General features: G+C 44.7%; 2 protein-coding genes, 2 long non-coding RNA genes and 1 other non-coding gene across 12 annotated transcripts; 2 read left to right on the top strand and 3 right to left on the bottom strand.

Annotated features, from left to right (window-relative positions):
• Positions 1–6,179: 6,179 nt before the first annotated feature.
• On the bottom strand, positions 6,180–6,252 carry TRNAK-CUU. The gene has a single exon. It is a non-coding gene; the product is annotated as a tRNA-Lys (tRNA).
• A 15,623-nt stretch (positions 6,253–21,875) lies between these two features.
• LOC122468271 lies at positions 21,876–28,341 on the top strand. 2 transcript variants are annotated; one of them, XR_006293182.1, is made up of 3 exons: positions 21,880–22,005; positions 22,611–22,805; positions 27,677–28,341. It is a non-coding gene; the product is annotated as an uncharacterized LOC122468271 (long non-coding RNA). The 2 variants fall into 2 exon arrangements; XR_006293181.1 differs by lacking the exon at positions 27,677–28,341 and having other exon boundaries at positions 21,876–22,005; positions 22,611–23,053.
• A 59,380-nt stretch (positions 28,342–87,721) lies between these two features.
• On the top strand, positions 87,722–210,437 carry CHD2 (chromodomain helicase DNA binding protein 2). 7 transcript variants are annotated; one of them, XM_043554764.1, is made up of 39 exons: positions 87,722–88,333; positions 88,680–88,812; positions 110,548–110,779; positions 114,516–114,602; positions 116,607–116,668; positions 122,509–122,616; positions 125,050–125,190; positions 126,670–126,803; positions 128,110–128,335; positions 129,634–129,734; positions 130,698–130,742; positions 130,912–131,090; positions 133,540–133,664; positions 136,801–137,017; positions 139,431–139,520; positions 140,373–140,563; positions 150,490–150,678; positions 156,471–156,633; positions 157,382–157,534; positions 159,708–159,779; positions 163,213–163,362; positions 164,206–164,354; positions 165,351–165,447; positions 165,868–165,960; positions 169,124–169,294; positions 170,284–170,459; positions 173,801–173,842; positions 175,154–175,293; positions 179,746–179,884; positions 180,078–180,228; positions 181,367–181,489; positions 182,723–182,851; positions 183,787–183,927; positions 185,641–185,775; positions 190,612–190,790; positions 192,757–192,856; positions 195,097–195,310; positions 202,145–202,391; positions 206,915–210,437. In XM_043554764.1, the coding sequence occupies exons 2-39, from the start codon at positions 88,751–88,753 to the stop codon at positions 207,246–207,248; spliced, it is 5,487 nt and encodes a 1,828-aa protein (XP_043410699.1). In that variant the 5' UTR covers positions 87,722–88,333; positions 88,680–88,750; the 3' UTR covers positions 207,249–210,437. The 7 variants fall into 7 exon arrangements, 6 of the variants coding, with proteins under 6 accessions (XP_043410699.1, XP_043410702.1, XP_043410698.1 ...); XR_006293183.1 differs by lacking the exons at positions 87,722–88,333; positions 206,915–210,437 and adding exons at positions 89,685–92,597; positions 195,430–195,723 and having other exon boundaries at positions 88,699–88,812; positions 202,145–202,257; XM_043554763.1 differs by lacking the exon at positions 87,722–88,333 and adding an exon at positions 89,685–92,597 and having other exon boundaries at positions 88,699–88,812.
• An 11,804-nt stretch (positions 210,438–222,241) lies between these two features.
• On the bottom strand, positions 222,242–269,992 carry RGMA (repulsive guidance molecule BMP co-receptor a). Its single transcript, XM_043554769.1, has 4 exons — positions 269,716–269,992; positions 251,737–251,852; positions 233,091–233,605; positions 222,242–224,677 (listed from the first exon to the last, which is right to left on the bottom strand). The coding sequence occupies exons 1-4, from the start codon at positions 269,727–269,729 to the stop codon at positions 223,955–223,957; spliced, it is 1,368 nt and encodes a 455-aa protein (XP_043410704.1). The 5' UTR covers positions 269,730–269,992; the 3' UTR covers positions 222,242–223,954.
• LOC122468275 lies at positions 246,032–247,971 on the bottom strand. Its single transcript, XR_006293184.1, has 2 exons — positions 247,763–247,971; positions 246,032–246,306 (listed from the first exon to the last, which is right to left on the bottom strand). It is a non-coding gene; the product is annotated as an uncharacterized LOC122468275 (long non-coding RNA).
• Positions 269,993–287,267: the final 17,275 nt, after the last annotated feature.

Below are 287,267 nucleotides of genomic sequence, written 5' to 3' on the forward strand. Positions count from 1 at the left end.
GAGCCTGCTTGGAATTCCCTCTCTCTCCCTCTCTCTCTGCCCCCTCCCCCACTCATACTCTCTCAAAATAAATAAACTGTAAGAAATTTAAAAAAAAAAAGAGAGAAGCAGTGCATCAAGTCAAGGCTTTGTCCTTAAATTCATTTGGATGGAGCTTTTTCAGGTCAGTCTCTGAGTACTGCATAGATCTGATCCCCAAACTGCTGATAACATTCAGTTATTAAAAAATCCCTGGGGTAGTCAAAGAATCAGATCCGTTGTTAATCTCTACTGAGAGTCAAGAGAATTAACCAACCAAGTTTAATTTAATTTAAGTCTTTCTTACTGACTTAATTTAATAATTATTTGTAAGCACAAAGCATCCTTCCTTATGTAAGATCTGCAGGAAATTAATCACTTTTCCCTCTGGACAGGTTATTTGCATTCTTTTCAACATTTTTAAAGAGGAAATACATAACGCTTGGTACAAAATGCAAAAGATATCAAAGAGCACATGGGGGGGAGGGGAAGGCACACAGCAAAAAGTACATCATCTGGTTCCCTCCCCCAGACACAGCCTCTGGCGACTATGGAAAGCATGTACATATGCCCTGTTTTGGAATTTTTTTTTTTTTTTTTTTGGTATTACACCAAAAGTAAAACAGTCTATACTGTTTTCAACACTGTAATGTTATATTTTGGTGACTATTCTGTACCAGTTCAGGAGAGGCCCCATTTTTTGTTATTCCACTGTGAGGTTATGTCTACTTTATATCACTGATCCCCTACACACAGACATTTAAATGGCTTCCAACCTTTTGCTACTTCAAACAGTGCTGAAAATTAAATCCTGGTATAAAAATCTATCCTCTGTACAAAAGGATAAACAAAAGGCAGTAAATACCTACAATGGAATATTATCCAACCTTAAAAAAAGAAAAAAGAAAGAAAGGACATTCAGAGGCACCTGGGTGGCTCAGTCAGTTAAGTGTCCGACTTCAGCTCGGGTCATGATCTCACGGTTTGTGGGTTCGAGCCCCACATGGGGCTGTCTGCTATCAGCACAGAGCCTGCTTCGGATCTTCAGTCCCCCTCTCTCTGCCCCTCCTCCGCTCACACGCTCACATATGCACAGTCTCTCTCAAAAATAAATAAACATTAAAAAAAAAAAAAAGTACTGGGGCGCCTGGGTGGCTCAGTCAGTTAAGCGTCCGACTTCAGCTCAGGTCACGATCTCGCGTGAGTTGAAGCCCCGCGTCGGGCTCTGGGCTGATGGCTCAGAGCCTGGAGCCTGCTTCCGATTCTGTGTCTCCCTCTCTCTCTGCCCCGCCACCGTTCATGCTCTGTCTCTCTCTGTCTCAAAAATAAATAAACGTTAAAAAAAAAAAAATTAAAAAAAAAAAAAAAAGGACATTCGGACACATGCAATAACATGCATGATCCTTGAGGGCATTATGCTGAGTGAAGGAAGCCAGTCACAAAAGGACCAGTCCTGCATGATCCCACCAAACCTAAAGAAGTCAAACCCGTAGAGATGGAAAACCAAATGGTAGTGACCAGAAGTGGGGGGAGAGGGAAGTAGAGACTTGGTGGATAATGGGCACAGAGCTTCAGTTTCACAAGGTGAAAAATGTTCCGGAGACGGATGGCGGTGATGATGGGACAACAGTATAACCACACTTAATGCCACTGAACTGTACGCTGAGAAATGCTTAAGATTGTAAGTTGTATGTTATATGTATTTTACCACAATTTTTAAAAACCCATTTTCTTGGGGTGCCTGGGTGGCTCAGTCAGTTGAGGGTCTGACTCTTGATTTCGGCTCAGGTCATGATCTCACAGTTTGTAGGATCAAGCCCCGCATCGGGCTCTGCATTTACAGCGTGGAGCCTGCTTGGAAGCCTCTCTCTCCTTTTGTCTCTGCCCCTGTCCTGCTCATGCTTGCTCTCTCTCAAAATAAACAAATAAACATTTGGGGGGGGGGAATCCATTTTCTGTCCTCTTATGTATTCATTTATTCATTCATGCATTTGTTCAGTCGTCCCTTAAACCTACATATGCCAGGATCAGACAGTTAGGCAGTTTTATCCTCAGGTTGAGGAACACAAAAGGGAATTGAGTAGCCAAAGAAATGCTGCGAGCAGAAAGTTCGGAATGTGAAAAACCAGAATGCCACATTAGAGGAAAAAGGATAAAGAGGTAAGGAGGGGCCAGATATAAAGGCCTCAGGCATCGTACTAAAGGAGAGATTTTATTCTGTGAGAATAAATGATTATCCTGAAAGGTTTGGGGCAACATCAACCACCTGACCTGTGTGTTAGCAGAGCTGTGGCTTCCAGGTGGAGGCTGGACAGAGACTGAAGCTGACGGAGAATCCCTCTGTACTGTTTTCCTCCATCGGGGGAAGAGTAACAGTGAAGGTTGGTGGATCTTGACCTGCCGGGAAAAGACAGAAAGGAAACAGAACTGCAATAAATTAGGGTATAATTCACTGCTCAAGTAGTTTTCAAAGTGTGGTCTCTAGACCAACTACATTAGCATCCCCTGGGAGCTGGTTAGAAATGCAAATTCTCTGGCTCTCTCCCAGCCCCACTGAGTCAGACACTCTGGGGGTGGGGCCTCAACAACCTATGCTTTAACAAGCAGAGGTGATTCTGATCCAAGTTCACATTTAAAATTTTTTTTAACGTTTATTTAAAATTTTTGAGAGAGAGAAAGAGAGAGAGCATGCACACAAGTGGGGGAGGGACAGACAGAGAGGGAGACACAGAATCCGAAGCAGGCTCCAGGCTCTGAGCTGTCAGCACAGAGCCCGATGTGGGGCTCGAACCCACGAACGATGAGACCGTGACCTGAGAAGTCGGACACAACCAACTAAGCCACCCAGGTGCCCTGAAAGTTCACATTTAAAACCATTCTCTACAACAGAATTCACCACAGATCTCTTTTAAATAGTATGCATCTTACTTCTCCACCCAACTTGCCAGTAAAAGTTAACACTGTGGCTCCGTTTACTTTATTTGACATAGATAACATTATTGGGGCACCTGGGTGGCTCAGAGCTGAAGCGTCTGACTTCAGCTCAGGTCATGATCTCACAGCTCTGCTCGTGAGTTCCAGCCCCACATCAGGCTCCCTGCTGTCTTCACAGAACCACACTGGATCCTCTCTCTTCCCCACCACCCACCCCCCCCCCCTGCCACCACCCTCTCTCTCTGCCACTCCTCCACGCTTTCTCTCTCTCTCAAAAATAAATAAACATTAAAAATATATACATCAAATTTACCTGCCCATCCAAAATGTACTTGCATGAAGTTTTCAGGAACATAACACAAAGTACAACTGTTTCATACACTTCATATATGTTCTCCCTTGTTTCAAAAACCATTTGAGACAGCTGGTGTACGTATAATTAATGTTTACCATAGATCTCAAGTGTGCTTTTGGAAGATTGTTTCAAAATGTACTCCATGAAAGATCTGAGGCTTTGTAGAGACTTATCTAAGGCTTTGGAGAGACTTAAAGACCAGAGCTTTCTAGGCCACAAAGTCCAAAAGCCTAGGAAATACAGGCCAAGAAAAAGTATCTGTGAATCCCCCAGAAAGACTGCATATCCAATAGTCCAGGGGCCTTCGAAATGAGAGCACTCACAGGTCCCTGGCTGCAGCATAAGCAACCCTCCGGGAATTCAGACGTTTTATTGAAATCTGAAGAGCCCCAGAGTACCCTCTCTAGTTCCAAAATATGTTTCCTGCCATTAAAGAGGGTTTTGTTCAAGCCCTCTGCAACCACTACAACAATCCCAGTTGTCCTATGGGTAGAATTCATATGCTAAGTGGCAGAAATGCAGAAGCAGTGAGGCAGAGTTAAAAAACACAGGCTCTGTTTCCTGATGTTGAATGAAGGGTCTTCCCTCTAGCCCCTGACCCTGGACAGACCGCTTTGCTCAGGCATCAAGTAGGCAGTCTTTTCACGTGTCTCTTACAGTACTTGAAGCAAGGCCAGCGCGCAACAAGTATCTATTATTCTTATTCGTGTATTGATTTCCTTCTGTGCCAGGAGCAGAGTGACAGATCTCCACCGTGAAGGGCAATCATTGACGATGGGCCCAGCGGGATAATAACATGAGTTGCCACTAGATGGCAGTAACGGTGCTAAGTAATTAGTTATTAACGTTGGTTCGCCGAAATGAGCGCTATTTGTTGCTCAGTATTAACTCATTCACTCATTCAGGAAGTAATTATTCAATACCTTCTATGTGCCTGGCACCACAAGGATCAGCAAAGGAAGACATAGCCTCTTTCCACAGACCTTACAGTTCCAGGTGAGAAAATGGACAAAGAATCACACCAGTAAAATATCACAAGGGTTGTGATACTGCACAAGGGGAGAGCCAGCCCCCTGGGGAGGAGAGCAACCCTGAGAATGAGGTGAGGCCAAGAAGGGGTAGCTGCTAAGGTCTGAAGAACAGGACTTGGTGGGTAAGGGGAGGGAAGGGAGCACTCAGGTGGAGGGAAGAGCCTGTCAAAGGCTCCCAAGTGAGAGGGAGGACTGTAGCTGGAACCCACAGGACTGGGCAGTGGGCTGGGAGCTGCCCATCCTGGAGGGGTGAGCAGGAGCCAAGCCGCGAAGGGCCTCATAAGCCTTGCTCACTCAGGGGATGTGGGTCTAGATCCAAAAAGCAATAGGTCACTGAAGGGTTCTGCACCCTGGGAAGGGACAGAGCTGGGTGGCTAAACTGGATTTGCCTTTGACAAGGTCAGAACTGCATTCTGACGGGGTCACTTGTCTCTGCTCCAGGGATTCCACTGAGGGCTAGCCAGGTGGATGTAGGGAGACCAGCTAAAGAACCGTCTATGGGGTCCAGGAAGGAAGGAGGAGCCTGGGATCAGGATAGGGGCAATGGAGATAAAGAGACAGTTTGGCTCAATGGCTAGGGGGTGGGCGTGGGAAAGTGCCAGAGACGGTTCAGACAGCACAGGAGATGGAAGGGAAACCGAGGCGGGGGTGGGGGGTGGGGGGTGGGGGGGAAGGGTCTTGAATAGTGGTTGGGTAGTGGGGAGTCATGAGCTCAGTGTTAGACGGCGCTATGAGGGGTTTCTGGGACATCTAGCAGAAACATCCAGAAGGGAAAGGAACATCTGAGTCTAGAGTTCAAAGACAGAACCATGTAGAGTCAGGTGGGCAGGGATGAGACCACCATGGAGTGAAGACTGGAGAAGCATTGAGGCCATCTGGATGAAGACCAGCAAGTGGTAAAGGAAAGGAAGAGACACTGAAGGCAGCATTAGAAACCTGACTACAAGGGTGGCCTGGCTGGCTCAGTAGGTGGGGCACGTGACTCTGGATCTCGGGGTTGTGGGTTCGAGCCCCACCTTGGATGTAGAGATTACTTAAAATTAAAATCTTAAATAAAAAAAAAATCTAACTGCAGGCAGAGGACAAAATACAGATAAGGGAAGGTTTCAAAAGAATCAAAGCCACAAAGAACAAAACGGGGAGAAAAGATTACAACTAGCATGTGGTTCCATTCCGGTCCCAATAAACTGCTCATCCTACTTATTTACCTCTCTAAACCCTAGGTTCCTGAACTTTAATATAGGAATGCTCTGCAATTCTCATATAAATAAAAAGAAAGTGAGAAGAGGGGCACCTGGGTTGGCTCAGCCGGTTGAGTGTCTGACTCTTGATTTCTGTTCAGGTCACGCTCCCAGGGTTGTGGGGTCCATGCTAAGCATGGAGCCTTCTTGGAATTCTCTCTTTTCCTCTGCCCCTCCCCCAGCTCGAACACTCTCTCTTTAAAAAAAAAAAGGGGGGGGGGAGGGGAAAAGATAAAGCAAATGTGGCTAAATGTTAATTGGTGAATCTAATTTAATGCTATGGCCATAGTCCTTTTGCAATATTATCAAATCAACACATTACCTAACTCAAACTTACATAACGTTATATGTCAATTATACCTCAATGAAGGTGGGAAAAATCGGTTAATCGCTGATACAGATGTTTGTGAGACTATTCTTGTAGTTTTTCAGTAGCCCTGAAATTATCTAAATAAAAAGTGTTTAACAACAAAGAAATACCTGGTGGGGACCACAAGTACAGATTAAACCAGGTTGACTACTGGCTAAGAATTGTGGGTTGAGGGAAGCATGGGGGGTTCATAACACTATTTTTTGCTTCTTTTTTTAAAGTAGGCTCCATGCCCAGTATGGGGCTCGAACTCACAACCCTGAGATTAAGAGTCTCATGCTTTACCGACTGAGCCAGCTAGGCACCCCAATTTTCTACTTCTGTAGATTTTTTTTTCATAACAATAAGTTTTTTTTAAAAAGTTGCTGGGGTTGGAGGGGGAAGATATGCAAAGTGCCAGCACCTGGTTCTGTTTGTTTAGTGGCGATGTGTTTCTATTTGTTCTTCCCTAGGGTCAAAGCTTATGCTATAATGCCATTTTCTTCTCGGATTTGCTATAAAATATAAGGTTTGGGTTGGAGTGGGGATTTTTTTGTTGTTTTTTGTTTTCGCCTTAAAACAGCTGATGACTGGGGCGCCTGGGTGGCTCAGTCGGTTAAGCATCTGACTTCGGCTCAGGTCATGATCTCACAGTCTGTGGGTTCGAGCCCCAGTCAGGCTCTGTGCTGACAGCTCGGAGCCTGCTTCAGATTGTCTCCTTCTCTCTCTGCTCCCCCTCCCCCCAAGCTCATGCTCAGTCTCGTAAACATAAATAAACATTTTAAAAAATTAAAGAAATTAAAAAACCAGCTGATGACTTAAACACTGCTGATGACTAATTGGAAGCTTTAGCCCAATTCCTTGGATTTTAGAGTCCGACAGCTGAGAGGCCTTCCCTTCCAGCAGGCATAGCAACCCTAAGGGGTAGAAAGCCACAGCAATGCTGGGGACATAAATGTAGGAAGACAGAGGCCCCACTCGCCCTGCACTGCTCTGGTCACGCACCAGGTTCCTGGGCTCCTCCTTCCTGGCTGCTGAAGGGGACCTTACAGCACCGAGGTCCCTGCTCCAGTCTGCGGACACAAGTGCCCACTTTTCTGCCTCATCTCCTGCCTCACTCCGCCATCACCCCGTGTTCCAGCCACCCTAGACAACAGGCAGTTCCCAGCAGGACTTGGCTCTCTGCCACAGGCATGTTTTTGACCTTGGCTCACACAATGGCTCATGCCTGAAATGCCTGTGCCGGCATTTTCCCTGGCAACCCTGCCTGCTTCCCAGCTGGGCAGAAGTGAACTAGTTGCTTAACCTGCTAAAACTGTCTTTTCTTAGGGGATATTAATACCTTCCTCCCGGAATTGTTCTGCAGATCGGGAGAGATGGCATATAGGTGTAGCACTTAGCATAAAGAAACAGCTCAACAAATGCTAACGCTTAAAAGACTCTACTAGGATTATCTAATTCCTTGCTGGACTGTAGGCTCCTTGAGAACAGGGAATGTATCTATTTATCTTTGCATCTCTAATGTCTATCATAATACATAGCAGAAGGATGGACTTGCAAATACCCGTGATTCAGAATCACATGTGGGTTTGCTTTCGCTTGCTTGCAAAATACGGATTCCTTGGCTCCAGGCCTATTGGGAACAGGGTTCTGGTTAGTGCACAGTAGCCACTGAGTCAAAACATCACCCTCTGTGATCCTTATCAGTACCCACCTCTAACATGGACAACCGATATTTGCTAAATCATATGGAAAATGCCACTAAGACACTTCAAAACAAGTCGTGTCTACCCTGAACTGGTTTCCTAGAGCAGCAGTGACAAATTCCACCAACCGGATGACTTAGAGCAACAGAAATTTGTTCCCTCCAAGTTCTGGAGGCTAGCAGTCCAAAAAGGTGTTGGTAGGGCTGTGCTCTCTCGGAAGGCTCTAAAGGAAAAGCTGTTCCACGCCTTTCTCTTTGCCTCTGGTGTTACCAGCACTCTTTGGCATTCCTTACAGTGTAAACATGTCACTCCAATCTCCGCATCTGTAGTCATATGCTCTTCTGTCTCCTGCTTATGGGGATATGTGTGATGACAAGTAGGGTCCACCCTGACGATCCAAAATCTCCCCATCGTGAGATCCTTAACTTAATCACATCTGCAAGGGTTTTTTTGTTTGTTTTCTTGCTGTTGTATTTTATTTTTTTATTTTTTTGCCAGACGAGATAACATTCACAGGTTCCGGAAATTACGATGTCTTCTGGGAGGGGCCATCATTCAGCGTACCACACACCCAAACCCTGGTGGATTAAACTGAAGTCGATCTGTAAGCTTCCCATGTGATTCCAGCTGTGAAAACTACTGAGCTGAGCACCGACTACAGGTTTGTTGAATGAACGAACAAATGACTTCCTCTACTGTGCCAAATCTCTTTCACTGACTTTAGCTATAGCCCTCACAAAGAGAGAGACCTTTCTAGAATATTCCATACCTAAAAAAGGGGGGGCGTTTTTGCAGTTCCTGACTCCCCAAATACAGTGGGCCACAGACACCTCCCAGCATTTAGCTCTCCCAGCATGACCCCTCTGCTCATTTAGCTCCCTTCCTTTGCAGTGCAAGTTTCTTCCAGGGAGTGCGGGGTGGGCAGACAGCTCCCTGGGCTGCTCAGTTTCCCCCTTGCCCCAGAAATGCTTGTGCAATACAGAACAGACTCACCAGGAAAAACTCGTGACTCACCCCTAGTTTACAACTTAAGAGACTAGGACTGTTGAAACATCTTAGCCCAAGGCCACTATGGGACTCCTGACTCCAGGCACATCATCACAGGAGGCAACCCAAGAGGAGTAACATCCTTCTTGGGGCTCCTCCCAGCAGGGCTTCTGTAGGATAACACACTGTGCTGATAAATGTTTAACAAACAGCTCCCCAGGGGCAAAAGCCTTGGATTTGTAGCTTTACCTATTCCTGAGACATAAACAGTCCCATCATGCCAATTACAAGCTGCCAACATGATGTCACCAAGAGACAAGCACCTTCTCACCAGCCAACTCCCAGCCACTGACCTATGGAAAAACCACTCTTCTCTCAGTGAGGATTTGCAGGCCTAGGAACTGGACAGTGAAGCTTTCGGAGAATCACTAGAGAGAGTCAATTTCCTAACTTCAGGGACCAAATGCTACCACTAGGTACAAGTGTTTAAAATAAACACAAATCTTTACAATCCCTACCCAACAAGAAAGTTCTAGACACAAAACAACACTACCTCTTTATCCTGTCATCAAACTTTATTTCTTCATATTTTATTATTATTATTATTTTTTTAAGAATTCATCTAACATTGGGGTGCCTGGATGGTTCAGTCCGTTGGGTCGAGCATCCAGCTCAGGTCATGCTTTCATGGTTAGGGAGTTAGGGCCCAGAGCCCACTTCGGATCTTCTGTCCCCCTCTCTTTGCCACTCCCCGGCTCACTCTCTCTCAATCTCAAAAATAAACTTAAAAAAAAATTTATCTGGGTCGCCTGGGTGGCTCAGTCGGCTAAGCGTCTGACTTCAGCTCAGGTCATGATCTTGCGGTCCGTGAGTTCGAGCCCCACGTCGGGGTCTGTGCTGACAGCTCAGAGCCTGGAGCCTGTTTCAGATTCTGTGTCTCCCTCTCTCTCTGACCCTCCCCCGTTCATGCTCTGTCTCTCTGTGTCTCAAAAATAAATAAACGTTAAAAAAATTTTTTTTTAATTTATCTAACATTGACTGTGCCACACACGGTTGGTTCCAAGTGCAGTATACACCATGACTCAATTTACTCTCACAACAAGCCTATGAGGCAAGTACTTTCAAGATCTGTTTCAACACACAAGCACACTGAAGCACTGCAAGGTTAAGTAAACACGCCTGAAGTCACACAGCCCTGGGGCGCCTGGGTGGCTTGGTAGGTTAAATGTCGGACTTTAGCTCAGGTCATGATCTCACGGTTTACGGGCTGGAGCCCCACGGTGGGCTCCGTGCTGACAGCTCAGAGCCTGGAGCCTGCTTTGGATCCTGTGTCTCTCCCTCTCCCTCTCTGCCCCTCCTCTGCTTGAGCACTGTCTCTCTCTCAAAAATAAACATTAAAAAAATTAAATTGAAAAATTTAAAAAGTCACACAGCCCTGAACTGTCTTTGCAATTTCCAACAAAGAGGAGCAGAATAAATGACGCTCTCCCAACCCAGGAACTTCTATGTTTTAGATACTGATCTGCGTAAAAATAAGCAGCATTATTTATAATTATTATGTAATTGTAAACTGAACCTAATAAACACATAAATACACCAATAAAATTTTTCACAATTATCAGTCTTGGATATAAGAGCACTTTGCCTTTTCTCATTCATCTTCAGTAAAGGGGCTCAAATCTCTTTGCAATTATCAATTAATTCTATATCAATATTCCTCAGAGGCTACACATTACATTTATGGTCTGTTTTATGGTCATTTTACTGCCGTGATTAGTAATGAAAACGAGAACAACGTTACGCAACATATAACGTGTCATGTAGAAAACAATTAGGCACGATCATTGTTTGAAGGTTTAAAACAGAAACTAAGTTTCTAAGAAATTAGTATTTCATTATTAATAACAAGACCTCAAATGTATACAGCATTTTACGTTTAAAAGTTTTTCATGTGTAGTCAATACGGCACATGGAATATAACCTGCAGCCAGTGAGACCTGAATTCAAATTCTGGTTTCTGCTCTTAATACTATTCTGAGTATAATTCTTAACTGTTGATTTTATTCAGAATAGGTCTGATTTATATGATTGAAATGCAAAAGCTACAAAGATTTACAGAAAAATGTTCCCAACTCAGTATCCCCGCCCAGCAACCTACCTCCTTTTCTTGGAGGTAAAAAAAAAAAAAAAAAAAAAAAAAAAAAAAAATCACTTTTTGATATCCTTCCAGGGATATTTTACGCATATATGTTACAAGCAAACGGTACACATCAATCTTGGGTCATTTTATACCAATGTTAGCATTCTACACTCATGGAAAGTCTGAGCTAGTTTCCTCTCCCGTAAAAGGGCGGTAGGGAAGATTGTATCAGAGACTTACGAAAATACCTAGCCATAGTGTGGCCTGGAGTCAGCCCTCAACAGAGTTTTCCTTCCCCTACCCTTAAAATGCCTGGGAGTTCAGGGGTCTTTAGCATGCCTCACACTCGAAGCTTGTTAATCACAGACTGTCTCCTGCCTCCCCCACTTTCCAATTTAGGAAGTCTGGCGGAGGCCCCAGCAAGCCCCCAGTTTCCAATTTAGGAAGTCTGGCGGAGGCCCCGGCAAGTGCATCTCTAACCAACTCCTGATGCTGCAGGAGCTGCTGGTCACAGGGTCCCTTGGGAGCCTCCTGGCGGAGCGGGAACTCGGATGCTTGTGATTACAACTACAGGTTGCGCCACTGGCGCAAGTCATTCTCTCACCTTCAGTGTTTTTCTTAATAAATGGACCACCTCCCATCGCAAAGGCTGCTTGCAGATTACGCCAAGATGCACCACATGCACGGCCTCGATCTTAACACACGCTATTGAAAGGAAGCGCGACGGGCGTGGGGAAGGCAGGGGACCTCCTGGGACCCGGGAGCCGGGGCCCCCACCGCGGGGACAAACAGGGTCTGGAACACACACATCCGAACACCGGGGTGGGGGCTCCTGCTTCAAAGCCCTCAGGTACAACGAGCACCGCGTACCCAAACCCCTCCATGCAACTGTACAGCGCTTACGGCTCAAACTGCGTGCAAGGATGCAGGTGACCCCGGTTGAACCCAAGCGCAACGTGGCCGCACAGGCGCGGGCGCCGCCGGCAGCCCCGCCCACACGCGCCCTGCTGCGCTCGGGACTGGTCGCGCGCGCGTACGTGCGGCCGGCAAGGGAGGCAATGGCGGCGGGGCCGGGCGGGGCCCAGAGCGGCCGCCCGCCAGGGGGCAGTCGCGCGTCTGCGGGCCGCGGCCGGCTGGAACCGGCCTAGCCGGAAGTGGGGCGGCACCTTGGCTTCCGCAGCGACGTGCCACGTGCGCGGCCGGGAGGAACTGGAAAAAACAACAAGATGGCGGCGGCGTGGGGCGGGGCCCACCGGACGCCCCTGAGCCGTCGGGTCCCTTAAAGGGCATTGGCGTTCGTGGAACAGAGCAGACGTGTGGAGTAGGGCGTGGAGAAGCGTTCTGTCCCTTTGTCCGGCTGCGTCGGCTGTGTCTGTTCTGCACTGGGGGACGAGCAGCCGCGCTAGGCTGTCAGGCCCGGCCCTCCCCGCAAGGTCACTGCGGCGCATTCGCTTGCAGTCCCCGACCTGCTTCGCAGTCACAGTCCCGGTTGTTTTTTGTGGGTGTTTTGGCTTTTTGCTTTTGGGCTTGTTGGGCTTTCTTTTTTTTTTTTTTTTTTTTTTTTTTTTTTTTTTTTGGCCCTGCGTTTGCTGCTCTCTACAAGCTAGGACAGCAGGAACGCCTTTCTCTGGGCGTTTTTCTTCCTGAGGGCGAGGTTAGGGGCGGCAGATCCAGCTGGACGAGTCCTAGTTGGCTCGAAATGCAGTCCCTCCTCTCTTTCCTGCAGTTTTGATTGCCCGTTTCCTGCCTTTGTTCAGAGTTAGAACTGCCTCCCTCCTGTTGGGGGGGGGGGGGAACCCTCAGGGATCTAGGCTTTAAAGTGGCCTCCCCGCCCTGTCCCAGTGTGGTATGAATGAGTGTGCCCAGTGTGTACGCGGGAGCTGCCCTGCACCCCGAATGTGTGGCAGAAGCCGAAGCCCTGTTGTTCTCTATCATCCACCTCGGTCATGTTTTCAGAAAGAAATGTAGATGTGGGTGGTTGTGTATTACTGCAGGAAATAAAGAAGGCGAAGTCGCTTAGTTCTTGGCTTTTAGAGAAAAGCCTGCAGCTTCCCCTTGTGCGTGGATCTGGAGCTGGAAGACCAAGCCATTCAGCCTCTTTCTGGACAGTTGCCCCGGCTCGATATTCCTTCCTTGTCGTTTTATTTTACATGAGATTGAGACGGAAAAGAGCCAGTGTGGGTAAAAATAGTTAACACAAGACATGCTGCTTGTGATGGTATATTTAGAATAAAGGAGACGTTTGTCCTTAGTTTTATTTATAAATTTATCCCCTTATTTGCGTTGAGATGCTCTCATTCTTGGAAATTTGTGAGATCATTTAGTAAGTCTGTGAAATATTATGACGGTTTGGCGGGTGCCGGGTTGATAAATTTGTCCTCTTGCTTTGAGATGCTCCTTCTTGGTAATTTGTGAGGTCATTTAGCCAGTCTCCGAAATGAGACTGTTTGGAGGAGGAGGGCGGGGTTGTTTGTTTTTAAATAATAAAACTTGCCTCCCAAAGGTTGGGGAGGTTTAATTAGTAAAAATTTCTGAATGTACGAAGGGCCTGAATGAGGGCACGCTACAGTGACAAAGCTCAGGGAAGACATTACTTTGTTTACGAAGGAGCCCTTACGGTTTTCTCGGTCTGGTGGGGTTTTTAACACTTATGCTGTGACCAAAACTGCGTCGCTATTAAGTGACAGACTAGAAACGGCATAATGTGGTCAAGAGGGGAAAAAGAAAGCTCGAGGCCTTTATCTTAAGGCTTAAGTGCAGATTTCTGACCCCAGCAAAGGTTTGAAAGAATTTCCCTTCCATCTCCTGCTTTTTGTATCCATGCCTTACAAGGTTTCAATGCAGACGCGGCCATCATTTTGCAAAAAAAGGGCTGGACTGTTTCCAAAGGATTCTTTCACCTGAAGGGGTAAGGACCCTCTCTCCCTTCAGCCTGGGGAAAGAATGCAAGCATGTGGTCAAAAGGGGGCTGCCCCATTTAGTCTTTGTATTTTGCAGTGATTACCCCCATTTTGTCTCCTTTTGTACACATGATTCAGATCTTGGGCAACTTTCTTCTGCAAAAAGCACTGAGCACAAGAATTAGTATCCTCAGGCCTTAAGTTGTTTGCCTCCAAGAATTTCATTAACACTGCCCTCCTGTTAAAAGGAGAAAATGGACTTTAAATTTTAGAATGAAATGTTATAGCAAATTTGATTTTTTTTTAACAAAAAAAAATTTAGAAGAAAACTAAAAGAATCTGTACTCCAATAATTCAGAGATACTTATTCAAGATACTTAAGTATCAAGAGATACTTAAACTTATTTTAAGTTTGTTGTCGGGGGATTATGTTGTGTGTACAATTTGGTACCTTTTAAATATATATTGCTTTAGTTTATATTACTAAAACAAATTATGCTCAATAGAAAACAGGAAAAGTACAGAAAAATACAAAGAAAATCACCCAGAATGCCACTATCAAAGTATAACCACTGTTAAACAAATGGTTTGTCTTAAAGTAATACCATCCCTAGTTTTGCAACTCGTGGTTTGTATTTAGCCATGTATAATGTACATTTTCTTAGGTCGAATTAGAATGTTAATGATTTTTAGAGCCTGTGTAATATTCTATCAAATGAATTAACCATTAACTACTTACTATCGAACACCGAATTTGTTTGCCAATTTTTGCTCTTGTAAGTAGTATTGAAACAAATACTTACGTACAAAAAGCTTTTCACATTTTGAGAAATAAGGTTTACAATGAATCTGAGCTTTTAAGATTAGTTGGTACATATTGCCTCCCCAAACTATGGCGTTAATAGCATTCCATCTTGAGCCTTCTAATTACTGTGCATCAGCCTGCCACCTAAGGTCAAATCCCATCTTTTGTGCTTTCATTGCTCTCTTCTTAATTTATTTGTTTTGATTATAAATCATTTATTCTTGGCACATTGTTTTTGATATGGATGCATGTCTAATATGTACCAGACATGAGTGTTTAGGTTAAACATTTAAAAGGCATCCTTTCACTGTTAAAAATGCAGAGACCTCTTTTTCTTGGAACTACTTCATTTCTATGTATAAATGTGACACAAAAAGAAATTAATTGCTGAAGTTTTCTTTCCAGTGTGAGGCAAGTATATCAACTTTGTAGTTCTTGTTATAGAATAAATGAACTAAGGGAATATGAGGTTTTAGTTTAAAGGCCTCTAACCATCATATATCATTTTATTGTTTCCAGTGGTTTTGTTGTGGCTATACTGCTAGACCTTTAATCATGGGGACAGGAAAAACACCTCTGTTGGAAGCAAAATGACCAAGCCCAGTAGTTCTAAGGTTTCTGTAGATCACTGTGATGATACTGGGGTACTCCTTACCAGGAAACCATTCTGGGGGTGCTTGGGTGGCTCAGTTGGTTAAGCGTCCAACTCTTGATTCTGGCTCAGGTCATGATCTCACGGTTCCTGAGAGCCCCATGTCGGGCTCTGTGGGCCGAGTGTGGCGCCTACTTGGGATTCTCTCTCCGTCTCTCTCTGCCTCTTCTGCACGTGCATGCGCACACCCTCTCTCTCAAAATAAATAAACTTTATAAAAAAATAAAAGGAAACTATCCTGTGTAGATCATTCTTACAAAATTAACCTGTTTGCCACATCCTTCTCTCTAACAATCCTTTAGAGAATACTGAGAAGTAAAAAGGAATTAGACAAATGTATGCATAAAGGATACATATCAATCAGCAGCCATTCTGTGATCATTTCAGAATTATCTCAGAGAATGTGACACTCTTTCCTGGGGCAATATCGGTTCTATTCATCCCTATACTTTAAACAATCCTAGTCTCAAAAAATAAATTAATTAACCCTAGTCTCTCCTTAAATGAAATCCTAATTACTAAACTTGAAATAAGATCCATTGCCCTAGAATAAATAAGTTTGTTAAGAATATTCAAACATTTGAGACTTGAAGAGCTACCATACATGGCAATCATTATTGTCCTAGAAGTCTTCCTTTTGGTGACAGTACCCCAGTGCAGAGGCTTATCTCTACTTAAGGACTGTCGTTTTTGAGACCAGCTACTCAATAGTCTGATTCTGCAGACAAACAGCAATAAATATATGAAGATTTTTTTTTTGTTTCTACCAGCACTGTGTATCTGAAATTAAAACCTGTTGTAAGAGAATCCTTCACTCCAATCCTTTTAAAAACAGCTCTAGATTTTTTTCATTTTATCATTTGTGTTTCATAGATGATACCTTAGACAGCAAATGGATGAATATTTTACATTTTAGTTCTTTTAAGGGACCATGGACTTTGAGCAGCTTTGGGGAGCTCTATAGCTCTTAGAAACCTGTCTCCTTGGGATTGAAGTTTACACTTGATCTTAGCCAAAAGGCCGAGAAGCGATGAAACTGAAGTTTAAAATCTGCTACTGATATAAACGAAGAAGGGGGCTGGGAGTAGGAAGAAGGAGGAGAAGGAGAATAAATATATTTTTGTAATACTTAAAGTTATTTAATATTCTTTAATCTTGGAAACATCCAGATTTCACTCTCAGGTACAGTTAGTGGTCAGCAATGAAAGGCAGAGGTCTCATAAACTAGCCCCTCAAGTCAGCCCTGCCAGAAATAATAGAGGGAATCTAGGTTGTCTCTTGTCCTAGACTTTAGGCCCTAAAGTCTACACTGCTGTACTGGCAAGTTGTGGGCACGTTCCACCAGAGCCAGGGCTTTGTTAATGCATTATTACCTTCTAGTCTCCCCAAATCTCCTCTCCCCCATATCAGATAGCTCTAAAGTTCTCATTCTTTCAAGGCTCCATGGAGCAGTGGTTAATGGCTTGGCTGGATTTGGGTTCTAGTTCTGTGGAATTTACAAACTGTGACCTTGAGCAGGGTAACATCTCTGAGCCTCAGCTTCCATCCCTGTAAATTGGAGCTCTCTATTTCTTTGTGGTGAGAAGTAAATGATGGGCAGTACATAGCGCTTAGCACAGTGCCTGGCACAAGTAAACTCTTAGCAGAAGGCACTGATTATTAATCCTTCTACTTTAATCCACCTCCTACCTGCACTCTGTTGCTCATTCTCCTTTGACCAATTGCTTCCTAACCAGTCTGCAGCCGTCCTGCCTAGTGCCCTGAGCAGCTTGCTGTCCTTTGTGTCACTCTTTAAATATGCCCTTAGCTCTTTTATCTGCCTGGCAAACTCCTACTCATTCATCAAAACTCAAACCTTAATATCGTGAGGATGAAAGTATAAATCAATGTAACTCCTTAGAAGGGCAATTGTTATAAAAACCGTCAACATTTAAATGCATCAACCTGTGGATCCAGGAATTCTATTTCTAGGAATACATCCAAAGGTAGCCTCACACATGTGGAAAAAAAAAAAAGAATATATAAAAATACTATTTGTGATAGCAAAACAAAATATTGTAAAATCCTACATGTCCTGTAGACCACTAGTATAAAAATTATGATTTATCCCTATAAGGAAATACAGGGCTATAAAAAAGAAGTGAGTAGATCCACAAGTACTGATTTCCAAAATATATTGTTACATTTAAAAAAATCGAGATAGGGGCGCCTGGGTGGCGCAGTCGGTTAAGCGTCCGACTTCAGCCAGGTCACGATCTCGCGGTATGTGAGTTTGAGCCCCGCGTGGGGCTCTGTGCTGACCGCTCAGAGCCTGGAGCCTGTTTCCGATTCTGTGTCTCCCTCTCTCTCTGCCCCTCCCCCGTTCATGCTCTGTCTCTCTCTGTCCCAAAAATAAATAAAACGTTGGAAAAAAAAAATCGAGATACAAAAAGCTGAGTAGAAGACACCTCCAGGGGCGCCTGGGTGGCTCAGTCGGTTGGGTGGCCGACTTCGGCTCAGGTCATGATCTCGCGGTCCGTGAGTTCGAGCCCGGCATCGGGCTCTGTGCTGACAGCTCAGAGCCTGGAGCCTGTTTCCGATTCTGTGTCTCCCTCTCTCTGACCCTCCCCCATTCGTGCTCTGTCTCTCTCTCTATCTCAAAGATAAATAAATGTTAAAATTTAAAAAAAAAAAAAAAGAAGACACCTCCACTTGTCTAAAAAGAAGAGCGAAGGCTGGTATATTTACATTACATTTATATTAATGTAATAGTGGTTGTTGCCTCTGATGGGCAGTCAAGGGTCTGGGTGAGGAAAGTTTTTCTTTTCACTGTATATTTTCTTTTGTTCCATTGGGAAAATGACTATTTCTATAAAATATTACATTTTCCTTAAATTAAAAAAATACCTTAATTCCAAGCATCTGTTCTTTTGGGAAGCCTTGGCTGGCCCACTCCCTCCCTTCCCAGCCAATTTCTCCTTCCTTCCTACTTCGTGATTTGCCCAGGTGTTTTGAATGTAGTTCACCCCATTGTATTGAACGTAACTGCCTAAGAGACTGGATTCCCTAGAAAACCAAGAGCATGTAGAAGGTAGGATTGATATTGTATTCATTTTTTTAAGTTTATTTATTTATTTTGAGAGAGAGTGAGAGAGGGAAAGAGAGAGAATCCCAAGCAGGCTTTGCACTGTCAGCACAGAGCCCGATCTGAGGCTTGAACTCACGAACCGAGAGATCACGACCTAAGCTGAAGTCCGATGCTTAACCGACTGAGCCACCCAGGCACCACAATATTGTATTCGTTTTTAGGTTCCAAAGATCCAGGCCCAGATGATACACATGCACACATACTTTTTTTGTTTGCTTGTTTGGAGTGAATTGAAAAAGTCTAGCAATGGGTCTCTCCCACCACTGTCCTGATCCTATTCTGGTTGTCCAAAGGAGAGTTTGAGCTCTTGTAGACTCACCTTAATAATCTGGCCCCACCCTATATTATCAGATTTTCCCAGCAAACCCTCTCCGTAGCTCCAGCTACACCTGATTCTCATGGTTTTTTCCATTGTTGGTTTGCCCTGTTGTGTTTGATTTTTTTTTTTTTCTAAATCCAGTCTCTTCACACTTCTTGCCTTTGCACAAGCAGATTCCTCTACTAATGTCCTTTCCTACTTTCCTGGCTCAGTCTCTTTCAAAGTCCCTTCCTCTTTCAGGTTGGTGATACAGTGGTGAGCCCAGCCATCTTCCAAAAGCATTTCCCCTTTGAAACCTGGATGTTTTTCCTCTGCCTTAGTCAGATAAACTTGATGTTCCCATGGCTATCTATCAAACTTGTGATCACTAGTCATTGACTGCAATTATCAGTTCCCATGTTAGTTCACTTGACAAAAATAAGGACTCTTCTAAGACAGGGATTTTTACTTTTGCTTATCTTACTGGTCCTGGAATTTATGCCTGATGCACCGAAGGACTCAATAAATAATTGTTGCGTGAATGGATGAATGAACAAGGTAATAGTAAGTGCTCATGATATTTTGATGGGCTGCATGTGATAGCCATCTGTTACTTATTTGTGGTAACATAGTTGTATGCTGTGTGTCATATTTCACACCTCAGCCTGGCATTTTGAACCGGGAGCTTTCAGTGGTCATTACCACTCTAATGCAGATGGAGAAACCTAATTAAATGTGTCCTTTTTAGGTCCCTTAAAGTAGGATTTCCAGGGGCACCTGGGTGGCTCCGTCAGTTAAGCATCCAACTCTTGCTTTTCGGCTCAAGTTGTGATCTCACGGTTTAGTGAGTTTGAGCCCCACATCGGGCTCTGTGCTGACAGTGTGGAGTTTGCTTGGGATTCTCTGTTTCTCTGCCTCTCCCCCACTCACGCTCTCTCTCTCAAAATAAATAAATAAATTTTTAAAAAAGTAAGATTGCCAGATTTAACAAATAAAAATGCAAGTTGCCCAGTTAAATTTTAATTTTCAGGAAACAACAATAGTTTTAGCGTAATTATGTCCCCAATATTACTTCTAAAAAAAAATTATTCATTGTTTATCAGAAATCCAAATGTGACTGGATATTCTGTATTTTATCTGGCAACCCTACCACAAAGGCCGAATTCCCAAACCCTGTCTTCCTGTGTTCAGACCCGGTTGATTCTTCTTTGAGGATTGTGTGAACTATGCAGTCTTACCATCTTTGTTAAATAAACAACCCACATCTCCCAACTTGGCTTACTCATTTTTTTTTTTACATATTTAAAAACTTTGCTTCCTTCCAAAACTCCTTCATTTTAAACCATCAGAGTTAGATTCTAATTTATAGTAATTTAGACTCTTAGCCACTTAATTGTAGAATTGGATCTGAGAGGGAAAATCCATGTGACTGTTTCCATTTGAACTTTCCATCTCGAAACAGAGATTATGTCCCAGCACAGCAGGCTGCCCACAGGAGGCATCAGGGCTGCCCTCCGAGGTTAGAAACCTTTATCAACCTCCTCCAAAAGCTGTTCAGATTGTAAAACGCCACTTCGCTGTGGAGGAAGGGTAGAAGCCACACTACCAAGCACCAGCACCTTCACTGGCCAGCTCAGCAGCCGTGAAGTATTATTACAGACCAGGCTTTCCATGGCAAGACTCCGTAAAGAGTTAGAAAAAGCATCTCATCTGACATGGGCATTTTCAGATTTGAGTCTCTTAGCCCTGGTAAATCTCATAGGCCAAAAACGTAGACACTAGCAGCGCCTGCGCATATTTTTGTTTCAAAGGAACATTTCCCCTGACATTAAAGCACATTCCCCTACAGCTTAGGAGCGACTGACAACTCTACACCACACACCTTTTTGTTACATGTAATTAGCTTTCCCTGTGGTTCTACAAAGTAAGATAATGTCACAAGTGTCCTCTCTTCTTTAACATCCCAACTTGAAACTTACAGGCTAAACGTCCTACGCGTCTAAACTCGTGCAAAAAAAAAAAAAAAAAATGCTTAGTGCTCAAATATCACAGCTGTGAGTTCTGGAAAAAAACATAAACGTCCATCAAATTACTAAGAAGTGGTGATTGGAATGTGACAGAATTTACATTAGGAGGGGAAAAAGGGACATTTTAAAAAGGGCTTGGGGTGGCGACATAATGTGACTTAATAAGGCAAAAAAGCATAAGGAAAATGGCTCAGTCCTGGAGTGGAAAATCCAATTGCCAGGGCCACGATAAGCCTGGAACATCACCTTCACATTTCGCAAGGATCCATTCTGACACAGTGACGTCTGCAGTCAGAGTCTGGGTACAGGAGTGAATGGGTATGCCCCATAGTTTACAAAGGAAAAGACAACTATTACCCAGAAAACCAACAGAGGAGGAACAGAGTGAAGGACCATCTTTCATATTTTAAAACGGATTGAACAGAGATTCAATACGTCAAGAGCTTTACTTGGGGAAGGCCGATATTTCTTTTTCACCCCGATGTTTCCAGGATGGCTTCTAGTAAATATAGCTTGGTAAGGGGAATAAATTTAGAGCCACGGAGCGTAGTAGAATATATCCTAGATGTTTACGTTGCAAAAACCAGGAGAATTAGGTTATTTATTTGTTCTTTCAGAGAAGTAAGACAGCAATAAACCTATCCCTTAACTTGTACATCATAAGAGTTTCGAACATGAAGAAAGTTCTTTGACGACTAAGAACCAGGAAAAATCTCATAGATTATTTATTCTACCGCAAAAACTGATCTATAAAGAGAGGATAAATTTTTGATGCACATTGAACCCATCCTGTTGCCTCTTAAACACGTTTATCTTGTTTTTTGTAAGGTTTAGTGTGTTCTAATCTGTCAATCCATCTGTCAAAAATAGGTTTACTTTGCTTCAGAGCCGAATCATTTTTAAACTTGTTGCATAGTCTATGTAACTTTTTCCCTCAAGTTGTTCCTTTCTTCCCGTTCTCGTGTGTTTAGTGGCTCTTTGCACCAGAGCCGATATTTCAGGTGTTTGGGGTTTTCCCCCCTTTTCCTGGCTATATGGAAGCTTATTCATTTCGATATTATTTGCCTAATTATAGATTTAGTCCTATAGACCGCGAAATGAATTTATTTCCTCTAGGAAGATAAAATGGAGACTCTACATCTTAGCTTACAAGGGCCACTAGCGCAGGGGCTTCGGGTACGAAATGAGCTGGTGCCTTTAAGAGCAGCCGCGGTAATTTTCCACGGCCGGGACAGCCCCGCCCACGCGGCAGGGGGCAGGGTGCGACGGAGTGCGGCTGCGCGGCGCATCGCGCGCCTCCCGTTGCCAGGATACCGCCTCCTCTACCGCCGGCCCCCAAAGCCCTTTTGTTTCCAAGATGGCCTCCGAGCTCTGTTTTAATACGCACGGAACAAAGCCTATTGAACACCCTTAAGCTTAGCGGAAAGCGAGAATTGTATGTCTGGCCTTAAGAGTGTTTGTTGTCAATTTTTATTTACAATTAGAACTTTACAAAAGTCCTCTCTGTTGAGGTTGTCTGGATGGGAGAAAAATCGGGGATCGCCTCAGGGTGTGTGAGCCGTGGTCTCCTAGTCTTTCGGCTTCAAAGTTGGGGATACGTTCGTTTCTTTTGATAAGAATTCTGTTTTTTCCTGTTACACTAGCTGAGGAAGAAGTGTTTTCAAATTTAAACCGGTCTATGACGCCCCATGTTAAAGACCATATAATTAAGTGGAGCTCAATCAGGGTAATTCCCCCTGGCCGTATCCGCTCTCCTTTAAGAATACCTGTTGATTTTTCTGTTTTTCTTTTTCCTGAAAGGTTAGGTTAAACCCAGATTAATCTCATGGTACCATTATCATTATTCTAAGATGGTAAATACCTCTGGGGATAGGAATTATGTTTTATTCATCTTTACGTCCCAGAGGCGTTTCTGTCTGTAACAAATCTTGGAATAATGTTGCTAAATAATCCTAATTAATTTTTGAGGCTTTTTTTACTAGCCAAGCACTGTGCTAAGAGGCGGGTACTATGAGATAGCTTTTCTCTCCTGTTTTACAGGTAGGGAAACTAAGGCACCAGGAGGTCGAGTAGTTGCCGGAAGCATCGCAGCTAGTAAATGAGGGAAACGGAGTCCAGCCCAGGCAGTCTAAGGAGAGCCTGCGCCAGGCTGCCGCTGTGCCACATACTGCCTCCGAAAACACAGCAGGGAGTCCATGATGTCTTCTAATTGCAGCACTTTTGGGGGACGAGCGTGTAAGTCTCTTTCCCTGAAATAATGTTCCTCTTTGTTGTGAATAGACTTTTCACACTTGTATCAGTCAGGGCATTTAGACGCTTACCAGACCCCGAGCTGGAAGACACAAATTCAACTAACCTTGGTGGCAGGTGTTGGGCAAATAAAATTAAAAACAAAATCTTCTGCCAACACGAAGAAATCTTTGCACAAGTAGAAGAGAAAGACAACAGTTTCATCACTGAATAAAGAAAGCATTAAACCGAAATAGGACGTGCATCACATCAATCCATTGAGAGATTGGAAGGACAGAAATTTCACCCTTTTGCACAGCTAAGCAGATACACCCTATCACATACCTGTTCTCGGAATAACTAGTTTTAAGTAAGAGGACTTGGCACCATTCGTCATACAGAGTTCATCTTGAACTCACCTTGGCAATTGGCAGCTGGAAATTGGTATTAGCTAATTCGCATTATCCAAAGGAAAAAGTAAACTTACACCTTTATCACAGGAGGTTTTGTAACTTGGAACGGGGAACCTGAGTTAGACTCCTACCCTCCCACAGAAATAGGGATGCTCTCTTCCTTGGTGATTACATTTCAAAGAGATGGCTCCCAGGTCATTCCCGGGTTGTAAAAAGGGCAAGAGGCTTATTTAGCTTTTAAAAAGGTTTACATGCCTCTCAAAGGGGCAGAGAATTTACAATCACAAATTTTCTAAAGTAAATGTTTGACTTTAGAGACCCCCTTCTGTACTAGGGAAATTTATTTCTTTAGATTTATATTTACCCTGACACGAGATACAGAGACCACTCAGGTCAGCTCTTCCAATCAAGGAATCTACTTGGATTCAAATTTTCACCTCACCAGCCCGCCTTTTCACACAGACATAATAATGAGTTAAAAAGTAGGAAGCCAGGAGAAGCATATTACCTAATGCTGAGGGTTAGGTTTTCTATTTTAATTCGAATTCTTACTTCCTGGTTACTTTGAAATTACATCTAATTTCCAGCAGATGCTGAGTGAATTTGCGTGCTGCACTAGACCGTGAAAATGTGTCTAAGACCTGCCAAACAGACAACTGGCTTTCATGTACTTTTGAGTTCAGTCTTAACTCTTCTGTCTTCCCTCTTCATTGCATAGCCTTGGACATGTCTGACGGGGAGGACCTCCCCCTCCCCCAACCTCTTAAGCCTCCTCTGCCCGACCTCAGCTTCTTTAACAAAAGGCTCAGGTTGCTTGTGGCCTCCGTGCCTTAGCATAGGGTGATACCTGACACTGGACCTCCTTCCTCTACGTTTCTGCTTGTGTCACTCAACTAGTAAGACAGCTCAGCATACCTACTTTCTGGAATCATTTCCTGACCAGCCTCCCTGCCCACTGACCTGCATCTGACTTGGTCTCCCCTGGGCACACATAGACATGGGTGCCTAGTCATGTTAAATGTATTAGTCCATAAACTTCTTGAGATTGAAGATCTTTCTTTTTTTTTTTTTTTAAATTTTTTTTTTAACATTTATTTATTTTTGAGACAGAGCATGAACGGGGGAGGGGCAGAGAGAGAGAGGGAGACACAGAATCAGAAGCAGGCTCCAGGCTCTGAGCCATCAGCCCAGAGCCTGACGCGGGGCTCGAACTCACGGACCGCGAGATCGTGACCTGAGCCGAAGTCGGACGCTCAACCGACTGAGCCACCCAGGTGCCCCTCTTTTTTTTTTTAATTAAAAAAATTTTCAAGGTTTATTTCTGAGCAAGAGCAGGGGAGGGGCAGAAAGGGAGACCCAGAATCCTAAGCAGGCTCCAGGCTCTGAGCTGTCATCACAGAGCCTGACGCAGGGCTTGAACTCACAAATCATGAGATCATGACGTGAGCTGAAGTCGGATGCTTAACCAACTGAGCCACCGAGGCACCCCAAGATCCAAGATCTTTCTTAAAAAAAAAAAAAAAAGAAAAAAGGCTTTGAATTCCCAACACCTCACAGCAGGGTGCCTGACGCTCAAACTGGTGAATCACAGGCTTCATCCAGACCACCAAACTATTTTGTTTAACTCTTTTTAAAGTTTGTTTTTAAAAATTCCAGATCACATTTTAAAATCTGGATTTACCTACAAACCAGGGTCTTTGACGTCTCTTTAAAATTAAGATGTGGCCGTCCTGGGTCTGCTTCCACCAGGTACCTGGTAAAGATACTAGCCACTTTATTGATTTATCTTTTGACGTTTATTTATTTTAAGAGACAGAGAGCATGAGTGGGAGAGGGGCAGAGAGAGAGAGAGAAGAGGAGGAGAGAGAGAGAGAGAGAGGTACCTGCTTCCATCAGGTACCTGGTAAAGATACTGGCCACTTTATTGATTTATCCTTTGAAATTTGTTTATTTTAAGAGACAGAGACAGAGAGCATGAGTGGGAGAGGGGCAGAGGGAGAGAGGAGAGAGAGAGAGAGAGAGAGAGAGAGAGAGAGAGAGAGAGAATGCCAAGCAGGCTCCACGTTGTCAACGCAGAGACTGACAAAGGGCTCTATCTTAGGAACCCTGAGATCATGACCTGAGCTGAAATCAAGAGCCAGGGACCCAGAGACCGCCACTTTAGACAGGACAGGAGCTCTCCACTCTGCCTCAGCCTTTGCCACTCCCTATTGTTTTCCCACTGAAGCTAAGTATGAGGTATCATTTACAGTGAGTGCGCACTGATACTTTTCTTAGAGTAAAATACTTCTCAGTACCGAAAGAGAGGAAGCAAGACTAAAGCATCTTCTGAGGATAGTGGGAGAGAGCCCATTTCGTGGTGGGAGAGAAGAGTTGTCTCTGTGTTGATTAGACACATAAAATATGTCTGTCTCTATTTTTCTTAAAACCCACCTGCTTTGCTTATTTACGTTTGTTCCTGGCCACTACGGATATTTGAGTTTTTGACCCGTACATAGATACTCAAAAGCTATTTGAAGAATGGAGGGAAGAAAAGAGAAGAGAAAAATAAGTTCAGCAGATGGTTAGGATTCCAAACTTTTAAATTCAGGTACTTAAACAGACTTTCCAATTTACCACCATTATCAAGTCCTTCAGTTTCTCCCTGAACATCTATCTCTTCTGACATTTGCGGCAGATTGGTCGAGCATGCATGTGATGCTCAGATTCCGAGAGCAATTTAGCAAAACCCAGTGAGGTAGATTCATACATATGCCCTCTCTTCTTGATGACTCCACAGGCATAGAATGCGCACAACAAAAAAGTTCACTTCATTCAGGTAATTGGTTTTCAGAAGCTTAATCACAGCACTTTAAAATGATAATGTTTGATGGATAGAACTGATAACTATTCTGTAAAATTTCCTAATAAGAGCAAATTGTTAGTCCTGCTGCAATCTGTGTTTACATATCACAAGGAGCATCTAAATAAATACTGACTTTTCTCTCTAAACACCAGTGAGATAAGAATCATCGATGTGATGTGCGTACAAAGTAGAATATTGATACTCTGTCTCATGTAAAACTGATCAAGATAACAAAATCTTACTTAAGAAGTTTCAAACATTGCTTAATAGAGCTTTTGTTTTCAAGGTAGGATTTTTAATTATCTTTTCCTCCTAAATTGTCATAGCTTAGATTTACATTGTTTGAACAGGCATCCTATCTGGTTTAAAGGGAGTAGGGAATCTTTCTGAACACCTTGAGTGTTTGCTGTCCTTTAATGGCATTATTAAGTTGGAATGATAAAATGGAATGATAAAATGCAAAGTACTCCTTTCTGCCCTGAACGTGCTGTGACATCATAAAATGAAGCTCAAGTCACCTGTCTCCTTTTCCTTGCCTGGATTTAAAAGCCATTAAGTTATTGTCTTGCCTGGCCGTACCTGTCCTTTTCAAATGTGTAGAGCTACTGGGGGAGTGGTTGGTAGTGGGCTCTGTTAGGAAAAGCCTCACAGTTAATTCTGACATTTGCTGTCTTTAAGAACCTCCAGTGTTCCTGTTAGGCCCACTTAAAAACAAGTGAAGGCTATACAGCGATTGGGGAGGGGTGTCTAAAGGAGGAGGGTGCGTTAGAGAATTTTACATTTGTTAACACTCCTTGTGAAAGACTTCTATGCACTTGGAGAGAAAACAATCAGCTATGCAAGTTGCGTTTCTTTTGGACTTGAGAAAAGCCAAAAGAACCCACCACCCCATAGAAAGGACCTAAAAGCAAAGTTGGAGTCCTGAGACCTGTGATTTCTTGAAAAGACTCCGTGATTTCTTGAAAAGACACTGTAAGGTTTGGGTAAGGTGGCTCTGCTGCTGAGAAAATGGAAATAAATTGCCTCTTTCCGCACCTAGAAAGCTGCCCAGAAATTCACATTTCGTTCTGTGTTAGAAAATCCAGAGCACGTAGTAGGGTTTGTTTATTCTGCCATCTGATCACAGTCCTCCAGATATTTTAACAGTCATGCTCGATTATGTTGTTGGCACAAGGACCACACAATCTTTAGTAGCTAAGGAAGTTCGTTGGCAAATAGATTCCTTGTATGTGATGTAAAAACAGGCTTATTCAGAGAACTACACGTTTACTTGTGTCTTGATGTGAGAAACTGAAGCTTTGATTATTGCTGTTTCTCTAAGCATGCTGTAATAACTGTGTCCTGTCTACAAAAATGGAGAAATATTGAATCTTTGCAGATTCTCGTTAGCTTCAACAAAGGTAGCAGCACAAGTATTTTGATCCCTCGCTTTATTTTAAGGATACTGCCAATCGGCTGCCTAGGTGGCTCAGTTGGTTAAGCATCTGACTTTGGCTCAGGGCATGATCTTTCGGTGTGTGGGTTTGAGCCTCGTGTTGGGCTCTGTGCTGACAGCTCAGAGCCTGGAGCCTGCCTCAGATTTTGTGTCTCCCTCTCTCTCTGCCCCTCCCCTGTTACAGAACCAGGCTGGATCATTGACGGAAGAACCAAGTGGCACTCCTGGAGCGGAGATCTTGGAGGATCGGAGATTTATTTACATTGATGGGCTCAGGGGAGACAGTTTCTCCAAAGATCTGAGCCCTGAGCAATTGATAATCTTACAGCTTCCGCATATGTGCCCATGGCTGAGAGAGACAAACAAGCCAAGGAAGAGGGGGAGGGAGGACTGGCCTTCGGACAAATGGAGAAGGGTTAACCTAAGAATCTCGAGTGTGCCTGCCACGTTCCTTTTTCTTTTTAGGTCAGGGTTTTGTTTCCCCCCCCCCCCCGCATCATTCGCCCACTTTGATGCCTTTAAAAATCTTCCTTTTAGTAGGCGTCATCTTTCTGTCTCATCGATTGATATCCTTGAAGGGCTGAAATACACGCTGCAGTTTGGCATGTGGCAGTCTTTTCAGTGAAGCACGCCAGGGTGTTTAGGATGTGTGGGCCAATGGTTACGAGTAAGGTTATGGAAAGGAGTGGTCCTGCCAGGGCAGGGAGCAAGGTGTCCAACTTGCAAAATCCCATCCTTTTCAAAGACTGTTACCCTTTTGTTGTCTGCGTTGAATTCTTTCTGTCAGTTCCCTGACTTTAGTTGTGATTATTCCTAATTGGTTTACAAAATAACAGCATTCCTCTCCTAGAAAGATGCAAGTGCCTATCTTTCCTGCAGTAAGGAGATTGAGGACTCGCCTATTTTGGAGGGCTCCTGCTGCCAGGGAGCTTATTTGATTTTGTAAGGTCACCAGGGAGTCAGCGACCCGCCCCACATCCTCATTTAGTTCCTGGGATAGCTTGTGGTATAGTCCTACAGAAGAGTCTATGCCTCCTCTCCCGGTTCCTATCCCTGTAGCTATTCCTATTTGTCTTAGGACAGGTAGCCGGACTCCTGGTTTAGCCTGGGGCTTAGGGCTAAAGGCTGCCAGGAATTGGCCTTCAGTGTATACAGGTATCTGGGGTGGGGGTGGGGGGGTGTAGGAAGACTAGCGCATCTGAGTCCAGTTGGCCTCTAAGCATTGATAGGCTGAATTGGAGCATAGGCAGAAAACCCCGGGAGGTGAGCATAGGGTTTCATTTTTATCTATGGTTAGGTTTTCCTGCATAGGGAGGTCCCGTCTGTATCCTCAGGGAGTATCCAAGTTAGATTAACAGCATTTGTGAGAAGGACCCCTGTAGCCAAGGGCCCAATTAAGACAGTAACATTTGTTGTGAGATTTTCAGGAGCTTCCCAGTCCCAGGGGACAAGAGTGGCTAAGTAAGCCCTTCCAGGGGAGAGGCAAACGCATCCAGCAAGTCTGGATGGTGTTGTTTATGCCATGGAGGGTCTGGTAGGTGGTGTTGGCCAGCACCAGAGTGGGAAATCAGAAATCATTTGATTAAGGGCCGAGAGGTTTAGGCCCCGGTAGGGTGTTGGAGTGGTCGCCTTTATGGCTGTACCAGCTTGGCCTGTGTATTTTTTATAACCTTTTGAAGGGCTTTATCCTGCATTCCTCCCCCATCTGACATTCCCAACAGGGGAAGGTAAGTAAAGCAGGCTTTCTTCCCTTTTGTAAGGCCCTTGTTTTTGCAGAGTCCATCTGTTTTGATAATCTCTGTGGCCCAAAACTTAACGTGACCCAGCGTCCTGTGACTGGCAAACAAAGCCCCTCCCCACCCCAGCCTTGTAACATTTTCTATTGAGGAGGTGAGGGAGCTGAATGCTTTTGTTTTCTCTGACTTTCCTCTTGTTACCATCTTATAACAATCCTCAGGACATTGTGGGTATGCAATAATTGTGAGGGTAAGAGAGGTTAGCATAAGATCTAAGGAATACATAATAGCCCTCCCATCCAGGGGAGGTAGGTGAGACCCAACATAAGCTTTTTGACCCATGTCCAATCTGTTGAGGCAACCTCTGCTAGTCCGATGGCAAGAAACAAGGCAAGAGGCAGGGGTTGACAGAGTTGCTTGAACAGGGGTGTTAAGGATGGTCCAATTAATCCATCGAATCCTCAGGCTTCAGCCAGGCTTAGACCAGCCAGCTTCTGGGACGTGGCTGGAGCAGGGCTGAAGGTCTCAGGAGTCGGAGCCTTCCAGAGGGTTAGTTTGAGCAGGTCTACTGGGTCTGGGTCAGCTCTCCAGGTCAGAGACTCCTCAGGACTGGCTCTCTTGAGACCCTGGAATGATGAACCCATTGGGTGATGCCTGAAACCTTAAGGGCGGTAAGGGTGGTTAAGATAACACTGTGTGGCCCAGTCCACTGTGGTTTAAGAGGTTTCTTTTTCCAGTCCTTGACCCAGACTGAGCCTCCTAGCAACAAGGGATGTACTAGGGACCCTAGGAGAATTGGGGCCCTCTCTATATCTTTGTAACTCATTTAGGGTGGTCTCCAGTGCCTGAAGCTGTTCACTTATTCCTTTATCCCCAACCTGATGTAAGTTTTCCTGGAAGATTTCCCAGGCATGGGGGAGGCCACCCATATATTAACTCAAAGGGGGAGAAACCTAATGTCCCAGGTGTGTGTGCAGCAAGCATGCTAGAGCTAAGGGCAGTAAATCTGGCCATGGGAGGCTAGTCTCTTGACAGGAATTTGCTAAGGTTTCTCTGAGGGTGCAATTCATCTGCTCTACTTTTCCTGAGCTCTGGGGCCAGTAAGCGGTGTGGAGTCCCCAGGTAATGTTGAGAGACTTAGTCAAGGTCTGCATAATGTCCGCCACAAATGCGGGCCCATTGTCACTGTGACTTGTTAAGGGCAGGCCCAACCGGGGCACGATTTCCCGCAGGAGGACTTTAGCCAAGTCTTGGCTTCATTCCGTCCTGGTCGGGAAGGCTTCAACCCATCCAGAGTATGTGCACATTATCACCAGGAGGTATCTGAACCCCTTGCTTGGCCGCACGTCTGTGAAGTCTATCTCTAGACCTTCAAAGGGGGTAGCTCCTATTCTTTGGACGCCTGGCGGGGGCCATGGTGCAGACTGAGCATTGTTTTTAGCACATATTATGCATTGTTCACTGGCAGCTTTGCATAGCACTGGGCATTGGCTAATGTAGTAGTGTTATTTGAGGAGGGCCTCTAATGCAGTCTTTCCTAGATGTGCAAGTTGGTGATACTCCTTGACTAGGTGTCCCCCTGTTGCTGATGGAACAAAGACACATCCATCTGGCATAACCATCATACCTTCTCAGTCAGGGTGGCCCCTTCTGCCACGGCCAATTTTCTCTCTTCTCCAATGTAACTGGGTGGAAGGGTTTTCACTGGAGGCATCAGGGTCCTTGCAGGCCTATCTGTGTCTTTGCCGGCTGCGGCCTCGGCTGCTTCATCTACCAGGCGCTTTCCCCGCGCCATGGGGTCGTCTACCTTCCAGTGTCCCTTAAAGTGGAGGATTGCTGTTTCCTTTGGAAGCCAGATGGCTTCAAGGAGTTTTAATATTTCTTTCTTGTTTTTGATAGCTTTCCCTGTGGCAGTAAGGAGCGCCCTTTCCTTATAGATGGCCCCATGTACAGGTACAGTAACAAAGGCATATCGAGAGTCAGTGTAAATGTTCGCTCGTTTGCCTTCACTGAGGGTGAGAGCTCGGACTAAGGCATATAGTTCAGCTCATTGTGCTGACCACCCTTCAGGTAATGCCTTGGCTTCTAAGACTTCAGTAGTTGTGGTCACTACATAACCTTCTTTTTGAGCACCCTCCTGTAAGTAACCGCTACCGTCATTAAACAGGGTGAGCTCCGGATTTTTTATAGCTTGATCCCGTAGATCTGGGCAGCTAGCATAGACCTCATCTGTTACTTTGGAGCAGTCATGGTCGGGTTCCCCCTCTTCCATGGGGAGGAAATTTGCTGGGTTTAATGTCCTTACTGTTTCGAGGGTGACCCACGGGTTTTCACAGAGGAGCCCTTGGTATCATGTTAGCCAAGAGCTGGAGAGGAAGCAGTGCCCCTGTGTGTTCATGAGGGACATAACTGTGTGTGGGACCTTGACATTAAGTCCTTGCCCCAGGGTAAGTTTGTCTGCTTTCTTAATGAGTAGGACTGTGGCCGCTAGTGCCCTAAGACATAGTGGCCACCCTGCGGCAACAGGATCCAGTTTCTTTGACAGGTATGCAGCTGGCTGTCGCCAAGGTCCTCAGTCTGAGTGAGTACCCCGAGTGCTATTTTGTCTTTTTCATGTACAAAGAGATTGAAGGGCTTTTCTGTGTCTGGGCGGCCCAGAGCTGGAGCCGGCCTTAAAGCTGTCTTTATTTCTGTGAAGGCTGTTCTCACTTCCTCAGTCCACACAGGGGGCTTTTGATCTGTTCCCCCTAATAGATCATAGAGGGGTCTTGCCACTGCTGAGAACCCAGGGATCCAGATGCGGCATAATCCTGCGGCCTCCCAGGAATTCCCGCAGGCCCTTCTTTGTTTGGGCTGTGGCAAAGAGATGATGACCTTCTTCCTTTCCAGCCCTAGTTCTCTCTTTCCCTGGCTGAGGAGGAAACCTAAGTATGGGACCTGCTGCTGGTAGATCTGTGCCTTCTTCCATGAGACTTGGTACCCCGAGTCTGACAGGGGCTGCAGGAGGGCCTTTGTGCTTCCTGTGCAGTTTTCTTGGGTGTCGCTGGCAAGGAGGAGGTCATCCACATACTGGAGGAGGGTGCATCTCGTGGCTTCTCTTGGAAAGTCGGCAAGGTCTGCAGCCAGCGCCTCCCCGAAGAGGGTTGGTGAGTTTTTGAACCCTTGTGGAAGGTGGGTCCAAGTGAGTTGCATTTGATGTCCTGTACTGGGTTCAGTCCATTCAAAAGCAAACAGTGGTTAGCTCTGGGAAACTAGGCTGAGACAGAAGGCATCCTTTTAGATCCAGGCAAGTGAACCATCTGGCTGATCCTGGAATTTGGCTGAGGAGCATATATGGGTTCGGAACCACTGAATGCAGAGAAATAGTTATGTTGTTGATGGCCATAGGTCTTGAACCGGTCGGTATCTTCCTCCTGGCTTCTTGACTGGCAAGAGTGGGAAATTCCAAGCTGAATGGCATTTAACTAGGATACCTGCCTCTTTCAGTTTGACCAGATGCTCTTGGATGACCATCTTAGCTTCTTGTGGAAGTGGGTACTGCCTCTGCCTCTGAGGCTGGGCTTCCGGGACGAGTTCAACAGTGATAGAGGGGCCTGATTTCAGGCTAGTCCAGGTGGGTTACCTTCAGCCCACACAGAAGGGAAGGCAAGCCTGAACTCTGGCGGGCTACAGGGTCGGGTCTGGGCACAGAATAGTCTCCATTCTTCTCTCGGTATGGTGATTGTTAACATCAGGGTCTCTTCCTGCTTTGGGTTTAATCGGAGGCCGGTGTGTCCTGTGGGCTCAAAAGTTATTCGAGCCCCAGGCTTGGAAAGTAAATCTCAGCTCAGGAGGGGAATAGGGCAATCAGGTAGGTAGAGAAACTCATGTCAGACCTTGTGGCCCCGGAGTTCACATTGTTGAGCCTGACAGAAAGGCTGTTGTACTGCCCACGTCTCAGTAGCCCCAAGGATGGTTGCAGTCTTTGGCTGAAAGAGGCCACTGGGGAAGTGACGACTGAGTGCTCAGCTCCAGTGTTAACCATAAAAGTCACTGTTTGGTCCCCCACTTTCATTCTGATCGTGGGCTCGTGGGGGCCGAGAGAGAGAGCCTGGTCCCCCTCAGTCTGAGTCTATTTCTGTGAGGCCGATGAGGTCTCCTTCTTGGGGTTCTTCCTTGTATCGGCTAGGCTTTTGGGTCCCCTTATGGTTAGGGCAGTCATTTTTCCAGTGTCCCTTTTCCTTACAATAGGCACATTGATCTTTCACCAAGGGGGCTCTGGGCTTCCCCCATTTTGGTGGTTGAGGCTTCCCCATCTTTGTATTATCCTTTTCGTTTAGGGTAGCAGTGAGGAGGGTGACCTTTTTCTGTAATTTCTTTTCAGCTTCCCTTTCGCTGTGACCTCCCTGTTTATGTAGACCCTTTTGGCGACCTCTATTAGCTGAGTGATATTCGTACCAGCAAAGCCTTCTAGTTTCTGAAGCTTCCTCGGGATGTCTGGGGGGGCCTGAGCCACAAAGGAGGGATTTACCATTTGTTGGCTTTCCTGTGCCTCAGGGTCGAATGGAGTGTAGACCCGGTGGGCTTCATAAAGTCTTTCATAGTAGTCCCCGGGGGACTCCCCTGGTCGTGGGGTGACTGATGATGTCTTGGTCATGTTCATGGGTTTCTTGGCCCCTGCTCGGATTCCCCAGAGGAGGGTTTCCTGGTATCAGCGGATGTGGGCCTATCCATCGTCCGTGGTGAAGTCCCATGCTGGGTGTTCTTTGGGAGCGGCCGCCCTAGCCCAGGCAACAGGGTCAATGATTCCCGAGGGGGCATGCTCCTCTAGGTATCGCTGGGCCTCCTTCATCACCCTCCTTCTCTCTTCTCTGTTAACCAGGGTACAGAATAGCTGTTGGCAGTCTTCCCAAGTTGGCCGCTGAGTCTGGAAGAGGGACTCCATCAGATCCACCATTGCCTGTGGTTTCTCAGTGTAGGACGGGGTGTTGTGTTTCCGGTTGAGGAGGTCAGTGGTGGAGAAAGGCTGATAACACGTCATGGAACAGCCGGGCTGAATTGCTCCGTCTTCATTTTGCCTCTCGGGTTCCTGCATCTCCTGTACCGGCATCTGGAGGGCGCTAGGACCAGGTCAGGGGCGTAATCTGTCCCCCCCCCCCCCCCTCCCCACCCCAGGTGCGAGTGAATCCTCAGCACCAGGGGGGCAGAGTTGGGGGGAGGAGGAGAGCCGAAAGGTGGATGGGTGTCAGGTCCCTGGGCAGCGGGAGCTGTAGGCCTTGGTGGGTCATAGGGTGGGGGAAGGACAGGATCGTCCTCTGGGTCATCAGCCAACACTAGAGGAGAGCTGGGCCTCTGTTGTGTCTTTAGTTTTTCGGATGAGGTGGCTAGGACCCTTGCCTGGCCCTGTTTGCTATGGACAAATCGCACCCAAGGGGCAGGGGCGGGGGGGGGTGGTTTGGGCAATTTCTAGCTAAGAGTAGATGTGTGGGAATTGGTCAGGGTGACCTGGATCCCTGGTGACTACCAGCTAGACTCGTTGGGTTATTTGGACATCTAACATCCCTTCTAAGGGCCATCCTACACTGAACGTAGGCCATTCTAACTCACATAGGGTTTTTAACTTTCCTGGCATTATCCTCATTCCATAATCATTTAAAACCCCTTTTTGAAATTTTTGAGCATAGTCTAGAGGACTGTGGGCTTATTCTGTTTTGATCCCATTTCTGAGTCTCCCTATGTCTGGTGGCACGAAGACAGACAAAGGGAGGGTGGTCCCTTCAAACGAGGAGACCAGATGCTTGACTGGCCACGTCCGGAAGGAGATTTGGTGAGGCTTAGCCATAGTGGACTCAGCTTTGTGACTTACAGTCGGAGCCTATTTCTAATGCTGCCCTGGACCATATGCCTTTCATCACGACGCAGGAGAGCCCAGTCAGACTCTGTAGAATTCTGGAGACCTTAAGGGTGCCCATCTGTGGAGCCATAAAGTCGAACTTGGCAGGCAAGCCAGACCGAGTTGTACATTCACACTCGCATACACACCAGAGGTTATTACATTCCCTCCCACAGAATTCCTACTTGTGAGACCTCTGAGGTCCCCGAGGAGTGATCAGGTCCCCCTTCTACCCCTATGGGTGGGCTTGACTGAATTGGGGCATAGTATCTTACCAGTTCCGTCGTCGGGTCCAGGCCCTCACCTGCTAAGTCTCTTTGAGTCCGGTGGAAAGACGGAGCGGGGTCAGACAGAGGCAATAGGGTTTGGAAGCTGCCGAACAACCTGGCAGGAGCACTCTTTCCCTCTGAGATTCCCCGTTCCATCACCACCCCACCATTGTCCCAGACCAGTGGCAACAAGGAACCAGCGGGGTTGGGTTTCCCGGTTGGGGAACCAGGCTAAATCACTGATGGAAGAACCAAGCGTCACTCTTGGAGCGGAGATCTTGGAGGATCAGAGCTTTATTTACATTGATGAACTCAGGAGAGACAGTTTCTCCAAAGATCTGAGCACTGAGCAATTGATAATTTTACAGCTTCCGCATTTGTGCCCATGGCTGAGAGAGACAAACAAGCCAAAGAAATGGGGGAGGGAGGACTGGCCTTCGGACAAATGGAGAAGGGCTAACCTAAGAATCTCGAGTGTGCCTGCCACGTTCCTTTTTCTTTTTAGGTCAGGGTTTTTTTTTTTTCCCCATCTCTTTCTCTCTCTCTCTCTCTCTCTCTCTCTCTCTCTCTCTGTCTGTCTCAAACATGAATAAACATTAAAAAAATTTTTTTTAAAGGATACTGACAATTAAAGAAAGATACTCAATTTGCCAAATTATAGCGTTGGTTTGAAAGAGAGGGCAATTATTTTTTGTTATTTTGGTTCTTTCCAATGCAGAATCTGCATGAGTTTCCATCCATGGTATGGAGTAGCCCTGTATATATCACAGGAAACCAGCCAAAACCAAACCAGTCTCCTATTGCTGCGGTGATTTGAAGGATATGTAAACTGACCGATGGTGATTACAATGACGGCATCTCTGCCATTTTATTAACCACCCAATTTAATCTTCACATCCCATGCATATTCCCTTTTCTTCAACACCAACTGTTCGTTTCCTTATTCTAAGTCAAACTGACTTGGAATCTATTCAGGGCTGTTACTTAATTTGATGAGGAAAACCCTCTGCTGTGTGCTAACCTCCCAGATTTGACTTGGAGCCTAGATCCTAAATCTGCACAGGACTTTTTTCTTGTCTTTCTACGTCTTCCTTTTGACCATTTTCCAGGAGATACCTAAACTGTAGATAAGGAAATGGAAAGGACCATGGAAACAAGAGTTCAAAATGTGTTGCGTGTGACCCAAATGCAGAAAAGTAGTACAATGTCTGTATAGTCAGGCTCTCAAGTTTTGGGACTAAATTTATACTTACGGAAAGCAAGAGATCCCACAGTCCAGAAAAATCTACCAACCCAGTTTCCTAAGGAGCATAAAACTTGCTGACATCAAAGAAGGGTGCCATACAGGACAATCCGAAGTGGGGCATTACTGTTAACATGCTACTTTAGAAATAGGGGTGCGGAAGACTCATCTGTGGGCTTTCGTGCATGTGCGTCTTCAATTTGGCTCTGGGAAATGATCAGTCAAAATTTCCCTTTATACAACGCATGAGTCATACAAAATCTAGTACTGAATCCGGTCAGAGCACAGGTTTAGGCAGACTAGAGGTTTAAACCAACTTTGCTTTGTGTTATAGGACCTGTCACACAGCTGTAAATGAAAGGACCCCTGGCTTTAGGCCTCTTTCTGTTTGTAGACCATAAATTTAAATCCTTTGTCCCTGCAGACCAACTCAAAGCAGTAACCTTGGCTACGGTTGCTGCAGAAGAAACACACTCTCCAGATTTCCAGTTCTATATTCAGATTTAGAAAATTGGTTATGTTGAAAGGGAAGCAACAATTTTACTTTGCCTCGGTTATTGACAACCGAGAAGCACTCCTCAGACTGTTCAGAGGGGAAACAATGAGTCATTCATGCTGTCAGCCCAGGTGGTGCCTGAATTCCAGGCAGAGGCCTCCGAGTTAACCCCTGCAGGCCTCCTCCCTGCGCGGAGCCCTCCGTGAGCCTGCCTTGTGCTCCCTGCAGCCTCTGGGGGAAGCGGGCTGGCCACAGAGCAGGCCAGCCCGGGAAAGGAAGGTGAAGCCTGTAACCGAGGCCTCACCTCCGCTGTGCCAGTCCCCGGGGGCCTCTGAGCTGTTTGTCACCGTGTGATTGGCTCCAGGAGAGGGGTGGAGAAATGAAAACATTCTGCCCAGGATATATTTAGTTGAAGTGCAGCTGGGGAGGCTCTTAAACAAGGGAGCTTTGTCCTCATGCTGAAGTGTTTTTCTTAACTCTACAAGGGTGAAAAACTTAAGCCACGCACCGATTTCTCCCACTCCATATTCTCTTGTTTGGTGGGGGTGGGGGGATGGGGGAAATGTTCTTATTCTGAAAGTCGAGAATTTTCTGCAGCTGGTCATATGAGAGGAAATGGGGCAATTCTGATGCCGAGTGGACACAAAAATGTAAAGCTCACGCTCGTGTTCGAAGGACACAGTTAAGAAATTCAGAAATTTTTTAAGGTGTTATGTACGTTTGCATTCTTGCCATTAATTCTCTGTCGGTTCAAACTGGAAGTTAGGTGTTTTCAAATGTCTTTACTTGGATGAATTTATGGAGTTAGAAACATAATTAAGTTTTATAAGCTGACAGAACCCTGTTTCACTTGAGTTGATTCACATTTTCCAGTAATGAAAGATTTACTTCTGCGCTGATGAGCACAGCTTCTTTGCAACAGATAACTGATGAGCCATGTAATGGCTCCTGTTCCCGTCCTCCTTGCAAAACCGCTGAGAACTGCCACCTTGCTATGAGCTTTACAGCCACTATGTAAATGCTGGGTATTAGGGGTACATTGTCTATTATTAAGAAGTAGCACAGGAAATATGTTAAATGAAAATCCTATTTGTAGTTATGAACCAAGACAAAAACTTCCAAACAAGAAGTCTATGGTTTTGGTGGTATTTACAAAACCAGGTTGTATTAGTCAGGGATCTCTAGGTAAACAGAACCTATGGGGAGAGAGGGAGATTTGTTTCAAGAAATTGGTTCCTGTGGTTATAAAGGGTGTCAGATCCAAACTCTGCAGGGTGAACGGACACTCTGGAGACCCAGGAAGAGTCAATATTGTAGTTCAAGTCTGAAAGCTGTCTGCTGGCGGACTTCCCTCTTGCTGGGGGAGGTCGGTCTTTGTTCAGTTCTTTAACCGGTTGCATGAGTCCTACCCACATTATGAAGGGCAATCTGCTTTACTTCTAGTTCCCTGGCTTAAATGTTAAGCTCATCCAAAAATACCCTCACACAAACATCCTGAATAATGGCCACACATCTGGACACACTGACAAAATTAACCACCACAGAGGTTAACACGCCTGGTTTGAAAAATTCACTCGCTTAATTATGAGGTTACTTACCAGGTTGAAGCCGTTGTGAGAGTTTAAAAATGGGAAAGACGTGATAACTTTTTTTAAATGTTTATTTTTGAGAAAGAGCGCGAGGGGGGGGGGGCGGCAGAGAGAGAGGGAGACAGAGAATCCCAAGCAGGCTCCGTGCTGTCAGCGCAGAGCATGATGTGAGGCTCAAACTCACAAACCTCAAGATCATGACCCGAGTGGAAATCAAGAGTTGGACACTTAACTGACTGAGCCACCCAATCGCCCCAAGACGTGATAACTCTTCATAACTCTCTTGATAACTCCTTTCAGGTATTCTCTCTCTCTCTCTCTCTCTCTCTCTCTCTCTCTACCTCTCTATCTCTTCCCCTTTCTCCCTCTCTCGCTTCCTCCGTCTCCTCTCTTGGGAGGCTTGCACTGGGATCCAACCCAGGCACAGCACTGAGCCCGCGCCAAGCAGAGGAGCCATGTGAGGGGACTCCAGACAACAGCCCCTGGCCAACGCCAACCTCATCTCTAGACATGTGGGTGGGCCAGCCCTCAGGCGCTCTCATCCCCAGCCTTTAGTTTTCCAGCCATGCCCAGACATGGTGGAGCAGACTGTACCCTGAGCCAATTTCTGACCCACAGAAACTATGAGAGATTTTTTAAAAAGAAAAAAAAAAGATGCACGCTATTTTAAACCACTAAATTTGGGGGCAATTTGCTACACAGCAATAGATAACTAATATAGTAAGATTGTGGGTAACTTTATAAGAAACTACCAAACTGGTTTCCAAAGTGGTTTTACCATTCTGCATTCCTTCCAACAGTGTGTGTGGGTTCCAGACCATCCTTACTAGCAATGCGTATTTAGCAAGTGTGAGTTTAGCCCTTCTGACGCGTGTGGAGTTGTTTCTCATTGTGGTGTTCATTTGCATTTTCCTGCTGATGCCATACTTACTTTGGATCAGAAATATCATGACCCAATTTAGAAACCAACCTTATTTACTAGGATATTTCATAGTCCTAATACCAACTCATCCCTACCCCTGATAATAGACAGCTTATTCTTGCATTTCCAATTTGTTTTAAAAGATAATTGCTACCAAATGAGTCTGTATCGTTAATAATTATCCCCACTGGGATTTATCCAGTTAGGTTGCAAGCCCTGGAAAGAGTGAGGAGTAAAAGCCATCTATTCACAGACGTGGGACTCGTGAGCCTCATTACACTATCACCTGTTGTTAACTGGCATTGATATTATTATCATTTATTAAGAAATGCCCTGTGCCAGGCATTTTACATGTCAAAGCTCACCTGCCACAACACCACTATGAGGCTCATATTTTTATCCTCCTCTTATTCCCAAGGAGGAGTAGGTTTAGAGAGGTCAAGAAACTGGTCTGTGGCCACACACTGAATCTGAACCCGATATTGTTTTATTTGATCCAAAACAGGCTTTTCTTCACTTCTTTCTAATTTTATACCAGAACATGAGAAAACATTTTGGCCTAAACAGTGGAAAATATTCTAGACTGGAGGTTGGGAGACTGGGTTATACTCCTGGCTGTGTCACTAATAAACAGTCAACTCTTGGGCAAGTCCCTCTCTGCTCTCTGGACCATAGTTCCTCATTATTAAAAATAAAAGGTTGGGTTAAGACCTTATCCAGCTCAAAAATTGCTATAGACCAGGCACTATGCTAAGCATTTTATAGGTGGTAAGTTAGGTATATCTCATAAAATCCTTATTATATAGGTACCATTATTGTGTCCATTTTTCAGGTGAATAAACTGAGTCAAAGACGTTGAATAACCCGGGCAGTCTGGCTCCAGAGTCTATGACCTTGCTAAACTAGGCAGCATTCACTGAAAGCTTAATTTTCACAACCACCCCATGTCATCTTTAGCAGCATTATTCTCTCCCCATCCTTACGTTCCCTCCTACTTTCTGAATGAAAGAATTGAGTGTTAGGGGCTCCTGGGTGGTTAAGCGTCCTACTTGGGCTCAGGTCATGATCTTGAGGTTCGTGGGTTTGGGCCCCATGTCGGACTCTTTGCTGACAGCTCAGAGCCTGGAGCCTGCCTCAGATTCTGTGTACCCCCCCCCCCCCGCCCCTCCCCTGCTCTCACTCTGTCTGTCTCTCTCTGTCTCTCAATAATAAATAAACATTAAAAAAAGGAGAAAGAAGAAAGAATTGAGTCTTAGAAATTTTATTATGTCCCAAGTACCACAGCCAGTCAAGGGTAGAGCCAGGACAGGGAGGAAGCCCAGACAGCTTGCCATCAAAGGCTAGGGTCTAAGTGTCCCCGGGAGTCAGAATGGGAGACACCACAGCCCCATAACCCCCGGGAAATCTTGGCAGAGGCCCACTTGGAAACACCCACACTGACTGACATGGCCACACATTCCTTTCTAAACTCCAACCTAGGGGTCCCTGGGTGGCTCAGGCTGTTGAGCATTCAACTTTGGCTCAGGTCATCACCTCGCGGTCTGTGAGTTCGAGCCCTGCCTCGGGCTCTGTGCTGACAGCTTGGAGCCTAGAGCCTGCTTGGGACTCTGTCTCTCTCTCTCTCTGTCCTTCCCCCACTCACACACACACACACACACACACACACACACACACACACACTCTCTCTCTCTCTCTCTCTCTCTCTCTCTCAAAAAATAAATGAATAAACAAACAAAACCAAAACAACACCAACCTGGCTGCATTTTCCCCTCTCTTTTCCTCCCCTCTAATCAAACCAGCTGCCTGGAAATCAGAAATGAGAGCTGTAAATGGTGCCCTTGGGCGCTGGTGGTAGTGGTGGTAATGCAGCTTCCCGAACAAACCCTGCTTCAGGCTGTGGGGGAGGGGTCTCCTTAGCAGGTCCTCACTATCTGCCATAAGCTGGTCTCTATTCCTCCAGGCCCGAGGTTGAATTAATTACTGGGACTCAGTATCTGGGAGAAAAGGGAGCTTGGACACCTTGAATACTACAGTCCCCAGGCTGTTGCTTTGAGAACTGGTCTCGTTTTTATTTTTTTGACATAAGTATGCCTTTTTAAATAGAAAATACACACTTGGGGGCACCTGAGTGGCCCAGTCGGTTAAGTGTCTGACTCTTGATCTCAGCTCAGGTCATGATCCCAAGGTCGTGGGATCGAGTCCTGCATCGGGCTTCATGTTGGGTGAGGAGCCTACTTGGGATTTTCTCTCTCCCCTGCTCGAGCACTCTCTCTCTCTCTCTCTCTCTCTCAAAAACAAAGTAAAAAACAAAAAAGAAAAGAAAACATACACCTAATCAAAAGTCAAATAACAGAAAAAGCGTATTGTGTCTAGTGAGTAAGTCTTCATCCTACCCCTGCCCCCCTGCCCTCACCTTCTGAGACAACCTCTTTCTGGTACATCCAAAGATAGTCTTGCATCTGTAGCCACAGAGGGATGTATTTTAAACCACACAAACGAGCACATACACACTGTTCCCTCTCCCTTCCTTTTTATCTTTATTTAGCAATGCAGCTTGGAAATTCTTCCTTGTCAATACCTAAACACACTCTCCCTTTTTGAAAAAGAGGCTGTAAAGCTGTTGCAGGGCTCTGCCGTGATTTGTACAACCAGTCTCCTGCAGTGACTGGTGAGGCCGTTTCTGATCCGGAGCTCCGACAGTCAGCGTACTGAATCTGCTCGTGCCTTTTGTCGCACTGCTGCGCAGGCCCCTCTGAGCTCTCGTATGTCACGTGTGTCAAGGAGGAAGGGAGCAGAGACTCTGGCCTGCCCTCCCCCAGCCAGCGAGGCATTATTACCGCTGGACTGTCCTCCATAGGACTGTAGTCAGAAGACAGTCCGTTCGTGGAGGGGCAGCTCAGAAAAGGCATCCGGACAGCAGCTCGACTGATCACTGAGATCGGGTAGCAGCAGCAATGAAAGGACACTGTGAGCCTCCCCAAATATGCCCTGCCAGATATGCCTCTGTCACCTTTCACAGCAGGACCTTCTGTGCCAGGGACTGGGCTGGTTCCGTGACTCCTGCCGCTGGAGGCACCGCCTGTGATTCTGAGTGATGTGGACCAACACATAAGGAGTGAGCAGGATGGCATTCTCTGAAGGCTACCGACCTATGCTGTTTCTCGTACGAAGGGACCTGAGCAACTTAAGTCAGCTCAGTTCTCACATTCTCTTCCCTGAGATGAAAGCTTTTGGGGAGGCTCCTTGAAAAGCCGACAGCCTGATGTCTGCCTCTGCTTGGCTTTGTTTGGAGATGGCTCACTCCACTGTGGGCCCTGGGCGAGCCCCTCAGTGATTTCCCTTCCGAAAGAGAGACGGACACTGGGAAGGCCTGAACGCACTCTGCCTGGACTGACGAGAAACCTTTTTTTATATTGAGGCCATTGTCTCAGCCCTCCTCACAACAAAAATTCATTGAAAGCCTTGGATTCCCCCCCACCCCACCAACATCATGAAAATTCTGAAACACACAGAAAACTTGAGAGAATTTTGCAATGAACACCCATCTATTTACCACTTAGACTCTATCTACAATGAACATTTTGCTAGATTGGCTTTCCTTACAGAATATTCTTCTATCTCTCCAAGCCCCTGATGCTTGAGGCTTTTTAAAAGCCTGGCCTAAAAATTCAATTCATCTGCTTTTAAAAACTTCAGAACAGGAAACTTTAACGCCTTGTTTCACGAACACAGAATAATTTAGTTCCATTCCAAATGAGGCTGCCTAGAAGGAAGAGAGAGAGGAGGGAGAGGAAAATGGAGAGGGGAAATACAGCTGTGGGAAGGCAAAGAGGAGGTGAGAGGAGAAAGGGGACGAGGGGGTGCGGGTGGGCAGACACAGGAAAGGTCTCGGGGTGGCAGATGAGCAGGCGCCAGGTCACTGGCATGACTCATGGCGAGCTGGGGTGTGCAGGTTGAGGACCCACTGGGCAGCTGTTTGTGTTAAGGATGCCGCTGGCCTCCCCCTGCGCAGTGGGGACAGCTGCCTGCAGGTGTCCCAGGACAGTGCGGCTTGCATCATTGCTCCTCGAACACTTCCTGGCCCGGGGGGCTCCAGCTCCACAGACAGCCGTAAAATGGAGCAGAGCCAGGATCTGGACAACCAAACACCGGCATTGAACCCCAGTTCTCTTGTTACTACCAACACGCAGGCCCTCGGGCAGCGATTGAACCTCTCTTAGCCACTGTGTTCTCATCTAGAAAATGGGCATATTAGGAATAGATGTCTCATGGGGTTGGTGACCAGGTGAACTCAGGTGAACGCATGTGTATAATACTGGCTGAAGCAGACTCAACACCAGCTGTGTGCCAGGCGTCGCGCTCAGTGGCTTGCACGCTTTATCTCTCCCCATCCTTGTGATGGCTCTAGGAGGTGGACATTACTACGGGCCTCATTTTAGAAATGTGGAAACTGAAACTTGGGGGTGGTCAAGTCCCTTCGGCAGGCGGTGCCGCTGGTAATGGTGGAGCTGGGCCGGGACCCCCCGGTTGCTGTGCTGCCCTCAGCACTGTGCCTGGTACTAACCCCGTACAATGTGACGAAACAGGCCTGTCACAGAGGGTTCTCACAAGGTCAAGGTGAGACAACCCATGTGAAAGTGCTAATACCCACCAGGTCCTTAAAAATGTTTGCTAAGGGGCGTCCCACTTCGGCTCAGGTCATTATCTCACGGTTCATGATGTGGAGCCCTGTATCGGGCTCACTGCTGTCAGTGCAGAGCCCCCTTCAGATCTTCTGTCCCCGTCTCTTTCTCTGCCCCTCCCCCACTCACACACTCTCTCAAAAATAAACAAACATTTAAAAATGTTTGCTGAGTCACTAACATTCATAGCATCTGTTGGTGAGCGCGACAAATACTTGTCATATTCTTCAGCTGTTTTTTTCTAGTCATTCATTCTATAGAAGCTTCCCTCTGATAGGGGTAACCATGGTGGGAATCTCCCTAATCCTGTTTTGTACAAATGTCAGATTTAACAAATAAATTACAAGCGAGTTGATTTTCTTTGTGTTCTGACCTCATTTATATTAGAGAAACATTGAACCTGTTATATTTTTTGCCTGTGATCAAACACCAGGGAAGTGGATGATAAATGTCAGAATCTAGGGCAAGCCTACCCTTCTCCTGCCACTTCCAACCTGGTATTGGACTTCTCTAGTGTGCCAAAGGCAACCCAACACCCAGGGCCGTCCTGGAGAACAGAACTGGGAGCCTCTTGCCTTGCCTTGCCTTTGATAAGGCCTCTCCATGGACTGGTTGCTGTGGCATGCCTTCCCTGGTTGTTTTCCACCTTTTGTGATTGCCTTCACTTTCAAAACTTATAAAATAATAACCCTATGAGTTTATCTCTAAATGCAATGAAGAAGATGCAGAGAATAAAGCGAGATCATATATGGAAAAGTGCTTTCAAACTTTTAAGAAAAATTTCTAGGCAAATGCAAGATTTTGAAAACCAGCTTAATAGCCAAAAGGTAGAAGTGACCCCAATGTCCGTCAGCAGATAAGCGGATACACAAAATGTGTGACGTGTATACAATGGAATATTATTTGGCCTTGAAAATGAAGGAAATTCTGATACGTGCTACAACACAGATGAATTTTGAGGACACTATGCTAAGTGAAGTAAGTCTGAAAAGGACGAGTACTATAAGATTCCACTTATATGAGGTACTAGAGTAGTTAAATAATGGATTCAGACTGTAGGATGGTGATTGCCAGGGACCGGAGGGAAAGAGGAATGGGGAGTTACTGTTTCATGACACAGAGTTTCGGTTTTGCGAGGTGTTCTGGAGATGGATGATGGTTGCCCTGAGCTGTACCCTTAAAAATGGTTAAGGTGGGGGGTGTGCCTGGGTGGCTCAGTGGGTTGAGTGTCTGACTCTTGATTTTGGCTCAGGTCATGATCGCAGGGTCATGGGATTGAGCCCTGCATTGAGCTCTGTACCGTACATGAAGCCTGCTTAAGATTCTCTCTCTCTCTCCCTCTGCCCCCCTCCTCCGCTTGTGCGTGCTTTCTCTCTAAAATGAAAATTAAAAAATGGGTAAGTTTTATGCTGTGTATTTTTCCCCAAATAGGAATAATTAACTAATTAAAAACAAGTTCCTTTTCTCTACGATGGTGTTTTTTGTCTCATTTTTGCCTTAGCCAGTTAAGAGGACGCTGTATTTTGTACTTTGAATAAGATCCAGGGACCAGAGCTAGGATGGAGGCACACTGTGACAAGGACAAAGTATAGGGTTTGGAGTCGAACTTAGGGCCTTGTGCCTTGCTTGGGGTCCAAAGGTGATTCCAGTGCCCCTTGACTGCCCTTCCCTGGAGTAAGAGGTCACAGTAGTTTTGGGGACTAAGTGAATGATGCCTCACTGAGGAGTCTTCAGACTGAAGGGGGTTCAGAATGACAGGGGGCACCCAGGAGGGTTTGGGACCCCAGCACTCTCCTCTGTGAAACGATGGGCCTGACAGCACATGGGAGTCTGCATCTTGTAATTTCTAACCAACTGTCAGCACCAACAAAGAAACAACTCAGCCCATAAACCTCTGCATTGAGACAAGACCACATGAAGCCAGTCCCTCAATTCCAAGAGATCCGCGATGTTTTGAGAGAGAGCAGAAAATCCCAAGTTAAGTGTTTATAATTCGCCCCCGTAGTTGTAAACACTCAACTGTGTAACCGTTCCTTCTCCCCCCCCCCCCACCTTCTCTCTCTCTTGTGTGTGTGTGTGTGTGTGTGTGTGTGTGTGTGGTGATGATTTAAATATATCAGTAATTTTTGTATCACAGAACATTACATCTCTTTTCAGCTTTTCATTTCCAGGATAAACTAATCCAGTTTTCTGTTTGTTTGTTTTTTTTTTTTAAAGGCCAAGGCTTTTAGCATGTCATTATGACCAGTTGTAATTTCCATTCCTGTGTGGAAAAGAGTTAAAAGCTTTTCTGTGTCCTTCATTACCTCTTTCCCAGAGGTGAAATTTAACTTAATGTTACAGCAACAATTCTGCAGGTAATGCCCCACATGCTGACCTCCCCTCTGCACATTTACCGATGAGCCACAGCTGACAGATGACCCTCTTCAGCGCCGACTGCTGATAATGGTCACGTGTGGCGTGGAATTGAGGGGAATCGTTGTCATCAGGTCCTATCTGGCTCTATCCCTTCATAGCTATGTGGTCTTGAGCCTCCCTCACCTGTACAATGGGAATAAAAGTGGGCTTCAGAACTGTAGAGAAGAGAAATTGAAATGACATCTTTTTTTTTTTTTTTAAGCTTTTAAAATTTATTTTGAGAGAGAGTGAGCAAGCAAGCAGGGGAGGGGCAGAGGGAGAGAGAGGGAGAGAGAGAATCCCAAGCAGGATCCACACTGTCAGCACAAAGCCCGATGTGGGGTTCGCACCTACAGACTGTGAGATGGTGACCTGAGCTGAAACGAAGAGTCGGACGCTTAACAGACTGAGCCACCTAGGCACCCCAAAATGACATCTTTAACTGTCGGCTCCCACCTCTTCTTTGTCCGGTTCTCCTTTTCCTTTATTCTCTTTGAAATGAGAATTTCTCTACTATCGGTCTCTTTGCTTTTTTCTTTCTCTTTCTCCTCCCTCTTTCTTTCTTTCTTACTCTTACCAATGGAAACAATGCAGAGACCACAATAAATACAGCACACTGTTCCTTCCTCCTCAACGACAAGGCATTTTTTTTTTTTTTTTTTTTTTTTACGGGGCCACCTTTCCTGATTTCTGGTCACAAGCTGGCAGTTGGCAATTGGTCATTCGTCCGTTGTTGCACAGAGAGCTACATACATGGGCTATTATGACCAGCATCTGAATCTTTATTTTCAAGCTGAATAAAATTTTCCAATTTCCTGCCATCTAGCCTACCGGCATCCCAGCAAACCTGTGGGTTTCCTTCATTAAGGAATTTTGCAGCAAAGTCCTTTCAATCCGCTGGGAGAATTTTGCTCACTGTGGTTTTCACTGAACCTTGTCCTTTTCATTCCTTCATTAAGAGACCTTATTTCCAGCTCTGCCTCCAATTCTGTTTTCCCATTGGACCAGCCTCCTTTTCTGTTAGCTTTTTCACTAGGAGGGACTAGTACTTCACTCCACGTCAAACTGTTTCCTTCATTTCAGAAAGGAAAACAGATCTTTTGTTCAAAAGTTTCTTCAGTCTCTTCCTCAAGCTTTCCCCCTGCTTTGTACTTTGTACCACATAGCAGCTGCACCTTCTGGAACAGTCCTGAACTGTCTTCTGCTACGCAATGCGGAGAATATACTTTCTCATAATCTGAAGTTGCTGGCAGAGCAGAAAGAAACAAAAAACAAAAGCTGCATTTCAGGAACTCCATTTAGTGAAATATACTTCCTTTTGGTAGTATGCCAGCTAATTTCTTCAGCAGGCAATGATATTTTGAAAGTAAATGACTATGGGCGAGGGGAGGGAGTCAGTGAAGGGAATCAATATACCAAATCAAGTGATGTTGTCCATTCATTCATGAAACTGTAGAAAAGAGATAAATTCACTGGTAAATGCAATGTGTTACCGTAACAATTTTGTTGCATGTTTCTCATGTACAGGAGAATACAAACAAACAAACAAACAAACAAACATGTGTTTGATGATAAAGGAATTGCTGTAGATTACAAATATCTTACAAAGTGTGTTAAAACAAATCTTATCTCTTACAAATGCACAGAATAGACCTTATATTGAAATTTTTAAAATTTTGTAATAATTAAAACCTTGAGATTATTTCTATGTTTCCATACTTGCTCTGGAAGGGTCTTTAAATCAATTTATTAAGGTTACAAGTAGATGCATATGAATTAAAAGGGAATTTTGCATTTCCCTATATAGTTTCAACAAAGAATTCCATCAATTATCTTGTTTTTTTCTTCTTTCCAGATTAGCAATTTATGATATAAACAATAAGTGATATGCTTTAAAACACACAAATCAGCATTAAAGCAATACCCAGAACTATTGATTTTCACTTTTATGTTAACTAACTTCTATCTGAGCACCAAATTACATTATTTTCTATTCAACAAATTTTTTGAACACCCACTATGTGCCAGAATTGTGTATGCGCTATGGGAGAATACAAAGAAATATAAAGCAGTCTCTTCCCTTGAAGAGTATTCCACATTCAGGAAGACAAGACACCCATGAAATGACTTGAAAACAACTAAAGACTTCTTTATAAGAAATAAAATTATTTATGTATCATGTGCTTTCAAAACATGACCAAAATCAATGTTCACATTTAAAAAATTCAAGAAGGTACAAGAGTATAGTGAAAAGTAATTTTCCCTTCTCCCCCTCACCCAGATCTTTCCTAAAGGCCATCTCTGTTATGAGTTCCTTGTGTATACTTCCAGTGTTGGTATAAGCAGATACAAGCATATGTAAGCTTATGTATAATCACATACATCTATTTACACAAATCTCGGCCCATATTTTAAAGAAGATTAATCTATGGGACGCCTGGGTGGCTCAGTCAGTTGAGTGTTTGACTTCCGCTCAGGTCATGATCTCGCCATTAATGAGTTCAAGCCTCGCATGGGGCTCTGTGCTGACAGCTCAGAGCCTGGAGCCTGCTTCAGATTCTGTGACTCCCTCCCTCTCTGCCCCTCCCCAACTCACATTCTGTCAGTTTCTCTCTCTCTCAAAAATAAACATTAAAAAAATTTTTTTAAAAAAGATTAATCTAGAACAACTAGCCACTGCTTAGCAATCTCAGGAAATGATCACATAGTAGACACTCAATAATTATTTGGATGGCTAAATGAGAATGGCATTCCTCTTTGGTAGGACATTTCAATTTCTAACTATTTGAAATAATGGTGTGTGAAACATTTTTGTGATCCAACCCTTCCTTAGGTAGATTTTCAGAAGGTGAATTACTAGGTCAAGTCTTTTAGGTCTTACCAAATTGTGTTCCAATAGCTGTTTACCCCCATCAGGACCATCATGGTTATTTAAGTTTTTTCCATCTTTGTTAATTTGGTAGATGAAAAGTGCAATCTCATCATTGCTTAAGTTTGCATTTCTTGGAATTAGTGAAGCTGGACATTTTCCCAAATGTTTGCCGGTCATTTCTATTACCTGTTTTTGAGAAATGTCTCGTAGGATCCTTTGCATATTTAACTATCGAGGCTTTTCTTACTGAAGGTTATGAGCTCTTTAAATATTAAAACTATTAATTCTGTTCCTCATTATTAATAAATAGTTCCCCTCATCTAGTGTTTGCCTTTTGAGTTTTGATTTAATTAGCTTATTTTTGGCCCAGAAGATATACATTTTTATCTGTTCACTGCTATCCATTGAGTCATTCATAATTCATTTCATTACCTTTGAGGCTAGAATAACCTACTTATTGCATCCTTTCAAGAACTGTGTAGAGACAGAAGGAAAGTCCACCTTACAGACAGAAGGAAAGTTCACCTTACAGTAATAATAGCCTGTCAATAGGGCAATTTTCTAAGGATTCATCTGTAGAGGTTGAGAATTCATTCTCTTTTTTTGGATCTGATATATGTGGATTTAAGAAAACATCTTAGACATCCTTTTTGGGATGGCACCTTATTGGTGCCATTTCCAGGTGGGAAGCGAATCATTTGAAGTTGTCGAGAGCCGTTATCTTTCTTCTCTCTTTCCCTACTACCCAGAGTGGAAAATTGCTAAAGATTGGGTTTCTAACTTCTCAATGTATTCATCTCAAATTCTTTATTCAGACAACTCAACCTGTTCTCTTGGCCACCATTAAGAATAAATCTGAATATATCAGTCAGAGTCCTTCCAAGAAATAGAATCAATAGGAATCATCATCATCATCATCATCACCAACATCATCATCATCATCATCATCATCTCTCTATCTAGAGAGGCTTATTTTAAGGAATTGGCTCATGTGATTGGTTGGGGGGTTAGCAAGTCTAAAATCCAGACAGGATTTCCATGTTACAGTCTTGAGGCAGAATTCCTTCTTTTCTAGGAAACCTCAGTTTTTGCTCTTAAGAGCTTCAACTGATTTGAAGAGGCATTATTGAGAGTAGTCTTTATTACTTAAGGTCAACTCAGTGTAAATGCTAATTAAATCTACAAAAAACGTTCACAGCAACATCTGGACTAGTGTTTGATCAAACAACTGGGCGCCATAACCTGGCCAAACTGACACATGAAATTAATCTTCACACTGAATCTTCCCAGTGGGTGGATTTCTTTCTCAGATCGTGCTTCTGTGATCCCATAAGCTTGTTTGTGAGTATGTAGTCTCCTAGGTTTTATTAAATATATTATAAGGTACTGATAGTTCATTTATGAATACAATGATTGTCAGAATGTTTCTATGGCTGGTTCACTGGCTGTACAAAAGTCCTGCTCCAAAATTTGGATTGAAGGGAATCCCATTCTAGAAATTAGGAATACATTATATATAGCTTGGACAACATGGTCATTGGACAGTTTCAGATCTAGTAGGACATGTGATAAGAGGAACTGTTGAGTGCGCAGTTGTGTACCCATTGTCTGGGGTGTTATGGAGGCCTGGGCTAAAACATCAGCTCTGTACCTGCTTAATAGTCAAGAGAACAAGGCAAGACCTGGGAAAGGGAGGCTGGAAGCATTAGTTGGCTGGGGTGCCACCAGTTCAGAGGAAGAATATGGAGCCAGATGTGATAGCCTGTGATGGCAACCAGTCAGGTCCTGGGAGGGTGAGCTGCGGGATCTCCTGCATCCTGGCAATGGGAATGGAATTATGTATGTAGCTGTTGCTGAGCTGGTAATGAAGAGGAGCCTATATATGAGGATCACAATAGAGTGAAACAAAGGACTCTCTACCACCAGCACTGGTGCTGGGGCAAGGGGACAGTCCTGTTCACAGGGACTTGTGTGGACAGAAGAAGCAAAGCTGGGCCTGCTTCTCACTCAAGCTGTTCAATAGGATACTCCAGTCCTCAGTCTCTCGGAGACACACGGTCTTGGGACTAAACGGTCATGAACACCTCCTGAGAAATGAATCTGACGTTCAGAGTGGGTAGGTCTCTTGCACAATGCCATGTAGTTATCTGTTAAGATAAATGTCTTCATATGTGTTATTGGTTGAACTATGTCCATCCCCCCCCCCCCCAAGTTCATATGTCAAAATCTTAACCTCTGGAATCTTAGAATGAGGCCTTTTCATTGCAGATGTCATTAGTTAAGATGAGGTCCTACTGGAGTAGGGTGGGCCACTAATCCAATATGACTGGTATCCTTATAAAAAGCGGATGGGATGCCTGGGTGGCTCAGTCGGTTAAGCATCCCACTCTTGGTTTCGGCTCAGGTTATGATCTCATGATTCATGAGTTTGGGCCCTGCATCAGGCTGTGTGCTGACAGCGAGGAGCCTGCTTGGGATTCTCTCTCCCTTTCTCCCTCCCCCTCCCCCACTCATGCTCTCTCAAGGTAAATAAACTTTAAAAAAAAGGGGAGGGGATCTAGGACACAGACATTGCACACAGGGAGAATGCCATGTGAAGGTGACGTAGAGATTGGAGTGATGCTTCCAGAAGCCAAGAAACAGCAAAGATGCCAGCAACCACCAGAGGCTAGTGGAGAGATGTGGAACAGATTTTTCTAATAATCTTCCAAAGGAACCAACCTCCACCAACACTTTTTTTTTTTTAAGTTTACTTATTTTGAGAGATCGTGGGAGGGGCAGAGAGAGACAGAGAGAGAAAATCCCAAGCAGGTTCCACATAGCACAGAGCCTGATGAGGGGATCGATCCCATGAACTGGGTGTGAGATCATGACCTGAGCCAAAACTGACTAAGCAAGCCACACAGGTGCCCTGAGAAGTTCTTATAATTTAACAAAAATGGTGGCATGAAAATTCAGACTCTGCATATATATCTATCCTATAAAAAGACCAAAAGATTTATCAATGAGATAATTTAAAGGTGTACATAACTTTCCATTTATCCATTTACCAAATAAAGATGTTTAAAATGCCCACAAAAACTTTGAGAATCACCGAGTTAGAATCACAATACAGGATTATTCAGAAGTTTCAGAGGCTTTCTTTGTAAGGGGAGCAGGAAACCAACATTCAAGTTTCTGAACAACCCACCCTAAGACTAAATTATATTTGTTTGGTCTTTATTTTCATGAGCATTTTTTCAATAACAGTTATTTAAAAAAATATTTTTTATGTTCTATTTTTATTTTTGAGAGAGAGACAGAGTGCGGGGGGGGGGGGGGGTAGAGAGAGAGAGGGAGACACAGAAACCGAAGCGGCTCCAGGCTCTGAGTTGTCAGCACACAGCCCCATGAGGAGCTCGAACTCACAAACCATGAGATCATGACTTGAGCCGAAGTTGGACCATCAACTGACTAAGCCACCCATGTGCCCTGCAATAATAGCTATTTTAAAACTTAATTTCATTTGAATGAGCTGAGATTTTTTTTTATTGAAGTGTAGTTGACATATTTTATTATATTGGTTTCAGATGAACAACATGGTGATTCAAGATTTATATACATTACGAAGTGATCACTGCAATAAATCTAGCTACCATCTGTTATCATACTAAGTTGTTATGTATTATTGACTATATTCCTCTATGCTGTACATTATATCCCGGTATCTTATTTATTTTATAACTGAAAGTCTATACCTTTTGATCCCCTGCCCTTATTTTGCCCATCCCCCAATTCCCTCTCACCTCTGGCAACCACCATATTGTTTTCTGCATCCACGAGCCTATCTCTGTTTTGTTTCATGTATAAGTAAATCAGATAGTATTTGTCTTTCTCTGACTTTTTTCACTTTAGATCCATCCAAATTGTCACAAATAGCAAAATCATTCTTTTTTTGACTAATATTCCATTGTGTATACATACACACACACACACACACACACACACACACACACACACCATATTTTCATTCATTGATGGACACTTAGTTTGTTTCTGTATCTTAACTATTGTAAATAATGTTGCAATGAACATGGCTATGTACACATCTTTTCAAAGTGATATTTTCATTTACTTAGGGTAAATACCCAGAAGAAGGATTGCTAGGTCATATTGTAGTCCTATTTTTCAGTTTTTGAGGAACTTCCATACTGTTTTCCACAGTGGCTGCAGTGTTTTACATTCCCAACTGTGCACAAAGATTCACTTTTCTACACATACCCACCAACACTTGTAATTTTTTGTCTTTTTGATAATAGCCATTCTAAGATGTGTGAGGTGATACCACTTTGTGGTTTTGATTTGTGGAGAAGTTCATTTTAGTTAAGCTTATTTTTTTTAAACACGCTGGAATTTGTTTTTACAGATTGAAGGAATAAGTGTCTTTCCATATGTTCATCAACAGCAATTACCCAAGAAGAGCCTTGTTCCCTAGATCTCTGGATAGAGAGACATTTAATGTTTTCTATCACCCCACAGAATAATATGAAAGACAACAACACTGATGCAAATACAAACACAAAATTAAAGGGAAGAGTTTCTTGGTGAAATCTATTGATGGAAAAGTTAAAGTTTCAAAGTAAAATTTGAAGTTATGTTTTTTTCTGTTTTTTTTTTTTTTTTTTTGCTTTTGGTTTTGTTTTGTTTTTGTCTTTGTCTTTGAAACAGCACATGGTCATAAGTAGTCAATCACAGTCATAATGCTCAAGCCAAAGGTAATTTGAACCATTCAAGGCTACCTTGGAAGTTTTGGCCTATTCTGTCGTCCTGTAAAATCCAAGGAAGGACTTTTGGTTTGAGCACTGTTTAGGGACCAGAAATGAGAAGTCACTTCAGTTTGGTTATTTACTTTTCCATCTGAAAATGGAATACATTACTGACAATCTGACAGAAAGAAAAGGAGGGGAAATATTTGTAGAGTATTTCAAAGTTAATGCATACCTTTTAAATTTAATATATTTTTTAAGTAATTCTTTTTTTAAATGTTTATTTATTTTTGAGAGAGAGAGAGAAAGAGAGAAAGCACGAGTGGGAGAGGAGCAGAGAGAGAGGGAGACACAGAATCCAAAGCAGGCTCCAGGCTCCGAGCTATCAGCATAGAGCCCCATGCTGGACTCTAACTCACGGACCACGAGATCATGACCTGAGCAGAAGTTGGACGCTTAACTGACTGAGCCACCCAGGAGCCCCTAAACTTATTATCTAATTAGATAAGCTACATGTTGTTTTAGTGCACTTTTCATAAAAATAATTCTATTGCAAATATTTTCTTCATAGACTAATTGCATTTTGAGCTCAAGATAATCTTAGTTGTAGTCACTAAAGATGATGGCTCACATGAAAATATTTAGATGATGAGAAAAACTCCACCAAATTTATTTATGTTACATGCCTGAAAAGGAATGGCCATTGAATAATATGTTTTCATATTCAAAAGCACCCAAATTCCCTAGAAAGTTAGGAAACTGAGAAAATAAAAGGAAATTATGTAAAAGATGGTAGCAGGCAACATTCAGGAGACTGACCAGGTTTTTCACCAATCATCCTAGTACTGTGCCCAGAAAAAAGTCAGCCGACAAAGTTACTAAAGCAGCATGATCTTAAGATTTCCTTGTCTTGTGGGTCCCCAAGACCTTTCTCAACTTCAATAACTTGCTAGGAGGACTCGTAGAACCCAGTATAAATGATACCAAACAAAATCAGCAAAGAGAAAAGCCTCTCAAGTTGGCTCAGACCCCACTTCACCAACAGTGCCTCCATCATAGATAGAAATCATTTCTGCTGGGGTTTGTTTTGTTTTGTTTCCACCCTCTTGTGTTGACTTGGCCCTATCTCTTTCAAGGCTAAACGCAGAAACATCACCTCTGTTCCACCACCCACGTCTCTCCTTCCCTCTCTCTCCTCCCCCAGTAACATTAGCTGAGTCTCAGGGCATGTAAGACACAGCAGGCACTGTTCTAAGGACTTTATGTATTTACTCTACTAATCCTCACAGCCGCCCAATAAGTTGGGTGTTATTACCTCCATTTTACACAAGAGAAAATGGAGGCACAGAAGGTTAAGCAACCTCTCAAGGTCTTGCAGCCTCCATTCAAAGGCGCACAGTCTGGCTCCAGATCCAAGTTCTCAGCTCCTGTGTTGACACTGCCTCTCAGAATAACTTACCCTGGGGCCCAAGGCAGGCCCCCGTGGCCCTACCGGACCCACAGAAACATGGGAACACTAGAGAATCAAAGCCAATCCTCTGCTAACTGAAACCCTCTCCTTACAGGCTTTTCCAAACCTCCTGAATAGCCTTGATTCATGTTCTCAACAGTGACTAAACGAACCACAAAATCCTGTGCCTCATGAACTCTTAAAAAGCAGAGACAACAATGTGAATGTATGTTTTAAAATGATTAAAGGTGGTAAATCTTACCACCTTTATATGTAGCTTACCACAATTTGTACAAAGCAGATATAATTTCGGGCAAAGGACTTCTGGCATGTCTGTGCATTTTAGTGTGTCACAGATACCCCTTCTTCGTGCATCTCAGTAATCTTTGGGGGAAGATGTTCTACTTTTGTTTGCTTGACTCTCTGGGCTGATCCTGCGAGCTCCCAGATCAAGCTGTGTTTGCTAATCCCTGCTCAAAGTGCAAGCCTGAAGATAAGCCAGTGCTAATTATTATCCCTTTCTGTGTATGTAACACAATGCTGCTTTAAAAGTGTTCTTTTCCTACATTAACTCATCAGACTTTCATAGTTAACTGTCCTGCAAAGAAACTGCAGCAGATATAATCATCTATATTGTATGGCAGAGGAAGTTGTGAGGGCGATGCCCCGGGAAACCCAGGTCTTGAAGCTTGTAAATAGCAGAGGTGAGGTCAGAGCCTGGAGCCAGCTTCGGATTCTGTGTCTGCCTCTCTCTCTGCCCCTCCCCCGCTCACACTCTGTTTCTCTCTCTCTCTCTCTCTCTCTCTCTCTCAAAAATAAATCAACATTAAAACAAATTTAAGAAAAAGAAAAAGAAAAAGAGAAAGAAGCAAAGACTTTTCAGTAACCAGAGTCCCTTTTCTCAAATTCTAGAATTCCAAGAGGGCTGAGATTAGGGTGACACAAGTGAGGCACTTGCCTTGGGCACAAAATGTAAGAGACACTAAATCAAGACAAAGAATGTTTTAAGGTAGTATCTTTAAAAGTTTAAAATTAATATTCAAATATCCCTGCTGAACAAAATATCAAAATTTTAAATGAAGGCCAGCTGCTTGCTTATTTCACAACCCTGCATTTTTGGGCAACGGGAATGGTTGTTTCCTATTAGCTTCAGGTTCCCAGACACCTGGGGCCGTCTCCTCCTTGTCCGGTGTATTTGTGAGGGTTGCCAAGGGTGTGCAGACAGACTGAGTGATGCAGGATTCTCTATGGAGTCATGATTTTTTTTTTTTTTTTTAATTGTAGAGGAAGTTCAGAACTGGGCTGGGGTCAGATGACCAGAGAATGGCTAAGTTCAGGTTGGATCCCAAAGTTCATGGTGCCATGGCCCCTGTGCTTTGCTTGCTGCTATGTTGCCTCTATCCACTGTCTTCCTAGTGCCTATACCTAGCAAGGAGAAAACACACGTAAAGGAATCACTCTCCTGCACACTGGAAATTAAAAGAGCCTAAATAAAGTCCAAAGGCGTGCTCAGGATGGAGATATTTCTGGTTGGCCAGTCATGGGCTATTGCATAACATGACAGCAATTCCAGCGATTGTATCAGAGAGCTGGGGGCAAGATCTATTTTTCACTACCCACACACAGGGTGTGTCCTACTTTTAAGGAGCTCTGATAAGTGGAAACCTATATTTACATTAAAAGTACATTAAGTTGTGATGATTTACTTTGGCTAAATCATGATGAAGCCCATCCGATATCAAGTTCTCCAAATCTATTAAATGGAATTTGATTTATGGTTGGTGGGTATTTTGATGACCTGTTGGGTAATTTTATTGTAGCAAATCTTCAATCAGCTGTTATTTGAGCATCTACAGTTGTGCAGTGGTAAACAAAATAAAGTCTGAGTCAAGGTCTCTACCTCCGGTAAAGCCACGTGGAGTCTACTTAGGGAGATATGAGCCGTATACCCAAATAGACAAATATTAACTTATGATAAGGGCTACCTGAATACTGAATAGCATAGCCATTAACTCACAGAAATTCCAAGGAGGAAAAGCAATCACTTTGGAAGAGAGAAAACAGAACGGTTTGGCATGAACTGATTCTGTAGGATGGGTACCTAGTTGGAAATGTGAGCAGTGCATATTTGAGGTCTACGGGGAGGGCTGTGCAAAGGTAAGGGGCCGTCAGGTGCCAGACAGGATCACGTGAGAGTGATACCATCAGTCCTGCTGAATAGCAGCTGTATCAAGCTGGCAGAACACCAATCTTAGACCTGAAAGTGGTCTCCTCTCTCACAGGACAGCTGTAAATGGATGAGATGTTCCAGGGAACTGATCAAGACCAGCTCCTGGGGGCTGTCTTCATGAGAAGAGCCAGGGGAGAGCAGGAAGGCAACCAAGAAGGTGATTGAGAAGAAATGGTAAAGCAGTCAGAAGAAAGCAAAGAGTGTGCGAAGTCAGAAAGGGCCAGGCCCCAAGAGTTATAGGAGGTGAGTGGTCAGTGTGAGGTGCAGGAGAAAGGCCAAGAAACGTTTGAGACTGTGGGTCATAGTTTTATGGAAGGGGTTTCCTGGTGGCATGGCTTCCCGAGGACTGTATTGGTCTGTGTGACGTGAACATGCCCTTGATCCTGCAACCTTTTTGTTTGTTTGTGCCTTCGGCTAAGGGAGAAGAGATTGGCTTATTGTGCACATGTAACATTCAGCCACAACTGAGAACAGAGCTAACCCAGGATGTCACAGGTCCAAGGCAAAGGACCAAAGAGGACTGTTTAGGTATGAACAAGGAGAGTCTCTCAAAGATGGTTACTGTGATCAGATGGCAATGGATGTTCTAGATCCATTAGACAGGTTCTAGACAGTAGGCATGGAGTCCAACAATTGGCATCAGCGTCCCTAACCTATGGCTTTCTTTGTTTCTGCTCCTGGAGTTTCCACGGGTGCACAAGCTAGTGGCTTACGTGGACCTCTGCTTCGTCTCTCTTCCTTTTCACTTTAGGCTGCACATTGGCTCTCATGGTGTGGAGGTTTCTAAGAAGATGGCCTTAAGGCCAAGAGCTTCAAGCCAACTGTGTTAGTCTAATTCATTTTAGTGGTGTGTTCCTTACAATAAAATGTGGAATATCTTTGGAAGGACGCTAAAATCTGGGATGTCTTTAGAAGGAGTTAGGAAAATAGTTACATAAACTGCTTTCCCAGAGGGGTACTGGGTAAATGGGAACAGAGATGGGGAGTTTTCATTGTGTACCCTTTTGTACTCTTTGAATTTTGAACCAGGTGTTAACTGTTAAAAAAACTTAGGGGCACCTGGGTGGCTCAGTCGGTTGAGCATCCGACTTCAGCTCAGGTCATGATCTCACTGCTTGGTGGGTGAGTTCGAACTCCGCATCTGGCTTGCTGCTGTCAAGGCAGAGCCTGTTTTGGATCCTCTGTCTCCCTCTCTCTCTCTCTCTCTCTCTCTTCCCCTCCCCCATGCATGTTCTCTTGCTCTCTCTCTGTCTCTCTCAGTCTCTCTCTCTCAAAAATGAATAAACATTAAAAAACCTAAAAATTAAAAAAAAATCAAAGACTAGAACATGTGTGCCAGGAAAAAAAAAGGAATAAAATAAGAACAAACGTTTTAAGATTAAAATCTTCACAGGATGCTCCATCAAAAATAAGCAAACAGGCAAACTCTTCTGCCATTTAAAGAAGTGGCCTTGTTAAGGTATAGCTGACACATGGTAGCTTGCACATGTTGAACGTGTACAATTTGGGAAGTTTCGACATGCATTTCCTTCTGTGAAACAATCAGCATAATAAAGATAATGAACCTATTCACTACCTTTGGAAGTTTTCTCATATCCTTTGAAATCCCTGCCTCCTACCTTTCCCCACCTTGTCTCCCATCCCCAGGCCACCAAAGCACTGATCTGCTTGCTACTGGTTTGAATTTTCTCAATGTTTATATAAATGGAATTATATAGTATGTACTTTTGTGTCAGGCTTCTTTTACTCAACCAAAGTTATTATTATTTTAGAGATTTTATTTTTAAGTAATCTCTGCACTCGATGTGGAGGTTGAACCCACAATCCCAAGATCAAGAGTCGCGCGCTCTACCCACTGAGGCAGTCAGGCGCCCAGTCAAACTAACTTAGGTTTGAGATTCATTCATGTTGCATGTATCAGTAGTTCATTCATTAAAAGTCGTTGAGAAGTATTTCATTTCACAGATACACCATTTGAGCAAATAAGAGTAGGGGTCATATGCTAAGTATGTTTAACTGTAAAAGAAACCTTTTTTGAAGTGCTGGTACCATTTTGCATTTTCGCCAACAAAATGGGAAGGAGAGTTCCACTTGCCCCACATCCTCACCCCCTGACAGGACTTCTCAACTTTCTACTACGTGCATAGTAGTATCTCATTTTTAAAAAAAATTTTAAATTAATTATTGTGGTTTTTTTTTTTTTTTTTTTTTTTTTTGAGAGAGAGAGAGAGTGAGCAGGGGAAGGGGCAGACAGAGAAGGAGACACAGAATCTGAAGCAGGCTCCAGGCTCTGAGCTGTCAGCACAGAGCCCAATGTGGGGCTCGAACCCACGAACAGTGAGATCATGGCCTGAGCCAAAGTTGGACGCTTAACTGACTGAGCCACCCAGGCATCCCATCTCATTTTGGTTTTAATTAGGATTTCCTTAATAACTAAGGATACTGAAGATCTTTTCATGTGTTGTTTTTAAATGTTTATTTTTGAGAGAGAGAGACAGAGAGAGAAAGAGAGAGAGGAAGACAGTGGGGGAGGGGCAGAGACAGAGGGGGACAGAGGATCTGAATTTTCATGAACTGGGAGATCATGACTTGCGCTGAAGTCGGACACTCAGGTGACTGAGCCACCCAGGGGCCCCAGATCTTTTCAATTGCTTATTAAACCATCTGTATATCCTCCTTGGTGAATGGTCTCTTCAAATATTTTGCCCAGGGATGCCTGGGTGGCTCAGTTGGTTAAGTGTTGGACTTTGACTCAGGTCATGATCTCACAGTTCATAGGTTTGAGCCCCACCTCAGGCTCTGTGCTGACAGTTTGGAGCCTGGTGCCTGCTTCAGATTCTGTGTCTCCCTCTCTCTCTCTGCCACTTACCTGCTTACACTGTCTCTCTCTCTCTCTCTCAAAAATGAATAAATATAAAAAAAATATTTTGCCATTTACAAATATTTGTTTGTGATTACTGAATATTGAGAGTTCTTTATTCTGAATAAAAGACTTATTGCATATATATTGACAAATATTTTGTCCCCATCTGTTGCATGTCTTTTCATTTTCTTAGTATTTTGAAAGAAATTCAAGACTTTTTAATGTTTATGAAGTCAAGCTGGTGTGGTAGCCAGCCTTCAAGATGGCCCCAGTGATACTCCCCCAGTCTGGTATTCCTGCTCTCCTCTGGTCTCCCTCATACAGAACATGGCTGATCTGTGTAATCAGGATGTGTGGCATCTGAGGCTAGATCATAACAGACATTACAAGTGCTGCCTTCTACCTCTGCTCTCTCTTGAATGACTCACTCTGAGGGAAGCTAGCTACCCTATTGTGAAGACACTCAGATAGCCCTATGTGAGATCCATCTGGCAAGGAACTGAGGCCTCCTGCAAACAGCTTTGTGAGTGAACCATCTTGGAAGAGGATCCACCAGCCCCAGTCAAGCCTTCAGCTGACATCGTGACTACAACCTCATGGGAGACCTGGAGACAGAATCACAAAGCTAGCCTGCTCTGATTACTGACCTACAGAAACCATGTGAGATAATACATGTACATTTTTGTTTCAGCCACAAAGTTTTGTGGTGATTTTTTAACATACTATAGATAACAGTAGGGTTTCTATCTTTTGTAATAGAAAAACTGATGATTAATACCCGTTTTGTGTTTTTTTGTTTTTATTTTTTTTTTTCAACGTTTATTTATTTTTGGGACAGAGAGAGACAGAGCATGAACGGGGGAGGGGCAGAGAGGGAGACACAGAATCGGAAACAGGCTCCAGGCTCTGAGCCATCAGCCCAGAGCCCGACGCGGGGCTCGAACTCACGGACCGCGAGATCGTGACCTGGCTGAAGTCGGACGCTTAACTGACTGCGCCACCCAGGCACCCCCCGTTTTGTGTTTTTTAATGATGAGTCTCTGGGGATGGGATGACACCTTGGGATGATCTTTCACTTGGTGATAACTACCATGAAAACGTCCTACAAATAGGCTGAGTCCTTTATTTCTTATGATGTTCTCTCCTCCTTGGTCCCCAACCCATTCCTGTGACTTCTCTCCTTAACAGTCTATAGCCAACTGATTTGGGCAAATGTGATGGTGGCAGAAGACGTTGGACAGAAAGTCAGCTTGGGCAAAATCAGGGGTTTTGACACTTGCAATAATTCCTAGCTCACCCATCTCACAAGGCTAGCCTTCCTCAAACACTATCGATTTCAGTATAAAACAAGTTTCTTCTTGCCTTAGGTCTTTTTCAGTGGCTTTTCTCTCCTGGTTGGATCATTATTTTAAAAATTATCACTAACATAATTGAATTATAACAAAATTATCATATGAGGGTTTAAGAAACACAACAGGCGAACCCAGGGGAAGGGAAGGAAAAATAAGCTACAAGCAGAGAGGGAGGCAAACCATGACAGAGTTAAATACAGAGAACAAACTGAGAGTTGCTGGAGGGGAGGTGGGTAGGGGGATGGGCTAAATGGGCGACTGGCATTAAGGAGGGCTTGTTGGGATGAGCCCTGGGTGTTGTATATAAGTGATGAATCACTAAATTCTACTCCTGAAACCTACATACTACACTCTATGTTAACTAACTTGAATTTAAATAAATAAATAAAATTACCATCTGAAATGTTCTTACATACTGAAGAGTAAATAAAGAGTATATTACCTACAGGTAAATAACAATACCCAAAGGCACACCCTGTCCCCACAGCCCAGGTTAAGAAATAAACTGTTAACAGTACACTTGCAGGCTCCTGGGTTCCCCTTCGTGACTGTGCCCCTCCCCCACCAGAGGTTACCCATTCCCCTGAGTTTTGAGTTAGGGTCAGTTGTTCTCTTGCTTTTATTTATAGTTGAAAAAAAAATCAGCCACACAGGTCTCCCTGAATAGTTATGATTTAGTTTTGAGAAGCCGAGTAGCAAGCACACACCTTGCTGTAATAATAACGCCAGTGTCAGACGAAGGCGCCTCCAAGACAAAGGGAATGATCCCTAGGTTAGAGTCTGAATTCAGCTTCTCTGGGAATTTACCAGAACTTCTCCTAGGCAATGTCATGAGTGAATCCTGGGGAAAACCGAGTGCAGCACAGTTAGGGCACGGGTAGGGCAATAGTAGGAAGCAGGTGTTAGATGTGTGGCTGTTATGTGGTCGGGGGAGTGTGCCACTCTTGTTTTTATCTGCTTCTAAGCTCGCCATAGCCTAGAAGTATGTCAAAGGAGATCGCTTCTGTGGGGGAAGACATGAGTCCTCCGGTGATCTAGGTGGCAAGGCTTATGAGGGGGAGAAACACTTTTCTCGATACATGGTCCAAGATAGGTCGAGAAACAGTAGAATCTGGGTCAGGTGCACGTGTGGATTTAGTCCTCAGGTGAAAAGGAGGGAACGATGGGTGGGAGCCCGTGGATGAAGCCATCCTCAACATGTCTGTCTCTTGGGTTATACTGTTTCAGCTCTGACTGGTGGCCATCTGGAGCACAGTTGACATCCTGGAATCTCTCTGTACCATCCACCTGGGGACTGTTTGCTTGCTTTCTGCAATGGATCTCCTCTGTCCTTGATCCTATTGCTTCCTCTTTCTTGGTTTAGTGCCCTGTGGACTCCATTCTCTAGCAGCTCCTTGAAAAAGCATGCCTGGCAGGTAAAATTTTTTGAGATTTTACATGAAAATCACCTTAATTCTATTTATATAGTTACTAAATGATTTGGATAGGTAAAGAATTTTAAGTTGAAAATCATTTCCCCTTAGCATTCTTTTAATGTTTGTTTATTTTTGAGAGAGAGAGAGAGAGAGAGAGAGAGAGAGAGAGACAGCGTGCGCATGAATGGAGGAGGGGCAGAGAGAGAGGGAGACACAGAATCTGAAGCAGGCTCCAGGCTCTGAGCTGTCAGCACAGACACCAACACGCAGGGTTCAAACTCACAACCGGGAGATCATGACCTGAGCCAAAGTTGGATGCTTAACTGACTGAGCCACACAGTCAGGTACCCTCCCTTAGCAGTTACTTTGAAGATGTTACTTGAATATCTTCTTGATTCCAGTGATGCTACTGAGAACTCCAGGGGCACCTGGGTGGCTCAGTCCGTTAAGTGTCTGACTTTGGCTCAGGTCATGACCTCACAGTTCCCAAGTTCGAGCCCCACATCCAGCTTGCTGCTGTCAGCACAGAGCCTACTTCAGATCCCCCACCTCCCAAAAATAAATAAAACATTAAAAAAAAAAAAAAAAGAACTCCAAAACCGTTAGATTTCTGGTCCTTTGTATGTGACTTTTTTTTTTCTCTTGAAGCTGGTAGAATCTTTTCTTCATCCCCTGTATTTTACAATTGCACAATGATGGGCCTTGGTGTGTGTTTGCGTTCATCTGTTGGTCTTTTTCTTGATAAACATTTTCTATCTGGAACTTGTATCCTTCACTTGTAGGAAATTTTCTTGAATTATTTAATCGATGATACTTTGGGTTCATTATCTTTTTTCTTTTTCTTTTTCTGGAGTTTCTATTATTCAGATGTTGAACCTACATGACTTGGCCTCTAATTTCCTCTCCTATTGTCCATCTCTACCTTTTTGTTTTACTTTCTGTGAATTTTCTCCAGTCTTATCATTCTTCCTATTGAGTTTTCTGTTTCTGACATACCATTTTTTATTTCTGAGAATTCTTTTTGTTTCTTTGATTTTTTTTTTTTTTTTTTTTTTTTTTTTTTTGAGAGAGAGAGATGGTGGGGAGGGGCAGAGGGAGAGGAGGAGAGAAAATCTCAAGCAGACTTGATGCCCAGTGCAGAACCCGGCATGGGGCTTCATCTTGTGACTGAGTGATTATGGCCTGAGCTGAAATCAAGAGTCGGACACTTAACTGACCGAGCCACCTGGCCACCTGTGAATAATTTCTTTATATGGCATCCTTTCCTATTTTCATGAATGCAATATTATTTTTTTTCCTTTTGAAAATACTAATGATAATTTTCTAAATTTATTTTTTGATGTCTTTTCCCTGCATGGTCTGTTTTTCCTTCAAGTTACTTTTTTTTTTTCCTGCTGGTTTTGGTCCTTATCCTTCACTGAGAAGCTTTCTCTAGCTGTTTGTCATTAGCCGTGTGCTCATGAATAAGAGTACAGTCTAAAGGCTCAAGACTTACGTGGAGGTAGTGCCTTTGGTAAGCGATCCAAAGAAGCAGGAATAAGGGATAGGGGGAGTGAAAAAAGACAGAAATTTATCCAGCTGGCCATTGATGTAGTGACTGGTGCTCCATTCCATGGGATGTTCTGGGTCTTAAGGAGAGTGTCTCAGAACTGTCCACCCAGGGGCTGAAAGAGGGAAAGAAGCATTTATCCTCGAAGGTAGCTCCACAGACCTTATCATCCCTGAATTTCTGGGCTGCACATGCCTGAATGCTGATGCCGAGTGCTTTTGCACACCCACATGGGTATCAGAGAAGCTTTGGGATGGAAAGCAAGATTCAGGGCTGAGGTGAAACTCTGTTTGCTATATTAGCTAAGGTTCTCCAGAAAAACATAAACAACAGTAGATAGATATAGATATAAGGCATTGGCTCGTGTGATTATGCTGAGAAGTCCCATGATCTTCCATGATTCTGCAAACTGGAGACGCCGAGAGCCAATGGTATAGTTCCAGTCCCCGTGCCTGGGACCCAAGACAGCCAATGGCATAAGTTCTCATCTCAGTGCAGGAGACCAATGCCTCATCTCAAAAATAATAAGGCAGAGAGAGAGCAAGAGAGTGCAACTTTTCTCTTCCTTCACCTTTTTGTTCTATTTAAGCTCTCAACAGTTTGGGCGAGGCCCACCCATATAGGGGAGGGCAATCTGCTTTACTCAGTCTACCAATTCAAGTGCTAATCTAATCAGAGATACCCTCACAGACTCACCTACAAATAATGATTACTATCTGGGCATTTTGTGGCCTGGTCAGGTTGACACATCACACTTGCTCTGGGAAGATGCAAGGAACTTGATGGGGCAGTGCCTGCAACTGTGGGCAGAGTAAGAGGTGAGACCAAGAGGATGAGAAGTGGTGCACACAAGGTGTCTGGCACACTGACCCTGAGCTTTGCTGAACGGTGACCTGATCGGATCAGTTGGGAGATGCCCCAGTGTTAGACTCTGTGGATCTTTCCTCAGAGGCTGATTAGATTCCTCTGGAAGAGGTTTCCAGTCTCTTATCTGGAAGGTGAAGATTGTATTGCCAGCATTCTGAGAGCCAAAATGGCACAAGATGGTTGGAGTTGCTGCATTTGCTGTATATCTGGCCTCTGGATCCCCCAACCCCCCATTTCTGCCATGGTTCTTATGTCCTCTGTGTGCCTGGCGTCCTCTAGATCAGAGATTCTCACTGCAGGATGAACCTCCAATCTTCTGCTGGGATCAGGGATGGGATGGGGGATCCAACTGCTTTTCAAATTGCTCTCACTCACTTAGCCTTCTCTTCTACCCTCAGTCCCAATGATCCCTGGTTCTGGCAGTTTCTGAGCCTTTTGAGGTATTTACAGTAGAAGCTGGGATGCAGCTCAGCTTTCTCTGATCTGCTAAACCAGTTACCAACGGTTAGCCATCTATTTTCCAGTTTCTGAAATTGTGTTGCTCTTTTCTCCTGTTCTCCTTTCCTTCTGAGTCTATGACTTAAAAATAAAAAATAAAATAAAAATAAAAAAAAAGAAGAAGAAAGAGAGAAAGAAAGAAAAGATTTGAAAAAAAAAAGAAAAGAAAAGAAAATCTGTTTAGAGCAGTTTTGGGTTGGAGCAAAATTAGTTGCATGAATACCATCTGCCATCTTAGCCTGAAACTCACACGCCATTATACAGATAGCTGTCTCCTTTGTGCGCTTCCTGCTTCAATTTAAACATCACCTCTTCAGAGAGGCCTTCCTTGACCACCCAGCTGAAATCAGGCCCCCGTCATTATGGCGCTTACCTGGTATTTTCTTACTTATGGACTCCTGCCCCATTAGAATGTAAGCTCCATGAGAACAGGTATCTCGGCCCCCCCCCTCCCCTGCCCACCCCCCTCCCCCCAGCTTGTAAAACAGTACTTCAAACATGGAAGAAGCTCATTATTGAGCACATTGTTATAACTGTGTTTGGAAATGATATTTGGAGTTTCAGATGAATGTCAATCCCGGGAGCAATGTACCCTGGGAAGAAGGAAGACTGTCACAAGGGAAGGAGAGGGGTGGGTACAGAAGTAAGAGTCTGCATATAATCATGCAGAATAGAAGCAGCAAAACAAACAGCAGAGAGCAGGAGCAGAACTATAGGAATCTGGAAAGGCCTATACTTGAAAACCGTGTCTCTACTTGAGGCAAAGACATCCTGGGTTCTGTTGAGCCTCCATCATGAGCGGGGCTGATCACATAAGGGACACACCCCAGACCAAGGTAGACACAAAGGACAGAAAACGAAGAAAAGCAGACCCTGCTGGTGTCTCTGCCTCTTTTTTAATTGCCACAGGGAGCCAGGAGGGCAGAAACAGGGAAACAGATCTGGAGAGCTCCCGGGAAGCAGGGGCACAGTGGGAAGCCCGGTTCTGCAGCGTATGAGACCGTGTTACCTTGGGAATGAAAGCTGCTGACTCCATTTCATGTTCCAGGAATCCTTATCATCAAGCAGGGACTCCTTATTTTTTTAATTTATTTTTTTATTTTTAAAACTTTTTTAAATCTTTATTTATTTTTGAGACAGACTGAGCGGGGGAGGGGCAGAGAGCGAGGGAAACACAGAATCTGAAGCAGGCTCCAGGCTCTGAGCATGCAGCAAAGAGCTCATCGTGGGACTCGAAGTCATAAACCGGTAAGATCATGATCTGAGCCTGAGTTGGCCACTTAACTGACTGAGCCACCCAGGCACCCCAACCAGGGACATTTTAAATACTATTCACATCCCTGGAGGTACCAACCATTGCGTGACCTTTATTTCATTTTTTTTAAAAGTGTTTATTATAACAAATGCAGATGTCACAATTAAATAGTTAAAAGAAAAAGTTACCTTCCTGTCTAACAGTGTCAGCTTTTAGCTCAGCAGATTATTTGGATTTCAGGTTTTTCTTTTCTTTCTTTATTTAAAAAGGTATTACATTCACATGGTTCAAATTTCAAAAATCACCAGTGGGTATAAAGTGGAAAGTGACATTCCCAGTTCCTACTTCATTCTCTACCTTCGAGATCTCCATGGAGGCAACCAGTGTAAACAAATCCTTGTATCCTTACAGAATATTCTCGGCCCATCCGTATTTTCATTCGGTCACAATTAAATAGGACCACAATTACTCAGAGCACACACAGAGGTCTTTCCTTCACGTGAGCCAAGGCTAAGGGCTCTTCATCTTCCCCTGCAAAGAAACAGCAGTAATAGAAGCCATTGTGGGGGAGGGAGGGATCTCTTCTCCATTCATTGGCAGATCACTTAGCCCGAAAAAGAACAGTGGAGGGGATAGGATGGGGTCCTCCAGGTGTCCGGTGCCTTTAATTTAGGGCAGAGCTAGTCTAACTTTAATGAAGGATGGCTAAAGACACGCTAAAGATATGGCAAAGGAAATTATGGCTGTCACGTGTGGCGGGGAATAAAGTTTCAACGTGGCCAATAAGGGCTTTCTCTGAAGAGGATGTTGTGTGGGATAGAAGCTTGGGAGAAGAAAGCTACTTTATGTAAGCTGCCTAAGGGAGTCACCCCACGGTTGAGCTGTGTGGGTCCACGCTCAAAGATAAAACAAAACAAGACCTAGATGTTTCCCACATGGCGTGCAAGGAGTTTGACAGTAACAGGGTGGGGCCTGCATCTGGGAATTCACCTAGGATGGACCAGATATTTCCCAACTGGAGGGAGGCCCAATTCTGAAGGTGGAACATTTCAGTGAAGTCGAGGATGGGGCAGCTGGCAAATTAGACAGCCCCACATGACAGGGATCCAACTGAACTTCTCTGGCAAGGTGCAGTCTTCAAAAAGAAACTGGGAGAGGCTGAAGGGAATGGGTCCAGGGCCAGACCACCTGGGCTCGATCCTGGTTCTGGTAAGTCTTGTTGGTGTGAGCCTAGACAAACTAAACTCCTTGCACCTCAGTTTCCTAATAAAGATAATACAGAGGGATAATAATAGTCTCTCATAGGGGTGCTCAATTAATCTACAATGAGGGGTGAGAACAATGCCTGGCACATAGCTAACTCAAGGCTTTTCAGCTATTACTATTTTTCCCCCTAATGTTTATTTATTTTTGAGAGAGAGAGAGAGAGAGCAGGGGAGGGGCAGACAGGGAGGGAGACACAGAATCTGAAGCAGGCTCCAAGGCTCTGCTTTCAGCCCAGAGCCTGATGTGGGGCTCAAACTCATGGATGGTGATATCATGATCTGAGGTGAAGTCGGACACTTAACCATCTGAGCCACCCAAGGCGCCCCCAGACATTACTATTTTTAATAAAGGCCTGTTCAGGTCTGTTTTGCTGGCACAGAATACTTGGTGAAGCATATGGAAAAGTAGAATCACAGATGGATTTAAGGTAGTGGTAGGAAGGGAAAAGGGGAGTGAACAATAGCATAGCAAGAACACACAGGGAAGAATGAAGGGTTCAGGGTGGTGCTAATTCAGAGAAAGAAGTCTTGTTGCAGGTCTACGGTGTTCAAAGCTAGACTGTATATGGGGACGTCTGTTGGAAATTAAATGGACAAAATTTAATTAAAGAAGCACTCTGTGTGCCCACTTAGAACTAAACTTATATTGCTAGCGTGGATGGCCAGGTTGCATAGAAGGAATCCACAATCTATAAGTTGGGAGACTTAGGTTCTAGTCTTAGCTCTGCCCTAAGCAATTGATGCCAATTTGAGCCAAGGCAATTAACAACTGTGGTATTTTTTTTTATTAAAAATTGTTTTTAAATGTTTATTTTTGAGAGAGTGAGTGAGGGAGGGACAGAAAGAGAGAGGGAGACATAGAATCAGAAGCAGGGGGCTGTCAGACATGGAGCTCAAACCCATAAACGGTGAGATCATGACCTGAGCCGAAGTCAGGCACTCAACTGACTGAACCACCCAGGTACCCTTCAACTGTGCTCTTTTTTTTTTTTTAATTTTTTGTTTCAACGTTTATTTATTTTTTGGGACAGAGAGAGACAGAGCATGAACGGGGGAGGGGCAGAGAGGGAGACACAGAATCGGAAACAGGCTCCAGGCTCTGAGCCATCAGCCCAGAGCCTGACGCGGGGCTCGAACTCCCGAGCCGCGAGAGCGTGACCTGGCTGAAGTCGGACGCTTAACCGACTGTGCCACCCAGGCGCCCCTCAACTGTGCTCTTTTTAAAAGAAGGACCAGAGCTAGTTCCTGGGCCTGATGAGTATTTAACATTCTAACCCAGGGGCAGGGTCTCTAGAGAATTTAATAGTTGCCTCAAGAATCATTCTTGCAAATAAATCTGTTAAACTAAGAGCCTCTGGTGTTCTCTTCCATTTCCCTAGATTCCTTGCCAAAAGAAGCAAGATTTCTATAGTGGTAGCAGTGGGAGAGAGCCACTTTTTCCTTTCTCATCCATTTCAGGGAAGTTTAGATTTTCAGTTATTCCTGTTGAATGCCTAGAATAGCTTCCATATCAAAGTAGGAAGACATAGTGAAAAATAGAGAGATTTTCTTAAAGTAAATTAAGTTTATTTTGCCTGGTTTCTCAGGGAGAAGGTTGGACAGGTAGACTGTGACTGTTCAAGTTAAAATTACCCCTTTAAACAAATACTGCCCTAAAGGGTGGAATCAAGTCCAACCAAGATTATGAAATACTGATTCAGTAAGTTCTAAGGACACTGTACATTATGAATAGGCTGCCTCGCATAAATGGGCAACCGGAAGCTTACCAACCCTCAAGTAGATGGCAACTCAATTTGGTTATTGGGCTTGGGGATATGTGCTTGGTTGTAAAAACCACTGGTCCTGACTTTGTGACCCTTAGGGAAAGACTGGTTGGTTAGATCTTGAGTTCTACAGCTGAGGAGACATGGCTGCTTGCCCAAGGGCTATGAACCTGCATCTTGTTTGCTTATCAACCTGTCAGTCATTTTCCTTTTTCTAAAAAAAGAAGACAAAAATCTGAGCTCAGAAGCACTGCATTCCGAGCTTTTTCCAGAAGTGAAGCTATTAACCAGAAGTGAAGGTCTCTGTACTAAATTCTACCTGGCCTAGCCTGCGCCAGGAACCACCACCCGCACCCCTCCCCTCCCCAGCCAGCCTGGAGGGGTCCGCACTGCGGGGCGAAAAGCAACAGCTCAGCTCCAAACCCAAAGGTTCCATCACCAGCCAATCGCGGGCTGGTGCCCCTCAAGAAAACCAGAAACACCTAAGGGAGGTGAATGGCACTAAGGTCAGCCTATCCGCGCGGAGGCAGCCGAAGGGGTGGGATCAAAATTAGCCAATAGCACCGAAGTAGTTGTTGTTAGGAGGGAGGAAGACGCCTGCGAGCGTGCGTGAGGCCGCTCCCGGGAAGGGGTGGCAGGAAGCTCGCGGAGCCAATGGGCGAGGCGGGCGGGCGGCAGCGCGCGTGCGCGCTGGGACCAGGGGCTGCGGGCGGGAGGCGGGGAGAGTGGGGGAGGGGAGCGGGCAGGAGCGCGGTGGAGCTGCTGCTGCCGCCGCAGCCGCCGCCGCAGCGAAGAGGCCATGTTGTGTGGTGTGTGGGGCGGGGGGAGGAGGAGGAGGGAGTAAAGCCGAGAGAGGAGACGGGAGAGAGACACCACACACACACGGCACAAGATGGCCGGAGAGGCAGCAGCACCCCGAGCTGTCAGGCGCTCCGCCGCGGCCGCGGGGCCCGCCGGCCGGCGGGAAGCTGCGCCTGGGCGACCCTCAGGCCCGCGGGAGCGAAGCGGCCGCGGCTGAGGCGAGGCGGGCCGCGCGCCGGTGTCGGAGCCCGCGGCAGAGGCGCCCGGGGCGGCCGGGCCCACGACGCCGAAAGCGCCGCTGCGGCAGCGGCCGCGGAGGCTCCCCGGGGCCCCGGCGACTCGACCCGGCGCGGGCGGGAGGCTCGGGCGGGCGGCACGGCGCGGAACGCGGGTGCGGGCGACCTGGAGGTGCCGACAGCCGCGCTCGGACCCGGTGAGTGGCTCCCCGGCTCCTTTTATTGTCCTTTGTCCTTGGGAGGAAAAGCAAAATGTCCTTGAGCGCGCGAGCAGGAGGGGGCGGCGGGCCGGGCCTCGCTGGCCGGCTCTCCCCAGGCGGCCCCGCCGGCGGCGCCCGCTGGCTCTCCGGGCGGGAAGCGCCGGGCGCCGCGGGGCCGGGGGGCGCGCGGGGCCCCGCGGCAGACCCCACGGGGGGCGGCCTCGCTGCCCGCAGCGGCCCGGCCGGGAAAGGGGCGGCGGCGGGGGACCGCAGGCGGGAGCCCGAAGGGGACCGCGCGAGGAGAGCCCCTTTCTGCCCGGGTGAGTTATTTTGATATTTAGGGTGAGGGGGGAAAAATCCTTTTCAGGTTCTCCAACGGGGGAGCTTTTTAACCTTCCGGCGAGGTGGGAGCTCTCCTTCATGGTGGAATTTAAAAAGAACAATGGAACCCTGACTACGTTTAAACAAAAATAAAACTTGTGTTTTTTTTTTTTTTTCTTTTGGGTGTTGGCTTTTAACTCTTTCAAAGCCGATTTTGAAAACGGCTGCAGTGTTACAGACAAGAAGGTACTTGCTGCTTATTAAAACCTTGATGACGTTAAGGTTGTCTTTTAAAAATGCAAGTTGGAGAAGTGCCGCTGGTATTTCAAAAATTACGAAGATAAGTTTACTATGCTGTCGTCTCGGCTGTTTAATGGAAATAAATAGGTTTTAATTACGAGAGTAGACGATGACGTTTGATCAAGATAGTTTATTTTGCGGACTAGTTACGCCAAGATTAGTTGACATTCTGGTGTTTGAATAATGATTAAATATACTGTTGGGTACTTTTTAAAAGGTCATAAGGAGCCGTTATCTGTAACTTACCACACCTGAATGTTAGAACGTACTTGGATCAGTTCCTGGACTTCTAAAAGTTGAAGTTCATCATTTTATTGTTTTTAAAAATAATGTATGTGAGCACAAGCCGTGGTCGACGAAACTTTTACAAAGGAATATTCTGACGCCAAATCTCTTTGTGAAGTTACTTTCTCTTAGTGTAAATATTAAAGTAGGACTGTTCTCGGTAATGGGCGATGAAGAGGAGCCATATTTGTTGCATTTGTTGCATGCATAAAATCTAGATCTGCTGAAAACGGAAGAGTATTTTAATAATAAATACTGCTTTCTCAAGAATTTGCGGAGTCCTCTATAGTTTTGAGTTTGAAAAACTGAGAGGGAATTTAAGTTTAATGGTTTGAGGAGCAAACCACAAATGCACAAACCTTTGTGTATTTTGTAATATATTTGTCTTCATTCTGCGGTAGCTCTCGTGTTGTAAAGGTGCAGATCTACGTAAAAACAGTGTTGGGCAGATTTACGTAGTACTTAGAAAATCAGAGTTACTGGTGTAATCGACCGTATTTCTGATGGTATTTTTTTTTGTCAGTGAAATTGCTTTATTTCTGAAAGGCATTCATATAGTGCTACATGTTACATCAGTTGCGCATATCTTGATTTACAGAATCTTAAGGATCAATTTTGGTTTTTCAAAACTGCATTTTTTATATTTGAACACTGAAAGAAGTTTTAAACGTATATTCTGAATCTGTTTTTTCAGGCTCCTTTTTTGAATAGTGAAATGCAAAATAATTGCTAGCAATTTAACCTCGTAGGATCTTTTTATGGGAGAAATGGGGGAAGGGAGAGACAAAATTTCCAAGACCCTGGTTTGAAATTGAATAAAGGTCATAGACACTACATGTTTTAGACTTGCTTAAAAGACAAAGCTAATATCTCACTTAGTGAGATCAAATAACTTGTGGTTTAAAAATTTAAAGTAACCAGTAGCCATTTTAACTTCACTAATTTCTCCTGGAGGAGTTAATTTTTAATTGTTTGTAATTGTAAAAGGTATTTCTAGATGGTTAATGTAATTTTTAAGATGATTTCAGTGTTTAAGCAGGGTAAACTTTTCCTTTGTTTTTGTGTATTGCCTGGCATCAAAAGAAAAATAAAAATGAGGTTATAATCTTAAATCTGTCTGGAGATATGAATTTTCTGTAGTTTATTTAATCTCCGTGCCTTAATCTCTAGTGTTTATTCATGCCACCAAAAGATGAGGAAAACAAAGACTGATAGATTATTAAGATAAGAAATAACTGCATCCTTAACTGTAAAGGTGGTGTGTCCATGAGCCGTCCCTAAATTTGCCCATAGATCATGTATTTGGAATATTTTCTTATTGTTTCATCACACTGAAACTTTGGCCAAGAAATGTTTAAAAATCAAAACATTGATACATCTTTTTTTTTTTTTTTTTTAAGGTAACTTACCAGATTAAATATGGTTGATGATGGTTCTGAACAAATACAGCTTTTATGAGGTAAGGCTGGGTAAATTTTAATTACTTTAACATAAAAAGCCTATTTGGTTTTTATTTTGCTCTTTGATAAATTTGTATTTCCAATGAGTAGTGATTATGAGTATGAATAACTGAATATCTGAAATAATTTGACAAAGCCTTTAAACCTTTCCGTTAAATGAAAAGTGTATGTGCTTAGCCATTGTAACTTAATGTGCCTTTTGAATAGTTTAAAATACTGAAGGTCCCTTAAGCCTTTGTTTAATTTGGGGAACAAGAAAAGACTGATTATATTTTGAGAAAAACTGTGAACCAAAGATACATTTTTTTCTTTGTAATTCTCTAATATGTTGTGCAAATTAATTTTTTAAGTATTTAAAGAAATGAATTTATTGGAAAATTTGAGCTAGTTAGTATTCGTAGTAAGTAGATTTTAGGGAAGAACATTTTAAAAATCAAGTTTTGTGAGCATGGATTTTGTTTTTGTTTTCTTTATACAATAAAAGTTTCAAAACATTTCTACTTGCTATTTGTTGTTCCATCAATAAATTGTTTAGAATATTGGTGTATTTCCCCCTCCCCCCCAAAAGGTATGCCATTTTGAAGACTGAGACCGTGGAGTTTTATCCTTGAGGATAAAGGAAATATTTGCAAAAGTCTATTTTATATAGCAAGTAAGTAAATGTTTTATTCAACATCTGAAATTTAATAGCTACCAACATTTGAGTAGGAAAATATCACTAAGTTGGTCAATGAAACAAAATGTAGACTGTTCATCTCGAAAAAGAGATGAGAAAAAAGCCCATCAAATTCCTTTATCTCACATCAAAGCACTTTTGTATTATAATAAAACAGTTGATACACGTAATTTATATCAGAGCAGTAAGATGGTCATTACTTTCCAATAATCTGCTGCTTCAGGATTATGGTTAAATCAGTAGTTATCAGAGTTGTATGTCTTTATAATCTGAAATTCTTCAGCCATTTTTTGGATGATGAAGGTCACATTTTGGAAATGGTTTAGAATTTTGTATTTGTTGATCTTAACATTTCTTAAAAGAACTGTATTTTAAAAACTGAAGACACTTTCGTATTTTAGTTCTTAATAATGGAATTAATACGTTCATTTTAACTGTTATGAGTTTGTTTTCAAACTCGTACTAAAGTGAGTTATCTTACAGGAAATTAGAATAACGCATCTAAAGAGACCTAATCTATAACTTTGTAATTGTTTTTAAAGCATAAAAGGAACAAATAATTTTCAACATGTATATAATACTTTCGCATCTTAAAACTACATATGTGAATGAAAAAATACGTCTGCGGTAATTTTCCAGAAAGGTGTTTTAGAAGTTAACACTGAACATGGAAATTATTGTCAAGCTGATGTTGGGGATTTAGCAGAGGAAATATGTATATATAGTACCTTCGGAAATTTTAAGAATAGCCAAATTAGCCAAATAAGTAATATAAAGGCAAGTTTATCTTTGTCCTTGAAATGTGGAAATTCTTTTATCTGTTGATGTTGGCTAATTATATCATTGAGATAGGTGATAAAGGTAATATTTTTATTGCCTTTGTTTTAGCTTAATTTTTCCTTTTCAGTCATTTTGCAGTTTGATCAAATTTGTGTTTTAGTGTGCAAAAGAAAACTAAATGTTAGACCTGTAACTATAGTGTTTTTAAAGATCTAATATATATATATATAAAATCAAAACCTATTTCATCTTAACCTTTGACACAAATGCCAAGGTTACGGTTTCCTGTATGTAAATGATAACGATATTAGATTAGCATTCACATGTGGTTGGTCACTGTCATAAAAATTGAGAATTGAGCCTTTTGGACACAAATGTATGTAAAGTGTAATGTAATTTTAAGTACAAATCAGCAATAAATTTGTAATGGCCTATCAAAGGTGCAGTTTGACCCATTAAAATAAAAAGTGAATGGTTGAAGGTTAGAAATGTTAAATGATTTGGTTTTTATGTTTTTTTACTCCAGTATCAAGAATTAAAAAAATATTTAAATGATACAGTAATTTCTAAATTAATCCTCAATATAATGGATTGCAGCTTCTCTTTTATCACCAACAAGATAAACGATTATAGCAAGTCACATTTTAAAAAGGTCTTACATGTACTTGAACTTCAATGCTGATGCTGCTTATATTTAGTGTTTTGATATTTGCTGTAAAATATTGCTTGTAAAATAGGCAGTAGTTACCAGATTTCATATAAAAAGTAACTTTCTGGTTTACTGCTATATTCTGCTTAAGAACCAAAGTGATACTTAAATACTTGTTTTTATTTTGGCATTTTGAACTAATTTTTGGATCCTAAAAATCATTACTAGGTTGAACTGGTGATAGGTTTTATTGCATTTGTTATTATGGTACTATTTAAAAAATTACCTGAAATTCCACAGAAAGGAAAGCAGCCATGTTCTGCCCATAGTTAATCACAAGATTTTCACGAACTATGGTATGACACTTAGAGGCTAGATTATGCGATAGAGGTATGTATGTTGAATATAAATTTTCTTTCAAGTTGAATTTACTGTTATTCTTAGTTTTTTGATTATTTAAAAATTTGGACTGTGGACAACCAATTAATTATTTGCTCCGGGTTTTTTCTTTGTTGAGAGGCTTAAGGGGAAACAGACTATGAGGACATCTCCATCTTCTTCATTCATGAGAGGTGTGTGTGATAAGAGTGGAAATCAGGAAATCGGCAATCAGGAAACCGAGCTTCTAAATGTAGATTAGCCCTGTAATCTTGATATTTCACTGCAGACCTTGTCTTCTAATCTATAGAAAGTGTTTGGAGTTTCTAATCTCTTAAAATATCTTTTAGCCTTTAATTGTGTGATAAAAATAATAGTAAGGAGTATCTTACACAAACTGGAGAATAGTTTTTGTAATTTTGCATAATAAATATATGTGCTGTTTCTGTGAAGAAATGATTTGAATAACATGACCCTTGGGTGATAGTGTACCCGACTTTTTTGATTGTAGGCATTCCAAAATATTAATAATCTAAATGCAGATGTTGGAAAATTGATCTTGAAAACCAGTTAAGGTGTGAAATTGTATTTAAACAAGTGAGATTTAGAATGCTGCAATAAAAATTTGCTGGGTTAAATAAATATACTTAAAATTTAGTGTATTCAATGTAACACTTATAACTGGCTATCACAACTATAAATAAGGATTTGTAGTTTACATGCTTGACATAATCTATTTAATTTCCTTTCAAAAATTTTTATATTTCAAAGACACAAGCTATCTTCCCCTACTAGATTGAGTGGCTCAGTACACACTTAATTTTCACATTTGGCTGTTAATTTCTGAATGTAGTTAACCAGTACAGTTCAAATTTGATGATGTTCTGAAGCTTATAAATAAAAACTGTAGTACTTGATTTTTTTCATAACATTCAAGTGGCATATTTCTTACAACAATTAGGTAAAGTTTTGATTTGTACAATATACAAAGTTAGATAGTTTTGTGTTTTGGAAAACAATCCTTTGCTTTTTGAAATTAAGCTATTTATTTGATAAGGAATATTTCCCAAATAAGCAATATGCCCTTGATGTGTACTATATCGTGATCATAATCATTTTAATTTAGATTATCAAGGTAGTTTGCTTAACTTGAATGGTTTCTGAATTTTCTTACAAGTGGTAATGACTTTATTGCTACCTTATTTTTGTGGAAGATTTCATATATTCATTTCAAAAGTGCTGTCAGGTTTTATTCTTATATGTAAGAATTGCGTTAAGGACTTAAAAAGGTAACAAAGTCAATATTTTAAGAAAAGCCCAGATGGGCTAATAAAGATAACAGTCTTTGCCTTTTAATATGTAAGTCAAAATGTATGTTACACTTAGAGCTTTATATTGAGAATCTATGATACGGCAAAATATTAAAGATAGGTAGGAATATGAGCAAAAGTACCTACTTTTGTAGTCTGCTGAAGCCAAACTTGGCTTCTCCCCACCATTTTTAAAGGAAGGTGGAATACTGCTTTCTCAATTTTGGGAAAGGAGATGGATGATATGGCAGATTACATTGGTGTCAGTAATTTTTGAAGTGGTGCAAAGTGAACTCCCAAGTGAAACCCACAGGCGACAAACTTGTACTGGTAGGTAGCTTTTTAATCATATTACCAGCCCAGTGTGAAGGATTCCCTCAGACCTTTTTTTTCCACAAATAAAAGTCAATTCCACCATTCTCTTAAGAGTTAAATCAGTTTAGTTCACTTACTTGATTTAAGACTTGTCTTTGTTCACCATCTCTATTCTTATTAAGGTCAAATTAAATTTGGAAGCTTAAAAGTAAATAATCCTTTTTCTTATAAATTGCTTCATTTGTTAACTTGCTAGGAGGATATTTTAGCATCTTAACTCTTAGAGATAATTTTGAAGCAGGTCTTTCCTGCATTTTTTGATTATGATTAGTCAAAATGACTAAACGGATTAAGATTTGGTAATATAATCAAGAACTTGATTTATAATTTGAAAAATTGAAATCTTAGTTATGGAACAACATTTGAATAGGTTAGTTTTAACTTAAATCCTAAACTATTGTGCTTTCTAAAAATCCTTAAATTACTACACTTTAATATTGAACTTAGAGCTTCTATGATAGCTCTACATAGTATGGTTATTATACTTCAGAGCAGGAGTGACTGAAAAAATACCTGTAGTCAGAGGGCATTTGAAATGTGAAAAACATCATTTTCCATGTTTTGTTTATGGGGCATTTCAGTCTAATTAGTGGAAAGTATGGATATGGTATTTTTGTTACTGTATTTTAAAAAGGGTTAGAGTTAACTTGAGTAGGTCAATACAGTTGGTGACAAAAGTCGTTTGAAATTTTGTCTAAAGGTTTCTATCACTTTATCTTAAAATAATTTGATTAAATATTGAACTAATAATAATAATAATAATAATAATAGAGAAACATGGCCTTGTAGGTAGGTAATGGAAGTTTTCCTTTACAAGTCTTGAAAGTAGATTAGATGAAAGATCAGAAAATAATTCTCTACTGTTAAGAGGTGATGTTGGACTCTGAAACAACTAGTTCTCTACCTTAATTGCCCATTAGATCCATATAGGGAGGCCAGATTTTATCTGCTCTGTTGGGAGTTCTTAGGGGCTGAGACTTATGAATGGTTTTTGTAGTAACTTACTCTATAGGTAAGTCTCCAAATAGCCAGATTGAAAATCCTTGGGGCTAGAGGAGCACCTGGGTGGCTCATTTGGTTGAGTGTCCAACTTCAGCTCAGGCCATGATCTTGTCGTTTGTGGGTTCAAGCCCCATGTTGGGCTCCGTGCTGACAGCTCAGAGCCTGGAGCCTGCTTCAGGTTCTGTGTCTCCCCCTCTCTCTGTCCCTCCCCTGCTTGCACTCTGTCTCTCTCACTTTCAAAAATAAATACTAAAATTAAGAAATAAAAATAAAAAATCCTTGGGGTAAGAACTTCTGCTTGGACTGTGTTGTTCATAAATAAGTGTATGTCTTGGTCTTCTGGTGGATCGTCATGTTGAAGTTTTCAAATAAAGGCATTTTAGTAGTCTAGTTTTATCTTTTTCTGTGCATAAAATTATATTCTTTTTGTTTCTTGCAGAAATGTGAATCCTGAGACTGAATTCTCTAAAGGGCCTGTACAACGTAATAGATGTTGGTGGAACCATTTAGTAAGTTTTATTTAATTTTCATGTTTGATCGGTTTTTAAATTTTCATATGACTTTGGAAATTTGAATAATTGAATTACTTGTAAAAATATAGAGAGATTTGGTGAAGCTCAAAGCAGTACAAAAATAAAAGACATGATTAGATGTGTGTGAAGTTTATTAAAATTTTGCTTGTTTATTTACTCCAAGTTGTTATTTTCTTTCTTCACTTAAACTCCCTTACAGAATTCAAAGTAACTCACATTTGAACATACTTATGACATTTCACCTTAGAGCTGGGTGTAGGTAACCTGCCCCTAAAAATAAAGTTTTATTGGAACACAGCTCTGCTCTTTTATTTACACATTGTCTGTGTCAACTTTCCCACTATAGCTGCAGAGTTGAGAATAGTTGGTAGCTAATGGTCACAAACCCTGAAATATTTATTATTTTTTTCTGTAAAGAAAGCTTACCTGTCCTTGTCCTAGATCCATCCCTTGTGTCAACTTAATTCTTCCTAGAACTCAGAAGCCCTTGGGTTTTCTTTTGGTAATAGAACATACTTTTTAATGGATTTCAGTGTAATAATTTTAGTAAATTAAATAATTCTGAACTTTCCTTAAACTTGAAAGCCCAATACAAAATTCTTTTCACACTGGGATTATGCTTTGATGTTAGAAGACTTGGTTACTACTACTATGGAAGAGTTTATTCTAACTCCCAGCATGAGAAAGAATGGGAAAAGACTGTAGAAGTGAATTTGGATGAATTCTCTAAAGGTTTTATTATTGAGAGAACTTTTGGGTATATTTACATACTAGCTGTTTCATAAATTTGAATCCCATTTGGGAATCTACATTATAGATGATAATTTTGCTCTAATTAGTACTTCAATTTCTGTATAAATGTCTGCTATTTCTTGGTTATGTTTCGATGGTGATGGTGAGGGCAGAGATGAAAACTTTTCCAATGTACAACCATTGATCTGCTGTCTTCTGTTTTAAAGACATTAATTACCTGGCACATAGTGGATCCTCAATGAATGCTTGTTGATTTATGGTATATAATTTCTGCCAAACATTTATCAACTAGTACTTTAGGTTTAATTGAAAAAGAAGGTCAAATTCATTATGAAAATATACATTTTAATGCGGTATTTATTTTTACTGTCTAAAAACTAAAATTTTTGACTCAGTAAAAATTGAAAGTGATACAAACTACAACTTTGAGCCTTTTAACATGCATATATAGTCAGATTTTAAACTAATATATGGAAAATAAAGAAGATTTGATCTGATTGTAAAACTTTGAAGTACCATGATTCTTTTTCTTAGTTACCATAATTGATCTTATTCTCTTAAGAGATCAGTAGCTGGCTGGTGTTTTCAAATAATTTTGTAGTTAAGTTTTATCCCCATTGTATTTAGGACGCAGGCATATATTGTGATCCCATTGAGGATTCAAGTTACTTTTGGTAATAAAACTGTATATGTCAATTCACTATTAAATGTTTTCAAGTTTATTTTTTTTAATGTTCATTTATTTTTGAGAGGGAGTGGAGGAGGGGCAGAGAGAGAAAGAGACTGAGAATCCTAAGTAGGCTCCAGTGCTGTCAGCCTGGAGCCCGACAGGGGTCTCGAACTCATGAACCCAGAGATCATGACCTGAGCTGAAATCAAGAGTCAGACCTTTAACCGACTGAGCCATCCAGGTGCCCCAAATGCTTTCAAATTTAAAGATCAGAGCAAAGAAGATTGAAGTCGTCATAAGCACCAAGAATTTAAATTACATGATGGGAAGATTCGATTTTTGCTCCTCGTTTTTACCCTTATGTCCCTTTGGTTTTGCAATAAGTGTTTAAGTTTTAAAGTAATAAAAATTAACATTAATTTATTGTGGCATTATTAGAACCACCTACTTTAAAAATTAAGAGTCGTTAATCTTTTCTTTTTCCTTGTACTCTTCCCTGTCCCTCACATTTTTTGTTGCTAATAAAAATGGGAGTTTGCTGGGAAGTAGAAGTAAGGCGATTACTTATCCTTAATTTAGGGGAGGCCCTCGTAAGCCTAGTTCAGTCAGGAGTTGGATTTCAACAGACAACTTCACTTGTATTTCAGCTAACTTACTTGATTTTACAATACCAGTGATTTTGGAACACATTAACTAAATTAGAATTTAAAGAGAAGATCTCCTTAATTTCATATTCTTAAATTTTTGGATGTACAATATTTAGGGATTTTAAGGGGTAGCTTTATTTAGTGCCTTCTTACTGTAGAAGTCTTTGCTTTGGGTTTTGGGAATTTTTTTTAGAACAATTTCCTTAAAAAGGAGATATAAACTATGAACGTCATTATGGAAAAATTCTACCTGTTCATGGAATGAGCTTGGAGCCTGTATGTGAAGTAAGCAAAAGATGAAGGTCTCTTTGAGGATGGAATTCTATATCAAACCATCATCCTTTCAGTATGTACATAGGAATTCACAAGTTACTGGAGAGATGTAGAGTTAGTAGGGTTTTGATATCTGAACACTACTCAGATTTCTATACTGATCTTATTTTAATGCAAGATTAAATTATCTATTTATTTATTTTTTAAAAAGTTTGTTTGAGAGAGAGAGCACATAAGTGGGGGAGAGGGAGAGGGAGAATCCCAAGCAGGCTCTGAACCACTGGCATAGAGCTTCGTGCCAGGCTCAAACTCACACACCACAAGATCATGACCTGAGCCAAAGTTGGATGCTTAACTGAGCCACCAAAGTGCCCCTAAATTATCTTTTTAAAGCAGAAAGTGTTTGTCTTTAAACAGTTGATCCCATATGGGGTCAATCCATATCGTATGGATTTTTCACATTGTTGTTATTGGAATATAAATTATTTTGCTTCTGTAAGGTTAGTTTGTAGATCTCCATGTACTTTGGTTATTGTGGTATATGGGAATAATAGCTAAATAACATTTATTGAGGTTTTTCTATATGCCAGGTAATGTGAAAGCTCTAAATGTACTGACTCATTTAATTCTCACTATTGCCACATGAGGTAGGTACAGTTTCCATTTTACACATGAAGAACTGGATTTTGTTACCAAGAAAATTTCCAGGCTCACAGAAAGAACTCATACCCACTTTCTTTATTTTTTAACATAATTTGGCTTATTTATAAATTCAGTTTTTGCAAGAATTTGGAATTCCATGAAGATAAATGGCTTACTCATAAATCCCTCATTGCTCTTTTAGGTATTTTGATGCTTGACTGTGCACTTTTGCTTATTAACAAAATTCTCACTGTTGGCTTTTGATAGGCTTTGTAGGAGTGCAGACTGATCATGGCCTTATAATGTTACCAGAGTCTGCTTTCTCTTTAGCATTGGCTTTCCTCATTCCTCTTTGTTTAGCTGTCTTAAAACATAACAGTATATGTGATAGAATGATCAGTTTGCTAGTATGTTGTAATCTCTATTGTCACACAAACTAGTGTATTTTATTAAGTAATTTTGGAATGATTTTAGTATCATTAGGTTTCTTTTGAATTTTTTTTTTAAATAATGATTTTTAAAATGAAATTTCATATAATGTCCTGGATGAATTTTACCTCTTGTCCTGTGGCAGAAGAATATAAAGCATTGAGTTTATCATTTAATGTACTAAATTGAATATTATTGCACCTATAGCCATTGAAATGATCATAACTTGTTCTCTGTACATTAGTGTCTTTTTCATCATAATTGTGTTTACATCCCCAATGTCATTTAGAGCTTGACCTGCCATTGTACCAGTAGAGATGGGGGACAAATTAGTTAATGGTGCAAGAGAACTGATGGTATTTTTATTTTTATACTTAAACATAGGAAGGATATGTTCCTTAATTTTGAAGTGAATAATTCAAATGGAAGGTATTTTATTGACAATAGTAATGAATGAGTTATGTACTTACTGTAGAGTGGAGAGAAATAAGGAAAGTATGTGAAGGAGAAAGATCTTATATCTGATGTTGTTACTGATGCTGTGACACTTACCCCATTTCTAACATGAGTGCCAGTGTCTCTTGGTTACCCAGTAGTTTACTGAATAGATTTTTGTATTATATACGTAGATAACAAATCCTAATGATAGTTTAAGAGGTAAGGATTGACTACCAGAAGATCAAAAATATTTTTCATTTAATAATCTTCTAGTCACCCTGACTTTATTTCTATAGATTTAGTTTGAGCTGCAAAACTGATTGAGAACACTGGGGTTAAAACTTACTTTTATAGTTATGTTTGATCTTGATGGATCAGGATTATTTATTTAATAATACAGTATCCTGATTGCCCACCTAATAACTTTAGTTCAAATTATTTAAGTAACGGATTTGTTTTTTGTTGAGGAACATTTGGTATTTTGTCAATAGGAGTATTTTACTTGTGCTTAATTTGAAAGCTGATAGCATTTTATGGCAAATACCAAAAAGTCAGTTTGCATTTTTGATCTTTTTGCTTCCTAGTTGCTACATATTTTCTGTATTCTCAAATAAGTAGCTGATGATGTTGACATCTCTGTTGGCCATTTGTGTTATCTAAACAAAATTAATTAACATCTGTTGGGCTGGAAAACTATGCTTTACCCACTGCCTTGGTTTCTTTTCTTTCCTTTTTTTTTTTTTTCTTGTCTTCCTTAGGATTCTTTTCCATAACTAGTTTTATTTGAAGAAGCTTGGAAACTTTTCTGTCTTGAGATTTAGAATCCATAGTGTTGTTGTAATTCAGTTTTCCAGGATTTTGAATTTGAATTTTTATTTCATATTGACCATATAATAACATTACACATGTAAAAATTTGACTATTCACTACCACTTTTTTATAGTTACATATGTATCTGTGACAGTAGAACTTTGTTACTCGTTTGTAGTCTTTCCATGATTCTCTTCATTGAGAAGTGTGTGCAGTGCATACAACTTTAATATAGTACAGTTTCATAGTTGAAAGCTGTTACAAAATTAAAGCTTTGTGTATGTAAGAGTATCTTCAAGGTGGGTGGATGTTCTCTGTTTGAAGGAATAAGATGATTGGTATTCCAACAGCATTTTTTTCTTTTAATGTTTTCATCAAGCACCCAGTCAGCTTGAAGAGTCTCAAATGGACCCTACCACTGAGAAAACAAGATGGCAGTCCACTATGGGGAATTGAGGAAAATGGATTAATACAAGAGTGCTGTGATAATATACAACCAAGACAGGGTTCTTTTAACATGGATTTCATGAAATGAATGAAGACATAGGTTTCTTACCCAGCACAAATGGACTTTCTAAAGACTTTTTGTATCATTAAAACAAGCACATTTTTGACATTTGGAGAAGAAAGATGGCACATTAACACAAATGATAGTTTGTATGCCTGGAACTTTTTGCAGTTTGATTTGTATGAGTATGACCTTGTGAAATGTTAACTTTAATAAAATTTCTAACACTTTAAAATTTCTCAGTTTGGGCTTTTTTTTTTTTTAAAGCTGACGTTTCATTAAATGTTCAGTTACTGCCTGAAATAACACTTTGACCTTTACAGTTGCCCAGCAGGAAAGTGTACTGAATAAAGCTGGTAAAATGGAAATGGTGTGCTGGAAAATGTTTTACTTGGTTGATTAAGATTGGTCTTTTTTCACAAAGTTGTGGAAATTTATTTGTGCATTAAGAGATGGTCATTTGGTTGAAATGCTATTTTGTGCTTTTTTGAAATATCTTGGGGAAAAAACTTAACAAGGGGTAATAATAGGTCTTTAATTTGCCATGAGAGTGTAATGAGCTTATAAAATAAAACGCCTTTTGCCTCAAAATTCAGGATGAGCGATAAAGTATTTTTATAAGTTCTTTTGTGTTGATGGACAAGGTCTTTTTTACCTATGCTTTTTAATATTATAAATGTCTTGCAGTTGAATATTCATCTAAAGATTTATATTAAACTGATGCTTCCTGTTGTTTTAATAGTTAATATTAGGGGAAGAAGTGTTGGATTTATATGGAAGTGTCCTTAGGGTATTCACAAAAGAACTTAAAATTTTGGTGGTGGTGATGTCTATAATACATTTTATATTAATGTGAAATAGGGCTTTTATCTTGTATTTTTATTCTGTACATTTAGGAATTTAGAATAAATGAATCGTACCGTGTAATTACTGTTTTTGGATTCTAGGTGAATACTGCTGTTCCATTTATTGATAAATGACTAATACCAGTTTTAGTAACTTATAAAAGTGGAGTAGGCTTTATTTTGATAGACCAAATGACTTGTTGATTATATTTTTCCCATTATACAGACAATAGAGAGTAGTTCAGCTTCAGTTTTTTGCTTGTGAGAAATCATTCTGCGATTTGTGATTGTCAAATATCATAGGGCAGATATCTCTGATCAGTACATGTGCAATATTTGTTCTCACTGACTGACTGGAGGTGGTTGGTCTCTATAAATCAAAAGTGGAATGTTGGATTTTGATTTTGGTAGAAAATCTTTTGTAGAAAGTACAGAATTGAAACTAGGTTTTGCTTATGGATTTTACTACCTTAGATGCAACATTGTTGCTTTTGTTAGGTATAAACCTAAAATGGATTTCTTCAGTGAGGGGAGGACATCGTCTTGGCATACTGTAATGTCAAGTGAGGAAAGTTGATTTTTTGGATGTGTGAATGTTTTCTTGGGGTGCTTGTTGAAAGAAAAAGTGTTGAATAATTTGTTTTTGGCATTAGTACTCATTTTCTCATTTTGTTTCCGTATATCTCATGGTTTTGATATTTAGGAGAATTTGCCCTGTGACATTGCTCTGATAACTTTGCCATCAGATAGGACCGATTGTTAATAACTTGCCTTGTTGAAATGTGTATGTATACTTAGAATTTGATTTGAAATACAAGGGAATGGTTGCGATGTATCTGTTGTATTGGTTTGGAGGTGGAGTTTCTTGGGTTTGTTACTTAAGGGTGCCCATGGTAATTTCATGCTCTTAAATTTAAGAACTTTGTTTTGCCTGGCTCTGTGTGAAGTAAATATATTGTGGTCTTGAGAATTTTTTGGTGAAGTTTTCAAGGTTATACATAATGGGTTAAAGAATTTTGTGAACGTTGAAAGAAAAATGGAGATTCTTGGATATAAACTAGTTGCGTTAATTTTTGCCCTAATGCAACTGAACACTAGGGAGGCGCTGTTGAGTTGTACCCCCTTTTTCCAGTTGGGATGGAAAATCCCCCCTTACAATTTGTCTTTAGATAATTTTTAGACTTCATAAAGAAGGCAAGAGTTGAATTTAATTTATGAAATTGAGGTTTTGCTTTTATTTAGACAGCCATTTTACCCATGGGGGGGGTAATTTTTTAAAAGATTAGTACTTAAGCTTAGCTTTATATTCTCTAAGAATTATCCCTCTTTCAAAATGGCTTGATAAAACACCACTTCCTGTCCAGAGAGGAAGTTATTTTAGCTCAAGGACTGAAATATTTAGCAGATCTTTAGACAAAAGGAACAAATTACATTTCTCTCTGGCTTAAAAAGGGTGCTTGAGCCAGAGGGGGTTAAGAAACCCTCCCTCCTCCCCTTGATGGGGTGGTCTGGTGGGGCAGGGAGGTGTGGGGGTAGGGGTCTTCAGGCTCCCTGGGATGGAGGATCTTTTTTTTTTCTTTCTTTTTTTTTTTTTTTTTTTTTTTGGTGGAGATGAAGGGGTGGGTCTATGGTACATCACCTGAGTTGTGGGGTAAATGTAGAGAGTGTCAATCAAAGGCAGAGCTCTCAGAGCTGGGAAGGAGGCTCTAGATGGCGGCTGTGCCTTAGAGAGAGCGCGCTCTGCTCCCTGCCTTCGCCTCACTTTACGCAACTTTCCCTAACTTTCGGGCAGCCTCAGGGGGCCCCCGCAGCCCCCTGCCTCTCCTAGTGACTTGCTGGGGTCGATTTGAACCTTTTTAAGGGAGAAAAGCAGCTTTTGGGAGCTTTCTTTTCGTGCCTTGTTGGAAAGAAGCAGCCGTACTGAGAGCCCAGGTCGTTGTTTTTTCCAGCTTAGAAGCCATGGCGCACCTCCATTTTTGTGCGCTCTCCTAATGAGGTTTTTTTTCTTCCGGACCCGTTTTAGTATTAATTGTTGCTCTATTTTTTTGACCAGTTAACATATTTGAGGATTATTGTATTTATTTTTCGTTTTTGTAACGGAGAATTTTGTTTTTATTTTTAATTATTTGGGATCTGATATTTTTCTACTACTAGATAGGACTCTTGCTTTGGACCTACTACATGGATCAGGTAAGCCCATGATCATTAGTGATAATTTTAAAGATTTATATGTTTAAGTTTGCTTTATTTTCTGTAAATATGAGAAATTCCTGGATGACGCAATAAGATACAGAGATTGTTATTTGTATCCAGTGTGTTACTTTGAGAAACTTTCCTTATTGATAGTGATGATTCCTTCTGTTCGGTTTATCCGTTTTTGTTTTTTTTTTTTTTAAAGAAAAAATAGAAATATTTTGTTTTTTGGTGCTTACCGCTGTTGTATTATAACAATATCGCTACATCGTCAGGACTTTGTTCCTGATAATAAAAACATCGATAGAAGCTGGGACCTTACCTTTCTTTCAACTTTTGACAGTAAATACCTGGGCACAGGACTTCAAAGCAAACACAGATTCCCCCTCCCCCTTAATATTTAAGAATTAAAAGATGATGAGAAATAAGGACAAAAGCCAAGAGGAGGACAGTTCGCTACACAGCAATGCATCGAGGTATGAGCTATCAACTTTCTTCCTTTTTTCTCTCTCTTTTTTGGGGGAAACCTCAGCTTACATTGTTTACCTTGACAGACAGGGATAGCTGTCTGTTTTATTTTAGGTATTTTACTAATTTGGATTCGTTTTTTAAAGCGTGACCTTGAGATTGCTAATATGCCACACCCTAATTTTTTGGTAGCAATTTATGAAAGTTGAGTTGTGACTTAAGGCCTCTTACAGCAGTCAAAAGGTAAGGTACCTTTATTCAAGGGGGCCTTTCCTGTAAACTCCAGTTTTTCTGTCAATAAATTTCAGTTTTTAGGTTTTTGTGCTGTAGAAAAATGACCTTGTCGGTTTAGCCATTGCTGCATTGCACCATTTTACATACAAGGCAAATTTTTTCTTTGAAGAATCTAGGATACCCAAACTTGTAACTGAAGGCCATAGAGGAGCCTTGTGGTAGTAAATTATAGTAAATAGACGTTTGAGAAAGTTATATGAATGAAAAAATGTACATTTTAAAATGAAATTGCAAAAAGGACCCTTTGACTGATGCCTCTCAGTTTGTATTTTTATTTGACTCTGTATTTCTTTTGATACTCTTGACATTTTAGGAAATTTTGATAAGATTTATCAAAACCTTTACTCGATGGGTACAGTTCCTGCATTTATGAAATCAAACCTGTGATCACAGAAATCCTGGAATACTCTTAATATACTTCTCTTTTGTGTTTGTTACTGTGATTCTATTTGTATATTTTACATTTAAAATATTTTAAGGTTTGCATTTATATGCTCATATTAAGACAGTACTTTCTGGTTGGTAGACCTGTATCTTTTGCATTTTAGTTGTAGCTGCTTTTAAATTTATTGATTTATTTTGACAGAGTCACCTGGAATGCTTTATCTTCTGAAGCTTACAAATACAGTTTGTTCAAATCACGATTTGTTTCATATTTGTTGGAGTACATTATTAGTGACTAAGTAATAAAGCCTCTGAGACATTTTGTTGTATGAACTGTATATTAATTTTTAAAAGTGCTTATGAATACATTTCTTGATGTGTGTACTTATAAATTGTCATGAATTTTAAATCATGCAGTTAAGGATGTGATTGGTTATATGATTTTTTTATCCAATTTTGTTTTTACTTCTATAATTTTATAGAAATAATATACTTTATTATTAGGTTAGTGAATTCAAAAGTTTTGAGATGGTTTATTGCCAGGTTGAGTTTTATTTATGTTTTATTATACTTAACAATATTTTGACCCTTTAAAAATACTTTCTAAATTCTTTTGCAAATTGAGTTGTCACACAGTTTGGACTGTCTTTTGAACTGAACTGCCCATGTAATTACCCAGGTTTGATTTAGGACAGGAAACTTATCTAACTGATCCTAAACTGCTTTTTCTGAGAAGTTAACACCAACTTGAAGAAACAGGAATCCCCAGGTGGATTTGACAAATTACTAAAGATCCAGTATCTAAAATTGTTACTCCCTTGAGTATTTATGATTTGCATAGTCTCACATAGGTTTTGGCTCTCTCATGCAAGGTTTGTGGTTAACATCATTGATGAGACTGCCTTCTAATTTAAAAAATTAAGCAGTGTTGCTATTCTTTCTTTTAATAATTTACTTACCTAGAAACCGACTTGGAAGTTATCATGACTTTGCCTGTTGGCAGTGGGGTTACAGCTTAACTGGAAGCGCGCACTGTACTTTCAAATGCATTTTGTCAAGTGTTTTGATTCACAAACCTGATGAATGTCCAAAAATATCTGATAGACTCCCTGAAGATGGAGTTTTAAATTAGTTATCCGAAATTGCATATCTGAATACATGTACATAATTATGACATCACTTCCTTTTAAAATTATAAAGCTTAACAGGATGCTAGTGGTGTTTTATTGTAGTAGATTAATGTTACTTTTAGGAAGCTACAATTAAGGAGACTGTTTAGGTACTAGTACTTGGTCCCTTAATCCATTAGAATTTCCTCGCTAGGACCTAGTTTCTATGGCACAAAGTCTAGTGTGCAGGGAATACTACAAAAATTTTGTATCCTGAGCCACAAGAGGGGAAGGGAGGAGGAGTTTGCAGGTCAAGTAAACTTAGAATTACTTTAGGAATATGAAAGGATTGAGTGCAAGTTTAGGTAAACCTGATACTTCCCTGTTTTGGAAATAATGCAGTCACTTAATAGTTCTTACATAAAGTTGTATGTTACTCCTGTATTCTTTGGTTAATGCTTTTAAGTATGTTACACGTTGCATATCGTGATTTCTGAAGATTAAAAAGTTCATTTTCAAAAAATACGAATTTAAAAATACCTTGATAGATTGGTAAAGTTTCTAAATATTTAAAACAAAGTTTTAGTGATGGACATACATAGAAATGTATACCACACACTTCTTACCCAAATAATTGGCAGTTTGGGATAACTCCAATAATATTAAAGAATGGAGACAGGAGAGAAGGGAATGTGATTGGAACTGTGTGTGCACACAAAGAGTTCTGTTTGTTCTAGGACGCTGCGTTTGCAATTTTATCTAAAAACACAGTTTATTAAATTTATCTCTAAATCGTCTGCCTTTGAACCAGATTTATTTTGTCAACCTCTGATGTGGGCAAATTTTAATCAGCCTTTTAGCAGTTATTCTAAATGCCTGGGGCTAATTACAAATGGCATAATGCAGTTGCTTGTGGACTGAACAGGCAGTTTTTTAAGTGGCAGCCATTTTATGATGCTGATAATTCTTAAGAATCGGGATTTTTGAGAAGACAAAATCGAATTGAAACTTGAAATATCAAAACTCCTTCCCACCCCCAGCCTCCCCTTTCTTGGTTCTCTGGTGCGAAAATAAGGGGCAGCTTGGTAGGTAGCGCGGGCAGCAGCTCCGTGAGCCCCTGGCATCTTGGTGCAGGTCCAGCTCAGTCACAAAATGGCTGTTCCTTTGTGCCGCAGCGCTGACAGACATACTGCATTGCACTGTGTACTCGCCAAACAGCAGGAAGTTGCCGTGCCGAGTTCAAAGGCCGGCCGGCGCCGGCGCCGGCGCATGCTGCTGATTGGCTGTGCGCACGCCTGGTAACAGCGGGTCAACAGCGGCGGCCTTCGGCAGGCCCCGCCCCGTGACGTCAGGCGCGTCCCCTCGCTCCTAGGAGGAGCGAACGCAGTGACGTAGGGCTGCGTGCGCAGCCGGGGTGCTGCCTCTTCGTCTGGGGAGCCGGCAGCTTTGGGGGCGCGGGGTAGGAAAGGGAAGGGGAAGCAGCCCGGACCGGGGCTTTCCGGTGGGTGGTCACCCGACCGGCTTCGCCTTTGGCAGGCCTCTGCGCCCTTCCTCCTAGTCCACACCCTGCAGCGTGTATTTTCTTGGCCCTTCCCTCGGAAGGGTTGGCGTCTCAGAAAGCGGCTTCTACTTTTGGGGAAAGTAGAAGGCACTATTCGGAAGCCTTCAAATCGAAAACCTACCAGTTTTTACATTTTTCGCTTTCCTTTCTCATATTCTAGCGGGTCTTTTTTTTTTTCTCCCCCCTTTTTTTTTTTTTTTTTACCTTTTTTGTTCAGCGTGAAGAGATTAGTAAACTTAATCTCGTGTTACCATTGACCAAAACCTTTTCACTGTCAAGAGGAGATATTTTTGTTTACAGTGAAAGGTCTTAACGGGTGTTATAGCTGTTGGGTGATCATGGCTCATAGAAAAAGGGAGGATTATTTGAACTTGTCCCCGTCCCCGTGCATTTTTACTTGGTACCGTACATATTCTCAGTTGGCATTTGATGGAGGAAAACCCAGGTCAGTATGTGCAAAGTGGTTTATGATTAACATTAACTCTGGAATAAGAAAGCAGCTTAGGAGTTTTCACAAAGTAACTATAAATATTAAGTTAGCTTTAAAAAATAAGACAGCATGAGGCATCCATTACTCTGCAAACAAGTGTTATAAAACAACTTTTAAGCGTTAGTAGCACTTTGCTAGAGAACGGTGACTCCCAAAACTTGGTTGATAGTGGAATGGATCACCCGGAAGAACCTTGGGAAACCTCTCAAATCTCCCATTCTGGAGATTTTGCTTTGGTCCTGGTAAACTGATTACAGTGCTGTGGTTATGCTCATGGTCTGTCTGGTTTGGAAACCCTTTGCAGGGATTTCTGTTTGGAAAAAAAAAAAAAAAAAAGAAATTAGAGATTAGCGATGATGACTTCATTATTCAGTTACACGTAATGAATTTCAGCCAGAAGGAAAGGCTGTATTGTTTTCCTTCTGCACCTTAACAAAAAAAAACAAAAACAAAAACAAAAACCTTTTTTTCTGTGCTTTTGGAGTCCTTTTAGCACCGACAGGAGTGAGTTGTCACCTAGTTGGCCATATGTCAGAAGTTTCTTACCGAGTAAGATCTGTCGCTTGCAGAGAGATGTGGACCAGAGAGAGAGAGGTTTACCTAGGCATACCTTAAGTTTCTGAAGAAGTTTATAAAAGGTAAAATTCACTGTAATAGTGGGTTTTGTAGGTTCCCACAGTCTCGATTCTTCAGGAAGAATTCTTTGGATACTTTATGGAAACATTAGGTGAAACAGGATTTTCAGTTTGTTTTATAGACTTGCTCCTCAAAGATTTGATGATGGATTTTTAAATTGTATGCTCAATTATAAGTTCTATATAAACGAATTAGCTTTAGATAGAGGTGAATTCTCATGGAACTTGATCACTAACTGGTGTTTAGAACTTCTGAAGTGCATCCAAAGCAACAAGAATGGAGGTTCTTTCTGTGTATTACTGAGATTGACTTCTTGTTAGTTGGATTAAACTTTTGTTATTCGCTAAGTGTCCTTAAGTTTCTAAGAACCGTGATAGAATTCAGTAGCATTGCAGTCATGTTCCAGGATACAAACTACTCTGTTGAAGGTGTTTAGTCCCAAATAGATACTGTGTGTGTTAAAATGCATATTTGAATAATAGCAACTTATCTATGAGCTGTTGGCATGCCACGTGGAACCAGTGAACTTTTTAAGGAGCCAGAGTGATTAGGTTTGTACGTTAAGACTTTTGTGCGTTTTTCTTCTGCCTTTAATCTCTTTGACTTCTTGGTTTTAAAACCTACAATTTCCAATTGATATTTGGCACCTTAGGAATTAGCATCTTCTGTAAAGATTAAGTCATCGCGGGAACGGCATCAGACAATATTTGATAAGGAGTGCTGTGCAAACTTTACCAAGTTATTGCTTGAGAGGTGAATCTGGAAGGTCAGTTGAATTTTACCTGACAGTATCTGAAACTCACAGATTTTATAATCAGTTGATTCCTCTCCCCACCCTCGTATAGCAAATCCCTAACAGTTGTGAAAGATGCTTCCTGAGGTCATTGAGCTTTCCAGACTCCTATCCTTTCTCCTGTAAGATGGGGCACTACTGTAAACTTGCTCCTAACACAAATTGTGAGTGCTCTGTCACCTAGTAAATTTTTTCTGATTTTGAGTTGTTTTTGTTTTTGCTTTTTTTAAAAAGGTGTTTTAGGTCCTTTGTAAAAAACCTTAGATTTCAATTGGCTTTCTTGAGGAATGGGGGGCACATGAGCCAAGAAACTTTTTTTAATCGCCTAAGAATTAGTATACCAATAAACTCTGCTGGGTGCTTGTCATAGCTGAGCAATTCCCTCCTGCTTTCCAGCCTGCCTGGGCACTGAATTGAAATTCATACCTTGGTAAAATTGGTTAAATTGCTGTTGCTTTGGAACTTCAGTGTTATTAGTGTAAAGCCAGAACAACAAAATTTGACTCCATCATCAAATGCCCATCAAATACCAAATACCATCAAATATCTATGCTTAAAGTCTGTTGTATGTTTACGTTGTAATCAGTAAGCACAGTGTTGGAACACATTTTTTTTTTTTTTTTTTTTAATGTCTGTTATGACCTTGTCTCCTAAATAGTTTAAGCTTTAATTAACAGGACAAGTCTGGGGAGAGGGATCTTTTTTAAAAAAGCTTGAATGCAATTTATGAGGTGGGAAATAATGAGCCTTTGTGAAATAAATCCCGGAGAACCTAGGTATATGGAAGGAAGCCTTTCATGCTACATTTTGAAACACTTGCAATTTAGTATTTTATTGTTACGATATTTGGTTAGGATCACCTTTCTCGGTTATTTCAGTGACATCGTCTGGATTGTGTTTCCTACTGAAAAGTACTTTAAATTCCCTTTACAGGAAAGTCTCCATAGTTTCGGGGAAATGCTGGAGCTTTGGCGAAAGCATCATTTTAAGGATGGTTCTGATTTTATACTTTGAATTCAATCTAGGAAGTTATTTTGTTATTTGTGATGTGTTTAACTGTTAACCTCAATGCCTGACGAGAGCATAGTTTATTTGTATACTAATTCTTAGACGATTAAAAAAAGTTTCTTGGCTCATGTGCCCTCCATTCCTCAAGAAAGCCAATTGAAATCTAAGGTTTTTTACAAAGGACCTAAAACACCTTTTTAAAAAAAGCAAAAACAAAAACAACTCATAAGCAGAAAAAACTTACTAGGTGACAGAGCAGTCACTCACAATACCTAATACCCACCAGTGCAATGTTTCCTTGAGTACTGAAAACTGTCTCCAATTTAGGCCAGTGAAGTACTTGTTGGATTTTTAGGTTCCTGACTTTAAAAATGTGGATAATGATACTCTTCATTGGGTAATGAAGTTAAGTAATATAATGCCTATATAGTGATTCGCAAGGAGGCGGTTACATTGAAAGTGCTTATTAAATGTAAGTTGTGAGTAATATTTTACTGCTAATGCTTTACTTTCTTCCCCCTCCTGTGCTTCATTAAGAGCCAAATGGTTCCTGAGAGTTGAAGTTGGCGTCCTGGCCTCCCACAAGAGGTCTTTTAGGCCACTTAGGAGAGAGGGTTGTTAAAATGATTTTAGAAGGCAAGTCTGGGGTGAGTTCGAGCCACCGCTTCAGGCTCTGTGCTGACAGCTCAGACCCTGCTTCTTCAGGTTCTGTGTCTCCCTCTTGCTCTCTGTCCCTCCCCTGCTCATGCTCTGTCTCTCTCTCAAACATAAACATGAAAAAAAAAAAAAAAAGGCAAGTCCGTTTTTGTTAGTTGAAACCTTGGGTATGTTTTGCAGTTAATCTTCTTCTAGAATTTCTTTCTGAGAAAGCCAGCCTTTTGAAGGGAGAGTATGATTCTTCCTGGACCAGAACAACTTCTTGTGTGAGTCACAGCCCTACCCGTGGCACTTAACTCTGACCAGATCCCTTTTACCCCTCTTCTGGAGCTAGTGGTTATTGCCCTGGTTTACCCTCTGCCTCATTTCCCCTCTCAAGCTGCGCAAGAGTGAATAATGAATACCAAGGAGCAGTGCTCTTTGGATATAGATGTAATTGCAATATTTCCAACCAATGTCTACTTGGCTGTGGCTTGCTCTTAGTAATCCATTCTCAGCATATCATCATATATTGGACTCAGCATAACGTCCAGGGTTCAGTGTTATTCTGCTAGGACTGTAGTCTAGGCTTAAGATTTCTGTGTTGTTGGTTCTCCAACTTTATTTCCTTTTCTTTTGGTTTGTGAGGGAGTTGAGTTCTGTTTTTTTGTTCCTATATCAGGCTCTGGAGAGCATCTAAAAATTCTTCAGCCCTGCTCCCCAGGATTGAGTTAATTTTACAAAGCCCTCCATGTGGTTTACAGTTGCGTGTTTCCGTATGTTTGCATGTGTTTCACCTCTTGACAGAGCACCTCTTGTATTCTCTTCTTCTTCTTTTTTTTTTTAACGTTTATGTATTTTTGAGACAGAGAGAGACAGAGCATGAACGGGGGAGGGGCAAAGAGAGGGAGACACAGAATCCGAAACAGGCTCCAGGCTCTGAGCTGTCAGCATAGAGCCCGACGCGGGGCTCGAACTCACGGACCGTGAGATCACGACCTGAGCCGAAGTTAGACGCTTAACCGACTGAGCCACCCAGGCGCCCCTCTTGTATTCTCTTCTAACTGTTGGTGTTCCCGTTGCCTCATTTTCTCTGTGCCCCTTTTGGGCAATTTTACCAAAAACTTAGGTTGAGAGATCTGGAAGCAAAAGTGGGTGGGGCTCTCTTAAGGGTTGTTGTATGCTTGATGGAAGATGGACAGTTTCCGCATTAAACGTCATGCTGGATCCAGCAGTAGCGTACCTTTAACAGTGAATGCTGATGGAGTTTTGACTCCCAAGATTTTTGAATTCTTGTCCTAATTGCTTTAAATTCTAGTGCATCTCTTCTTTACTAGGATTCTCTACTTAAGCCCTTTTTAGATCCCTCTAAAAGTTTGGATTCCAGAGTTGACTTTTGAATGCAGGAATGCATTCCATTCAGAATCCCCTTTCCTTAACAGCTAATTCAGGTAACTGTTGAAAGCAGTGGACGTGGGCTCTGCTGTGAAGCAATTATTTACAGTGGTGGGTTGTGAATTGTCCCCAGCATTAAAAAAAAAATAAAAGAGAATACAATAGGATAATAAACCTCAGGAATGGCATTTGTATGGTTTATTTCTAAGTCAAGCAGTGCCTGTAATGCTGGTAATCTTTCATTTTGGATTGTATCATAAAGGAAAGCAGCATGTGGTAAGCATTTTGTGGGAAAATACTGGAATAGATTTATGCTTTTTGGAGTGGTTACTCTGTCAGGCACTGAAGGTGGGTTTTGTTTTTTTCTTTTTCATTGTGTATTTAATGTGGTGGTTAGTGTAGCAGCAATGCTAGTGACCTTCTGGTTAGCCAGCTCCCCAGGTTAACTGTCACAGAACTCTCTTCCTTTGAAGGCCTGTGGGGGGTCCTACACCCTGCTGAGCTCTTTTATACCCATCCCATTGTGTTCCTTCACTTTGCGCTGTATACATAACAAGGATTTGCAGATACTTCTCAGATTTATTTATGCTGGTTTCCCTTGTAATTTTGCATTTCAGTGACATACCAAACCAACAAATGAGATGATTGTGACAGGTATTTCAATGGAAACTATGTTGTATGCTTTGGAAAGACACAATACCTGTCATTTATAGTACCTACTGTGAGCTTGGAACTTGTTAGAACCAGTCCTCTGTATGTGTTAATTTGGGTAGTCTTCACACGTCTGAGACAGGTGTGATTATCATTACCCTATTTTGCCAATAGAAAACAGGCATTAGGGGAAGCAGATGGTGGCATTGGATTTAAACACTGGCAGTTTGGTTTCAGGGTCACTTAAGCATCTTGTCAAAAATTGCCATCAAGGGGCACCTGGGTGACTCAGTCGGTGAAGCGTCCTACTGTTGATCTTGGCTCAGGTCATTATCTCACATTTTGTGAGATGGAGCCCGAGTTGAGCGCTGCGCTCACAGCTGGGAGCCTACTTGGGATTTTCTCTGTCTTTTTCTCTCTCTGCCCCTCCCTCGCTTGTCCCACACTCTGTCTCTCAAATGTTAAAAAAAAAAAAAAAAAGTTGCCATCAAAAAAAAAAATTGTCATTTGATTAAATGGTTAGAGGAAACTATAGTAGGGGAAAATAGTAAAAATCTAGAATAATCCTGTACTCTGTTTCTCTTAAAACACTTTTAAAGAAACCGAAAACTCAAAATACATTTTAGGCTTGATTGATACTGGAAACAGAGTTCAAGAAGTCATTTTGCATAAAGAATTTCTAGTGAAGATGTTGCTGGTGAAGTTAATTCCCACGGGGGTAGTTGGGGAAACGAGGAAAGACAGGTGTCTGGGAGGGGGAGGTACTGGGAATTGCAGAGGAACCCCATCCTTTTGCAGTCTGACTCCCATTGCTCCCCCACACACGTTGGGTTTGGCAGTGATTTATTTATGAAGACCAGGTTTCTAATTTGTTGTTTTGTTCTAAATTTAGTTCCCTTACTTACTTCCCAGGTAGCATTTGCATCAGAATCACTTGAGAACTTTTAAAAGGCCCCTTACCTGATTGGATTTTAGGGGTTAAGTAGTAGTAGGGCAGGGGAGATAGCATTCCAGGTGGGTCTGTTGGCATAAATAGCCAGGGTTGGAAACAGTGTTCTATAGACGTGCCCTGAAGGGAAATAGTTCTTGAATGTGGTGGGTGTGGAAAATCTTGAGTGTCTGCAGTTCCTGTATAAGGTTATTTGACATTCAAATAGAGCAGCATATGGCTGGGAAGTTGTGACTTTGAGGGCAGAGGATGATGGGTCAGATTCTCCATTTCCCTTGCTTGATTTACCAAAACATAAAAAATAAAAAAATAAAAAAAGTTCCTACTGAACTTAGCTTTACAGAGGCATTTAAGCCCCCAGATTTACTTGCTAAGAGCCACTTTGGGTGCTTGTTCAACGTACTCCCAGCCTTCTTGCCTGGGTATTTGAGTTCAGTCGGGTCTGGGAGGACGTGTCCCAGGAATCTATCTTGAAAAAAAACTATGGTGGTTTCTAGTGCTGATGCAGGTTTGGGAAATAAGAGCTAATTGGGACAAGAATTTTCATCTCTCTTCTGCTTTTTAGCTGTGTATGATCTTGGGCAAGAACCTCTGAGCTTGTTTCTTTATCTTTTAATAAAGGAAGAGTATGTGTCTCAGGGAAGTTAGACTTAAATAATACGTCTGAAAGCAGGGGCTAGGGACAGCCCCTCCCTGACTTGGCAGTGTCTGGAGATCTTGGAGCTACGGTACATCTGGTGTGTGCTAGGTAGAGGCTAGGGATGCTGCTAAACCTCTCGCAATGTGTAAGGACAGCCTCCCATAACAAAGAATGAATTAATCTGGCCCAAAGTGTCAGTAATGGCACACTTAAGAAACTGGTCTATAACATTTAGGAAAGTGCCTGCCACAGTGAGTATTGCCACCGTGAGTACTGAGAAAGTTGTGAGTTCTCACCATTCTGACTGATTTCTGTGGCTTGATCCAAGGACCGTACTTCCCTCCTCTGACTCTGTGGGGCAGAAGTCGCACTGACTATTGAGGTTAGCATTCAGGACTTTTAAATCTCCTTTGAACTGTTGGAGTTGTTATCTTTCGAAAGTCTAAATATCATAGCCTAAAGGTTAGTAAGGAAAGATAAGACTTTAAATATTCTGAAAGGAATTCAAACTAGTCCCATCTGTCCTCAGGGTTCTAAGTGGTACCCACCTGAGATGATAGGTTTATAGGAACAGCTTTCCCCCTGGTACCTGTTTTCATTACTTGGTGGGTTAGAAAGTCTTCATGTTCTTTCCTGCAGAGAACTTGTCCTATCCTTGCCTAGTCTTCGTGCCTTGCCAGATCTGAATTGGGTAGCTCTTTGTGAAACGATTATCTAGGTTTGTACCTCATCTAGGCTTCTTGCTATAGTTCACTTTTTTCCTCATGGTTTGTGTGCCTGAGTGCCATTTGTTTGCTTCCTAAGCTATTTAGGACTACTCAGTGTTACTTGGTTAGTGGAGGAGCAGAAGTAGCGTGGTCAAGACAAGGTTTCCTCTGGCACCAGCTGAAAATGTTAGGAACGTGCTTATCAAAGGTAGATGTTTTTCCCACATCAGCACTGAGTTTCTTAATTTGGGAGGTACTGCAGGAAGGTCTGCTTCTGAGTACTGATCAATTCTGCAATCTTAGAAACATAGCTCTTTTTTGAGAAATTCAGGAAAACTCAGAAAAATTGAAAGACTACAATTAAAGCTTTAAACAAGTTAGATATGGCTAAAATCCTATTTGCCCCTTCTCCTTAGTCACTTTCATGAACGTGGCATCTAAAAACCTTGGTATTTTAAAAATGTACATGGTTCATGTAATGTGCTTTTGTTTTAAAAATTGAATAGTTTTTGAAATTGTCATGTTGACATTTATAAATCTAATCCCTACTAGGTCTAACTTGTATTTAATTGCACAGTATGAATCTAAATTTAGATTATTCCCCCCCCCTTGGTTTTTATGAGCAGAGCCGTGAACGTTTTTATACTTCCCACCTCCCGCACAAGTTCAATAATTTGCCAGGTTATATACTCACAGATTTAATTGCATGATTCATATGCATATTTTGAGGTTTACTGGAAAATGCCACGTTGCTTTGCAAAGCATCTGCTGATTGCTTTTTCAGTAATGGTGTATGAATACTGTCTCCCCTGTTTTCTCCCCATCACTTAATACTATCATAGATTTTAATTTCTACAAAGCAGGTGAATGTGAACTACTCTGTTGTAATAATACATTTTCAAATTACCCCTGATGTTTAATTTCCTTTTTATAAGTTTCTTGGCCATCTCAGTTTTTCTTCTGTAGTTGCATGTCCCTTTCCTTTCCCTAGTTTTCTACTGGATTTTTCTTTGATCTGTGGTTATTTTTATGTTCTCTGTAGAAGTCCTTTGTTGTGCATACATTGAAATTTCTCAGTCTGTTACTTGTCTTTTAACCTTGTTTATAATGTAGCTTATTCTTCAGAATAGTAGGACTTGAACGAGAGGTGGAGGAGGTCTTAGAGGTCTTAAATGCAGTTCCGTTTATTTAAGGAACTACACCCAGTATTTTTTTTATCAATAAGAAACTCATGGTTTAATGATCTTTGCCTTTTTGTACTCTTCAAACACATAGAAGTGATTGAGAAGGAATCATTCTGGGAATCATTCTGCATCAACCTTGGGTGGTTTAAGGATCTGTTTAACTGAAGAACGTATGTATGCATGGCGGGGATAGCAATACCAGTTATAGTTGAAGAGTGTAGATTCCATAATTCATACTGTGGGGCTGATGGATAACATATGTATACACACTTGGGCTAAGACTTTCTATAAATGAGGATAATTTGTCTTAGAGGGTTTCTGTAGGGATTTAGAGGGCAATTTTTGCCCATGCCTGATGCGAAAGTGCTCCATAAATACCAGCTATTACATCATTGAAAGAATGTAGTCTGGAAATAAGTTTTAAGGAGTTCCAGTGTAGATTGCTTTGTGTTTTTACCAGATATTTCTATCACCAACTCAAAAAAACCATCCTCTGCCAAGCAGTTCAGCCATTTTGTTAAGTGTTTAGGAAAGTAAAGACTACCCAAAGCCTGAAATGGCAGCTCTCGGGCAGAGAACCCACACGCTTTCTAACTGACATGTTGCTGTGCTGCCCTCTTGTGGCCATCTGAGAAACGGTAATAAATTAAAACGAACAAGAGCTATTCCAGTGCTGCTTGCTCTCAAAGTCCAGTTGTGAAATATACTTCATACTACATTTCTGCCACCTTCAAAAAGGATTTTGAAGAGCTACCAAATCAACTTCTATCTACGAGTGACAAGTGTTAAGCTTTTTTTCATAAACATTTATTTCCTATTAGAATCTAAAATCACAGTTTTAACGAGAGTCCCTTTCATTATTTTTGCACTGATTTTCCCGTGTCGTGATTGTTCCATGAAAAGTTACAAGACTTGTTTGTAAATTAGGTTTGGAGTAATTTTAAGATACACTTACTTTTCATGAGGATTTTGTATATGTGGTAGATTCTTGAGTACTCCTTTTTTTTATTTTAGAGCACGAGTGGGAAAGGGGCAGAGGGGGAGAGGTAGAAAATCTTAAGCAGGCTTCATGCCCAGCCTGGAGACTGATGTGGGTTTGGACCCTGTGACCCTGGGATCATGACCTGAGCCGAGGTCAACAGTCGGATGCTCAATTGAGCCACCCAGGCACCCCCAGAATATTCCATTTTTAATTGCTTTATTCCTATTAATGCCTTTGAAAATCTGGTCATTTTATTACTTTATTTGTTTAGGTGAAAGCCTGATTAAAGGTCTCCTCTCCTACTAACTCAGTTTGACCCCGGTACATCAGCATCATAAGCTACAATTTAGTATTGACAATTATTGTATTATAGTTCGGCATTAATAGCAAGTCTGTGTAATATTTAATCTTGCCTTTGGAGGGAATAACTAGACTGTCAGTGTTTATAATTTTTGTTTCTTAAATATTCCTTTTCTTTTTTAAAAAATACTCCTTTTCTCTTTCAACATTTAGGAGCTTATCCTCCTAGGAAAGAAGTATGCAAATTAATTGAGTTATACCTTTATTAAGACTCTTTTTCTTGTAAAGGTAATATCATGTTTTTTTCTTTCCAGTTTTGAGAAACAGTTGGTATACATCACTGTGTAAGTTTAAGGCAAACAGCATGGTGTTTTAATTCACATATACTGTAAAATGATTATCACAATAGGTTTGGCTAACATCCCATCTTCTTATACTGGTACAGTAAAAAAAAAAAAATTTTTTTTCTTGTAGTGAGAACCTGTAGGATTTACTCTCAACAACTTTCAGATAGATTCTACAGCAGTGTTAGCTGTAGTCATCTGGTATATTATATGTCCCTATTACTTACCTATCTCATAACTAGAAATTTGCACCTTTTTGGAAATACCTTCCTCCAGTTCTCCCTCCTCTCAGTGCATCCAGGCAACTATGAATCTAATCTCTTTTTTTCTATGAGATTTTTTTTTTAACGTTTGTTTATTTTTGAGAGAGAGCGTGAGTGGGGAAGTGCAGTGAGAGAAGGGGACGGAGGACCCAAAGCGGGCTCTGCGCTGACAGCAGAGAGCCTGAAGTGGGGCTGGTACCCATGAGCCATGAGATCATGACCTGAGCCGAAGTCACGTGTTTAATCGACTGAGCCACCCAGTCAGGCATCCCCTATGAGTTTTTAAAATTATTTTATTTACTTTTTAGTTACTTTAGATTCCACGTGTGAGACTACACGGTATTTCTTTTTCTTAGATTGTTTCCATGTTTTGGTTATTGTAAATGCTGTCATGAACATGGAGGTGCAGGTATATCTTTTTGAGTTAGTGTTTTGGTTTCCTTTGGATATATTCCCAGAAGTGGGATTACTGGGTCATATGGTAGTTCTATTTTTAATTTTTTTGAGTATCCTCTGTGCTGTTTTCCATAGGGACTGTACCAATTTACAATTTCACCAGCAGTGGACAAGGATTCCCTTTTCTCTTGTGTCCTCGTCAACACTTGTTACCTCTTTTTGTTGATGGCCATTCTGAACTGGTGTGAGGTGACATCTCCTTGTGGCTCTTACATGCATTTCCCTACTGAGTAGTGATGTTGAGCACCTTTTCATGTACCTGTTGGGTTGTTTTATATCTTTGGAGAGATGTCTGTTGAGGTCCTTTACTCATTTTTAATTTATTAAATAATTTCTTTTTTTGCTGTTGAGTTATAGGAGTTGTTTGTATATTTTGGATATTAACTCCTTAAGAGATATAATATTTGCAAATATTTTTTTCCCATTCTGTAGGTTGTCTTTTCACTTTGTTGATGGTTTCTTTTGCTGTGCAGAAGATAATTTATTTAGTTTTAAATGTTTATTTCGAGAGTGCGTGTGAGCGCATACACAAAGGGGAGGGGCAGAGAGAGAGGGAGAGAGAGAATCTCAGGCATTGCGGGGCTCCATCTCATGACCCTGGGATCATGACCTGAGCCAAAAGCAAGAATTGGATGCTTAATAGACTGTGAATCACCCAGGCGCCCCCCGGTCACTTGTATATTTTTGATTTTGTTGCTTGTGCTTTAGGTGTCATATCCAAAAAATGATTACCAACACTACTGTCAAGGAGCTTTATTTCTGTTTTCTTCTGGGAGTTTCATGGTTTTAGGTCTTAAATTTATGGTTTTAATTTATGTTTTGTATTAATTTTTGTTGAGTGGTGTAGCATATGGGTCCAATTTGATTCTTTTACATATGAATATCCAGTTATCCCAGTACCATTTGTTGAAGAGAGGGTCTATTCTCCATTTTTTTTTTTTTTTTTTGCTTTCTTGTCAAGTATTAGTTAATCGTGTATGCTTGGGTTTATTTCTGGGCTCTCACATTCTGTCCCGTTGGTCTGTTTGTTTAATGCCAGTATCCTACTGTTTTGATGCCTGTAGCTTTATAATTTGAAATCAGGAAGTGTGATGCCTCCAACTTTATTCTTCTTTCTCAAGATTTTTAAAAGAATTTGTATTTATTTTTGGCTCTTTGGGGTCTTTTGTGGTTTCATATAAATTTTAGGATTGCTTTTTCTCTTTCTGTAAAAAATGCCATGGGAATCTTGTTAGGGATTGTATTGACTCTATAGATGGTTTTTGATAATACTGACATTTTAACAGTATTCTTCCAAGTTATGAATACCAAATACTTTTCCTTTTTTTTTTTTAAAGATTTTATTTTTAAGTAATTTCTACATCCAATGTGGGGCTCGAATATATAACCTCAAGCTCAAGAGTCACATGCTCCACTGACTAAGCCAGCCAGGTGCCCACCATTTGTGTAGTCTTTTATTCTTTTCATTAATGTCTTGCAGTTTTCAGAATAGAGATCTTTAACCTCCACAGTTAAACGTGTTCCTAAGTATTTTATTGTTGGTGATGCTATTGTAAGTGGGATCGATTTTCTTTTTTCAGAAAATTCATTTTTAGTGTATAAAAATAGGACTTATTTTTGTAGGTTAATTTTGTATCTTGCAACTTTAATGAATTCATTGATTAGACCCAACAACCTTTTGGTTGAGTCTTTAGGATATTCTCCATGTAAAATCATGCCATCTGCAAATAGAAGCAATTGCACTTCTTTTTCAGTTGCCTTATATTTCCTTTTGTTGCCTGATTGCTCTAGGTAGGACTTAAAGTACTGTGTTGAGGAGGAGCAGTGAGAGTAGGCACACTTGACTTATGCCTGATCTTCTAGGAAAAGCTTTCTGCCTTTTCACCATTGAATATGATGTTAGCCTTTTTTTTTTTTAAACACCCTTTTTCCCTAAATATTATTTTAAGTCTGCTAAATATGACTTTCTGGTTTCAAAAATAATTTAAAAAACAGTCTTTCTTTCAAATCTGTAGCTCATTTTGTGTAGGATTGGGGTACTAGTATCTCTTGCCTTGCATTTGATTCTTTTGTCTGGATATATTATGAGCCATTTAAGTGTTAAAAAGACTGATACTTATATAATGAGCAACTATGAACTCACCACTCAGCTTCAGTCATGTAACATCACCAATATTATTCTGTGATCACATCTGTCTCCCTCAGCCCCCAGAGGTAAGTGCAATTGTGAATTTGGTGTTTGTTTCTTTGGAGGTTTGGTTTTCATGCTTACTTGATTTTTTTTGTTGTTGTTCAAATTACACAAGTAGTTGATGGTTTCCATTAATATACTTGAAATAACTCATCCAACAGAGTAAACTGCTCTTTAATTTTTTTTTTTTTAACGTTTATTTATTTTTGAGACAGAGACAGAGCATGAGTGGGGGAGGGTCAGAGAGAGAGAGGGAGACACAGAATCTGAAACAGGCCCCAGGCTCTGCACTGTCAGCACAGAGCCCGACTTGGGGCTCGAACTCACGTACCGTGAGATCATGACCTGAGCCGAAGTTGGATGCTTAACCGGCTGAGCCACCCAGGCGCCTCCATGAGTAAACCACTCTTAACAACATAGGTGGTGTTTTTTTTTTTTTTTCCTTAAAAGGTATTGTGTGCACTGTTACATTTCTAGAGGTTGCTTCCCTCCACAAACAAATCTACAGCTGCAAAAGGCATATACGAGGATAGGTATATTTTATTAGTTACAGTGAACATTTTGGAAATCTAAATATTCTACTCAGAAATATAGAAATATGGAAGTATATCAAGGATATCTGTGGCTTGTTGGTTAAGAGAACAATTTAAAAATAGTCTAAATGTCCCACTAATTGGGGACAGATTAAATAAAAGTAGAGTTTTCATAGTAACTGGGGCAATTTAAAGGGAGTGATGTAGCATACGTATACACATACCTCGTTGTGGGTGTTGGTTTGGGACATTTCCATCACATCTGCAGTGATTCTTGCTTTTTAGCACAAAATGCTAACTGGACTATTAGCACTGGACTATTCTAGTTATCTTCAGCAGATGAATGCTGCTATTTGTGACTTCCTATGTCTTTAAATTGGGAGTTGAATATTTTCTGTCTGGTTGTTGGAATGTTTTGTGTTTCATGGCACTATATGGATCATACTAAGGTCTTGTGACAATTTTAGTTGGTGGTGATTGCCAAAATGAGATTTCAGCCTTAATCCCTTGTCTGGAGATAATATGCATTACAGTAATTAAAAAAACCATTAATTTCAAAAGTGTTTCAAAACGGTTGCATATTCTAGCAAAGTCAGTAAGTCCGCCTTTCCATTCTGTTCTCTAGCATGCATACTAGGTACAGCAAACGTCAAAGAAGACAGTTTAGCTCTCACATCTGTTAGGGAGGTCAACAAGTGACCAAATTACATGCATAGGATGGGACAAATGGGGAGGCAAAGAGGCACGGATGTTAACAACTGGGGCTTTGGAGTCTATCCCCTAGGCTGGGATGTGTCATTGCTAAAAGTAACGAGAGCCGGGGTGCCTGGGTGGCTCAGTCGGTTGAATGACTGACTTCAGCTCAGGTCATGATCTCACGGTTTGTGAGTTCGAGCCCCATGTCGGGCTCTGTGCTGACAGCTCGGAGCCTGGAGCCTGCTTCCGATTCTGGGTCTCCCTCTGTCTCTGCCCCTCCCCCTCTCATGCTCTGTCTCTCTCTGTCTCAGAAATAAATAAACATTAAAAAAATAAATAAAAGTAACGAGAGCCAGTGGTTGACGCGCAGACTGAAATGAGGCTGCCTCTTTGAGTGGCCCATGGGAGTAACTGCTCTGGCACAGTTGCTGTAGCAGAGTATCATGGAAGACTTAAAAGGTGCTGAGTTTAGGAATGGCGAGGGCACAAAGGATGTTTTCCTAGAGAAGGTAATAGCTGAGGCTTTAAGAATTGGAGTGGTGTTTGTCACAAGCAGAGATTGGAGGTGAGCGATCCTAGGGCTCATTCTGTACTCAGTGGTTCAGTAAGGCTGGGGCAGTGAGGGGGAGGGGGAGGGGGAGGAATGGTTAGGCATTGAGTCCTGAGAACTTGACAGGTGGAGGCCAGGTTTCATCCGGCATGCTGAGACGTGATGGTACCAGCATCAGGCCCAGGGTGGGTGAGGGGAGGTGGCCAGCTGACTCCTCACCCTCCAGGCCTCTCTAAGCACTCAGGGCTTTGGCTGTGTAAGTGCAACCTCCAGGTATGTTCCTAATTCCCCTTCTAAGTGAAAAGTGATTTCTTTATAGACTCCTTGTAAGGAAATTCTGGAGCTGCCTCTGGACCTTTAAAACTGTGAGCAGATGGTGGAGGCAAAAGTAATAACATTTCCAGCTACTGCCATGGATTGTATGGTTCTGACTCACTAATACTGAGCACTAGCCGGGAAGAACTTTGTGTTAGAAGGGAAATGTGAAATTGTGAAATTCTGAAAAGTCTAATGTTTGGATAAGGCCCCGACGTTTATAGAGTGCTGCTGTCATAGGTGCCATTTGTCATAGCTGCCTCATGACCTTACAGAGGATGGCACAGGTTAAAAAGTGGCATAGGCTGAGATAGGCTCGAGGACTGAAACCCAAGCTGTGGATGCTGCAGCCTGCACTTTTTAACTATACTGTCCAGCTTTCCTCTTTGTTTTCTTTGCCTGGTGGACTGCCTTATGCTTGGTCACAGGTGGAGGATAAGTGACTTCAGATGCTTTAGTCAGTTGGATCAGTCCGCCTTTACTGTTCAAAGGGCCAAGGAGTTAGTATAATGAGGCCTTGGAAGTGTGAATCACCTGTTAACAGGGATGCCTAACTAGTTTTGGACATTGTATAACATGGAAAAGGTTTACTTTTTGAGTCTCTTAAGGTTTTGAACCCTTGTGGTCAAATAGAATATGGACATTAGAGCCAGACTTGGGGGTTGGCATCCTTGCCCATCTCAGTTTTCTCATCCCTCACGTGGGGATAAAAATTCCCAATAGGGTGTTCTGGGAAATAAGCAAAATAATACATATAAAGTACTTAGAGTAAGGCCAGGCACCTATTAGATGATTAGGTAATTAATACATGGTTTTTCCCTTCTTCCCCCCCCCCCCCCAGGCTAGGACACCTCCCCCCCCAACTGACTGCATCCTCATCTTAACTCAAAGGCGCCTTTGCTGTAATGCACTTACTGTGGATCATGTGGGATTTTGGAGGGTCAATCCCAGTTCCCAGTGTACTGCCCTGGTCATTGTGTGGACACGTTTGTCAATTGATAGGCCCTAATTTCTAGTTGGGAAGATCTAGTGGGTGTAAGTACGAAGCCTCCCTTCTTTAACCTTTTGGGCTTCATGCCACGTGCCCTTTATCTCCTGGTTGCTGAACTCAAGGCCCTTTGGGTTAAGTTACGGTTACGCTCGCTTCTGGGTTGCTGCTAGCCTCCCCTCCTATGCTTTAGCTCTAAGCAGAAGAGTTGAACTGGCCACCTTTTTCTGGAGTCCATCCAGTTGAGGGCTTTTCCTTTATTTATTTATTTTTATTTTTTAAAATATAAGTTATTGTCAAATTGGATAACGTGCAGTGTTTACAGTGTGCTCTTGGTTTTGGGGGTAGATTCCCATGGTTCATCGCTTGTATACAACACCCAGTGCTCATCCCATCAGGTGCCCTCCTCAATGCCCATCACCCATTTTTCCCTCTTCCCCACCCCCCATCAACCCTCAGTTTTTTCTCTGCATTTAAGAGTCTCTTATGGTTTGCCTCCCTCCCTCTCTGTAACTATTTTTTCCCCCTTCCCTTCCCCCATGGTCTTCTGTTAAGTTTCTCAAGATCTACATATGAGTGAAAACATATGATATCTGACTTTCTCTACCTGACTTATTTCACTTAGCGTAATACCCTCCAGTTCCATCCACGTTGCTGCAAATGACCAGATTTCATTCTTTCTCATTGTAGGGCTTTCCCTTTAAAGTGGTTTCATTGCTACCAGTGTGCCCCTGAATTGCTTTTTTACTGTTTGAAAATGGGCAGGGTATGTAGCCTACGTGGCTTCCAGGATTGATACTCAGTCTTCCCACAGCCTCTGGTGTTTGTGTTTTGTAGCTTCTGCTGTCATCTGCCTACTTAGGTCCCTCCCTCCTGAGGGGTGTTTGGAATGAGGAAGGGGTGGCATGTGTGGTAGCCCATAGCAGTCTTTATTGGTTTATACTTTCACATCAGACTCAGAGTGCTCTTTTTGTTTATTTTTTTTCTGCTATCAGCTCTGGAACTCACTGCTGTAGATTCCCAGGCAGGACCTCTGGTTGGGGTTAGTGGGTGTGTTTTCAATACAACTCCCCAAATTTGCACCTATTGTTGATAACCAGTGATTAGATAATTGCATCCAGATTGCATTCTTACTCTTTGGGGAACTTCGCTTTGGTTTTGTTTTGTTCTGTGTTGATTTTTTCTTTGAGTGTGGGGAATATTTGTCTTGAGGACGGAAACACTGACACTGAACAAATAAGACTTAGTGGATCCTGACAGATTGACCTGGTTTCAAATTCTGCTTGTGTCATCTTGGGATACTTGCTTAATTATTTCTGGGTTTTAGTTTTTCCTTACCTGTCATTAAGGTTTCATTTTTTAGTTTTTCCTCATCTGAGTGAAGGAGAAAATAACATGCCCTTTTTGAGTTTAGTAAAAGAGCTAATCTATATAAATTAAGTGGTATATGGCATCATCTAAGCACTCAGGAAATGGTCGCTGCTAGGAATGTTTGGAACGATAATGACATTATTGGCAATATAAGAATGTAAAAGTGAATTTGAAGATTTTGATTTTGTATTACTAGAATTACTCTCTGCTGTCATTTTACCACTTTTTAAAAAAGATTTATGTGGAATTTTTAAAAAACAGATTTATGTGGCAGTTCTTATATCTTGTACTTTTTTTTTTTTTTTTTTTAAATTAAGTCACTCAGCATCTGAAGAGGCTTCGGGTTCAGACTCAGGCAGCCAGTCGGAGAGTGAGCAGGGCAGCGATCCAGGAAGTGGACATGGCAGTGAGTCAAATAGCAGTTCTGAATCTTCAGAGAGCCAGTCGGAATCTGAAAGTGAGTCGGCGGGTTCCAAATCCCAGCCAGTCCTTCCAGAAGCCAAAGAGAAGCCAGCCTCTAAGAAGGAACGGATAGCTGATGTGAAGAAGGTATCTACTTTGCTATACAGTGAAAATGTGCTGCTGGCTAGGACCAGCAAGCAGAACTTTATTTCACATGGAAAACTCATTAGTGTATTCGGATAATGAAAACTACCACCACCTTTTGTAATAATATACTGTCTGTGGATATAAAGATTGCTTTCTGTTCTACTCTTTGAATATAGTAGACACAGGGCCATAAGGGAAATAATTACACGAACCATCAAATTACAGGGCAAAAAGACAAATTTTTATAGTTTTGGTTTTTAACATTTAAAAAAGGTAATAGTACCGAACACTACAGAGTGAATTACTGACAGATTATGGAATGTAGTTGTGGAGCTTAGTTATGGGTAATAACAGTTCAAGAATAAGGGCAATTTTTCTTCTCTGAAGGATGGAAGGAAAATACTTCTCATAGGAAAAAAAGTTACTTGCATCTAGGCAATATAGATTTTGTTTGCTTAACGGAGGAGTCTTGTAGCAAAGAATGCAAAAAGGCAAAAATTGAAGTGCATAGTGTCTTCTCGTTGATGCACAAACTGGGATGCGTTCCTTTTGGGGAAAAATTAATGACTTGGCCTAATTAGTCACAAGAGCACAGCTTATCTTTTAAAATTCCATTTTGAGACAGTTAGGTGTGAATCACTGAAAATGCAAAAGAATATTCTTTTAGAAACTTAAAAGATGTCCTAATGAAAGTTTTATGCTAAATCAGTTTTTATTACTCTTAAGACAGAAATCTTCGTCGAGTACTCAGATTTTTGTAGTAGTACGAATAACTTTTTAAATTACCTGCAGGTTCTACAGAATAGCTTTGATAGATGCTTCAACAGATGAAGCATCTGAAGCCGTTAGGGATAAGAAAATGAAAGCTGTCCTTGCTAATTCAGTCATCACCAGTGACTTAGACACTCAAGTATTGTACCTTGTCTACCTGCTCAGTGTGTCAGTGAACCTTTGACAAGTGGAAATGCAAAAACACCCTGCATGTAGATTACCACTGAGAGATTTTGCTCTGAGTATCACTAAACTCAGAAACTTTCTCTCCAGGCTTGTAGCAGAAGGCTTTGCCTGGCAATCTTCAGAGGATAATGTCTGAGCCTGGTTTTCTCTACATCTAGACTGGGTATTCTTTTCAGAACACCACAACACACTTTTGAAGAAAGTATAATGGATAGAAAACGTCTGAATATAACTTTCTTCTGTGCAGTGAGGAATTCTTTACTTGAAAAGATAAAAGGAAACCATGGAAACTGTGACTTACATAGTGTTTAAAACTTCACTGAAATCTAGTTGACCGGGATTCTCAGCTGTTAACTATAAGACCGTGTGTATGTATGTATATATATATATAATTTTTTTTTAACCTTATAGAAGTAGATAAAAGGGAATTAAGAAAGGAGAAATTATTACTAAGACTGAATTTCAAAATACAAGTAAAGTTTCAGACAGAAATATTAAAATACATTTTAATTTAAAACTTTTTGAGGGAGAGTGTGTGTGCACGTGCAAGTTGGGTAGTGGGTAGAGGGAGGGGGGGAGGTCTTGAGCAGGTTCTGTGTTCTGCGCAGAGCCTGACGCTGGGTTGCATTTCAGGATCTTGAGATCATGAGCTGAGTCAAAATCAAGAGTTGGACACTTACCTGAGTGACCCAGGTGCTCCTAAAATACACTTTCAAAGTTAAGGCAATAAATTCCAAAAAGTTAATAAGGTTAACAGGTGGATGGATGTACTAACTAGGTAGAATGATTGGATCGTGACTTTTTTTTTCAGTTTACTTATTTGGTTTTGAGAGAGAGAACAAGCAGGAGAGGGAGAGAGAGAGAGAGAGAGAATCCCAAGCAGGCTCTGTACTCTCAGTGCAGACCCTGATGCAGGACTCACCTCCAAACCATGAGCTCATGACCTAAGCTGACCAGGCCACCCAGGCGTCCTGATCAGATTGTGACTTTAATGATGCTATTCTAAAATGAGAACTTCTGAGGAAGGTTCTTTGTTTTCTGTATATGGCGCAGTTTTTTTTTTTTTTTTTTAATTGAAGACTTGAATTATATATCATAGCCTTCAAAAGGACAAAGATGAGCTCAGGGTGATTTTAGTATGTGTGCATTACAGTATATCCTGTAATGTAGTCTCAGCAGTTGAGCCTGAATGCCTAATATTTTAAAATGATAAAACTAACTCGTACAGTGACACTTAAATGATTTAGCTACCCCAGTTAATAAAAGCTCCTTAAATACCTGTGTTGAGTAATTTTGTACCTTTAGCAGAAGTCCAAAAAGGGGTAAGAGTTGGGGTTGGTCAGGGTCAGCAGGGCTAGAGTAAACTTTTTTGTCTCCTTCCTTTCTCTGCCAGATTTGTTCAGTGTCCTGCTGCCTCTGTCACCCAGATTTCCTGCCAGTTGGTTATTCCTAACTCCTCGTGGTTGGACCTTTTGTCCTCCCGACTCAGATTATTCTAAGGCCATTACGGATTTGTCACCTTTATAAACTGGGAACACTGGGTTTCATGATTATGTTGGATTCTTGTTCTAAAGTGCCTTTTCCTGGAACATCTTGCTTGTTTTCTTTGGAGGCTTTGGTTTTATTCAGCCTACTTGGCACTTTGTTTTTTAAGGCACTGTTGATAATATCCTCCCTTGCCTTAGTGACATTCTGTCTTTTTGAATTGTCTTTCATCAGTTTTGTCTTTTTTGGGGTCCACTTTCTACACACTTCACAAGTCTCAGCCAGTGGCTTCTCCTGTGGCCTCACTTTCTAAATATTTTCATGACATTTGCTGTCACCTGTGTTTTGACAACAAGCCCACATTTCTAATCTTGGCTGTCAGGCATCTTTTCTACATGTTTAACTCCTATTAAACATCTTCATCTCAGTGTTCCACAATCCATCCAAATTCATTTTGCCACTGTATGACTGATTTCATTAGAAAAACACATGGTATGCTTGGTGTGAGTTATCTTTGGGAAGGAGAGTGAGATTGGGGGATTAGACTGTTAATTATCGTTAGAGGTTGGAAGGGTCTTTTACATTTTTTTTATAGATTTGTTGATTTGCATCTTTTCAATAAGATGATGTTGATATATTGAGAAAAAAATTTCTCTTCAACTAATCTCTCCTTTCAACTTCATTTATATATTTCTATTACCAGCGAGGATTGTAACTAAAAATCAAGTCCTAAAGGTTAAGGGTAATTACTGCTGGAGAATACAGGGTACAGAGACAGGGATCAGTGTACAGATGAGACAGTGGTTCTCATCTGAGAGCATCTAGCTAAGTGTTGGAAATGCCTAATTTGCGTACATCTGGCACGTTACACATTCCGAGGCAGTAGAGGAAATGTACAAATAGATGGTTGGAGCCCTGCTTGGTTTCTGATTTCCCAGATGGGTCAGTGTGTGGACATCGCTCATACTGGAAAGCATTAGGGACTTAAAATCATCAGTAAAGATTTTGTCTTTAGCAGGAGCCTTGCCATATTATTCAATTGTAAGTTTATATTTTCATGACGAGTATGTAGTGTGCCATGTAGTTTAAGAGCCATTCAGTAAAGAAGAGGCATTGTTAAGCTTCAGTGTGTTTCAGAATAATAAAGATGGCACTTTATTGTCTCATAAACAAAACTGACACAAAACACCCTTTAGACATTTAGTTACGTGAATTTTCTTAAATTGAAATACATGTTCCAGTAATGAAAATAGTAAATCAAAAAGGATTCACTCATGGTCTATTAATTTTACAGATGTGGGAAGAATATCCTGATGTTTATGGGGTTAGGCGGTCAAACCGAAGCAGACAAGAACCATCACGATTTAATATTAAGGAGGAGGTAAGAAAAAGACATGTTTTAAGGGGATACATTTAAACTCCTTATCTTACCTCATCCTTTTTGACTCTGGTATATGCTACCATTGACATGACTGAACTTGTTGCCTTGGAGTTAAGTGACTCTAATGTGAGCTTTCTCACCTTAATATGGCACGGAAAACCACAGGTGGCTTTTAAAGGAAGAAACTTACCAGGAAGATTGTGTCATAATGAATGTCTTAGTAGCGTATTGTACAGATTGGCTTCAAATTTTTGTTTTTATTTATTTTTTTTTAAGGTTTCCAAGTTTCAAGTGAAATTGATTATCATAAGTTTACCTTTCAAAATACCTAGTTTCTAAATCTACATTTTGTAACATGAGTCATTGCTTGGTAAACAAATGTAATAGTGGAAGTTGTTTCAGATTTACTTCTGAGAAAGGAAGGAAAATTTGCTTAAATACTGCGTTTTAACTAATTCAAATTTGCTTTCTGTTTTTAGTGTGCAGTATAAAATAATTCACACACATTTAGTCTGATCTAATTGTGAGAGATTGAGTAGCTTGTTTTTTAAAATTGGTAATTACTGGGTTCTATTGTTTCTATAGAATAGACTTTTCTCACCTTTCTCAGTTCATGTGGTATTTTTGTCAATTCTTACCTCTGTAGTAGGTGTATAGACCACATTCTGAAGAGGTGCTCTTTTGTGCCTCAGTGAGATGTCCCCTTTCTGTATTCTTTTTTTTTTTTTTTTTTTTTTTAATTTTTTAACGTTTATTTATTTTTGAGAGAGAGCAACAGAGCATGAACGGGGAAGGGTCAGAGAGAGGGAGACACAGAATCTGAAACAGGGTCCAGGCTCCGAGCTGTCAGCACAGAGCCCGACGCGGGGCTCGAACTCACAGACTGAGAGATCATGACCTGAGCTGAAGTCGGCCGCTCAACAGACTGAGCCACCCAGGCGCCCCCCCTTTCTGTATTCTTAAGAGGACTTTGCTTAACCAGCTGAGCCACCCAGGCACTCCTCCTCCCCCCTTTAAAAAAATTTTTTTTTTAATGCTTATTTTTGAGAGAGAGAGAGAGAAGGACTTTGCTATTCTTAAGTATGTAGCATTCTTCTGATGAAAGTTAATAGAGGTTAGTGAGTTGGAGGTGGGTTTTGGTAAGCATATTTTAAAAATCTAATTGACTGTAACATCCACATTGCCTTTATGGTGTTTTATTTTGAATGACCTCTGAGCTGGTTTGCCCGAGTTTTCTTTTTCCACAGTGTCTAGGACAAGGTTGCTGAGCCATATTTGTTACAACCGGTCACGTAGTTGTGTCCGTTCTTTCCTCTTTTATACGTCCATTAACACATTCTCTATAGGGCACAAGACAGCAATAGAAATAGTTTCCCTAATTTTGGGGGAAAAGAGACATTTAAATGTTTCTGACTATAAACCTTCCTTGGTCTAGTGCTGTCAGCAGGGCACTGTTGGCTCATGATTGAACATGCTCTGTAATGAGTCTAAAATGGGACAAATCAGCAGTCACCGTCTTTAATGACACACTAAATGTTGTGGCATTTCACATGATATTCTAGATCTGCAGTATCACGTTTGGTTGCCACTAACATGTAGCTTTTAAAGTTTTTAATTAAAGTAAAATAAAATGAAAGATTCTGTTCCTTAGCTGCACTAGCCATGTTTCAGAGGCTCAGTAGTCACATGTGGCTGCTGGCCACTAGATTGTTCCCTGCAGATACAGAACATTTCCATCATCACAGAGAATTTTATTGGACTGAGCCCTTGTAGAAGTCAAGCTGAGGGAGGATTTCCCGGTGTTAGAGGTAACTCTGTCGTTACAGACAAATTAATTTTCAAAGGAAAAGAAGAGTGAGCACGATCAAACACAGGTTTCTTTTGTCTGAAAGCTCACATTGGATAATGTTATTATTGAGTAGATTGTGGAAGCAGGGGATCGTGTTGTCCCTATGAACTGTGAATTAAAGTCTGTAATCATTTTTCCCCTCTCACACACTGAAGGCAAGTAGCGGGTCTGAGAGTGGGAGCCCAAAAAGAAGAGGCCAGAGGCAGCTGAAGAAACAGTAAGTCTTTCATGGGGCAGTTACTTCCCCCGGGGGTTTTGAACATGTCAGCTTCTCTGGGGCTCCCTTCTCTGTGTGGTCGTCCGTCCCGGGTCCCGGAGTCTGCTTCTTCTCTTGCTGTCTTGGGTTGCAGTCCGTCACGACCCACTGATGCCGCAGCCCTCAAAGCTCAGGGTTGCATGCGTTCCCATGTGCTTGGACTACTTCTTAGGGCAAACCCCAGCTTGTTCCATTTGGTTAGCCTGATTAGCACAATTGTGTTTTTCTTAAAAATGTGCACCAGTTCTATTCTGGTTGAGCAAGGAACAAATTTAGATTTGCTCTTTTTTCTTGTAATTTGTTCTTTGTGTGGGTGTGGCAACATTATATTTGTTGGACTGACACCCAATTTAGTATTAAATTTCAAAGTGTTATTACTGTATAATTTTAATACTGCAGTTTACAAACCAGAAAATTTTAATTCTTGGGCTTAACATGACATTCCTTTAGAACGTAGATTATATATTCGTTATTTTAAAAATTCACAAATTCTACTTAGTTAAGGTGAAAAAAATTTGTTTTTGTTTTGGGTTTTTTTTGGAATTAAAAAAATTACTTTTGGAGAGTGTCTGGATCTTTTTGACAGTCTAAATTCTATAGCCCACCTCTTGAGCAGCTTCATTTGAAAATGTAGCTATTGAAAACTTGGCAGACAAATTCAGGGGTTTCTCATGGTAAACGATTGTCCATGGTAACTATTAAAATAGAGCCCCAGTTATATGTATTTTCTGTTCTCAAATAGTAATTTTAGAATTAGTAATTAGAATTAGTAATTAGTAATAGAATTACTAATTAGTAATCTTTAGTAAGTATTTGGCCTAAGGCAAAGGAGCTTGAATTTTTTAAACCCATGTACTCATCTTCAAAATAGAGTAATACTCATTCTGCCAACCTAACAGGGTTATTGGGAACGGTGTTAGGAAAAGTTGAGTATTTAGTATGTCCTCTCCAGAGCACATACACTTTTCATTTGTGTTTGAAATATTTGTTAGAGTTGGAGGAAAAACTGTAGGCAAGCCTGCACTTCTTGGCATCTTAGAAGGCTTTTTTCTACCCCATTCCTTGGCCTGCGTGGGAAATTATTCTGATCTGATGGCCTTTTGGGGGCTTTCGGGAAGTCTGTGCATGTGTTCTTTCCTTTACCATCTGGCTATGTTCTTCTGGTCTCCTGACTGGGATCTAAATGGTGCTGTGCTTGAAAACCTCCAGTTTCTACTTCAATGGTGTCTGGGTGTGCAGAAGCGCACTGGCCCCTGTGCTCACTTTCCTTCTGTCAATCCTAGACGTCTCTAAAGTTGACCGTTCTTAGAGGCCTTCTTTCCCTGAGTAGAACCTCTTCGTTCCTTGCAGGGGGTTGTATCTTCTGTAAGTGCCCTTCCTTTCCCCGGCCTCTTCCCTAGGAACTTAGCCAGAGCTGGGGGAGTTCTCTTCCTGTTTATTTGGGCCCTGGGCTGGCCTTGCTTCCTGCTATCCTCTGGGCAGCAGGTGAGTACTGGGGCTTATAGGGAGCTCTTTTCCTGAGTCCATTTAATTATAATTAGTAGGAGGAGGTGCAGTAGGTGCTGGCACTCCTGCTGCAAAGCCTCGGCACTAACGGAGGCCTGTGTGATGTGAGCAAGCATAACAGGACCTAGTGTGTGGGCATGTGGATTTCAGAATTGAGAGACTCAAAGGGGGCAGAGATTTTGAAGTATTAGCACAAGGAAAGGTTTTTCTGAAACGCTGCGCGCTGTACCACAGATTTTCAAGTTTTTAAAAAGCAATTTTTTTAAACTTTTTAAAAATTCAAAGTTTAAAAATGTTGTAAGAATAAAGCAGTAGTACAAAGACTGCCTGTGTATTTTGCCCAGATTTGCCATTGGTTACCACTTTTGCCTCATTTGTTTTTATTGTTGTGCGTGCTTTCTTTGTAAATATTTATGTATGCATGCATATAATATTTTTTCTGAACCACTTAAGACTAAGATTGACACACATCATGGCCTTTTACCCCTAAATACTGAAGTGTGGATTTCCTAAGAATAAGGATACTCTGTTTCTTAAGCACAGGATAGTTTTACTACAAATAGATTTAACATTGCTAACATAGTTTTGTCTAATCCCTATCCCCATTTTGTTACTTGACCCAGGAATGTCTTTTATAACATTTCCCACCTCCACTGCAGGGTCCCATCTAGGATTAGATCCTGTGTTAGTGGTCTTTCACAGCCCTTCTGTGCTCTTATGACGTTGGCATCTTTGAAGAATACAGTCTTACAAGGGAATAACTCCCCAGAGTCATAATGTAAGTTAGCATTTAAAAAATTTAGAAGCTATAGAGCATAATGTTTCTGCACGATATTGAGAACATTTTTCAAGTTGGCAGTGTTGAAAATTTGAGGGATGATGCTTAAGAATTCAGAGTTTTAGATTTTTTTTTTTTGAGAAAATCTGTCAGTACTGGTCCTCATAACAAGTGGTCTTTGTAATCTTCAGATAGACTGGGAGTTCTCTGTTTTGATTCCATTTACAGTCCTTACGTGGCCCGAGTGGGTACTGGAGATTGTAACTCCTGACCTAGTCATGCTAACCAATAATTTTTCAAATTTTATTTGACCCACTCATGCTGTTTTGATTATTCAACCCTTTCCCATGCAGTACTTCTTAATATTGTCCAAATTTGTGAAATGTAGAGGACCTATGCTGGCTCATTATGGTACCATCAGTTTTTCAAGCCACTCTAGAATGGTTCCAGAACATCTTCTCCCAACTGGAATGAAAAAAAAATGTGTTAGCTGTAAATCACTTGGAAGTTTTTCTTCTGGGACCATAGTTATTTTTTTCTTTCCAGTTCTTTGAATTGTAACTGTCAGAAACTTGTGACACAGTGGAGAATTTGCCCCAGAGTTTTCTTTTTCATTGAAACTTGCTCCTGAAAGGCATTCTCTCTGGGAAAATGTACTGAAAATCAGTGAAGTTTAAGCAGTTCTTTCCCTCTTTTCATGATCTGCCTTCTAAAGTGGAGGAGAAAGGAATCCTCTTCTCAGGGCTCTTAGAGATAGTTAGTAGGAAGCCTCAGTGACTCTTGGCCAGAATTTAGGCCCATTTTATTTACAAAGGAATTTTACAGTTATTTAGATTTGATTTCTGTCTTAGGGTTTGTGTTCTGCCAGCCACCTTTTTCCAATAAAGGAAGAAAACCGTACTTCGTTAGCTTGCGTTCTGACTTTTTCATATCTGTTTACATTGCCGTGGGGCCTCAGTGGCCAGACCTTGGTATTTTTATCCCTAGTCCCCAAAATTTTGGTAAAAATTCCATTGATTCTCTCCTAGGGAATCCTGCCGATGCCCTCTTAGAGCTGGATCTGGCAATTCACATCTCCTATAACATATGAAAAAATTTTTAATCACAACCTTATATTTTAGACAACTCCTCTTTGTAGCCTGACTTATACATATGGCTTAGTCAGGGAGTCGTGCTCATAAAGTTTGCATTATATAGAAGAAGCCAGTGATCTGGGAGAGCCCTGTACATCTACAGAGTTGGGAAGTAATCGTTTTATAATGATCACTCTTTTCACCTTCCCTTTATACAAAGTGACTTAGTATTGCTGATCTAACTTTTCCCTCTGTTCTTGAAAGTTAAAACAAAATTTAAAATCCAGCCAGTTTCAGATACACATGCATACTAACTCATTTAGGCCTTCTAAGCCTTCTGTTGTTCAGATCCTCCCAGAATGTGTAAGTCTGACTTTTCCTGATTTTGTGGTCTTCAGTGGATTGTCACTGAGAGGAGGAGGGCTGTAGGTTTGACATGTAATGGCAAACACCTTGTTCTCACTGGGTTTTAGTTTCCTTCTTTAGGAGGAGGACTTTGGACCAGTTGATTTGCTCAGTTTTTGTGCATTCTCATACTAGAAGTTTCTGAATCTTCCTGGCTGTCCATAAGTCTGTATACCTCCAATTTAACTGGAGGACTCTAGCCTCAACACTGATTCTGTCAGTTTACTGCCACCTTAGTTCCATAAAGTCATAGAAGTGGACCTTATTAAGTGCCCTGATTTAGATTCTTAATTCCTGTGGAGTTCCGTAAATTACAACTAATATTTGTGCATCTTTCTCATCTGATCTGCTCTCCCTCACATCTTAATTGTTCATGTTCTTTCAAGCTTGTTAACTGTGAAACCACTTCTCTCCAGTTTGACTATGTGTGTCCCTTCTGAGAGCCAAACTGTTCTCCCAAAGGAGACTGCAGTCTCATGTGCCAGTCTTCTAGTGCCTGGAGACATCTTCTTTCTTCCTTCCTGGCCGTCCCCGTCTATTCGTTTGGTTCCTTAGCAAACACTTGTTGTGCTAGGTTCTGGGGAGGGGGACTAACATGCCTAGAGTTTAGTTAGATATAAGGAATTCTTTGTTTAAAAAGGGACCTGCAAGGATATTATGCAATATTAATAGGCCTTAGTGTCTCAGCAGTCTGTGTCCAAAAGAAAAGTACCCTACCTGTTTGTTAGGCTGATACGGTTCATTCTTTAATTATTTCTTGCCTCAACAAAGAAGTAGCTCCATTTGCTTGCCTTTGTGCTGAACTCTGGTACAAAGATGAAGACAAGTGGCCCTGCCTCGTAGAAGCAGTCACTTACTCGAAGGGAAACCGATATGAAACCAACGGTGCTAGTAGAACTTGAGTAATGTACATAAAAGTGCTGTACTGCCTTTTCATGCTTCCTAAAGTAGGGTGGTTCCTGGACTTTTTAGGAGGATTCTTAGGAATCTGTGGATAAGCCACCTTCTTGCAGTAAGCTCCTGCTATTCCTTTGACCTGTTCTCCCATGAAGAATATTGACTTGACTTTGATTCTGTGACAGTTGTCTTCAGCATAATCTTATTTCCTATGTATAGACCCAGAGGCACAGTGGTAGTTGTTTTATAAAACCTCAGATACTTGCCTGTGAGTTTTTTTTTTTCCCTAGATATTTCATGCTCAGTGACTATTATGTGTTCTCTCCTTCTTCCCTAGAAATGAGCTAAGTCCCACGTTTGGTCTTTAAACCTCAAAAACTCTTTGGGGTGGTAAGAGAGAGCTATAAGGTACGGCTCTTTAAAGCCTTCTAAGATCTCAAGGAGCAAAGGAACACCTACTGTATCTAATAATTATTAAGAACTACATCTTTGGCTGAATAGATTATTTAGTAAGTGGTAGGTTTATCACTGAAAAATAATTTTAGGGACTTTTATCGAATATATTTTGAAGATGTTAGCATATCTAGTATTATAGTAGTTTTAAAAGAAGTTTCTAACCAGTATTAGAATTTATAAAGATTCACACATCTGTGAATTTGTTAAGATGAACATTTTTAGGCTTCATATTAGACCTGCTAAATCATAAACTGTGGCACTCATCCAGAAATTTGTTTTAACAAGTTCTTCAGGTGGTTCTGATCATCTTACATTTGAGAACCACTGGTCTGGTATATATTACGACTTCAATCTGTTCAATGGTAGTGGTAAATAAAAATAGAGTAGAAGAGATTTAACAGCTTTTTTTTTTTCCAGAATAGTTTAAAAAATACTTTCTTCATTTCCATTTTCATTTATTTTTGTCACCAGAGAAAAAATAGGCATAGATATTACACAGTCTAGGAAGGAACATAGCCAGAGTTTAAATAGAGCTAGAATAAACCTTTTTTAGCCTAATACATAAAATATACATGTTCTGCCTTTTGGAGAATCCTATTGAAATTGGTCTTGTCAGATTCTTCAAACTAAACAATCCTGAGGAGTTCATTTAGAAAAAAATCATTTTGCTTTGCTTTTGATCACAGAGAAAAATGGAAACGGGAGCCCTCAGAAGATGAACAGGAACAAGGCACCAGTGCAGAGAGCGAACCAGAGCAGAAAAAAGTGAAAGCCAGAAGACCTGTCCCCAGAAGGTGCAGTGTTTGCTTGAACATCTCTGCTTCTGGTGGAGCTTAGTTTGTGTTAGTTTGAGAAGGATGGTACAGTGGTAGAATGATGGCCTACGGTGTGCTGTGACTCGGGGCTTTGGAAGTCTCGGGCTCACTTCTTGCTAGGCTTCCTCGTTAGCAAGTGATTAGGTGATGAGGATGCTTGCATTTAACTGTGGGTGTTTGCATGGTGTGTCATGTAGAGCGAAGCTTCTGTTTCTTACTCCCCGACTTACTAGTTACAAAGGGTGAACGTACCTTCTGCTTTTAAAAAAAGCTCCCTGTGTATTGGAGTAGTATGCAGGCTTTTTGGGGGAAGAACTAATTCCTAAGTTTAAAACACTGTTTGGTTGAAAGCATGCTTCACTGTTTCTTACCTTGTTCTTGGAATCTGACATTAAGCAGAGAACTGATTGTGCAGGGAAAGAAGTAGGCCGAGGTCGCAGGGAACTTTGGTAATTAAAAAAAAAAAAGTGTTTATTTGTTTTGAGAGGTGGGTCGATGGGCAGAGAAAGAGGGAGAGAGAGAATTCCAAGCAGGCTCTGTGCTGTCAGCACAGAGCCTGATGTGGGGCTTGATCTCACAAACCATGAGACCATGACCTGAGACAAAATCAAGAGTTGGATGCTTAAGTGATCTGAGCCACCCAGGTGCCCTGGAACTTTGGTAATTTCATTAGCTGGCTGGCAGTGTAAGGTACTCATGTTGGGGAAAGGAGGGCAGGAGGCAGAGATCTCAGGGGAATTTTCCTCCTTGCAGTATTGCTTAGGATGGGGGTTGACAGGCTCTTGCCTTTGGGCCACATCCCACTCAATCACCTATTTCTGGATGGCCTGTGAGCTAAGTATAGCATTTAGAGAGAAACATTTATAGTTTGATGATAGGCAACACTAAATTTGAACCTCAGTTCAGTGAAATGTTATCCCTTCAAAAAGAATTCAGTTCTTATCATTAGGTGTGTATCCCATAAATCCTGTGATTATTATTTCATTTTGAGTTTTGTCAGTAAAAATTATGTGAAAATTTATTTTTTCTTGTTAAGTAAGTGCCTGCATAGTGGCCTCAATTTTGCGTCTTGTCTGGGAAAGCCAACAGTATTTGTGCTCTGGACTTTTGCAGCCAACATTTGTCTACCTCTGAGTTAGGACACTACACTGGCCCACCATGCTGGCAGGGAAATTTGTCAACTTAGTTTGGTCACAGGACTGGAAAGCCACTTCAGCTTTTTCTTCTAGAGTTTACCTGTCATTTATTGAATCCCTGATCATCTCTCTGTAGTGTTGCTTATGGAATGTGTGAGAGAAACAGATAAGATTGTGAGTTTCCATCTGTCTCTTTCTCCTGTTTTCGCCTTTTTACCACTGGTAGAGTATTTCGGGATTTCCTTACGGGAGTGCCTAGGCTGTGGTTCTCAGTCCTGGCTGTGTGTGAGTTCCCTTGGGTGGCCATCTCCTTAGTCTGTGTGGCAGGGTGTGGTTTCTCAGGTAGTCTTCCAGATATATTTTGTACGTGTCACACACACAAATATGCGTGTAGTTATTTTTTGTCTTTTGCTCCTTTTATGCAGATAGCATTTCATGCATCTTGTTCTGCATTTAAAAAATATGTATATATTTTTTAACATTTATTTATTATTGAGAGACAGAGAGACACAGAACGTGAGCAGGGGAGGGGTAGAGAGAGGGGGAGACACAGAATCTGAAGCAAGCTCCAGGGTCTGAGCTGTTAGCACAGAGCCCGATGCGGGGCTCGAACTCACAAACCGTGAGATCATGACCTGAGCCAAAGTTGGATGCTTAACTGACTGAGCCACTCAGGCACCCCTGCATTTTTCTTTAGTTATCTTGGAAATCTTTTCATATCAGTACATGGAAAAGTTTTTTGTTTTTTGTTTTTTTAATGCCTACCTAGTTATTCTGTTGCGTGAACTGATTCCAAGTTGATGAAGATTTAGAGTTTTCCTAGTCTTTTGTTAATTGCAAATAATACTACAGTGAATACCTTATTGTGCCTGTATCAGTGTATATCTGTAAGATCAACTCCCAGAAATGAAAAATGTTGACATTTCTAAGTTTGATAGATATTTCCAAGTTGTCTGCCAAAGAAGTACCATCAGTAACATGTTGCATGTATATTTTTATGTCAGGTAACCCTGAGGAGTAGTTGAGAACCATTGCCTCAGAATTCACTGAATCTCCTATATGTGTTTGAGGATTATCAGTATTACAATTACTTTTGTGTTGAAAATGCAGGTTTCTAGTTGATTAGAATCTTAGCAAATGGGACCCAGGAATATACATTTCTGACATTCCCCAGGTTAATCCTATATATGTATTGTGGCTCTGGGAAATTATAGATTTGAAATAGACACCAAGTGATAGAATAAAAACTTTGCCAATTTTTCTCTTCTCATTTTAGAACAGTGCCCAAACCTCGTGTTAAAAAGCAACCTAAGACTCAGCGTGGGAAGAGAAAAAGGCAAGATTCTTCTGATGACGATGATGAAGATGATGAAGCTCCTAAAAGGCAGACTCGTCGCAGAGCAGCTAAAAATGTTAGGTAGGTTGTGCCCCAGAAGTGTTTCATTAGTGTGAGGGTGATAGTTGGGTAGAACTTGGTTCAGGTGAGTCCACAATTTTCCATTTTTTTTTTTTTTTAAGTTTATTTTGACACAGAGAGAGAAAGAGTGCTCGTGTGCACACACTTGAGAGCATGAGTTGGTGGTGGCGGGGGAGGGGGCAGAGAGACAGAAGCCCAGGCAGGCCCTGTGCCGTAAGTGTGGAGCCCATTGTGGAGCTCATACCCACAAACTGAGATTATGGCCTGAGCCAAAACCAAGAGTCCGATGCTCAACTGACTGAGCCACCCAGGTGCCACCAGGATTTTGCAAAATTTTGGATTTTGATAGGCAAAAATAATGACCCGTGTCCTAAGGTTGTGTTTAGAAATCTGATTATTGTTCTTGCAAAAAAGAATGATGTTGGCCAGTGGGAATATGGAAGGAATAGCAGTGGTTCATTTCTGGCCTTCATTCCTGTAAAGAAAAGCACTTCAAGTTGAGTTCTATTGAGGTGGGTTAGTCAGTGATAACTGTCACCCTTTTTAAGGAAAGATGTTTGGATTATAGTCTCACTTCTAAATTGCTCTTTCAATCAAACAGATTCTTCTGAGGATCACTTTATGTACTGGTATTTGGGTGTAATTTTATTAAGCTTACTAACAGGATATGGAGCATTAATAGAAAATGAAATAAAGGAATAGATACATGCAGACATCAGTATTTTACTTTATATGAGTCCAAGGATATTTCATTTTCTTTCAGAGGATACACAGGTTTCTTTTGGTCTACTGAGAGATAGTGAAACTAAGTCCTGGAGATATTAACCTGTCCAGTGTGTCTAGTTAATGATTCCAAAGCTTGGACAATGTGCTGAATATGCCAAAGTGTACATTTTCCTTCTGCAGCTCTTGTACATCCAGGATTGTGTTTTTCTCTTGTGTGACCCCCGGTGAAAGGTTACATTGTGAAAGGTTACATTTTGATATTTCATTACCAGGAAGTATGTTTGTTGAAGTTTTCAACAGTTCGAGGATACTTAAATTTCATATTGTTATCAGACAAAATATGGGGTTGAAACATTTCATCTTAGAAATAGTGTTTCCTTTTTGCTTAATGAAACAGTAGCTGTTTTTTCATTCAGTATATGTTTTCTTTGTAGTTTCCTTGTTTACATAGTAACCTCCTGTTGAAAAACAAAAGCATAGGCATGTCTTTGTAGTTTTCTCTATGTTGCTTACACAAATCACTACAAACAGTAGTCTGTTTTTATTTTGAACTGTAAGCCTTCCTACAGTTCTCCATGAACATGCATTAATACTTAAGTAGGAGAAAACAGGTACTTTGAGCCCACTTTATCTGTGGCTGATCTTAAAACAACATGCTGGAGCCAAAAGGATATGGTTCTTGAACGTCGTTGTATTTGGTCTTTAATTCTGGAAAGGTAGTCTCTCATTTATCCAGCACCATTTCTCACGCAGCTATAAGGAAGATGATGACTTTGAGACCGACTCTGACGACCTCATTGAAATGACCGGAGAAGGAGCCGATGAACAGCAGGACAACAGTGAAACTATTGAGAAGGTCTTAGACTCAAGGCTGGGAAAGAAAGGAGGTATGACTCTGTGGGGAGCAAATTATGTCTTACCTACTCAGGCCCAAATCTTCTGTATTTCAGCTCTCAAATGAAGAATTTCAGTCCATGCTCACAGTGGTCGTGAAATGTGGAAGTTGTTCTGGCATAATGTCATGTTTCATTAGCAGAGGATGTAGGGATGTGTCCGATATGTCTTTGAGACTTGAAACTTAAGATGTGTTTATAGCTTAAAAGGCAGTGATGTCGCAGATATTCTGGTTTATAAACCTGAAACAAATTTACCTTTAATTAGGTATTTCTGAATCTCCTGGGTGATAGGGAATGAAGATTTTTTTATATCTAACTTGAGGTGTCTTATAACTTAGTTTCTTTAACCTTTCCATATGGAAAATATCAAAATACTGCTTAATTCTTTTTTCTTTTTTGTTTCCATCCAGCCTCACTTTTGGTTAAGAGTTAACACAGAACTTTGGGTGGATGGGTAATTGGTGTGGGATGGTGGGGGGGTCTTTCTTTCTTTCTTCTTCTTTTTTTTTTTTAACTGTTTATTCATTTTTGAGAGACAGAGACAGAATGCGAGCAGGGGAGGAACAGAGAGAGAGGGAGACACAGAATCCGATGTAGGCTCCAGGCTCTGAGCTGTCAGCACAGAGCCCGACATGGGGTTTGAACTCATGAGCCATGAGATCATGGCCTGAGTCGAAGTTGGACACTCAACTGACTGAGCCACCCAGGCGCCCCCATTTCTTAGTATTCTTGGAGAGACAGATTTGTTTTCTGAGTTAGTAGGGACCAAACCAGAAGGATGTTGCTCTTCCATTTCTCTTGTGTTTAGACACAAGGATTTGTTTGATTTCACCAACATATTTTGGAAAACATTTAAAAATTTTTTTTTTTTTCAACGTTTATTTATTTTTGGGACAGAGAGACAGAGCATGAGCAGGGGTGGGGCAGAGAGAGAGGGAGACACAGAATCAGAAACAGGCTCCAGGCTCTGAGCCATCAGCCCAGAGCCTGACGCGGGGCTCGAACTCACGGACCGCAAGATTGTGACCTGGCTGAAGTCGGACGCTTAACCAACTGCGCCACCCAGGCGCCCCTGGAAAACATTTTAAAGTGTAGAAATTGGGTTTGCATTTTGACAATATTTGAATATACGAATCTTGTTCATCCTGTATTGTTTGTGAATTTCTGCTTATTTTTCAGTCAACAGGATTTTGACGCTTCATCCAAAAAAAGATTCTTTAGCTGAATGTGTACTCAGGAAGCCTTTTCAGGGTCTGATTTAATATACTTTTAAATGTTTACCTGAATCCTTTTGCAGCTACGGGAGCTTCTACTACTGTATATGCGATTGAAGCTAATGGAGACCCAAGTGGCGACTTTGACACTGAAAAGGATGAGGGTGAAGTCCAGTACCTCATCAAGTGGAAGGGTTGGTCTTACATCCACAGCACATGGGAGAGTGAAGAATCCTTACAACAGCAGAAAGTGAAAGGTCTAAAAAAATTAGAGAACTTCAAGAAGAAAGAGGATGAAATCAAGCAATGGTACATTTTTCAAGCAATGGTATATTTGCAGCCTTGAGGGAAGGAAGGTTTTTAAAGAAAGTGTGGAGCACATAGCTGTCTAGGAACTCAGATTTTGCCTTAATTATCTGAACACAGAGCTGGTCACAATTCCATTTTATAAAATTGTGACCTGAAGACACTATATATATATATGTTTTTGTATACGGCCACCAATTTTGCAGAGTTTGATAATAATAACAAGTAGCTTATGGAGCATTTTGCACACCCAGTGTTTTTTATCCTCATGATAAGCCCATGAGATTTGTACCATTGTACACATTTTGTGGATAGGGAGAGTGAGGCACAAGGCAACTTTTCCGGGAGGTCCCAGGATTGGAGTTCTGGCAGCCCAAATCCAGAGCTAAGTCTTAGGCACCGTGTCATTTTCCTATGATTACGCTGGGGTGGCTTAGATGTCAGGAGTTAATATTCCAGAACTGTCTGGGTTACAGTACACTTACCACTAATCTCGGTTTTCACAATTTGCAGAAATGATGTGACTGAAACAGATGAACTCCTGAAGCTCTGATAGACCATTGTTTTTAGTTTAATTTACTTACAACTTTGAAGGTGGTTAAGTTGCATATGAGAAATATGTGGGGCCTATAGCACCCACAGACCTAAACTGACTAATTAGAGGGATCAGGTTCAACCCTGAAGACACACCTGCCAGTGTAATGTGATCAGGTTATTTTGTATTAGAAATAGGGCCAGATGGGTTCTAATTCCCATTTTACTACTGTGCATGATGTGCTCCTTCAGTAAATCACTTATTTTTCCTTTAGGTATCCCTAAGAATGGGGTCGGTTGTAAAGCAATTACAAATTTAAAATCCTCGGGAGTACAGCAATAGTTCATTTCAGCTTGCCAGTATTGTCCTTCTATAGAATTTTAGTCCAAAGAATAACTAGCTTTGTGTAAAAGCTACATTTAATCTCTCCCAAAGCACATACCTATATGAAAAAGGCATGCTTCCTTTTAAATCTGGAAGACAGTTTTGTGGTCCTATTTTGTTTAGATATTGGAATTTATTACACAAAGTAACTATTTTTAGGTTTCTTTATAAAGAAGGAACAACTGGTATGTTTTGAGTCTAAGGTTTCCTAAAAGTGTATGTTTTTTATAAAATCTCTGGCTTAATTACTAGTAAAGGCTTGCTAAAGGGACAGATGGAAATAAAGGCTCAGTTTCCTTTGCTCTTCTTAGACTTTGCTTTGATAGATTTGTATGGATCTCCCAAATCTAATTGGAATGTATTTTTCTTTTCTTCTGTCTAGGTTAGGAAAAGTCTCTCCTGAAGATGTGGAATATTTCAACTGCCAACAAGAGCTGGCCTCAGAGTTGAACAAACAGTATCAGATAGTCGAAAGAATAATCGGTGAGCACATGGAAACTTATTTTAGCAGTGTTTGAGCTCCGCAAATAATGGCTTTTGGTTTTGGGGTATGGTAAATTTAAAAATGCATTTTGTAGATTTACTTGTGGAGAATAGAGGTAGGGGAAAAAAGGCAAGAGAATACACGGCTATCTAGATTGATTTTGAAGGAAGAGTTAACAAGATTTGCTGGTAAATTTGGACATGGGAGATGAGAGAAGGTGGTGTCAAGTACGATGCCAAGACTTATGACCCAGGCAAATAGGAGAACAGAGGTACCATTTACTGAAATGGAAAGGCTAAGGGAAGAACTGGCCTGGAGTGGAAATCAAGAGCTGGGTTTGATATTTGTAAGTTTGCTATTCTTCTTGGTTGACTAATTGGGGAGTATTGTGAAGGTTGTATGTAGCATATGTGAGCTTGGAGTTTAGAACTCTCAGTCTGCGCTGGAGATTTATATTTGGGAATTTATCAGTATGTAGATAGTATTTAAAGCCTAAGACTTACTGAGATTATCAGAAATAGTATACCTCGTGAGACTAGGAAGTTTGAGAGCATTCCAGGTTTTGGAAGTTAGGGAGAAGAGAAAGAAAGTGTGGTGAGAGAGGAGGGGGGCTGAGAGCATGATGCTCTGGGGGGAAGGAGGACTGAGACTTGATCCTTGAACTTGGGCTGGTTCAGGATCTGTGGAGTGGTGGGGATGAGGCCTGATTGGGGTGGCTTCAAGAGAGAATGAGGGGGACACCGTGAGTAAAAACAACTCTCCTGGGGAGTTTTGTTGTAAAGGGGAACAGAAATGGGGTTGTAGCTACTCTGGGCTGTGAGAGCAAGACAGGTGTTCCTTTTTTTTTTTTTTAATGATGTCAGATTATAGAGTATATTTGTATTCTTATTCATAGGACCTAAAATGTCATTCTTTCCTTGATTATAGTGATAACTTTTTTGTCGTATTTTCCATTTGTGTAGCCGTGAAGACAAGCAAATCTACATTGGGTCAATCAGATTTTCCAGGTAAGCAAAAGATTTGGTTAACAAATGTTAGTGAGCATCTAAGAGCAGTTCCGGTTTTGCAGTGTATTTAGTTTTGCCACTTGGTGTTTCAATGGTTATGTGTAAAACAGTGACACTCCCCCTCTTTGATTGACAGTTGCTAATCTACTAATTTTTGTATACCAAACAGCTCACAGTCGGAAGCCGGCACCTTCAAATGAACCTGAATATCTATGCAAATGGATGGGACTGCCCTATTCAGAGTGCAGCTGGGAAGATGAAGCCTTGATTGGAAAGAAGTTCCAGAGCTGTATTGACAGCTTCCATAGTCGGAACAACTCAAAAACCATCCCGACGAGAGAATGCAAGGTGTGGTGATGGCTGGCTTTTGGTTTTTCGGGGGAAAGATGTATTGGTGGGAAGTGTTGATCACATAGATATTGGGAAGAGAAAATGTACAAAAGTAAATGATAATTCCCATTTTGATGTGAAAGATGAATTAACCTTGACATCAAAGGAAAATATTAAAACAGAAGAAGATGAATTGTATAATGGCTTCGCTGACCTCTTTAATCTTAAAATTCACGGAACTGGATATGTCTAATTAGAGATATTGTGCAGAATATTTGAAAGAATTGAAGCACTTTAAAGAGACATGACATCGTATGGTGGGGTGCTTGGGTGGTTCAGTTGGTTGAGTGACTGATGGTTGAGCGACTGGTGGTTCAGTTGGTTGAGCATCTGATTTCAGCTCAGGTCATGATCTCATGGTTTGTGAGTCCAAGCCCTGTGTCAGGCTCTGCGCTGATAGCATGGAGCCTATTTGGGATTTTCTCTCTCTCCCTGTCTCTGCCCCTCAATCACCCCAGCTCATACATTCTCTCTCTCTCTCAAAATAAATAAACTTAAATAAAATAAAGAAATGTGATGGGAAAGGGGAGAAGCTCTGAATTCTAAGTTAGAAACTAAACATATAGGCTTTTTATTTGCTTGATTGTTTGCATAAATCCTTTCCCTTTTTTGGAATTCATTCCACATGTAAAATGGTGTGCTTGGGTCCTTGGCAGAAGAAGTCTGTGCAAGACATGGGCTCTGTCTCTGAGGAGTTGACCTCCAGTTCATGGCACCAGACCTCCATCTGTGGAATGCAGTGTGTATTTGAGGGGGCAGTGAGTGTAAAAACGAACTGTGGTCAGAGAAGTACAGAGGCAGGAGTCACTGAGCTCCAGTAGTCCATGAGGAGGTTTAAAGGGTTAAAGAGATTGCGCTACTTGAATTGCCCTGGTTCTTGAAGAATGGATTGGTGCTGGATAGACAGATGGAAGGGGGCCCAGGTTATTGCCCTCCCCTGAAAGGCATCAGGAGGAAGATGGTCTTGGGGCTGGAAGAGAGGAAGGTGTTATTGGCAAGTGCACTTAGGTCCGAGTGTGCGTGTCTTGAATACCTTGGAGGGTAATGCTGGCTTTATCTGGTGGGTATGGACATGCCTACCTCCCTGAGAGAGAGCAGCATGATGGAAACAGTGTTGTATTCAGAAAACTTCATGTAATGGCAGTGTGTAGTTACGAAAGCCAGGAGGTCCAGCCAGAAACATGCCCTGGAAGTCTGTGAGGGAACCACAGTGTGCGGACAAGGGCAGTCACTGTGGGATGCAAGGATTGGAGGGGAGGAAGCTCTGGGGGAGCCGTGGCAGAAGTGGACGTGGGGCTCGGTGGCTGAGTGTGATGAGTCAGATTCTGTTCACTGCTGGGTGTTCACAGAGGAGAGGTGAGATGGTCAGTAATCACCTTAACCAAATACACTGTTAGGGCGATACATCATGTAATAGGGTGCTGATTCCATAGAGCCCTAATCTTCAGAGAAATGCTCGCTATGAAAAGACTTTGTGTGTGGCCAAAGAACTTTGGGAAGCATTCCTAAATGAAGTTTTTCTGTAAATTCACAATATGGACAAGCGTTTTAGACTTTGAAAAGTAATGAAATTTATGTAACTTGTGTTACATTGTTTCCCAAATGGATTTAGTCACAGAATCCACATTTTGTACTGTGCAAAGCATAGAGACATGACCTTACTAGACTGATGTTCTTCACATCCTTTCCTTTAGAAAACCAAACTCACACACTTGGGGGGGTTCAAGGTCAGGGGGTTGGCATTTTGGAATTTGCAGATGTTCTCATGGTGACCTTCTGCTGTGTTTGGCATATACAGACTTTCCCAGTGGTCTTGTTTTGTACTGTTTAGAATGAGATTATAAAGATGAAAATGGAGCACTCCCTGCCATATGATAGAGATGATGTAAAGTTAGTGCTGTGTAAGGATGTTCACAGACTGACATCAGGACAGGAGCACGTTAACCAAAGACTATTTCAGGATACATCTGGCTTTGGGAGGACAGACCTCAATGAAAGGAGATGTGGGTGCGGTGGGGTAGGTGAGGTTGGTGATTCTGATGTGAAATTTATTTTTTTTTTTTAATTTTTTTTTCAATGTTTTTATTTATTTTTGGGACAGAGAGAGACAGAGCATGAACGGGGGAGGGGCAGAGAGAGAGGGAGACACAGAATCGGAAACAGGCTCCAGGCTCTGAGCCATCAGCCCAGAGCCTGACGCGGGGCTCGAACCCACGGACCGCGAGATCGTGACCTGGCTGAAGTTGGACTCTTAACCGACTGCGCCACCCAGGCGCCCCTCCGATGTGAAATTTAAACTTCGGTGCTTTAGTTCAGAGCACATAAGTCATAGGTAGCATTTTAACATGGGAACAGGAAGAAAGTCTTTTTCAGACGTGGGCTTTGTGAATTTTTTTTTGTCTTTCAGGCCTTGAAGCAGAGACCACGATTTGTGGCTTTAAAGAAACAGCCAGCATATTTAGGAGGGGAGAATCTGGAGCTTCGTGATTATCAGCTAGAAGGTCTCAACTGGCTTGCTCATTCCTGGTGCAAGTAGGTAGAAAATAGGTTTGAAATTCTCTGTACGTTTTTGGCTTCTTTATTTTTAAGTGCAAATAATTATTTCTGTTGCGTATTATAGAAACAAAAATATATGATTGAGAGAAGGCTTTTGTAGGAGTTCATATGTATGTGTAATACCATTTTAATCTGAAGTAAAGAATACTTTGTTAATTAGTTATTTGGGGATAATTTGTCCTAGCCAGAAACCTATGTCATAACATGTTGTTTATGAGTGTGACTATAAGTAGCAAGTTAATTTGCCCACATCTGTGATGTGGAAGTCGTTTTTCTCGGGAAGAAAGAAGATGTCTGTTTTCCATTCATTTTCCTTCTAGGCCAGGGAAACCTTTCCCTTCATTTCTTGTGGTGGTGCTGAAGAATAGTGTGAAACACCCCCCTGCCTCCTAAGGTTGCTGTACGTGCTATCCCATGTAGAGGAAGGTCTCTGATGGTTGAACCTATAAAATTGTCCTTACTTTTTGTAACAAAACCACCTTAATTTTGAAAAGGAAAGGTGTGACGATGAAAGCATATGAGGTTTAAAGGTGCTTGGAGGCAGTACTCATGGATGTTGTTCATCAGATCAATTGCAAATCTAAGTAGTCTCTGATTACTATGTGTCAGGCCCCATCTAGGCCTGGACAGTTTGAACAGTGAACCAAGACAGACCTAGTTTCCCTGTCCTCCCAGGGCATACAGTGTGGGAAGGATCTTTCATGCTTACCTACAAACTCCTTCCCCCACATGCAGTTCTTAAGTGCTTCAGTGTTTTACAGTAAGGCAAAAATTCTTGTTTCCGAATTGAACTGCAGCCTGGAAATAAAACCATGTGAGCTGGTTTTCTCAATGCCAAAAAGTGGCTTCTGGTTAGAGGTACATTTAGAATGCCTGCTTCCCAATGAAACTACCTATATTCTTTGTCCTATAAAATCTAATACAGCATCTAGCATTCAGTTATGAACATTAGAGCCCTTGGGGAGCTTCAGTTTGTGTGACTAAGGATGTAAGTCTGATAGAACTATTCTAAATTATGTAAAAACTGGTTTTGTTTCAGAGAACAGGGAGATCTCAGGTTCCTAGAAGACAGTTCTAAAGCTGGGTGGAACCTCAAGAGGTTGTGTGATCCAGCCCTCTCATTTTGTACTGGAAGGGTCTTGGCCACAAAGATGTCATGTGCAGTCATGTCACGAACATCACTGTCACACCGTGTGCTGAAGAGAACCCAAACAGTTGTTAGGCCCTAGTCACAGGAACCTTACATTAAGTAATAGGCTGTTTTGGCCTAGTTTTAGAAAAACAGGGAAATCCATTCAAATCTCTTTCAGTGTATGAACAATGGCAGTTTGTTAGGGAGAGGAAATGTTGGAGAAAATCCTGTTTCCTCCCTACTAGCGTGGAAAGGTGAGAGAAATAGGGGGGAAATTACACAAAGGAACATAACATATCTGAGTAGTGCATAAATTATAGAGATTTAGATTTAGATTTAGATTCATAGAGAGGTATGGCCTCTTCCTTCTCCCCTGCCCCAGTATATTTGCCTTTGTCCTTTTCTTTTCCCATAAAACTAGCCATTCTGTGGAACACGGAATGTATTTTTAAAAATTCAGTCTCTTCTTGGTAAATTAAATGTCTTGTATTTCTAATCCATTCAGTTCTTTGTAATTTGTCTATTATTTTTAGTTCTTTCTGGGTTATTGATTAAACATTTGTTATACATGTATAAACCTTTAATGGCCTGATTTTTCTAGAAACTCTTAATGTTTGCAGCCTTTTGCCATGTATATATTTCTAATTCCCTGCCAAAAGGGCTGTTTTCTATTTCCTGAACATACTTTCCTACTCTGGCCATTTCTTCAAGTGTTTTTCTTCTAGCTGAACAATCCTCTCCTGTTAGTATCCTGTTAAAATATCCAGACTGTCTCCTAGAGCAGTGTTTCTCAAAGTGTGGTCCAAGGAATACACCTGCATCAGAATATCCAGAAGTGTCTGTTAAAAGTACAGCTCTTTGAGCCCTTTCCCAGATGTTCTGATTTGGTAGGTGTAGGGTGGATTCAGAAATCTGATTTGCAGCCTGTCTCTGCTGTAGACTGTGCTGTATTTAAAACAAGCTTCTGGGGGCGCCTGGGTGGCGCAGTTGGTTAAGCGTCCTACTTCAGCCAGGTCAGGATCTCGCGGTCCGTGAGTTCGAGCCCCGCGTCAGGCTCTGGGCTGATGGCTCAGAGCCTGGAGCCTGTTTCCAATTCTGTGTCTCCCTCTCTCTCTGCCCCTCCCCCGTTCATGCTCTGTCTCTCTCTGTCCCAAAAATAAATAAACGTTGAAAAAAAAAAAATAAATAAATAAATAAATAAAACAAGCTTCTGGGGCGCCTGGGTGGCTCAGTCGGTTAAGCGTCCGACTTCAGCTCAGGTCACGATCTCACGGTCCGTTAGTTCAAGCCCTGCGTCAGGCTCTGGGCTGATGGCTCAGAGCCTGGAGCCTGCTTCCGATTCTGTGTCTCCCTCTCTCTCTGCGCCTCCCCCGTTCATGCTCTGTCTTTCTCTGTCTCAAAAATAAATAAACGTTGAAAAAAAAACAATTAAAAAAAAAAAGCAACAACAACAAGCTCCAGATCTGCAGCACATAGGCCTGGGGAGGAGTGTATGTAGCATTAAACAACCCAGCGGCATGCAGTGGAGTGGGTGGGTGATTTGAGCAAAGGCACGTGGCCATCAGGCTGTAGGGTTCACCAGCAGTTGAGGTAGCCAGTTTGCCCCCCTGCTTTCTGTAATGGTGGAGCCAAAGGTCATGTTCTTGGATACCCCAATAAAACAAAACCTGCCTTCTGTGTTACAAGGGGTAGATGTAAAAGAACAAAATGCAAGGTAAAGAACATAGTCTGAATAAGCTCTTCCAAAGCTTGATTGTACTTAGATCACTTGTTCTTCTGCTATTTTGTAGTTTCTACTACAAAGGAAATACAGTTGAGGCTGGTAACCAGTGCCTTGCTTGGTGAATTGGGAGTCATTGGTGTCCTTGCTGTTTGTGCACATGCTGGTTTGTGTGTGTGTGTGTGTGTGTGTGTGTGTGTGTGTGTGTACACGTACTAATGGTTTTGTTTTGTTTTGTTTTTATTTTTCTCTTCCTGCAGAAGTAACAGTGTAATCCTTGCTGATGAAATGGGCCTAGGAAAGACCATCCAGACCATATCATTCCTCTCCTACCTGTTCCACCAACACCAGCTGTATGGCCCCTTTCTTATAGTCGTCCCTTTATCCACCCTCACCTCATGGCAGAGGGAGTTTGAAATCTGGGCACCAGAGATTAACGTAGTGGTTTACATAGGTGACCTGATGAGCAGAAATACGGTGTGTAAACAAAAAGAATTGGGATAGAATCTGTGTTATAAATGTATTTTGGAAATTGACCTAAAACCATTATAGTCTTTAGTAACATTATGATTCCGACACTGTAACGTGCCCCCACTGTTGGGAGATTTATGTATCACAAAAATGCAACTCACATATTCTTTAAAATATGCTTACTATATTAAAGGAAAGCAATAGCAGTATGTGAATGGGGATTTGTTTTAGTTGGATTGCAGTATTAAGTTTTTCTTCGCTTTGTCTCATATTTCTAAGACTATTTTATTTATAATGGATTATAAGATGGAGTTAATACCCTGTGGAATGTTAATATTATTTTTGCTGTTTGAACAGAGAGATACTACTAAAAATGATCAAGTTCTTAGAGTTTGTTTCCCAGCCTTTTAAAATGGTGAGGTTGCATAACTTAGTAAGGTAGGAATAATGAGAAAGGACAATGGACTTTGCTGGGGCTACAGAAATGAGAATTATTTGTCTGTTTTCAACCTTAACTTGAGCATAGGGAACTTAGAACAGAGAGGCTTGAGTTGATCTCTGTTTAGCAGTTCTTTTCTTGATTATGAGTAATTTTTTTTAAAAGCACCTGTTGTGTGTGAGGGCTTGTCTGTGCTGGGTGCCTTTTACAGGTATATTACCTGTAATCCTCATGATAGTCCTCATGATAGTGGACTCAGAGTTTAACACTTGTCCACAGGCCAGCTACAAAGTGGCAGAGCTGGGGTTGGGACAGAGATGTGTCTGGTCCCAGACCTTTGCTCTTTCATTACTGTGTGTTAGAGAAAACTGTTTCTGGGAGATTGCTTATCCCAAGAGAAAGCCATCAGGAATTCTCAAACTTTTGAGAGATATGTTATATATTATACCGATTGAAACTTATTTTTATTAAATGTTTTCATTCAAGTCGTCTAACCTGAACCTGGTAGATTTGCAGATTTCCCTGCTGTAATTTTGAGTTTCTAAGCAGTTCTTAGCTTTGCTAATCTATTTGTTAACCATTACAAAAGAAAAACACTTCCTAGATGATGCAAAATGGTTTCAAGCATTGCATTCAAAGGTGAAGACAAAGTGAACTCTGAAAATTGTGGAGTCAGGGAAATTTTCTTTTCTTTTCTTAAATTTTTTTAACGTTTATTTATTTTTGAGAGAGAGAGAGAGAGAGACCCGAGTGCGAGTGGGGGAGGGTCAGAGAGAGAGGGAGACACAGGATCTGAAGCAGGCTCCGGGCTTCAAGCTGTCAGCACAGAGCCCAATGCAGGGCTCGAACTCACGAACTGTGAGATCGTGACCTGAGCCAGAATCGGATGCTCAACTGACTGAGCCACTCAGGCGCCCCGAGTCAGGGAAATTTTCTATGTGGACTCTCATACTCCTTTTCTTTGCTCTTCCCACTTGGTGGTGATTACCTGCACGCACTCCTTGTCCTGTTTCCCGGTCCCCAACTTGACACCCAAACTACAGGAGCCTTGTTATGGGCCATCGTGCCTGCTGGGCGGCCGATCACATTGCAGTATGATGGCCCATGTGCCTGCCAGGCTCCCGGTCACACTGCAGTATGATGGGCCATTGTGCCTGCTGCGTGTCCGGTCACACTGAAGTATGAATGTGTTAGTTTTTGTGTTCCTTTACATTAACATTATTTTCATGCATTTTACATTTTCATCCTGTAACCTTCCTTTTCCTTTTTCTTGGAGGCCACATCTTTCTGCTCTAGATTAATGAAATTTCTGACCAAGCCAGAGGTTGGGAATTGTTCTTTTTTTTTTTTTTTTTTTTTTAAATTTTTTTTCAACATTTTTATTTATTTTTGGGACAGAGAGAGACAGAGCATGAACGGGGGAGGGGCAGAGAGAGAGAGAGACACAGAATTGGAAACAGGCTCCAGGCTCCGAGCCATCAGCCCAGAGCCTGACGCGGGGCTCGAACTCACGGACCGCGAGATCGTGACCTGGCTGAAGTCGGACGCTTAACCGACTGCGCCACCCAGGCGCCCCAATTTTGTTAATAAAAGTATTGCACTACCAAAGAGCAAAGAATAATAATATTCCTTAAGAAAATTCACATTCTGGGAGGTTGCTAGATCAGTTCAAGTCACCAGGGTTTAATTGCAGGTGGAATGCATTTTTTTGTCAGTTTTGTCAGATGTATTGGGATGGGGGCAGGGGGAAGCAATAGGTTATTTGAGTTCTGGCAGTAAAGTTTCTGCTGCTCAGTGATCTTTTAATTCTTTTACTGCTCTATAGTTTGGTTGCTTCAGTCAATTTAGAATGTATAAAATATTCATTAAATTCTAATCAGTTTTTTTATTTGGCATGTTTCTATGCATCTGTCACAAGACTGCTGGTGATAAGAAAGGTAAAAGTTGAAATTGTATCTTAATTACTGATTTCTCTTCTAGATACGGGAATATGAATGGATTCATTCTCAGACTAAAAGGCTGAAGTTCAATGCACTTATAACAACATATGAGATTCTCTTAAAAGATAAGGTGTGTAATTTTGTAGTGTGACTTGTCCAAATGGTGGGCTCTGTGCTTCCCGCTTGCCATGTTGCTTTTCTTTATTTAGTGAAAAACAGACAAGTGAACAAACAAAAATCCACAAAGAATACTGAGCTTATAAATAAAAATCAGAACCTTACAGTTGAATGGGACTTCAGATCGCTTAGTCCAATTGAATTAAATAGTAGGATGAAAGGGTATTGCAGCCAGTAACTTACCTGAGATTCTAGTCAGCCATTGGAACCTGGGCTTGATTGCCATCCCAGGCATTTCCCATCGTATCATCGTAAAGGAATTTCTCCACAACAGATGATGTGAATGGTCTCTGTGAGGAGGACGTAAAAATGAAGTTCTTCATATCCTCTCTTTTCTACAATTACTAAGAAATGTATGTGGCAGGTGGTCCCACTGGAGATAAGTGTAAATAAGTTCAATTTGGTGGCTTTTGTTGTTTCTGTGCTTCAGGGTTGGGGTGGAGAATAGGCAGAGGAGAATCTTAATTAAGGAGAGACTGCAAAATCACAGTTTTTGTTTCTGTATCATTTTTGCCCAGCATACCAATTTCTGTGTTCTTGCCGTGGGGCATGCAGCAGTACGTGGCATAAGAGATTCCCCCTCTCCCCCAAAACCTTTTGGATGGTGGTGTGCTCTTTCGAGTAGACACTAGTCTGGCAAAACACAGACTAAACAGAAGAGTCCTAATACAATTTTAAGTCCGTGAAGATTAAATGTTTCTGTGTATACCTTTGTGATGGCATTTGTACAGAGATAATTAACACTTGAAAGTACTTTGGGTTTCCTTCTGACCTGGTGGCTCGTTCTGTTTTGTTTTTACTTTAGACTGTGCTGGGCAGTATTAACTGGGCCTTTCTGGGAGTGGATGAAGCCCATCGGTTGAAGAATGATGACTCTTTATTGTATAAAACTCTGATTGATTTCAAGTCCCACCATAGGCTCCTGATTACGGGGACCCCTCTGCAGAATTCCCTCAAAGAGCTCTGGTCCTTGCTGCACTTTATTATGCCGGAGAAGTAAGCTCCTTCCTGTGTGTTTCGAAAGATGCTAGAATGTCTGAAATGCCAATGCTTTTTAACTTTTTAAAAATAGACCTTAGGGAAAACAGATGGCATGATTTGGGAACAGCAAAACATTAAACTGCTGCAGGAATAAAATTAGTAAAACGTTCCATAATAAATGTTAGGAGGCACAGAATTCAGCATGTCAAGGAGGAAAGCCTATTATCTACAAGACATTTGAATCTGTTAATGCTTTGGGGAAATAATTGGTAAACAGGAAATGTTAGACCTTCTCACTGTTGTTGTAAGGTAATCGAGAATTGAAATGAAGTATACAAGGTACTCAGTCTGACAGGTGTTAATATCTTAAACCCAAACCTGTGATAACAGAGAAGCAATCAGCATTAGCTATTACTCAGATCTGTAATTTACTAAAGAATCATAGAGGTCTTTATTGAAAAGATTTTTATAGGGGAGATGGTATACACATTTCATAAAACTTAGTTATCCAGCAGTATTCAGTGATGCTTGAAATGAAACCTAAATTTGTTGCCCTACCTTGGGAGACCCCGCCCAGTGTGGCACCTTGATGGTACTCTTGATTCCTCCCATCCCATCCCAGAATGGCCAGCTGTTCTGCCAGCTTTCCGTACCTTTAACCTGCCAAGCCACTGACACTCTTTATCTGGGATGGTCTTTCTCCTCATCTTCACATGTCCAGGAACATTTTTGCCTGAGCTTTTATGACCACCACCTTTCAGATTCTTCTCAGACCACCTAACCTACAAAAGCCTGTCAGACATGCTTACCACCCTACCCTGTTTTTTTTTCTATGTGGTACCTCACTGCTTTCCTTTCTTATTCATCTCATGTCATTAAATTTATGCATTCAGAAGTACCAAGGATCATGTTTACTTTATTCCTCAATGGTCCACATTGGCTGGAGTAGTATCTGGCATGCAGTAACTAGTCAGGAGTTGTCAAATTGACAGGGAAATGCTCCACAATTTTTTTTTTTTTTTTTTTTTTATAACTCAAAATATTTGAGTGCCTGCTATGTGCCATAAACTAAGCAAGGCATTTTGGATAGCATAATGAAAAACATGAGTGGTCTCTTCCCCCATGTGTTGTTAACTTTTTTGTAAACACTGTTGAGATGTAATTTACATATCATAAAATACATGATTGTAAGTATACAATTTGTTTTTTTTAGTAACTTTGTGGATTGGTGCAACCATCACCATAATCTAGTTCTAGAATAGTTTCTTCACCCAGAAAGTTCCCTCTTGTCTGTAGTTAAATCTGCTTTTGTTTCTATTCTGAGGCAGTCACTAATCAGCTTTCATCTCTAGATTTAACTTTTTTAGAAATGTCATATAAATGGAATCCTAATAAGTAATCTTTTGTTTTTGGCTTGTTTCATTTAGCATAATATTTTTGAGATGCACCTGTGTCATAGAAATTTATTTATTCTCTTAAAGTAGAGTAATCCTCCATTACATGTATCACCAGTTGATGGACATTTGAGTTGCTTCAGTTTTGGGCTGTTGTGTCTATCTGTGGACATTTGTTTTTATTTATTTATTATTTTATTTATTTGTTTTTATTTATCTTGGTTGGATACTTAGTGAAATTGCTGGGTTGTTTGGAAAGTAGGTATTTACTTTCCATCTGCCATTCCTACTGGTTCTCTATACCAACACCAATACGTGGTATGTCATCAGTCTAGTCATTCTGGTGGGAGTGTAGTGGTATCTCAGTGTGGATTTTACTTGCATTTCTTTAATGACTAAAAATGTTGAACATCTTTTCATGTGTTCATTAGCCCTTTGTGGATCTTTGGTGAAATGTCTGCTTAAATCTCTTGCCCAAGTTTTTATTCAGTTTCACCTATTTTCTAATTTCTTTTGTGTTTTTTTTTTTCTTTGTTGCATGGTTTTTGTTTGTTTTTTAAAGTGTGTTGGTTAATTTGAAATATTTAGGTTTTCCTAGATAACTCGTAATTCAATTTTGTCTTAGAGAACATGTTTTAAATGAATTCACTGTTATTTATTTATGGTTTAGCATGTTGGGGTGCCTGGGTGGCTCAGTTGGTTGAGCGTCTGACTTCGGCTCAGGTCATGATCTCACAGTGCGTGGGTTTGAGCTCTGTGTTGGCAGCTTGGAGCCTGGAGCCTGCTTCGGATACTGTGTCTCCCTCTCTCTCTACCCCTCCCCCACTCATGCTCTGTCTCTGTAAAAAATGAATAAATCTTAAAAAAAATTTTTTTTTTATATGGTTTAGTATGTTTTCTGTTTTGGAGAATGTTCTTTGTGTACTTGAATAATACTCTGCTTTCATAAGGTGGAGTTCTGTAAATGTCCATTAAGTCAACTTAGTTAATAAATAGTCTTATTCAAGTCTTACATACCTTTCCTGACATCATGGCTAGTTTTGTTATTGACAGTGAAATATTTTAATATTTAACTGTAGTTGTTGAGTGATCTGCTACTTTCAGTTCTGTTACTTTTTCCTTTGTGTATGTTGAGGGGTTCAGGTGTTAGGTATGTGCACGCTTGTAATTGTTCTTTGTTCCTGATGTGTTGATCTTTTTATCATGAAATGCCCCTCTTTATCTTTAGTAATATTTCCTGTTCCTTAAGTCTATTTTGTGTGATGTGACAGCTCTTTAGCTGTCTTTTGGTAACTGTTTGCATGTTATGCTGTTTCTGTCCTTTTACTTCAGTTGCTGTTTATGAGTTTAAAAATGTGTCTCTTGTAGACAACATGTAGTTGGAGCTTCCCTTTTTAATTGAGTCTCTGCCTTTTGAAGAGTTTAATTCATTCACATTTAATGCAATTATTGATATGGTTGGATTTATACCTACGATTTTACTTTTCTCCCCAATATGTCTTACTCTTTTCTATTTCTCCTTTACTGCCTTTTTTGTCTCAACAAGTATTTTATAGTGTGCCACTTTAACTCTTCTGTTAACTGATTTTTTTAAAAAGTTATTTTCTTACTGGTTGTTAGGGTTTTTAGTATGCATCTCATCCCAGTCTTCTTTAGATTAATACTAATTTAATTCTGGTAAAATATAACAGCTGTTCTCCAGGATGGCTTCTTTTTTACTTCCTTACTTGTGTTGTAAACCCAAGAAGACAGTGATAAAATTATTGCTTTATCCAGGCTTGTCTTTTAAAGTAATAAGAGAAAAACATATAGTCTTTCATATTTACACATTTATATTATCATTTCCAGTTATATTTATTTCTCCCCGTGGAGATTGTCTCACTGGGTTAAAATCACTTCTTTTTAGCTTACAGGACTTCTTTCGTATTTCTTGTGAGGCAGGCCTACTAGCAACAAATTCTCTGTTTTCATTTGTTGGTGGCTGTCCTTTTTTGACTTTTATTTTTCAAGGATAGTTTAAGACTCTTCAGAAGATGAGTAGAGAAGCTTGACCACTCTAACCATGCTGCCCTGACTACTGCGTTAGCAGATTAGGCTGAAACTATTTCCCTTTTTTTCAGGCACCCTCACTACGGTGTGCTTCTGGGAGTGGAGCCCCCTCGGCACCCCTCCTTTCTCTGCCTTCTCTCAGAACAGAGTTTCTGAGTCTCAGCACTATTAACATTCTGGGCTGGATAATTCCTTTTTGCTGGGGGCTGTCCTTTGCATTATTGGTTGTTGAGCAGCATCCCTTGCCACTACCCCACCACATGTCAGTAGCTGCCCTCTTTCTCAGTGGTAACAACCAAAAATGTCTCCAGACATTCCCAGTGTCCCCCAGGGATTGGGGGACATTGGGCATCACCACCAGTCGAGAAACACTATGTTAGAGGTTCTTTTCCTGTCACACTGCACCCTGCCTATCCCATCTCCTTGTTGTCCTCTTGCCTGTCCTGTTTCTTCTCACCTGGGTCCTCTGTCCCTTCCACAGAGCTCTGTGAGTCGATAGTGGCCTGAGGATGGAGGCAGTTGCCCTCTTCTCGTCTTGAACAGTCTGTTGTACCTTCTGTAATGAGTACCCTGTTCATCACGTATTAGCATAAGGCCGAGTTTTTATAAAGCATGCTTTTCAAAGGTACAAGTGCCGTAAAACATAACAGAAAAGTTTAGAAATAGTCAAATTGTCAATTATTTATTATTAACCTTTGTTTTCTGAAATAGAGTGTTTTCCTGTGTATTACTTTATCGTTTTCATATTGGGTCTTTTTGATACACTGGAAGTGTTTGCTTCAGAATGCTGACTTAGATGATGAAAATGTGTCCCTTATCATTCAATAAGTTGGATGGACTGAGGTCAGTTTCAGGTCTTCTATGACTAAGGTCAATATCCTTTGGTCTTCAAATTCTAAGAGAAGAAGTACATCCTTCATAGCACCACTGAGATGAGATGAGACCATTCTACGTAGTAGGAGTCTTGAGGCACCATGCAGCATCTGTGCTTGTCCCCCGAAAAAAGAATGTGCTGCATAGTTTCCACCAATGAATGGTTAGCTAGATTTGCCCTTTTGTACTTGACTACTGGAGTGGATGGTAGGGATTTTGGCTCCTAATTGGTCATAATTACTTTTTTGCTATTTAGCAACTGTGGCGTTCCTAGTAGACATGATTATTCTGATAGTTCATCCAAAGTGTTCTTTGTGGCCAGTTGAATTACTTTTGGAATGATGGATTGGAGTTAGAGATGTAGTTTTGTGTGTGTGTAAGAGAACTTTTTCTCTTTGAAAGCTTTGTTTTTAAAGCATTGTTTTCGGGGCGCCTGGGTGGCTCCGTTGGGTAAGCATCTGACTTCGGCTCAGGTCATGATCTCACGGTCTCTGAGTTTGAGCCCCGTGTCAGGTTTTGTGTTGACAGAGCCTGGGGCCTGCTTCAAATTCTGTCTCTTCCTCTCTCTCTGCCCCTGCCCTGCTCGTGCTCTGTCTCTGTCTCTCTCTCTCTCTCTCTCTCTCTCTCTCTCAAAAATAATGAATAAACATTAAACAAATTTTGTAAAACATTGTTTTCAAACATTTTTATTTTTTATTTTTTTTTACGTGTTTATTTTTGAGAGGGAGAGAGAGAGTGCAAGCGTGGGATGGGGGAGGGACAGGCAGAGGGGGTGGACAGAGGATCTGAAGCAAGCTCTGTGCAGACAGCAGCAAGCCTGATGCGGGACTCGAACTCATAAACCATGAGATCATGACCTGAACTGAAGTCAGGACGGTCAACTGACTGAGCCACCCAGGTGCTCCTCAAACATTTTTTAAAAGATTGTTTTTCCACAAAGATTCATGCAACTCCATTAGTTAAGGAATTAAGATTTACCTTTGTTTCTGCCTGAGCTTGGTATGCAGAGGACTAAAATCCAGTATTTTCCTCATCCTTAGCTGTAGTTCCTTAGATTCCAGATGGTGCTACAGAACCACTTGGTCCTGTCAAAGAAATGATCCACTGAAGAAAAATCATTGTACAGAGCGGAATTAAATTTGGTCAGATAACTTTTTTTTTTTTTTTAATGTTTATTTTTTCAGAGAGACAGAGCACGAACAGGGAAGGGGCAGAGAGAGAGGGAGACACAGAATCTGAAGCTGGCTCTAGGCTCTCAGCTGTCGGCACAGAGCCCAACACGGGGTTTGAACTCACGGACCTATGAGATCATGACCTGAGCCGAAGTCAGACACTTAACTGACTGAGCCACCCAGGTGCCCCTGAGCCACCCAGGTGCCCCTGGTCAGATAACTTTTGTACCTTCATCTCCTCAACTGTTACAGGCTATTACTGTGTTAAATTTTTTAAATTAATTAATTTTTAAATTTACATCCAAGTTAGCATATAGTGCAACGGTTTCAGGAGTAGATTCTAGTGATTAATCCCCTGTGTATAACACCCACTGCTCATCCGGACAAGTGTCTTCCTTAATGCCCCTTTCCCATTTAGCCTATCCCTCCTCCCACTACCCCTCCAGCAACCATTTGTTCTCTATATTTGAGAATCTCTTATATTGTCCCCCTCCTTGTTTTTATATTATTTTTGCTTCCCTTCCCTTATGTTCATCTGTTTTGTATCCTAAATTCCTCATATGAGTGAAGTCATATGATACTTGTCTTTCTTTGACTAATTTTGCTTAGCATAATACCCTCTAGTTCGATCCATGTAGTTGCAAATGGCAAGATTTCATTCTTTTTGATTGCTGGGTAATATTCCATTGTGTGTGTGTATGTCACATCTTCTTTATTCATTCATCCGTTGATGGTTATTTGGGCTCTTTCCATACTTTGTCTATTGTTGATTGTGCTGCTATAAACATTGGGGTGCAGGTACTCCTTTGAAACAACACACCTATATCTCTTGGATAAATACCTAGTAGGGCAATTGCTGGGTCGTAGGGTAGTTCAATTTTTAGTTTTTTGAGGAACCTCCATACTGTTTTCCAGTGGCTGCACCAGTTTGCATTCCCACCAGCAGTGCAAAAGGTTTCTTCTTTCTCTGCATCCTCGCCAACATCTGCTGTTTCTTGAGTTGTTAATTTTAGCTATTGTGATAGGTGTGAGGTGGTATCTGATTGTGGTTTTAATTTGTATTTCCCTGATGATGAGTGGTGTTGAGCATCTTTTCATGTGTCTGTTAGCCATCTGGATGTCTTTTTTTTTTTTTTTTTTTTTTAACGTTTATTCATTTTTGAGACATGGAGAGAGACAGAGCATGAGTGGAGGAGGGGCAAAGAGAGAGGGAAGAGCCCGACGCGAGGCTCGAACCCATGAACTGGAAGATTATGACCTGAGCCGAAGTCAGATACTTAATCGACTGAGCCATCCAGGTGCCCCTGGGTGTCTTCTTTAGAGAAGTGTCCATTCATGTCTTTTGCCCATTTCTTCACTGGAGTATTTGATTTTTGGGTGTTGAGTTTGGTAAGTTCTTTATAGATTTTGGGTACTAAGCCTTTATCTGATATATTATTTGCAAATGTCTTCTCCCATTCCGTCGGTTGCCTTTTAGTTTTGCTGATTGTTTCCTTCGCTGGTCTATTACTGTTTTTTAAATCCAGAAGTTCTTTTTTTAACCAACTGTAATCTGTTTTCTTAGCACATGGTCTGTCCAGTCAGTTTTCCTGCATGGTAGCTCTGACCAGACTACTACCCTTTTTAGCAATTTGATCACTACCCTTATTAAAATATGTACCAGTCATTTACTTTGTAAGTACTGTTCTGCAAAGCATGGTGCTTGGTATTAAAAATACAAAAAGATAAAGCAAGCCCCAAGAATTGAGTGTATAATCACTTGCAAAATGTACTGCATACCCACTCCACAAAATATCTCAGTAGAGCAGATTTCAGAGATGTAACCTCTTGGTTATAAGATTTGTTTTTTGTTTTGTGTTTGCTTCTGCTTCTGCCTCTGCTGTCTAGGCCAGTCTGAATTTGTTTGCATATTTATCACATGAATTCTAGCATACTGTTTTCATTCTTTTAATTTTCTTCTTTGTTATTCCTCAGTAGAGTGAACTTCTATTTTTCTAAAATCCCAAAGTCTGGAATATTTAAGCAATCCAAATTGTTCCTACTTTCGTGAGAGACATATGTTATGTACACAAGTTGATAATAGGGATATATCTAAAATAACCTCTAGGTTGTAGCATGGTGTTACTGTTAAGTTACTTACTGCTATAACCCTATACCTTTTATGTATGTGGTATTTTAAGTTGACAGTATTCTGCTTTAGAGAACAGCAAACTTTTTCTTAAAGGGACCTGATAAGAAACATTTCCAGCTTGTAGGCATTACTCATCTCTGCTGTTTAGAGGGAAAGCAGCCATAGGCCATTCATAAGCCATTCAGTGTATACATAAAGGGATTCTTATGCTTTTTAGTAAGAAAACACTAAGTAGGTGAAAATATTTGTTGTCTAGCACAGTAGGGGAAGTAACTTATAAATAAGATTTATATTTAAGTTTTTAGACTAATATAGTTTTAATTAACGATAATGAATGTTAAGTAAATTGAAATGTTCTCTTAAATTTGTCTCCCAGCTCTTCAGAAAATAGCTTGATATAGTGATAGTTCCTGATGTCCAGTTGCTTCATACATTTTGTGTGTGACGTGCCATTCCTAGCATTGAGATAGTTCAGTTGGCCTTGTTCATTTTAGTCTTCTTCCTGGTTTTAATTCCTCATTTATTTTTGTTCCTGGAGTATTTTCATAGAAGTGTGACAAAATACAACTTAGGTTTATCAGGCTGTAAGCTCTAGTGATGTGTTTAGATTTCTACCCCAAAAGATCTTTTTGCCTGAACTTCCTGAAGATGGCTGTTTTGTTCATTCCTAGGTGTTACCGAGGCAGGTGTTGACCCACCTCGCAGTGCCTGGTGAAATGCGTGGCCGTTTATCAGTTCAGAAATGGCAGCAGGCTCTCTTGACGCCAGTGCACACTAGCGGTGCTGGCATTTTCTCTCTGACTTTCCATTTTACCAGAGAGTAGTTGCTTTGGAGTCTTACAGAGCTCTAGGAAATGTTGAGCTATTTATTCCGGGACGTGACTGGCCTCAACAGAGGAGGGCTGCCTGGTATCAGACGGCAGACCATGCAGCAGCGATTAACTGAGATTCCAGTGCTAGGCTTGGTCGATGGCATGCTCTCCCCTACTGAGCTTTAGTTTGCACACAGAACCCTGCTAGCTCCTCCAAGGGCATCATTGGCTTTCTAGTGGCAAAATCGTGTACTTCTTTCAATCCTCATGAAATAAATTTCCTTCATTTTTGGGGTTTGTTTTTGAAAGAAATCTGTTCACCGTGTCCTATTCTGGACTTCTGCCACAGGCCCGTTAGTAATCAAAGATGATTGAATTAAGATTGAAATGCAAGGGGGCACCTGGGTGGCTCAGTCAGTTGAGCGTCCGACTTTGGCTCAGGTCACGATCTCACGGTTCATGGGTTCGAGCCCTGCATCACGCTCTGTGTTGACAGCTCAGAGCCTGGAGCCTGCTTCAGCTTTTGTGTCTCCCTCTCTCTCTCTCTGCCCCTCCCCTGTTCATGCTCTGTCTCTTAAAAATAAATGGACATTGAAAAAAAGTTAAAAGATGTTGAAATGCAAGGAACTTTCCTCTATAGAGTTGAGGCAGAATTATTATGGTGACAAGTTTTTTAATTCATTAAAAAATTTTTTTAACATTTATTTTTGAGAGATAGAGTGGGAGAGGGGCAGAGAGAGAGGGGGACAGAGGACCCAAAGCAGGCTCTGAGCTGAGAACAGACAGCCCGATGTGGGACTCAAACTCACAAACTGCAAGATCATGACCAGAGCCAAAGTTGGACATGTAACTGACTGAGCCACCCAGACACCCCTAAGCTTTAGAATTTATTGTTAATAAAATTTGTGTCTTCAAGTTCTAATACTATTAAATTGGTGTCACTTGTGTTACTGTTCTTATTTGGGGGCTATAGTTTGGTTACTGTCATCATAAATCCACTAATTTTTTAATCTATGAACAGTGAAGATTATTGATGGAAATTATGTAACTGACTTTACCTTTGAGTGGTGACAGCTGTAATATTGCCACTAATTCTCTTACCTTTGAATTTGTTTCCTAAGAAATTGCAGCTTATTAAAAGATAGCTTATTAGTTTTTCTGAAGAACATTTCATAACAATAACTTATGTATACTTACTCATTGCATGTTATACAGAAGTGTCCTGTGAACTCTAGATCCAGTCTAAGAATTGGAAACCCAGTGTTATCCAGTGTAGACTCATTGGATTGATTCAGTGGTTTTCTCTTTCCTTACTGTTTTCCCCTCTCTTGTATTCCTGAGCTAGTGACTGATAAAATTTATCTTTCCTTATAGGGAAGAGTCTTATTTTGTTTGTTGTTTGTTTGCAGATTATTTTTTCCATTTAGTTAATTGAAATTTTAGCTTGAAAAAATGCTTCTTTTTCTTCTCGGTTGCTTCTGTAATGAACACTGTCCTGTTTTATTTCCAGGTTTGAATTCTGGGAAGATTTTGAAGAGGACCATGGGAAAGGAAGGGAAAACGGCTATCAGAGTCTCCATAAGGTGTTGGAACCCTTCCTTCTCCGTAGGGTCAAAAAGGATGTAGAAAAATCCCTTCCTGCCAAAGTGGAACAGATCCTCAGGGTGGAGATGTCTGCTCTGCAGAAGCAGTATTACAAGTAAGCTATGGGCCGGGTCAAGCCTCAGTGGGATTAACATCAGTACAGAGAAGCCATAAGATAGACAGTTGACAGACTGCTTTTTTCAGTGATGCCTCAACACAGATTTAAGAAGCAGTATACTCATGGTTAGAAAGAGGAAGTTTTATTCTTGCTTTTTTCTTTGGGTGAGAATTTGCACAGCCCTTTTCATTATGAGGGTAGTCCGAAGTATATGTTAAATTTTAATGCTAATCCCCTTCCAATAAACAGGTATATTTCACTCAGTCATGTATTTCTTCTCTGCTACTCAATTCAGTCAGTTACTAAGATTCTACAAAGTGGCAGGCATTGTGCTAAATACTGGGAGTACGAAGATGGGTGGAACATGTTCTTGCCAGAAGTGTTGCTCAGTAGGGAAGACAGAGTAGAGACAAGTGGCTAAAACAGGTTTGTTTACTAACGGAGGGAGATGCAGGGGGATGTGCAGGTTTAGAAGGAAAAGTGCTCCCCTCTGTGCTGATGGGGGAAGATGCTCTCCTTTCTGGCACCCCAGTGGTCTGGCCAGGTTATGGACTTGGTTTAGGTTATGATGAGTTTAAGGCAAAATGCTTTATTTGGGACAGGGGGTGGTATATAATATGCTCGTCATGGGCTTTAGTTTTGATTATTTCAAGTTAAATCTGGAGTAATTATAACTACATACCATGAAAATTATAGTCTAAGGTTAAAAGTTTGGTAATCTCTCTAATAATATGCCTTGCTTTTTTTTTTTTTAATTAAAAACTTAAAAAAATTTTTTTATTTTTTTAAATTTATTTAAAAAATTTTTTAATGTTTATTTATTTTTGAGACAGCGTGCGCATGAGCAGGGGAGGGGCAGAGAGGGGAGACACAGAATCTGAAGCAGTCTCCAGGCTCTGAGCTGTCAGCACAGAGCCCAACGTGGGGCTTGAACCCATGAAACGTGAGATCATAACCTGAGCCAAAGTCGGACGCTTAACCGACTGAGCCACCCAGGTGCTCCAAAAATATTTTTATTTTTGACAGAGAGGGGTGTGTGTGTGTGTGTGGTGGGGGCGGGTAACAGAACCTGAAGCAGGCTTCAGGCTCTGAGCTATCAGCACAGAGCCTGACGTGGAGCTCAAACTCATAGACCATGAGATCATGTCCTGAGCCAAAGTTGGACACTTAACTGACCGAGGCACCCAGTCCCTGCTTGTTTTTAATGAAACCAAAAAAACCACAGGATTTTAGTGGTCAAAAATTACTATCTGACCCTTTTGCCTAATACTACCTTGACTTTTAAAAATCTTTTTATTCTGGGAAATCTCTGCTATGTACAGAAATAGAGTAGGAGGTAGTCATGTACCCAGAGTCAACCCAGTTTCAGTTACCCACTCATAGCCAGCCTCAGTTCACCTGTATCTTCATTTGCACCCCCATTTCCACCCCTAGATTGTTTGAAACATGGTTCAGGTACTTATCAAATGTTTCTATAGGTACCTAAAAGATAAGGACTAAAGTGAGACAAAACAACAGCAACAACAAAACCAAACTTACAGATACAGAGAACAGAACAGTGGTTGCCGGGGGAGGGCGTGAGATGGGGGGTGAGAGGAATGGGTGAAGTGGGGGGTCAAAACATATAAACTTCTGGTTATAAAATAAGTAAGTCATGAGGATGGAACATGCAGCATGGCAGTTATGATTAATAATACCATGTTGTATATTTGAAACTTGTTAAGAGAATAGATCCTAAAAGTCCCCACCACCGAGGAAAAAGGTTTTTGTAACTGTGTAGGGTATAGATGTTAGACTTACTGTGGTGATCATTTTGCAGTATATACAAGTATCAAATCATGTCGTACACCTGAAGCTAATGCAGTGTTACATGTCAGTCATACCTCAATAAGAACATAACTTCAATACTATTATACTTAAAATATCAATAATTCCTTATTTTTATAATACTTAGTGAGTGTTTACATTTCCCTGGTTGTCATATACATAATGTACACAGGCACATACACACATGCACACAGATGGCTTGTTTGCATTGGGATCTAAGTAAGCTCCATACATTATGACTGGTTGGCATGTCTCTTTAGTTTATTTGAACCCGTTTACCCCGTCCTTGTAAATTTTTTGAGAAGAAACTGAGTCTGTGTTCTCTAGATATTTTTCACAGCCTGGATTTTTCTGATTCTAGCTCTGTGGCATCATTTAATATTTTAATTTGATCCCTTCTCATTTCCAGATAAGTGTAGATGTTTGATTAGACTCAGATTCAATATGAGTATTTCATGGAATGCAAAGGTACATTCTTTCATAGGAGATTGTCTTCTTGTGATATTAGCAAGTATTTGGTAAGCATTGCCTAGATCCATTACTTCATTAGGGATTACAAAGTGGTGCTATTCAAATTTTAGTACTCCTTTGTTTATTAGCTGGAACACTTCTACCAAAAGAAACTTCCCTGTTTCAACTGAGGAACAGTTCATATAGGAAAAACAGAATAAGTAAATGCATAATTCTTTTTGATTTTTGACATTAAAAAAACACTAATTTTTAAAAGTGTTTTTTATTTTATTTTAGAGCACAAGTGGGGAAGGGTCGGGGGGCGGGGGGAGAGAGAGAGAGAGAGAGAGAGAGAGAGAGAGAGAGAGAGAGAGAGTCAGTCCCAAGTAGGCACCACGCTTAGTGCAGAGCTGGAAACCAGGCTTGATCCCATGATCCTGGGGATTTCAAGCTGAAATCAAGAGTTGGATGCTCAACCGACTGAGCCACCCAGGCACCCCAACAAAATACAATTTTTTAAATTGAAATATGTTTGGGGTGCCTGGGTGGCTCATTTGGTTAAATGTCTTACCTCTGCTCAGGTCATGATCTTGTGGTTTGTGAGTTCAAGCCCCATGTCAGGCTCTGTGCTGACAGCTCAGAGCCTAGAACCTGCTTCAGAGTCTGTGTCCCCCCCCCCCTCTGTCCCCCCTCTGCTCGCTCTCTCTCTCTCTCTCACAAATAAACATTAAAAAATAAGTAAATTGAAACATGTTTGACATATAAAGTACAAATATAAGGTGTATAACATGTTACTTTGATATAGTTATATACTGTAATATGTTGTCATTGTAGTGTAGTTAGCACCGGTATCACATTACCTAATGATCCTTTCTTTTTAGTGGTTGGAGTCATTAAGTTCTAGTCTCATAGTAGAGTGGATGAGTATATGATATTGTTGTCTGTATTCACTATGCCATGCATTAGATCTCTAGGGATCATTTACTACTCATTACAGTTTGTACTTTTAAACAACATCTGTCCCATCCCCACATTTCCAGGTAACCACTATTTTACTTTGTGTTTTTATGAGTTTGACTTTTTTAGATTCCACATATAAGTGATACTATACAGTACTTGTCTTTCTCTGTCTGACTTAGCACAGTGTGCTCGAGGTCCATTCATGTTGGATATTTGACATTTTTAAAAGAGCCAGTGGGTTATCTCCATGTCTTCAGAGGTTTTGACCAATGAGATTTGTTTTGGTATGATTATGAACTCCTCAATAAGCAAATTTGTGCTTCATTCTGTGACAGGTATTGTTTTACACTCATGGTTAGAATGGCTCCATTTTTAGCTGGGAGGAGCTTATTCAAGTTGGTTCTGAGGCCTTTTGACATAATCCTCGCAGTAGTTGATAGCTTTTTGCTTTCTGAAATAATAAAATGTTCATGTTCATCTTGTACATTTCCTGCCCCAGAACTAGAGTCAGCCATATATCCAGCATGCTCTGCATACTATTTTGTTGGAAAATGGAATTTGGAGACCACAAATTGGCTACTAGAGCTGTTATTTGCAGCTACATTGGACATCACTCATGGGCTTTTTCTGTGGACAGAATTAGAAAATTTGTTTTTAAACAGAAGAAAAATATATCATGATTTTTTTTTTTTCACTTAAACAGGACAACATAGAGATTTTATTTGACCTTAATAGTCTTAATACCCCTACCAAAAATTTGACTTCTCAACTGCGCCAACCTAATTCATACTACACACACAGCTTTACAATAATTATAATGCAAGGATTATTGTCAGTATTGTGAATAACAAAAACAGGTTAAGGGTTTTTTTTGTTTCTATTTTGTTTGTGTTCCACTGGAGGGGCACTTGGGTGGCTCAGTTGGTTGAGTGTCCCACTTTGGCTCAGGTCATGATCTAATGGTTCGTGAGTTCAGGTCCCACATCGGGCTCTGTGCTGACAGCTCAGAGCATGGACCCTGCTTCAGATTCCGTGTCTCCCTCTCTGTCTCTGCCCCTACCCCACCTGTGCACGCTCGCTCGCTTGCTCTCTCAAAAATAAATAAAATTTAAAGGTATATTCTATCAGAAATGGATAAGAGTCTTAAAAGCACTTGAGATCCTTTGTCTTGTGGATATGCTCCTAACTAGATACAATATTTGATTTCATTTTAGTTTTACTTTTTAAAGATGACTTTGCTTAATTTTTCTTCATAACTATTTATAATATTTGTAGAGTTCCAAGGGCACAACTACAAAAGCTGGCATGTTCAAATATATCTAGCTTCTATCCTTGTCCCCTTCATTCTAGGCCTTTCTTCCCTTAGGTGATACCAAGTAAAATTCTTAATGTTTTTCTTTCCTTTATTTTCTAATTTTTAAAATACAACCAAATACATTTTAACCATTTTGCTGTCTCCCTCCTCCTATATAAACAGCATACTGTATACATTTTTCTGTACCTTTTTTCACTCAATGATGTGTGCTGAAGAACACTCCATAGTAGTTTATAAAGATACTCTCTTCTTTTTGCAACTGCATAATATTCCATTGTCCATTTGTAGCATAGTTTATTCAACCAGCCCTCGTGGAGGACATTTGGATTGTTTCAAATACTTGACTCTTTTTTTCTTTTTTAATCTATTATTTTTGAGAGGGAGGGCAAGTGGGCGAAGGGGCAAAGGGAGAGGGAGGCAGAGAATATTAAGCAGGCTCCACGCTCAGTGCGAAGCCCCGTATGGGGCTCGATCTCACAACCGTGAGGTCATGACTTGAGCTGAAATTAGCAGTCTGATGCCCAACTAACTGAGCCACCCAGACAACCCTCAAATACTTTACTCTTACAAACAGTACTACAGTGAAAATCCTTGAACACTCTACTTTGAGATAGATTTCTAAAAGTAGGATTGTTAAAAGTGTAAAGAGGTTTCATTACTCAGAAAAAAGCACTTTTAACGTTTTATAGTGTATAGTTAAAGCTTATATATGGATATACATAAATACCTATGTATTTCTCCTTTTCTCTTTTAAAATTTAGATATAAAAGATAGTTACCATGAGCATTTTGTCATATAAAATGTCCTTCTACAACAGTTTGTAAATGGATACATAGCTTCTGTCTCTTGGTAATCTTTATTTAACTAGTCTCCTACTAATTGGCAACTTATGTCCATTTTTATGTTGTGATAAAGAGTGCTTCGGTGACAGTCCTTGTTTCACATGTGTGTGTATATGTACATATATTTCACTGTTATTTCTTTTTAATATTCCTGTGTTCAGTCAGGTTGAAATGCCCAGTAGAACATGTTTACCCAGTGGTTAACACTCTGAACCAGACTCAAGCTGTGAGCGGTTCTGGTTGGGCGGCAGGAGATGCAAAGTGAAATATCCCTCCATGGTTTTTAACGGTCCTAGGCCTTTTTGGTCTTTATATTTCCAGTAACTTTGCTCTCTTTTATAATCTGATGCCTCCGATTCTCTCTTTGAATTGAAGGTCATTATTTTAATTTGCAGATGGATTCTGACCAGGAATTACAAGGCTCTTGCCAAGGGAACACGAGGCAGCACGTCTGGTTTCCTGAACATTGTGATGGAATTGAAAAAATGCTGCAACCATTGCTACCTAATCAAACCCCCAGAAGACAGCGAGCGAGAGAACGGGCAGGAGGTTCTCCTGGTGTGTGGCCACCTTGTTTGTAATGAAGTCCTCAAGCACTTCAGTGTCTATAGATGCTTTTTATTAAAGTCTTTTCTTTCCTCCTTTGATGACTCTTCATGGAGCATCAAAAGAAGCTTTAAAAACAGATGAGGAAAGTTAAATAGGAGAAGTATGGAAAGCATAATGTCGCAGATAAACCAGGTGAAGAGCATTTCAGGAATTACTTGTCAGCCAGACTATATGGGGTTTCAGCCTAAAGATGGGTTTAAAATTTATTTTGAGAGAGACAGAGAGCGAAACTTGTGCGAGAGGGGCAGGGTAGAGAGGATGGAAAGCGGGCTCCACACTGTCAGTGCGGAGCCCAGCTTGGAGCTCAATCCCACGAACAGTGAGACCATGTCCTGAGCCGAAATCAAGAGTTGGACACTAAACTGATTGAGCCACCCAGGTGCCCCTAAAGATGATTTTAAAAATAGGAACTCTTCAGGGCGCCTGGGTGGCTCAGTTGGTTAAGTATCTGACTTCGGCTCAGGTAATGAACTAACAGTTCACGGGTTCGTGTCCCACATCGGGCTCTGTGCTGACAGCTCAGAGCCTGGAGCCTGCTTCAGATTCTGTGTGCCCTTCCCTTGCTTGTTCTCTGTCTCTGTCTCTCAAAAATAAATAAACGTTAACAAAAATTAGAAATAAAGGAACTCTTTGTGATTAAGGGCAAATTGAAGTATGGGTTGGTGTGTGATGATTGGAATGTCTTGTTAATCTCCAGTCCCTGATCAGGAGCAGTGGGAAGCTGATTCTATTAGATAAACTGTTGACAAGACTTCGAGAAAGGGGGAATAGAGTCCTTATCTTCTCCCAGATGGTCCGAATGTTGGACATCCTGGCTGAGTACCTGACTATCAAGCACTATCCTTTCCAGGTAAGGACGTTCAAGAATTGGAGTCCCTGCCTGCCTCTCTCCGGCTTATGTGCTTTGCTTGTTAAATTATCCTAAAGTTAGGAAACAAGTTTCCTAGCTGGAAACAAATTGAAATTAAGGTTCCAGGAGGGTCTTTATGTTTATTTCCATACCTTTAAGCTACCCTGTAATGAAAATGGTCATGTGAGGTCATTCTGTTTTGGGGGCGGGCCGGTGGGGGGGCAGTAAAGAGGTGAGTAATAGAGGAAAAGCAGGCAAGAGAAATGTGTTAGATGGTTTCTTATGGCCCCATGTCCGGGGTAATAGTAGAGAGGAAGGAGTGTGGACCTAATTACAGAAGTCCAGTTCCTAGGAAGAAAGAGAGAGGTGATAGTTCTGTGTGTTCATCCCAGAGGAAGCTGACCCTGGCTGTGAGGCTGGGACTCAGAGGATCAGCGCATGTGAAAAGTTTGCTGGGCCCTGAAGCAGGTGGCCCCTCTCTTCTCTGTGGGATTGTTACCGTGGAGTTTTGTTTTCACTCAGTTATCTCCTACAATGTAAGGAGAAAAACCAGATAAGAGGGAGAGGAGTTTCGTCAGCACAGTATTTTTTTGGGTATTAGACTGTGTGAAACTTCTCTCCGATACATTTATGGACGTGTGTGCTGTTTATCTTGACTTTTGGCATAACCTTTAAGTGCTTTGATGTTTAAGATTGTCTGGGAAATATTCTTTCTTTGACTTTGAGTGGATGGACTCTCCAACCAACCTATGTAATTAGACTGGTATTGAAGAAACTTGGAGTTAGTGATTGTTTCTTAAGAAGGCCAAGCTTTAAACTCACTAACAGATTGTCTTTCAAAATGCCCTGAAAGGTGTTGTCATATCCATAATATCTTGTGTGGTCTTTCAGCAGCTGTCTTAGAATGTGGTTTAATACTGTGGTTATTATTTAAGAAATCAGCACGCTGCATAAAGACCGTTATCTCTCAGTGTGTCTGACGAGCTTTCAGGTCAAGCTCATCATTTGATATCAAGTAGAACAAAAATTCATTTCTATTCTCCGAAGGGAATGTTAGACTGCAGTCTACTTGGGTCTGGCATGGCTGCTGTTTTCTATTAATGGGAATTATAAAGGAGAGCATTTAGGTTCTCTGATTTCAAATATAGGCTCTGAACCTGCCATTTAAACATATATTTGGGCTAAGGCTTTGAACAGAGTCGGTAAGTAAGAAAGGAGAAAGAGGGTTGCCAGGTGTGATCTGACGTGTGTTTCTGTGGCTCTGGGTCTGGTCAGTAGAGCTCTGAGCTGGGGAGGTGTAGGTCCTTCCATGGACTATGTCCCTGGCCACTCGCCCATCACTGGCCAGCTGACATCATCTCTTGGGTCAGTTTTGCCTTCTGTGAAATGAGATATTTTGTTCATCTCAAGTGGTGATTGTAAGGGGAAGACATGTGAATATGATTTTAAAGAGTAAGAAATGCTTTATGTGTACAGATGACAGGTGACAGTTCTCAAGTATTTTTTTGACATACGGTTTTCTATGGTGACATTAGGATCTAGAACTGACACATACTCTAATAAAAGAACTAGTTAATGCCAGAGGCTCTCTTGAATATGCGTTTTGGCTGCTTAAACATTTTGCTCTGATTTCAGAGTGTAATTTTTGGAAAAGCTGGGATATATGATCAACTTAATTTTAACACTTTTAATGTTATGGCAAAATGTTTCCAGACAAAATTTTTTGGTTTGTGTAGCCCTTAATAACTGTGCACCTTGTAGTCGCATTAGCTAAGAAGGACCATTTTCTGTATGAGCTAGTTATTAGGTGACCAGTGGTACAGTGTCCTGATCTCTTTAGTACCTATAGATGTAGGAGCAAACACAGCTTCTGAGCACAGCTTGAGTATTGCCATCTTTCTCCTTATAGGCCCCAGCAGCCATTCTGATCCTTGGATCAACCTAGATAGCCCTTTGAATCCAGAAGTTTCTGACCTTGAGTCTGTAACTGGAGAGCTTGGGCAAGTAGGATGTGCTGCTTAAGCACAGTCCCCTGACAGCATGTTGCCAGTGCATTCCGGTTATTTTTACTAAGTGGGTGTTGTTGGAATGATAAAGGTTGCAAGTCTGGTGTTTTGTTCAGAGTGTAGCTGATCTTCCTACCTTATGATTTTCTTGTGGTTTATTTTTACAGCGTCTGGATGGTTCCATCAAGGGAGAAATCCGAAAACAGGCCCTGGACCACTTCAATGCAGATGGGTCTGAGGTATACCATGCATGGCTTTGTTATCTGGGCAGCTTGGGCTCTGTGTCCAGGGGAAAGCCTTTCAGGCTTAATAGATTTCATTTCAGAAACAGTTCGCTGTAAATTTCTCCTGCTTTGAGAATGGAATGAGAAATCACTAATATAAAGGATGCCTCTTAATTTTGTTTATTATTCCAGAAAAGCATATGCATGCTTGTTTATCTCCCCTGGTCCGGATTACTGACAGAGTAGTTCTAATATCAACTGAGTGTTCTCTAGTCACTTCCAGATAGCAAAATTTTGGGCCTGGGAGAGCAGCAAGGCAAGGGTTGGGGACGGCTGGCCTGTGGGATTAATTTTACATGTGTGTTACATCAGAAGGTTCTGATATGTACTTTTTTGGTGACTGAGGCTTGAAAAATACATTTGCCAGGTCTCATATTTGTTGGATTGCTGGTACGAGATGGCTTAAATTGTGTTGTCCACCTTAGATTTGCATTCTTAAGTATTTTGGTTTTAAGGCACATATAGAAGGGGTGCTTAGGAAAAGTTAGAAACCATAGTAATATTGTGGTTTGTGCATATCAGACTGTTAGATGCTGTGGGATTTGAGAGAAGCTGGGGAGAAGAGGTTTAGTGGAGAAAACACTGTAGCCCCGTGTGCGGGTAAAGGCATCAGCAGAGACAGCCAGAAGTAGAACTAGAGTTTCAGAGAGAACATGAGCGCTTCTGAAGCCTGGGCCACTACTTTGTGTAGGTAGAATGGACTGAACATTCTGCTTTCTTTTGATTTTTTTCAAGTCCGGTTTCTTAAATTGACGTGTCATGCATATAAAAAAGTACACACATTTTGGGGTGCCTCGATTGTTAAGCGTCTGACTTGAGCTCGGGTCACGATCTCATGGTTCTTGAGTTCGAACCTGCATTGGGCTCCGTGCTATCAGTGCAGTCTCGCTCTCTCAAAAATAAAAGTACGCACATTTTAAGTATAGGGTTTGATGAACGTTTACAAAGTGAAAACACCCATATAACTATCACCAAGAACAAAAAATGAAACATAACGTTTAAAGTTATAAAGAGTTCTCTTATGTCTTTTTTTTTTTTTCCATTTAAATTTTAGTTAACAATGTTCTGCTTTCTAAAGGGCTAAATGCTAAATTCTTAGTGTTTATGTCTGTTTCTCCAAAATGGTATGTCTTCTGCCTCTAGAACTGCACATCGTAGTCCTAGTTAGACAAAAAGTATTTTGGCTTCTTTAGCCTAAAATGTTAGTGGATTAAATGCAGTAATCCACACACAGCAATCACTAGGCTCCTTGCCTGACACATAACTAGTACTCAGTAAATGCTAGCTATTTTTATTATTTAGTATTTATTGAAATTGGTTTTGTGTTCCCTACTCTTGGTTTAAAAAATAATATGAGGGGTGCCTGTGTGGCTCAGTTGGTTAGGCATCTGACTCTTGATTTCAGCTCAGGTCATGATCTCATTGTTCATGAGATGGACACGGGCTGTGTGCTTACAGCACGGTGCCTGCTTGGGATTCTCTCTCCCTCTATCTCTGCCCCTCCCCTGCTTGCACATTCTCAAAATAAATAAATAAACATTAAACATATTTTGAATGTTTCATATTACCTTCTCTCAGAGAAAAGCTAAAGTTGCCGCTTTTTTTTTTTTTTTTTTTTTTAATCTCAATTCTTCACCCCATGGCTGTATATAAGATACAGGTTTTCTACCATTTTTTGTTTTTTTGTTTTTGCACATCTGAGCCTTTTTTATTAAGAAAAATTAAATACTTTAACATTGGGGGGAAATATGAGATGCACATTTAGAAATTTAGGAGATGGTGAAGAGTACAAAGAAGAAAAATTGTACAAAACCCCCATTCCTGAGACAACTGGCTGCTCACATCATTGGGGTGTGTTTCCATTCATAATGAATGTAACTGTTTATTTGTATGTTTACCTAATTGGATCCTTTTGCATATAGTTGTCACTTTTCATTTAAAATTCTGTGAGCATTTTCCCATGTCATTAAAGATTAAAAACATTAATTTCTAGTATTTTCTCATGCTCATGCCTTTATTTAACCTAATGATTAAACCTGATCACATACTTTGTTGTCTTTGGATGTGTAGTCAAGAGCATATGAGCATTTAAAAAAGGTTTTTGGTATACTTTGCTACATTTCCCAAAACTGTTTATATTCATACTCCTTGTGCATATTTCCATTTTTATGTCACCCTTAGCAGCATTGAATTTCATTGAGTTTCTCTCTTCAGTTTGATAGTAGACACAAATAACATCTTATAATTCATATTATCTTTGATAGAGAAAATTGTTTCTATGATTAATTCAGACCCCGTGTTTTATTTGGTGTAGGTATCTCATTCTGAAGTGTCCACTGTTTACCTGTAGGCTTCTGTAAATTAGAGTGTGGCGTGTCGCTTGGTATTTGTATCAAGCATCATGAAGTGTGTGCCTCAGCACAGCTGTTGATCAGTCTTTACTGGAATTGTTTAAAGTTCTTCTGAGACCGCTATCTCTATTTTTAAAATTTTTATGGCCAAATGCTGGTGAGGGTGACTTAATTAGACTGTGGAGAGCTTTTCGTTGTGTCTTTGTATATTAAATACACTCATTTATCAAAATGCAACTCAGAACTACCAGTTTTTGAGTGTCACTTGTGTGCCAAAAAGGTGTCAGCCTTTGACATACATGATCAAATGCCCTAAAAATAGAAATCTGTTTGGCTTTCTTTTCTTCTGACTCACATAATTTATTCTCTGCCTCCTGCCCCATATTTTCTGAGCGCTCAGGTGCAGGCAGGTATACATGGCTGCTTATTCTCTATTATTGGTGTGAAAACGAGTATGTCAGAGCCTGGGTCTTTTCCTGCACGTGACTCTTCAGCCACACATTTTTTTGTGCTCCGCACATTTTTTTTCAGCTCCGTTTTTTTTGTGCGTGTGCCGTGCTGATCAGGGATCCTGTGCTTCTTGCTGGTCCCAGTGCATGTGATCTGTTGGTGCAGTGTCGCTGTGTTCCTCACCCACTTAACCGACTACCTTATGAGGCATAGTTCACCTTTACCCAGAAAATGAGTGTCTAGGCAACTTGCTGGAATGATCCCCTTGATAATGAAGTTTCTCTGGATTTTGTTAACTGCTTGTAACACTAGTTTTAGCCGGGAGAAAACACTAATTCTTTGGTTCTGGTTGCCTTATTAGAATCGACTTTACTCCTTAGTGTACTGCACTGACTCTTTCAGCTTAATGAAACAAAAATTCACTCTACCATCAAGTCCCTGACATTCTTGTAGCCTCCATAAAGTTTGTCCATCATATCTCACTTTTCTTCACACCTGCAGGGGTTTCCAGGTGTAAGGGCTTATTGGACTGTGAAACTGTTTCTGAGAAGGCCACTGCATAAAGTAGTATATTGCATTGTGTACAGGACTTCTGTTTCCTGCTCTCGACAAGGGCTGGTGGCCTGGGAATCAATCTGGCTTCGGCAGACACGGTCGTCATCTTTGACTCTGACTGGAACCCCCAGAACGACTTGCAGGCACAAGCCCGAGCCCACAGAATTGGTCAGAAGAAGCAGGTCAGTGGAGAGAGACATCTGGATGTGGTTTGGGGGAGGCGGAAAAGTGGGGGTGGGGGGTGTTATTTAGCCCTTCCAGGATGTTTGTAAAATGCTTTTGTCCTGGTTTGCTTTCATTTCCTTAAGTGTAGATGCCTGCTTGTTAATTAGTACAGAGAAGGCGTCTAAGGTATTTTGGGGCTAAGATGAACTTCTTAGGGAACTGTTCTCTTTTGGTGTTTGAAAAGTACATCACCAATGACTTTCAGGTTTACCCCAGGAAAGAGATTTGATGAATAGATTTAGAACTGAAATTTTTCTCTATTTTAATGTGGGTAAGTTGTTAAATAATCTAACATTGTTTAAAATGGCCTATTTTTATTATACATGACAGTGTTCGCTCTGAGCTGTGTTGTAAAAATACATGCTTGCTTTTTTTTGTTTTTTGTTTTTTGCTTTGAGATTCCATGTGAATCTCAAAATCTGCTCTAGTATCGGGTAACACCTAAGTTTCATATTCGGCCAGAGGTTCAGTTTTGGTGAAACTTTTCATCAGTGAAACTGATTATTCTTAGCAAGATTTTTATCATTAGAATAGGCTATAATAATAGTTCTTTAGAGGCAGTCTTATTTAAGATTGTAACTGGTTACGGTAAAAATATTGCATCTACTCAAGCCACCTGTTTGGATGGATGGCTTATAGTCATTTCTGGTAGGAGAGTAAGTCTTTTTTTATTTCTCTTCTTGGTTTTAGACAGAGGTAACTTTGTGTGTGTGTGTGTGTGTGTGTGTGTGTGTGTGTGTGTGAGAGAGAGAGAGAGAGAGAGAGATCTGGTATAAACATAACCTTTTCTCTTTGTGTAGGTAAATATTTACCGGTTGGTTACAAAGGGGACTGTGGAGGAGGAGATCATTGAACGGGCCAAAAAGAAGATGGTATTGGACCATCTGGTGATTCAGCGCATGGATACCACTGGCCGGACAGTTCTAGAAAACAACTCAGGAAGGTCCAAGTAAGTGCCAGAAAGACAGAGGAGGTGGTCAGAGCCAAACTGATTTTACATCAACAGTTCATAGAATTCATCCTTCTAATAGGATTCTCTACAACTGGTGTTATTCATTAATTACCTAGAAAAGGCCAATCCAAGACCACAAGATGTCATTTTCATTTTTTTAATTTCTTTTTTTGCCTCTCAGCCCTCTGCTCATGTGCTCTCCCTTTCTTGCCCCTCTGCTTGCCTTTTGGTTTTGTCTCCACATATGACATTTGACGCTGCAGCAGTGGCAGCCACATGCCCCTCCATCATACTTTCATCTCAGTGCGAAGTCGCCTTAAACATTTCAGTAGTGAGAATCTGCCAGATGGGGTTGGCCGCTGTTTACTATTGGTGAAAAATGTTTGTGTGGAGATTGTTACTTTTCCTACTAAAAACAGAAAGGCCTAGAAGGAAGATAGTCAAGTTTCAGTTGGTTTTATTTAGGAGCACAATTATTTCTCTGATTGAGTTTACGTTTTGACCAAATTGCTGAGTGTCTTCTGAGGCCTCCCTGCAGCCTCTGTCACAAGTAGAAGTCAAATGAGCCCTTCCCTAAAAAGAATATTTTCAGATCATTTTCCATTCAAGAGGAACCTAAATGGAAAAAGCTTGGTTCTTTTATTTTGGACCAAAGATGAGAGGTTGAAAATTCTTGGTAAACGATAACTTTCTGAGTCAAAGGACAAAGAAAAAAGAATTCTCTTCTTTCATGTTGCTAATTATGTTTCTTAACCCTGTAATGGATGAGCTGTCGGGAAAATAATTCATTTCTTAGTCTGCTGCTAGGTTAGCTTTACCAACACAGACTTATCCTGGGGATTAAAAAAAATGAAATCTTTGAGAGATCATTTTTCTTGGGGCAGAATTTACCAGTAATTTGACTCCTTTTTGAAGGGTAGCTATTTTATAGTAGAATTCCATAGAGGTTATTTGACATTCCTGAGAGATTACAACTACATTTTACTTCTACAGCTCAAATCCTTTTAATAAAGAAGAGCTGACAGCTATTTTGAAATTTGGAGCAGAGGATCTCTTCAAAGAACTTGAAGGGGAGGAGTCAGAGCCTCAGGTAATTAACAATGAGGAAAAAACGTTTTTGACAAGCATCCGTGGGAGTCTAAATTTTTCTGGAAGCAGATTTTGAGTCTGTTAGAGGTGTTTATAAAGAATAGTAATTACTTGAAGGGTATAGTTTTTTTTTTTATTTTTAATAGAGCTCAAAGCTCTTACTAAATAGAATAGGAAAGAATGAGAAAAGCATTTGAGGATTCTGTCTTTGCTCCTTTTCATTCCAGTTTTATTTCCTAAGTTCACCTTGTCATTTATATAAATAATAGTTTGAGACATTAGAGGTAAAGGAATAAGCTTGAGTACTGTAAAGGTAAATGAAGTATCAGAAAGGAGATTTGGTTTATTTGCACCAAACATCTGCAGTTCATGCTGATAACTGTTGACCATTTACCATATTGTATTGTTGGTGTCCCTTTAGGAAATGGACATAGATGAAATTTTACGCTTGGCTGAAACTAGAGAGAATGAAGTGTCAACAAGTGCGACAGATGAGCTTCTGTCACAGTTTAAGGTATGAAAATTATTGTGGGAGGAAATTCTCAGCATTGATTTATTAACTACTACTAATTATCTGTGAGTACTTCCTGTGTGCAAGGTGCTCTATGTTTAATTTACCTCAGTTGACTCTTACCTTTCTTCTCCCGAGTTCCAGGTGTGTGTATAGATAGTTATCGTGAGTGTAGACTATAGATAGCCTTCTGTGTGGAGGTAGTCGCTTACGTGGTGTGTCCTTCCCAGTCAGAGTCAGTGGATAGAGAAAAGTTGGTGAAGGGGCTTAGAATATGTGTCAATGAGATATGTGGAGAAGCAGATAGTGTGGAGCTCTGGAAAGTGTGGAAGGGGTTGTGGAGAGACATTAATAGAATCAGATGACAAAAGAGGTCAAAGGTATGAAACAGAAGGTGACAGAAAGCTCTTGATGACTTGGTGGTTTTGTTTTTTTTTTTCTTAAGAGCAATATAGAGTGGTGTCTGATACAACAAAATTAAATGAGGTCAGATCTAAGTGCAGAAGCTGGGCACCAGATGAATAGGAAGGAGGTGGCAGCATTGAATATAGACTTACTTTAAAAGCTTATAAAGAGTGTAGTGAAGGTGATTTATGAGAAGAGTCAAGGAAGGCAAGGGTTTTGAAAGATGTTGTCTTTAGGTTGAGGAAAGAGCTTGAGAATAGGGAGATATTGGAGGTTCTAAGGAAAGAAGGAAAATTTGATAACACATTGCCTTAGAAGAGAGTAGAAGGGATATAATCAAAAACATGGTGGTGGAGTTGGCCTTCAAAAGAAAAAGGAAGGTACGCTTCAGGGTCTAGGAGGGGAGAGAAGATGTGGGATTCCTTCCTTGGTGACTCTAATTACCAGTAAGTAAATAAAGTAGAAATGATTTGAGACAGCCATAGGTGGGGCCAAGAGTTACGGGAGGAACTGAAGGGAGGAGTAAGCTGAATTTAGAAGATAGGACTTCAAGTTGGAGCCAGTCAGCAGGGTCATATGACTTCCTTCAGTGGTACTTGAAGCCAGAGGGATTGGTTCATTTGCTGGTCCCAAGGTGGGAGATTGGCTTGTGATACTGAGGATTGTCCACGTGGCAAAAGTTTCCCGAATTCAAGTGAGAACATGGTTGAAAGGATTGGCTACAGGCTGCTTCCATACAGGTTAGAGAAGCAGGGGACATCTGAAGGTTCCAGTGATGGTTAAATGCAGTACAACCTTTAGGATTGTGAGAGAGATGGGTGAAGTGTTGGGAAGGGAGCACTAGTATGTGACGAGATCCAAGTTTGGCCACAGGTAGAAGTTGTCTCAGAGGAAGAACACAGAAGGAATTGAATAAACCAAAGGATCAGAGTAAGTGTGTTTGAGGCTCAAGGTGAATTATTACTGTTTGTACTGGACTCCCACTTCTATGAATACTACTGTCTTTTAAAAAGTAATCTTCACGATGATTTGGTCAAAATATTATGTGATTATTTAGGTATAATAATTTCTGCATATTAACAGGTTAATCAGAAGTGGTCAGCATATTACTGGTGACCCTTGCCTTTCTAAAGCCTTTTTGGCTGTTACATTTCAGTACCTGATCAAGTGATTTGATTAACAGTAAGAGTCTGTCTACCCTAGAGGGGCTTTTTTATTTCTGGAGTGTTTCAACTGAATTGACTTTGTTTTTCCCACAAATCCTAAATTATCCTAATTTAATATGTTGGAAAAGATAGTAAGCTTTTTGAGATAACTTAAGATTACTATTTTCTTAAGTAATAGTAATTACTTAAGATTACTATTTTCTTAAGTAATTGATATTTGGATACTTCAAGCCCTTTTACAAACCTAGGATGAAATAGATATTATTTTCTTCGTTTTATAGATAAGGCATCTTAGGCACAGAGGGGCTAAGTAGATTTGCTAAGGTGACACATATTAGAGTTATGATTACATACTAGGCAGGGGGTCTGGCCTGTAGCGTGTGGCCTTTAACCACTTCGCGCTTTAACCACTTCACTTCCCGTCTGCATGAACCACTGACATATGTATTTATATCATTTATGTTATTTTTATCTAGCTGTTTTAAAAGTCAGATCTAAAGTAATTACAGACAGTATTTAATTTAAGAGATTGGGCAAATGATTTTATAAAACGAAAATGTTAAATTTTCAGTCTAAGAAATTATACCTCTTGTTTTTGCCTTGGAATTATAAAAATCTTATCCTGAAGACCACAGTATCTTGTGGTGGAAGTTAGAATTAATTGTGGCCAAAAGTCATAAACTTCTGGCTTCACTGTCAGTTCTAAGTGACTTTGAGGAATGGAACCTCCAAAAGCTCTTTTGTACTTAATTATAGCCTTAAAGACTAGATGGGAGGATGTGAAAAGGATGTGAAGCCTGTGTCTGGGGCTTGCCCACCACTGCTCAGAGGCTGACCAGAGCTGTAGGATGTGTCTGTGTATAGCCACAGTCTGAGTCTTTGAAATGCGTACACTTAGATGATTTTTGTTCTGGTGTACATATATACATATACATAATACGTATACATACGCGTATACGTATGTGTACATATGTACAAATCGATGCCAGATGGTAAATATTTGATATGTCACAAATGGAATATTCTTCCAGGTTTGTTTGAATTTTTTGTGTTTTGTATTCTTGTTTTCATTTCTGAGAGTAACGTGCACTTTTGAGTGTATGAAATCATTGCATACCTTTAGTTTCTATACTTCGGATAAAAATGAGTAAGGCAGCTGGTTGGGTATTGATTGCTTCTGCTTTGAGTTATGCATTATTTCCAATGAGCACTACTTAGTAGCAATTTATAATTTAGAATGATAATTTCATAATGGATTGGTATTTAAGTAACTCTCTAAATTTTCCAGTTAGTATCATATTTGTGTATGATTTAACAACAAATCTTTGCATAAAACTTCTAAGACAATTTATATCTTTATATCTGTTTCCCTATTTCTCAGTAATATTTCTGATGAGGGTTTGGCAGGATGATTTAGGGAGAATAAGGGAGAGATTAGCAGATAATTGATTATCTGATTATGTAATATCACAGGAGTTCTGATATTACAGTGTCTTATTTGGATTAAAAATGCTGGCTGAGTTGGAGGTTTAGCAGATGGTGTTTGGGAAATAGGGAAATGTCAGTCAGGCAATGAGTTGTCCATTTGTTTGAAGGTTGCCAACTTTGCAACAATGGAAGATGAAGAAGAGCTAGAAGAGCGGCCTCACAAGGACTGGGATGAGATCATTCCAGAGGAGCAAAGAAAAAAAGTAGAGGAGGAAGAGCGTCAGAAGGAGCTAGAAGAAATTTATATGTTGCCTCGAATTCGGAGTTCCACTAAAAAGGTGATCAAGTGAGATCAAGATAGGAAAGTACTTCTTACTCTGCAAAGTACTAATTATTAAATTACTATGGAAGTACTGATTATTCAAGAAAGAGGCTTTACATTGTTGCCTTGACATGGGAGGAATATTTTAGAGTAAAATTCTCAGAGAAAGAGCACTCTGCATTGCTCATGAGTGCACCGGTTTGACATTTGATCTTTATAAATTGGTTCTTTGTGAGACGGATGGATGGGATTGGAGTTTGGCAGAAATGTGCATTTTCCTGTTGATATTAGAACCAGTAATCCTAGCAGCTTGGTTCTATTTGACTGTGCCTTTGACTTTTAGAGCCAACCTCCTTTTGCCTTTAAGTGTTTGTTCATAGCACTTGGTATAAATACTTCGTAAGAGATTATATGACTGCAAACAGAGAACAAACACGTACTTCACAGCTTATAAAGCACCATTACAAGCTCCATCTAATTTAATTGTTACAACAACATTGATATAGGTAGAACAAGTTTTATTACCCAGTTTGTTGGACATAACAGATTTGGCCAAGGTCATAGCAAATGAATATTAGTAATAGTAGCTACCGTTGATTGAGCACTAATTGTGTGCCAGGCATAGTCATGTTATTGTGCCTATTGACTCATTTAAATCTTCATGAAAACCCAAGTAAGAGGTACTGTTCTTCCCATTTTACAAATGGAAAACGTAAGCACAAAGGGGGTAAAGTAACTTACCCAAGGAAGTAAACATGAACCTACAATTCAGATAGTTTTATTCCACTTCACTTGGCATTACGTTTCAGTATATCTCTGGAAATGTGAATATCCCAAGCAGGTCTACCTTCATGATGTGAAATCTGCCTTCTTATTTTCTTAAAGGAAAATGGACGTGTCCGATAGGATGAAAAGTTCCGGGTACTAAAGAATTAAGATGGGCTGGCTTTGGTCCTTTGGCCTCTTGTGCTTGGCACTAGCTACAATGTGACTTTGCCCTTTCAGGCTCAGACAAATGACAGTGACTCTGACACTGAGTCCAAGAGGCAAGCCCAGAGATCCTCTGCCTCTGAGAGTGAGACTGATGACTCCGATGATGACAAGAAGCCAAAGCGCAGGGGGCGCCCCCGAAGTGTGCGGAAGGACCTTGTCGAGGGATTTACTGATGCAGAGATCCGAAGGTTTGTGGAGGCTCTGCTGTCTCTCACTCGAGTGTGTTTGGAGGGTGTGCTGTGAGCCGTGGGCTGCTGGGATTCCTGGTATTTAAGACAGGGAGGGCAGAGGCTGACAACCTGCAAGGAAGGCAGGAGACGGAATCCTTCCCTGAGTCTCCAAAATGGTTCTTCCCTCTCCAGGGTTTCCTTCGCTTGAGCACTCTCTTGTTGGTTGCTCAGCTCTTTTTGTTCTGTTCTCTGGTTACTCTGAGCATTTTCACAAAGGAAGTCCAGCCAAGAGAAAAGACATAATTGGAGGTAAACTTGGGCTGAGCCTTTCTTTTTTTTCTTTATTTAAGAATAGGAATATAGGGACGCCTGGGTGGCTCAGTTGGTTAAGCCCCCGACTCTTGGTTTCAGTTCAGGTCATGATCTCATGGGTTGTAGGATTGAGCCCCTGTGTCAGGCTCTGTGCTGACAACACGGAGCCTGTTTGGGATTCTCTGTCTCTCACTCTCTGCCTCTCCTCAGTTTGAATTCTCTCTCTCAGAAAGAAAAAAAAAAAAAAATTAGAATGCACACATGCCCAAGTGTCTGTGTATATAAAAGAAATAGTATGAATGTAAAAAATTAAAACAGTATGGATAATGCTACTTTCATACCCTTGGTCTTCCCAGCTCACTTCCCATCAAGCTGATACCCATTTGGATGTGGTTTGGTTTATTAGTAGTATACCCAACATACTGGTTCTGCATCCTTTTCTCACTTGTAACTGATTTTAGATGTCTGTGTCCATACTTATTGCACATTTGTTGGTATGTAATTCGTACACATCTGCCCTCCAAAAATGCTTGTAAGCATTTTTTTTCCCACTTTACATGATGTTTTTTATTTTAGGCTGAAGAAAATAGTATGAAGATACTTCCTATCAATTAGTCCTTCCAAGTTAATATAAACTGTGAGGTCTTTATTTTCTCCTGAATTGTTATAACTATCCTTTCCTTCTTTTTTTATTATGGAACAGTGTAAATATATACAAACATTGACAGAGTAGAGTATATGTCCTCTCATACTTACGATGTTATCATCGTAACCATTTTGAATTTGTAGGTAGTCTTATATGTATACCTTACGTCCTCTTGCCTCCTACCCTCAGTATTATTTTGAAAAGAATGTGGGGGCGCCTGGGTGGCTCAGTCGGTTAAGCGTCCAACTTCGGCTCAGGTCATGATCTTGTGGTTCGTGAGTTTGAGCCCCACATGGGGCTGTCTGCTGTCAGCACAGAGCTTGCTTCAGATCCTCTGTCTCCCCCTCTTTCTGTCCCTCCCCTGCTCGTGCGCTCGCTCTCTCTTTCAAAAATAATAAATAAAATTTTTTAAAAAAGAACATATTCTGTGATAGTTGGACACAACGTTCTACAGATGTTTGTTATGCCTGTTTGTTTCCATGTTGTCTGAGTCTTCCATTTCCTTACTGATCTGCATGAATAGGCCCTTTTATCATAAGATGTTCTCTTTTTTTTTTTTTTTTTTTTTTTGGTCTCTCGTAATGATTTTTTGTCCTAAAGTTCATTTTAACATATCTGATACTGGGGGCGACTGGGTGGCTCAGTTGGTTAAGCATCTGACTCTGGTTTCGGCTCAGGTCATGATCTTGCAGTTTTGTGGGTTTGAGCACCGAGTCAGGCTCTGTGCTGGCCGCGTGGAGCTTGCTTAGGATTCTCTCCCTCTCCCGCACTCTTTGCCCCTCCCCAACTTGCACTGTCTCTGTCTCTGTCGAATAAATAAATAAATAAAAAAATCTGTACCAGTGTTGCCACTTCAGCTCCTTTTGGATATTGTATGCACACTATCTTTTTCTCTTTTTTACTTCAGTATGCTGTCTTTGAACCTAGGTTGTGTCTCTTACAGACAGTATGTAGTTGTATCATATTTTAAAAATCTGTTCTTTCAAGTTTTTTATTTTGGAGTCTTTAATCATATTTGCATTTCATGTAATTACTGAGAAGTTAGAGTTTATGTCTGCATTTTGCCATTTGTTTTCTTTATGTCTTATGTTTTGTTTGTTTTTTTTTATTCCTAGGGCTACAAACTTTTGTGTTATGTAGGTGCTTTTTAGTATATCATTTTAATTCCCTTGTTTCTTTGTGTTTCTCATAATTTTCCCATATAGTTTCGTTTACTGTATTTTCAGTTGTTTTCCTAGTGGTTTTCTTGGAGATTATAATTAGTACCTTAACTTGAAACAGTTTTGTTTGGAGTGTCATCAACTTAATTCCAGTGCTGTCTTAAAGTTTTACTCCAATATAGCTTTAATCCTCAATCCTCTTCTGTGCTATTATTGTCAAGCAAGTTATATTTTTACATGTTATAAACCCATCAACACAGTTTTATAATTACTGCTTTATGCAGTTGTTTTAAAAAATCAGCTGGCAGAGCGGGAGGCTGTGCACCTGGGTGGCTCAGTTGGATAAGCGTCCAACTCTTGATTTTGGCTCAGGTCATGATCTCATGGTTCATGAGATTGGGCCTCGTGTCAGCTTCTGCATGTCTCCCACTCATGCTTGCTGTCTCTCTTAAAATAAATAAAACTTAAGAATGAATGAATGAGGGCCTCTGGATGGCTCAGTCGGTTAAACGTCTGATTTTAGTGATGTGGCAGATGACGGTGAGGACTATGATGTATCATGACATCCTGCTTTTTAGCTGTTGGGAGGGAAGCAGATGACACACGAGCCAGCATAGAACACAGTTAAGGGTAGAGACTTGTGGATCGATTGGATTTTTGTTTGCAGATAAGGTTGCACAGGAGGAGTCAGTAGAGTTTCCAAAATAGTTTTGCCTAAGAACTTTTAAATCATATATTTACTTTGCCTTGTTCCCAGAAGTATTTGAGGCATTCTTAAAAATCTTACAGTTGTGTTATTGACCAGAAAAGAATAAAAAATAATTACCACGTGGAATCGATAGTAACAGTATTGGACTGAATAGAGAGGTTAACCATATTGGAGTCTTATCCCAAGAGTTGTGGTGGTTGAATCATTTACTCCATATTGAACTCCACAAACTTGTACCTTCTGAAGGGTATTTTTAGAGTTAGGTCTCTATTCTCTATAATGACCCTTTCAGTTTCTTGCTCAGTCACTGAGTAAAATTGATCTTTACTTTGACTACGTCTTTAGCACTCGTTATTTTCAGTTGACAAGTTTCAGAGTCATTTAGCACTCTTTTAGTTAGTGGCAGTTGCAAGGATTGGGCTCAGTCTGTTTTGACAGTGTGTATGACGTGTTTCATCACAGGATGTGTTGTATTTGCATCAGCAGAGCTAAGAGCCGCTTTTTTAATATGTTTTATTGATCCTGTTCTCAGGTTCATCAAGGCATATAAGAAGTTTGGTCTCCCTCTTGAACGGTAAGCTCCTTATCCACCTGTTTTTCATTTTTATTATGTAGCAGGGTTTTTTTTTGGCGGGGGGGGGGAGGTACTACTTTCCATTTAGTACTAACGCTAAGAACATTTATTTTCCTGGAAACATTTTTTAACAAATATTAGCGTGTTGTGTGATTGTACACGGCCTTTTGGGGAGGGATGACAAAGATGACCATCTGAAGAGAGATTTTGCTGGAGTGGAAGATGTAGCAAGTACATTCAAAACTGTAATGCAAAGAAATAATTTCCAGAAGCGATGCTCACAAAATTCCATTTGAAAGAATACATGTAGTAACTGTTTGCATCCTAGTTCTTATTCAGTAATGTAAATTTGCGATTTTGTAGTCATCTTCTTCTTAATAGGGTGTCATGAGGATTAAATGCAAATAGCTTGAGACCTTTCCAGTTGTAACTTACTAAAGGTTGACTGTCATTACTATTTCACTATTTTACGTGCATTCTGAAAATGAACTCAGAAGTTGGATTTCAGCAAGACTCTTTCAACCTAGTTTAGTACTTTGTCCAGAATTAGCAATATATCCTATAAATAATAGTACTGATTTGAAGGGAATACCAGATTCCTTTCTCTTATTCTTGATAAACTTCTGGAGTAGTAGAACATTACAAGCCTGTGTGTTTTTGTCCTGGCTGTTTGGAGAGGAAGCAGTGATGTGTAGCAGTAGCAACAGTGAAACCAAGAAAGTCAGGTGCACCTTGCCAGGATTGTTGCTGATCCTCCAGGTCAGAATGCTGGTCTTTGAGCCCGGTACCATAAAAATCACCAGGGTCTGGGAAAGTGTGTCTAGCTCCTTTGGGCAGACTGATTTTTAGACGTTAACATATTTGCATGCTTCATGTGAGATCAGTGAAACATACTGTAGCAGTAACTGTACTTTGCTTCTAGGAATATTGTAACGAATGAGAGTAGGACTGGAGAAAGGATTGTGAGCTTGTCCAAAGCAGCAGAGTAGTGCAGTTTTTGGCACTTGACCTGCTACCATTGTCAGACAGCCCATCTAGTTAGTAAAGAAAGCCGACTCCTTTCCCCTGTGTTTTTTGAAATTACTTTGTTTTGTGAACTACTCCAAGGCACAGTTCTTAATGATGGGATGCGTACATTAGCCCTGCGTCACTGTTGGAGGGCTCTTGGTGGAGCCTTGACACAACCAGTGAGGAAAGGAGAGAAAGATGTCTTTGCAGGAGCAAGCATGTAGGGGACCAGGTGGTAGCTCATGTGACATTAGAACAGTGGCCACAGGGCCTTGATGTGTCCCCATATCTGTCCTTCCTCAGGCTGGAGTGCATAGCCCGCGATGCAGAGCTGGTAGATAAGTCCGTAGCGGATCTGAAACGCCTGGGTGAGCTGATTCACAACAGCTGTGTATCAGCAATGCAGGAGTATGAAGAACAGCTGAAAGAAAATGCCAGCGAGGGTAAGTCAGCAAGTCCCTGCCCATGGTTCTCCTGGACCTGGCACTTGGGAATGGGAATTGTGCTAAGGGGCTGGTTTTTGAAGAACAGACTTCTATCCCATGCATCCCTAATCCTTTGAGGTGTGTATTCTGACCTTCCTTTCTGTGAGCTCAGTGTTGTGAGATCCCAGAGCTCGACTCACAAACGAAGTTGATTTGCAGAAGGTGGAGGTAATGAACAGCATGAGTGCTTTCTTCTGATGTTGCTCCAGAAACCTTAGATTCGTGTTAACGCTCTAAAGCCCTGAGTGGGCAGAGCTGACTGTATACATCTGTATTTCAGCTACAAATGAGGACCTTGTTGACAACGATCATCTCTAATTATCTGGGATATACAAACATGAGTTGTGTTGTGGCAGACTTAAAAGGATTAGAGAATTGGAATAAATAAAATAGGAGATGAATATTGTAAACATTTCTGTTACAGCGAGATTTTCGTGGCACTAGAATTTGTTATGAGTGACAAGTTATACCCTCTCAATGGTCTCATTTGCTGAGAGTAACGGTGCCAGCCTCAGAGGTTAGAACGATTACTGTGTAATCCCATACCTGAAAAGTGCCTATTAGCATGTTTTCTGGCTTGCAATGTTAGCTAAGATCAGTGAAGAGGTATTTGTGCTTTAGATTTTTTTAAGGGCATTATCGAAAGTAGTAGAATTTTAAAATATCTTCAGTTAGATGGGGTGCCTGGGTGGCTCAGTCAGTTAAGTGTCCAGTTTCGGCTCAAGTCATGATCTGATGGTTCGTGAGTTTGAGCCCCCTGTCAGGCTCTGTGCTGACAGCTCAGAGCCTGGAGGCTGCTTCAGATTCTGTGTCTCCCTCTCTCTGTGCCCCACCTCCATATGTGTGCATGTGTTCACGCACGCTCTCTCTCTCTCTCTCAAAAATAAATATTAAAAAAATTAAAATATCTTCAGTAGAGTCAAAAGTTTCTTTAGATGTCTTTTCCTTTTTTGTGAAAGAAACTTAAGTGGTTTGGACAGTGATCCCAGTTCATGTTTTTATAGCACTCAGAATACACCCAAGAATAAACTTTAAGTTTACAGTGTTTTCTTTTTTCATTGTAATTGTTGTGAATAAATTTTACGTTCACAGGGTTCAAAATTTAAAAACGGGTACCCTGTTTCTTGTATCTTTCTAGAAATAAGAAAATACATATTACAAAAAATGAATAGATGATATTTTTCCCCTTATTCCCACAAAAATGCAGCACATGTTCTGCGCCTTGCTATTCCTATCTCCCAGTATAGTTTGGTGAAATTTCCTTGTAACAGTTCCCTGCCTCCCACATCCCTCTTTTTTGATTCGTGTTTTCATTCTGGATCCGGTTAATTGCTTCCTCCTGCCATTGGGTAACTTGTTCCCCCTATCTGTATTTGCCATGAACTCTGGGTTCAGGATGACATTTCTCATTCAGATGTAAGATTGTCGATAACTCTTTCCTTCAAGCGGGAAATTTTTCCTAAAAAAGCTAACATAATTATGTATTTGTCTTATCCTACATTGGACACATTTCTAAATATCAATACCAGTCTTACTCCTCAAAGTTTGATTTCTTTGCTTTTTTTCATCCCACTGGCTCTGGGCGGTCAAAATACTGTGTTTTAAAATTATTTGAAGTTCTTCTTTTCTCTCTGCTGTTAGCTTACCCACTTAATAGCGCAACCCCCTTTTAAGTTTCATTTATTTTCAACTTTCAGGGGTTGCTTTTCTCATGTTGACTTAACTCTCATTTACATGGTCCAAAGCTCCAAAACTCTGAAACAAGTTTCATTTAGAGAATCTTACTTTCATCCCAGCCCCAGTCCTGCTTTCTTCTTCCCCCATAGGTCGGTGTTTCTAATAATACTTTAGGGTTTATCTTTTTACTGTTTCTCTGTAAGAATTTCAGTGTGTGTGTGTGTGTTTCCCCTGTTGTATTCCTCGTATTTTCACGTGCGGAGATCACTCCTTCCTTTTGCAATTGCAGTGCTCCACCACGTAGTAAATGTTAGTTCGGACTTCATTGTTCCCGAGCAACAAATATTTGGGTTGTTTTTAGTCTTTGGCCATTTTAAAGAAAGCCACAGTGAATTTGTAGTCTAATGGATATGCTGTTTCGTATCTCTGCCAGCGTATCTTTTGGATTGGTTTCTGGAAGGGGTTTGCTGGGTCCTGGGGAAGTATGACTTGGTTGGAATTTGCTAAATTCTTCTCCAACCGTCTGGTACCATTTATACTGCCACCAGCAATGGATATTGGTGGTGTTTACAGGCCTCACAAACAGGATATTGTCAAATGGTTGGGTTTTTGCCAAGATGATAGGTGAGAAATGGTGTCTTGTTTTTCTTTTAATGAGTAAGGTTTTTCTAAGAGCCATCTGTGAACCACCCATTTTCTGCTTTGTTTTCTTTTGAGCTGTTGGTCTTAATTTTTAGGATCTCTTTTTCTTTAAAAAAATTTTTTTTTTTTTCAACGTTTATTTATTTTTGGGACAGAGAGAGACAGAGCATGAACGGGGGAGGGGCAGAGAGAGAGGGAGACGCAGAATCGGAAACAGGCTCCAGGCTCGGAGCCATCAGCCCAGAGCCTGACGCGGGGCTCGAACTCACGGACCGCGAGACCGCGACCTGGCTGAAGTCGGACGCTTAACCGACTGCGCCACCCAGGCGCCCCAAGGATCTCTTTTTCTGATGGAAGTTCCTGGTTTTCCCCTATAGTTTGTAATTTGTCTTTTTACTTTGCTTATGGCATTTTAAAAAAACTTAAATTTTTTATATAATCAAATGTATCAGTCTTTTTACCTTATTGTGTTTAGGTTTTGAGTCCGTGAAAAACATTTCCTCTACTCCCAGGATAAAAAGGAATTCACTGTGACTTTTTCTCCTCTTGTATGATTTCATTTACTTTTATATCTCTGACCCACTTGGACTTACCCAATTTTATTTATTTTTTGTATGGTTACTGTATATCTCAATACCATTAAAAACGATTCATCTTTTTCCCACTGCCTGATTTTTATTCTTTTTAAGACTTGCATAGTCTGTTACTGATATACCATATGTTAAGGGACATTCAGCTGTATAATCTTTCGCTTTACAGTGTTTGGTAGATAATTGTGTATGCTTTCCATTTTGCACCATTCTCTCCCACCAAGCATTGAATGAGGGTGTTGGTCTCTTGGTCTCACCAACATAATTTTCTCAAATTTTTGAATTTTTCAACATGATAGGTCAGAAATGGTATGCATATATATTTAATTTGCATTTTTCTTCTTGTGAGTGAGGTTGAGTATTTTTCAAATGTTTAGGAATCATTTGTATTTGCTTCTCTGTGAGTTGTCTCTGTCCTTTGCCCGTATTTCTGTTGTAATCCTTTTATTTTAAGGTGGGGAAACTGATACTCAGGTTAATAACTAGAAGTGAGAATGAGAAAAGGGAAGGGAGGAAGGGGTACTATGTGCAGATTTGGGAATAAATCCAGATTTCTGAGTTTTAGAGAAGTGCCTTTCCCACTTTCTCACATTCTGTTCCAACTCTCTTCTGTATTGGGAATAGCATTTGCAAGTGAATTCTAGCGGGTTACAGAAGAGTATCTAAATGATGTTTTATAATCATAGCATCATTTCATCAACTTGAATGTTAACAAAAAAGAAATTTTTTTTCAGGCTCTGAGCCATTTTTTTCTTTCATAGACAAGTGTCATCATCTTGTGCTGGACTATGACTAGATTTGACTGGGTTTCATCTTTAATTCTAGGATTATTTTAATCTGGCACTAGGGCTAAAGAAGTCTTTCCATGACACCTTATGTTCATCATTTCAGTTGGTATTAACTTGATCTACTTTTTTCATGGAGAAGATCATCTTTGTAACACTGGAGTTTTCTTGAGGCTCCTAGGTGGCTCAGTCGGTTAAGTGTCCTACTCTTGATTTGGGCTCAGGTCATGGTCTCTCAGTTTGTGAGCTTGGAGTTCTTCCTCTCCTTCTCTTTCTGCCCCTCCCCTGCTTGCACTCTCTTTGTCTGTCTGTCTGTCTGTCTCTCTCTCTCTCTCTCTCTCTCAAAATAAATAAATAAACATAAAAAAAAATTTCAAGTTTTCTTGAATTGTTAAGAGGATAGTTAGAAAACGAAAGAAATCAGTATTACTATTCATCCTTCCAAATCTTCTTTTTTACTTTTAATTTTATAACCAAAGTATAAAACAAACAGGAAAGTTAAAATAGAATTATAAATACCAGTGGATTAAAAAAAAAATCCTAAATCTTAAAAATCTGGAGAATTATTTGGAGGCTACTTTATAAACATTGAGAAACTTTTGATTTTAGATTATATCTTTGAACTATAACAATAAGCCACAGATCGATTTCTAGTGAATAGGAGTTGGAACTCCAGCAAATTCTCACTTAACTAATGTGAAATTGGTGTTCTTCAGGGAAAGGACCAGGGAAAAAGAGAGGCCCAACAATCAAAATATCTGGGGTTCAGGTTAATGTGAAATCCATTATACAACATGAGGAAGAGTTTGAGATGCTGCATAAATCTATCCCTGTGGACCCTGAAGAAAAAAAAAAGTGAGTCTGTCCTGTGCATACTCATGAGTGGTTGTGTTGTAAGAAAGTGGATTTGGGGTTAAGTCATGGATTGTCAGGTCATGTTTTCACTGTCTTTTGTAAAATGCATCAGGATACTTTGTGTCATTTGCGTTCATTTCCAAATTTGAAAGGGCCCCCCTCTCATGTCCTCCTGTTTTTGAAATCCCTCTAGATACTGCTTAACCTGTCGAGTGAAAGCTGCACATTTCGATGTCGAGTGGGGGGTAGAGGATGATTCGCGTTTACTCCTGGGAATTTATGAGCATGGCTATGGAAACTGGGAGTTAATTAAAACGGATCCAGAGCTTAAGTTAACTGACAAAGTAAGTAAATCTGTGATGCTGGAGATTTCCAGATTTGTTGAATAATACATATTTTTTGATAACTTATTTTTAACTATTTTCTGGGGGGTGGGGGATCAAATTTGAAATTAGTACAGTAGTAAATTCCTGGGATTTCTTTGTTTTGGGGAATATTACCATCTTTGGTGGACTGGGGCACTGTTACATAGATGAAGATAATAGCCAGGTGAAATTTTGGGGAAATCACAGGAGAAATCTTAAAATTCTGATTCTTCTTGAAGGTACATCTAATGTCATTGCAACAAATACCAGGGTAAGATTATTAATAATACAAGGATTCTTCGGCCTTAATTGTTGGCCGCTTCTTTAAAACTGTATTTGAAGCAGTCGTATTTCCATTCTGCACACAGAGTGAGCCACACCTTGGTGTTTTTTGTAATGGGATTAAACCTTGCTGTACGTCTCCCACAAAATCGAGCCTCCCACCCTACCCGTTGCAGTCAGGCTACCAGACAGTGAGGCCGTGCTCAGAGCTGTAAGCAGGGAAAGCTGACTGGCTCAAACTTTAGTAGGACGCGCTCCACGTTGTGCTCCTGGCAGGGCTTTTCCTGGCACGTCAAACAATGCTCATCCCACGTGTGGTGTTCTGAGAGGGTGACAGCACCCTGCCATAAGCACTGAGACCAAATCCAGTCTGGCCCGAGAGGTCCCACCGTGGTAGCAGGGACGGACCACGTCCTGGCATAGCTCAGTGCTCTCCGGCAATGCTCTAAGAAGCATTTTCAATCTAAAACGAAGCTTTAACCTAGCTCCAGGGATTCCCTGCTCCTGGAAGGAGGAAATCCACGACGGCTGGGATGCTCTAGCAGATGAAGCCAACAAGCCCCTCCTACCTGAGTTGTTCTACCCTGTTAACAGCACAGGTAGGAGCCAGTGGGAGAGCTGGATTTCTCCATCCCATTTTGTAAAACGAGAACGGCTCATGAGGGATTTTCAGTGACCGGGAGCCATGGACGTGAGATAGGATCTGAGGCTTTATCTGTATTTCGGGTGGTTGGGGAGGGAAAGGACTGCTCAGTTCTTTGTTGTTTCTGTGTATCCGGATCCACTAACCGGGACATGGGTGGTGGCGGGTGCTTCTCTTCCTTTCCTGTTGAAGATTCTGCCCGTGGAGACGGATAAAAAGCCGCAGGGGAAGCAGCTGCAGACCCGGGCGGACTACTTGCTGAAGCTGCTCAGGAAGAGTCTGGAGAAGAAGGGGGCTGTGACGGGCGGGGAAGAGGTGAGTGGGGCAGCCGACCGGGCATCCTTCAGCAGGCCGAGGCTCCAACCCTGCAGAATTAGGTAGGAGAAGGGATGCTTGCCCTCTCCAGGAGGTACATTCCATAGTCAGGTGTTGCTTTTGAGGGTGCAATAATGATGTTTTGGTTGGTAATAATAGAAAAGTTCATTCGGTAATTGACCTAAACATCTTGGCACCTTTCTTACAAGCCCACTGTCCTCCAGTATTGCCTCAAAATAGTCCTCACCTCTCCCAGCCCCACCTCCAGACATATGCTTTTACTGTTTCTTTATGCTGCTTCCTCAATTTTGGAACATGGTACTGGTTGTTGTATGAGTACCACCAGGTTTACCTGGTGTAGCTGACTCTGGGCCGCTTGAATGATGGGTCCCGTACGTCTAATGGATGGTTAGTGGATTCGGTGGATTCAGAAACTGGCCTTCAGCTAGGACTGCCTTACCTGCTCAGTGAAGAATACCAGCAGAGTTGCCAGTGAACTCATCTAAACCATAATCTGCTTTTATTTTCCCAATTTTTCATTTCAAATGAGAATCACAGTGAGGAGGAGAGAGGTTACATTTGGTACTAGCAGCCTTTGTGGGTGCTGGTTCCTAGTCCTCTGAGAGCTCTGCCGTTTGCATTTGTTTCCCTGTATTACAAACAAAACAAATTTTATATAAAGTCACATTTCATTTCTGATCATTTTTAATATTATAGTGTCGTAAGTAGTGCCATTCTCCAGACAGCGTGTTGAGTATGAAGTGTACATTAGGTTCTGGAGGGACAGATTAGGTCATGTTTATACTTGTAGATTTCTGAACCATGTTGGAGTGGATCCATATTTTAACCTTTTTCCTAATTTTTAGATAGAGTGTACTTCTCGATTTTCAAATGTCACTGTTATGTCTCACATTAAATTTATTGGTATTTTTGTGCATAAAGGTGCTTTTCCAATTCTTCTGTATTCTATCTTTAGTGTGAATTCCAAATACTGGAATCCATAGGTTCAAGGATGTGGAGGCTTTTATGTGGCATAGGGACCTGTATAGGGCCTACATGACTGTTCTCCTTTTTTTTCCCCCAGGTAGAATAAGTTGCATGCTTTGAATTGCCTTTGAATCTTCTCGTTTGAATTGTATGACTGCTCCTGCTCCGAAGAGTCCTAATGTTACCTGGTCATGCTTTTTAAGGGACTTGATTTGTGGTTTTAACATCATTTTCTGTCTCTTCCAGGCCAAATTAAAGAAGCGGAAGCCTCGAGTAAAGAAGGAAAACAAAGAGCCCAGGCTGAAAGATGAGCATGGGATTGAGTTTTCATCACCTAGACACTCAGACAATCCATCGGAAGAGGGAGAAGTAAAGGTATGTGGCTGGATTTCAGTTGACAGTTTGCTTGTAGGCTACATTTATTTTGCCAAGTGGTATATATAAAACCATTCAAGATGTGTTTGGTTTATATGCAGAGTCAGTAAAGTGAAAATAGAATCTATATGTCTTTGCTTAACCCGTGAGAGGGGAATCGGTTCATTTAAGTCAGCCATTGCAGAGTCCTAGATAGTGGAAGTAAATGAAGGGACCCGTGCAAGGTGAAGTGATAAATGGCACACGACACCAAGCCTTGCGGTGAGAAAGGTTAGGGAGTGGTGGGGACTGTGGCTCACCAGGGGCCTCGTGCCTGATGCTGAGGGGCAGCGGCTCTGCTGTTCAGTGCTTCGTGGGCTAACAGAACGCTTCTGTGGGTCAGGTTTGGCCCGGGGCCTGGCAGCTTGTGAGACCTCTGGCCTGAGCAAACTGAAAAATTGGTAGCATTTGGTGTGTTGTTTCAGGGAGTAACAACTTTATGGGATTTTATGTCGTTTCCCTTTGGGTGTGATGGTACTTTGAGATTAGCTCCAAGAGGATCAGCAGCGGGTGCAGAAAGTGGCATGGGTTTGTCATGCATACGCGAATTCAAAAACTAGCAACCTTGACAGTTACTAGGTGGTGGGTATATAACATCTCTGGGCCTCAGTTTTTTCTGTCTGTGAAATGGGAATGATAATGCCTCTGGTTGAAGGGTTGCTGTGAGAATTAGAGAGATGTGAGTCAAGAGCATCTGCGGCTCCAGGCCTAACTGGTTATTTATCATTGGGGAGTTTAGAGTTGTGTGAGTGCATGCATTAAGGCTGTAAGCGTGAAAACAAGCTTCCAAGTGTAGATGTAGTGATGAACCAATGTAGACGGTTGCTCCTCTCTAGAAAGTAGGTGAGTAGATACAAAGTTTGTGGCTAAAGCTCATAGCCCTGTTTGTTTTCTAGGATGATGGCTTAGAAAAAAGTCCAATGAAAAAGAAACAGAAGAAGAAAGAGAACAAGGAGAACAAGGAGAAACAAATGAGTTCTAGGAAAGACAAAGAAGGGGACAAGGAGAGGAAGAAGTCAAAAGATAAGAAAGAGAAGGTATCAGTGTCCTTCTACTTACTGAGATACCCACAGCCTCTGAAATTTCTTCCAGGATTTAGAATGGGGTTTGAGGGTCCGGAAATCATCGTCTCTTTATGGGCACATCTAAGAAGGAAGGATGGGGTTGTCAGGGGGATGCTCGCACCTCCTCTTAGAGGGGAATGTGCAGTTTGGGTTTTTTTGTTTTTTTTTTTTTTTAATATAGAAGGCCTTTGATCTCTCATAACATTTCAGAGGGGAAGTTTTGAATGACATAGGACAGGTGAGAGAAATCTGCATTCACAGGTAATGACTTGAAATATGTTCTTACGTTCATGGTAGAAGAATATAATCCATAGATGAATTTGAATATTTGATGGGTTTAGGAGTTGAACCAAATATATCCAGAGAAGTGTTTAGAGTAGAAATGGATGAAAAACGCTGCTATTCTAGAACCTTTGCTTTGGGAGTTTTAAGAAGTTAATTCTAAACCACAGACTTCTGGTAGAGTGTTGCTTGTATGCTTGCTGACTTCTGATGAAATTATTTTGTAATTCACTCTTAATCATTAAAACATACAAACAAATATCTACTATAATCTCATCATCCAGGGAACTCTATAGTAGATTTCTTGATGAGTCCCTTTGGAACTTTTGTTTTATACAGATGAGTATAAAATGAAGATCAACTCAGACTCTTTGGGTAGCCCTTTCTCCCAAATTCAGCAGTACATCAGAAACAACATTCCAAGTGAATAAGTGTTAAAATCACTTTGGATAAAGAAGGTTCTGTTTGGTTATAGATCTTGGAAGCAATTTAAGCTTCCCATATTGAAATCACTTTGAAATTTTTTATGTTGGGAAAACCTGTGCCAGATACCTTTGCATCTGTGCTCCCACAGAAAGATAACCAGTTTTTTTTTTTAAGTGAAACATTTCCAAAATAAAAGCACGAGGAACAGTGTACCAAACATCCACTCATCCACCACCCATGTATAACTGTTACCAACATTTTGTCATGTTTATTCCAAGTGCCTTTTGTTTGGCTGGTGTATTTTGTGTTTTGTGCACACCTTACCGGCACTGTTGAAGCCCCCTCCATTCCTTCTACCTGATTTCCTGACTCTGCCTCCCTGTTTTTTCCTCTCATGGTTTGAAACCTTCCTATCTGTGTTTTTATACTTTTACCATGTATTAAAGAATCGTAAACAAAGCATACTATTAGGTTTTCAAATGTTCATACGTGAAGTCAGTGTATAAGTATGTATCTTCATCCTTCTGCATCCTTTCATGGATAAATGAGATTTATCCATGTGGATTTGTGTGCATTTCAGTCATTTACAGTACTAAAGTTAATACAGATTTCTTGATCAAAGTGTATGTTCATAAGCTCTTAATAAAAGTTGCTACGTGATACTTTACAAGAGCTTTGGCAATTTATAATCTTAGCCTGTTGATGGCGTTTTTGTGCATTTTATGGTGAGGGGATAGAAGCCAAAATAGCATTGTTCTGAAGCTGAAGTTATAATTAGTTTTTTGGAGAAAGAAATGGAAATGATGTGTGATTAAGCCATTTGTTAATTGTGTAGATTTGATTACATGGTGTCTACCCTTTTTATAAATTGAGTCCATCACATTTCCCCACTGGAGTGATGTGACATAGGTAAGAAGTCCAGCTTGCAAGGCAGGATTGCACAAATGACAATGATTCCTTGTAACTCTTTTTTAAAAGCCTAAAGGTGGTGATGCCAAATCTTCAAGTAAATCAAAGCGATCTCAGGGTCCTGTCCATATTACAGCAGGAAGTGAGCCTGTCCCCATTGGAGAGGATGAGGACGATGATCTGGACCAGGAGACATTCAGCATAGTAAGTCTTAAAATTGAGGGGTGCTGGTGTGTGTGGCCACAGTGCTTGCCGTGGCTCCGTCTTTCTCAGGTCAGCCACACAACCGCAGTTGGCCTGAGTGTTAGTATATTACTTTGGAACACACTGCTTCTACTGTCTAAAGACCTTTTGCTCTGGAACAGGCTGGCAGGAAGAGATTTTCGTACTCACTCTCTGGGGAGAGAGTTTGGGGGATCGATTTCATATCTTGTGCTCCCACTCAGAAAGGCTGCAAGCGGCCCTTAGAGGCATTTGGGAAACCCTAGTGTTAACTGAGGTAACATTTCCTAAATACTTTGTGTGCCAGCCCCTGGAGTTACCTACTGTGTTGCAAAGAGGACTGTTTCTGTCACTGCAGACTTTACATTTGAGTGGGGGAGATAGTCAGATAGGCACACAGATTGTGCTTGTGCTACTGTGATGGGGACGTGTGGGGGGGACAGCAGATGCTCTGAAGATCCTGTGACAAGGGGAGCAGACCCAGGCAGGGGCTATTGGGAAGGCATGTTTAAGGAGGTGATGTTCAAATTGGGTTCTGAAGGAAGAGGAAGAAGTCACAGGAGACGAGGGCAGAGAAGAACGTGCCAGGGCAAGGCAGCAGCATGCACAAAGGCTGTGTGGCAGAACTGCCTATGGTGCAGTAAGGGGGTTACATAAGGCCACTGTGGCTTGTGTGGGGAGAACAAGGGGACAGCATGACACGAGACGCGGCCGGGGTACTGGCTGAGTGCACTGGAGCAGTGGTGAGCCTGGTGTTACCTTCCATGCTGTGTACTGCGGTGCTAGGGGCACGGCCCAGGTCTCATGTGGGATTGGAAACGGTCCAGTGTGTCCTTAAGGGCGACCTTAGCCCCTCACCGGAGCTGCAGGTTCTTCACTGGACTGTGTGCTCCATGAGTCCCCTCACTTCCTCTGCCCAACCTTGCATCAATCACAGCTCGCTAGAGTAGTTAATTCAGTCTCAAAGAGAACCTGGTCTTCCAAATTTCAAAATACTCCTGCTGTGTGGCAGCAGAGGGTAGGATACTGACCTCATCCTGTAAGGTGGTCTTCTCGTTACTCCTGTCTCTGTGTTCCCCCAAATCTATACACACATATCTATTTTTTATTCTTCCTTCTCTCATTTATCTTACTCCTCTGTTACTGTTCTGCCCTGAGCTCTCTGATGGGGACTACTTTCTTATGTCAAGTACACTTAGGTGTAAGAAGTGTATCTGAAGAAGTATCTCTAAAGTAAAAGATACATCAGTATTTGAGTATTTAAGCTATCTGAAAGGGGTAAGTTCACTGTACAGCCAGCCATCTGATCTGTATCCTGGTTTGTCCTTAGCCCAGTATTTCTGAGAGGAAACCCCAGCTAGTGCTTCTGTGTACCATTTTCGTTTTCAGAATGATCTTACATATTGGCTCTTTTAATTGTGCTCAGGATTATGAAATCCTTAAAAAATGTAGAAAAATGTAAAGAATATGAGAGACATTGATACAGGTGCCATGAAGCCTTGTCAGATGTGAGTTTTTAAGACTGAGGGTAAAGTTGAAGTCCCTGGTGTTTCTGACTCTAAACCCACACCTCTCCTTTCTTACCTTCCGCAGGAATAAGGGTGGTTTTAGTCCAGATGTCATTCTTGTGCTTGGTTTGAGAGTTTTAGGACTTTTGTTTGTCTATAAAGTCCATAATGGGTCACATAAACAGCCAGGCACTGTTTGTGTGCATTTAGGGCTTTTTCTCCACAACAATCTTATGAGGTAGGTAGTTATCTCCACTCTACTTATTAAAAAATAAGGTAAAGAGAGTCACATAAGTTGTCCAGTGTCACCACAGTTAAGATGTGGCACAGAGGTTTGACCCAGACAGTTGGGCATGAATGCCTGGGTTCTTAACTGTTCTACTGCACAGCCTCCTAAGTTCCATACGCAGCACATTATCTTGCTCTCCGTATTCAAAGACTTGATATAAATGCCACACTGTGTATGTCATATAACTTGATTTTCCTCTCGCAGCATCTCTATTTTTTGAGGTTTATCCATGTTAGTAGTTTAAACTTTCGGGGCCCCTGGCTGGCTTAGGTGGTGTAGCATGCAACTCTCGATCTCGTGGTCTAGAGTTCAGGTCCCACGTTGGATGTAGAGCTTACTTAACAAAAAAATTAAAAATTAAAATAATTTTTTTTCGTATTATTCTGTATTAAGACTTCTATAATTCATGGTTTCTCCTGTAGATGAACCTTGAGGTTTTCCAAATGTTTACTACTAAAAATAGCAAAATTGTTTTAAATATTTTATTAAGAAAATTTTTTTTAATGTTTATTTATTTTTGAGAGACACAGAGACAGAATGCAAGTGGGTTAGGGGCAGAGAGGGAGGGAGACACAGAATCCGAAGTAGACTCCAGGCTCTGAGCTGTCAGCACAGAGCCTGATGCGGGGCTTGAACTCACGAGCTGCGAGATCATGACCTGAGCCGAAGTTGGATGCTCAACCAACTGAGCCACCCGGGCGCCCCGAAAAATGTAAATATTTTCATTTACACATGTAAACGTTTCTCTAGTTCTGGGTTTTCCTAGGGCTTGCATGCACACCCATCACTTTCCTAGGTACTGTTGAATTAACCTTGAAAGCAATTATGGAGATTTATACACTCCTTTTCACAGTGAACTTGAGTTCCAGTTGCTTCCCAGTCTTAGAAACACTTGGTAATTTCTGACTTCCTAATTTTTGCTTATCTGAGAAGTATGAACTATTGATCAGTGGCGTAGGTGAACACTTGTTTTCATATCTGTTAGGCATTCATGTTTCTAATGAATTGCCTGTGCATATCCTTTGCCTATTTTAGGGTAATTTGTTTGTTCTTACCTTTTCTATAGTGCCCTTTATACATTCATGATACTAATTTGTTACTCGTAACAGTTGTTCTAGGTATCTTCCAGGTTGTGGTACACTTTTCTATTTTGTGTCCTTTTTCTTAAAATTGAGGTATAACTCTGAAAAGTAAACAGAAGGAATTATCACAGAGTGATAGAAGTTTGTGGGGTTTTCATCATTCTGAAATGTCATGATCTTGTGCCTTAGTAGTTTGTTGTGCCAAGTATGTAAGCCATTGACAACCATTCTCTATGGGTCCGAAAAAGTTTTCTTGAATTATTTTGTGGTAATTTCCTCCTAATTCTTGGTTTTAACTTTATGGAACTTTCTGTTTTGGATATTGAACTCTTGGGATGGTTGCCAGTATTACTACCTTTTTTATTTTCCATTTCTGCTTTTTAGATTCTACTTTCTAGGAGATGCCCTTCACTTTATCTCACATTATGTCTTTTCTTCTTCTTTTTTTCTTTTTTTTTTTGAGAGAGAGCACAAGTGGGGGAGAGAGGCAGAGGAAGGGAGAGAAAGAATCTTAAGCAGGCTCCACACCCAGCACGGCTTAATGCGGGGCTCAATCCCATGATCATAAGATCTTGACCTAAGCCGAAATCAAGAGTTGGATACTTAACTGACTGAGCCACCTGGGCATGCCTCACATTATTTCTTTCAGGCTTTTTACTTCTCTTGTCATGTTTTATTTCCCAGATCTCCCCCCACCCCCACCCCTTCATGGTTCTCTTGAATGTTTTTATATTTCTGTTGAATTTGTTTTCCATCATTCATGTTAGATATTTTTTCAAATGGCTTGGTTATCATTGTCTGCACACATATTTAGGAGTAGGGGCCTAGCCATCTGACGTGGGTGGAGCCTGATCAACTTTGAGTGCTCACCATGGGTGATGTGGTAGGGCTGCTGCCTTGGGAGGCTTCCAGTGTGTAGTTCCTCCTCTTAGATGGTCAGATTTTGTGGAGAAGAATCCTCCCATCTCCTAAGTGGAGGGCGAAGGCCTGGCTGTCTTCATTCTGGAGTCCGGGAGGCAGAAGGCCAGGTGATGGCTCATCTAGTGTGCATATGTCCATATGCTCCTGTTTCAGTGCGGCAGCCTTGCCTCTTGGCTGTGCCCATGTAGCCCAGTTCAGAGACCTTTCCTTCATACTCACCAGAGAATAACTTCCACATCTTTTGCTGAGCAGAGTTGGAGATTTGGGCGTCTCTTGTGACTCTGGGTATCAGTTACTTCTAAGCATTGTTGAAAAAACCCAATCCTTAGTTTTCACCCTCTCCTACTTGCAGAGGTGTCTAGAGAGACTCTGGGGGGAATTTTGTAGCATAAACCAGGTTGGTTCGCCTGTTAGGTCTGTTGAGTGATTTCCCTTGCTGCCAATATTTTGTGGCTCTTGTTTTCTCTCTCATTTTCCCTTGTCTTTATGGGCTTATCTCTTTTTAAGACCCTCCCTTTACTGTTGTGTTAGTGGAGTTGGGCAGGAGGAGAAAATGATTCTGGTGTTTAGCCCACCATCTTTATCTGGAAGCTACCCACGTAGTTTCTAATAAGCCTGAAGGACTTGTAAATATTTTATCCTGCAGTTTTAGATAGTTTAGATGGTGGTGAGAAGTTTCTAGGTTAGGTCTGTAATTTCGCTTCTCATCGGATCTTCATAATGGACTTAAGAGGCACTATCATGCCCCTGTTGCAGGTGAGGAAACAGAAGCATTTTGAGCTATAATAAAGGAAAGGTGTAGAGGTCTTCACTCTAAGAGATGCTGTTGGGACCTGCACCTCAGGTTTTCCTGACTTAATACTTACACTTGTTACCCTGACTCTAACCCATTCCTCCTCTAGGGTAACATGGCATGAGAGTGGGCCGGGTTTTCCCTGGGAATTAAGGGCACAGGAACCAAAGACAACGTGTCTTTGCTGCAAGTGTTTTATATCTCTACTCTGTTGGCCTGTTCCAGTGCAAAGAGAGGATGAGGCCCGTGAAAAAGGCACTGAAACAGCTGGACAAACCCGACAAGGGGCTCAATGTGCAGGAACAGCTGGAGCATACCCGAAATTGTCTGCTGAAAATCGGAGACCGGATAGCCGAGTGCCTTAAAGCCTACTCAGACCAGGAGCACATCAAACTGTGGAGGAGGTGAGTGGCCTTGGTCTCAGAATGCCTTGCTTGATTTGACAGTGTATGTGTGTGTGTGGGGGGGGGGGGGGGGGGGGGGGGGGGGGGGGGGGGGGGGGGGGGGATCTGTTCTTGTTTTATAAAGGGTGACATAACCACCTAATGAAAATCTTTCCCCCAATAAAAATCATCTATTGGCAACATACCTGCAGGCTTCAATTTCATTTTCCTGCAATAGGTCATTCCACTGAGACCAGTCTTTGAAATAGGTAGGATGATGTCATTATTTTACAAGAGAACAGCAGGAGTACCGAATTTGCTGACCTATTCTCAGAACAAGGACTTGGTCTATAAGCCTGGAAGGGATAAAAATCATCTGGTCTCACTACTTCACCCACCTCAGGTTGCTAGTCAGATATAAAAACTATTTGATCAGTTCTTTACTAACACACGAGGTGAAGCAAAGGTTAAAATCACCAGAACTGTGATTTCTGTATTCTCTGATAATTAAAAAGAACACTAGTAGTCATTTGTATTAATACAGTTTAATACAGAACTTCAGTTTTTAAGGCATATCATGGCTCATATATATTCATTTATATATTCACTTACGATATTTTACAAAAACAACTGGAGTGTCTTCCTCAAAACTCATTGTAACACTGAGTCTCTAAAATCCACAGTCTTTGAACTCCTATACTTCATGGTTAATATAATTATTTAGGTATAATATGCCCAATCTCAGTGGATTGGTTTTGAGTGAAAAACAGATTTAAGAAAACTTCGCCATGATGCTATCTGTAGCATGCTTCACACCCATTAAAAAGATATTAAGCTTCAAATGTTACTTTTATTCCCCTTTATACTGTTAACCAGCTTCTTCCTGTAACTAACTAGCCTCTGGGATGTATTTCTACCCAACTTAATCTCTGTTGGAAGATAACAAAAGGTCATCCTAGTACATAGTCTGTGAAGCTAGGATTCCTCCCGTGACCTGGGGCCTGTCTGTGTTTAATTGTACCAGGTACTGTGGTCCTGGCTAACAGTAGTTCATAAGAAGGTCTTTGTCCACTCAGAAGAGACGGCCCTTTATGAAGTGGTGATTGTGAGACCATGTGTGTGGTAGGTGTTCGAGAAGGAGGAAGGGCCTGCAGAAGAGCAGTGGGAGGAAACTCTTCTGAGAGGCAGGCGAGTGGGCATGGGCAGGGTGGACTTGCTTAGATGAGGAGAGTTTTCAGGCTTTGGCAAAGGCTTCAAAGTGAGACAGTGAGAAGGGGGGCTGGGAGGTTTTTAGGGTTTAAAGACAGTTTGTTAAGACCACCGATGGCTTTGCACCTGATGCAGCAGGTTTACTACTTAGGGAACCCGTGGTTCCTGTGGGTGGCGTGACATGGTGAAACTCTTCTCTTCATTGTGTGGAGAGAGGTGAGACTCCTTTTCCAGCTCACTGCCAGTACCCCTGCCTCCTTGTTCTAGACACCTGTTTTGCCCAGCACTCTCCTGTTCACTGTAATGCTTTGCTGGGGTGGATGTGGTGGAATTACAGTGGAGGCGCCTCTTGGGAGTTTTCAGGAAGAAAGGATAGACTTTGTGGTGACAACTGGGAGGAGAAGGGGCAGGAGCACGGAGATGCCCGAGTGTATGGAGGTCTCCACCTGGAAGATGGTAATGACGGGTTGGGTGGCAGAATCCAGGATGTGCAGAACGTGGAGGAAGACTCCAGGGCTTTCCTGAGTGCCAGTGAAATAAGGGATTTTAGCTCGGAAACAGAGCCTTCGTCTCCAGACCCCTCAGTCAAACTCTGTGGACACGGCATCTGAAGGAGTGTTAATGAAACACAGACCTGAAAGAATGTTCCTGTTATTTAATTTCTACACTTGGAGAGTATCCATTGCAGAATTCAGTAGCTTGCCATCCATAAAGAGAATAAAAAGTTATTTTAAAAATTCTGTAATTTACTAGAACTATTATTTCTTTTTTTTTTTAGGAACCTATGGATTTTTGTTTCCAAGTTTACAGAATTTGATGCTCGAAAATTGCATAAATTGTACAAGATGGCTCATAAGAAAAGATCTCAAGAAGAGGAGGTAAAATACAAATTTAATCCTAATTCGTACTAACAGATAAAAGCCAGTTGCACAGAGCAATTCCTTAGTTACTGTTTTTCCCTGGGGAGATGGTCATGGAATGATACTTTTGGTGCTAGAAGGGTCCCTGGTTCTCTGCCCTCCCCTCACAGACGGATGTTCAGGTCCACCACAGCCCTGCCTCCCTGTACTGTGTGCTCCTATGCCGTTTTAGCTCTGCGCTTTCTCAGCACACTGCACTGGTAGTGAAAGTGACAGACTCGGTGGCTGAAATAGCCAATCTGTTAGAACCAGAGTGTTAAAATTCTGACAACGTGTTGTTACCTGCATTCTTTTTTTTAATTTTATTTTTGAGAGAGAGCAAGAGAGCGAGAGAGAGAGGGAGGGAGGGAGGGTGAGGGGCAGAAAGAGAAGTAGACACAGAGTCTGAAGCAGGCTCTAGGCTCTAAGCTGTCAGCATGGAGACTGACGCAGGGCTCGAACTCATGGACTGTGAGATTATGACCTGAGCCGAAGTCAGACGCTTAACCAACTGAGCCACCCAAGCGCCCCTACCCTGCGTTCTTATGCCCATAATCATTTATTCTCTCGTCTTGTGGTAGCTTATGATCGTGGCTCTTGATAAGTCATGTGGGCAGAAAATACTTGTTTTGTTCTTTTCTGGGTCACGTATACTTGGTGTTCCTTCCCGCGTTTGTATGTAACGTCCCAGCTACTCATGTAAAGGAGCCAACATGAGAAGGTGCCCAGAAGTTCCTTCCCTTCTTTGGCATAGGGGGATGGGCACATAAATGCCTTAGCTGATTTTGAAGACATGCCCATTCACAGATCTGCTGACCTGCTACATCAGCCCTTTAGGGCCCCCGAATCAGCCATTTAGAGCCAGTCTCTGGACATTTAATACCTCCTCCACTAACCTGTCAGCTCCTCAAAGGCAGAGATATTATGCTTCTCATCCTCTGCTATATCCTCAGTGCCTGGAAAGGTACTGGGCACAGCGAAGGTGCTTAGCAGTATTTGTTGCATGAACTTAACATGCTTAGCATTGTGTTGTACTGTAGAATAGTATGCTCAAGTAGTTTATAATTTAGAAGAATATGATATGGTAGTAATATATAGAGATAATATACTAGTATCATTGAACGTTAATGTAAATTTTAAGCATTATAAAAGTTTGCGAGGATAGTCAGGAAAAGCCTGAGGAGGGAATGAAATAGTGGGAAAGACCCTGTAGTGGGGAGTGAAAGTTACGATGAGGGTTTATAGCTGAACACACGATGGTAAAGGGGCCATGTTAGTCTAAGTATCAGCAGTTAGCATATTGAACAAAAATAGTGGTCCTGCTGCTGGGGGTGTGCACTATCACAGCCTTCTGGAGGGACAGTTCAGTCAGATTTGTCAAAAGACAAAAACAGTTCTTCTGAGAATTTAATGAGGTAATTAAGGATTTAAACATGTTTATTGTGGAAATGACTTGAATGCCCAACAATAAAAAATAGATTAAATAGATTATGATATATTCATGCTGGGGAATATTATTCGGCCGTAATACAATAGTGTAAGTAAGTGTTTGCATGAGAAAATTTTCATAATGTGTTAAGTGAAAGAAGAATACCAAATAATATTTTTGTTGTTAAAAAAAAAAAAATAACACACACACATATAAACACAAGCTTAGAAAGATATGGACCAAATCGCAGACATTAATTTCTTTGGTAGTGAGATTTTAGGGCACTTTACGTTATTTTTTGCTGTTGCTGTTCTTATTATATTTTCTACTATTTTTCTATTACATTTTCTTGTGTGGTAAAGAAGTAAATAAACATTGAGATGTTTAGCTTGATGACTTTGGCGTAGGAACTAGTTCCCACTGGGCTAGTCAGAGGTTGTTTGCTCTAGTTAGTCTAGGAAAGTTGTGTTCCTACTTTTACATGGTCCAAGATGAGTCTCTGAGAAGGCTGACAGCCTGGGCATCTGTCCTGGGCGGGCCCTGTGCAGTGGCACCCAGCAGCCCATGCACACGGTCTTACAGTGACTTGCCAGGGGAGCGTGACTTTCTTGTCAGAGCAGCAGGGGGAGCTCAGGGAAACTTATGAACATGGTTTATAAGAATATAGTAGATGACAGGTTGGAAGCCAGAAGAGGGGCAAGAGGGGAATACTTAGAGGTGGTGACCTCTGTACTATTCTTGGGAATTCAGCCTGGGGTCTTAAGATTCTTTGGTTTCCTTTTATTCTCAGGAGCAAAAGAAGAAAGATGATGTGATTGGTGGTAAGAAGCCATTTCGACCAGAGGCCTCAGGCTCCAGCCGGGACTCCCTGATATCTCAGTCCCACACCCCACACAACCTTCACCCTCAGAAGCCTCACTTGCCTGCCTCCCATGGCCCACAGATGCACGGACACCCAAGAGATAACTATAATCACCCCAACAAGAGACACTTTAGTAATGCAGGTAGGTCATTAAGTGGAGTTTTAAAAAGAGATGCCAAAAGAATCATTGTATTTTCCGAAAATAGCTAGACCTTTGTACTTTATTCTCCTTCAACACTTTACTGTCTTCTTTTGTCTTAGTGACACAGCACATAAAGTAAAGATCCAAAAGGCTCCAGCTCTAAGAAGAACATGGCCACCATCATAAACAAATGACAGACTGAGAGAAACAATTTAATTTACATTATATAGGACAGTCACATGGTTAAAACTGCTAATACTGAAAGAGCCTTGTAAATTGGTAACAAAAGAGTAACCAAATAGAAAAATGGGCAAAGGTTAGGAGTTGGGAATTCACACAGAAAAGGAAATTCAAATGGCCAATATGACAAGATGGCCAACATTGCTGTTAGGGAAATGTAAATTAAAGCAATGGTAAGCTAACCAATTTTTTTTTTTTTTTCGGTCATTCAGATCAACAAAAGTTAAAAGGGTGAAATACATACAAATTGCTAAGAGTGTGAATTGCTACAGTCTTTCCAAGAATTAATCTCAAATATCTTAAATACATAAGCCCCTTTTCTGTATGTATGAGGATGCCATTCAGTCTTTTTTTTTTTTTTTTTTTTTTTAATTTTTTTTTCAACGTTTATTTTTGGGACAGAGAGAGACAGAGCATGAATGGGGGAGGGGCAGAGAGAGAGGGAGACACAGAATCGGAAACAGGCTCCAGGCTCTGAGCCATCAGCCCAGAGCCCAACGCGGGGCTCGAACTCGCCAACCGCGAGATCGTGACCTGGCTAAAGCCGGACGCTTAACCGACTGCGCCACCCAGGCGCCCCTAGGATGCCATTCAGTCTTAGAATGGCAAAAAGTTGGAAATAACTTGAATATCCATTAATAGGAGAATCATTGGATAAATAGTAGGACATTTGTACTCTAAATATTATCATCAATTATTAAAAAGAATGAGTTGACTTTATAGATCAACAACAAAATCTGTGTCTGTGTTTAAATTTATTGAGGTGACAATCATATAACATAAACTTTACCATTTTATTTTTTATTTCTTTTTAAATGTATTTGTTCATTTTTTTTTCTGTTTTTGACATTTAGTTTTAAAATTTATCTACTTATTTGTTTATTTTTTAATTTACATCCAAGTTAGCATATAGTGCAATAATGATTTCAGGAGTAGATTCCAGTGATTCATCCCTTATTTATAACACCCAGTGCTCATCCCTACAAGTGTCTTCCTTAATGCCCCTTACCCGTTTATCCCATCCCCCTACCTATAACCCCTCCAGCAACCCTCAATTTGTTCTCTATATTTAAGAGTCTCTTATGTTTTGTCCCCCTCCCTGTTTTTATATTATTTTTGCTTCCCTTCCCTTACATTCACCTGTTTTGTATCTTAAGTTAAACTTTACCATTTTAAATACCTAATTCAATGGCATTTAGTACACTCAGAGTGTTGTGCAACCACCACTTCTATCTTAGTTGCAAAACATTTCCATCACCTCAAATGGAAATCCCACATCCAGGAGACAGTTTGTCCCCATTCCTTCTTCTCAGCCTCTGTAGTCCCCAGTCTGTATCCTGTCTATCTGGATTCATGTATTTTGGACATTGCATATTAATGGAATCATACTATGTGTGTCTGACTTCTGTTTTCAAGGTTTATGTTTTTTTGTTTTTATAATTTAACTTTATTTTTTATTTTTAAAAATTTACATCCAAATTAGTATATAGTGAAGCAATGATTTCAGGAGTAGATTCCTTAATGCCCCTTACCCATTTAGCCCATCCCCCCTCCCACAACCCCTCCAGCAACCCTCAGTTTGTTCTCCATATTTATGAGTCTCTTTTGTCCCCCTCCCTGTTTTTATATTATTTTTGTTTCCCTTCCCTTATGTTCATCTGTTTTGTCTCTTAAAGTCCTCATTTGAGTGAAGTCATATGATTTTTGTCTTTCTCTGACTAATTTCACTTAACATAATACCCTCCAGTTCCATCCACGTAGTTGCAAATGGCAAGATTTCATTCTTTTGATTGCCGAGTAATACTCCATTGTATATATATACCACATTCATCCATCGATGGACATTTGAGCTCTTTCCATACTTTGGTTATTATGGATAGTACTGCTATAAACATGGGGGTACATGTGTCCCTTTGAAACAGCATACCTGTATCCCTTGGATAAATGCCTAGCAGTGCAATTGCTGGGTCGTAGGGTAGTTCTGTTTTTAGTTTTTTGAGAAACCTCCATACTATTTTCCAGAGTGGCTGCACCAGCTTGCATTCCCACCAACAGTGCAAAAGAGATCCTCTTTCTCCACATCCTCACCAACATCTGTTGTTGCCTGAGTTGTTAATGTGAGCCATTCTGACAGGTGTAAGGTGGTATCTCATTGTGGTTTTGATTTGTATTTTCCTGATGATGAGTGATGTGGAGCATTTTTTCATGTGTTGGTTGGCCATCTGGATGTCTTCTTTGGAGAAGTGTCTATTCATGTCTTTGCCCATTTCTTCACTGGATTATTTGTTTTTTGGCTGTTTTGTATGTTGTTGTTTTTTAATAGTTCATTATTCTTAATGTTTTTTTTTTTTTTTTGTTTTTTTTTTTTTTTAGTTTATTCTCAAGTTAGTTAACACACAGTGTAGTCTTGTCTTCAGGAATAGATTTCTATGATTCATCTCTTACATATGACACCTAGTGCTCGTTCCAACAAGTGCCCTCCTCAATGCCCATCACCCATTTTCCCCATGCCCCCCAACCCCCTACCCCATCAACCCTCAGTTTGTTCTCTGTATTTATATGGTTTGCTTCCCTCTCTGTTCTTATTTCTCTTTCCCTTTCCCTATGGTCATCTGTTAAGTTTCTCAAATTCCATATATGACTGATATCATATGATATGTATCTTTCTCTGACTTATTTTGCTTAGCATAAAACCCTCCAGTTCCATCCATGTTGTTGAAGATGGCAAGATTTCATTCTTTTTCATCATCGAGTAGTATTCCATTGTGAATGTATGTACCACATCTTCTTTATCCACTCATCAGTCAATGGACATTGGCGCTCTTTCCATAATTTGACTATTGTTGAAAGCACTGCTATAAACATTGGGGTGCATGTGCCCCTTCAAATGACACCCGTATCCTTTGGATAAATTCCTAGTAGTGCAATTGCTGGGTCATAGAGTAGTTCTATTTTTAAGCTTTTGAGGAACCTCCACACTTTTCCAGGGTGGCTGCGCCAGTTTGCATTCTCACCAACAGTGCAAGAGGATTCCCCTTACTCCACATCCTCGCCAACATGTGTTGTTTCTTGAGTTGCTAATTTTAGCCATTGTGACAGGTGTGAGGTGGTATCTCAATGTGGTTTTGTACGTCTGTCTGTGTTGTAATGGGTATCAGTACCTCACTCCTTCCTGTGGCTGAATAACCTCGCATTGTGTGGGTACACACCACAGTCTGTTATCCATTCATCTGTTGGGGTTGTTTCTACTTTTTGGCTATTGTGAATAGTACTGCTGTGAAAATCTGTGTGTAAGTTACTTTTGAGTACCTATTTTCAGTTCTTTTGGGTATATACCTAGTAGGGGAATTGCTGGGTTATGTGGTAATTCTAATTTAATTTTTTGAGGAACCATCAAATGTTTTCTGTAGTGTATGTTTGAATACTGTTTTGCATGCTTATTCAGAACAATACTGTGTTTGAATTAGTATCGAGAAAGTTGTGAAAACACACACTATATATAGCATACATAGAAGTCCTAGTATAGGATTTTGCAAAGAATCAAATATTCCATAATAATCTTAATGAAGTGTACATTTCTTTCTAAACTTAAGTTTTAGGATTTCCATTTGATTTCTTTTGAAAAATACATTTCATTCTTCTGGTAAAATTCTCAAGCTTTTAGAAAACTTGATTTTCTTCATCTTTTCCTCTGTTTTTGAGCATATGAATTAACAGTTATTTAAAAATCTTTGCTAAGTCCAGTATCTCAATTCTTGTGAATCATTTTCTGTTGTGTGTTTTATTTTTCTTGGTTTTCATCCATATAGGTCTGTCTTTGGCATGCCTAGTTATTTTTGATTAAGTGGGGGAACCTATGTTTTAAAAATTGTGGAAGCTCCAGGAGCACCTGGGTGGCTCAGTCAGTCAAGCATCCAATTCTTGATCTCGGTTCAGGTCTGATCTCAGCGTCGTAAGTTCAAGCACCATGCCAGGCTCCATGCAGGGTGTGGAGCCTACTTGAAAAAAAAATTATGGAAGCTTCAGGTGGTGTTGTTTTCCTAGAGAGGATTCATTCTTTCCTCCCCAAGGGCACATGGAGTGTAAGGCGATCATTCTGGTCTAGTCGTCTAGTCTGCCTCTGGGCTCCCCTGTTCCTGGGGCTTAGCTCTTCAGAGTGCTCAGCAGAGGGCCTGGAGCATTTTCTGCCCCTCATCTTCTGCAGGCCCTAGACTCGAATCTTGGCTTTCTCAGCACCATGAGACTACCTGGACTGCTCTGCTCTTCTGAGGCTTAGGTCTTCAGCCTTCTGCTCCCTGCAGATTCAGCACTTATCGTAAGGGAAGACTGGATGTGTGTTTGAGCCCTTCAAGTCTGCCATGTACCTCTAGCCTACGAAGGCTCAGCTTGTGCTGGTAAAAGCTCAGATGTTCAGCTCCTTGCCTCTGCTCAGAATCACAGGCCTCCCCAATGACTATAGCGGTCACCTTACCTCTCTAAGGTTTTCTGCTCTTCAGTCTTAACGCCTTCTAGTCTAGTCCTGAATGCCCTGTCTACTCTTTGATGTCCTCAAACAGGTAATTTTTGTTTATCTGGCCTTTCTTACTGTCCTTGGCGGAGCGTAATTCTGCTGTAAGCTACCCTGAATTGCCTGGAAGCCCAAGTGCCAGGTCTTCTAATGTTACAAATCTAAGTAGTTCTGAGTTAATTGATCCCCATTTGATGCAGGGGGACAAAAGGTAATTACTCTACAAGAGTAATTCCTCTCGAGAGGAAGAGAGAGAGAGGGAGAATGAGAGTGAGAGGGAGAGCAAGCGAGATATATCCATGTTCGTAGATCTGATTGTATTATCTGTATTGACTTCTTCCTGGGATCAGACTGGTTTTGTGTTATTCGTGTGATGTCACTGATTTTGTGTTCTGATCCTTTGAAAGAACTCTTCTTATATCACTGTAGTCTTTTATTTAAGTCTTGGATTCTTCACCCATCTGCTAAATAGCTCAGTACTTCCTAACAGCGACCTACCTCATGATGGGTTCAAGAAGAAAGAAAAGCACTGTTCAGTTCCTCTGGAAATAAATGAGTTGGCTTGATTTGTAAGCCTCTCCATGATACCACAGACACTGACACCCCATTTGAAATACTACTTTCCATTTGAAGCCATCGCCAAGTGATTGGTTTTCGTGTTGTGAAGGTGTCTCTTTTTGTTGTTGTCTGTTAAGTTATTAGGCTGAATAGTTAAAGTTTTTTTTACTTCTTGGTCCTCTGGCCTGATCCACAACCAGAGCAGCAGGGAATTTAAGCCACTGGCTGAGTGTGTTATCAGTTCCTAAGCTGTCAGGTTCCTTCATTATTCTTTGGCTCTGTAGAAAAGTATTTAGAAGACCGGCAGCATGAGTAGAGGGGTATCTCCTTGGTGGCTTATTTTTGGTGTTAATATAGTTGTAGATAGAAGACGAATTTCCCATGAGGCCACGTAGTTCTTCTGGGTAAGCCTGTGTCCCAGTTTCCTAAGGCGCCACAAACTGGGAAATGTATTTTTATACATTTTTGGAGGCCAGAAGTCTGCACTGAGTGTCGGTCGGGTTGTCTCTCTCTGGGAGATGTGGGGGAGGATCTGGTCCCTGCCTCTCTCCTGGCTTGTAGTGGCCACCAGCAACCCTCGTTGCTCCTTGACTTCTGGTTGCGTTCTTCCCGTCTCTGCCTCCATCTCTAGTGTCTCCTTGTCTCAGACCTCCCTCTGCCTTTCTCTTAGAAGAATATCTGTCGTTGGATTTAGGGCCCAACCTAAATCTGAGATGATCTCATCTCAGAATCCTTAATTGCATACGCAAAGACCCAGTTTCCCAGTAAAGTCACTTACAGATTCTGAGTGGACATACATTTTGGGGGTCACACTTAAACCCACTATAGCCTCCATTCCTGGACTTCTATGTGTTTACTGGCTTTCTGATTAAAATAAGTGTGATTCTTCTGAAGGAAAAGGGAGGCTATAGAAGCTGAAACAGATATCAGTTTGGCCCTACCTTTGAGAGTTAGTGTATTGATCCAAATCCAACGTTAGAAGATTCACTTTTTATAGGAGGAGGTTTATCTCCTTGATGTGGGCTGGGAAAGAGTAGTAGTAGAATCAGTATGAATAGCCTGGAAATATTTTCAGAGACCAGGCACTGGCTGACCATGTTATCTGTAGCAGTGGGTAAATAAAGTTGAGATGTGTAAACAGAAGATACCACTTTATGGCTATGAAACTCAGCAGTTCTGTTTTCTGAATTAATGTTTAGGGGTTTTTTTGTTTTTTGTTTCTGGGTTTTTTTTTGAGTGAAATCTGATTTTAAGGGTCTGCCCCAGATTGGAGGGTAAAGAGGCATGGAAAAGAAAAAGCAGTAATTTTTATGATTTCATAAGGAGAAAAGCAGTGAGTTTTCTTTTGCCTTAAAAGTTGAGAGAGAGAAGGTTGGGACTCATTACTGGTATGTTTACCAGCAGCAAAAAGGCTAGGAAGGAGGAAATTTAATGTCTATTTATATAACGTGTCAGCCTTTGAGTTTAAACTTCAGTGGATGTGAAATTCAGCCATTTTTTGAAGTCATGAAACCTTTCTTTTCCTGCAGATCGAGGAGACTGGCAGAGGGAAAGAAAGTTCAACTATGGTGGTGGCAACAGCAATCCTCCGTGGGGTAGTGACCGGCACCACCAGTATGAGCAGCACTGGTACAAGGACCACCATTATGGGGACCGGCGACACATGGACGCCCACCGCTCTGGGAGCTACAGACCCAACAATCTGTCCAGAAAAAGACCTTATGACCAGTACAGTAGCGACCGAGACCACAGGGGACACAGAGATTATTATGACAGGTAGGCAGAAGGTCCCAAGACACCAGGCCGACCTCTGCCAGGAGTCTCACTGGTTAAGGGGAAGAGATAAAGTGACATACACATTAATGTACTTATTAAATGTTCACCGAACATCTCATCCTGTGCCAGTCATGGTCCCTAGTCTGAACCAATGTTTTTGCCATCAGGACATCCTCAGGGTGTTGGGGAGGAATCACGGTGTAGACAGCTGATATGGTGTGCTAAGTGGATGATTGAAAGTAGAGGTTTTGAGTTTTTCCTGAGGACTGAGGCAGAGAAGAAGTTGCTGATTGTTGATTTGGGCCTTGAACAGTCTGCTAAACAGAAAGGGAATGGGTATCACAGGCCGAGGCCAAGGGTGAGCATCCGGAGAGGGAAGTCCAGAAGATGGACACATTGGCTAGTAAGAAGGCCTTGAATGCCAGATTACAGGTCTTAAGTTGTGTTCTCTGGGTCATAGGGAGCCATTTGCAGTTTTATCCTTCTACTTGTACAGGAAAAGAGTTTTGTGTCTTCTTCTGTGGAAATGTAGGAAAGTGGTAGCCTTGAAACATTAGAGTCCACGACCAAAATTATTGAGCTTGATGTGAGGCTCTTAGATACACTGGGTAGCAGGGATCCTGAGATGGGTCCCAGCCTGTGGACGTTGCCTGCCACCAGTCCACAGTTTAGGGGTGAAAGACTTGTGAAGTTTTACCCTGTCTACAACTATACACCACCATTAACGAGCCAAGATTGTAACTTGGGAGAGTTACCAAGTATATAGGAAGGGCTAAAGTTTTCTGTATTCTTCCTAGAATAGGACTTGACTATATTTTAACCTCACAGCAACTTTGGCTTTTCTTAGGCTAACGACATGCTTTGCTTGGACTTGAATTTAAATTTGGAAAATTTCATATTCAGCATCTCCCTTTTTGGAGGATCTGGTAACACATTATATAGCCAAGTAGCAGCTGTCTCCTTTAGAGGAGGTTTCAACTGAACCCCTTTGCCCCCACCCTTCTGTATCATCTTGTGTGGCTCCAGTGGGCATTTGCCCTACATTTCTTTGTGTAGATCTGTATTTCTATTCAGCATCATTCTTTTTCTGCCCAAAGGACTTTTATTTTAGTATGGGTCCGCTGGGGATAAATTCTTTCAGCATGTGTATGTCTGAGAGAGTCTTTAGTTTGCCTTCATTTGTGAAAGATACTTTGCTGGGTATAAATTCCCAGGTTAACACTTTCCGTACTTTAAAGATGTTCCTCTTCTGTCTGCTTGCTCTGTTTCTGATGGAAAATCTGTCATCTTTATAAAACATGTCTTTTTTCCTTCATTACTGGTTTTTAGCCATTTGGTTGTAGTGCTGCATCCTGCTGTATTTTTCCTCATGTTTGTTTTGCTTGGGAAGTGTTGAACTTGGATTTGTGGGTTTGTCTTTCCTATCAAATTAGGAAGATTTTTTTTTTTTTAACCATTATTTCATCAGTGTTTTTCCTGTCCTACCTCCCTCATCTCCTGTGGAGATCCCACTTAAACCTGTATTAAGGTGTTTGCATTGATTGCTGTCACAGCTCACTAATGCTCTGCTTATTTTTTTTTAATTTTGTTTTCTTTCTGTCTCAGTCGGATAGTTTCTGTTGGCTGTGTCTACAAGTTCACCAAGATTTTCTTTTTCAATGTCTAACCTGCCTTGAGCCCTATACAATATATTTTGCATTTCATACATTATAGTTGTATTTCTAGAAGTTGTATTTGAGCTTTTTCTTTTTTTTTTTAACTTAAATCTTTCTAACCTTTTGAAATCTGGAATACAGTTTAAAAATAGTTTTTAGGGCACCTGGGCGACTTGGTTGCGTGTCCGACTCTTGATTCAGCTCAGGTCATGATCCCAGGGTCGTGGGATCAATCCCCTTGTCGGGCTCCATGCTCTGTGTAGAGCCTGCTTAAGATTAAGATTCTCTCTAGGGGTGCCTGGGTGGCTCAGTTGGTTGAGCATCTGACTTTGGCTCAGGTCATGATCTTGCAGTTCGTGCGTTCCAGCGCTGTGTCAGGGGCTCTGTGCTGATAGCTCGGAGCCTGGAGCCTGCTTCGGATTCTGTGTTTCCCTCTCTCTCTGCCCATCTGCCGCTCACTCTCTGTCTCTCAAAAATAAATAAACGTTAAAAAAATTAAAAAAACAAACTTCTTTCTCTTTCTGCTCCTCCCCCACCACTCTCTCTAAAACAAATAAATAAAATGAAATAAAAGTAAAAGCAGCAGCTCTCAAAGATGATAGTTCTCCTTTTAAATATAAAAAAATAGTTTTTATATCATTGTTGTCTGATTCTACCATTTGGATTAGTTGCAGCTGATTAACTTATCTCCTCATTATGGTCCTTCCTCTTTTTTCCATGCCTAGTAATTTTTGATTAGATGCCTCACTGAGTGCTGGATATTTTGTATTCCTATAAATATTCTGGAACTCTGTTCTGAGAAATAGGTTATCTAGAGGCAGTTTGATTCTTTCAGCTCTTGCTATTAAGATTTGTCAGAAAGAGAACAATGCTCTGACAGTCTAATTGTTCCCCCTCGCTAGGCTAAGAACACTTTGTTGTACTCCACTGATGTCCCTTGAAGCTTGAGGCTTTTTGGTGTGGCTGGTGAGAACAGGGCCCTTGTACCTCTAATCTTCTGGGTGGTTCTTTTCCTGGCCTTGGATAGTTTCTTCACATGTACACACTTTATAGTGCTCAATTGAATACCCAAGGGGAACCCTTTGCAGCTCTTTGAACTTCTTTCTGTGTGCAGAATTCTCTATTGCATTCCATCCTGTGAGCCCCAGCTGCCTTGGTTCTGCCCCCTGCCTCTCAACTGAGGACGTCTCCCCTTCCCTGTGCTGAGGCCTGGAAACTGTCTCAGGGCAATGAGTGGGGTTGTTACAAGCCTCATCTCACTAGTTTTCCATCCCTCAGGGAATCGCTGTTCTTTGTTAATGGACATCTGGTATCTTTAAAACCATTTTTTGTCCCTTTCTGCTTGTTTCAGGTAGGAGGGTGAGTCTAGTTCCCCGTATTCCACCTTGACTGGAAGTTGAAGTCACCAGCTCTCTCTCTCTTGTTTAATGAGGGGAAAATTCACATAAACTGAATGAACTGTTTTAAAGCAAACAATTCAGTGACCTTTAATACATCCACAATGTTGTGCAACCACCGCTGGTGTTAAGTTCCAGATGCTTTCATTGTCCTGAAGAAAACCCCATGACCCTTAAGCAGTCACTCCATTCTATCTCTGCAGCTCCAGATAATCACCAATCTGTATTTTGTTTTTATGGATTTACTTGTCTTGGATATTTTGTATAAATGAAATCAAGCAAGATGTGGCCTTTTGTGACTGGCTTCTTTGGACACTTAGCATAATGCTTGAGTCTCATCCACACTGTGGTTTGCATTGTAGTACTTCATTTCTTTTTGTGGCTGAGTAATCTTCCATTGTATATATATACCACAGTTTGTTCATCCACTCATTGATGGACATTTGAATTGTTTCCACCTTTGGCCATTGTACAGAGTGCTGCTATGAACATGAGCGCAAAATTATTTGTTGGAATACCTGTTTTCAGTTCTTTTGGGTCTATACCTAAGAGGTAATTGTTAGTTGTATGGGAATTCTACATTTGGCTTCTTAGAAACCACCTGTTTTCCACAGTGGCTGAAACATTTTACATTCCTACTAGCATCGTATGAGAGTTGCAATTTTCCCACATCTTTGCCAACACTTCCTTTCTGTGTGTGTGTGTGTGTGTGTGTGTGTGTGTGTGTGTTCAACATGACCATCCTAGTGGGTGTGAATCAGGTAAGTAGCTCCTTGTGGTTTGATTTGCATTTCCCTGATGATTAATATTCTTTAAAGATGTTGAGCGTCTTTTCATGTGCTTAGTGGCCATTTGTAGATCTTTGGAGAAATGTTTGTTTCAGTCCTTTCCCCGTTTTTGAATTGGGTTGTTTGTCTTTTTGTTGTTGACTTGTACCAATTTTCTTTTAATAAGATAACAAGCAGTTTACTGTGGTGCTAAGTAAAAATTTTACTGTTCTTTACATGGAGTCAATTTATTAAATACTTTATTTAACTCTTCATTTATTGTTGAATGTTTGGGTTGATTGTGGCTTTTCTGTTACTAATAACTTCTCGAATAATTTCTGTGGCTCTTTTTCCCCTCAGGCCAGGTCAAAGAATATGAAAATGTTTGTAGGTCTGGCCAGTTTTCCTGAAGGGAGTGCATCTTTACAGAGCCTCCAGTGATTCAAGGGTGTCCTTGTTTCATTGCAGACTTGAGGTGTATGTCATTTTGTAGGGTAGGATTGGCCAATAAGTGTAAAATAGCCCTTTGTTATTACTTCTGTTGTTTTTTCTTTGTTTGTTTTTGATTCCTAGTAATGTGAACATTTGTGAACTCTGAGTCCTTTGGAAGGGTCCTTGGGTATGAGCGCGTGAGGGTGAGCCAGGTGGGCGAGGAGGAGGGGGCGGGCTTGAGCTGTCAGCTAAGCCTTGTGTCTCTGTTTCAGGCACCATCATGACTCCAAGCGGAGGAGAGCCGATGAATTTCGGCCTCAAAATTACCACCAGCAGGATTTCCGACGAATGTCTGATCACCGCCCCCCTGTGGGCTACCATGGCCAGGGACCCTCGGACCATTACCGCTCTTTCCACACAGACAAACTGGGGGAGTATAAACAACCCCTGCCCCCCCTGCACCCCGCCGTCTCAGACCCTCGCTCGCCCCCTTCTCAGAAATCCCCCCACGATTCCAAGTCACCCCTGGATCACAGGTCTCCTTTGGAGAGATCACTAGAACAGAAAAACAACCCAGATTATAACTGGAATGTTCGGAAAACATAAAGGACAGCTGGGAATGAAGGGGAGAGCAAGAGTCATTAAGCACCTGGATATTTTTGGTCTGATCCAGTAGGAGCCAGTTATCTAGACCAGTGAGTGGAGTTTCTGGACATGCTGCTGCTGTCAGCTCGCCGGTGGAAGGAGCACCTCAAGGAGCGGGGAGCCTTTCACTTGGGCCAGCTTGGGTTTGGGTCGCCACTCCTGCACTTTGACACCCCCTCCCATTCCAGCCTGGTCCTGGCCTCCCACTGCGAGGAGCGCTAGGAGGAAGACGTGACTTTTGCGTCCCAGCTTCGTGGGCTGTGTTTCCCCAGTGAAGGAAGAAGGGATCTCAGAGTCACGAGGATTTTGTTGCTGGGTCCGTGTGCTCTGGGCCCACGTGCAGTGGGCTGGGAAGGAGCGTGTGTGTGAAGGTTGACGGGACCTGCTGGGCCGCGCGTGATCTGCTTCACTGTGATGTGACGGATGCTGCTGAAGGGGCGGGGCGTGGGTGTCGCCTCGTAAGACTTGAAGGGGAGCAGGTACACTCCTCACATGTGTTCTTGGGAGAACCATACACTTGGGCCTCCTTGTGATGCCTTTGGTGCAGGGGCTGGTGGGGAGCAGCTTCCACAGTGGCCCCTTCCCTACAACACTAACCTTTCCCACACTATCTGGACATTTCAGAGGTTCGGTCTCCTGAGCGGGTCTCTTTTGCCCTGGTCCAGGGGAGAGTCGGGCCCATCTGGCTGACTTGTGCGTACTGTGAGTTTTCGGCAGCGTTGGAGCTGGCGTTGGGTCTTCCTTGGCTGGGAGTGGGGTGAGAGGGGTGAGAGAGGGGCTAGAGGGGCGGTGTGGCCAGGGACCCGGAATCCCCGGTGGGGTTCTGATTCCTGGGATGAGCAGTCTGAGGGCAGGGCCTGGAGAGGAGGGGAAGCTTGCTGCCAGCGCGCGCCCAGGCAGGTGTGTGGGTGGCAGGCATGCTTCCCCGGGGGAGGTGGGGGGGGCGGGGCTTCAGTGTCGCGCCAGGTCAGCGTTTGCAGCCACGCTCGTTACTTCAGTTCCCTTCGCACAGCTTGAAGAAGTAGACTGCACAGAACATGCAACTCCTGACGCCACAGGGCGGGTGGACAGATGAAGTCTGGGTCCCTATTGGGAACAGGCTCCCACTCCCAGTCGGAGATCGTTAGAATTGAACTCCATTGTTTTTAGAATGAGATCAAATAAGGCGTACACCTAAGGTAAAGTTTTTCCAAAATAGGAAGCCTCCAAGGACAGGGGACTGAGCTGCAGACAGTAAGAGTCCTACTCGGGTTGAACAGAGTCAGAAGTGGGAAGGCGAGTCAGTTGTACCAATTAATCAGCCTCCTTTCATTTTACATTTTACGGATACTGGGCCTTCCATTTTATTCCCTTTAAATGTAGCTTGCCAGTATTGTTTGACTGTCCAAAGGCCTTTCTAGGTGGAATAACGGACTTGAACCTACACTGTGCCTATATGCGTCCAGGCTCAGAGCTGGTGACCACCTTTCCATTGGGTGTGCACAGGGTTAAACTCCCTGAACTGACCTGTGAGGACTTCATAAAACTGTTATCGCTTACTTGCTGGTAACCTGGGCAGCACCATTATTGCCTTTACTGAGAAATTCCCAAGTCAGCTCGCCCTAGGGAAGCAGATGTGGCTTTGGTGGGTCATCGCACGCAGCCTCGTGGGGCTGGCCGGGCGTGAGTTCCACGTGAGAGTCTGGGTCCTCACAGCTTACGTTGGGAGCTTAGTAGGTCTGCCCCTTCCTTATTTATCTCCTCTCGGGACTGGGATTGTTCACCGTGGGCTCGTATCCGGTGAACATGTCCTGGACCACGGCCCAAAGAATGCCTGGGAGCCTCTGGCCACAGCCACTCCACTGGGCACATGCTGTGACTGCTTGGGAGAGAAGAGGGTGTCTGCTGTGGCCTCCACCAGCTTAACTTCTTGCTGACACTACCCTGTGTCTTTCTTGCCCAGGCCAAAGAGGAGGGCTAGGTTGGCTTGTCCCTTCCTGTGGTGGGAGGAAGGGAGGGAGGGATGAGCCCCAGGATGTCTTCCCCCTGTGGGAGGGAAGTCAGGCTGTGTCCCCTGGGAAGCCAGGAAAGTCACTGGAGGCCCTGTGTTTCAATACTCATCAGGGTTTTTTTTCCTCTGAAGTTGATAGGAGATGTGAGTTATTCCCAAAGATGTCTCATCATGAAGAAAAAGGAACTTCCTTTTGTTTACATTCAGGACTTACTGTGCCATATGATGTAGCAAAAGGCAATATTAGCCAGATCAGTGTTAAATTGATTATAAAATTACAGTATCCCCATAAAAGCATCTATTTTAGGTGTTGAGGTATGTTTAGAGAGTCAGGAAAAAGGAGGCATTTCCTCATTGACCTAAATCAGTATGAATATTGTATGCTTTTATCAAAAACAGATTTGCACAGATAGGAATTCTCTCCCTTGTGGATAGGATAAAGTACCCCAGGAACCTGTGAGGGTGATATCACAGAGCCTAGCTTTGAAAGATTCAGTAATTGGGTGGAGACTGCAGGGGTTGAGGAAGAGGGGAGTTGGCATCACCTGGAGTCTGAGTGTGGAACAAGGGTTAGCATGGTATCCCACAGCCCTGGGAAGGGGTGCGGTGAGAGCTCCAGGCATCACTGCGGTCTTTCGGAGATGCTGGAGAGAAGCCGCCAGGCCCTCTGCAGAGCCCCATCTTACGGCCCCTGGTCCCCCTCTCTCCTAGTCCTTGCGTTGGCCCTTTCACGGGAAGCCAGAACACTTCTCGCATCTGCTGCAGGCACTCTAGCCTGATGGCTGTGAGCTATATCAGGATGTGTGGTGCACACGCGATTCGGTTACGAATTCACATGGGGACACTGGAATCCTACAGACCAAAATCCACTCGTCAGCAGGAATGGTGGCCCGGGGCCCAGCACTGGTGGTCTTCCGGGCTCGTCTGAGGGCCGCAGTGTCAGGCGGAGAGAGCCAGGCCAAGGGTCCAGGCTGCTTTAGTCCATCTGACCCCACTCGTTTGGGGACAGATGGTTTTTCTTTATTGTAAAATTGTGGACTTTTCAAACCTGTTGACTAAACAGTAATTAATTTATATTTGTGAAAAATGCCACTGTCCTAGTGATTTCTGATGTAAATAATGTTGTTTATATAGTATGTATTAAATTTTCCTACATTGTACAACTGCTGTACTTTTGATTCTTGTATATTAAACAGTGTTACTAAGGATTTTTAGAATTGGGCAGACACGTTGCATTGCGTTGCATCGCGTTGCATCGGCGTGAAACGTGACCAGATCCGTGTCCAGCTCCCTTCCCCTGGCTGCCGGGTCATTTGACCTGTTCGACAGCTTGTGAAATGGAGCCTTTTGAAGTCTCAGTGTTCTTCCTACCAGCACCAGCGTGTTGCTGGGTCTAGGACCCTCACACACAGGTTCCGGAGGTTTTCCCTGCGTGGCCACTGCCAAGGGTAGCGGTCCCTGGCTGGGCAGCTCCCCGCATCTGACAGGATTACCCGGACCAGTGACAGTCCCTGGTGGAGCAGAGCGGCCCACCCTTTCCCACGTTGGTTGTGCCGGAGAAGGAGCCCTGGAGACCTGGAAGGTGCATTTTGAAGACCTGTGTCATCCAGACAGGGTCCTGTAGCTCCCCTTCCATCCAGAGGAAGTGAAAACACAGTGTCTGCCAGTCCACAGCAGTGAGGGTGATTTAACAGTTGGGTTATATATTCATGAAGAGGGAAAAAGGCATTTTATAATGGAAACACTGACACGAATGTTAACTCTAGCAATTTGGCACAGGGGCAGGCCCGGCTCCTACGAGGCCCAGACAGGAGGGGTGGCCCAGCCCTCGGGTGGAGATCCCGTCTGAGTAGGAGCTGGAGAAGGTTGCCAGACCCAAGGGGTTTTGCTAATGCTTAGGGGGATTTCAAAACCAAACTCCTAGTCTTCCCGAACCTCCTTATTCTTGATACCCAATAAACCCATAACGTTCGCTCAGTTAACTCCCCGGTTGGGACTCTCAACCCGGGAGACCCGGCCGCGGGGGCCCTCCCTCAGCCTGTCCTGTGTGGGAGGGAGAGGCTGGGATATTCGGTGCACAAGAGTTCTTGAGTCCAAGACTCAAAAGAAGAGTTGAGGGCTCCTCCTGCCGATAAACAACTCAACAATCGTGTTGCAACTCACAGCTCGTCTGGAACATCTTTGGGAAACTTTTAAGAACAAGCACTGCAATAATCAGCTCAGGATTTACAATAGCAACGCGGCTTCTACACCGACCGCTGCCAAGAAGCCTGCCTTTTACTGGAAGAAGCAGGCGCAAGGCTCCCTCCCTCCTCCCTGGCGGGGCCTCAAGTGTCTGGCATGAAGGCAAGCCCTCCTCAATTAGCACCGACTGAAAGGTCACTTACTGAAACACAAGGCCCCGTGGTTTGCCAGACCAGTCTGGACTCCGGATGCCGACCTGTGGCTCTTTAAAGAAGCAGGACCGGGTTTGCCACCAGAGGCTGTGCCTTTGCTGTGTCGGCGTCCCCCCAACCCCCTGCCCATCACATTCTGAGGCTGGAATGCCACTCAGCCCGTCGCCTCCCAACCTGCCTCCGCTGTCTGTTCTGCTAGGTGATTTGGGAAAGGGACAGAGCCCGAGTGAATAAAAGCTCTTCATCCCGTAGAAACCTGGGCCCTCGTGGTACATGGGGCACCCTGTCCCAGGCTTGACATCTGGGAGTTTCCCGGTCAGTTCTGTGGCCATGTGATCTGGCCTTGTGTGGGAACATGACACATCTGCCCTACAGGCAGCCTTCTCACCTCAGAAACAGGGTTATCTACTTCTTGGGGCCAGCTGCCTCATGGAGTGTTTGCACACGGTATCTTCCTAAATTTTGTGTGCGTGTGTGACCCCAAAGGGGGCTGTCCTTGCTGAAACTCAGTCCTTGCCGATCACATGCACCATGGTGGCTTTGGCGGGGGGAGAGGGGACCTCGACGGTCTAAAGGGGCTGGCAGGAAGGTCAGTGTGTTGTCTCCATGGGGGCCCCGCCCTGTGTGCAGCTGGGCAGATGGCCTCCGCATCCACATCCTCATTTGCACACCAGGAAGGCAGCTTCTAGACGTGAGAAGCTCACACAGTGGAAAAGGTGAAGGTTTGTAAACCCTTAAAGCTGCCCAGAGGGACACAGTGCTCATCAGTCCCTGCTGGGAGGTGGGGGAAGATGGGGACACCGTGGAGGCCACTTGCTGGGCAGACCCAGCTTAGTGTTCTGCCCCAGCAGCCGTCAGCCCAGGACCAGCTCATCAGAGGGGCCCAGGAAGAGGCCTTGCTCTAGGGGGAGACTGGACCCCAATAGCAAGGCCCTGCAGGGAGCTCACAGTCCGATGGGGATGGGACAGTCACTAGAGAGAAAGTTTGTCCCTCGACCAAGATCTTGAGCATCTCCTGTGGGCCAGGCAGGCCCTGTTCCAAAAGGTGGGGATGCATGCAGAGTGAAGCAGGATGAGGGCCCCGCCCTCTTCAACGGAGAGGTGGTGAGGCACACCTAGACCAACAATAAGAGGACAAAATGTCACTTCAGTGCCGGGACATGGGAGCGGGAACAGGTGGTGGTAGCGGAGCCCAGAGGAGGCGGGGAAGGCGTGCGTGTAGGAAGTGGGCAGAGCTGGGTCTGAACCAACTGGCATTCTTGGGCTTACTCTCTAGCTCTCTGAGCCTCCCTGTTGGAGAATACCAGCCCGTGGGGGGGGGGGGGGTGAGGGAGACGGCTTGGTGGCCATCATCAGTGTCGGAGGACGGCCTTGGAACATCCTGAGGCTCCTCAGAGACCCCTCATGCCACCAGACCTGGGGCCCGAGTTGTATTTGGAAAGTGAGCGGTAGTTCCCCGTTCATTCCCTGACCGAGGGTCCTGAGTGAATGTGGTTCTAGAATCTTCCTGCAGGGGGCAGAAGATTTCCACAAACAGCCTGCCTCACTGCCAACACCTACATTTATAGAACCCCCCCCTGGGGAGGCTTACCGTCGTTTCTCCGCCCTGGCGGGCCGCCTCCCTTGGCTGCGGAACCCACGCTGGAGCCAGAGACGTGGAGCCACCTCATCCCCGCAGGAAGCGTGACAGGGGATGGGGAAGAGGAGAGGCTGCAGGAAGAAGCCAGCCTCACCTGCTCCACAAGCAGGGGGCAGTGCTGGCCAGTGGTGGCCTAGGCCTCTCAGCCAGCACGGGGGGCTCTCTCCCCACCAGCCAGCCCCGAATGTACTGACACGTCCAGCGACTGTTCCGGGATACACAGGCTCCTTCCTGCCCCTTCCGGGTCCAGCCTCTCTTCCCCCACCCCTCCGTGCGGCCGCCAGAGGGACGTCCTGAGCCGCAAGGCCCAGGCATCACTCTGCTGCTCCCTGTGTGTCACCTTCACCTTAGCCGCAAGCTCCCTGGTTTGGGTCCGAAGCCCTCTACGACCTGCCCTTGCTGGCCACTCGCAACGTCCCCGTCTCTTGGAGCCCCCTGCCCGCCACCAGCCAAACCTTCAGGGAGCTGAATCTAAAAGGGTGATAGAGCGGGTAGTAAGGAGAGGAAGTTCACCAGCCACCGTGGTACTGTTTCAGTGGGGCAGGGTCTGGGATGGCTCCGCTGGGGCAGGGGGCTGGCTCCATGGCCCCAGCTGCCTTAGCCCAGGCCCTGGCCGGGGACTCTGTGCAGCAGGCAGAAGGGTGAGGAGGCAGGAAGGTGTGAAGGCGGCGGCAGCAGGTGCAAAGCCGAGTGGGCTCACACAAGAGGGACCTCAGTCCCAGCGAGGAGACCCAGGGCCCCGGCGGAGCTGAGAGCATGGGCTCCGGAGACACCGTCCACCTTCAAGTCAGGGTTCACCCCCGACTGTCGTGAGCTGGGCCAGGTGTTAACCTTCAGAGGGAACAGTTCCACCCAAACCTGATGGGGGAGCAGTGCCTGGCACGTGCTGAGGACAGTGCAAGGTGGACCATCATTACTGTGGCCAACTCCTCGAGGCTCAGGGTCCTCGGCGTGGCCCCGCCTAAGCCTGGTAACCTGTCCTGGGGTCAAGCCCACACCCTGCCCCTCCCTGCCCCCGAGAGCCTAGAGATGAAGCCTCTGTGGGCCTCCCTGGCTCCTCTTCCCCCATTTCAGGGGGCCCCACCACAGAGCCTGTGGGCCTCCTCTGAGTCCCATCCCACACGTCACTGTGTCCCCACTGCCCCAGAGCGTTCTTTCCTTCCCTGAAATCCTCTCTGAGGCCTGCTCTGCCAGCGGGTACAAATAGTAATCAGATTAGCTAATTCCCTCTGGACTGCACACTGGCTTGGTGTTTCCCAAACTTGGGGCCTACAGACGTATGATGGGGCGGATTGTTCTTAGAGATACCTGGAAGAATTTAAAATTTTTCTGTTTTCCTTTTGATGAACATTTACAAAAAATACTTTGAGAGAGAGAGAGAGCTTGAACAGGGGGACGGGCCGAGAGAGAGAGAGAGAGAGAGAGAGGGCTCAGTGCAGAGCCGGATGTGGGGCTCGATCCCATGACCATGAGATCATGACCTGCTGAAATCAAGAGTCAACGCTTAACCAACTGAGCCACCCAGGTGCCCCTTGGTGAACACTTTAAAGAATTAATCTAAGTGAATCCTGGATGATCTGGAAGAATGGGGAGAAGAAAGGAACCCAGGACTCTGGTGTTACATTGGCACAAAGCGGTCAGTGCTACTTACCCAGGTGGACAGGGGGACACAAGGCAACAAGTTCGACGGGGTCTGAAGAGTGAAAAGAAGGCGGGGTCCGGAGTCACTGCCTGGCAACAATGACAGGGGCCAGACAACCCCACCCTCGTCACACGAAGAGGGCCCACTCGGCGTCCGCAAAACAGTGTCATTCATCACTGCAATTTAATGCGATTTGTTTGCGTTTGGTTTGGGCTTGATTGGTAAGTGTGTCTGGATTTATAGTTGAAAGGAGCTATAATTACAATTTATTACAATTAAGAATTTATACCTAGCCACATGAATTATAAAAACTCCAGCCATGGGGGGACTGGAGAAACACTAGTTCCCGGAAGGGGTCTGCATGTCATGTATGTTTGGGAACCTTGAGCTGTTTGTGACCTGAACTTGAGAGTAAATGAAGCAGCCCCATGGGATGTGCCTGTGAGAGCAAAAGCCACCATCTGCAGATGGCTACTGGGTGTCAGGCTCCAGGCCCTTTGCTTGATTGTATTTTTTTAATGTTTATTTATTTTTGAGAGAGAGAGAGAGAACATGAACGGGGAGGGGCAGAGAGAGAGGGGGACAGAGGATCTAAAGCCGGCTCTGTGCTGACAGCCGCGAGCCCCACGCGGGGCTCAAACTCACAAACCGTGCGATCACAACCTGAGCCGAGAGTCAGATGCTTCACTGAGCCACCCGGCCGCCCCTGCTTTATTGTATTTTTAGAATCACGTCCTCATGAAAATGCTAGGAGGCAGGATTTATCCCCATTTTCCAGTTGAGCATCACGAGGCTCCGAGACTTTAGAAAATGTGCCCAAGATCACACGTCTAGTGAGGGGTGGAGCTCAGACTCCACGCCAGCTCCCCCCACCTCTCAGGGCCACCTTGTCACTGCCTCCTTCAATGGCTTCCCCTACTGTCACCCAAGTACCGTCCCACTGGTGTCATCTTATCCCTGCAGGCCCTGGGACTCAGCCCTAACCTTCCCCCTGGTATTGATGAGCAGGCTCAGAAGCCATGTGTGACTGGCTCGGGGACAAAAGACTAATAAGTGGGGAGAACCGGTGTATCATCCCCGTGGCCATTCTGCACTCCCTTCCCTGCTCTGCTCACAGCAATCTAACTCGTGCACTGTCTGCCTCTCTCTCAAGAAGTCGGTCCCGCTCGGGCAGGCACATTCATCTGCTGGGGTCAACTGCACTGCTCGATCCCCAACACGGAGCCTCGTGCCGACACCCCATAGGGCCTCAGTGATTATCATGTGGAATAAACAAATGGATCCCCCAAGCCCAGACCATGATGGGACACATAAGGGATGCTCCTAAAATGTTTGTGCAAGGAAGGGAGGGAGGGAGAGAAAGGAAGGCAGGAATGCCTTTGTGGCCGTGTTAGACCTACAGAGTGGACACCCCAGAGGGACGAGGCTGGGGCCACTTGCCTTAGGGGTTCATCCCCCATCGTTAGCAAAGGAAAAGTTGTGTTAGGTCAACATGCAGTTGTCCTGCAGTGCCCAGGGGAGAGGGGCCCTGGCCCTGTACCTTGGCATTTGGTTTCTGGTGGTCAAGGCTGGGGGCCTGAAGGCCACTCGGGAGCCCTGCTCACCAAGGCTCTAGGATGGAGCCTGGGCTTCAAGCCACCTGAACTCCAGGAGGGAGGTGGCTAGAAGGGGGCTCCCCCATGATAAATCACTACTGGAATCAAACACTTGGCAGGGTGCCTGGCAGGTGGCAGGTGGCCAAAAAATGTAGCTGTCACGCTGGGGTGACTCCAGTCTCCATGCAAATGGGGGCGGGTCCGTACCAGCAGCTGGATCATGTCTGGGATTGCCGAGAAGGCTTGTCCCCCACCTGGGGAAGCTGATGACCACCCCTGGACTGTGGTAACTCAGCCAAGAACTCTCTGGAACCCTGGGGCCATCTCCTTCTTGGACTCTAAGCCTCTCAGTCTTCAGATCTGAGGGACCCTCTCTCCCATCCTCCTTCTCTTCAGGGTCCAGGTTTGAAGTCCCTCTACCCACTCAGCCTCCAGGCAGGGGTCTGGCCCCACTCCTTGCTCACCCAGGACCAGAACCCTGGGTTGACTCCACCGATGTGTGGGGGCTCTCGAACCCCTTCTCTGCCCTCAAGAGAAGAGCAGGTAGGTGGCATGGGTGTGGGTGTTCATCTGGAAACTAGGCAATGGCAACCACCTTCCAGGGTGTCGTGAAAATTGTCAAGGCAATTGCAAGACTCAAGGTCAGGTTCGTATGTAGGTATTTCATCTTTAGGAGGACCTCATGGTTGAGAGGGAGCTGAGGCTGAGAACAATTACATCTTGCCCTTGTCACACGGTCAGTAGGTTTGACCACTGCTTTGGAGAAAGCAAACTCATCTGGCCTGGGGAAGGTTCTGGCTTCTGCCAGAGGGAGGCATCAGGTGAGTCGGAATGGCTTCAAAGTGGAAGAATCCATGGGCCATCACAGCACTCCTCTGGGCAAGGATGAAATGAGGCCAGGTCATGTGCCCTCGTTGGCCTCAGGATCTAGGCTGCCTGGGACTGTGTCCCCTGATCCTAGAAACCCCCACACTTCCACCACACCATGCCTTGTATATCCACCACTGCCATCTCTTAATTATGTCCATTCTGCTGGAACTTTCTGAGAATACTCCTTTCTGTTCCTCTCCTTCAGGGTACTAGGCACTTCCCCACGTCCTAGGCAGGAAATGATTAAATGGTCAAAGGTGCAGAAAGCCCAAAGTTAGCTAAGAGGAAGCTGTTGAAACAGGTGGTGGGGTCCTCAGCCTGCACATTCAGGAGGTGGCGGTTTCCCAGGGCAACAAGCACCTCCATGGAATTAGAGGTCCTTGGACTCCTGATTAGGGCGAGCGGGGTTCCCACTGACCCCTGGCCAGAACACCAAGCTTCTCTGGTCCAAGTAGGAGCTGGATAAAGAGCTCTTCAATTCTTTCTTTCTTCCTTTCTCTTTCTTTCTTTCTTTCTTTCTTTCTTTCTTTCTTTCTTTCTTTCTTTCTTCCTTTCTTTCAGAGAGAGTGAGCAAGCCAGGGAGGGGCAGAGAGAGAGAGAGAGAGAGAGAGAGAAAGAATCCCAAGCAGGGTCCATGCTGTCAGCACAGAGCCTGATGCAGGGCTTGAGCTCATGAACTGTGAGATCATGACTTAAGCCAAAACCCAGAGTTGGACGCTCAACCGACTGAGCCACCCAGGCGCCCTGCTCTTCAATTATTTCAGGAGTTGGACAGCTAAGGCTAATCAGACCAAAGAGATGTGATTTTAAGACCTCACCTAAGAGACGAACACACGGAGCAGAGTAGGGTCCCCACCCACCTTTAGTGTCTGGTGGGAGACACAGAACGTGTGAGGCTACAGGCTGGGCCTTTGCTTCAAGTGCCCTCTCTCCAGGTCTCAGTCAGCCTGGGGGCAGGCAGGACCAGGGGCTTCCCTCTGGATGCCAGCTCAGGCCGTGAACCCATGAAGGTGGTGTGACCCGTGGGATGGGAAGGGGAGGGAGTAAATGCTTGTCGGGGTCTATGGCTTGCTTGGGGAGAGCTCCCTATATTCAGTTATTCCTTGTACCGGTCTTCCCAGGTATCCCTGCGGGATGGCCACCACCTTCATAATACAGACGAGGGGACTGAGGTTCCAGGTCACACAGCCAGCAAGTGGCAAGGCCAGGAGCAAGTGGCCTCCTTCTAGCCCACGGAGGCTACCAGCCAGGAGCCGCGGGGAGCTGATATCGCCCCTCCCCAGGGGTCCTTGCTATTCTCGAAGTTTCTGTTCTACAGTTTCAACACCGTGCTCCCCACCCGGATCAGAACTTCAGTCTGTGCACAATTTGGTATTTGGGGTAAAGCCCCATCTCGGCCAGTTGTCCTTTCCCACGCACGTGACCCAGGGTCACCCGGAGCTGCGGGGAGTGTGGCCTTGGGCCTAGCCACCAAGTGACAACCGGTAGACCCTCCCTGCCAGTCTTACCAACCACAGCCCTGCCACCGGCTTGCTCAGCGACGGCATCTTCCCTTAGCTTCGCAAGTTTCTTCTACGAGGGCTGCACCCCTTAAACGTTTGCTCCTGGGAAGTGTACGTCATTTAATTGAACAATTAAAGACAGTCCAGCTGCGTGTGGTTTCTGATGTGTCCCAAAGTATGATTTTTGTCCCCAAATAACGTGTCCCAAACCCGCTGCTCCCGTGGCTCAGTAAGCGGCGCCACAGTTTACCCAGGCGCTCAGCGCCCACACCTGGTTTTCCCACTCGGCCAACCGGCCGGCAGCACCTCCATATTCTACCCCAAAGCAGATCATTCCTGGCGCCTCCGGCACCACCCCGGCCATCCCACTTCCCGCTAGCTTTGCGCTGGCGTCCCCAGCCTCCTCTCTCTCCCCCACCTCACCATGGCCGAGATGATCCCTTTAAAACCCAAGTCGGACACATGCCGCCCCTGCTCGGAGTTGCAGATGGCTTCCTCGAACCCCTGGCACTAAACATCACCCCCCCCCCCCCGCCTCCGGTCTGCCAGTCTGCAGTGTTCCCTCCCTGGGCCCTGCAGTCTCACCAGGACCCCGGTCCGCCCGCTCACTGCGTCCAGCCCCATTATATTCTGCTGCCCCTGAAACTCTGCCGCTGCCGGGCCAGGCTCCTTGCGCTCCCTGACCTCTCTGCACAGAAGGCTCTCCCCGGATCTTGGTCAGGCTCATTCCCCAAATCCACCCAGGTGATCTGGAAAAAGGTGCTCCCCCCCCCCCCCCCCCCGCCGCCCCAGATGGAGGCTCCTCCCCGCCTGCCTGCAATCTGGGTGGGCCTCTTGCAGATGAACCTGCTTCCCTTTCCTTTGTGGTGATGGTCAGCATGGGACATTCGACCGTGTCCCTGTGCTGTGTAGTGACTGGTCTCCCCAGCGACAACGTGTGGCCTCTGCCGAATGCCCTCAGTGCCGGCGATCATGAAAGAATTATCCAGTGAAGGGGCACCTGGGTCGCTCAGTCGGTTAAGCGTCCGACTCTTGGTTTCTGCTCAGGTCATGATCTCCCAGTCCTGTGAGTTTGAGGCCCGCGTCGGGCTCTATGCTGATAGCGTGGAGCCTGCTTGGGATCCTCTCTCTCTGCCCCTCCCTCACTCGTACTCTCCCTCTCTCAAAATAAATAAACTTACAAAGTTTTAAGAACTGTCAAATGGATAAAGGAGCACCTGCCCTTGCAGTGGGAGAGGACCTCCATTTCTGGCGGCCTCTCTGGGCTGCGCTAGGGCCCAGGTGCGAGGCAATTTATGAGCATTAGCTCGTTGGATTTCGATAATGACCTTGGGAGGCAGGTACTCCTAATTCTGTTTTACAAATAAGGAATCTGAGGCTCCAAAAATCCGAGGGAGACCACACAGCGACAGGCAGAGCCAGTTTGGACGCCAAGTGGGCCCGCAGCCCAAGCCCGAGGGCCTCCTCCTGCTCCACGCCGCTGGTCGGCATCGCTCTGACGAGCCCCACTCGTGCCTGGCTCCACTGCTGCCCTGCCCAAGGGTCCCGGGAACTCTCTTCATCCCAGAACCCGCCCCCTTCGTTATACAGGACCCTCCTTTCATTTGCTTCCCCCCTTCCTTTCTCCCCTGTCTTCTCTCCTTATAAATTCTAGTCCGCCGCCCAACGTCTCCGAGTTTCTGCCACACGTCGGAACGCCGGGACGCAGCGAGGTATCGCACCTCTGTCCGCCAGCGCATTTCCCTCCAGGCCGGCTGGCCTCCGACCCACGGCCACAGAGGACGCCGCGCTCCGAACCCGGCCCGCGGTGCAAGACGAAGCCTCTTCTTGGGCGTCTTTTAGCTGAAGACCGTGTTCCATATTCATGATGAAATGCAAATTTCCATGTTCATGGGCAACTACCATCATGGCACTGGGAAAGAATTCCAGCTGGTTAAATTTAGGGGCCTGTACAGATTCCAAACCAAGAATACTTTCTGGCAAGGGCCGTCGCATTTTCATCTGATGGCGAACGGGATTTTTTATTTTCAATCTTGTGCGCCCTGGCTTCTCAGCAATCGGTTCTTCTGCGCCGGCCCAGTGCCAGGGGCTCTGTTGGCCCCATGTAGTTCCCTCCCGGCTGCTCCTGACAGACTGAGAGGCCTCTGGGTGCTGACAGTTCGGGCAACGGGGTCAGATGCATAGGTACGTTTGGTCTTGTTAGTCTGGTTCTTCCTCCCAAAGCCCAGGAGTCCCGTGTTCCTTCTGGGAGCCTGTGTGAGAGCTGGGGTCTAGAAAGTTTTCCCTTCCTGCCTTTGACCTTCCTCTCCCGTTTGGACGGGTTACATGCTCATTCAGTGGATTCCTTCCCTCGCTAGCTTTTCGGTTTGCTTCTCTCCCAAGGTTCCAAGGGCCTGTGTGGCCCTCCCCACTCTCCTCCCATTCAGTGCCTCACGCGGCCCCTCCGGCTCTGGGGAAACAGTGATACCAGCACTGGACGCCCCCACTGGACGCTCCCACGTACTTTGATAGGAATTAACCCTGTGTGATAGATACTCCCCACTTCACAGAGGTGGAAACAAAGGCTCAGAGAGGTGAAGTGACTTCCTCAAGGTCACAGGGCCAGGAAAATGGAGAGCCCAGGATGTGGCCTAGCTTAACAGTGCTGCTATTGTGCCTCATATTTGGCGTTAAGAGCAGACACAGGGCAAAACGGACCTAGGTGTATACGTCGTGGCCCTGCCCTCGCTAAGGACCCTAGGCAAGTCGATCCATTTCTCTGGAGTCTCTGTTTCTTTGTAAAATGGGCATGAATGTGTTCCTGATTCATTCATTGGGTAGTTTTAAGAGATGAAATGTGATGACAGCCAGCGGTGAACCTGGTCCCCCAAGCAAGCCTCGGTCCCCTCTGTGGAGCCATCACTGCGTACCTGGGCTATGTGAGCAGGGGACCTGCAGGGAGGGTGGCAGCCGAGAGGGCGTCACCCTGGATCTGAGGCCAGCCCACCCAACCTCGCGCCCCCCACCCCCTTCATGTTCCTCTGCCACGTGGCCATCTGTCTCCAACACTGTTCCAGCCTTACCAGGGCAAGAAAACTTGGGACGCCTCATGTCCCGTAAGAAGAAAAAGTAATTTTAGAGAAGGAGGGATCCTGTGTTAAACTGTTCTCCCCTCCACAAGCATGCACGACTGCCGCGTAAGCGCATGCGCACATACGCGCTAAGCCCCACCCAAATGTCCCCACGGTGAGGGGACGCCCAGCAGTGTGCCCCGCTCTCCACCCCTGCAAAGGATCCAGTCTATTCAGAAAGCAAACTCCAATACGCAGTCCAAAAGGAAATAACAAAACAAAAAAAACCCAAACTTTACTTGCATTTAGCCGTTAATAAATAATTTACAATATGTACATGCGGTGACACTCTACACAGGTCGCAGACACAAGGACGCAGTGAGGGGTCCCCACTTCCAAGCAGAACGCGATCAAACACAACCAAAATAAAGTGCTTCACTTTTTACTTCCGACATAGGGACCATCTAAAGACCAGCAGGGCGGGCCGGGGCCGTGCCTCCCACCCGCCTGCCCTGCCCGGGGTTGGGCAGAGAGAGGGGACCTCTTGGGGAGGAGGCGGGGAGCCTCCCGGGCCAGTGTATGAGAGGTCCCTGGGGAACAGCAGAGGGCCCGGACAGTGCGGGGCTGCGGGAACCGCCCGCCGCGGGCACCGCACCCTCGGGCGTGGAGCCCAGCCCGGTGTCGGTCCCTGGGTTCTCCGGAACAGCAGCAGAGGCGGGACCGGTTCGGGGCTCCTCGGATCGGCGGCCTGGGCTGACAGGAGGTGGGCGCCGGGGCTCTCGGAGGCAAGCCTCTCCTGGTTTGTGCGGCCATGGGCTTAAGGGAGGGGACTAGAGGGACGAGACCGTCCAGGGACGCTCGGGGCAGGGAGCGTCTGACCCTGACCGGCAGACCCCGCTCCTCTCCCCAGCACGCAGACCTGGGTGGACGGGCAGGGAGCAGGGCTCCGGGGGAGCAGGTGAGGAGGACGAAGAGAATCAGGGCAGGCCAGCTGGCCCCGTCCACTGCGCCTCCTGCCCACGCCCTGCAGCCCACGCTCCCCCACCCAGGAGGCTCTTGCCACCTGCTGGAGAGAAGGGAACAGAAATCGAGGTGGGGGCGGGGAGAGTTCTGTTTAGACATTTAGAAATGAGGACGAGACCTCCTAAGCACGGTGGAGAATGGGGGACTGGGAGGGAAGGAACCAGAGGAGGGCACCTGAGCCCACGAGTGGCGTCAGCTGCAGGCTGTCAGGCAGGGGGCCTGGGAACCAAAGCAGGGGCACAGCGGCCACACTGCACACGGTCTCCTCGGCTTACAGGGAGGCCATGGGCGGGCAGGAAGGCACCAGGTGGGCACAACCTCTCAAAGGGTCACGATTCCTGGGGGTCGTCCTAAGGCCCAGGGGGAAAGGAGGCCCTGCCTGGGGAGGGGGTCCAGCCTCTCAGATGCCTCAGCCCCTCAGCTTAGTGTGCGCGAGTGTGCTCGTGTGTGTGTGTGCGTGTGTGGCGGGCGTGGGCAGCAGTCAGCTGGGCCTGTTTCAGTGCATTGCGGGGTGGAGGGGGCGGAGGAGCTCGACTCTGATCAATCCCAGTGTCTCTGGTGGGGCGGGGTGGGGGGCTTCGGCCCGAGGGGCTCTGTTTTGCACATTCACACTGCGGGGCGGTGGAGGGGAGCGGCTCCCCCTCTCACACAGCTCTATTGTCACAAACATCACAGGACCGGTCACCACAACCTCTCGCGGCCTCCCCGCCGACGACAATGACGCGTGGGGGGCAGAGTGGGGGGGGAGGCCGCCCCCCTGCCCGAGCCCTTGCTGGCAGACGGCCCAGGGCAGCTGTGAGGTAACCGTCCACAGTCCACTGGCCAGCGGCCGCCTCGGCTCCTGACCCCTCCCCCCCCGGAGGATGCCCTCCCTCCCCCCGACGGCCCCGGTCTCCCTGCAGCCGCTCCCCCCACCCCCACCCCCCCGGCTCAGGGACAGGCAGCGCCCGCCTCTCTGCCCTACGGGGCGACAGCCTCCAGGACGGCGGGGAGCAGCGTGAGGAGCAGGAGGCTGCCCAGGAGCGGCCGGGGGGCGGGGGGCATCCCCACCGCGGCGGCCCGGCCCGGCGGCTCCCGAGTCCTCTCGTACAGGTGAAGCCTGTCTTTGTTGGAGTGCAGCATCTTGACGTCCTCCAGGGCGTAGTAGGCGGCCAGCGTGAAGTTCACGTCGCCCGTGGTGAGCAGGTCGAAGACGCAGGCCTGGTAGTAGAGGTCCTCCACGGGCAGCTTCTCCTTGCACTTGGCCACGGCCGTCTCGTACGGGAAGGTGTCGGGGGCCGCGGGCGCGGGGCTGGCGGCGGCCGGCCTGCGGGTGCCGGGGCCCTCGGCGTTGGCGCGGAAGGCCTGGAAGTCGATCTGCTGGTTGAGGGGGCAGCCGCGCAGGCAGAGGTAGAGGCCCTGGCTGTCCCGGTCCTCCACGGCGTTGACCACCTCCTCTGGCATGCGGACGGCGAAAGTCAGGTATCGGCCCACCTGGCGGACCACGATGGTGGTGCCGATGTACTTGGCCTGGATCTCCACGTGCTGGCCCGACACCTTCTCCGTGATCTTCAGGCTGTTGGCTCCGTGCTTGTCCCCACCATTCTTGGAGCCGTCGGCGAAGGCGGCCGGGAGCTCGTCCATCTCAGCCTGGTACACCTTCTGGTCCACGCACTCCTGGAAGTTCTTGAAGATGATGGTGAGCTGGGGGGAAGGGGGGGCAGGAAAGGAGCGGAGAGAGGGCGTTAGGCGGTGCTGAGATGGTGGCGGCGGGGGGGGGGGGTCAGAGGGGAAGGCCCAGCCCCATGCTGGCGATGCTGGGGACAGGAGGAGCCCCCAAGATGCCCCGATTGCCCATTTTGGTCACCTTTCAGTGCCACCTGCATTATTATGCACTTAGCACTTTTCCTTAAAACAACTAGTTTTACTGTGAGACAAAGCGGGGGACAAAAGGAGAGAGGGAAACCAAGAAACAGAGTCTTACTAGAGAACAAACTGATGGTTACTAGAGGGGAGGTGGGTGGGGGGATGGGGGAAATAGGTGACGGGGATTAAGAGGACACTTAATAGGGCATCTGGGTGGCTTAGTCGGTTAAACGCGCAACTCTTGGTTTTGGCTCAGGTCACAGTCTCATGGTTGGTGGGTTCAAGCCCCACGTTGGGCTCTGTGCTGATGGTGTGGTGCCTGCTTGGGATTCTCTCTCTCTCTCTCTCTCTCTCTCAAAATAAATAAACTTAAAACATTAAAAAAAAAACTTAAAAAGAATACGCTTATCATGATGAGCACTGATTATAGAATTCTTGAATCACTACATTGTACAGCTGAAACTAATGTAACACTGTATGTTAACTACACTGGAATAAAAATGAAAAACTTTGGGGCGCCTGGGTGGCTCAGTCGGTTAAGCATCCGACTTCGGCTCAGGTCATGATCTTACAGTTTGTGAGTTTGAGGCCCGCATCGGGCTCTGTGCTGACAGCTCGGAGCCTGGAGCCTGTTTCGGATTCTGTGTCTCCCTCTCTCTCTGCCCCCCGACCCCCGACTCATACTCTGTCCCTCTCTTTCAAAAATAAATAAACATTAAAAAAATTAAAGTTAAAAACGGAGTAAAAAAAAAAACCCCACACTTGTTTTACTTTAAAAAAACAAAACAAAACAACTGACTTAGAAGGGGAACTTTAGATCACTACCCTAAATAGGACACCAGATCATTTACTACATAGAGAGGTGAACCATAAAAAGAAAAGCATAGCTAATTAAAAATAAAAGTTCATTAAATTTTTTTTTTAACATTTATTTATTTTTGAGACAGAGAGAGACAGAGCATGAACGGGGGAGGGGCAGAGAGAGAGGGAGACACAGAATTGGAAACAGGCTCCAGGCTCTGAGCAGTCAGCACAGAGCCCGACGCGGGGCTCGAACTCACATACCGCGAGATCGTGACCTGAGCCGAAGTCGGACGCTTAACCGACTGAGCCACCCAGGCGCCCCTAAAAGTTCATTATCTACTATAGTAGGCTGAGTAATGACCCCCAGGATATCAGGCCCTAATCCCCGCAACTGTGAATGTTACCTTATATGCAAAAGGGACTTTGCAGTTGTGATTATGTTAAGGATACTGAGATGGAGAGGTCATCCTGGATTATCTGGGTGGGCCCTAAGTATAATCACACGTATCCTCCTAAGAGGGAGGCAGGGGGAGATCTGACCACAGAAAAGGCGAGGGCTCTCTCCACGGAGGCGGAGACGGGAGGGATGGGACCACAGCCCAGGAGTGCCGGCAGCCACCAGAGGCTGGAAGAGGCACTGAACAGATTCTCCTGGGAGCCTCTAGAGGGACTGGCCCTCCTAACACCCTCACGTTAGCCCTGAAAGACTCATTTCAGGTTTCTCGCCTCCAGAGCTACGAGAGATAAATCTCTGCTTGTTTGAAACACTGAGTTTGTGGTATTCGTTACAGCAGCCGTAGGAAACGAATACGGTCCACAATCATCTAGCACAATCTTTCAAGCCGCCGGCGGACCTGCAGCCAAATTCCTTCGAGAGGACTGTGAGCCACTGGCTGAACATAACCGAGAAAGAATGAGCAGGCAGAGGCCAGCAGAGGCTACTGTGGCAGGGCTGCCCCGAGGGCCACCTAGCTGGGCCTTGGAGGTGAGCAGGAGGAAGAGGAAGTGGAGGAAGGAAGACGGGGGTGGGGTTCCATGCTGAGCATGCAGCCCTGGCCAGGGCCGGAGGAGGAAGGCCCATTTCTGCTGGTGCCTGCAGCTGGGGGGTGAGGGGCAGCTGCTGGGGGAGAAGCAAGCGTCTGGGTGGCTGTGTGGCTCCACCAGTAACTGTCCTCCTGGGAACCACAGACATGGGCACTGCCGCTGGCTGCATCTGCCGTGCCGGGCCCTGTGTGTATTGCTTCTAGCCCTGTGTGTCACTGCCAGGGACAAGGACAGGACCTCCCATTTACGGTGCGGGAAATTCAGGCTCAGAGAGGTACAATGGCTCACACAGGCAGCAAAAGGCAGAGCTGGGTTTAGTCTCTTGGTTTCCAGCCCCTGGGCTCTTTTCAGCCACAAGCCCGCGGGGTGGGAGGCCTGGAAGAAGGAGGAGAGACAAACGGACGAGGGAGTGAGTGCTTTCCCCGCGTTGTCCTGGGTGAGGTGCTCCCTTCCCTGCTCCTTCCTGCATGATCCCAACCGGGAAGACGGCATGGGCTGGAGACATGAGTCAAATCTGGGAGAGCAACCACCACCCCTCCTTCATTCCTGTTCCCAGGTGCCAGCTTTTAACCACTGGCGGCTCCGGGTGCCTCTAAGGCCACTGCCCCCTGAGCCAAGAGCAGCTGGAACCCGGTCCAGACCAAACCCAGGGAGGCAGGTGGGGTCACGGGGCAAGATGGCACCCAAGGCCTTTTGGGGCTCCCTGCTTACCCCCACCCCTAATCCCTGCCCTACCCCTGGCCACTATTCCTAGAACTTGTCCCTCCCTTCTCCCCTCCCCAGCCACCAAGCCCCAACCTCCTGCCCCTCAGGAGCTGCCCTCCTCGCCAGCTGAGGGGGTAACACACCTCAGAGGGGCCGCAGGTCCAGGGGGCCCTGGTAAGAGGCAGGCCGCTGCTGACAACACGGACGCCCCGGCTGTGGCTGAATTCTGTGCCTGGCACCCTGGCCGATGTGGCAGCGGATGACTGCCTAGGGGGGCCCTCGGGGTAGAGGGTGGGTGACGCTGTGAAGCGCTACGGGAGTTTCTGGTCAGACAGTCGGTGTATGACAAGGGCGAAGCCCAGGCACGTTAGAAACCGCAAGCAGGTCCTACCGGCAGGGGGAGGCAGGACAGCTGTGAAGGACCTCAGCTCAGGCTGAGGGGCGGGAAAGGCCAGGGCTGAGGGTGGGGTCTGGAGCAGGCCCCAGGCCAGATGGTGCGGCTGCAATTCCGGGGGTGCGGGCGTGGCCCTGGGGCACAGACAGGAGGCTGAGGGGGACGCGGCAGAGAGCCACCAGCCTGGGGCCTCAGGAGCAGAGCTAGGGGAACAGACTAAGGACTGGACGGGGTGGCCCAGGGGCCACAGAAAGTTCTAGGGCGGGCAAACCAACACGGTAGCCAGGGCCCAGCTGGAGGTGTCCAGGGCGGTCTCATCACTGCTCTGTGGGCGCCCCCACACTGTAAAGCGTAGGGGTGACCAGGCTGGGAGAGCAGGAGGGCCTGGGCCTTCAGAGAGAAACTCCCCCTTGTCACCCCAGTACTCAGAAAGGTGAGGAGGAGAGATGGACAGTTGGACTTTTGGGGGCTCCAGGCTCTTGGGCCTTTGTGGGCCCCTTCCTCCCTCCAAAATACTAAAACTACATTTTGTGACTGCATTGGGATCCAGGCCAAGACAGTCTCGGTTGGCTTATGCTGATTTTTTCCTTCCAACTTTAAAACAAATGAAAGCTTTCTCGCGGGTCCCCGGCAGTCTTGGGGCCCTCGGTGCTGTGCCTGTGGGGCCCGGGGAACGGTCAGGACGGAGGGGGGCACATTCTGCTGTCCACACGGGACACGAGGAGGGGCTGGTGCTCCCAGGCTGGAGGCTGGGGACCCGGCCAGAGTCCGTGGAGTGCCGCACCAGAGGCCCGCCTGTGCACGGCCCATCGGGCACTGGCCCCCAGTTCCCCAACCCTCCCTCTGAGGTCACCGCCTGGTCCCGGGAAGCAGCGCACTTCTGGTTTGCTGTGGGATGTCAAAGGTGGCCATGGCTTCTCCATCCTGCTTTGAGCCCGACTCTCTGAGCCCCGGGGGGGGGGGGGGGGGGGGGGGGGGGGAGGGCCTCGGCCACTGCCATCTACCTCCTGCTGTTTCCTTCTCTCCATCCCAGGGCTCCCGCCCTGATGTGGAGGCTGCCTGTGGGGGGCCGGGAGGTGCAGCCAGGGTGGTCTGGACAGTGGGTGGTCCTGCCATTGGGAAGGGGGTGAGGGACGAGGGGCTCTGGTGTCCCTGCCTGGTGTGCTGGGGGGGGGGCTGGGGAGGGGGGTGCTGCTGCTTTCCAAGTGCCATCAGCCTCCTGGAACAGGAAAGGCTGGTTTCCCTCTAACCGTCATCTCTCGTGGAGACAGACTCCTGGAAGGCTGACAGGCTGCTAGACTCTTCTTGGTACCAGTGCCAGGGACTCAACCACAAGTAACAGCATGAAGGGGCCTGTCGAAAGCCGGGTGGCTCGCTGCCAGCATGGCCACGGGTGCGGCTGCCACTCCTGTCTTTGCTGCCCCCCTGCCCAGAGGGGTCTGAGCACCCCCCCCCCCCACCAGGCCTGGCACTGGGAGCTGTATCCACGTGAGGGGGCTGAATAGTCCAAGACCCTTGTCCTCAAGGAGCTCACACTCTAGGGGTGACACATCAAATAGATGAGTGAGGCAGTGGGACACATGGTAAGTTCTAGAGGGGAGGGGGAGAGCAGAGCAGAGACCCCAGTTCCTCTCCTCCCTGAGCCTCAGTTTTCACATCTGTGCAATGGGGTGCTACCAGCACAGTGAAGCTGGGGGCTGGGCACAGAAGGAAGCCGGGGGAAGTGGGGGTGGGAAGCTGGCTAAAATGTCGGCTTGGGCTGGAAAACCCTACATCTTGATCACCTACGAGAACACGGGGCCGGGCTGGATGATGCTTGTATCACAGGAAACGAGCCAAGGCCCTCTGGGTGAGGGGCGGGCCGAGAACAGCGGGTTCAAGTGGGCAGAAGAGACAGGCAGAAGGCTCTCGTGGGGAGGCACGAAGGCCCCTCAGAGATAACAGCCTCTTGGCTTCCGCTGCCTCCCCCGAGGCTCCAGGCTGCCCTCCCATCTCTCCCCCAGGCTTCTGCTCCCGTCCCTCCATGTCAGGCTCCGCAGAAGGACGTGGAGGAGGCCCCGCCCAGTGCTCTGGGCAGAGCCGGGGGCACCCAAGGGCCTCGGCATCCTGCACCCACCTCAGGCACCCCTCGGCCAGCTTTGTTCTCCATCCTCGGCCTGGGAGGTGCCAGGAGGGGAGGAGGCACCTAGCACCGAGGCTGCCGCAAAAGGGGTGTTTCGTCAACGTTTGCCGAATCAATGAATGAACAAAACCAACACACCTGCGTGGTGGAGACCTAAAAAAACAGGCGCGGGCAGGCCCAGGGCGCTGGAAACCGGCCACCGATGTTTCTCAGCCGGGTACCCTGTCTGCCCCGAGGCCCGAGACAGACTGAGCCCGTCACAGCCGGGTGTCCGGCCAGGCCTCCTGCTGCCTCCTGGCTGATGAGGGCGTAACAGAAGGTGGCTGGGCTCTCAGCCTACCGGATGACCGAGGTGACCCTAGGTCACAGCAGAAGGGGGCTGGGTCAGTCAAGCTCTGCTGCAGAGCTCCCTACTTTCTAGAACTTCCATGCCCGGACAGGGCGAGAGGTGCTCCCATCCCTGTCCGAGCACCTCTCCCGGCCACAGGGCCCAGCGGGCATCTGGAGCACGGCGGGCGTCTGAATAGGTAGCACACAAGAACGAATGGGCGACTGATCCACTTGGTCTGGGAACAGCATCGCTGGGCTCGGGGTCCCAGCGTGTGCCAGTGAAGAACGGGGGGTGGCATCCAGGGGTTCTAAGCCCAGGCACGTCACCCCAGCCTGTACGACCCAACGGGAAGTGGCCTGAAGGCTCTCGCTCCAGCCTGTCACGCCCCCCTCCCCCACCCTCACGGGGCAGTGGGGAGCAGAGGCCCACGATTCCTCCCACAATGCTTCCCAGGTCTGTGCTTGGCTCTGTTATCACGTTTGGTGCTCACGCCACCCTGGGTTAGGAGGGGCAGGGCTTCCAAGGCCCGCGTCGCTCTCACACCCTCAGACTCCCCTGTGTGGCCCTGCCAGGACGGGACAGGGAGGCGAGGTCCCCTCCCGCGGGATGTTTGCTGCTGGATTTAGAAGCTGCAGCCTCAGGCTCCTGGCGTTCATTTATCTTGGCTCTAGGGAAGGAGGGAGGTGGGTATGTGCAGGGGCCGCAGGGAAGGCGGCTGGGTCCTCGACGTGGGCCCTGCTGTCTGTGGAGGGCTGAGAGGGCGGACGGGGTGGAGAGGGCGCTGGCCACAACCCTGCCGCCCACTAGGCTTCACGGCCTGGTGCCAGGACCCTGCTAGGGCAGCCACGGGGCAAAGACCCACTTGTTGCCGCCCCTGCAGATGGGCCCGGGAAGAGACCCTCTGGAGGCAGCAAGGGCCACCGGAGCAGGGGGAGATGGCAGGAATTTTCTTGGCTGCCAGGTCACCTCACTGTCCTCCTCTTGGGCGTGGAGGGACAGGAAGGAACAGAAACGCCCTTGTAGACCAGCCTGGCATTGCCCAACGTGCCGCCTTGCAACGTGCTCTTCCCAGGAAAACAGACTCACTGCCAACCCGGAAAGCCCTGGGGGCTGCGGTGGGCTAGGCCCTGAGGAGGCACACGTATCCCCGTCCCCTGGGCTCCCAGAGCCCACCAGCCTCCTGGCCTTGAGGCTGCGCCCTCTGGCCCAGTCTCAGGAGGAGGCCATGGGAGACTCTCTTGGAAGTGGGGAGGGGAGGGAGGGTCTGTGGAGGATGGGGATGTCCAAAGGCCTGGGCCACAGGCCACATTTGTGGCTGCTTCTGGCTGTGGCCCGTGAGCAGGACTTGAATCTTGCCACCCAGATACTGAGGCCTCCTTGGGTCAGAAGACGACTGGCTCTCAGCGGCCTCTGGGGCTCCAGATGGTTCGGAAACGCCTCTCATGGCAACGAGAATGTGGCTGACTTCTAGAGCCACCCAGCCCAGGTCAACGCTAGCTCGCTGTTCCCAGCCGACTGCACTCTGGGTGGAGAGGCGCATCCCGTTTGGGGGCTGGCCCGAGGGAGGAGAGGAAAGCTGTGTGGGTGGCCCCTGGGGTGCTCTGTGAGCTGCTTCTCTGTCCTCACCTGTTCCACCTCCCCCTGTTCCCAGACCCCACCGCCCTCTCTGCTCTGGGGCTGCGGCCTCTCCATACAGGCGTGGGGCAAAGAGAGGGCAGGACGGTACCCCACAGCCCTGCTGACCCCATCAGCACCCTATAGCCCTGGCCCCCAACCCGGCGTCCCTCACCTGCTCCATGAGCCAACACTGGGGGTTTTAAGAAAAGAACACGTGCCTGACCCAACCCAGAGATCTGGTGTCACACAGGCCTGGAGGGGGTGGGGGGGGGGCCAGAATCACCGTCTTCTAAAATCTGTTCACGCCGCAACAGTGCAACCACGTGAGACGCCCCGGGCGGGACCGTCACCTCCAGGGGCTGGTTGGGGACACTTGTCCAGGGCAGACAGGAGTTCACCCTCCTTGAGAGTGATGACGGAAACATACCTGTAGAGAGGCTCCTCTTTCATTGGGTTTTAATACTGGAATTCTACCACCATACAGTCTGGGGGCAAGAAAGGAATATCCCAAAAGTCCGAAACCGAGTACCCTGGCGAGTGTTTCTACAATTTGTGGACAAGTGGCAGAGTGGATGGGGGCGCCACCTGCTTCGGCTCAGGTCATGATCTCATGCCTCGTGGGTTCGAGCCCCGCGTCGGGCTCTGTGCTGACAGCTCGGAGCCCGGGGCCTGCTTCGGATTCTGTGTCTCCCTCTCTCTCTGCCCCTCCCCTGTTCACGCTCTGTCTCTCTCTCTCAAAAATAAATAAACAAATCAATAAAAGTTGCGGACAATAACCCCAGTAAGAAATCCACGTTAACAGCCGGACCCAGCATTTGCACCGGTATGCATACATGCGTGCACACACACTGAGCTTCCTGAAACGTGTCCCCTTACCACGTACAATGCATTCACAGCCTGCCTTTTCTATTGGTGTTGGGTTATGCCATCTTGTTCTACCCTGCCCAATTAAAAAAAAAAAAAAAAAAAAGGTGACATTTGTATGCTGGTTCCTGACCCCAGAAAACTGATGTCACAAGCCCTTGGTGGGCAGTATCCGGCAGTTTGAGAAATACCGGACTCCAGGCAGCATGAAGAGGGGGTTCCTGGTTGGTTTATCTCAGGACAAAGATTCTCTGGACATTCCTAAGTCATCAGCCCATTTACTGAAAATAAGAACACTGGGAGGGTGCAGGAGGTGTCTGGTCTGGGCCCTGGTCACAGCAGGGACACCCACGCCTCAGCCTCAGCTTACCTTGCTGGTGGCGGTGGCGGCCGAGCCGGGCAGCACGGGCGTGTTGGTGACCTGTACGTTCAGGTAATTGTTGTCGATGAGCGGCCAGGCGCCCTGCACCTTGCAGGTCTGGAAGCGGTCAGTGAAAGTCCTGAGGTGCGGGTCCCCGAAGAGGCCGCAGTGCGTGTAGTTGGGGGCCGCCGCATGCTTGTGGAAGCTCTTCTCGTAGTGGCAGATCTCGGGGCTGTCGGAGCGCTCCTGGCTGTCGCCCGGCGGCGGGAGGGTGCGCAGGCGCGGCTGCGACGTGGGGCCATCCTTGGAGCAGTTGTACTGGCTCATGAGGTCCTCTATGCCATGGACGGCCGAGTGGTAGGCCAGGTCGCCCCGGCAGGTGCGGGCCGTGCGCCGCGTGCACAGGGCGTAGGTGCGCAGCGCCGCGCAGAACTCGGGGGCGTCGTCCGAGGTGGGGGAGTGGCTGCCCGCCGTGGCGCTCCAGAACTCAGAGTTGCACTTGAGGATCTTGCACGGGGACGTGGCTGTGGGGAAAGGAAGGGACACACCGTCAAGATCACTGGGCGAGCTCCGCCCCCTCACCCCTGGGGGCCAGCGCCGCAGGCACACGCACGAGGACATCCCTTCCCAGGGGGCGCCACCTGCGCTGCACGTTTGCACGCAGAAGGCAAAGAGTCTCCGCAGGTGGCAGTGCAGTGCGCAACCTGCCCTTCCCAGCCTTCCGCCTAGAATGACCCCAAGTGGCCAGGCGTGCAGACCAGCCTGCCACCAGGGCCGGTGGAAGCCCCTCCCACTGCCCCCAGCCTGTAAAGAGGAGTGGTCAGTGTTTCTGGGCAGCAAGACTTTGCGAGCTCACAAAGCCACCCTGCCGCCTTGGACATCTGCTGATGCTTTCACAGCGATCCGCAAGCATTTTGGCAAAAGCAACAGAAATTTGGCTGGGAATTAAGCCCCACTATTCAGTATGTGGCCTGGCCTCTGCTACTGTGTGACCTCGGACAAATCACTGGACGTCTCTGTGCCTCATTATACTTCCGTAGAAAACGGGATGATGGTAGCATGTACCTTATGAGGCCGCTCAGAGTGTTACGGCACTAAGGAGGGCACTGACGTAGATCAGAAGCCCCATGAATGTTGGCTAGTTGACGGTGAGCTTTGGTCACAGAAGACCCGGTTACCGTCACCCTGTCTGCAAAGCAAGAGTAGCTTCCCTGTTGGTCGCCACAGTTCCATCCCTCCTTTATCCTGCTTGGGAGGGGACGCTGGGCAGCAACCGACAGTAATAACCTTGGATCTGCCTTAAGTTGTGTTTTTAAAAAAGTCACTGACAAGCTTTGAGATCTTAGTGATAATCAGCTACAAAAGACCGCGCCTGAAAAACTGGGGCTTTGACACACCTTCGTCTTGTACCTGGACACGTAGAACCTGCCCTTTCCCGGCCTCCCAGATTCTTTTGCACAGTCTGTAGTGACTTCAGTGGCCAGGCATGCAGCCCAGCAGCAGGAGAGAACATTCTACGCAGCCTCTAGCAGTGAAAGGGGCTGGCGGATCAGCGGAGGTGGGGGGGTGGGGTGGGGGAGGGGGCAGCTGCAGCCCAGGGCTGGACCGATCAGCAGGAGAACGGGGCTGTTGCTTCAGCCAGTCCTGCCCAGGCCACTAGCCTGGCTCATGAACCCTTGGAAAACTCAGTTTGCTTCTCTGGTGCTGGCTTCTGACCTACAAAATCAAGTTGCAAATAAAACCTGGGACAGAAATACGCGGGGGAGGCACCTGAACAGCTGCCCTGTGCGTGGGCACCTGGATGGCCCATCTCTGGGAGATCTGCCACCTCCATAGGCACCTGCCTGGAGCTGAGGCTGACCTGGCCAGGTCACACACCTGGGTAAGAGCAGCCAGTGCTTGTCCCGAAATTCAGGCCCCTCCCCTAACTTCTCCTGTGTTTGTCACACTGCCGTCCAATTCGGTTGTTTCAGGTGGAATCTGGGTGGGCGTTTTTTTTTCTTTTGAGAAGTCACATATTTACTTCAACGTGTACGAGGACAGATAAAACCAACAGAATAGAAGAGCCGCGGATTTTCCATTTTAATAGCTTTCAAGTTGAAGAAGTGTGCTGACTTCAGCAGACTTGGCTAACAACAGGGCACCTGGGGGAACACGGGAAACGCTGTGGGTGAGACAGCCACCCCACCCCCCACCCCCCACCCTGCATGGTCTCCCTCGCACAGAAACCTGCTCCTGGGGGTAGGTGTCCTTCGAAAGGCAGCTGGAAGAGTCTCCAGCCATGCCGTCTTCCTATTTCTTTTTTTTCCCAAGTTTTTTCTTAATATTTAGTACTTTTGAGAGAGAGAGAGAGAGAGAGAGAGAGGACCAGTGGGGGAGGGGCAGAGAGAGAGGGAGACACAGAATCCAAAGCGGGCGCCAGGCTCCGAGCTGTCAGCACAGAGCCCAACGTGGGGCTTGAACTCAGGAACAAGGAGATCATGACCTGAGCCGAAGCCGGAGGCTTAACTGACTGAGCCACCCAGGCGCTCCTGTCGTCTTCGTGTTTCGCCAACCTACAGAAGACACCCAAGACCCAACCTACCCCAAATGCTAACGTGGCCTACATGGGGGAAGGTAGAGGAGCCCCTCGTGGTGGAGGGGAGGGGAAGGAGGGAGGGGGGCTCCGCAGCGCCCGCTCAGGCAGCCTCACCCATTCCGGGTGTGCTGACCCGAGACGCTGCTTTCTCAGAATCCTGGAGACACGGCATCAAAGACAACTGTCTGAATGGGGCACAGGCCGCTGCTGAGTGGCAGTCGCCTGGGCTACGCCCACCGCTTGCCCACCAGCCTCGGGAGCCCGGCCCGCAGCCAGGTGTGGGTGCCCCTCCGGCCCTCACCGTGCCCAAAGCGGAGAGAGGAGACCCCTAGCCCCTTTATAACCAGACCACTGCAGCCCGAGCACGACTTGCACCGGCCTCAGCTCCCGCCGAAGCTGACCCGGGACGGCAGAGGGTGAAGTCACAGCTACTCAGTCTCGGGCCAGGGCCTCACCCCAGCCAGCCCTCCCGGCAGCCCCGAGGCCAAAGCCAGGCTCAGCACGGCTGCTTCTCTGGCCCGAGGCCTCCCTGAAGAAGCTGAAGCAGGACTTGAATCTGGCCTGTTGGGCCTAAGAGCCCATGCAGTGGACAGTTCCAAAAGTCATCACATAGTTAGCATGTTCACGACTTCCCCTGCCAGCCGCCGAGTGGGTCAGGGGCACGCTTTGCTGCAAAGCGACCCTCAGCCTCTCCCCGAGGACCCCACCAGCTGGCAGGCCCGTGGTCCGCAGGCTCTCCGTGGCCTCGCCCCCAGTTCCCAGAGGCCACAGCTCAGGGTCCAGCCCACAGGCTGGGCAGGGGCTGGAAGGCAGGGGTCAGGAATGGGGCCTAGGGCAGGACCAGCCCGCACACAGACAATGTGGGATAGGCAAGGTGTCTCACTCCTGACTGCCACTGGTGGCTCTAACCCCACAAATGGGGGACCCCCCCCCAGCTCCCCGCCGCCAGGGGTGATGAGAGTCTGGTATCTTCACAGCCTTGAAAATGGCCCCGAGCAGGGCCCCGGCTGCAGAGCTCTCCAGTGTGTCTGGAGTTCATGCCTGATGTCCTACCAAGGTGCCCCGAAAGGGGGTCCCTTGCATGTTCTGGGGTCACCACAGATGTGGCCCTTACTACTCTGTTCAGAGCAGCGTTCCTGGGATGACGCCTTGCACCCCAATGGCCTGGGCTGGGGCAGCAGGGCCTCTGCGGGCCCGACGTGTCTGTCAGAGGCCCAAGGGAGGCCTGTGCTGCTCGTCCGCAGGCCACACTTCTTTAGAGTTGGGCCATTTTCTTTTCAAACGGTCACAGAAGGGCCAAGCTGGAACCCCGCTGGAGACCAGCCAGTCTGGAGTGTGTGAATGGGGCATTTCCTTCGGGTGGGAGGGGGCTGCAGAGGGGGGCAAAGAGAAGAGACAGCTCTCCCAAGGAGCAAACCCTAAGCAGCCTGGGACGACCCCAGGCCCCCAGCCCTCGGAGACCAGGCCTTTCACCTCTCAGTTCAAACTCCGCGGGGCTCCTTCACCTGCTCCCCTCCCCCTCCCAGAGCCGCAGGGGAACAGGGCCACCCCACCTCCGCCTCTGAAGAGCCAGCTCCGCCCACCACCCACAGGGGGCGACCCTGAGGTCACTCTTGGGCTGCCCTTGCACCCAGGAGCTAGGCCTTCCATCTGAGGCAGGGTCCACACAGAGGTGACCTGGGACTCTTCCAACCCCTCCCTCCCTGTAAGTGCTGCCCATCCCAATTCTCAGCCATCTGCAGAATGTTCCCGATGCTATCACCCGGGACTAGGACAGAAATGCAAAGGTGTGAGGGTGACAATGGCCAGATGGGGTGATGGGCAGTGGGCACTGGAGGGAGAGTGTCTGGTTCAAAGTCCCGCTCTGTCCCCTGCCAGTAGTTGTGGGAAATTGGCTCTACCTCTGTGTCCTTATCTGTGAATCGGGGGTAGCAACCGCCTTAGAGAGCTGCTGAGGGTTAAACAGGATGCACGGAATCTGCCTGGGACCCAGTGGCCCTGACAAAGGTCCCAGAGGGAGATAAACACCGCCCCCGCCCCACCGTGAGGTAAGAGGTTAGAAGTCACAGGTGGGGACAGGAAAGGGACAGGAAGGGCGCTGGAGCATCCCTCCCTCTACCCCTCCCTGGCCGCCACACTTCCCAAGGGGGGCACCCAGGATAACTTCACTGCCACCTTGCTTACCACCTTTCACCAGCGAGGGTGCTGTGGACTGAATGTGTTTGCCCCAAATTCCTTCGCTGAAGCCGCAACCCCAGTGTGACGGCACTTGGATGGGGGGTGATGGGCCTCTGGGGGATGAATAGGGTCAGATGAGGTCATGAGGTGCAGCCCCCATGATGGGATTAGGTTCCTTCTAGGAAGAGACACAGGGGCACAGGCACACACTGTCACGTGAGGACACGGCGAGAAGGCGGCCATCTGCAAGCCAGGAAGAGAGCTCTCACCAGAACCTGACCACGCTGGCACCTGACTTGCAGCCTCCAGAACTGCAAGCCTTGCCCCCCGTCTCTCCTCCCCTTCCTGGGCCCTCCCGCATCCCTCCTGCAGAAGCCAGGATCACTGGAGACGTTCGCGTGGCCAGGGGCCAAAAAATCAGGTGGGTTCCACTTCACTTATTCCATTGTCCCTTCTCCTCACAAGGACCTGTGGTCGCAGGGGTGACCCAGGCTGGGACAACTCTCCTGGCTCTTGAAGGCGGAGAGGGCATCCAGGAGGAAGAGACGAACCGAGCCCTCATCTCCTGCTGGCGTCCGTCTGTCCTGCCAGCCTCTGTGACCCAGTCTCCACGTGTGGCCCTTCCTCCTGCCACAGTCCCTTCCCCCCTTGTTGCCAAGGCGCCCACAATCCCCTCTTCCACCCATTTCCTGGGAGATGGCGCAATCAGAAACTTTGGGTCCCGAAGCACAATTTCTACAAGTTCACCTTTACTCTTGTTAATGAACAAACGCACAGACCTCGGGTTCTGTGAGACACAGAAGAACGAAGGCCCTGGCAATTTCGCTATCCAGAGACCAGACCGGGGTCAAGTCAGTGTCAACAAGCTGCCCGTGACAGATTTTGTGTCACTGGGCACTGCCGAGTTGGAAACGGGGGCCCTCGCTTTGGGAGGCAGTAGTGGTGGGGAGGGCTTCAGGGGATGTGCCCTGGGGGCAGATGATCGTGGTCGAGTCGTGCAGTTGTGCAGCTCCGTGGCTGTGTGGCCACGGGCCACACGGTGCTGCTCTCTGTGCTGCCGACATGCATCAGTGCCTCGATCAGTATACACTTCAGGGACCAGCGGAGCTGACGGCAGCAAACCCTGAGAACACTGGAAGGAAGCTCGGTGGAAGGCAGCTTTGTGTGAACTTTGGTTAAATGAGAATTTGTGGGGGAGGCTAAGGTCTCCCTAACAGCTAATGTGTACTGAGCACTTACTAGGTACAACGCGTTGCACACGTACCTCCATTCACCTATGACAGCCCTAGGACGATCTGTTATCCCCATTCCACAGACAGGCAAACTGAGTCCTAGAGGCATTAAATAGCCCCCTCCTCCCAGGTGCTCTGACAGAGCCCCCCAGCCGCTTCCCCCTCCTCTTTCACCTTCTGTACCTGTGCGCGCGCACACACACACACACACACACACACACACACCAGGCTGAGCCCATTTGCTGTGAGGCCACAAAGACAATAAAGAGGAGGTTCTGCCCTTCGGGGGGTTGAGGGCGCAGGGGCGGTGCACCCGTGGGTACAGCTAGGGGTGGACACACAGGCGGAGCCTCACCTCCAAGAAAGAAATAATGGTAATAACGCCCGGACTTCCTGAACCTGTGCAGACTACAAATTGCTTGAAGGCCAGGCCCTCACTGCTATTCTGAATCAACGGGCAGGAATTTTATCCTCATTTGATAGATGCACATACATGTGGCTCACACCGCCACAGGCTTTGGGGCTCTTTCTATGCCTTTCTTTCTTTCTTAAAAAATTTTTTAATGTTTATTTACTTGAGAGAGAGAGAGAGAGAGGGAGAGAGAGAGAGAGAGAGAGTGTATGTGAATAGGCAAGGGGCAGAGAGAGAGGGAGACACAGAATCTGAAGCAGGCTCCAGGCTCTGAGCTGTCAGCACAAAGCTGGATGCGGGGCTTGAACCTACAAACTGTGAGATCATGACCTGAGCCAAAGTTGGATGCTTAAACGACTGAACCACCCAGGCGCCCCTCCTTCTATGCTTTTCAAAGTACGCTTGCCATACCTTTCTTGGTACACCAGCCAAGAATGATCCAGGTCCTGAAATCCCCAAAAGCAAGATGTGTTTTCTTTGACCACGCCCAGTTCCTGACACACAGTCATCGCTACCTGTCTGTTCCCAGGGCAGTGACCACCCTCCAAGTGGATGGCAAGCCTTCCCTGCAGAAAGGCCTGCATGGAGATACCAGGAGCAAGTCCTCATGCAAAATGATCCCCCTGCCAATTGCTGGGTTTCCTTGGCTGCCCCAAACCCTTGGGGGACTCTGAGCCAGCCTTTCACACCTTCCTGATAGTTTAAGGGCAAGTCCAAGTACCTCCCACCATAGATGGAGGAGCTATAGCTCAGGGTTGGGGGGTCAGTGACTGCCCGGGACCAGAGTCGGGGGCTCCCGTGCCCCTCTGCCTTCTCTCCAGGCGGTAACCCAGCTCTCCTGGGCCTGTCTGCCTCAAGTGGTCATGCATGAGCTGTCATTTCCTGGGGGTCACAGAAGGGCTTTAGGCATGCCAGAGCTGGACGGTCCCCACGGGTGGCGAGCTGAGGGGCCCTTGACCCCTCGCTGGAGTCATCCTGCCGCCCCGTATCCACTCCACTAAATCACGGGCTGAAGGCCACCCCAGGTCAGGGACCTGGATGTAATCTGGCCCAGCATCAAAAGGAAAAGCTTGTAGCCACAGTGTCACCTGCCAAAGAAACCACAGAGGGACTGATTTTTATGTACCGTATCTTAAAAAAAAAAAAAGAAAAAAGAAAAGAAAAGAAAAAAGCAGGAGACTTCATTCCAGACAGGAAACCTTGGACTTGTTTCTGCTCTGAACATCCAAGGAAGGAAGCAAGGAGAGGAAAGTGTGTTTGCAACTCACACAGGCAGAAGGGGAGGCCAGCTCTGCAGGGAGAGCCACCCCTTGCCGCTTTTGGGGTGACGAGAAGGCCCCGGCTGCCCCCTCCCTGCCTGGTTCCTGCAGGCGGCAGAGCGGACCCTTCTGGCCCTTTTGGCTACCCCTGGGTGGACCCAAGACAGCCAATATGCACAGAGCCAGGGGAGGAAGAACCTGATGGGAAGTAAGAATTTCTCCTGAATTTCATTTCTATCTTAGCCACTCTAGTCCTCGGGCAAGGCTCCTCTGGGACCTGGGGCTCCACCTCAGACCCCCAGGGAAATGCAAAGGTGCCGCACAGAAGAACTTTATGCTCCTTAGAAGCACAATCTGCGTTGTCTGGGTCTGACCCAGGCCTCGGGAGACAGAACTTCAGGATGAGCTAGCGGGGGACAAACCGAGGGGAATGCAGAGGCGAAGACAGTGGCTGGCTGGGACTCATGACAGGAAGCCCCTGAACTCCCTCCAGTGCCCCTGAGGTGGGCGTGTTGGCTTTAAGGGTGGGGTGTAGGCAAAGCCTAGAGGGTGGGTGGCCCCTTGGGTCTCAGACGGCCACCCCGGCAAGCATCAGACCCATCTGTTCCAACTGCAGTTGGGGCTGGAATCCCTTGCCTCTTTGTGCAACCTACTTAATCAAGATCACTTTATCTACTCAACACTTGGTGACCAAACTATGTTGGCTTTTCAAGGTGCCCCACGGAGTTTTAGAGCCCGGGGCCTGAGGCTACCAAGTGTCCCTGGTCACTGGTTTCCACCTCCAGGCAGCCTCCACGGCAGAAGCATGGAATCTCCCTCCCTGGAACATCCCTCCCCGGTGGGCATCCGGCCTCCGCCACCACCAGAGATCTGCCAGGGCAGGGCTGGCCCCTCCTGTGCTAGACAGCTCCAGCTGTGGACCCGCATCTGCCTCCAGGGATGGCCGAGGGGCCTCAGCTCTCCTCTAGAGCCACACAGAAAAGCCTCAAATGTTAACCACCCTGCAAATTTTGCAGATGGCCCCTCAGCTCCCCCTGGCTGTCCCCTGGCTGCTGTGGGCCTCACTGAACAGTCTGTGTCATCCACGGAGGGCCCAGCTGCGGTGTCCCCCTCCTGCCCGCACACCCCGCGAGTAGGGGTCCCTCATTTTCCACACCCTACTCTCAAAACATCTTGGGAGATTTTATGCCTTTTTATTTATTTTTTAAGTTTACTCCCTTTTGAAAGAGATAGACAGTGACTGAGCGAGCAGGGGACGGGCAGACACAGGAGACAGAATCCGAAGCAGGTTCCAGGCCCCAAGCTGTCAGCACGGAGCGCTCCATGCGGGGCTCGAGCCTACAAACCCTGAGATCATGACGTGTGTCGAAGTCAGATGCTTAACTGACTGAGCCACCCAGGCGCTCGACTGGCTGCCTTTTTAAAGCCCCCAACCCAGTGCTCTGCTAGGTCTGCGGGGGAGGCTGGCGGCTTCCACGTGCCCCGACACCCCACATATGTAACATCTCACTTGTTGGGGAGGTCGGCTCCGGACCTCCTCCTTTGTGCACGGAGACGTGCCAGCGAGAGAAATCACAGCCTCACAGCCTGTGCGACTGAATTCCTTTCCTTTAACTAGCGGCCCAGTGCCTCTCGGAAACAGACGGGGGCTGGGAGCTCGGAGTATCAGCTGCACTTACCCGGGCGGGAGGGAAATATTTATGCACCAGTGCGGCATTAGCTGCTTTCAGAGACCTCCTTTGAACTGTTAATCAAGCCCAATCTTTCAGAAGAATAGCCTGATTATTACCGCCCTGTTTGCATAACAAAGAAGCCCAATAAAACTTATTTCACTGTGCACCGAGGGGGTGTGAAGGATCGCCCTGAGAAGCGAGTCTCAGGAATGCGGCGAGCCGCTCCGCGGCCCGAACCCAGGAATAAAGACAATGCAATTTGCCACCAAGAAAAGCCCAATAGACCAATAAATTACCCGCGTGCAAAGGGATTAGATCAGGTTTCAGTTGCTGTGCAGGAGGAGGGGCGGGGTGAGCCGGGAAAGGGGGAAACCTGCCTCTTCTTAAAGGGGTAAGGCTCGTTTTGAACACACGCCCCACGGTCAAGTTGGTTCTGTCCCACTCGGTGGCTGGCATGGCACCTGCCTGCCTGGAGTCATTTACTTGCTGGAAGTTCTAGACCCTACCCTGGGCTTCACGCTGTTCCTGCAACAAGCCTCAGGTGGTTTCTCTGCTCAGGTGGAGACGGCTAGCAAACTTCTGGAATGCGGAGCCAACACGTTGCATCTGAATACTGAGTCACAAGGAAGATGTAAGGGTGGAGGCACGAGAGGGGACCAGGGGCAGTTCAGCCAGGTCTCGGAGGGCCGGTGGGATTTGCCAGCTGAGGCGAGACAGAGATGCGGAAGCACAGGGGCCTCCGAAACGGCTGAGGTTGGCTGGAGGGGACACGCTGCTTGCGTGCTGGTAGCCAATGTCGCTCAGCTCCAAAGTGCTTTCCTCCGCTGTGGGGAGGTGGGGGGAGGACCGGAGGGACTTCAAACCCCTTTCCTCTAGTCCCCCAGCTCTGTTAGACTCCACCACAAGGGGGCGCTGTCCCCAGGCTGTTTCCATCACTGTGCTTTCAAAGTACCCTCCTCTAGAGACCTGGCCCCCAGCTTCTCTCTTCCTTTTGCCTCCCAAGGGAAGCCGCTTCCTACGATGTGTGTTTCTCTGTGGTCCCCAGTGGCCTTTCCGGTGCTCCCACAAACGCCCAACAATCCCCTACATGAAGGTCCCTCCGTGGAAATACCCCATGAGGTTTTGTTGTCCTGACTGGACCCTGACCTACCAGCCTAAGGATTTCAGACTAGATGCAGTTGATGGTAGGGAGCCCCGGGATAATTTCCAGGGAAGTGCATGGCATGATCACAATACTATTTTAGGAGGTGGTGGCTTTAGTCTGGGTAGAAGCGGGCAGAGCACAGAATGAGCAGAAGCAGAAGCAGAATGAGCAGTCACGGATCAACCTCTGTGCCAAGGTCAGCACTGAAGCCCGAGACCTCCTGTTCCTGTCCCCGCGGCCTGTCTCACATCCATCCTGGACAGCAGAGGCCCTGGGGCTCCCCTCTCTTGTCATCAAGCTGTGACAGGGGGTCCTGAAGGAGGAGGGGAGGGCAGCACCAAACCAGGAGCGCCAGCCTGCCTGCACTCAGCATGGGGACAGTTGGCCACTCCCCACCCACTTGGGGGAATCAAGGAGGGGGACGCGATCAGATCTAGTGCCAACATGTGGCAAACTCTGGCCTGCGCGGTATTCTGGAGTCTTCCTGAGTTAAGAGATGCCTAAAGCTGGGCAGCTGGGTGGCTCGGTGGGTCAATCGAGTGTCCGACTTCCGCTCAGGGCATGATCTTGCAGTTTGTGAGTCTGAGTCCTACATCAGCTTTGGTTCCTCTGTCTCCCTCTCTCTGCCCCTCCCCCACAGGCGCTCTCCCAAACATAAATAAATGTTTTACTTTGTTTTTTAAAGAGAGAGATGTCTAACGCTGCCTGTTCATGTCACTCCTGCAGGAAGCGCTCCTGGTGCCAGGTGTTTGACATCAGATTCCTACAGGAACACAGCCAGGTGACAGACTGAAGATTTTGTCAGCTACAGCAGAATTCACCTCACTTAACCTGCACGAAGTCAGAAGTGATCATCCTTCCTAAAAAAGCATTCCTCCCTATGCAGCCCAAGGTGGTCTGGGGGGAACCGGCCTAGCCTGTGAGTCCCTCAAAGGTGCTGGGACTTTTCCGGAAACCCCGTTGTCCGGGAACTGGCCTACAGGATAAAGAACCAGGTAAGAGGGAGGTTCTCAGAGAGTCTCGACTGCTCTAGGAAGGGGAGGTGGGGAGGCCAGGGAGCTGGGGGTTAACTCACTGTCCAGTATGGGAAGAGGTGGCCGAATGCCACCTACTGAGCTGAGGCAGGAGGCACTGCCCCTCGTCACACTTGTCACACTCTGCCAGGGCTGCTCTGCCCCAGCCATCACACACGCCAAGTTGCTACAAGAAACCACACCGAGTGCCAAGGGAAAGGGCACACTGCAGCTTTCCAAACTGGGCACCCTCCCCTGACTCCCACTGGGGCCACATGGAACCAGATCAATGGCAGACAGGACATTCAGAAGCACCTGTGTTCACTAAGGCCACAAGCAGGCCTGTCAAATCAGGTGGCTGAGGGCTTCTGGGTAAAAGGGAGCCCTGATGGGGGCGCCTGGGTGGCTCAGTTGGTTAAGCGTCTGACTCTTGATTACGGCTCAGGTTCGTGGGTATCTCATGGTTCGTGGGTTCGAGCCCCACCTGGGGCTTGGCACTGGCATCGTGGAGCCTGCTTGGGATCGTCTGTCTCCTTCTTTCTCTCTCAAAATAAACAACAATGACAACAAAAACTTAGAAGAGGGACCCATGATGACCAAGGGCTGAGCCGGGCGCAAGATTCCAGGCCAATACCATCTTGTCTTAGGGCACAGAACGAAGCTACTCCAGGTTCGACAAGCAGAGCGGTTACGGGCAAAGACATCACTTTCCAGAGATCAATGAAGCTTTCAGGTGAGCAATGTGTTCTTCCCGCTTGGAGGCATAACCCCTTTTCCCGAGTCCAGGGCTGGCTCTAGAAATGATAATTTTCCATCCTGGCTCTGCCTCCAGCAACCCTCGGCTCATCTGCTTGGCCGCTCCACGTCTAGATTCATTTGAAGTGGCTTTTTCTCCCTCACCGCCATCCGCAGGCGGGCCTCCCTCCTCCACCTTCCTCATGCAGTGGGAGGGCAAATGCATGCCAGCTGGGCACACGCCCGGCTGGCGCACACGTGTGTGAGCCTGTGTTCATGGGACATTCCTTAGCATGCGAACCAATAATGGGCTCCTTTCTGCGGGGACCTGGGTGCAGACGGATCACTTTAATAGGCGTCTCGGTATTTCGACTGCTCGGGTGAAATGGTGCATGAAATGAATAAATAAGCAAAACCCAAAAGACATAAATCTGACTTGGGAAAATTTGCACAATGACAGCCCTTGCCAACTTCTTTGCCTGACCTATGGCTGGGTGGCATCTTCTTTGAAATGTTAAGCCAGGGACAGACAGAGAGCAGAGAGGGCCTTTGGGAGGAGGCAAAAAAAAAAAAAAAAACAAAAAAACCCAAAAAACCACTAGGTCCACAGAATCCGTGGTCAGCTTTTCACTCTGCTATCTAATACCTCCAAATTTGGGGTCTTATTTCCCCCCGCCACCTTGAAGCCTTATATGCTGCACAGCACAAACTCGAATATGCTCCGAAGCAAATCTAAGGAGTATGTTTATTCACAATATGGGACATAGAAAAGGGTCGGGGGTCTGTGTTCTACTCCCGGCTTGGTCACCGGCTAGCTGTGTAATGTCAGGCAACCTCTGTGACCCTCTGTTTCCTCTTCGGTACTTTCTCTTCCGTGAGGAAGGTGTGGTGATCTCGCGAGGTGTTGTACTCAAAGCGTTTGGCCGAGTGCCCAGGATACTGTGGCCGCTCAATAAACGAGGAGAGCTTTAAAAATGATTGTCCTCCTTCAAACAATCATACTTTGGAGAGCACAGTAGAAGGTATTACGTCTCAAAGGATGTTCATAATCTTAAGTAGTGATGTGATAGGTTGTCTGTGGGAGGTCGGCGTTTGGGTTATTCTCACGTACTTATTTGCCCTTTATGGTTTTTAGCTTTGAAAATGAGTATTGCTTTTATGACCCCGAAAAAATTATTTTAGAAAAAAGGTTGGGGAATCTGGGGGAAAAAAAGCCTGTGGTCTCTGTCTCTTGAGAAAACACGTAACAGAAATGCAAAAAGACCCAAGGGCCCTCCAATTCCCAGGATGCTGCTGGGTGTGTTCAGTGTGTCCAGAAAGGAGAAGGGGACAAAGGAACAGAAAATGCGGTTTTGCCCTTATAGACAGAACTGGTGATTTAGAAGAGAGCAAAACCCCAAGACCTGCGAAGCAGCGAAACTGGGAGGAAGCACAGGTGTCTGCAGCCAAGGGGACAGGTGTCTAGGTCATTGGAGGGATGGCCCTGGACCCCAACAGACAGCACTGAACTTGGGCCTTGATTAAGTGGACAGCAGCATTGGGCAAGGAAGGCCTGGGAAGGTAGGTGGGTGGGTGGTGGTGGAGTAGGGGGGCAGGCAGGGGTGACCTGGAGCCTCGGGATGTTCCAGAAGCCATGCAAATGAGGCCCGGGAAAAGTGTGGGGCCAGAAATCAGAGGGTCCTGCCTTTTGGATGCTTCAGAGGGCTACGAGGAGGGATGAGTTCCTGAGCAGGACTTTTGTTCTAAAACGGGGGCTTGGGAGGGGGTGCCCAGAGGAAGGTCCTAGGGCTGGTCAGCTGTTTGTAGCAAGGTGACAATGGTAACAGGCAGGAAAAGGTGGAGGAAGGAGGCCCAGCCCCAAGCAACTGCATTGAATGGAGAGGCCCATCGGACATTCAGGGCTTCACCGTTCTGGGCAGCGGGCTCCTTAACGGACTCAAACCAGGCACTAGTCCCGGGGGGCAGGTGGGGGAGGAGTGGAGGGTGACCAAGCATCTTGGTGTGCCTAGGACTGAGAGGGTTGCTAAGGACTCGGGACTTTCAGCTTTAAACCTGTAAGAGTCCGGGGGGAGATACTAGATGAGCTGGTCGCCCTAGAAGAAACAGCGCCTGCAGTTTTAGGCAGGTTGAATTCAGCCAAGCAGGAAAACAGCACGGTAGCTAACCACTCGACCAGAGCACAAAGCTGGGGTTCTCAGCCCAGTTCTGTCCAGGGCCTTGCACATTTCACTCAAGAGAGGGTTTGGCACAGGAACCACACGTCGCCCCCAACACATAAACTGGCCCCACCCCATCCTCTTACCTCCACAGGGTCCTGGGGCCCCGTCTTCCCCACCTCCCGGAGCATCCTTATCTGAGCCTGTCCCCACCTGTCCTCTGAGATGGGGGCGATCGCTAGCAATGACTGGAACCCTGCAGGCAGGCTTCCCTTCTTCAACCACAAGACCACCTCCTCACCTCAGGGGTTAGGGGGCAAATGGTCCATAGGACTCTCCGTCTCACTCTGCATGGAAGCCAACGCTCTTCCCTGCAGACCTCTTAGTTGCTAGCTGGCTCAGCTGTCATCTGGCTCTTGCAACCAGACATCACTTCATTCTCTGCCTCTGGGACACGAAGTCCCACTGGGAAGACAAAAATGTGGTACGCAAATTGACTTGCTTGCACATTTCTGAACAGCAGCTCTGGTGGAACTATTGTCATCTCTATAATGCCAGAGATGCACTTGGACATAGCAGAGAGACTTGGTCTCCCCAAGCTGGAGTTTCTCCCCTGAGGATTAACATTTCTGGGACAGGTGCAATTGAAAAGTAAAGGGAAAGCAACGAGGGAAAGAGAAAGGCCGCGGGGCAATAATTCTTACAACAGCAGCCCTCACACCTGAGTGTGCATCAGAACCCCCTAGCGGGCCTGGTGAAGTACAGAACCAGGGTCCCACCCCCGGAGCATGGCTTCAGTGAGTCTGGGGAGGAGGAGCCTCCCAGGGGAGGCTGATGCTGCTGGAGGAGGGACCACACTTTAGGAACCACTGTGCTCGGAGTACAGCATCCGCGTGAAATTAACGGGAAGTATGCCAGCGTATCTACAACATAGGTCTTTGATGGGTTTCTCTTGGAAATCTGACGGGCGCCTGGGTGGCTCAGAGGGTTAAGCATCCGACTGCGGCTCAGGTCATGATCTAGTGTTCCTGGGTTTGAGCCCTGCGTTAGGCTCTGTGCTGACCGCTCTGGAGCCTGCTTTGGATTCTGTGTCTCCCTCTCTTTCTGCCCCTCCCCTGCTTGTGCGTGCTCTCTCTCTCAAAAATTAACATTCAAAAATTAAAAAAAAATCTGTTGTATTAAGTCACAAAGCTTTCAAAGTCTAAGAATAAGAAGGATCTATTAATTGGGTCTTGAACAAGCTGTTATTTGTGGAAGATTCCTCCCGAGAAGCCTTTTTTTGGGCCTCCTCCTTCCCGCCCCACTCCTTGCCCCAGCTAGACGAGGCCACCGGTCCATCCACTGTGGGCACGGCATCGTCCAAGCGCACGCCCTGAGCGCCCAAGGGACACTGCAGACCCCTCACCCTTTAGGAGTTGGGGGTTCTGCCGGCCCTGCATGGAGGAGGGCCCCGAATGCCGTCACTGAGTCTGGGACACAGCAGGTACGTCATACCCACTGGGTAAGTCCACGTGAACACTCTCAAAAGACACAAACCCTCTCAGTCCACGGAGGTGAAGGCATCTTTCTCCACATAACTACGTCCAATTTGAGTTGCACTCCTATGGGTTTACTCCTGGCAGTCATTCAAGTTCACCAGCCCTGAACAAGCCTATGCTTTTACGTGGCTGCTCGAGCTGGATTCCACCTGCCTTCAGTGGGCAGCAGGCAGGGCCCCTGGGGGTCTCTGTGCCTGCACTGGCCAAGGCTTTGTGTTTTCCCCAGCAGCCACCAGGCCCTCCCTGCCCTGACCTCTGCCACACCTGCAGTGTCTCTGACTTTCTTCCAAAGCAGTCCCTCTGTCCTTGGGTCAAAGACTAGGACAGTCCATCTCTTCATTGCGAAAATGACCCATTTGATCTCTTACTTAGGAAACGTCTTCTGACCCAGGTTTCTTGAGCATACAAGTTTTTGGAGCCCCCGGTGCATTTGGTTTGGGGAGGCCTGGAAGCTGTTTTCAGTAAGGTGGGCAATTTTGACTAAAGGCAGCTGTCAAGTCCTCAAATTAGAAGAAACGGGAGCCAGCTGGCATGACAGGGCAACAGCTATCTGTTCTATCTGCCAGGTTTTAGTTACCAGCCTTGAAGCCAAAAAAGAAATGGGCTTCTAGGAAACAAAAGTGATGGAATTCGCATTCTGAATTCTATAACCCACCAGCTTTGCTCTGACTGGGGGCGGCGGGGGGGGGGGGGATACTTTAAAATAAAGGTTTTGAGCTGGAGATGTGAAAGCAGCAACAAAAACACCACACCACCGGGGTGCTGGCAGCCGCCGGACTCCTGAGTACCTCCCACCAGCCCTCCCTTTCCTCTCCCCAATTCAAGAAGTTAACAAGTGCTGCCCCTTTAAGAGCGGGAAGGTGTTGTTTTAAGGGCCTCTAAGCCCCCCTTCTCAATTTCAGCTCGGAGCTGAGATCACATCCCCCAAGGCAGCCAAGGGACAAAAGCTATTTATCAACCCATCTGATAAAACTTCCAACGGGCTGGATTTTTATCTGGACCTAACCGAGATGCACACGCATTGCAAAGTCCTGCTTCTCCAGAAGGTGGATTTCTTTTTACAGATGACGGTCCTATTTATTTATTTATTTATTTATTTATTTATTCAGTTTTGGTAAGGGAACCAAATCAGCCTTTCAGCCAAGCCTTTCTGTGCATGGGGAAACTGCCTTTTAAAAGGTGTGTGTGTGTGAAGGAGTAGGCCACCCGGCTGCTGGACTCACTACAGAGGTGTTAACATACCGGGGCGGGGGGGCCCCTTGGGACAACTGACACCCCCCCATCTTGTCCTCAGCCGGGGCCTCCCCGGTGGAATCCACAGCTGGGAGCAGGTTGAGGCTGTCCGGGACGCCCTTGGGGCGCCGGCAGCTGCTGAGTGAGTTGGGCGCGCTGGACTGGGTTGGCCGCGGGAGGCCCCGAAGCGGGGCTGGGGCGAGAAGGTAAACTGATCCTTTGGTCCTTACCGCTGCCAGCACTGTCCGCCCGCCTGCCCGCCCGCGCGCCCGCAGCCCCAACTTGCAGCCAGGCCGAGCCCGAGCCCGGACTGCCCAGTTCCGCCAGTTCCTGAAACCCAGTTGGCTGGGAAGCAAAACAAAACAACCCAATCCCAGGCTAACTGAAATCCTTTCTTGCAAAGAGCTCGGTGGTGCGCGGGGGCTGCGGGTCCGCGTCGGGGCCGAAAAGACACCTCCGCGCCCCGCAACACGATGGACTCGGCCGGCAGATCCCGCCTTGCAAAAGGGGGCCATTTGGCCCGTGACACTGGGTTTATTTGTATTTTTAGCAAGAGAAAAGTGGGTATAAAGGGTTTAACTGGCGTTTCCAGGCTGTGAGTAGCATATGGCCAAAATGAAATAAAGTTTTATGAAACATTATAAAGAAAACAGACCGGGGATTTAAGTTTCGTGCCTTCCCCCTCCCCCCGAAAGGGGGGGGGGAGGGAAAAAAAGTAAAGAAACTGGAGCGTTTGGGAAGGAACAAATGCTTCTCTGTGGAGTTGGTCTCCCTTCCCCCAACAAAAACAAGAGGTCCGGGCTCGGAGGAATTTGAAAGCAGCGATCTGCCAAAAACATTGTGAAAAACTATGGGGGATTCATTGGAAACAGATGGCTTTTTCAGCTTTAATTCTGAAATTCTCTCCCTTTCTGACACAATAAAAACAAACAGGGGGCGACGCGGAATGTTATCAAACAGGAACCCGGGCTCGCGGGAGCCCAGGCCGTGGGCATCCCCGCGTGGGCCGGCGCGTGGGGGCGGGACGGCGTCCCGGAGGAGGGGGCGGCCGGGGACTCGCCTGGGACCTCCGGGGCTGCCCCGGCTCCACCCCTGGGCACACGGCAGGTCTGCACACTGGTGGGCGAGCAGCGGGAGAAAGTGCCCCCTGCTGCGAGTCGGTGCTCCCCAGCCCACCCCACCCCTCCTTCGGGGCCCCAAAGGGGCGCGTCCCCGGCACCCCCTCTCCCGCAAGGAGGGAGGCGCCCCCGGCCTCTGCGACCTCCCGGCTCCCTCTCACTGCAGCCGGGGCGGGGGCCTGCCACCTCCCCGGTCCCCTCGGGGGTGCATCGCGCCCTCGGCGGGGCGCGGGGGAAACAAAGACCAGTGGAGACGCGAGGCGGGGGTCCCGGGGGCGCCGGCGGATTTCAGCTCCGGCTGGCTCCCGGACGCGGGGCCGAGCGCAGCGACGAGGCCCGGGGAGCGGGCCCGGTCGGCCATCCTCGCGCCGGGGGCAGTGCCTTACCTGCGGGGAAGCTGCAGAGAAGGAAGGCGAGGGTCGGCCAGAATCCCAGGGCTGAACGTCCTGCCCCTCTCCCCATACCCATCCATCCAGCTCGGCCTGTTACCACTAGCCTCTCCCTGGAAGAAGAGTTTAGAAGAAAAGAAGAGGAAAATCAATCACGCTGCGGAGAAAGGGCAGCTTCGCTCCGCCGGCGGGAGCAGCGAGCCGGGAGGCTCGGTCCCCCTCGGCCGCGGGCGCCCGGCGCGCCCCCCCCTCCCCGCGCGCCCCTCCCTCGCCCTCCCTTCCCCCGGGTCCCCTCCAATGTCGGCGCGGCCCCGCCGCCCCAGCCGCCGCGCGGCCCGCCCCCTCGAGCTCGGGTTTCAGCGCGGCGCGTGAGGGGTGGGGTGGGGGGCAGGCTGGGCGGGGGCCGAGGCGGCGGGGCTCCGACGCTGGTCGCGGGGAGCTCGGGAACCCGGGCCCGGGGGCGCAGGGCGCGCCCCGGCTCCCCGACCCCAGCGGCAGCCCAGGCCGAAGAGGCCCAGCCTCCGGACCGCCTGCCGAGAGCCCCCCTCCCCCATCCAACCTGTAAATCTCCAACTCGGGTAGACACTGCGCTTGCAGCCAAACCCCAGGACCCCGTTTCCAACCAGACTGCGTCCAGAAGCCGCCACTGACACCCCCTGGCTCATTGTTCTACTCAGATGGGTCCCCCATGCAGGGGGCCGAAAAATCCGAGGGTGTCCGGGTTGGCCCGCTGGGTCTCAGCCACTAACGCACCTCGCGGCTCCCTCCCAGATCCCGCCGGGCCACCCACCCGGCCTGGGCTCAGGGCCTCCGGCATCCCCTTCTAGCACCTCGCTGCCTCGCCAGTACTTGCCCTGGCTGCACTCCAGAGTTGGGGGCCTTCAAGCCTGACGGAGGCGGCAGGACGGCTGCCACCCCGGAGGAGGTGTGGATGCTGCGGTCCCCGCGGTGCACAGGGCCCAGCCGCCTGGGGTTGCCAGGGCAAGGCCACCAAGGCCGCTCCTGGGAGGGCATCAGGGTGGTGACTTCCCTTAACTTGGTCGCTTATTTTTCCAGGAGAAATAGGTCTCCTCCCCAAGGTTCCCTAGGACCTGAGGCTCTTCTGCCTCTGGTTGGGATATTTAAGCGACTGGCAACCTTCCCTGGGAAACATCTTTTGGACGGAACACAAATAGGCCAGAGCAAGTGTTTTGAGTCGAACCAGTTCCTCCCGTGGCCCCCCCTCACCTCTCCTCCAAGCCTACTCATCTGGTTCTTTGAGGGGGAAAAAAAAAATCTGAATTTTTATCCAATTCTGATGTTTCCCTTAAGCACTATCGCAGTCCTCACTCGCAGAAGGCCACACAGGCTGCAGGGCTGCTTGGGGCGCTGCCTGCCAGGAGGGCAGTTCTGGAGGAGCAAGCTTTGGGCAAGGGGAAGAAAGCCCTAAGTCCCTGAGGTCCCACGCCAAGCAGAAGTGCTTCCGAATCTGGCATCTGCAGACCAGGTAAGAAAGGGGACTGATGTCTCTCAGCCAGGTATGTCATGGGGCAAAAGGAAGCTGTCTTTCCTTGGCATTTCCAAATGCCACGAAGGTACTGCTCACCTTTAACGTGATAGTGCCGCGGCTTTTCCCCCAAATAGTTAGCTCTCAGCCCAACAGGCTCCAATTATCCATCGCTCCCCCAAACTGGGGTCCCCTTTAAGCCCTGATTTGCAAAACTATGGCAGTTTTGCCCAGTGAGAGCCCAGCACCTCACGATCCAGGGCTCTGGTGGCATTTCCTCTCCAGCGGGGCCTGTCCTTGGGCCAGACCTAAGGATTCAGTCCACAGAATGGTAGGATAACATTGGCACACGGGGGCAGGCACGGAGCCAGACGGCACAGAGGCACCTTTGAGGTCCATCAATGAACACCGTTTGCTGGACTGTGCCTTTCACGGTTAGTTCTAAAGCTTCTCACTAATGAGAGAGAAGTGATCCGTCAGCCATCCCCAGCAGTGAATTCATCGCAGCTGCTGAGGCAACATCTACAGTGGCAGATAGGCTGTGCAGCCTTCAGAAGACCTCAACGCAGGCCTTTCCGACACGGTCCTGGCCTGAGGGTAGACCTTTGGAAGCAGGACTTGGAGCCTCTACACCTCAATTTCTTTGTCTGTAAGGGGCAGGCTGATAATATTGTCACCCAGCGGCTGCAACTGAATACAGTCTGGGAGAGGCACTGGGAACTCCCCACAGTTCCTGCTCCAAGACTGGCCGCCATTTTGTGAGGAGATCCAATTCTTATGACGTAAGCAAATAACCTGGGAAAGGGACGCAAAGGACTTCTTTTCCCCCTCACGAGGAGAGATGTGTGAGGCTGATTTTGGACATCACCGAAGTGGAGATTTGGCTTTTACATAGTTTAGACTATCAAGAGAAATCCAGCCCCCAGTAGAGCAGTATGGGGTTTTGCTGACCTGGAACAATCTGTCTGTACTGGCCAAACCAACCAGCTTATTGACAACTCCCCAGATCTTTGCAACAAGAAATCCCTGAACCACTGGGTTATGGAACTCAGCACTTCATTCACCACAGAAACTGACTTAACTCAAAGTGTAGCTGACTTCATACAGACAGTTCCCATTATAGAGTCTGACCACTTATGGGTTCTCCCCTAGGTTGTTCTCTGGGCTTCGGGTTAGAGATTTTCCCTTGCATGGCTCTTGCTCCCTGTTCCCCAGCCCTAGCTGTGGAGGCCCCAGCACTGAACCCTTCGCCCCAGCCCCATGGTCTGTCTGGACAGTGGGGCTGTGGGGGGAGGGGCACGGGGCTTCTGAAAGGCAAGGTTCTGAATAAGGCTAATGCCTCCCAGGAGTGAGGGGTGTCAGGGACTCTAGCTTTCCCTGCCTCTGGGTACGAACAGGGTGTTCCCAAATCCAGGGTCTGAGTCATCAGTCAATAAATATATACTCAGGACTACTGCATGCCAGTCCCTGGGGGCTAAAGAAATAAGACAGCTCCTATCTTTGAATCGCTGGTAGAAACAGATGATAGAGGAAGGTGAGGGGTGATCGGCCAACCGCCCGGGGAAGGCTTTACCAAAAAGATGGTGTGTCCTGTGAGTTGTCTTGAAGGATTCAGTTTTATAAGAATGACAGCAGTTATGGCCAGGGTGTCCCTGTGCTGTCACATTATGTCCAGGGCTGGCTAAGTACTTTACATTTCTAGACACTTAAAGCGAAGGTACGTGCTAGTGTCGTCCTCATTTTGCAGATGGGGAAACTGAGGCTGAGTGCAGTTAAGTACTCACCCAATTATTGGCTAATAAACCGTAGAGTGGAACACACCAAGCCCATGCCTGATGTGCTCTATGTGCCATTAATTCCAGTGATGCAAGTCCGCACTGGGCTTAAAGTCAAGGCTAGACAGATAACTTAACAATCACTTTCAATAAAGCATAACACAGACTCTGACAGCAGGGACACAGAACACAGGCGCCAGGGGCCTCCAGCCCAGACCCAGGTGCAGGGTGGGGAGGGAAGTTTCTCCCAGTGTGGGAGAGTGCCGGGGGAGATGGTGGGCGAGGGAGGGGGAGCAGGGCAAGGATTCCAGGCGGCAGGAACATTCAGTATAACATGTACCAAGGTGTGGCCTGCCTGAGGGGCTGGAAAGCTTGAGGATGGCTGTAGGAGGAGACTAGGCTGCAGAAAGAACAGGAGCCTGAGAAAGCTCGAGAATGGCCAGCACAGGCTCTGAGAAGGTGTCCATGTTTATCGCAGCTGGAAGCCCCACCTGAGGTCTCAAGAAGAGGAGAGACGTATTCTTTTGGGAGACCACTGCCCAGGACCCATTCCAGAGCAGCTGAATCTGCATCCCTGAGTACAGCCTGGGCATCAGCATTTTTAATGAGCTCTCCCAGGTGACTCACGTGTAGGGATTCGCTAGGCTTGTAAGTTGCATCACGCTTCATCAACCCTGGGTGCACATTAATACTCAGGCTGAGTCGATCAGTTTATCCTCTTGGATTTAAAGTCAAGGCAAGGCAGAGAACCTAACAAGTACTTTCAATAAAGTGGTGACTGGCACATAACCCAAGCTGACCAATCAGAATCTGTCCTGAGACTGTTGCTATGGGGGAGCCACATCCTGGTCTCTGATCCCTACATGATGAGTCTGCGGGTAGCAATCTGATGTGAAGGCCAGTGTTGATGAGTGTTGCAGGTGGAGGATGTGTCTGCAGAGTTAGCGTGCTGTTTTTACTAAAATCACATTTTATCTGGTGAGCTTTTCTGGGACGGTTGGAGATTTTCGGGGCTCCCCATGCCACTCTCCCTGTAGCTCCTCCTCCCTGGTCCAGCTATGGGAGACAAGAGAGTTCCTCATTTTGCCAAAACTGGTTTGATTTAGGTTTCTCTCATTTGTGTGCACAGACTTGTAACAAGGAGGAAGCTGATGGCCCAACACTGGTCCCAAGAGTATTTTCGCCAACCTCACAAGTCCAGGGATATGTCGTCAATGGCTCCCAACTCATTCATTTACTGGAAGAACTTCTTGGGTCTACTCCCATTGCCTCCACCCCCTACCTTTGAACAGATTTTGCTTATACCAAGTCTTGAGGAGCTCGGTTGGTTTTGCCTACAACTGGGGGGGGGGGGGGGACCCACTCCTCTTTAATTGAAATAAAACTTAATCTCAAGTTCTTATTTCAAACTTAAAGGGCTCCCGTGGGTCTGGGGTTTGATGAGCTAGACCTTGTTCACTCTCTCTGTAACAGTGCTGAGCAGCCGGAGCTGGTGTGTTGCATTAAGAATATGCATATTAAAGGGGCGCCTGGGTGGCCCAGTCGGTTAAACAGTCAAGTGTCTGACTTTGGCTCAGGTCATGACCTCACGGTTCATGGGTTCGAGCCCTGCTTCAGGCTCTGTGCTGATAGCTCAGAGCCTGGAGTCTGCTTTGGATTCTGTTGTCTCCCTCTCTCTCTGCCTCTCCCCCCACTCACGCTCTCTTTCTCTCTCAAAGTAAATAAACACTAAAAAAAAAAAAAAAAGAATATGCAGTTTATGATTGGCTGAGTGGGGAGGCAAAAGCACCCCCATGGGGTCGGCAGGCAGGGAGTTCCCTCAGCACCCAAGCTCCCCGCTTTGGGCAAGTGAAACCCATAAAGTCATTTTGATGGAAGGTGTAGTTTCAATAATGTACAAAAAGAATTAGAGTCGTGAGATGTATTGCATACAGGCCCCAGAAAGAGTGGGATGGTGGGGTGCACAGTGGGCCAGGCCAGGGGCATTCCCTCATCCCAGATCGTGAACAGGAGACAGACGGTGGGGTGGCAGGCACTTATATATAAGGGGGTGGAGGTGAAGGTCACTAACTCTTCTTTAGGCTCAACTCTAAGGGTTATTTCAAAAGGTACCCTGGCAAAGCAGGAGCTTAAGGCAGGAACCCTAAACTTGAGTCCTTACCTGAATGTCCACAGCAGGATTCTCATAATGTAAAACGCAGCAACTCAGAAAAACTAAAGTTGGTTTTCTCATCACAGTAACTTCCAAAGTTTTATAGACTTTGACCATATCATCTTTGAGGTTTCATCTTTCCACCCTAAAGCTCTTAAAGAACAAAGCAGCCCAGCTTCTCAGGGAAGTCTTCTACCTGGGTGATTACTTAACCTTTCTACAGTTCTGCGGTATTTTTCTCTAGGGCAAAGTCGTAAAACCGCCAGGTTTGGGTACAGCCCAGGGAGAATCCTATCTTTGGCTTAGCTCCCAATGCCATTTCTGAAAGCATTTTAGCACCTCACACTGGGTCCTGCACGATCGTTATCCCACAAACATTTTGCAAAGACCCCCAAGATCTCATTTTGGGGCTATCAACAGACTGGACAGAGTCCATTTTGCTATGATTTGGATATGTTCTCCCATATCCAACTGAGGCCTGCCCCCCCCCCCCCACCAAGCTTAAATATGCATTTGCTTGCTAACTCTTAAGCTTGTCCTCCAGCTTATCCACTATTTGTTTTTCCATCTGTCTCTGAACCCTTCAATTCATCCACAGGCCTGGAAGCATCTGAGCATTCGCTCCTTCAGATGATCTATGAACATTTAAGCTAAGTCTGGGAGCACCAGCGATCCTTGGGGATCCCCACGGTTTATAATTCTTCATCCAGAAAAGTACCTGATTATCCCATCTTTTGTTTCCTGTCTCTGAGGACAGTTCCAATCTGTGGTGATTCCCCCCACCTTCCCCACCCGGCACATTCTGGAGCGACTTAACCATTGCGAATGACCCCCGGGGTGGAACTTAGTCGGAAGGAATTTTGAAAGTCTAAACATAATTCATCCCTGGGTTTCTCCCTCGTCTCCGGGCCTGTTTCTACCTCCTCAAAGAATGCTAATAGATTTCTCCGGTTTCATGTTCTCTTTTCAGGAAGTGTGTTGTGCTCTGTCCAGTTCATTGGGACTTTAAAACGTGCCTGGTGATATCACTTTTTTAGTATATGTTCCACAAAGTGGCTATGAAAAGGGCCCCTTCCTAGATGGGTGGGCTCCCTTTGTGGGCAGGGAGACCAGGGTTGTATGCCCTTGGGCGCAGGCCCGGTGTGGAAGCTCAGTGCGCAATCTGGCCACCAGGACGTGGCTGCCATCTTTAATTACCCCTGCTCCGCTCTGTCCAGATGGTTGGGGGTTGGTGGCCATAGAGTTGCCTTGACCTGTTTCCATGACGATTTAGGAGCCGGCCTCTCTTTGCTTCTCTTCTTCCCAAGCATTTGTGAGTCTCACTCTGGCAGGGAGGGACCCCTTCCCTGTAGATCTCGGAATGTCTTAGTGTCCTCCTTCTTTGGCCCATCTTGTTTTCTTCGCTTCTGCTGCAGGCTTCCTTTCCTCTCCGTGTGCTTCTGCGCTGCCTCCCTCACCACGAGGGATGCTTATTCTTGGTAAATAAAATGGAGAGATTGTACTCCAATATTTTAGTGGTGTTTTGAAATAGAATTTCCTGACATTCCAACAGCTCTCTTTAGGAACTGAAGAAGTATCTCACTTTTTCTTTGGATTCTTTCTTACGACTTTCATACATGAGCAGATTTTATTTGCTCTTGGACATGGCTTTAAATGCACGATCAGTAACACTGTCTTCCCCCACACAAGGGAGATTCTTTTTATTTATTTATTGTGTTTCTGTTTTACTCACTCAAGGAGCACTCACCAAGTACTGGAACACTCAGCTTTGGGATTGGGGGGGGCGGTGGTTGGGGATTCTCAGATGAGCAACAGACAGTCCTGGCCCCCTCCTGGCAGCCCAGGGGAGCAGTCAGGTGTAGATACAAATGATTTCCACTACAATGTGCTCAGAACTCTGAGATGGGTGTTGGTGCGGTTTCTCCGTGTCTCAGGAGCTGAGAGCCCTGCATCGATTCCCCATCATCCTTACTGCACATCAACTAGGGCCTTTACAGAACGGGTGAGTGTCTCAGAGTTGGTGTGCGGGGGCGGGAGGAGTCTCTGTCAGTAACTTCCTTAACAAACAGGACCACCGATGGCAAAGATTGGTGACATCCACATTGCCATCAGCTTCACCCTGTCTGAAACACCTTCTGTCAAACTTCCGCCTGTTAGGAATCTACACAGACTGTCCCATGGGCTAGCATTTCCACTCATGATTCCAATTTCGGGAACAGAGCTTGGAGAACTGGCTGGGCTTGGGACATCGGTATGGAGTGCCCCCCTTAGAACCTCCCAGAAACTCACCCCTGATGGTAGGCATGGGCACAGTCACTGTGCTGGGAAGATATACCAGGGATTTTTTTTTTTTTAAAGAAAATGCTAGAAGGAACAAATTTTCTGGGCTTTCCATTTCCTTCTGTCTAGCATCAAATTTCGTAAAAAAGTTCAAACAGCAATATAGGCACATGATCCAAACAAATCAACTTCCTGTCAAATGAAATTAGGTGACTCTCCCTGGAGGCAATAACTATTAACAGTTTCGTGTGCATCCTTCCAGATATTTCCATGTGCATGTAAGCACATATAAAATCAATCAGCCTAGCTCATTCGCTATCATTTCGCCAAGAACGATTAGCAACCTTCTGACTGCTCTCTCCCAGTAGGTATTTCCTGTTAAATAGTGCTGTGAACTTCCCCATCGTGGTAGGAGCTAAGCAATCAGAGAAGAACTGAGATCACCAGCCAAGGGGGATTGACGTATGTACGTACAGACAGATTGTATTCTTTCCTCTTCCTGGACTTCAATTTCCGTTTAAAGATGTTTATTCCGTCCCCTGTCATTTGGAAGTCAGACAACTCACATCTACCCCCACTTACACTGCAGAAGGTCGGTAACCTGTCTGAGGTCACCCAGCTGGCTGGGTGGCAGAGTGGGGTTTGGGCGACTCACGGCTGTCACGCTACCTCTGCTGAGCTCACCAGCTCCTTCCCAGGCTCAGCGATGTCACGTCTTCCCTCTGCCTCTTCTCGCTCAGACTCCCTCTGTGTCGTCTCTGCCTAACCCAGGCTGGGCTGGAGCCCTCCTGATCACCTGCTAACAGTTTCTGGCGGTGCATTTCCATGGTCTTTGGATTTGAGCAGCCTCTCTGCCTTTCCTCGCCTCTCTTTCTTGACTTCTGAGTTTCTCAGGAAACGCTTGGAGAAGCCAACACTTTTTCTTTTGATCCGTCTCCCACTTCTCCCTGCAGGGATTACAAACCAGTGTATAACTGGAGCGTCACCTACGAAAGTCTCGCTTCCTATTGGGTCTCGGGACTGTGACTCTGGGGCACACCCACCGTCTGGTCTACAGCTTACAAATTCTTCTGCCCACAAAGCCAGTATGAAAATGATAGCATTTGTGAAGTGCTTAATTGTCAGCGTCGAGATTGAGGCTTTCTAGACATTGCAGTGGATCTGGGGAAAGAGAGAGACGGGGCATTTGGGGTGGCTCCACCTCTAACTTTGTGGCCCCTGAATGTTCTGTCCTGTTTCTGGACCCTCAGATGCAATTGCAATCTGCAGAACCATGGCCTGGCCGCCCAGGAGGGGTCTCTAAGGATCCGGTCAACTGGTGTTAGCTCTGTAACTAACTGGCTTTGCCTACACCTGACTCCAAGGAGCCATTCTGGAGCCTCCTCTGTCACATTTCTGGGTTCCCCAAGTAAAAATGTGGCTGAGCAAATTCTTCAGCTATAATCCCCAGCAATTCCACCCTGCACCTGAAACCATGCCTTCCCAACATGTAATAACCTCTTGTTTTTGTTTTTTTTTTAAATTTTTTTTTCAACGTTTTTTATTTATTTTTGGGACAGAGAGAGAGACAGAGCATGAACGGGGGAGGGGCAGAGAGAGAGGGAGACACAGCATCGGAAACAGGCTCCGGGCTCCGATGCAGCCCAGAGCCTGACGCGGGGCTCGAACTCACAGACCACGAGATCGTGACCTGGCTGAAGTCGGACGCTTAACCGACTGTGCCACCCAGGCGCCCCATTAACCTCTTGTTTTAAGGCAACTTTTGGGTACTCATACCAAGAAACACCAGGTTCCTGTAATGGAGAACAGACCACCCAGTGTTTACTTCTCCCCATTCCAGAAAGTACTGGGGAGAATAACCAGCTTGGAACCATTTATTCACCAAATGGCAACTGTCTGAACTGACAGGGAGTCTGTCTCTCTCTCTCTCCCCACCAGCAGAAGGCTGGAGTATTTGGATTAATGAACAATTTGGTGCCAAGCACAAATACCATAGACATTTAGCAATAGGAACAGATAACCAAGTTATTCATCAAATTCAAAACTGTTTAGAATGGCTAATGCAAAGCTGAAATACCGAAGATCCCTGGATGATGGGAGGTGGGGACGAGCGCCAATGCAGAAGCAAGAACAAATGTGTTGCTTTATGTGACAGCCTCCTCCTCCACCGTTGTTTTCTTTTTTTTACATTTGTTGGAGGCTTCACTTGGACGTGAGAGAGTCAATACAGCCTTCTGGCTAAGAACGTGCCGTCTGAACACCGACCGTTTACATCTGTTAAGTGGGGATAAGCTTTAGCTCCCGCAGAGGGTTCTTGTGAGGACGTAAATGAGTTGACACAATATAGACAGACCACTTAGGACAGATGCCTGGCACAGAGTAAGTGCTGCTAAGTAGCTGACAACATCACGGACAGGAACCATTGTTTGGATTATAACAGAGCGTCTACTGTGCACCCGATTCTGCTAGAGTCTTCGTACATGTGGGAACTGGGGTGAAATCTGCAGAATCCCCCAAGCACTCTTGGATAACCTTGACTCCTGGGTGGGTTCTAAGTGCATTACTAGCTATACGCAAGTTCTGTTGAGCAACCACTAAAACACAAAGTCTCCCACATAACCGTTCAGTCATCTCAACTGTGTGGCGGGCACAGTTGTCTCCATTTCACAAACGAGGGCACCGAAACTCTGGGAGATTAAGTGATCTGTCCAAGGTCACTAAGAATAGCGAGGGCAGGGAGAGCCTCAGAACCTGGCCTTGTGATGCCAAGTTCAGTGTTTCCCCACCTAACTACGGCTGCTTCACATCTCTTCTCATCTTCACCTGGCATTTACTTTTTTCTGTTGGTCAAATAATATGCTCCATTTATAGAATAGTGGGTCATGTGTTAAATGAGAGTATGTCTGGAGATACGCTGTCTTCCAGAAACAAAATTTTCAAAATGTTTTCAGAAAAGAACAATTTGCCTGAACAATCTCCCCCTCCCCTTTAAAGATTTAGGAAGTTGAAAGAGTTATAGAATTCCCTTCCTTTCTTTAGGATACTAAATGGTATTTGGGGGGCAAGTTTTCATAGAGTGCTTACTTGGATGTAGCCTCTGAATGACAGGTAAATATTACACAACAGGATATTTCGATAAAACTATCTATAGTCTCAATTAATTGCAGTCCCTTCAGATAACAAGCCATTCAGACCGTGTCTCCAATTCAAAGCCGGGCGGGCTCCTGCCCCTAGAGATCGGTCACTGACCCAGAAAGGCAGGGCTTGGGCGCCATCTTGGCTCGGGTTTGCTTTGTCCTCATTGACTCCTGGCTCAGGCTCAGGGGAGGTAAATATATTTCTAACTAGGCCTGAAGTCTGTAGATTCTGCCAATAGCATCCATTTACACATAAAGAAATCAGACACGTGGACTTTAGGGATCTTCTTTCTTTTTTCTTTTTTTTTAACATTTATTTATTTTTGAGACAGAGAGAGAGAGAGAGAGAGAGAGAGAGAGAGCATGAACAGGGGAGGGTCAGAGGAAGAGGGAGACACAGAATCCGAAACAGGCTCCAGGCTCTGAGCTGTCAGCACAGAGCCCGACGCGGGGCTCGAACCCACAGACCGTGAGATCATGACCTGAGCCGAAGTCGGACGCTCAACCGACTGAGTGCCCCAGGCGCCCCAGGGATCTCCTTTCTTAACATGCTCTTAGCAGAGGAAAATAAAAGCAAGCTAAAACCGTCACAGCAGAGAAAAGGGTGGCATTGGCTTTTCCCTACCATATGCTCTTGAGATACATGAAGATACAAAGCCGAATGTGTGCTTCAGGATAGGAAGGTAAGCGATTTTGAAGTCAGTATTCTGAGTTATCAGACTATTTTAGCAGCACAAAAGGACATGAAGCGCCATACATTAATGTCCTGTGATTCCCTTGTTCTGAGGCAAAATGACCTAGCAAAGTTAGCAGTGGGGGGGTTACTGGTGGGTCCGGACCTGTGAAGGGATGCCATCGTGAACCTCATAATGTCTACAGGTAAGCCTCGCCTCTACGCCCTATATTTCTTGCTGTTTTGCCTCTCTTGCATAAATGGAAGCCCATCTGGGAAAATGCAATTGCATTTAAAAAGTCTATTTATTATTTATACTCTACCGCTTGCCGTAACGGATATTAAATTAAATGTAAATGAAAGTACACACCCAAATTTCCAAACCCATGTTACATCGTATTGTTTCCAAGCTACCAACTGGGTTGAGGAAACCCTACAGCGTTTATGGCTCTGTGGGGGGGATACGCATTTCCATGTGCTTTTCTGGTATGAATCTGTCAAATGAACCCTTGTCAAGTGGGGCACGGGAGGTGAGCCACAGTTCAACGACAGACCGCAGGAGAAACTAAAATGGAGACGTTTATTATTCACAGATCTAGACAAAGCATGCCGCATACCTTGAGGGGCCACGTGGGGTGGTCAAGGGAGGGTGCAGGGAGAGAGGCAGGACTGGGGCTCATGCCTTTATTAGGGTCCACGGTAGAGCGTTTGAGGGTTTCTGTGCTGAGGCTAGATCGGTCAATTCAGACCAAAAGAGTGGGCTTCTGTGGAGCCCATGGGGGTCTTTTCTAAGGGGTGCACAAAGAGAAGGCCTGGGAGGTGGGGGAGATGGTTTATCACGGGGGCCGTGGGGAAGTCATCAGGAGTTCCATTTGCTTGGGACTCTGTGGCTGCTATCTAAGGCATGCCCTCGCACAAGGGGGCTCTGGTCAATTTAAGATCCCCATAGGTCACGTGGCCAAAGCAAACGGCTGCAGAGACCCTAACACCACGGAGTAGCCTAAAGTCTCCATACCCAGGGGACATATTCTTATGAGAGCAATCTGTTCTCCAGGATGCCAGTGTCAGTGTCAGGAGCTGAAAAGGGGCACTGGCAGCAAATTTCGAAGTCACTTTTGCCCAGCAGATGTCTTCTGAGCAAGCCTCTTTGAGAGCCAGTGAAACAGCGTCCCGGCAGGGGGGTAACTAGCAACATCTTGGGATCTCACAAGAGGATCAGACTCTGACAGAGGATAAAGCTTTGTGGAAGTGTGTGGAACAATGCGGTATTATGGTTTAAAAAATTGTTTTTCAATGTTTACTTATATTTGAGAGAGAGAGAACAAGAATGAGTGGGGGAGGGGCAGAGAGAGAGGGGGACGTAGAATCCGAAGCAGGCTCCAGGCCCCGAGCTGTCAGCACAGAGCCCGACGGGGGGACTCAAACTCACAAGCCATGAGATGATGACCTAAGCGGAAGTGGATGCTTAACTGACTGAGCCACCCATGCGCCCCAAGGTATCATGGTTTTTAAATAGCTAACTGGAGGGAAGAGATCCACGTGGTACGGATCAGTGAAACGTATCAAAATCTAGCAGGAGACTGAACTCTGAGGTAGAGCGTCTGCGTTGTGGCCGACAAGGCTTACGCACGAACGTTCAGGAGGCCACTGGGGCAAGTCGTTGTACGTTTGTGCATTTCCACCTAATCTCGTTTCAAAAAGTCATCAGGGAGAGAAGTCCTCACAACTCCAAAAGAGGATGAAAAAAATGGTCTGTGTCCATCTTCAGAGGAACAGCATACTAAGAATAAAATAACCGTACTGAGACTCTTATCGAGGACTTGGCTAGAGTATCTCTGCTCACGAGGGTACAAGAGCTGAGCATTACCAGGAAACGAGCCAAAATGTTGCTGTCAACCAGGCAAAGACCCGGAGTGGGAGAGTTCCCGAAGATGGAAAAATGAAACATACAAAGTGGCAGCCACAAGGGCTGGTAATTACTAAGCAATGCCTCACAGATGCAAATCAGTAAGTTTTAGGGCATTTTTCACTCCTATCTGCTGATCTCTGCTATTCCCCGTGGAGGACACAGAATCTACAGGAATTGGCCTTGGTCTACCAGACAGATGACAGAAGCTTTTGTTTTCAAGTTTTTGCCAGATTTCCAGACTCTGGCAAATCTAGTGTCTTGATTCTAGAAGGTTCTTCACCTCGTGGTGTTGCTTTATTTAAAAAAAAAAAATTTTTTTTTTTTAATGTTTATTTATTTTTGAGACAGAGAGAGACAGAACATGAACAGGGGAGGGGCAGAGAAAGAGGGAGACACAGAATCCGAAACAGGCTCCAGGCCCTGAGCTATCAGCACAGAGCCCGACGCGGGGCTCGAACTCACGGACCGTGAGATCGTGACCTGAGCCGAAGTCGGACGCTCAACCGACCGAGCCACCCAGGAGCCCCTCGTGGTGTTGCTTTAAACAAACAACTGGAGAACACGAAGTAAACTCAAACAGTAGTTCTGTAATTTTTTTCTCCATAAACACTGTTTGCTACACTTTAGTTCTTTACTGTAGTAATCTGGATATAATTTTATAGGTCAAGTAAGTACGTAGGGCATTTTTACATCCATCAAGTAGAAGTACCTTGAAATTTTTTAAATGAGGCTATAAAAGATATTTGCATTTGCTTTGTTAATTTCTGCCCAAGTTTCAAAATTTCCTCATCTTACTGCCCTTAGAATTATAAAAGATTTCACATCTCACTCAGTAGGCATTCTTGCCTCGACCCCTAGGCTCTAATATGATACTGCATTTTTTTCCCTGTAAGGTTTATTTATTTTGAGAGAGAGAATGAGAGAGAGAGAGAGGACGTGAGTGGGGAGGGTCAGAGAGAGAGGGGGACAGAGGATACGAAGCAGGCTCCAGGCTCTGAGATATCAGCACAGAGCCCAACGCGGGGGTCGAACCCATGACATGAGATCATGACCTGAGCGGAAGTCGGACAGTTAACTGACTGAGCCACCCAGGCATCCTGATGCTGCGTTTTCTACTCATAGGGTCACACCTGGCTAAGAAACCGGGGATCCTTTTAAAAGATGTTTATTTGTCACCAAGGAGACCGACTTCTGCCTGACCTTGTATGCACACTCGGGTGAGACAGGCCTTAGTTTTTCCACTGCCCTGTTCATTGCTCTGTCCTAACTCTGTTGCTGTGAAAGGAAAAGAGGCTGAAAATGCACTGCCGTTGGGTCAAAATTAGGAAAACAGGAGTCTGTCCTTTGAATAGGGCTGGATACCAGGCAGGTGGGAGAGTCTGGAGCCTTCCTTCTTCGGGTTAAATTTATGTTAAGTCTGTTGAATGAATAAATGATGCATGTTGTTTGAAAAGCGAAACCATCCTCCGAAAGAGCCACAGAAACACCACTGATGCTGAAAAGTTATTTGAACTTACCTTTGGGTTATTATAAGTCAGGTTCTAGAACAACGATCTTTACGGAGTAGTGCCTTTTCATTTCACAGAACTAACAGATTCACATGAGCCTGCACTGGTTTCTGGTAATCCTAGTTTGTTTATGCTCTGTTTCACTTGGGGGTATCCAATCTTCCCTGGATGGCAGATTTCTCAAGAGATCGGTGATCATACCTCCTAAGGCATGACTGAATTTGGGGACCACACGTGAGAAAAGCAAATGCTTGAATTTAATTCATTTGGTAGCAAGGCTGAAGGGAAAAAAGCACTTTAAACCCGCAGAACCTGGGCTATACTTCTCTGGACATCCATTTCTCTAGCGAGATCTAGATGCCATCACTAGTCTGGTGAGCATCACTACAACAATGGCTGGAAAAAACTTCCTGTCCCAATGTCAGGGATGCTCAGTGCCTATCATTTTATTCTGCATCTTCATCTAAGAGTTCCTGTATTTGGCCCCACATGGGGTGGCTGGCTGAAGGGCCGGGCCACGGGTCGTAATAAATAGGAGACTCTGATGGCTCCACTCTGTATGATCACACACACTGGGGAGGCAGCAGTCACACCTTGTAAGGCATTTCTTAGCAAAGGTCAGAGAAGCCTGCCTTGAATAAGATGCCAGGTCACTGCAAGACCCTTTCTGTCACAAATCTGGTTATTAAATAAACGCAGAGACAGCATGGGGGGAGGCAGAAACGCCACCTACCACTCTACATGTCTATTTAGAATATAAGCACCTTTCACCTGGAAGGGAAAAGGGAGGGGCAGGGCTCTTGTTAAAAGGAATCTAGGAGGCGCTTGGGTGGCTCCCTCCGCTAAGCTTTCGACTTCGGCTCAGGTCACGATCTCATGGTTTGTGGGTTCGAGCCCTGCATCCAGCTCTGTGCTGACAGCTCGGAGCCTGGAGCCTGCTTCAGATTCTGGGTCTCCCTCTCTCTCTGCCCCTCCCCTGCTCATGCTCTGTCTCTGTCTCTCAAAAATAAATAAATGTTAAAAAAAATTCTATTGGGGTGCCTGGGTGGCTCAGTCAGTTAAGTGTCCGACTTCGGCTCAGGTCATGATCTTGCCATTTGTGAGTTCGAGCCCCGCGTCGGGCTCTGTGCTGACAACTTGGAGCCTGGAGCCTGCTTCGGGTTCTGTGTCTCCTTCGCTCTCTGCCCCTCCCCCACTTGTCCTCTGTCTCTATCAAAAATAAATAAAATGTAAGAAAAAATTTATTTTTATTAAAAACAATAGGAATCTGGGACCTTCCTCCCCATCACCACCACGAAGAGGATCTCAAGGGGGCAAGGGTCTTCACCCCAGGGGCACCACCGTGCTGTTCTACAAGGAACCAACCTATCCTTTAGAATAGGGAGAAGCCGGCTGGCGTGGCTAATATCCTCTGGCCTGTAAGGTGTCGGCAAAAACGAGCCACAGAGAACGTGGAGCCCGCCTGGGTGTGTGGGTGCTCCACCCAGAGCCTTTGTCCGCTCTGCTGGTCACGCAGCAAAGTAATTCCCTGTTGTTCCCAGGAGATCATATCCCTTGTAAAGGGGGCCTGCTTGTCATCTGCTGCAGCAGTGGAACTTTCAGAAGCCCTTTGTATGTGTAAAAAAAAAATGCTATTCTGGCCTGATCTGCAAGAGGCCCTTTCCCACTTCTCCTTCAGCTGTCCTCGGTCAATCTCTTTCCTAGGGGTCATGGCTTGAGATTCGCCTGACAAATCACTCCTCTGTGACGTCCTGGAGAAGAGCAAGGTGCGCGCATGTTTTTTCCCCCCTGCGACTGATGCCCGAACAATGGGTGTCCACCTACCGGAAGGTAACATTTTCTGTTTTTGCTGGAGGACCCTAAAGCCAGATGGAGGAGGTGAAAGATCTCCTCGAGGTGCCAGCCTGCCACTCGGTACAACCTGTAATTCTGTCCCTTGAGCTTGGCGCACTGAGCTGGGGGTGTCGGGGCGCTCCCGCTCACGCAGACTGTAGACACACGGATAACTAGGATAACCACCCTTCCTACGAGGACTCAGCCCCCTCTCTACCTGGCGCTGGAGTCCCGTACTTTGAAAACACCCAACTTCGCGGCGAAAAGGAACGCGCGGCTTACCATTTCCGCTAGATGGCGCGATTTCCCCTACTCCGCCCTCGAGACACCCGAATTGTAAAATAAATACAACCCAACGCCTTCCGAAACCACATACATAATAGCAACTCGCAGGCTCCCATTAAAAATCTCAATTTGGGGGAATTGATTCTGCCCCGGAGCAAATCTAATGCAATTACATTAACAGGATGCAATCAAGAATTGCAACTGAGCGCCCCTCCCCGCCCCCCGCTCCGACACACGTCGGTCCTCCCCCTAAATACACCTGTCCCCCTGTTTCAGCTAGTTCTCCGGCGTGAGCCACGGCTCGAGCCGGGCGCGGAATCGTCTCTGTGCCCCGCCCGTCGGGCCCACCCCTCCACTTAGGAACGCCGGGGCCACTCGGGAGTCCGATCCCTTAGCACTGAACCCAAGTCCCGCACCTTCCTGCATACAGATGCTCCCAGTTCAAAGGACCGCTGGGACCCGAGCCCAGAAGGTGCAGCACCGACGCCCCCCCTCCCCCCCCCCCCGGGGGCCGGCGCTTGTCCCGCGGCTCTGCAGCTGGCCTAGGCAGCCAGGCGCGGAGCTGGAGGAGGGGGACCCGGGTGAGTCGGGCCAATGGGGGTTCACGGCGGGACATCCCAGGGTGCGCGGGCCGGGCGGTGACCGCGCCGGAGAAAGGGAGCTCCCAGCCCGCGCACGGTGGAAGAGACGCTCGCCGGGTCTGTCCAAGCACGCGCGCTGCCGGCTGCCCGGGGAGAGCATTTTAGGAAAAAAGAGCAAATACTAAACCACAAAAACTTTACTGCTGCCAAGAGCTAAAGCGATCGAGGCGCAGCAAAGCTCCAACTGTGGACAAGACTGGAGCAAGAAGAGACGCGGGGCTGGAGAGGACCCGCAAGTGCCGGCGGCGCCTCGGGGATGTCAGGGCCGGGTCCGCCCCGCTCCCGGCCCGCGCTTACCTTGGCGGCTGCATGAGCCCCTGCGGCCCGCGGGGGGTGGGGGGGTGGCGCTGGCGGGGCTGCGGGCGAAGAGGGGGTTCGGGAGCGCAGCTCGCGGGCCCCGGGGCAAGGTGGGAGGGGCTCGGCAGGCGTTGGTCCCCGCCGCCCCGGCCGGCTCAGCACCGGCCCGGGGCGCGCCGCCTGCTCCCGGGCTGCATGCCTGCGAGCGCCTGGAGGAGCCGGCCCGGGAGCCAACCGCTCGCGCTTCCCCAGCCCAGCGGCTCGGGCGGCGCAGCCCGCGCTCGGGAGACAACTGCGGAGTCGGGGCTGCTCGGGCCCGCCCCCTCCCTCGCCCGGCCCCCGCCCGCCGCCGCCGCGCGCGGCGTCGAGAGGTTCGTTTGCGCGCTAGGGGAGGGGGCGGGCCGGGCGCCCCGGGCGCGGGCGGGGGGCGAGCGCGGGCGGGAGAGGAGGTGGGGGCGCGTGCTCGGCTGGCCCCGCCCCGGCAGCGGCCGCACCCTCCGGCACCGGCACCCGCACCCGCACCCGCTGGGTGCGCACGCGGTAAAGTCAAGGCTTGCGGGAATGCACCGGTAAGGGGGGCGCGGGCGGCAAGTGCGGCGACCCTCGAGGCGCCTCCAACTTTCCAAATTTCCCTCGGGGATGCTGCGGAATGCACGTTTTCCACCCTCAGCTCTGTGCCGGTCAGCGGGGGAGTTGCTCTGAGGTTTCTGGAATAGACCGTCACATCCAGAAGAAACGCTTCTCTCTGCGGAGACGCACCTTTGTTCTATTGAGATGTTAGGCTAAGCTTTTTCGTTTAAAAAATGCATACGTATGCATTCAGTGTGCAATACACAAACACGTTCTTGTGTACAGTTTTACACCACTCGGGCGTATCTAGAGTGAAAAGCAGGCCGTGTCATATCCCCTCCCCACTGCAGCAGCTCCCCAGGGGTAACCTCGGGTCAGTGTGGGCTCCTCTGTGCTTCCTTCCAGTCCCTGCCCTGCGCTCTTACAGGCAAACGCACAGACTGCAAGTGGATTCTCACGGGCTTTTCAAAAGGATGTTTCACCCTGCGGCAACGCAGGCACGCACTGGCGAGAACAGCGGTAAATCTCCGGAGGCTTCCGGAGTCCAGGGAGAGACCCTTGCAGTGCAACGGTAGAGAGCCACCCAATCGCCATGTGCGAATCTGAAACCCCAGCTGGGCCATGAAGTCAGCCTCAACACACAGCTCACGCCCAAATTAGCATTGCACGGTTAGAGAGATTTTTGCCAGTGCGTTTCAGACAGGGTTATGACCTTCCCGTTGGTACAGAAAACAAACTGCCTTGGATTTTGATATGAGAACTTGGATTTGCAAAATGAAAAGGTTCCATCCACGTTAAAACACGATCGTTATTTATGCTTGTGGTCTTGAGGGATGTGGTTTTAACTCAATATTCTGCGTTTTATTGGCCAAAGGTATTGAAATAATCTATGGTTGGGATGTAAAGAAAATCCATGTGATTTAGCAGGAAGGGATTAGATAGTGGGATCGCCGGTTTCTATAATTAGCTCTGGCTGGGCCCCGTTTCTCCCGCTATAAATAGAGGAGTTGTACTCGATGTGGGTGTGCGTGCGCACTTGTGTGCAAATGCGTGCTCCGGCCCTAATAGCCGTTGAAGAACTAATTTCTCCCCACGTTCATCTTTCAGCTCAGCTCCAATATCTCTCCTTTAGGGAATGGCTCCCCCAGCACCCCGCGCGTTTCCTGCCAAACGCTGATCTCACCTATTCCTTACGGTGACCTTTCCATAAATGTAGGTGTCTCCCACCATACTGTAGGCACCATGAGGGTAGGTCATCATTGCATCCCCAGTGTCCGGCACTTAAGAGGCATGCCACGAGATTCCCTGAATGACTACCACCCAGATAGTGGATTTCTTACCGCTCTTCCAAATCGCTTGGCATCTGCAAAAGATCCGTAAGTGGAAGCATCTCGTTTTTACAAAGAAACCTTCGGAAAGTACCCAGCAGGACTTTCCCATCTTGGGGGACAAAGAGTTGTCTGTCTGGATGAGGACAGACAATTCTTAGTTCAACCACAGACTCTGGATACAGCCCACAGATATTTACCTTGATGAGCGTAGGCTCCCATGGAGATGACAACGAATATTAATGCTGCTCATTAAGTACTTGATTAAGTTGGAACCATGCATAGGTAGTTACAAGACACACATGAGCACTCAGAGTTAAATGAGGCCATGGGGTGTGTTTAGGGTGCAAATTAACAAATGTACATGCTTTCCACCAACACTCTAGAAACATTCCTAATATAAAGCTCCAGGGGATGCTTGTCTTTCTTTACTGCCGAGGGCCTGGATTCCTTACAAATATGAACAGGAAACAGGCTAACCTGGGCTCAAGTGTTAAAAAAAAAGAAAAAGAAAAAAAAAAGTAAGGCCATTAAGAAACAAGGGGTAGGGGGAAGTGAGTATGGAATGCAGTACAAGAGTGATGTCTGTATCAGCTCCTCTCTTGTCCCATATGCAGAGTTGCCAAGGGAGAGGTTAAAATCTGGCCTCACATTTATTTTTGTTATTTTTTTCATGCTTATGTTTTGAGAGAGAGAGAGAGCAGGGGAGAGGCAGAGAAAAACAGTTACAGAATCCGAAGCAGGCTCCAGGTTCTGAGCTGTCCGCACAGGTATCCTGACTCGGGGCTTGAACTCATGAGCCCTGGCCTCACATTTTTGTAGGCAAACGGGAGAGCTGTGGCTTCTACCCTTTCCTGGCCTCTCTCTCTCTCTCTCTCTCTCTCTCTCTCTCTCTCTGTCTCTCTTTCTTTTTTTTTTTTTTTAGGTTAGGGATATGTGCAGTGGCTGGATGTATCTTCAGGCTGCTTCTGGAAGCCCTTACTCCATGGGGAGAGCGTTAGCCTGCCGAGAAGGGCACAGTGATCGGTCCAGCCCTTGGGGCTCCAGCTGGTGGACCGACGCACCACACCCACCGGTGCTACCAGGGTGTGGGCTGATCTGCTGTCTCTGGCTGTTTCAAATACAGGGTGGCGCCTGCTGGCCTAGAGCACACCCTCAGAAGGTGGATTCCTGGGGAAAGTGATGAAGGATTTCTTCCCAGCTGACAAAACAACGTGGAGTGCATTGGCGGGACCCTTCACTCGGGGCTGGCATCGGGGGCTGTCTCTTTGGATTGGGGGCCACGCCGGTATGTTTTTCTGGGTAAATGTAGGTTCAAAAGGAAAAGGGCAGCTTCAAGGAGGAGCGGGACACAAGCTTTCACAGAAGCCTGCTAGAGGAAGAGGGAAAGACTGTCCCCCGCTTGGCCTCGGTGAGACGCCAGGAGGGACTGGGTGCTGGGGACCTGCTTGTTTTGCACCGAAGAAGCTGCACAGGCTGGACGCGTCCCAGGGGCGTGTCTGCTCTTACGATCCCAACCCGCTTGGTGTCAGGATGCTGGTGTTTGTGCTCGACCCTGCAGCAGGTGTCCCCTCAGGGAACACAGCCTCCACCCGTAAGCCGCTTGCGGTCCAGGGGCGCCTGGTGGCTCAGTTGGTTAAGCAGCGGACTCTTGATTTCCGCTCAGGTCATGATATCATGGTTCATGAGTTTGAGCCTTGCGTCGGGCTCCACACTGACAGCGCGGAGCCTCCTTGGGATTCTCTCTCTTCCTCTCTCTCTGCCCCTCCCCAGCTTGCATGCACGCTCTCTCTCAAAAGAAATAAACTTAAAAAAAAAAAAGGCACTTGCAGACCAGTGGGAGAAAGAAAAGAAGGCCAAGAAGGCTTCAGTAGCTGTGTGGCATGGCGGGGGGTGGGGGAGGGTTGTTTGTGCCTGAGCCGCTCTGTCTGACCTTCTCCCTTCCCATGTAATTCTAGTAAAACCAGTGCTTTCTCAAGTAGGGGTTTAAGCCCAGTCTCCCAGCCTTCCCTTCCAACCAGAAGCGTTTAGGGGTTGACTGTAAGGTAGAGGGGAACAAGAGACAGAAGAAAAGTGCAAATACAATGTCATGAGATTTAGAAGTTAGGTTGGAAGGATGGAGAAGGTCCTTATGGAAGACGTATCCTTTGAAATGGTCTCTGATGGTTAGCTCTGAGTTCGGGGTGTGAATGAATGGCAAGGAGGCTGAGGACTCCAGGCAGAGGAATCACACGAAAAAGGCATGGAGATGGCAAGAGGTGGGCAAGTTCAGTAAGGAGTGAGTGATGAAGTCTCGTTGGAATGTGGGTGCTGGAGGAGAGATGTGATTGAGAAGACAGGTTAGCGCCATATGGTGGAAAATCTTGGTTGCAGAATGAGCAACAGGGAGCCGTCGAAGGTTATTGAGCGGGGGGAATGACATAAATGAAGCTGCACTTTCGGTAGGCCCATGGAAGATGGTTTGGAGAAACAGGAGGTGGAGACCGGCTAGAAGACCCTAATAATCTTGGCATGACGTTATCGAGAGCATGAGTCAAGGGGCTAAGAACACATATGGAAGCAGTGGCTGACTGAACACCTGGCTGCTTCATCGGGAGATGGAGGGGTATCAAGGTGCTGGAGACGGTGAGTGCTCAGTGCAGAGGCTGGGGAGTCATGAGGAGAAGCTTGGAAGCAGTGGGGGTGATGGCCATCAGACCAACCATCATGGTCTCAGCATGGGGGGAGGGGAGCCTCAAAACTATACGGAGGAAATTACTTGCTTTTCCATATTTGATATTATGTACATCTGTTTAAGCTAAAAACCCAGTACCTGTGCCCGTTACAAAACAGACCTAATTAATCCATTGTCTCTCTTCAGCCTCTTTCCCAGACACCAGCCATTTGTTTTCTAATGGTGAGGACCGTAATGAAGGCAAATGCATGATTTTTGTTTTGTTTTGATTTTGCTTGTTTTGGTTAAAAAGTGAATGATCAGCTTCAGGAGTAGAAGGCAAACAGGGCCTTCCCTCACTGTTGTTCATGAATTTGGACAACAGAATAAGGTGACTGGAAAGCAGACTTTTCCATGAGGCCTTGACTGTGCTTTGCTCGCTGGTTTAGCCACGAGGATACTTGGAAGGTTTGGGCAGCCACAGCTGCAGGACAACGCTGGGATGTGGTCAGTGAGCATATGTGCCCGCCCCACAACAGCACCCACAGAAGCCCGTCCTTGACAATTTAGAGACCTTGAGGCCAGCTGGCATGCCGTGTTCCTTCATGGCGACTTGGCAAAGGGGCCAGGCTTGGTGAGTTCCTTATCTCGAGCAGGATGAGCTTGGGTTTTGCTTTGTGGTCATTTCCCGAGGGCCGAGCCTGCCAGAACATTCTATCTGTGTTATGGATGCTTCCTTAGTCCCCATGACACTCTATGAGGTGGGTATAAGTACTGATATTTTATAGGGAACTGAGGTTCAAAGAAGTTAAATGAGTTGATGAGCACAGAGTCGAGTCAGGATTGGGATCCATACCCATCCGAGTCCCAAACTGGTACATTTCCCATTAAGCGTGTGGCCCCCCTTTTTCTTACTGTCCTTTCCCCATTTGGACCCTTTGGGAAGAAACTCACTGGCTGACATAAATAAATTCTCATCGTGATCAACCAGGGTTTTTGTCTTGCGCGCTGACTAACCCACCACAATTTTGAAAAGTAAAATGATTCATTAACATTTGAAGACCAGATCCCACGTTCCCCCAAGAGCTGGACTCTCTGAAACGAGCCCAATTAAAACAAAACAAAACAAACAAACAAACAAAAAAAACCCTCTCTTTTTTCTAGCAGATTTAATATTAGAATGCAAGACTTTTAAATTTTGCTTTCTATTGTTGAGCGTTTATTAAGAAAGAATACAATACTTCAAATATTTGTTTATAAATAATATGTAAAAAATTTGTTTCTCATGCATGGCGATGGAGGTCTTTTTAATTTTGGTTTCCAACTCAAACTGGGTTTGAAAGTTACTCTTCGGAGAGCATGAGGCATTCACTTGAGTGCACAGACTGGAGAAAATCAGCCATGGACAGAAATGGGGAAACTCAAGGATCTGTGCGTTTTCTAGAAGTATTGATTGAGGGGCTCAATGACTGTTTAACAAGAGAGGTCGCTGGTATTTAAAATATGTAGATCACGTTGAGGTGATGCATCGGTTAAGGTAAGGCAGGACTGCTGTACAAAGAGACCTGACAGTAGGATCACTTAAAGATTAAAGCTTATATGCTTTCTGTCTCACGGAAAGGTCCACGTGGGCTTTGCAGGCTGGGGGCAGACTCAGCTCAGTGTAGCCATTCAAGGGCTTCAGCTTCCTTCCAAGTCATTGTTCCACAATCCCCCAAAGCCTTATTGTGATCTGCATAATTGAAGCTGGCTTCCCGCCAAGCCTGGCTTGCTGCCTGCAGGGAGGGGAAAGCAGGTGGAGGAAGCAAGGTTTCTGTTTGCACGGTCATTTCTCCTAATATTTCACTGGAGAAAGGAGCACGTCCACACCTAGCTGCAAGGGAGGCTGGGAAATTAATGTCGGCCGGCAGCCATTGTTCTCCTTTGGGGGAACAGAGGAGCTGAGATTTCAGGGCACAGCTAGCGGTATTTGGTAGTCAGCCAGCAACCGGGGTACATCTTGGTCATCCAGCGTGGCACAGAGGAGGATGGGCTGGCCCTGAACCCTGAAGACCTGGGTTTGAATCCTTGCCGGCAGAGGGGCAGGCTGCCTCACCTCTCTGAGCTTTGCTTGTGTCCAGGGCCGGGGACACAAGCAGTGTCCTTGAAGGGCTGTCGGGAGGGTTGGAACCCAGAAGGTGTTCGATGGCCTCAGTCAGGGTTGCGAGAAGTGAAGACCGGCCTGAGGTAGGTTGAGGAAAGGGAGATTTCGTTTATGGGGCAAGGAACCCCACAGAAGCCAAAGGCAGGAGGTAACGATGATCCTTGGCAAGACAGGACTGGCCGTAGAGCTGGGAGCATCCGAGGGGGAACAGGAGGAAAGAGGGGGAAGTCCTTGGAGTCATCCATACGCTGGCAAATACAGTTGGTACTCGCTCCAAAATAAATCCTGACTGCGTCCATTTCTCTCCACATCCACCTCCTGCCTTAAGCCTGGCTTGGATGGTTGCAGCGGCTCCAGTGACTGGTGTCCCTGCCTCCATTCTTTGTGCTCTTAAAAATCCATTCTCTCACACGGTGGCCAGAGTGACGTTTAGTGACATTAATGAGATCATACCTCCCGCTTGAGCCCTACACTGTCTTCCCATAGCACATAGAATAAAATCCCAGCTCCTTACCCTGGTTTATCAAACCCCACATGATCCAGCCCCTAGCCCCTCTCTGGCCTCACCTACCACTCTGCCTCTCTTTCACTTTGCTTTAGCCACAGGTCCTGGCTATATCTAAACATGTCATCTAAAGCTCCATCTTGCCTTAAGACCTTTGCACGAGCTATTTTGGAGAGAGTGTGCATGAGCAGGGAGAGGGGCAGAGGGAGAGAGGGGGAGAGAGAGAGGGAGAGAATCTTACGCAGGTTCTGAGCTGTGAGCCAGGAGCCCGACTCAGGGCTCAATGTCACAACCACGGGATCATGACCTGAACCGAAATCAAGAGTCAGATGCTCAAACCAACTGAGCCACCCAGGCCCCCTATGTCACCTACTCTAATCTCCTGTATAGCAGTTCTCATACTATAATTGTCTCACCGACTTAGTTATTTTTTGTTATCCAACCCACAGACAGCCCCCCCCCCACCTCGCCCTGGTAAACGCAATCTTTAGAAGACCAAGGAACTGTCTATCTTGATCTTTGATGCATTCTTCTTGCTTAGTAATATTTATTGATTGAAATAATGGGTTAACCAAAAAAAAAATGTGAGCTTACTATTTTTGAAACTCTTTTACAACTTAACAACTTAGCTGTTTTCCATTTCAACAAACACACAGCTACCATATCATGTAAGCTTCCCCTGTTCCATTACTTAGGTATACCATAGCTGATTTAAACAACTCCCTGTTGTTGGATATTTAGGGAACACCCTTACATAAAGACATCTTGTGTGTTCTTTATTATTTCCTAGAATACATTTGTGCACGTGAAACCATGGAGTCAAAGCATAGGCATGTTTCTGAGGTTTGCTCTGTAGAGAAAAACTGACTTCCAGAAAGACTGTAATTGTTTCTATCCCTGCTGTGGGGTCGATTTCCTCAGACCCCAGGAAACAAGATCTATTGTAACATTATTTTGCAGGCAGGATGTACTAAACATGGTAACTCACTGTATCGATTTACATTTTTTAAAAAGTTACCACTGGTAGGGCCCCTGGGTGGCTCCGTTGGTTGGGTGACCGTCTCTTGATTTTGGCTCAGGTCATGTTATGAGTTGGAGCCCCGTGTCTGGCTCCATGCTGTCAGCTCAGAGTCTGCTTGGGACCCTCTCTCTTTCTCGGCCCCTCCCCTGTTTGATTTCTCTCCCCACCCAACTCCCTAAAAAAAAAAAAAAGTTACCAGTGGTGCTAAATATTTTAGATCGGTTTGTTGGCCATTTGCATTTATGTCTTTAGTCTTTTTCTAATGGCCTGTTCATCTCCTTGTTCCCCTTTTAAAAAGAGCTTTGTCTTCATGTATTATTTCTCGTTCGTCAGGTTCCTCCTTCATCCTCAGAAGCACACATTCAGGTGGGCGAATATTTGCAGGGAGAAGGGAAATTGATTCTTGCCGCTCACACCAAGCTCCCAAGGGGCCCTGTCCTTCCTCCTGTTAGAATATAAATTGGACAGTGCCTATGCTCGGAAGGTGCATTTGTGAAAAAAAGCCAGCTGTGACTAAGAGGCCAGGGTTATACAACCCTGGTCACCGGTGCGTCCCCCTTCCAAGGGCCTCCAATCCCTTACAAATTGCTTTGGAGTGACGATGGGGCTCCCCGCCTGGCACAAAGCTGGGACGTCAGCGTCTTTATCAGAACGAAGGCGTCCATTTCTCCATTCTGCAGGTCTGCTGTTGCTCTCCACTGAGCCCCCAAAGTTTTGCAGACTGGTTGGGGTCTAGAGATGCCTTCCGGGGTCTTTTGAGGGGGCATTTGGAGTGACTTGGGCCTTACGGTAGGGGGAAAGCAGGTGCACTTCCTTCCATGCTGATGCCGGAGCAGATCACACCACAGTGCTGGCCCCCCTCTCGGGACAGGCCTCTATCTCCAGGAATCAGAAGCTTCAGACTTAAGCCGACCTTGGAAACCCACATTGGTGGGCGGTGAGCGGTGGGTAAGGAATGGGCATCACGTTTTGGTCACTAGTCTTTCATGTTTCTGCTCTTTCTCCAGGGAGGGGATGACTTTCGGGGGAGTTCATTCATGCTTATGTACATTTCCTGGAGAAGTTCACAGCAGAACTTCGGGCCCTCAAACCCACTCATCATCTTTGCTAGACGGAGATGTAGCCTAGGTCCCCACACATTGCCAAGGGAGGGGGCTGGTACCCCAAATTAGGACTTCTCCGACAGTGGTTGGCTTTTTCAGAAAGCTCCCGGTTCATTGTTAACTCACAGGCTCTTCTTTACTCTGAGAGTTTCTCTTTCTGCACGTGTGGGCATGCATGTATGTGCATGAGTTAAAGCATTCCTCCTCCTCCTCCTCCTCCCCTCCTCTTGCCCCTCCTCCTCCTCCCCCTCCTCCTCTGCCGTCTTCTTCTTCTTCTTCTTCTTCTTCTTTTGTTTATTCAACAAGCATTTCTTGTGCACATTAACATGGCAGACACGATTCCAGGCACTAGAACACAAGCTGGAAATAAGACGAGGTCCCCAGGAGATATGCTAGACAAAAAAGCAAATACTCTCAGATAGTTTTAATTGCCAGGAAAGTGTTAAAAGACAAAATTCAAGTAAATCTGAAGATCTAATGGGTAAAGCATTCCTTCTGAAAAAGTGCTAGTAGAGAGTGGTTGTTTTAAAAATATCCTTTCTTGGCACAATCAGAAGTTAGCAAATGTGTATATATTTCTTCATGTTTAAAAAAAAAAAATCTGTGAACTCCCCAAATCATTGGATCTACTGATTTCAGTAATGGGATCTCCATGTCATTGTGGCTGTGACATTCTGTTTTGATGGGAAGCCTGGGGGGCCTTTCTGCAGCGAGCCCCCAAATAATGACACCAACTCACGTCAGACGCTAGGACGGTCTCTTCCTTACCCACAGTGGGGCATAGGGCTCCCCTGGCGTCACTCCCAAGGAGGGGGCAGTGCTGCTAAACTCAGGTGGGCCTCCCTAGACCCACAGCTGTGGGAGGTGGTACAGGGTGCGGCGGTGGCAACGGGAGGTCCTTTGATCACAGGCCTGAGAAGATTCTGGAAGGAAAATCAAGGATGCAAAATGAGGGCAGTATCTCCTCAATTACCATTTCTCTCTCTTTCCTTTCCTACCTCCCAGCTTCCTCAGATGGCTTCATTTTAGGAATCTCGGGGCCTCCAGGGAAATTATTTAAAGGGCCATTTTCTGCAGCGGAAGTTAACTTGCCTGTTTTTAAATAGCCAGGGTCTGGACATTGGGTTTTTTAATTTTAGAAAACTCCAAAAATAAGGCAAAAGGATAAATCTAAGGAAGACGAAGCTTCGTGATTTTTCCTGTGGTTGGAAAAAGCACGATCGGGCCCTCGGAGCTCAGAGCTGGGAAACATACACGGTCAATGAAATGATGCAGAGTGATGGCGGGCAGGGGGCCCGGGTCCCTGTGTCCTCATCTTTGCTGATCCTCAGTGCAGGAGACTTGGGGGGTATTATTACGAGGTAAGAGGCCAGGCTCATATTCCTGGGGGAACAGTTCCCTCTGGTCTGCAGGAAGGTCCTGGATTTGACCTACGGTTTCTGTGCCACAAAGGAGCGGTGAGTGCAATTCAGTCATAGAACAGGCCAAGCCTGCTCTTCCTTCCCTCTCTCCCTCCCTCCCTCCCTCCCTCCCAAGAATAACCTCAATTTCCTTGGAATTATATTCAGGGAGCCCTCTTGTAAGATACCAGAGGCAAGGCTGGAATCCACATTCATACCCCACCGTGTGCTGTGTTAGATGTTGAAAGGCGTAGCTGGGTGCTTCCCAGCGGCACGGCGTCCTTGGGAGGCCCCGTGGTTTGCATTTCTGCCCATCTTGGGGCTTCGCTTGGTTTCATATTCCAGAGCTGGGGATGGAGGTAGGGTTGGGGTGCAGGTGTTGTACATGTGGAGAGCAGAAGGGCTTAGAAAATGTAATTTTGTAATCTTTGTAAAGGGAGCAAAGGAGATCTCATAGGAGTGCTGACCACACTGGGGTGCACGGTCAGCGCTGTCTGCCCCAGAGGGCCGGGGCCCGGTGATGGATGCCCCGTGGAGGGGGTCCAGGCACAGCTTGGGGGGGGTTAGAGGGGATCAGCCCTTGGGCTGGTGGGAAGGAGATTCTCAAATTCAGCGGGAAGAACTGCAGCCACCTGTTACCTGCAGAGGAATTGGTTGGGGGTGGGGGGACCCGGGGGCAGGCGGAAGGCAGGGAATCTCCCAGGAAGACAGCAGGTGGAAGAGTGCCTTCAGTGAAAGAATATCCGGGGGACCCGAGAGCCGGCACTTAAGCACGACAGACACCCTTGTCCCTGGGAAGACGAGCTAGCCAGAAGTCAGGGCCACTTCTAGATGGTGAACCATTCTGCACGCTTTTACAGGCGTTTGGCTGCTTTTATTATCTGATTGAAAGGTAGTCATTATGGCAAAATCTGAAACTCAACACCTTTAAACGGGTTTGGGAAATAATAAGCAAATCTACGCATAACTTCAAAATAACAGGTAGGTGTGTGAGTGTGTCCCGTGCTTTGGAAAATGTTTGGTGTGCGTGTGGATGGGCGGGTCCTTTGCAGCTGTCTTCAGACTCCGTTTTCGAAAAAAATTGATAACGTTTGAACGTGTATGTGTTTTAAAATTTATTTTGGCGTGGCGAAATATACATACCGTGAAATTTACCACTATAACTGTTTTTCAGTGGACAGTTCTGGGGCGTTAAGTACATTCACGTTGTTGTGCACTGTCCCCACTGTCCATCCAGACCTTACGCATCTTCCCCAACTCACTCTGTACCCGTTAAATACTAAGCTCCCCTTCTCCCTTCCCCCATCCATTTGAAAAAAACACCGAGCCCTCCTGAGCAGCATCGCATCACCCACAGCTCCCCCTCTGTCAGTGTCCCTGAGCTGGCAGGGCCCATCTACCGCGGTCCTGTGAACCCTGTCGTGGCCTCTCAAGCCCCTGGGGCCTCTGTCGATGTTATCCCCTTGTTGGGATAACCTGCAGATTCTGTTTCAGGGTCCTTCCAAGGACTGGGAGGGGACAAATGTGTTCCCATGGCCATACGTTTTTGCAAATTTGCAAAAATCAAATATTATAGCTGCAATCAGGAGTCAGCTCGGGTATTTCCTTCCCTTGTCACCCGCTGCCCCCGCCTAAAGGTGTTGTATCTGTTACAGGTTTTCTTTTCAGGTTGGCCGAGCTTGCATTTTTCTTTCGAGAGTGTGAGTGTGATGGGGATGTCTGTCCAAGGCGAAGCTGTTCGAGTCTTGCAGTGTGGAAAGTGTTAAGGCCTCTAGAATATATTTTTGAACACTTGGAAGAGGAGACTGAACATAAACGAGGGGCATAAAGCTTACTCGAAAAGTTGATAAACTTTAAATACGCTTTTTTCCTAGAATTTGGAAAGGTGGTTTGGAACATTTCAGTAAAAAGTGAGAGATCACAGACTTCCTAGTTTGGGTGAAAGTGAACCTATTGTGTCATCTTTAAATTTATTTATTAAAGAACCAAGAGCAGCGTAACTTCCAGAGAAAAGGGATCCCCATGTTGTGCGCCCAAAACTAACCTAACGTCGTGTGTCAACTCTGCTCAAATAAACAAAGAAAAATAATGCAAAACCAAACAAAAAAAGGACTGAGAGCAAATTCAGGTAAACTTAATGGATTATATATAAAATGTGGTAAAAAAAAAAAAAAAACAACAACCCACAATGAAAGCAATAGAAATCATCCTGACGGTAAAAAATTGTAAAACTTAGGGCGCGTGGGTGGCTCGTCAGTTAAAGTTCCACCTGTTGATTTCGGCTCAGGTCATGATCTCACCGTTCGGTGACACGGAGCCCTGAGTTGGGCTCTGCGCTGCCAGTGCGAAGCCTGCTTGGGATTCTCTCTCTCTCCCTCTCTCTCTGCCCCTCCCCTGCTCGTGCATGTGTATTGGCTCTCTAATAAATAAATATTAAAAAAATAAAATAAAAAATTGTAAAGCTTTTTAAAAGATATGTCAAGGCAGAAATACATTAAGAGAGATTCTGTTTCTTTCCTTTCCTCTCCTCTCCTCTCCTCTCCTTTCTTCTTTCTTTCTTTCTTTCTTTCTTTTCTTTCTTTCACTGGGTACAGTATACTTTATTGATGGTACATGACAAGGTAGGACTTCCCAAGTCCCTCCCCTTCTTCAGGGGGTCTGGGATGGAAAATGGAGGTCGGCAGGTTCTCATTGTGTTGGGGGATGAATTGGGTCTAGAATTTCCTCCTCTTCCTCTTGCAGGGGCTCATGGTCCGGGAGGTTCTTACTCCGGAGACCATTCTATTTCTAATGGAAGTCATGACTAAGCCCTCAGATTTTTGGGATAATCCAGCTAGTTAAGAAGAGTCAGTCATTTGAATACATTGGGCAAGATTTAAGTTTCTTGCTGATTTGCCCCCAAATACATCAACAACACAATTTAAACGTATTTTTAGAAAAGCAATTAAACTTATTTTTAAAAAATGTTCCTTTATTTTTGAAAGAGAGAGAGCATGAGTGAGGGAGGGGCAGAGAGAGAGGGGAACAGATCCAAAGCGGGCTTTGCCTTGACAACAGAGAGCCCAACGTGGGGCTTGAACTCATGATCCGTGAGATCATGACCTGAGCCGAAGTCGGTTGCTTAACCTACTGAGCCACCCAGGCAACCCCATAATTTGAACTTATGCCTGCTGTAAAGAGGGAATCCACAACAAGCTGGCTAATGAGTTTCACCAATTCATAAAATTTGAGGACCACAAGATGAGTCACTGCATAAGAAAACTTGGAACGCCCTGAAATCTCACAGCTCATATAGAAACCTTCGGTGCTTTTTCTCAGTTTTGACAACAATCCTGAGATTTACATGACCAAGCCAGAAATTAGTGGGAGGTGCAGAGAATTTGTTCTAAACTGTTAAGAATAAAAATAAAATTTCTACCGACCATGTCAGAGGAAGGACTCCATTATCCACGTTCACTGTAAAAATGATTGCATTGTCATAGGGGGAGGCAATCAAAGAGTGGGTGGGGCAAAAAGTAGTGTAGAAGTGGATTAGGCAGATCCTGAATAAAAAGATTGTGTTTCTCTCTCTCTCTCTTTTAAGATAGTGTAATGTTTGCAGTCATCGATCAACTTTTAAAAATTTGTGGTGTGGTGTTTTCTTGTGCTAGTAATGTGACTCATTATTCAAAGTAAATATTCATTTGGGCACCTAATTTTGTGTTCATAATTTTGTATTTTATTAAAAATTTTTTTTTTCCCAACGTTTATTTATTTTTGGGACAGAGAGAGACAGAGCATGAACGGGGGAGGGGCAGAGAGAGAGGGAGACACAGAGTCGGAAACAGGCTCCAGGCTCCGAGCCGTCAGCCCAGAGCCTGACGCGGGGCTTGAACTCACGGACCGCGAGATCGTGACCTGGCTGAAGTCGGACGCTTAACCGACTGCGCCACCCAGGCGCCCCCATAGTTTTGTATTTTAAAGGACACCCCCACATTACATTAGCTTCAGGCCCTGTAAACCTGGATCTACCCATGCCCCACTTTTTCGCTCACCTGTCTTAGCTGCATAACTGTCAGGCACGTTCTAAGACTCCTGTCTCATATTGCCCCTCCGGATACATTAAAAAACAAACCCCAAAAGGCCTTTGCATATGCTTTTATTTTCCTTACTATAGACAGTATCATCTGATGGACAAGAGCACATACTCAGGCCCCTGCAGCCTGGGTTTGAATTCCAACTGGCCTGGGAGCTTTGTGACCTCAGGCAAATCCCTTCTGCTCTACGCCTCAACGTTTTCTTCTGTGAAACCAGGGATAACAGTTACATATCTTAAAGTACCATTGTGAAGACAGTGATTTTAAAAACCCTGGCATGTGATCCCTGGTACCTACCAAGGTGTCTGGCAGAAAGCCTGGCACATTCTAGGTGCTTAATAAGGGTTAGATTAAGTTGAGCCTGTGGTCTGGTTGCAGAGCGGCCGAGGTCCATGGCTTAATAGGGTCTGACCTTCAGGAAATTTCTCTCTCTAGTCCTGGATTTCATTGACAGGAAACAGTGGTCTCCAAATCGAGATCTTCCTAGTTCTAAAATCCTGTGACTTAGTGGACGTAAAATAATACGTGACTTTATTACTCGCTGGAGTGAATATTCCGTGAAGCTCAATTTTAGTTCTCTTGACAATTTCTGGATTTTTGCTCTTGACTCTGATTCTTCAAATATGTTCTGTAAGCAAGCAGGCTGTAAATAGAAACAGCATTCCAACTCCAGACTCTGTGATTACAAGTTCATAGTAATATTATTAACAGTTGTCAATCTTCAACATCCTTATATTCCTCCCCTTGAGGGGTATCTATAGTAAACTGCATTTTTTATAAATCTCTTAAGATTTGGAAGTTTAGATTTGTGTGTTTGTGATAGTTACTTTTTTGTGGCTCCTTGGCTAGGCTGTGCTGTCCAGTTTGGTCAAACACTAGCCTAGATATTGTCGGGAAGTTCTTTTTCAGATATGATTAACATTCCCAGTCAGTTGACTTTATTTTTATTTTTATTTTTTTAAGTTTATTTATCTATTTTTTTTTTTAATTTTTTTTTCAACGTTTATTTATTTTTGGGACAGAGAGAGACAGAGCATGAACAGGGGAGGGGCAGAGAGAGAGGGAGACACAGAATCGGAAGCAGGCTCCAGGCTCTGAGCCATCAGCCCAGAGCCTGACGCGGGGCTCGAACTCCCGGACCGCGAGATCGTGACCTGGCTGAAGTCGGACGCTTAACCGACTGCGCCACCCAGGCGCCCCAAAAGTGGTAAGTTTTATGTTACATGTATTTTATTACTCTCTTCTTCCCCCCCCACCACCACCCCCACCCCAGTAAAGTTCATAGGCTTTTCCAATGCAACGACTAGTCTGGGAACTTAAAATTAAGACTACTTCACTATCCCAAAAGCTTATTTTCTTTTCTTTTGCCCCCTAGCTTACCCTGCACCCTTCTCCCCAGCACCACCCTCTCAAGGCAGCCATTTTTAAATTTCTCTTTTATTAAAAATTTTTAAATATTTATTTATTTATTTATTTTTATTTTTTTTTAACATTTATTTATTTTTGAGACAGAGAGAGACAGAGCATGAACGGGGGAGGGGCAGAGAGACAGGGAGACACAGAATCGGAAGCAGGCTCCAGGCTCTGGGCCATCGGCCCAGAGCCTGACATGGGGCTCAAACTCACGGACCGCAAGATAGTGACCTGAGCTGAAGTCAGATGCTCAACCGACTGAGCCACCCAGGCGCCCCAATGTTTATTTATTTTTGAGAGAGAAAGAGAGAGAGAGAGCGTGAAAGCTGGGAGGGGCAGAAAGAAAGGGAGACAAAGAATCTGAAGCAAGCTCCAGGCTCTGAGCCATCAGAACAGAGCCCGATGCAGGTTTGAACCCACAAACCCGGAGATCGTGACATGAGCTGAAGTTGGACGCTTAACTGACTGAGCCACCCAGGAACCCCTCAAGGCATCCATTTAGACAGGAACGTGGCCACAATTAGGGCAAACCCAGCGTGCCGAGGACAAAATGGTAGCAGCACTGGGAGGCAGAAAAGTTCAGCGAGGAGAGCTGGTGGAGGCCTTCCTTCAAGCCACAACACCCCTGCCTCCCCATCCTCTCTGCCCGTCATCTTGGAAGGTGAGGACAACACTGCTTGGGGGAGGTGACCACCAGACCCCTTTGTGTTTCCGAGACCACACTCCCCCATCTGTAAGGATGGGGCCCAGCCTTCTCTCTGTCAGTGAGCTGCCAGCTCTGCCATTAAGCCGTCGGGACTACCATTTCTGGGGCACCTCACTGTCCCCTCCTTGAGGGGCTGGGGGAAACTGGAGCCTGCAGCCTTCCTCCTGGGAGACAAAATATGGCGGCTGTGGGAGATGGAAGGTCAAGAAGGAAACACAGGGCAGATTCCCAGGGACCTGCAGCTCTCTCAGCAGCCATCTGGTGCTGGCTGAGGCCAGAGCCACGTTTTCCCGCAGGCCTCTCACTTCCCCCAACTGGAAATGTTGCCCTTGAATCAAGACAGTGGTTACATACCTCTAAATAATTAACCGTTCTCTTGAACTGGTGTTCTCGGCCTGCTTCTGCTTTTCTGGTTGATTTTGCTTGTCTTTTTCCCTTTTTGATCCAAAGGTGGCATTAATAGTTTATGAGGAAATGTGTGGTCACACACACTCCTGCTCACATGCAGAGGGAGGGGAGGCCCCTCCCTTACTCTGCATGTCCAAATCAATACGAGGGAAGTGAGAGCTTCCAACATCAGGCTCTTTCCTGCTCTTCTTGGAACAGAAATGAGGGTCAAGTCTATGTATAGGTT

This window comes from Prionailurus bengalensis, chromosome B3 (genome assembly GCF_016509475.1).
Source record: "Prionailurus bengalensis isolate Pbe53 chromosome B3, Fcat_Pben_1.1_paternal_pri, whole genome shotgun sequence".
Lineage (NCBI taxonomy): Eukaryota > Metazoa > Chordata > Mammalia > Carnivora > Felidae > Prionailurus > Prionailurus bengalensis.

Excerpts from the sequence above, each read along its gene's own strand:
- CHD2 (XM_043554763.1), top strand. The coding sequence starts at position 92,491 with ATGGCTCATAGAAAAAGGGAGGATTATTTGAACTTGTCCCCGTCCCCG. Across the intron at positions 165,448-165,867 it reads GGGAGGAGTCAGAGCCTCAG|GAAATGGACATAGATGAAAT; the intron begins GTAATTAACAAT and ends GTGTCCCTTTAG. Across the intron at positions 195,311-202,144 it reads GAGACACTTTAGTAATGCAG|ATCGAGGAGACTGGCAGAGG; the intron begins GTAGGTCATTAA and ends CTTTTCCTGCAG.
- RGMA (XM_043554769.1), bottom strand. Across the intron at positions 233,606-251,736 it reads TCTCTGCAGCTTCCCCGCAG|CCACGTCCCCGTGCAAGATC; the intron begins GTAAGGCACTGC and ends CTTTCCCCACAG. Across the intron at positions 224,678-233,090 it reads CCGCCACCGCCACCAGCAAG|CTCACCATCATCTTCAAGAA; the intron begins GTAAGCTGAGGC and ends CCTTCCCCCCAG.